This window comes from Prionailurus bengalensis, chromosome D1 (assembly GCF_016509475.1).
Source record: "Prionailurus bengalensis isolate Pbe53 chromosome D1, Fcat_Pben_1.1_paternal_pri, whole genome shotgun sequence".
Classification (NCBI taxonomy): Eukaryota; Metazoa; Chordata; class Mammalia; order Carnivora; family Felidae; genus Prionailurus; species Prionailurus bengalensis.
Genome location: NC_057346.1, coordinates 96,633,344 through 96,921,701, shown reverse-complemented (window position 1 = coordinate 96,921,701; position 288,358 = coordinate 96,633,344). Strand labels below are relative to the sequence as shown.

Genomic DNA, 288,358 nt, shown 5'->3' with positions numbered 1-288,358 from the left:
ACATAGTTTCAGTCACAAGTAAAAAGTCATTTTCTATCAAGTCTAATAAATAAAGCAGATAATGTTTTTTCGGGGGGGCGGGCGGTAGGGGCAGAGGTGGAGGAGAGATTTTAATGGCAAGGCTCTACAGAGCATTTTTTTTCTTAGACTGTTATGTGGTTCTGAAGATGACGAAATATTTTCATTGTTGTTTAGAATAGTGCGTAATAATTGTCATGTGTGTTAGATACCTGCCATGTGCCAGAAACAGGGCTGGGAATTTTATACATGTTCTGTCTCTTTCCCTCAACTTCTCAGCAAGGCAGATTTTTTTTTTCAACGTTTTTTATTTATTTTTGGGACAGAGAGAGACAGAGCACGAACGGGGGAGGGTCAGAGAGAGAGGGAGACACAGAATTGGAAACAGGCTCCAGGCTCCGAGCCATCAGCCCAGAGCCCGACGCGGGGCTCAAACTCACGGACAGCAAGATCGTGACCTGGCTGAAGTCGGACACTTAACTGACTGCGCCACCCAGGCACCCCTCAGCAAGGCAGATTTTTTAAAGAAATCTCTTTACTTGCTTTAAGACTACTAAAGTGTTCTATCTCTTCTTGAATCTTCTGGAGAAACAATTTATGTCTCCCACAGAATTTTTTGTATCCAAAATTCCAGTTGTACTGGCATTACATTCCCTCTCTCAACAATGTCTGTAGGGTCTCTAGTTATGTCCACTCCTTGAGTCCTGATATTGGTGATTTGCGTTCTCCCTTTCCCTCAGTGCCACGGAAGAGACGATGGAGGTTCTGCATGATTATAGAAACCGCGAAGCCACGGTTAGTGGTGGTGCAGGGCCTGCCATCCACCCAGGTCTGTCTGAGGCTCCCTGCCCCGACCAGTCCCCCACGATTATTTTTAAGATCAATAACATTTCAGGCGTGACTCACCGAAGTGACCCTGGCAGAGTACCTCCATCTCTCAGTGTGTTCTTTCAAAAGTTACTCGTGTTCCTTCATGACTTCAGTCAACAGCATTCTCCGTGTAGTCCCTCCCACCTGGCCGCCCTCAGCACCTGCCTGGCCCCTGCACATGGGCCCCTCCCACCTCCCCCAAGCCTGGCTCCTCTCTCCCTGCACTTGGGTCTCCTCAGAGAGACCTCCCTGCCCCCATCTGACAGAACTCCCCAGCCCCTGTCACACTCGTCTGTGCTTCCCTTCCCTTCTTCACAGTGGTGATCAACACCTAAAGGGATCCTCCGTGTGTGTTTGGTGGTCATCTGTCTTCCCACTAGAAGGTACACGAATGAAGGCAAGGACTAAGTCCCGCATACCGGGCACATAGTAGGTGCTCAATGGGTATTTATAGAAGCATTGATAAATAAAAGCAATGAACTTCTTTTTTTTCTTAAGAATGTTCTTAACTCAAACTTGGCCTTCTACTTCTCTTTAATTAATTCCAAGTAATTGGAATTAATTTTGTTTTGCCAGGAGCACCTTTATTTACAACCCCTTAACCAAAGCTCTTCTATCTGCCTTCTCAAGTCCCTTGAGAGCCTGGAGGAGAGGACATAAGATCACTTCCATGGAGGGATGGAGGGATGGCGAGCAAGAGGCTGTGGGTGGAGGCCGCACTGCTAACTCAGACCCCCTTAAGGCAGAGGGCCTGCCCCCCCACCCTCCGCAGCCAGCCTCCTGTGGCAGAGAATGCCTCGAAAGAGAACCTCCTCCCAGCATCCCGTCCCCTCCTGGGCAGCTGCACCCGAGGGCTGACAAAGGAAAGGCCTACTCTGGGCCCCACTTGGAACAGCACTGCAAGGCCATCCCATCCTCAGAGTGACCTGGGCTCTGGGCGAGAGGTCAGCTGTGCTGCAACCCACCGCTCCCTCTCTTCTCTTCCTCCCGTAGCATGGGTCCCCAAAGCCCCCTTTAATTATGGCCCTGCATACATATCTCCTTGTGAGAGCTGACTCCCTGGCACCTAGCCCACAACAGGAGGAAGGACTTCAGGACCCCTGGCTCCCAGGTCCCCATGAGAGCGTTGGGCTACGGGGTGAATGCTGGGGACTCTCTGCTCAGAGGATGCATCTTTACTTCCTCCCCCACGTGAGAGTCACACACACACACACACACACACACACACACACCAATAAAGAAAGTGGGTAAAGTGGCAATAAGTTGTATGAAGAAAAGTTTAGCAATGGGCAGAAGTGGTCAGGAGGGTCTGGGGTGGGGAGGTAGGTTAGACTGGGGGCCCTGGGAAGGCATCCTGGAGGGAGATGAAGGGCAAGGACAAGGTGAGCTGAAGGTCCGGCGCAGTGCACAGCCCTCCACAGCTCAGGCTCTGTCACCCTGCAAACTAGGAAGGGGGCATGTTGGCATGCCCTGCAGGCCCCCTAACCGTCCCCACCATGGCTCTAGTGAGCTGACTATGTCACCAAAGCCTTGTCAGCAAATGGGTTCTGCCTACTCCACACCCTTAAAGTCACAAACAGACCAAACCCCAATGCCTGCCTCTCCCCTTGCAGGTCCTTCCAGGGGATGTTTGGAATGGAATTGGAAAAAGAAAAGCAGACTGTGAAGATCCCCCCGCCCCCACCACAGGGAGAGGGTGCAGCAGAAGGGGATGGGCAGAAGGAAGCCAGCCTGGCCTCAGAATCCCACCCCAGACTGCTAGCGAGCACAGGCACCAGCCACCCTTCCCCATCCAGGCATTCTGCCAAGATTTCCCGGGAGGAGGCTCGTGAGCAGAGGGTCTCTAGGGTTTAGCTTTCTGGGCTGGCCTCCTGGAGCTCAGAAGCCAAACTACCCAGCATAAGAGCCAGACAGATGAATGGCTTCCTACGAAACACCCAGGGATGCTGGGGTGGTAGGAAGGAGTCGTTGACTAAAATTGGGAGGGGCATATATAACGTTGTGCTGGGAGAAAGTGGTTTTCCTTTAATGTATAAGCATTGATCAAAAATGCCCCTATAAACAGGATTATTTTAAGTGATGAAAGCTCACAAAAACAGTACCTGCACCATAAGGTGAGGGTATGAAACTGTTACTATCAAGGAAGAACAGAAAGTACAAAGATTAACAGGGGTGGTACACAGGTGACTTTCTCTTTTTGTTCTTTTCTACTTTTTTTGGTATTTTGTATTTCTCATATTTTTTATGATGAGCAAATATTTCTCTTTTTTTTAATGTTTTACTTATTTTTGAGAGACAGAGAGAGAGAGAGAGAGAGAGCAGGAGAGAGGCCAGAGAGAGAGACACAGAATCCGAAGCAGGTCTAGACTCTGATCTGTCAGCACAGAGCCCAACGCAGGGCTCAAACTCATGAACTGTGAGATCATGACCTAAGGCAAAGTCAGACACCTAACCCACTGAGCCACCCAGGAGCTCTGCAGATACTTCTTTTATTATTAGACACAAAGCATGCGGATTTTAAAAGGATGGCAGTAAGTGGGGTGGTCTCAACTGGTCATGCCAAAAGCTTCCTTTTCAGGGAGTTAGGGTTAGTCATGTGAGAACATTCTGAGAAACGGCCTCTTTGTACCAACCAGCGTATAGAACATAGATCAAATACAGGACACACTAGGTGAGTCTAAAGCTTCTCTGAGTAACTGCAGCTTTTTTCCCTGGGATAAAAGGCCAGGATTGCCACATCCAGGACCCCTGCCCCAGCCCCCCCAGAAGATGTGTTAGGCTTGAATGTGATAGAAACCCTGAGCGATTTTACTTTGGCCAGCTATAAACCACCCAGAACCTGTGCGTGAGGGTCCTCCTTGGTCCTTTATCCAGATTTAAGGGAAAGCAATTGGAAAGATTCCTTACCATAACAACAACAATACCTTACCATAACAACAACAATAATTAGTACCAAAAGGCTTTCCTAATGAAACCCCAGACACAAACAGTGTCCCCCACTGAGGGTTAAAGCGGGGCCAGATAGTTAAAAGAATGAAAACTTCTTACCAGAGCAGCTGACCTTGGAGAACAGGAGGGGCTCAGAGCTGGCAGAAGAGCAGTCCTTCCTTTTATTGGTGAAAACCCCACCTTCTCCACCAGGAAGTTATATTCATTCTAGGTTTCGGGATTTTTTTGGTTTTTTTAGGCATTAAGTAGACAGTGTTTCATCAACCCCAGTGAGCACTGTCTCAAGCAGAAAGAAAAAAACAAGTTTCCCCACCTCAAAAGGATGGGGTGGTGAGAGATAAGGTGCCTCCCTGTCCACGTGGGAACAAAATACATCTGTAGGTACGGGCAAAGGTACCTTGGCAGTGGGGAGGCTGAGGAGGGAGCTTCTGGGCCCCTTGCCCCCACCAACCTGCCAGGACCTCAGAAGAGCCTCTATTACACAGCGATCTGTGTGAGCTTATAGTATTAATTCAAGATTTTTCTTCTAACCATATTTCATGAGTGCCTTACAAAAACACTTGACAAAATGGCAGGCCAAGGACAGATCTCGATCGTCTTGGGCTGGACCTTCCTAGAGGCAAGTAAAGGAGAGATTCTTCCATCCAGTGACACGTGCATCGTTATTATTGCCATCAGGATGGGGCATATGCTACATGTTGTATGCAAATGATGTCATTTGTTACCCAGAACAACCCTAAGAACATTATCCTCCCCATGTTACAACGGAGGAAAATGAAGCTCAGAGACATGAAGTGACTTGCCTAAGGTCATACAGCTGGTGAGCGGTGAGGTCAAGATTCAAACCCAGTCAATTTGGCTATACAACTGCGGACTGCTGTTATATTGAGAGAGACAGAGATGTCTCCAGACAATCCTAGTAAGTTCCTTAGGCAGGATACCCAGTATATTCCTTCCCGATTGTTGCTGCAAAAAATCACACCAACTTGGTGGCTTGAAACAACACAAATGTATCATCTTAGAATTTGGAAGGAGGTCAGAAGTCTACAATAGGTCTCACTGGGCTAAAGTCAAGGTACTGGCACAGCTGCCTTCCTTTCAGGAGGCTTAAGGGAAAATCCACTTCCTAATCCTTTCTGCCTTCCAGAGCTGCCCTGTCCTTGGCTGGTGGCCTCCACCAGCATCTACAAAGCGAGCAAAGGCCAATGGTGTCTTTACACGATGCCTGTTCCTTGGTTCTCATTCTTCTGCTCCCCTTTTCCCATGTCAAGACCCTGCCATTACATTGGGCTATTTAGGTAATCCAGGATAATCTCTTTATTTTGAAGTCATCTGATTAGCATCCTTACTCCCATCTGCAGCCTTAATTCCCCTTTGTCATGGAACAGAACATATTCTTCACAGGCTCTGGGGATAAGGTCCTAGACATTTGGTTGAAGGGGGTACATTACTCTGCCTACCACGCTTAGGGAGGCAGTGACTTCAAGGAGCCACCAAACTCGGGGTCTGGTTTTCACCCACGCAGTGGAGAAACTGACTCATCCTGACGAAAATGCCCAAGAGACTGATTCCTAGGCTAGGAACATCAATGATCTGTCACAGTTGGAAGCATGCCTGTCCTAGTCCTGATAGGTCAGAAAGACCCAGCATGAGGATTATTTACCCAAAGCTATTTATGGTTACTTTACAAAAGTAGTATCTGCTCACGCAAAATAAACATTATAGAAGCATGTGACTGCAATGCACCGTAATGCATTCATTGGAACAAGCCTCACAGTCTCAGCAGACACACAGCTGGTCCTCTTTTCCCAATCTTCCCTGTAGTCCTGTGTGGCCATGTGACACATTCTGGCCAATGAGGACACACAGGCTTGCAAGCCTGGCTCCGGGAAGCCTCCTCCTGGGACACCCTATACGGAAAATGGCAGCACTCGGGATGCATCTGGAATTCTGCATCACTGCTTGGAGGAGAGAAGTGCATGGGTCAGGACACCTGCTTTTGACTTGGAGCCAGAGATGAAGTTCTACTGTGTAGACTTTGCCAGACCTGCCAGTTTTTCATACTAGCTACTATTAACAAATACTTAGACATTTAAGTTTTGTTAAATCTTTCAGAATGACTTATACTGGGCAAATATAAAGCATATACCTTTGGGACAAATACTGAAATCGTACCTTGATATAAATGCTATTTTGTAACCTGTTCTTTTCACTTAGCAGTACACCAAGGGCATCTTTCAGTACATGTAGATCTACTTAGTTGTGTGTGTGTGTTTTTTAACAGCTTTATTACAGTAAAATTGATATACAAAGAACCGCACGTATTTAAAGTGTACAATTTGAGGAGTTTGGAAACATGCAAACACCTGTGTAACAATCAAAGTAAGAGACATACCCAGCACCTCCCAGAGTTCCCTTTGTTGCGCGCGCATGTGTGTGTGTGTGTGTGTGTGTGTGTGTGTACCTGACATGAGATCTACCCTGTTAACAAATTGTGAAGTGGACAAAGCTGTGCTGTTAATTCTAGACACTACTGCTTCTCAGACGTTTGGTTAAGAGTAAGTGTATCTACTTAGTTTTTTTTAATGGCATCAAATTTCTTGGTGTAGGGCTGCCCTGGAATGTACTTTGCCAATCCCCCACCCATCGATGTTTCAAATGATTATAGCTATTTGATATTATGAATAACACACTACAGACTTTGCTGCACATACATCTTTGCACAGCCTCGTGCGGCTTTCCGGAGGCGATGTTCCTACAAGGAGAGCTGCCAGGATCAAAGACCGGCTCATATACCCATTATGAAGGGTTATCATCAAATTGCCTTCCCCCAAGTTTGTACCAGCATCAACTCTAATGAATAGTGAATGGAGGTGCCTGTTTTCTCAAACCCTTGCCAATACTATGTGCCATCAAGCAGTTTCACCTCTGCCAACTTGTCAGATAAGAAATGGCAGCTTATTTCTCTTGGCATGCCTTACAGTGCCTCGTTTGAAATAAGATGTATTGGTGGTTTGTATTTCTGCTTTCCTCATGAGGCATTTTGGTGAGCACAGTATCAATGTGGGGAATGGGGTGGCCCTGAGGGACATCCATGCCATGAAACACTCAAAGGACTATCCCTAACACAGCATGGAGCCCATATCTGGTGGCAACATGTTCATGGATGCTTACAGAAGGGTAAAGAATGCCACATCCTCCCTTTGGGCTTGTGACACCAATTAACGAATAATTATTAAATGCCTATCATACACTAAGCACTGGTTATGCGCTGGGGATACAGAGGAGACTAAGAAATAGCCATTTCTTCACTCCTTCCTTTCTTAAACATGATGATTTTGTTCATCCTTCATGCAGCACTGTGCTGGGTCCTTCCCCATCCCGCAGGGGGTGGGTCCCTGACTGTTCTGTGTATTCAGCATAATCTCATTCCCCAGGCCATGTGACTAGCTGGGGTATGAACACGTGATGTAATTCCAGCCAATGGAACGTCTGGGGATATCTGATAGGGGGCTTTTGAGGAGGTTTTCTTTGTGCCTAAAAAGACACCTAAGGCTCCATCCTGCCTGGAGCTGCTGCAAGCATCTTGGCACCATGAGGGGAGCGAGGCCAAAAGGATGAGCTGACTGCCCGAATATAGCGGAGGGGAAAGAGGAAGGTTTTTTGGGACTTAGATGTCATTCCTGAGTCACTGAATTAACCAGTCCTCAACATCTGTGATGAGACAATAAACAGTCCCTCCTAATCAATCACTGTGTATTGATTCTTCTGTTCCTTGCAACTGAAAACAAACTTTGTAGCAGTTAAACCCTCATGCAGTGAGGCAAGGATTCAAAGGGCAGACTTGGACTCTGAAGGATGAGTTGGAATCTGCCCCAAGAAGAGGGTTCCAGGCACACAGAGTTGTAGGCGCCTGTGCATGATGTGTTTCACGACTCAGAAGAGGCTGAATCCAGCTGGCAAGAGGATTGCTAAGAGATGGGAGTGGAGGTAGGATAGGGTTGGCATGAAGGGTTGGGTGAACCGTCGTAAAAAGCTTGAACTCTATTAGGGGTGCCTGGGTGGCTCAGTCGGTTGAGTGTCCGACTTCAGCTCAGGTCATGATCTCACAGTTCGTGGGTTCAAGCCCCGCATCAGGCTCTGTGCTGACCGCTTGCTCAGAGCCTGGAGCCTGCTTCAGATTCTCTGTCTCCCTCTCTCTGCCCCTCCCCTGCTCATGCTTTGTCTCACTCTGTTTCTCAAAAATAAATAAATGTAAAAAAAAATTTTTTTTTAAGCTTGAACTTTATCCTGAGGATACTGGGGAGCTGTTGAAGGTTCTGACGTGGCCATCTTTGCCTTCGCTACAGCTGGAAGGAGGGATGGGAGGACTAAGGGTAGAAGCCGTGGGGGCCAGTCAAAAAGCTGCTTTCACCCACTTTGCCTTGGATTTCCCTGGCTTCCTTCTCGGCGTGGTGGTGGCCTCTCTCGCCTTCTGCGCTCATGTTGCTGGAGAAAAGCTCTCCAACTCAGAAGGACTGACATTGCCTCCTGGGTGCCAGGCTCTGCCAGGGGACCCAATCTTGCTCCTCCAGACAAAGACCAGTAGATGCAACCCAAATGTCTGTCCACCAACAGGCAAATGGATAAACAAAACTTGGTGAACACATACAGTGAGAAAGGGCATTCTGACACCGGCTCCAGCCTGGATAAATCCTGAAGGCATCACGCTAACTGAAGCCAGTCACAAAAGGACATATACTATACGAATCCCCTAATATAAAGTTCCTAGAGTTGTCAAATTTATGAAAGTAGAATAGTGGCTGCCAGAGGCTGAAGGGAGAGGAGGGAATGGAGAGTTAGTGTTTAATAGGTACAGAGTTTCAATTTGGGGACATGAAAAAATTCTAGAGATGGCTGGTGGTGATGAATGCACAATGTGAATACACTTAATGCCATTGAATGGTATACTTAAAAGAGTTAAAGGATAACTTTCATGTTATGTATATTTTACCCCAATAAAAAATGATTTTTAAAGCCAATAGAATAGGCTAAATCTAGTAGCAATGGCTACCACATAAACGATGACAGAGAAGAAAGGAAAGTTTCCAGTGAGAAAAATACCAACAAGGAAAAGGAAACAATGGTCGATAAGTGTAGATTCTGAAAGGAGAAATGGTTCAGCAGATGTGGGGAAGGTGAACTCATGTTGACTGAACAACTGCACACCAGGCTCTGGGCTGTTCCCACACCCTAGATGTCCTCTCATGGATAACATGGATTCCTCACCAAGAAGTTTCGGTTCTATTTTATTCCCATTTTGCAGATGAGGACACAGAGGTTCAGAGACTTGAAGTGGCTTTCCCAAGATCCTCCTGTGAACAGACAGTGGCCTTGGCAATGGAATTCAGGAGGCAGAAGGCATGCCTCTACGCCAGCCTCTAGAGAGCCAGTGGTCTGGCTTGGTGAGAGCACAGAGCTGTGGTAGAAAGTAGCGAAGAGGCTGGAAAGGCAGATTAGGCGTCTTGAATGCCAGGGTAGGTGTCTGTACTGAATTCGGTAGACAGTTTGGGAATGGTGGAAGGTTTGGATCCAGAAAGCTGCACTGAATTAATTAGGACTTACATCATTTTTATTTTTAATTTTTTTAATTTTTTTTAGGACTTGCATCTTTAGGTTAAGTGCTGATCTTCCCTATTAAATACAGGTGCTGGTTGAAAAGGTAAGCTTTTTAAGAACTGGCACTCTACCGACCTGTTGCTAAAGATGCACGTATTTAAACTATTATTTATTATTTGGGGGGGGGGGGGAGAGGGGCAGAAGGAGAGAGAGTACTAAGCAGGCTCCATGCTCAGCACAACCCTGGGATCATGACCTGAGCCAAAATCACGAGTTGGACCCTCAACCGACTATGCCACCCAGGCGCTCCGAGAGATGCACGTACTTAGAAGACCCTTTGAGGGGCTCAGCCAGTGGCTGCTTTACGTTTTGTCTGCAGCACTTGGCCCCCTTCCTCTCCAATACCGCTTTTGTGCCTCCTCCCCACACTCCTTGTTTCTCTTGGCAGGCAAAGCAAGCCCAATGAAGCAGAGCTGGCCCAGGCAAGCCTTGGCCTTAGAGGCCCTTAAACCGTAGGCTGATGCTGAAAGGGAGGAGGAAGCTGAGAGAAGGTATGGGGCCCAGCTCTGCTTAACGCACTAAGGCCTGGATTGGGTTGGAACAGGTCAAAACAGCCTTTTGGGATGACAGCCCCTGCCCTCTGCCAAAGCCTGCCGAAACAAGTTAGGTGTGAACAAGGGACTTCGAAATACCACCCATCATCTATAGCTAAGGCAGGATTGACACACACAAAAGGCATCTCCCTGCTGTCCGTGCAATTCATGCCGCCTTCCCACCCAGACACACGCCCGCCTTACTTAAAAGCAGCCACCAGCTTGAGAATGACTCACTGGAGTATAACAACCTTCCCTTTGGAGGTGACTCGAGGAGATCCACGAGATTAGTAACCTGAGCCAGAGTTGATACCAAATACTGCCTGTGAACTGGAAGCACATCTGGGCATTGCAGTATCTACCAGATCATTTTGTTCCTTTAAAAAAAAAAAATGACTTCTGACTCTTAATTCTGCATCATTTCAAAGATACAGAAAATAGGAAAAACAGCAACCTCCACACCCCACCACCTGGATGAAACAGATTTAACATTTTTATTATAGGAAGAAAGCAGTATAAATACAGTTAAAAGCTCACCCCTACTTTGACCTCTCGCACCTCCATCTGGTGCCAAGACACATACCCACACATAAATTAGTCTTTCACTTCCAGTGTGCAGACACATACTGATAAATAGCATCCTCTGCGATTCTGTGGATCTACGTGTGCTGGAGGCATCCATTTGTGTCTCAATCACTCCATGTAATGTATTTGCAGTGTATCCATGTGGAAATGTACATCCAGCTCGAACTCATTCATTTTTGACTACTGATTAGCTCTTTGTTCTGTGATTGTGATGACAGTCATGTCACATGATGCAACCTTTGACAAAGGTTTGAGCCACTGAAGGGTGACAGGGTTGTCTTCATCTTGTTTTGTTTTGTTTTGTTTTGTTTCCTTACTTCTATAGCATGCAATCCACATCTTGTACGTGTTTCTTTACGTACTGGTGAGCAAGTTTCTCCACGGACACCGAAGAATAGAATTGTTAGGTCATAGTGCAACAACCATTTTCAATTTTAGCAGGTATCACAAAATTCTCTCTGAAATGAGTGCACCCATTTATATACTCACCTGCAACTGTTATTAGAGTATTTTGGCCACCCTGATGGATGTGAAATTTCATTGTTGTTGTAATTTGCCTGTTTTGATTTCTAGTGAGGTCAAGCATCTTTTCAGTAAAGTTGCCAGATAAAACACAGGAAGCCCAGGACATATGCGGTGCATCTTTTAACTTGATATATGAGATATCTTTTGGGTTTTTAAAAATTTCAATATAGTCATAAAGACATAAAGACATTTCTTCTATGTTTTCTGCTAAAAAAAGGTCTTAAATCTGTCTGAAATTTATAACTACATGTGGTGTGAGTTAGTAACTTAGCTTTATGTTTTTCCATATGGATAGCCATTTTCTCCAACAGAATATATTAAATTGCCCATATTTTCCTCACTGATTTGTAATGTCTCCCTACTGATTCTCTACTCCCATACTTACGTGGGTCTGTTTCTAGGTCCTCAATTCCATTCCCCTAAAAGACAGTGCTTAGCAATTTTTGCTTTAATAAATACTAGTATAGGATTATTTCTCCATTTTTCTCCAAAATTATCTTTGCTCTTCTAAGCCAATTACTCTTCAATATGAATTTTTCTCCGATCTGATAGCAAAGATTCGTTTACAGATATAAAAATATTATCAGTGCACCCGAAAGCCTCTTTCTGTTGTTTCCAGAGTGTGGTAAGGACCATGAAGTGCTCTTCTGGCACAGAGGCTCAGAAACTAGACTGTATGTTTCAGTTCTCACCTCTGTCCCTTTCTAGCCTCTGACTTTGAATTTAATGTGTTTGCCCTATTTCCACATCTTAAGATGGGGATGAAAAATAGAATCTATCTCATAGGGTCATTATGAGGGTTAAATAAGTTAACACATCTACAGAGCTTTACTTATCATTAGGTAATTAGTAAGCACAGAATTAATGTAACTAAAGGCTTAAGCTTTGATGGCAGGCTGCCTGGGATGGAATCACTCTCATCATTCATTCATCAACAAAACAAAAACTAACTCTTGGGTGAAATACAACACAGAGAGGAATTAAAGCAAAGGTACATTGTGTCCTATGTACAACAAACACCCATAAGATCACTATCCAGCAGAGAGATTGACCACTGTTGGCAACCGTTAAGTCCCCCGACCAGTCCTTACGGCAGCCCCTCTTTTCATCTATCCCAGAAATGAGCACCTGCAGCCTGCTACTGTAATCAAGATGGTGATCCTTCTTTTTTTAAAAAAAAAAAATCTTATTTTAGTTTTGAGAGAGAGCGAGAGCAAGAGCGAGAGCGTGCGTGGGGGAGGGGCAGAGAGAGAGGGAAATACAGGATCTGAAGTGCACTCGGCATGCTGAGAGGAGCCCCATGTGGAGCTCCAACCCACCAACCAGGAGATCATGATCTGAGTCCAGGAGCTGAAGTGGTTGCTCAATAGACTGAGCCACCCAGGTGCCCCAAGATGGTGATCCTTCTTTTAACTGTCATCTGGATTTCTATTAGTTAGTCTCTGCTTTTTGTTTTAAGACCTACTTTATCTGACAGTCATATAACCATGCCCACTATTCTTTATCTTTTAGTTCTTTACATGGGATTGTTTTTTTATTCTTTTAGTTTCAAAGGATACATTAAATATTTGGTATTAGAGGTTTCTCATGCCAGGGCATATCATGCAGTCTTTTCTCTATGACACTGGGCTTCAACGACTAGTGTGAGTCAGTGTTCCTTTGGGTGGATGGACACTTGTGAAAGAGAAAAACTCATTTTAGAGGTTGTGACTTAGCATTATTGAGGTAGAGCCCACGAGTCTGCATCAACCAGCTCCCTCAGTGATTCTGCTCCAGAGAAGCCCCACTCATGGGTATTCTCCTCCTGGTCCTGACTCATTGCTTGGGTTTTAAATGACTTTTTTCTTTGAATTGATATTCACCCTTTATTTGGCCCTGTTGGTAAACCTGATACAGAAACTCCTTTCTTGTGCCCGTCAGTGACAGCACATCACCTGTGCCCTAAGGTATATCTCCTCCTCTGCTGGGTTTAGTCTCAATCTTCTATTACCAGCTGGGTCTGGACTTCATGGGAGGCATAAGACAGTCTTCCCAGAAAGGTCTCTTGTGGTCACCTGCAGAATTGCACAGCCAAGGATAGCTGTCAATTTTAGATGGCTTCTGAGGCCCCTCCTGGTATTGCCATGACTCACCAGAAACACCTCAATTATGTAAATTTCAAAACCAAGTATTAGAAATATAAATAGCTCCATTTTCCTGAGAACTAAATACTACCCAGAGTCCTTCTGTGTGGGTTTCCAGAAGCCCAGACCTACTTCCTTGGGGCTGGGAATCTGAACACTGAGGTAAAGGGCAGTGGGGGACACAAGTCACAAAGGTGGAATGGGCCTGGGTCCTAGCTCTGTTCCTTGCCTGGTGTGGGCTTCTGGAAACAGGCCCTTTCTTTCTCTGAACCATCAAAAGTGACTTCATTCTTTATTTTATTTTTTATTTGACAGAGAGAGAGAGAGAGAGAGAGAGAGAAGAGAGAGGGTGCAAGTTGGGGAGGGGCAGAGGGTGAGAGAGAGCCGATCTTAAGCAGGCTCCCCACCCAGCACAGAACCCAACTCGGGGCTCAATCCTATGCCTGGGAACATGACCTGAGCTGAAATCAAGAGTCAGCTGCTCAACAGACTAAGCTCCCCAGGCGTACCCCACTTTTTTTTTTAATGTTAGAAGAGTATCTTCATTCTCTATAGCTGAGGACACTCTCTTGCAGGACTCTGGGGAAGAGTCAGGAGAAGAGTAGATGAGAGAGGAAAAGGCTGTAGTCATTCATACCTTTGACATGTATTTACTGAGCATCTACTATCTGTCAGATTGGCCCAGCAGACACAATGAGAACCCCTGTTTTCAGGGGGCTTACAGTTTATCAGGGTAGACAGACATGAACTGACTAATCAAATAAATAACTGAGGCTGTGACAGTGATCGGTGCTAAGAAGCAGGAGGTCCAGCGATCAAAGTCATGGACGCATGTAGGCACAGGGAGCTCACTGTCCAGGAGCACTGGCGAGGGCTAGGACCCAGAGCTGCTGCCTATGAGGCGCTGCCTGGTTGGGGGAAGGCAGTGGTAGCAGGATTGGAGGAAGGCAGCACAGAGGCCGGAAGGGTGAGGATAGAAAAGGACAGCTCGGGTCCACAAGGTGACGCCCAGGGAGCCAGGTGGGAAGGACTCCTCAGGGTCTGGACCTTCACACCTTGCACGATGCCATCAGTGTGACATCCCTTTTCATCCTCGATCTGTTGCAACCCTTTCCGTTATGACTTCATCAGTGTACCCGCCTCACTCTCACGACAGGTGTAAGGGGGCAACACGTCACAGTGGTCAGAGCTCAGGCTCTGGAGCAAATTGACTCAGTTTCAGTCTTGCATCTACTGCGTATCGCCTGTGTGACCTTGGGCAAGATGCTCCGTCTCTCTCAGCCTTGGTTTCCTCTTTTGTGGAATAAGGAAAGAGTACTCCTTACCTCACAGGATCAGTATAATGAATTAACGCGTGTCAAAGTTTGTAGAACGGGGTAAGTGGGGAACAAATATCAGCTATTAATGTTAATGGTACTCTAAGCACTTTGTGCGCAATAGCTCAACTTACTTCTTGCAAAAACCCTACAATAGTTACTATTATTACTGACACTTTATACATAAGCGTTCTATCATTCGTTAAAAAAATATGTTAAGTTTAGAGAACAGATGGTTCCAGGGGAGATGGGTGAAATATGTGAAGGGGCTTAAGAGTCCACTTAACCACAGCGAGCACTGAGCAGTGTAGACACTTGTTGAATCACTATGTTGTACACCTGAAGCTAATATAACACTGCCTGTTAACTATACTAGAATCAAAATAAGAGAACAAAAATATGTTAGGTGCTGTGCTAGGAGCTAGGATTGGCAATGAGCAAAACAAACAGAGGCCCTGCTCTTTGATGCCAGAAGAACAGTTAATATGCTAGTGGGCTCCCGTGGACCAGGCCTGGGACAGTTTGAGCCCCCACATAAATGACAGTAACAATTATAAGAAGTTGAATAAAACAGAGATTCATGAGTCCATACTGATACAAATGCATGCGTGCACAAATAAAGGTGTGTGGGGGGGATTCTTTGTTATGTTAGAATAGCGACTAATGAATGCAGAGGAAATGGTGGAGTTTTTGCTTTTTGTCTTTGTTTTTGTCTTTTTTTTTTGGCAAATATCATAGTAGAAACTGATTCAGATAAGAATTGTTAATGAATGCTAAAACCACAGGGTGAAGTTTGATGAGGAATGAGGTATTTACCTGCTCTCAAAATAGTTATTAATTACAATGAAGAAAATTCTTTTCTTTCTAAGTAAACTGAAGCTTTATTTTATTTTTTTAGTTTTTATGTAAATTCCAGTTAGCGGGACGCCTGGCTGGCTCCCTCGGTCGGTAGAGCATGTGACTCTTAATCTTGGGGTTGTGGGTTCCAGACCCCCCATGTTGGGTGTACAGATTACTTAAAAATAAAATCTCGGGCGCCTGGGTGGCTCAGTTGGTTAAGCGTCCGGTTCTTGATTTCGGCTCGGGTCATGATCTCACAGTTTGTGAGATCGAGACCTGCTTGGGATTCTCTCCCTCCCTCTCTCTATCTGCCCCACCCCCACTCGCACTTTCGCATGCTCTCACGTGCTCTCTCTCACAAAATAAATAAACTCTAAAAAAGTAAAATAAAATCTTTGAAAACATTTAATTCCAGTTACTTCACATACAGTGTAATATTAGTTTCAGGTGTACAATGTAGTGATTCAACACTCTCTTTTTTCCTCCCATGCTCATTTGTCTTAAAATCTTGTCTTTATAGTAGAAAATCCTGGCTGACGCCACCTTAACCAAGAGATTAAAGTTAACATCACCAGTGAGGGACAAACCGCCACCGCGTGCCTCCTGGTGTGATGTGCTGAGAAGGACACAGTATCTCCTTTGTGGTATTCCCGCCACATATGCATAACTGGGAATTTAATCATGAAGGAACCGCAGACAAACTCAGATTTAGGGACATTCTACAACATAACCGGTTTATACTCTTCAAAGATGTTAAGATCATGAAAGACAAAGGCAGACTGAAGAACTTATTCCAGGTAAGAAACCTGACAACTAAGTGCTACGTGCAATTCTGGATCTGGGACCAAAAAAAAAAAAAAAAAAAAGTTTCTCTTCTTTGCTATAAAGGACATTATTGGGACAATTGGAAAAAAGATGAATGTCTATCAATTACATCATAGTATCACATTTATATTAATTTCCTGAATTTGAGAACTGCATGGTAGTCATGAAAGACAATGTCCTTGTTTTTAGGTACACACACAAAAAGGCACTATAGGGTGAAGGAACTCCATATTTGCATCTCTCATATGGTCCAGAAAATAATAGTAGTAATGTGTGTGTGTGTGTGTGTGTACAGATAGATAGATAAATCAATTGATAAAGTGATAAAGGAAATGTAAAATGTGGACACTTGGGGAATCTGGGTTAAGGACATACAGAAGTTCTTTGTACTATTTTTACACCTTTTTCCCCCAAATATGAAATTATTCAAAAATTAAAAGCTATCAAAAAATCAAAGAAAACTTCACCCCTGCCCCATGTCTGTTTTGGGGAGGGGTGAGGGGGTGGAGGGGAGGGGAGGGAGTTGAGACCCAGTGGGCAGAACAGGCTAATCTGCCCAGGTGGCTGTGCCCCTCTGTAGACAGAGCTGTTTCCGGCTGGCTGGGGAAGGTGCTGACAGCCAGAAACATTATTCCTGGCTCTTGTCCAGTGCGGGGAGGAAAAAGTGAGAGGAAACAGTGAAAGCTCCGGAGGGCTGAGGGGCTGGCGCCAGGAGCAGAGGCGTGGGGCAGGAGGCGGGGTCCTGGCAGGATCTGTGAGCCAGCAGGGCTTGCTGGGGACCAGGGATTTGCTGCCCCAGGGCTCTCTCCCACCGCAGGGGAAGGGTAAGGAGGGACTGGAAAGAAGAGAAACAACTAACCTTCTCGAGGCAACCAACCTACTATCTGCCAAGCACTGTTCTGGGTGGTTTACGTTTATTACCTCACTAATCCTCACGGAAAGTTTTAACATAACCTTTGTTATTATTCCCATGTTAGAGATGAGGAAATAGAGGCTCAGAGAGGTAAGGACAGAGATTCTGTTTAGGGTAGGACGGTGGCATAGAGATGGTTTCTGATTTTTGTGCTGAGCAACAACAACAACAACAACACCAAAGATGGTTAAAATAAGACTTTAAAAAATTAAATGGGTGCCTGGGTAGCTCAGACGGTTAAGTGCCAACTTTGGCTCAGGTCATGATCTTGTGGTCGGTGAGTTTAGAGCCCCACATTGGGCTCTCTGCTGTCAGCACAAGAGCCCACTTTGGATCTTTTATCTCCCTTTCTCTTTGCTCCTCCCCTGCTGGTTCTCTCTCTCTCCCCCTCTCTCTCTCTCTCTTCTAAATAATGAAATAAACTTAAAAAATTGTTAAAAAAATTAATCAATGATCTGGCAAGAAAGTATAGAACACTCAGAAGCCAAAATACAGGTGAAATCAGGCACCCAGAGAGGTGGGCAGGGAAGGAGGTCGCCTTTCACCTTGAGAGCATTTGTCTGATCATGTGAACCTTGGCTTTGTTTCTTACGGGCTGATAAAGATGAGAAACAGGGGCCAGCCCAAGGTGGAAGACTAATGGAAGACCCAGCCCCACACAAAGCTGACCTCCATCCGGAGAAGGGGAACCAGGAGCAACCTGCACCCTTCCCCCATCATCGCCACCAAAACTTACAAAGGGATCTTAGCACTGAGTTAAGGGGAAAAGCATTTTCCTTAAGAATTCATAACCCCTTGGGGCACCTGGGTGGCTCAGTTGGTTAAGTGACCAACTTCGACTCAGGTCACAATCACTGTTCATGAATTCGAGCCCCGTGTTGGGCTCTATGCTGACAGCTCCAAGACTGGAGCCTGTTTCAGATTCTGTGTCTCCCTCTCTCTCTCTGCCCCTCCCTTGTTCACACACACACACTCTCTGTCTCTCTGTCTCAAAATAAGCATTAAAAAATTAAAAAAAAAAAAAAAAAAAAGAATTCAATACCCCAAATGGGCTATCAGTGGTTTTGAAGCCTGAATTCACATTCCCTAGTTAAACTAAAACACCTCAAGCTCAAATTCTAGATATAAGTATCCCCCCCTCCAGGGATTTTGGGATGGACTTAACAGCAGGAAGCATCAAATTTCCTCTTCTTTCCCGGACGTTCAGCAAGCAAAAAGGTAAACAGAAAAAATAATGCCATCTCCATCATATAAACCGCATATTCAAAAATACACAAAGACTGGCGAAAATAAAGATTTCACACCAAAGCCATGAGAGTAAAGTACAACAGGAATTGGTTGGTGGGGACTGGGGGGGAGGTGAATAAATAGCAGGTTAGCCCAGGAGTGGTCAATTTCAAAGAACTCTGGCCAAAATACTTTACCTTTAGCCAAAGGCTCAGTCTAAAGATGAGTCATTCAACCTCAGCACTGCTGGCACTTGGGGTCCATAATTCTTTGTTGTAGGGTGTTCAGCAGCATCCCTGGGTTCTACCCATTAGAGGCCAGTACCATCAAGACCCACTCTAGACTGTGGAACCAAAAATGTCTTCAGACATTGCTAAATATCCCTTAAGGGGGGAAATTGCCCTTAGTTGAGGACCAGCGACCTAAAATAATGAACCCAGGTCCCCTGTATACAGCATGGGCTACAGATCTGAGAAGCAAGGGTAGAGATGGAAAAGCCTCATTGTAGGTGGTGGGAGGTGGGGTGAGGCAACTAGCGTGCAGAGCAAATAGTACAATAGCCCAACGGCGGCAGATGTCAGAAAGAGCCAGCAAAATTACACTCCCTGGAAGAACCTTCCACAAATATCTGGGGCATGAAAATCCAACTCATTTCATGGCACATGATTTTTTAAATGGAGTTAGCCCAAAATCAATGCAAAGGTGCTAAGAAAAAGGGTGGGAAAGGTCAGCAAAGCTTAGCAGATGGAGTTACCACAGACCAGATGAAAGTCTGAGGGCCCCTGGGGGGCTCAGTTGGTTGCCCCCCAGGGGCAGATGCCCCCCAGACAAAAGTCTGAGGGCCCCTGGGGGGCTCAGATCGGCGCAGGTCACCATCTCACGGTTCATGAGCTCAAGCCCTGCTCTGTGCTGACAGCCTGGTTCGAATTCTGTATCTTCCTCTCTCTCTGCCCCTCCCCCACTTGTGCTCTGTCTCTGTCTCTCTCTCAAAAATAAAAAAATATTTAAAAAATAATAAAAAAAAGAATAGATGAAAAGTCTGACCAAAGTCTTCTATGAATGAACAAATGTTACTAAAACGATTACCTCTGAGGGAAGATCATGAAGCAGAAATAGAACGACTCAAGGAAGAGACAGCTATGCAATGGGAGGAGACGAAATGAGAACTGGAAGAAGGGAGAGATGAGAGAAAACAAAATAATTTCAGAAATGAGGATGCAGATGGGAGGAGGGCTTAGACACAACACGATAAAAATGGAGGACAGACCTAGGAACGTGAATAAAATGAGACAAAATGGAAAAAAGTGTGTGTTTTAAATTAGAGAGAAAATGATAGATATTATAAAAAGACAAAAGAGAGCCAATATATGCATAATTGGAGCCTCTGGACATGAAAAACAAAGCAATGAAATACAATAAATACTTAATAGAAATGAGGGAAACGTTCTTGAAATAAAATATTTGAATCTAGGTGAAGGATACTATGTGTGTCAGAGAAACTGGACTGAGGACAGTCAATTCCAAGACTCTCCTGATAAAATTATCAGACTTTAGAGATAAAGAAAATAGCCTTTGAGCAGCCAGGCCAAACAAACAAACAAACAAAAATCAAAAACCAAATCTGGTCACTCACACAGGGATAAAATTGAGCCAGCCCCACCAATACTCAAGGGCAAACACTCATGGGATATAAGGAAAAAAAAGTGTCAGTCAAAGGATTTGCTATGCCATTAAGCTGTCCCTCAAGTATAAAAGCTACAAACAAACACTGTTAGACATGCAAGAACTCAGGGAGTAATGTGTGCATGGACCCTTCTTTAGAAAACTACCAGAGAACCAATTTAGATCACCAAGAGGTGACTGGGGAACCCACAGCAAAAGGAGGGCCAGGAGAAAGCGCTGAAGACACTAAAATGTAGAGCAAAGACAAAAGGAGATGTGGACATCTGAGTGTAAATTTGTACAGGCTGGGATCATGTAAACACATCTAATACAAGGTGAGAGGGGAAAGTAGAAAGAAGACGACACAAGAGAACGTCCCTAGACAGCCCTGTCTGTCTGTGGTAGTTAGGAGTTAAAGAACACCACCAAAAGCTGAGAAATAAAACAATAGAAGTATATTTAATATAGCATATTTAATAATACAAAGTTAAACATGTGTAGAGCTCATTTTGCATCGTGTTGAAGAAAGGGATGGGGGGATGGGAAAACGTGTGCCAATTTTTCATTGCTCGTTCCTGGACGTTATTAGAGACTGTCTAGTCAAGTAGGGAACTGAGGTCGCTATACAGTGTTATAATTATAATGGTAAACACGAGAAAAATAGAAAGAAGCCTTCCTACATAAGAATCTTCATTGCTCTGGCTAGGACTTTCAGTGCAATGTTGAATGGAAGTGGCGGGAGGAGGCACTCCTGTCTTGTTCCTGATCTCAGGGTAAACTTCCATTCTAGACCATTAGGTATGGTGTTAGCTGTGGGTTTTCCATAAATGTCTCATATCATGTTGAGGAAGTTCCTTTTATTCCTAGTTGCTAAGTGTTCTTAGCATGAAAATATGTAGGATTGGTTGAACCACCCTTGCATTCCTGAGATATATTTCATTTGGTCATGGTGTATAATTCTTTCAATATGCCACTGGATTCTGTTTGCTAGCATTTTGTTGAGGACTTTTGCATCTATATTCATAAGGGATACTGGTATGTAGTCTTCTTTTCTCATGGTTTCTTTGTCTGGCTTTGGTAGCAAAGTAATACAGGCCTCATCAAATGAGTTAGGAAGTGTTCTTTTGTCTTCTAATTTTTGGAAGATTTTGAGCAGTATTGGTGTTAACTCTTTAAATGTTTGGTAGAATTCACCAGTGAAGCCATCTGGCCCGAGACTTTTCTTTGTTGGATAGTTTCTGATTAGTGATTCAATCTCTTTATTTGTTATAGGTCTGTATTTAACTAATTTTAAATAAATAAATATATATATATATATATATATATATATATATATTTCTTCAGATTAAATCTCAAAATAAAATCCAACTCTCCATGGTGTGCAAGAGACATACCTAATACAAACTCAAGAGGCTGAAACTGAAAGACAAGCAAAGGCAAACCAGGCAAATAAAAAATAATAATAATGATTAGCAGAAGTCATGATTTAAGTAGCCAGCAGGTGCAATTCAGTCTAAAGAGAATTAAGCACAGTGAAAAGCAGCTGTTATGTGCCACTCAAATGCAGATATAACTACGAATATCTGTGCAGCAGACAACCCAGTAGCTACATTCACCAGACTTAATCACAGCGCGGCAAGGAAAATCAGAGCACGTGAGTAGCAGGAGATTTGAACTCATCTCTCACGGCGGATCAATGGACCAAAGAGCAAGGGTAGTGTGATAAGTAAGAGAGCTCTTCTGTAATACAAAAGACCTACAGCACGGTACCTGAGAGAAGAAAGAACTTTATTTTCTCTCCTGGAACAGTCCAGGATGGTAAATAACTCTGCTCATGCAGTGGTTCAGGGACCTAAATTCCTTCCCAGCTGTGGCTCCATCATCCCCGAAGATCATGCCATCCTTTGCTTGCTGGACGCTAACCACCACTATAGACCCAGTTTGATCCTAGCAGGAGGAAGGCGAGATTATAGAGCTAGTACACCCATAATCTCAGGCCTGGGTTCTGAAGCGGCAAATATTACTCGCACTCACGTTTTATTGGAGAAAATCTGTCACTGGACAAAACTAAATCCAAGGAATGAGGTGGGCTGGGAGTGACCTAGCCTCATGCCTAGGACAGAGGATGGAATGGCTCTTAGGGCATCACTACCAATGTATGGCCACTAAACACCTGAGTGTGCTCATTCCCTCACGGGTGGGACACACTCAACCTGTCTCCATGAGGGACACTCAAAGTTACTGTACCTTTGAGTGATGCACAGACCTCTCTGCCGGGTTCAGATGTGGTTCCTTGTGGTCTAATGACCTGTAGGCTAAAAGACAATTCATTTGTTCCACCGACCTGACCAATAGACAAGAGTGAAGCAGAGAAAAATAAGACTGCAATACATACTGGCTACAGAAGACAGAGCACGGGCAATACACAGCAGTCCTGGGCAGGAACTGTGATGACCCTGCCCTGGGAGTGGAAGTGCAAGCCGCTCTGGTTTTGTCCTCTGGAAGATTCTCCCTTGTCTTCCATCCTCGTCGGAAGTGGGTGTCAGAAAATACGTCTTCCGTGGGGTTGTTTTGGGGCCTAAACAATTATGGGCTTTTAAAAAAATATTTATTTATTTTTGAAGGTGGGGGAAGGGCAGAGAGAGAGGGTGTGAGAGAGAATCTCAAGCAGGCTCCGCACCATCAGCACAGAGCCCAACATGGGGCTCAAACCCACAAACTGTGAGATCATGACTTGAGCCGAAACCAAGAGTCCAACGCTTAAGTGACTGAGCTACCCAGGCGCCTCAACAATTATGGGCTTTTGTGATTTCTTTGGAAAAACAATTCCCTGGATGATTTATTAGGGATCAGAGTTTATTTGCTTCCTGTCCCGTTCCTGAGCCACTCCCATCCTCCCCCACCCCCACTGCTGGAACACTTTTGGGGTGGGAAGCTGATGTCCCCACCCCAGTCAGGAGAATGGGACATTTTTCTGGGTCCGATTAGTGGAGAACACCCTCTCACTCTGCTGCGGGTTGAGAGTGAGGCCTCGCTGATACGAAGAGACCCAGCAGGAATGCAACGGTTTAAGGAAGACAGGAGTTCCTTTCTCTCTCGGCTAACGGTCCTTCTTGAGTCTACATTTCACCTCCATGGGCAGCTCAGTGTCATGAGGTTCCCAGGCCTTATGCTCATGTGTGGTCAACGGCGGCCTGCAGGCATGCCTACATTCTTCTGGGAAGAACAAGAGGGCCATGCCCACAGTCCGAAAGCCTAGGCCTAGCATGGTATGCATTGCTTGTCTGCTTATTCCAGAAAACTTGGGCACGTGGCCACACTCACTGCAAAGGAGGACAAGAGACAAATCTCTTGTCCTCCTTTGTAGTGAGTGTGCTCCCACAATAGAACACACTGCCCCCTTTCCAAGGAGGTCAATTCCAAACTCCATCTGGCTACACTCCAGGTCAAAGTGCGGTTTATCTTGGAGAAAGGAAGTCCTCTCCAGAGCCACATATGGTTCCTCATGGCCCAGGGAGATGTAAACTGCAAGATAGCTCCCCTGTCCCCCCAACTACCACCCCAGCTGCCCCCTCCCCACACACCCAAATACAGTGGTGGACAGGAATGGGGAAACCACAATAAAAACTCCCACGTGGAGGCACCTGGGTGGCTCAGTCGGTTAAGCGTCCGACTTTGGCTCAGGTCATGATCTCAGGGTTTGTGGGTTTCAGCCCCACGTTAGGCTCTGTCCTGACAGCTCAGAGCAAGGAGGCTGCTTCAGGTTCTGTGTCTCCCCCTCTCTCTGTTCCTCCCCTGTTCACACTCTCTTTCTCTCTCTCTCTCGCAAAAATAAACATTAAAAAAAAAACCTTCCATGTAGAAAAAGGAAGAGAAACACTCAAAAGTCATTAGTCCATACATGAAGATGCTCAATCACTCATCATCAGGGGAATGCAAATTAAAAATCAAAAATCAAAATCACATCTCTCAGAATGGCTAAAATCAAAACACAAGAAACAGTAAGTATTGGCGAGGATATGGAGTAAAAGGAACCCTTTCGCACTGCTGGTGGGAATGCAAACTGCTGCAGCCAATGTGGAAAACAGTGTGGAGGTTCCCTAAAAAATTAAAAATAGAACTACCCTAGGATCCAGTAATTGCACTACTGAACATTTACTTAAAAAATGCAAAAACGCTAATTCAAAGGGATACACATATCCCTACCTTTATAGCAGCATTATTTACAATAGCCAAGATAAGGAAGCAGTCCAAGTGTCCATCAACTGATGAATGGATAAAGGAGAGGTGGTACATGTAGACAATGGAATATTACTCAGTCGTAAAAAAAAAAGAATGAAATCTGGCCATTTGCAAGAAAATGGAGAGAGCTAGAAAGTATAATGCTAAGTGAAATAAGTCAGTCAGAGGAAGACAAATACCATATGATTTCACTCATATGTGCAATTTAAGAAACAAAACAAGCAAAGGAAAAAGAGAGAGAGAGAAACCAAGAAACAGACTCTTCTTTTTTTTTTTTTAACGTTTATTTATTTTTGGGACAGAGAGAGAGCATGAACGGGGGAGGGGCAGAGAGAGAGGGAGACACAGAATCGGAAACAGGCTCCAGGCTCTGAGCCATCAGCCCAGAGCCCGACGCGGGGCTCGAACCCACGGACCGCAAGATCGTGACCTGGCTGAAGTCGGACGCTTAACCGACTGAGCCACCCAGGCGCCCCTCTTTTTTTTTTTTTTAATGTTTATTCTTTTTTCGAGAAACAGAGTGTGAGAGGGGAAGGGGCAGAGAGAGGGAGACACCGAATCCAAAGCAGGTTCCAGGCTCTGAGCTGTCAGCACAGATCCTGACGCGGGGCTCGAACCCACAAACCGTGAGATCGTGACCTGAGCCGAAGTCGGACGCTTAACTGACTGAGCCACCCAGGCGCCCCAAGAAACAGACTCTTAACTATAGAGGAACACACTGGTGGTTACAGAGGGGAGGTGGGGGGATGAGTGAAATAGGTGATGGGGTTAAGGAGTGCACTTGTGATGATCCCCGGGTGATGTATGGAATTGCTGAATCACTACCTTGTATGCTTGAATCCAACATAACACTGTATGTTAACTATACTGGAATTAAAATTTAAAAAAAGAAGTCACTGGTTCACTGCAAATTGTTTTGACAACTGGTGAGGACTTGCTCTGACAGATGAAGCTAATCTGGTCAACCCAGTTCTGGAAAATTCTCCTTTCCCCATCATCCTCTGTGGCCACTTCTGAAGTGAAGGTTAAAAGGTCTGACGTCCTTGGGGCTCAAACAATCCTAATCACCAGTCAAATCCTACTTTCCTTGGCAATTTCCTCAAAAGATTTCTGGTCTAGGTGCTTCTAGCTAGTTCCAGGTGCCAATAACCACACCCCAAGATGTTTTCTCAGCAGTGTTCTGAAGGCTGCTTTATTACTTTGTTTCCTGCTCTGCCCCAGCTCACTTTCATTTGGGCTACACAGGGGGATTCTAAAACAATAAGTCTGAGTGGGAAGACAATACCCTTAACCTAACCTCGCTTCAGGGCTGGATCCTGTTCTGGGGCTCCTGGGTAGTGTTCCAGAAAGGCTCTGAGCTACAACAACTTATCTCCTTTTATGAAGGTTACGGAGGGTGGTGGATTTCACCTCTCAGGCACCACGTTTTTAGATACTCTCTCTATTCCTTTCCATTTCTCCTGTGTCTTTCTTTTCTTTTCTTTTTCTTTCTTTCTTTCTTTCTTTCTTTCTTTCTTTCTTTCTTTCTTTCTTTCTTTCTTTCTTTATGTTTATTTTTGAAGGAGAGAGAGACAGAGTGTGAGGGGGGAAGTGACAGAGAGAGAGGGAGACACAGAATCCTAAGCAGGCTCCAAGCTCTGAGCTGTCAGCACAGAGCCAAATGTGGGGCTTGAACTCACGGGCTATGAGATCATGATCTGAGCTGAAGTCGGGCGCTTAACCGACTGAGCCACCCAGGTGCCCCTCTCACGTCTTTCTTTAATAATTTGCTGAAAGCCACAAAGAACAACAACCAACATCTACTAATATTCCACTTCTTTCCAACCACCTTCTCTAGAGCTGTGGGCTCAGCCAATATATGTCCAAAGCGTCATAAAAACTATTTTATCAGATGCTTTCCCAAGGTATAACAAGAGTCTCCAACTTTCCAGCGTGCAATACCCGTACCCTTCCCACCTGCAGCAAAACCATGAGGTCAATGACTCATATTTTAGGGCTTCTGTTAAAACAGTAATAATAAACTGCCAGTAATGTTTTTTTTTTGTTTGTTTTGTTTTTTTATTCAGGGTAAGGGAAGGCTGCTATAATAATGAGATCCAATAATCATTTAGTGGCTCAAAGAAGAGAGAAATGTGTTTCTTTCACACGTAATAGTCTATGATGACCATTCCAGATTGGCAGGCTGTTGGTTTCCACAAGGTCATCCAGGAGCCTGGGGTGTTTCTCTGCCATCCTGTAGGCCATTGGCCTTGGCAGCTTGATCACCACTGGGTTACAGACACATCCATGTCCCTACTTGTGGGAAGGGGAAGGGAAGGCACGGGGGTGGTGGGAGAACACGTCTTAAGGCCAAGGCCTGGGAGAAACACACTTCTGCTCCCAATATATGCTATTGGCAAAAACGGAATCACATGGAGAGACCTATGTGCCCGAGCGTCTGGGACAAGGAGTTTGGCCGTGTGTCCTGGAGGAAGGGGAAAATCAGTATTGGTGGACACTTAGCAGTCTCTGCCAGGGGCCTGGGAGTTGAATGGGCAGGTGGTCATTATGAGTCACGTGGCCTTAAGTATAAGCTGAGAGGACATTTGTCTCTGTGGGAGGCCCTGGCCCTCCTGCCCCGGGCACAGGCCACAACATGCCCATTGCCAATCCAGAACACTGGGCCAGCAGACCACCATGACGCACGTTTGCTTGGGAAATTTGGCCATATCTAAAACGTACTCTACGCTACTCACTGAAATGACGCCCACCATCCTGTGCCAGTAGGTGCCTGAGAGACGCATGGCAGCCTCAGGAACCTGCTGGGGATGGAAGGGTGGGCTAGTCTGGGGGTCTCCAAGAAGCAGACATCAAGGTGTGAGATTGAGTGTGCAACGATGTCATTAGGAGACACGAATGTGTGAAATGGACTGGAGAGGGAGACAGAGAAGGCCTGGGGGAGTCAGCAGGGCAGGCAGAGGACGTATGGAAAGGTAACTGTGGCCATCTAAGAAAGCCTCAGTAGAGCCACTGGGAAATCATTGAGCCAAAGTCGGCCAACAAAGAGACCGTGTCTGCTAGGAACCATTCTGCCCCAGTGCCCAGGTGCACACGGTCATTGGTGGGGAGCCGCTCGTGGGGGGCATGGGATGGATTTCAAAGCCAGGGCTGCCCTGCACAGGTCCTTTACACCCCCCTGTCATAGGATGTCTGACAAGGCCCATTCTCAGGGCTGCCACAGGGGAGTGGGGGCTACAGAAAGAACTAGGATTCACATTCTAGTCAGAGCACAACATTTAAAAATTCTGGAATGAAAAAAAATATATATGTACATACACATACACACATATCTATCTATCTATCTATCTATCTATCTATCTATCTATCTATCTATCCTGGATTGAAACCATGCTCACCACTGATAAGCTGTGTGGCATTGGGCAAGAAACTTAATTCCTCTGATCCTTATTAGTTTCCTCATCTGTAACATGCCTGGGAAATGTTATCAGCATGAGAGTAGAGAACCCACAGGAGATGCTCACTAAATGGTGGCCTTTATCCCCTCCCCATTTGCCCAGAGCTCAGCGGATCTAGGGGCTATTCCACATGCACTCCCTGAGGGAGGAATCCCAAGTCCCGATGCTGACCTTGATTCCCTGGGACAGAAGACAGCCCTTCCCTCCAAACCCCATACCGAGTGGGCCCAGAGTTAGCACGGAGTGGGCTGCAGAGGCCAAGCTGGCTTATAAACCAATCCAAGAAGCACTCTGATAGGTATCTCCCCCAAGGCCAAAGAGAAATATCTAGAAGAGACTGAGGGCCAGGGCTGGGATGGCCACTTGTTACCTCCTCGGGGCTCTGGCTTGTTTGAAAACTCATCCCTCAGGCTAGGACTGTGGACTGAGGCCCAGGTGGGGAAGGGAAGGAAGGAGGCGGCTCCTTGGACAGGCCTGTAAATCCCAGCGGTAGACGGCAGGCACATGCCTGCTCTACAGGTCCGGAAAGGCTCCCGCTGTCTGGTTTCTCTCCTTCAGTGCCCGCTCTCCAGAGCACTTTCTCTCTTGCCTTCCCTCCCTCCTACTCTCTGTGGCGCCCCCCTCCTGCTTTCTTCTCTCTGTCCAGTGGTGGCTCTGATTCTTCTCCATCTCTTGACACCTTCGGGATCCTGAGTTTGTACCTCTCTGTACATCCCCCTCTCTCTGGGTCTCTGAGTTTCCCTGTCTCCCACAGGGGCCTCATTCCTCTCTTTCTGTTTCTCATGCTCTCTTGTTCCCTCAGCCCTGGTCTCTCCCTCTCTTTCCTCCTCTTCCACCCTTTGGCCTCCCAGCCCAGCCACTTCCTTGGAGCTGTGTGCTGCCTTGGAATGCCTTCAAGGCACAAGGAGCAGCTGAGCTCCCGAAGTTCCATAGGGACCTTGGAATCGGACCCCTATCTCCCATCTGCCCTCTTTCTTCCTCTGTGCAGGGTAGACATGTTCAGAACGAGACAGTGCCCCCAGTGCAGCCCAGGGGCCACGGCACCCCAGACCCAGCCTGCTCCCTCTAATAACACAGCATCTCAACCTCCCCCTCCCTCACCCACCCCTCTCTGTATCACTGCCTCTTCCAAACTTGTCTCTATATTCAACCCTTAGAACTCACTGCTAGTTACAGGAAATACTAAGAAACTGGGACAAACAGGACATCATTTTTATACCAGAGTGAGAAATTGGCTTAATTAAATGTGGACTATCTATTCAACAGAACTTTATAAAAACCATGATATAGACCCATATATACTGATATTATTATTATTATTATTATTATTATTATTATTATTATTATTTTAATTTAGGGTTTAAAGCATTTTTAAATTTTATTTTTATTTTTTAGAGAGGGAGAGAGAGTGTGAGCCAGTGGGGGAGAGGGACAGAGGGACAGAGGGAGGGAGAGAGAGAGAAAGACACAGAGAAAAAGAGAGAGAGAGAGAGAGAGAGAGAGAGAGAGAGAGAGAATCTCAAGCAGGCTCCACGCGCAGCATGGAGCCCCACACCGGGGGCTAGATCTCAAGACTGTGGGATCATGACCTGAGCCAAAATCAAGAGTCAGTGGCTCAACCAAGCCACCGAGGCACCACATACATACATACTGATATTAAATACAAATCCAGGTAAGCCAAAAGCAGATTTAAAATAGTATTTAGGGGGCACCTGGGTGACTCAGTTGGGTAAGCTTCCAACTTGGACTCAGGTCATGATCTCACGGTTTGTGAGTTCGAGCCCCACAATGGGCTCTGTGCTGACAGCTCAGAGCCTGAAGCCTGCTTGGGACTCTGTGTCTCCCTTTCTCTTTACCCCTCCCCGGCTCATGCTGGCTCTTTCTCTCTCTCTCTCTCTCAAAAACAAATAAACATTAACAAAAATAGTATTTAGGACATAAACTCATTTTGTAGAAGAAAATACATATGCATAATGTCCAAAATAACATATTTATTTCAGGGTGGTGGCAGTGGCTTGTTTTGTATTGTAATGAACAAATAAAACGAACCAGGATTTAGGCAAATGGGTGCCAATCTTCCTCACTGCCTCTTCATTGATTTTAACCCAACAAATATTTCTGAAGAGCAGAGACTAGGGTGATCTGATATGTAACAGATCCTACAACAACCCCACACATTGACCAGGGTGACCCAAGGAGACCCTTCAGGTAGGTCTTCAGCTCAGGCAGGGGTTGAAGGCGAACAGAAGAGGCTCTCTGTGGCAAAGTTACTGGAGCTGCCTAGCTAGGATCTCAAGCCTGAAGGGTATGAACCGCACCCAGGAAGGCTTGGGGCACTCACCACTGGAAGAGCAAAACAGAACCTACTGCTAAACACCTAAGATAAGATGGGGGAGGAGGATGAGGACACAGAATAGGGTCCCATGTGGGTGTGGTTCTAAGCTTCAGCCACCCTCCCCCCACCCCAAGGAGCTCAAACCAGCTTAGCCATGACAGCTGCAGGGACTGGAATAAAAGCCTGGCTACCTCCCCAGGTTGAGGCCTTTGAAGTTAAGGAACCCCACCACAGTGAAACTGTGGCTGAGGACTGCAATAGGCCATGTGTTCCCATGGGTCAGGCACCTCCAAAGACCCCAGCCCCCAACGTCCTGAGCAGGCTTCCTCCCTCTGAGCCAGATGGAAGGGCATTCTTCCAGGCCCTTTGGGTTCTATTTTTGTTTGTTTCATTTCCTCTTTTCTTTTCTTTTCTTTTCTTTTCTTTTCTTTTCCTCCCTCCCTCTCTCCCCCCCTCCCCCCTCCCCCCCTTTCTCCCTTCCTCCCTTCCTCCCTTCCTTCCTCTCTCATTTTCTGCAGAGTTCAATGCTAGGGAGAGATACGCACTTCAAATGCCCTGCGTGGCGGAGCTGAGCATCAGCCCCCACCACCAGAGGGCCCCCGAGCACAGAAACTGGCAATCTCCTGAGAGGGGTAGGAACAGCGCTCAAACTCTCTGCGTGTCTCTGAACTACTCTGCCTAGGGTTTGGCCATGGTGGGTCAGCTCTGAAGTAACCCTGGAGGGGTTGACTGAGTGGGGGCCCCAAGCGTGGGGGCCTGCCCTTCTCAACTGAATGTTGTTTATTACACAGTGCGCCACCTACTGCCAGGTCATAGTGTTATATGCTGCTAACCCAGAGGGTTCAGGGTGTACACAGAAGCGCAGGGCAGCTGCTGGAGAGCACTGGAAAGGGGCTCAATGTGATAGAAAGAGCACCGGACGCGGAGTCCAGACAGAGGACTGCGGACGCCACTACTTTCCATGTGACCTCTCCCTCTCCGCTAAGTTTGTTTTCTCATCTGTAGACAGGGTGCGGTGGTACCCAAGCGCCCTTCAGACTCGGACCAAAGCCATGCCCCACCCTCCTTGAGGAACGCTGAAGAGGGCATAGGAGGCTGGAGAAAGGGACCAAGGAACCGAAACGGCCGCGGTTGGCTGGGACAGTGCTGGGGTGCCCGGCACTGCGCTGAATCAGCGCGGGGGACGCGAGGCCTCCCCTGGGCGCTCTCGCCCAGCCCCGGCGTTACGCGCAGCACTCTGTCGGTCCCACCACCCAAATATCCCAGCCTAGGTCTCCCACTGATGGCTCGGGCATGTCCCCACCCGTCGCCCGGAAGGGGAACCGAGTGATTGGGGTCTCCTTCGGTGAATGAGGGCCGATGACCCTGCCCCCGGCCTCGCTGAGTGGTCAACTGCACCAAGGAAGGTTCTCTCTGTCCTCACAGCGCTGACCTTCGCCGAGCCAGCGGCTACACTCCATCCCGGACGCCGGCGACCGAGAACAGACCAGGGAGGCAGCAGCGCTCTGGGCCAGGTGTGGATCGACTTGGGGAGGCGGGTAACGGCCCGAGGCACCGTGGGCGAGACCTCGTTCCGGCGACTGAAGCTTGTGGGGCTACCTCCACCGGGGATCCCTGACCCCCTCCCCATTCCAGCCACATCCTTCTCCCACCTCCCCCAGTCTTGGGAGCCTGGTCCCCGAAGGTTCAAGAAGTCAAGAGCCTGGAGAAATGCACTGTGCAAATATATTGACTTTATTTGTCTCCGTTCGGGAGCCTCACAGACATATCCAAGTAAAAAGATCGTTAAATAAACGCCGTCAGCCATCGCAATGCAAAAATAAATATCCATCCTCCGGCCGCAGCAGCAGCTGCGCTGCGCCCCAAGTCCCATCGGCCGCGCCTAACAATTATAAAAGTGTTCAGCGAGAGTGTGTTGGCGTGAGTGTGAACGGGTGTGCGCTGGAGGGCACGGTGGAGCGGCGTGCAAAATCGGAGTTGCAAACCATCGGACAAGGGCGTGGAGCGGCCCTCCGGGAAGCCCTGGCGACCCGGGGTCGACTCAGCGCGGGCGCGCCTCCCGCACACACTCACAGCAGAGTCCGTACTGGGAAGAGTTAAAAAATAAACATTTACAAGGGCAAAGAAAGCAGCCCCCCTCCCCGGCACCCCCGCGTGCTCGGGCCCCGGACCAGCGCAGCGCGGGGCGCACCGAGCAGTTCGCGGCCGCGCGAGAGGTCCCGGTCCTCGCGGGTCCCCGGAGTGCGGGGCGCCGGTCCTCTGGGGCTTCGCTCTCGGTCCCCGGGCGGGCGGCGCCCCTCACAGGGCCGAGTCGGAGTCGCTGGAGTCCAGGCTGTTCCTCAGTTTGCAGCTGCTGAGCTGCTCCCTCTGCAGCGACAGGCTCTGCGTGCTGCGGCGCAGGCACTCCAGGCTCTGCAGGAACGACTTCTTGGCCTTTTCCTCCTCCATGGGGGACACCCCTTCCTCCTCCACCTCCTGGATCTCGTCGAAGGTCACCGGCTGCGTTTTGAAGCGGGACTGGCGCGGCCGCCGCAGCCGGCCCTTGCCCTTGGACAGCTTGGCGGGCCGCACGGGCTGCGGGAACTCGTCCGCCAGGCACACGAAGTGCGGCATCACCGCCTGGTAGCTGGAGCAGATGCCCATCAGCTCGCCGGGCTTGGCGGCCGCCATGGCGCCGCCCGCGTCTCCGGGGCCGGGCGGCGGGGCGCCGGGGCTCTCGGGGGGCGGCCGCTGCGCCGGGGCCCCCCGGGAGGCAGCAGCCTGGGGCTCGCCGGGCGGGGGATCCAAATCTGCTGCGGGGTGGCGGCGGCCCTCGCGGGCCCGGGTCAGCGTTCCTCGGGAGGGCGGGCGGGCGGGCCCGTCGGGGGGCGCGGGGCTCGGCGCGCGCTGCTGGGCTGCGCTCCCGGGCGCTCGCCGCCGCGGCTGTCACCGTCTGCCCCGCGGCGGCCCGGCCCGCCGCTTATATAGCCCGCTCCTGCCCACACGGCCGCGAGCTCGGATGACAGCGAATGCCATTTAAAGCGTGCGCGCCCCGCGCCCTTCCGCCTGACGTCGCCCCGCCGCTCTGGGAAAGTAACGGCCCTTTCCCCGGCGCCGCCCGCCCCCAGCCAACCCGGCTCCGGAAGGCAGGCCCCGCCCGCGGGGTTCCGGGAGCATCCGAGGCCCCGGGAGCACGCGGCTGGGCGGGGTGGCCGGAGAGCAGGCAGGAGCCCTCGGATCGGCCCCGCTGGGCTGCCACTGGCCGTCCCGGGATCCCCAAGTTCGTGCCGACAGTGGTGGCCGCGGCGGCGCAGGTGCCCATCCCCCTCTGTGATCCCAAAGGCACACACTCAGAGACGCTAATGATTCCGCCGCAGGTTTTGTGTTGGGCGCATGGTGGAGGCAGTTCCCAGCCCTCCTCGCAGCTGGGAGAGAGCCGGGCGCAGAGAGCCGGGCGCGGGGAGCGCCCGGGCTCCTGGTTCCCCAGAACTGAGTTCGGAGAACGGGTTGGGTTTCTTCTCTGGATCCTTGCCACCCCCTCCCCAGACAGACACAAATGCATACACACACAAACACGCAGGGAGGCATTCACGTAGAAAAAAGTACACCCTGATGATCCCATTCCAGTTCTTCCCTCCCCTAGCTGTCTTCTGTCTCCTCACAACCCCACCCCCAAGTCCCTCGGGCACCAGCCCCCTATTCATGCTCAGAAGAATGACACTTGCATAGGCACTAATAACAGCGATAATAACTACAATCTGGAGAGCTTCACTCCAAGCCAGCCAGTGAGCTTCGTTTTACATATATTATCCTATTTAATCTTCATAATAGCCCTGTGCGGTAATTGGTATTCTCCCAACTTTACATATGAGATAGTGGAGGCACAGAGAGGGTAAGTAACTGGTCCTCTAGGAACTGATGGAACCAGGCAGCACGGACTGCACAGTCCATACTAATATAGACCCTTGCTAAAGGAGAGTACCCACCTGTGCCCCCTAGGGCTTCTGAGAGCAAGTCCCCTAGTTTTCCTGACTCCCAAGAAGAAACTGAGCACTGCCCCAGACTACATGGGCCTCAAGTATGGCAGGCACAGAGCAGAGCTCCCCATCACCATCTTCCCCACAGGCGCCCAGCAAGGCTCACAGGGCCGCTGGGAAAGGAGGGAATCCATGGCTTTGGTCTCCATTCCTTCTACAGCCATTCAACAAAGATTCACTAAGGACCTCCTGTGTACCAGCTCAGGATAGTCCGTGGGAGGGACAGACAATAAACACCTCAACCGGAACATGTACTTGGGTGGTGTGATAGGGACGCAGATGGAGAAATGTGCAGAAGGGGTGGCCAGGAAAGGCTTCTCAGAGTGGGTGATATTTAAGGTGACCCTAAGGGACAATAATAACACTGCTAATATGCTTAATATGTGCCGTGCTCTGAGTACTTTTTACGCATTAACACATTTAATGTGTTTAAGTACTGTATTTAATCCTCTCAACAACCTTGGATAACAAGCACTTTTCTTATTGCCATTTACAGATAGAAAAACTTACCCAAGTTCACGCAGCTAGTAAGCAGCAGATTTGAGATTCAAACTCAGGTGACTTAGCTCCTAAGCCCTCACTCCTATCTTACACGGAAGCCCTTTGCCCTGTGGCATACGAAGAAGGAACCAGAGTGTGACCAAGTGAGAGGAGAGCGTTTCAGGCAAAGGGAACCCTAGTGCAAAGGCACTAACTAGGGCAGGAAAGAGCTTGGCTTATTCAGGGAACAGTGAGAAAGCCCCGCGTGGCTAAAGCAGAGTGGGTGAGGGCAATGAGAAGAAGGGATGGTCGCAGAAGGCCTGGACAGCCATGTTAAGGTTAAGGAGACAACATTTTATTCTTTTTTTTTTTTTTTTTTAAACAGCATTTTATTCTAAGGGTAATGGTAAGGCACTGAAGAGTTTGGGGCAGGCAAGCTACATACTCCATGTTTTTTTTTTAATTTCATGTTTATTTGTTTTTAAGGGAGAGAGAGACAGAGTGTGAGTGGGGGAAGGACAGAGAGACAGGGAGACACAGAATCCCAAGCAGGCTCCAGGGTCTGAGCTGCCAGCACAGAGCCCGACACGGGGCTCGAACCCACAAACTGCAAGATCATGACCTGAGCCAAAGTCGGACGCTCAACCCACTGAGCCACCCAGGTGCCCCTCCAATTCATGTTATTAAAAGCTCATTCTGGCTTGGGGCGCCTGGGTGGCGCAGTCGGTTAAGCGTCCGACTTTAACCAGGTCACGATCTCACGATCGGTGAGTTCGAGCCCCACGTCAGGCTCTGGGCTGATGGCTCAGAGCCTGGAGCCTGTTTCCGATTCTGTGTCTCCCTCTCTCTCTGCCCCTCCCCCGTTCATGCTCTGTCTCTCTCTGTCCCAAAAAAATAAATAAACGTTGAAAAAAAAAAAATTAAAAAAAAAAAAAAAAGCTCATTCTGGCTGCCATGAAAAGTGTGGACTGGAGAGGGATGGGGAAGAAGTAGGGAGCCCACTTGCAAGATTGTTACATCACCCCCAGATACAAGACACCGAAGACATGGATTGGGTGAAGACAGTGGACATGTAGGGAACCGGTCAGATTGGGGATTTGTCTGAGGAGAGGATGAGAGTACTTGCTGATGGATTAGATGGGACAGTGGGAGGGATCAAGGTTGACTTTAATGGATTTGGCCTGAGCAATGCTCATATCAGAACTGTATTATGTGAGAGAAAAGTCAATTTATATAATTTTAAGGCCACTATATCTGGGATTTGCTTTTAACAGCAACTTAGCAGTATATACTCTAATACAGAAACTAGTAACAGGAATGCAAAGCTGCCATGTGTAAAAACCCTAAAATATGTGGCACTGGTTCAGCCAACAGGTGGTAAGCAATACGGAAACAATTAGTGAGGATGGAACGTTGGTGACCCTTTTTACACTATGACAAAACATTTATTGAAAACATTACCTGTGCTAATTTGGAAGACGGACCACATGCCTGCTGAGCCTGTATTTCTAGAAAAATAGTTGGAAAGAGCTAAAAACATTGGCACATGTTGGCTGCCCAGTGATGCTTTGAGCAAGATGCTACAGGAAAGAGATGGGCTCATTTGCTAGAAGAGATGAACAGAGGAGGAAATAATATAGAAAACTGCTGTTGTCAGGGTTGGAAAAACCAGCTGTTGTTGTCCAAGGAGCAGGAGATCAGACTGTTGTGGCTTGCAGCCTCTCTTAAAGCCTGTCTGTTAGGCCGAACGCTAGGCCCGGCAAAGGGATCAGCCCTGTAGCGAAGTATTACGTTAGCACTGTTGCCTTGTCATTCAAGTCTATTACTTCAGATGCCCTTAGGATAACTTTCATTAAAAATTTTTTTTTTCAACGTTTATTTATTTTTGGGACGGAGAGAGACAGAGCATGAATGGGGGAGGGGGCAGAGAGAGGGGGACACAGAATCGGAAACAGGCTCCAGGCTCTGAGCCATCAGCCCAGAGCCTGACGCGGGGCTCGAACTCACGGACCGCGAGATCGTGACCTGGCTGAAGTCGGACGCTTAACCGACTGCGCCACCCAGGCACCCCAGGATAACTTTCATTTAAAATGAGAAAGAGATGAGTTGGGCAAGGCAGACAGACTTAATAACTCTGACAAGAAAGGAGCTCTAAGGTGTGGTTGCTGGCCCATGGAACTGACTAGAAGCAGACAGACGTCCTAAGTTTTTGAAGGAATTATTATTACCAACAAAGTTGCAAGGCTGGACTTCAAAAGCCCTTGATTGTTACAGCACAGATATGTGCTCAAAGAAAACAGACTTTCAATACTGTCGGGTGGTAGTGAAGAGTAATAAACAAGAAGGAACTTGCTAGGGGCAAAGCCAAGGATCAGGGAGACACCGGACATGGGTATTGCCCCAGAGAACCTCCCCCACCACCAAGACAGGGAAGTGCTCACATTTCTAGAAGGGACTGCGGCAGAGACTGCTAGCTGTCCACCCGGCTGGGTCACATTTCCCAGCTTCCCTTCCAGCTGAGGCGGGGCCAAGTGTCTAAACTCTCAAGTGTGGAATGTGAGCAGAAGTCAACTTCTGCCCCAATTTGCGTAAGAGGAGAATCCTGCCCCACGCTTCCATGTTTTTCCGCACACAGACTGGAAGACTAATCACCAGACAGACCCTGGATGCTTCGTGTTAGTCTAGATCCCTAATGACCCTGTCAGGCACAGCTATCTACCAACCTGAAACACTTCCCTTGGAGCTATTATATGAGAAAGCAGTCAACTGAATATTTTTAAACTTCTCTAATTTCAGGTCTCTATTATATCGACTCAGCATTGTCTTAACCAAGACAGCCATTAGACATCCAAGTGGAGAGGTCAAGCGGGACACTGGGAGAACTCAGGGGAGAGGTGAGGGATGGAGGGGACAGTTTGGGAGTCTTCAGGGGACAGAGGGGAAAGTGTGGGAAAGCCCACTTTCCAGAGAAAGAAGGGTTGGGACCAGTCAAGGGCTCTGAGAAGCAATGTCCAGCAGTGTAAAAGGGAAACCAGGAGAACATGTCAAAATGCAAGAGAAGGATGTTTCTAGAAGGAGGGAGAAGATTACAATGGGAGTCCATAGACAGGTCCTAGCCTGGCTCTACCTGAACTTCCTGTGTGGCCTTGGGCAAGCCATTGTGTGCTCTGCACTGCAGAGGCCTCAGCTAAAAGCTGCCTCGTCAGAGCAGCCTTCCCTGGCCACCCTATTTAAGGTTGTCCCTCAGTCACTCTACACCACTAACCTAAAAGCCTTCTCACTTGTTTGTCCCCCTCATCAGCATGGTCTGCCTTCCCCGCTGGACTAGACTGCCAGTCTCTGTCTTTCCCCAGCAGCCAGGCCAGTGTTCCAGGTTCCTCCTGAGTGGACCACCACCCTGTTCCTCTTCTCCTCATGACCTCTGCTCCCACGGCTCCTGGCAATCAGCAAGGGGGCAACGTCATCTCCACCAGGGCTTCTTCCCAATACACACACAGTTCCTCCAGACCCCAAATTCCCATGCCAGGGACTGGGGTACCCTAGGTCACTCCTCTCAGCTTCCCTGGATAGAAGACTCCCCTAGCCCCAGCCCCAGGGAGGTTAAAGTAGGAAAGGAGGCCTGTGCTTCACAGCAATGGTCCCAGGTTAACAACGACATAAGCCCTCTTTGCTTCCACTCTGTCTGGAAGTCTGGCTTTGGGCACTGCTCACAGGGGGCTTCCAGGAAGAGAAAGGAGGGTGGAGAGATGGTCCTCCCCCCAAGGATGGAATCTGGGCTCCCACATGACCTAGATTCCTCTGTTCTACCACTGAACCCCTGCCTCCCCCATCCACCGCTCTCTACCTCTCAGGATGTCTTGAGGACCAACCCCAGGCCTCGGTGGCCTTTTCAGATGTTCCGTGTCCTTCTAGATCCATAGGAGTCAGCCAAGGGCCACTGTCAGGTCAGGAGAACACAAAACTAGATACTAACCCCACTCCGCCCTGAGCTCATTCTGTGACCTTGAGCAGGTCACACTCTCTGAGACGCCTTTATTTGCACCTCAACGCATAAGCAACGCTGCTGGGAGTCCACAATTAGTGTATGGAAAGCACCTAGCATAGTGCCCACCCATCCTGTCTTAAGCATGAAATACAAGTTGCTTTTGTTTTCATTATCTCATACTCAAACCTCCCCAGCCCCCAACATGATTGAGAAGAGGAGGGAAAGGCACCAAGGAGCTCCTGCTCCGGAGGGCATGTGAGGGTTTGAGTGACTTATGCTCTCTGCCTGACTCACAATGTCAAGGGGAAAGCCAGACAGAGCAATGGCAAGCTCTATGTAACTAAGCAATGTCTCCACTGTCAGGTGTTACTGCCAGTGCCCAAAGGTGGCCCTAGGGTGTTATCTGGGGATATCGGCCTCTTTCAACAGAACCTCCACCCCCTATCTACCTTCCTCCAATGGTGCATGGGGTGCATGGGGTGCACGGGGTGAGAGAACCAGTGAGAACTGCATGTGTGAAGGAGGGGTGTGCAGATCTGGGGGTCCTGGAGGCCTGTCCAGGAATCAGGGCCTGGGGTCTGTTGCCCTCTGGGCCTTGCTGAGTTTGCTGGGTCAGTGTTGGCTTTCCAGGACAATCTAAATTACCTCCCCCCTGGCTAAGTGGGGCAGAGGGTAGTCATTAAAGGGGATGAAGGATGGTTCCTCTTCTTGGTAGGCCTGTGGACCTGGGATTACAGAGGGACATAGAAATGTCACCTGTTGAACATTTACAGATGTGTAATTTACAGAACGTGTCTGGCATTCTGCCAATGGTGCTTTGCAAGAGCCTTACCTAAATCATGCCCATGGCGTCCTTTAAGGGGGAGCCTAGTTATCATCCCCATTTTACAGATGAGGACTCAGGGTGCTTTGTAGCTTGCCAGGGTCCCGCTCAGTGCTAAGTCGGGTCGACTCAAAGTCGGGTCTGCCTGACCTAGAAATCAGTGCTCATCATTTGGACCACTGCATCTCACTGTCCCCCTGATGTGATATGAGCAGCACTGGACCAGTCAGACGCGTGGGATATGGTATCAGCTCCATCACCCATGTACTGTGGCCTTGAACCAGTTGCTTCCCACCTCCCACCTTAATTTCCCTATCTGTGAAGTGAGGAAGCAGACTCATTGACGGGGGGCCCGTCCAGTTGTGACATTTTAGAGTCCTCCAGGGGATCAGGGATGAGGTGACCCATTCAGAAGAAGGAGATGCTTCCTCTTGAGCCAGAGAGTGGCAAACGGCCCAGGCTAAGGCTGCGGGGGAAGGCTCTCTTCCATGGTGGGGGTTGCTGGGGGAGCAGATGGGGCAGGAAGATGGTAGCAGACGGGGGAGGGGCTTCTGCCACCACCTCCTCCACCATCCCCGCCCACACTTTGGCTTTTGGGCAGAGCCCGGGTTTAAAAAAAGCAACCACCAGTTCTTCAGCTATTAACAGGGCTTTGTTTCCAAGGGAGCCTGCAGTACCCCAGCCCGGGTCAGTTGGGAGCAGGGATGCCAAGTCTGGCTGGGGATGCAGAGAGGCAGAGCAAAGCGGAAAGAACCAGCTTGGGGCAGTTCTGTTCACAGATGCTCCTCTGCTTCCTGGGGTTCAGGGGACAAGAGGGTCAGGCCCCTTCCTGTGACTGGTTTGCCACCCTGGCACAGACCGATTGCCAGCTAGAAGCCTCGGTCAGGTGGCTCTCCCCCTACACTCACACAGAAGTCTGCCCAGAGTTGATCTCAGTCCTCCAAGGGCTGAATGAGGTGATATTATTCCAGATGTTGCTGTTTGGGTCAATCTGCACTATGGGTGTATTCGGCCCAGCCACTCTGTGTGTGTGTGTGTGTGTGTGTGTGTGTGTGTACAAACGTGTGTGCGTGCATCCAGGTGTGGGTAGGTGGGGGAAGGGTCAACAAAAACACAACCTCTGTGGCAGGGCCTTTCTTGCCTCCTGACCCCACCCCTCACCTCTAGCTAGTGCCCATTCTGCCCCCCAGCAAGCCTTCCATACAAAGCCTGTGACTTCAGCATCCTACCAACTGCTTCTGCCTCACTCAGAATTAGCACTTCGTCTGGTACGAGAGTGAGCATAAAAGTGTTTTGATAATTTTGCTGGAGGGTTGCCATGACAATCCCCAGCGAGCTCCAAGAGGGGGTGTCAGTGTGCACGGGAGGGAGGGAGAGAGAGAGGGAGAGAAAGAGAGCCCGAGAGACACAGAGAGGGAGAGACAGAGAGAGCAGGGAGAGGATCCAGGGAGACCCCCCAGTGAGATCCCCAAGTCAGACCTTCAGCCTTCAGCACCCACACCCCAGTGGCCCCATTCATGCCACAATGAGCTCACGATCTAAATCTGGGCCTCACTGTAGACAGTGCAATGGGATACCAGCTGCCGACAGGCAGGCTGCCAGAGCTGGCATGGCAGGGCTGGTCCCACTGGTCCCACCGCGGGAGGCACCCCGGCACCCTCCACTCCCAGGATGAGCCCCTGGGAATAGCAGGCTGGAGTGGAGGCAGGGAGACACTGCCTCAGGGACTCAGAGCCCAGGGAAGTCTCCCAAGAATCATGGCCAGCCTGTGGGCCTGGCTCTGCTGATATGGGTAATGGGAGCACACTTCCCTGCCAGGGCCTGCTTCCTGGCACAGCTTGGATGGTCCAGAGTCTGTGGCTCTTTCTCGTGTGCTTTCTCGAAGGCCTGAGTGTCCCTCTCCAAGGACCACCGGTCTGAGAACCACTACATGGGTAAGGATGAAATCCCACACAATCTGTGGCCCTTTAGCTTTGCAGAGCAGTTTTTTCCTCCCTGTGGCTAAGGCAGGGATATTTCTGCTATCTCTTGAGATGAGGTCATAGACACCCAGAAAGGGGCGGGAACTAGACCAAGTGCACATAGCAAGTAGCAACGTGGAGGCAGAGTCAGGATGGAACCCAGTCCTGGACTTTATCTAGCCTCACTGTCCTCAGGGAAGACAGGTTTTCTGGAATGGGTCTCTTTGGCATTATCCCTTCACATATGGACTGGGAAACTGAGGCCCAGAGACATCTCCAGCTAGTAAGCATAAAGCCAGAACTTGCAGCCTCAGATCCTAGGAAGTTTCACTGCCTCTAGTGAACCACGAGCCAGCCCCATGCACTGTCTAAAATAAGCCTCAGGGACTCATTTATGTTCCAAGGTTAAAGTGCCAGCCTCTGCCTTGGAAGGAGAGTCTTCTGGTTATTGCCAAAACAGAGCAGAGGGCAGCGGGAGCTGGCCAGGAACACAGAGGCAAGGAGGTCAGAGGTTCTCCCAGGCACCATCAAGTCCCAGCTGCATAAGGAAGTCTTGTGAAGGGCCTCCCATCCTCTGCTATTGGAACCGTGCAGCCTTGGGCAAGTCACTTTGGCTGTCGGAGCCCCAGTTTCTGTAGCTATCAAGAGCCAAGGTGCACAGGAGCCCTCAAAGGAACTGCTTTCCAAGCTCTGGGAACTGCAGTCTCAGATGACAGAGGTATCCTGATGCCTGTCTCCAGCCTGGCTTAAAGCTACTTTTCAATTATTTACCAGCACGGAGGGAGGGGTTGGGCACCAAGAAAGTGCTGTGGGCTCTGAAGACACCCTGCAAAGATGACTTTCCTGCAGCCTTGGTAATAGGCAACAGCATGCAAATAAGCCAACAGCTTCTCAAGACTTCTCAAAACTACCTTCGTTCTGGTATTTGCTAGCAAGTTCTTCTCACTACTCTGTGATAGTGGAAGCCTTGTGCCTGCCCCATCCTTCTCCCTGACCAAACTAGATGATTTATTAAAACATACTGAGGTTAAACTAGCCCTGTAGGAGGGTGAATTTTTAAACAGATTCCAAGAAATCAGTGTTGAAAAGATGCCCTTCCGTGTAATGTGTTTTGAGCCTGGCCTTGAGACAGGGCAAACCATCAGCCTTGTAAACAGCTGCTGGCCCATTCTGGGGGCCCAGAGAGTCTGTTGTCCTCAAGCCCTGCCTATCTTCTTCTTCAGACACTGCCTCAGGCTTCCCAGTGGACACGAGATGCCTGCGGGGCGCCAGTCTCTTTGCATACTTTGGACGTGTCACAAACACAAAGCACATTGAACCTATCACTGCAGCCTCATGCTTATCCTCTGAGATAGGTGTTATTATCTCCAAGCTTCAGATGAGGCAACAGGCTCAGAGATGTTCAGGAACTTTCCCAAGGCCACACAGCCAGGCAGAGATAGAGCTGGGATTTGCTCCCAGGTCTATCAGTTGCTAAAGCTCTTCTCATCTATCAGTCATTCCCATGACAGTGGCTCCTGAACGTGACCAGGGAGGGGCTCAGTGGGAGGAGGGCCAGGGTGAAGAGGGTTGGGCCCAGAGAAGAGCCTGGTACTCTAACTGGGACAGGCTCTACTCCTGTAGAGCCAACATTTGGTGTCCTGTGGGCCAAGCAGTAGAGCTGGGTGGGGGAAGGAGAGGAGGGTGGGTGACATCCAAACCCACTCCTTTGGAGATGCAGAAGGCCTGGGAGCCCCTCCCCACTCACGATGCCCCAGCATGTGAGACAGAGCGGCGGTGCACAGGCAGACAGCGGATGAGCCAGGACCTCACGTGGTGAACTCAGGTGGGAGGCTGCCCAGCAGCACACTCCAGCACCACAGCCTCACGACGACGCCTGCAAAGATGACTTTCCTGCATCTCTTGATGACGCCAGTCAAGAGTCTCTGGCACCCGAGACTTGAAACCACTGTTCGCAGATACAGAGAAGAAAACCACAAAGGCTCGGCTGATGAGGGTCGTGAGGCCAGAGGAAATGGAACAGAACTGCAGGCTGCCAGAGGAGAAAGGAATCTTCCAGATGAACTGGGGCAGTGTTTTGAGACCAAGAGGCGTGACTCATTGGTGGGCCATGCCAACAGCTAGAGGGCCATGACCAGTATTTAAAAAAAAAATTTTTTTTTAATGTTTTTTTTAATTAATTAATTAATTTATTTATTTATTTATTTATTTATTTATTTTTAAAGTTTATTTTTGACACAGAGAGCAAGCGAGCGTGAGCTAGGGAGGGGCAGAGAGAGAGGGAGACACAGAATCTGAAGCAGGCTCCAAACTCCGAGCTGTCAGCACAGAGCCTGATGCGGGGCTTGCACTCATGAGACGTGAGATCATGACCTGGGCTGAAGTTGGACGCTTAACCAACCAACTGAGCCACACAGGCACCCCTGTTTTTATTTATTTTTGAGAGACAGAGAGAGAAAGAGGCAGACATAGAATCCAAAGCAGGCTCCCAGGCTCCAAGCTGTCAGCACAGAGCCCAATGCGGGGCTCAAACCCATAAACCATAAGATCACGACCTGAGCCAAAGTTGGACGCTTACCCGAGTGAGCCACCAAGGTGCCCCCAAGACCAGCATTTTTTTTTTTTTAAATTTTTCAATGTTTATTTATTTTGGGACAGAGAGAGACAGAGCATGAATGGGGGAGGGGCAGAGAAAGAGGGAGACACAGAATCGGAAACAGGCTCCAGGCTCTGAGCCATCAGTCCAGAGCCTGACGCGGGGCTCGAACTCACGGACTGCGAGATCGTGACCTGGCTGAAGTTGGACGCTTAACCGACTGCGCCACCCAGGCGCCCCAAGACCAGCATTTTTTAATGATATACAACAGAACAAAAAACATCAGAGTAAACACATGTAATAAAGTACTGTTTCATGAAGCTTTAGTTTTTAAACAGGGAGTGTGTGCGTGTGTGTGTGTGTGTGTGTATGTGTGTGCGCTTTTTTTTTTATCATGGGCTTTGGTCAAAAAGCTATAAAAAACATTGTTGGTTCAATCCCTGTATTCTGCAGATGGGAAAGTGGGGCCAAGGGTAGGAAAAGGCTTGGCCCAGGGGCCAGAGACAGGACGGGAACCCAGTCTCCTGACAGTTGGACACTACTTGCCCAGTACCCTACAGGCTGTCTGTCCAAGGCCTGATTCCTTGCTCGTCTTTCAACCTTAGACACCCTCTGCCTTGGCCACTCTTATCCTATGTTGTTCCCAGGCTAGAGTAGGAAGAATCCGTGGCTTCATGTGGGAGTGCTGTGACAGGACATCCTCAGGCTCTTCTTCCTCTAGGCTGGTCCTACTCTGGCTCTTTTCCTGCCTCCTTTCATCCCCCAACTATCCCTCTGTGGGAACACTCCAGAACCAGGGCCCTTTCCACACTCTCTCTCACCTGCCTCCACAGAGACCCCTAAGCAGCCGTCACCCCAGTCTCTCTTGGCCATGCTGGGCCTGTCGCCCCCGAGGCCTTGTCCTAGACCCGTCTACACATAAGTCATTCTACCTCCACTGGCAGTGAGATCTGCCCCAAGCCCACTGCGAGCCCCTGCCCACCCCGCCCCCGGGGTGAAGGACTTTCCTTCACATCTATACACTATTTGGTAATAGTTGCCCTAGAGATACACATCACACTCAGTTCTTACAACAATCCTGTTTTATAGGTGGAAAAACTCAGGCCAAGAGACTTGCCGAGCAAGGAGGAGCCTGCTCTAGAAGCAGGCCTGTATGACACCAAAATGTACACCTTTGGCACTACCCTGCCTGGCTGATTCCTGGCGGACTGCCCCCCAGAGCATCCCGGGTTGAGGGGAAGATGGCAGCAAGGGGATACGGGAAGTATCTCTCACCTCACACTGCAATGAGGAAAGGCAGCATCCATGCTTCTCCTGACCCCCTTCCTTTCCCCAGGAGGGTGGCAGGGACTTCTCTGATAGGGAAGCTCAGAGGAAGGAAATGGGGAATCTCCTTCCTTGCAGGCTTGGGGAGGGTGGGGGGAGGTGGCAGCTGGCGGGGACAGCTTGCTGTACTGTTTCCCGGACAGGGTGCCCCAAGTGCCCAGGGTGCCCCTAGACTTGGTGAAGGAGTAGCAAGAAGTCTGCCCATCAAGGTCTCCCATCTAGCTTTCTCAGTTAAGAACGCTGCTATTTTGACCTCACAGCTGAGTCCTCTGTCTCTCTTTTGCTTCAGCACTCGTGGCGAGAAAGGGTGTTATCAGCACCAGAAAACCCAACGTCTTTTCTCCTCACCACTCCCAGGGGTACCCACCAGGCCACACACGTCAATCTCTCCGCTTGGGCTCCTGCCCCACAGGTCTTCCCACCTCCGGCCCCATGCTCTCACTCCCTCCTGGTAAATGCAATTTTTCCCAGCCCTCCATGGCTCCCAGGCCTCTCTCACTGTCTCTCCTCCAGCTCACACTCCAGCTAGACAAGCCCTGGACGCAAGCTACCTAGGAACCCTAGGGCACCCCCACCCCTGTTCAAGAACCTTCAGGCTGTCATTTCACAGTCCTCCTTCCCATCCTGCAAGTGCTCCCTCCACTGGGCAGCCCTTCCTGACCACCACCCCAAATTACATCTCGTGCTCCTCCAAGCCCTGCAGTACTCATTGTCAGGGCCCCTTGTTTTGCACCGTCACTGAGGTTTTCCAGGTGTGTGTCTTGTTTTCTCAACAAACGACACAAAATATAACCTTGATGCTAATGCTGGCTACGATGTACTGAGTGCTCGCTTGCTCTGTGCAGGGCACAGACGGCTTCTCTTTCGGGGAGAGAAGCTCTATAGGATGCCGAGTGCAGGGCCTGGCACATTACTGGTGCTCAAAGCACAGCATGAGCTCAGATATGCTCCAACACCAATGGTAGGAGGAGAAGTTGGTGTAACCTTTGTGGAAAGCCATTTACATTATAGATTCAAGGCCTTAAAAATATGCACAGCCTTCCAAATCCCAGCCAGGACGCCACTTTTAGGAATGTATTCTAAGAAACAATAATAGATGTGCACAAAGGTTTAGCCACAGGACAGAAGCGTAAGTGGAGGGGTGGTGCTTCTGTTTCCTGAATTGTTAAATGGGGATAAAAATAGTTCCTAGTCCATGGGCTGCTGTGAGGGTTAATAAATCATGAGTTAATATACATAAAGCATTTAATACAGTGCCTGGCACCATACTTAGGCTCTATAAAAATGTTACCTGTTCTTTTTATTTGAATTGAGGTCTGAATGAGGCCAAATCCTGGGCTCTTAGCTACACCACCACCCTGCCTCCCACCATCCACTCTCCTGATTTCCAAAACCAACAGAACAGTTACTAATACTAGCAAAAACCACCCCAACACCAACAACAATCTAAATATCCAACATAGTGGGTCTGGTTACATAATACCACAAGCACATACAATACTATGCAGCCATTCAAAACCATGTTATGGAACAGTAATTAATGTCATGCACTAATGTTCATCTTAGATAGGGGAAGGCTAATGGTGAGTTCGGTATGAAGCTTTTTTTCTTAAAGTATACAAATATGTGGAAAAAATACACTGCAAAACGTGAAGAGCTGTTCTCTCTGGTCGTAAAGTTAATAATGATTTTCCTTTTTCTTTTTATCTTTTCTTTTCAATTTCTTGCAAACAACACATATTCCTTCAGGAATAAAAACTAATTCTGAGGAAGAAATTCAAAGCCCTGCCGGCTTACTTCTATCTGTGATGGAAGGGATTGTGTCCTCCTTTTATATACTCCCCACTGCATCTAATACACAATCTGTGGACATAAAAGCCCTAGTCTTGAACAGAATTCCAAACTGGCAATCTTGTTTAATCTTCCAGGCCGAGGCGTTCTGTACGGAATTTAGAAACTGCCGGCGAGGACAAGATAACAATGTGACCGGCGGGGTGCGTCTGGGCCTGGTTGGTGACCCGCTCGCTGGGGCTGGGAAAGCTCAAACGCTGCCCCAGGGGGAAGAGGTGGTGGAATCGGGCTGGGGGCCGGGGACGGTGCATTAGGAGACCAGTCACCCGGGGAGCATGTGGTGGGGCTGCAGAGAGTGAGCGGTGCCTTGATGGGAGGCCACTTTGGCATCTGGGAGCTCTCGTCAGCTTGGTCTAAAGAACTTCCCAGGAGACACTTAAGTGCAGCTGGATCTTAATATGCTCAGCCTCGCTCACAGACCATTTCATTTCGCCACTCCTCCCAAGCAGGGCCTCTGGGCCTCCCCTGGCTGACTGCAACAGAGGTGTGGGCACCCAGGGAGCCTGCTGAGAGAAAGGGAGGGACCACAGGGCCACTGGGCAGCCACCCCACGCCAGGGTCAGGGCTGGGCTGAACGTTCTACTTAAGACAATTACATTACTGAGCACATTACTGTCAGGAGTGTTGCATTCATGATCTCGGCCCTCACGAGACCTGGCAGAAGTGGTCTTCTGTGTCTGCTGTGCCACTGAGGGAACTGAGGCTTGGGGGCTCACTGACTGGTCCAAGGCGTCTCAGCTATAAAGGGGAGAGTGACACTCAAGCGGAGGCTCTCTGGCGGCAATTCCGACAGATGTGGAGGCTGCGGCAGGAGTGGGGGTATCGCGGCTGCTCTCTAATTCCCCCCACCCCTGCAGGCAGCGCTGTAAGTGGAGGCACACCCCTTTGCAAGGCCAGATCCAGGCCGGTCTCACTGGAAGTTGCCCTCAGCACTTGGTGCAGAGCTCGGCTCGCAGTATTTTCGGCAGGAGGAGGCTCCCTGAAGCTGCAGCAGGGATCCTTGCCACGAACCGAGCCACCTGGCTGGTGCGGCACCGACACCGCCAGGACCACTCCTCGGAGGGCTGAGCCCAACGGGCACTGTGACTTTCTGGGCTGTCTGTGCCCATGTTCCCTCTTGTCACCAGGTGCTGCTTTTAGCTAGAAATCTCAGAGAAGGCCACAGAACCTCTGAGTGGTAGAAAGAACAACGGCCTATGCACTTGATACGTCGTCTTCATGCCTGTTCTGCCTCACTCCCTGGGTGCCTCTGGGATGAGCACCTCTGCAACTTAGTTTCCTCATCTGTCCAATGGGGAGAGCAGCTCCTAACTTACAGCCTCGGAGTACTCTGGGAGACCGAGGGCAAGGCGTGCATGTGAGCTCACCTGCTCTCCTCTCTGGCCACCTGCACCCAGCGCAGGGCAGGAGGCTGCAGGCAGAGGCAGACTGGGGGAGAGGGAGGGCAGTGAGAGGGAAGCCACACACCCACACTCCCCCGTGATTTCTACCTCTAGGCTAGCTGTCTTCCTTTCCCCTTCACTGCAGGTGAATGGAGACTAAAAGCTATCAGAGAGAGGGTGCAGGGAAGAAATTGGGGGTTAATCCCTTAGACAAGTTCAGAGGAAACATTCCAGGAGAGTTTTCTCTAACCAACAAGGGTGCAGGAAGACACTTCTGAGTCCCGCCTGGGTGGTCTGCAGCCTGAATACCCCTGGGCCAGAATTTGCGAAGCACCCCCCATCCCCATGGCATCCTTCATCCACCCATACCAGAAACATTCTTTAGGCAGGGAGGATACAGCCCTCAAACCACAATTGTTTTTGGAGGGTGTGGATTCCCATCCTAGGGCCCCACCCATGCCCATTCTCAAGTACAGACAAGGAAGGCAGGACAAGAGCCACTGTTGTGGACAAACTTGGTCATCACAGCACCTGCAGAAGGGCCTGGGGCAGGCCTTCTCAGGGTGAGGCAGCCCTACAGTCTCTGCCACTTGCTGCAGCAGGAAACCTTCGGGCCACATCTGGCAGGAGGGTGCGTGCATCCTGATGGCCTTTCCAGGGGCATCTGGATCATCACAGGCGCTGTGTGGCAGGTGCTTGTCACAGTGCGTTTGCCCACGCCTTTCCTGCCGTAGGCGGCTAATTGCAACCTGATCACCCAGCCCTCTTGAGAGCCCCATGCTGGCCCACACTTCCTCCTGGCATCTCTACAGTGCTTCCAGGTGAAGGCACCAAGAAAGCCCCAGCCCCAGGAGACATTGACTGCGGCTCTTCCCCCCATGCCTGGAGCCAGGGTCGAGGTGGAGGAAGCCCAAAGACAACACAGAAGGCTAGCTGACAATTAGCCCTGCAGGCCTTTTCCAGCCCACCCTGGGACACCAGGTATCAGGATCTGACCAATCTTCTAGGTACACTTTTCCCTATCTGGTTAAAAAACAAAACCACCACCTCATTAGGATTGCATTTAGGAAGAAATCAGAATTAGGGACGTAGTAGGCCCAACACAGTATATACACATACACGCACACATACACATCCAGTCTGCACACTCCCTTCTGGGTTTTACCTTTCAACTTTCCTTCCCATTCAGAAACTTATAATTTGTGTCCAGAGTTAAAAGCTAGTGGGGTCAGAGGCCAGGGTCCTGCCTGAACATGCCCACAAATTCCGGAGGCCCACGAGAAGAGGGACCGTCCCTGGTGTTCAGGGGGTGTGACATCACCTGTACGATGAGGGGGAGTGACAGCACAGACATAACTGTAATGACAACGCTGTCACACATACGTTGGTCGGCTCTGAGTCGGCTTATCTAAGAAAGCAATCTTTCTGGTGATGCAGGCTACAAATGTCCTGCCTAACTTGTCCTGTTTTCCTACACGGCTCTCTGACACTGGGCTCCTCGCCCAGCTCTAACACTAAAAAAATAGCCCAACATGGGGCTCTGTTCACAGGCTGGAAAGGCACTTCTAAATGGGCGTAGCCACTAAGCCAGCTGGAAAAGGCACCCTCAGTCTGTGTTCTGCTCTAATAAACAAACATCGATGCCATTTCCCCAATGACCCTCAGACACGGGAATCACCATATTTAAGAATGGATTCCAGGAGCACAAAACTGACAGGGGTCTCCTGTGAGAGTTCTTTCCAAAGAGATAATGGGGAGGAACGATGGGGACAGCTGCAGACTAAGTCCTCCTGAGGAGAGCATGTGGGTGGAACCAGGTAGAGGTTACGATTTAAACAAACAGAATGCATCACTATTGAAACATCCGGCTTTTTCGAAGGCATTAAGAAAAATAAAGCCATCGAGACTTTAGATTCAACAGTTTACAAGTACTATGACCAGAAAAGGCAAAGCGGGTCTTAGATAATCTGCAGCCAAGTAAAAGCTGCCAAAATTCAAGAAAGAAATATTCCCAGCAGGGCAGGCACCCATCATGTGTCAGGGACTTCTCTCAAGTCCCCCAACCAGGGCATTCTGCTCAGTGCAGAACCCACTCAGCTCTTGAGGGGTTTGCCATGACACAGTTCAGGAGACGGTGCCACACACTGACCAGGCCCAGAGAGACCTGCCACGCACGAGGACAAGGTCATATCAGCCATGGAGGCCGCAGAACGCGAGCACGAGGAAATGTCAGGTTTGTGAGCCGTGATCCGAACTTATGAGCAACAGTCAATGCCGTTTGAGTTAGTGGCTTAGTCAACAATGCGGATAGCGATTTCAGTACTAAGGATACCATCTGAGGCTGGGGGTACAGTGTTCTGAGGCAAGTTCTGTGCTCTGAGGCAAGCTGCCTGTTGTGAAGACATCTTTATATTTTATTTTTATTTTTTGAAGTTTATTTATTTTGAGAGAGAGCGAGCGAGCATGAGCAGGGGAGGGGCAGAGAGAGAGAGAGAGAGAGAGAGAGAGACAGGATCCTAAGCAGGCTCCACACTGCCAGCGCAGAGCCCAGCAAGGGCTTTGAACTCACAAACCATGAGATAACAACCTGAGCCGAAACCAAGAGTTGGCCACTTAATTGACTGAACCACCCAGGCGGGAGCCCCCTGTCAAGACATTTTTAGTGTACAACCTGACCCGTTTCTTTGGGCTGTCTGCTGACTGGAGTACGGCTGTCGGGAAGTATCATGAAGAAGCCTGATGCTGAGTCTGGGCATCATTCAGAGCCCTCAGCTGGACTCACAGGTTAGAGTGAAGAGTGGAAGGGACCATGCATCTACCTCAAGAGAGTTTCCTGGGATACAACCAAGAAACATTGTTCTGGGTCACTTGGCAGGAAGGTTGGATGAGAATTTACCTAAATTGCCAGAAATTGGGTTCTGTCCCCCCAAAAAGAACTTCCCTAGTTAAATGGCCAATTATTAGTCCAGTTGGCAGGATGGTTTCTGACCAGGAGCTGCTAGTAGTGAAGAGAGATGAGCTACAGATGCCTGCCTTCACGTACCGGAATGCCAGAGGACAAACAGGGTGGCCTGGCAGTCAGCTCTGCCAGCAGGGGACCAGGGTGAGCTGGGTGGCCAGCTGTGCAGGGGCAAGCCCTGAGGCTCCGGCTCCCAGGGATGCCCAGTAAACTATTCAGCCTAAATTCATGACAGCACAGGAAAAAGCACACAGTTTAAGGATTCACCTGTGGTTGGAATTCTGCTTCTGCTGCTTACAAGTCCTATTAAATCACTTAACCCTTCTTGGGGGCTCAGCTGCCTGGTCTCTACAATGGAAATAGTATGTCTTTCTTGCAGGGCTGTGGGGAGGATTAGGGATTATGTATCAAAAGCTCCCAGGACAGTGCCTAGCAGGTTATTAAAGCTCAAAAAAAGGGAAGCAAAAAACTCAAGCTATTTTTCTTCATGCCATGTTGTTACATTTGCTTCCTCTTGCTTTATAAGTAATGTCAGCAAAGTAGTTTTCCCCCTAATTCCTAGTTAAGATCTACGGCCAGGAAAATACAGCAACAAGTTGGTACAGTGACTGAGCAACCTTTGCCAGGTTCTGGAATTCCCGTCCCAGTCCTAAACCCTATACTTGAACTCTACGGCAAGTACCTACCTTCTCATTTCAAAAGGGACATTATCTTAGTGGTTAAAAAAAAGGCAGTTCTAGCACTCTAGCACTGGACAGCAAGCAACAAAAAGTTAAGACTGCTGCTCTCAGATGAAGAAGCCCAGGTGGTGGCCCAGGCTGTCAGCTGTCGAGTAGGAATTCATTTCCCTGACAGACATGGCAGCGATGAGTGAAGAGATCAAATCTGCAGCTGACGCAAGGGGAGATCATGACCCATTAGGAGGGATGCCGTAAGGCTGGGAACCATCTGCCAGTTCTTTCGTTTGTGGGAATGGAAGAGGAATTTCCCAATGTCATGCATCAAACTCAAAACCAAAGCTGGCTGTACCACCCTGGCCAGATTTTGTTTAATAAGAAAAAAGCTAGGAGGGGCGCCTGGGTGGCTCAGTCGGTTGAGTGTCCGACTTCGGCTCAGGTCACGATCTCTCGGTCTGTGAGTTTGAGCCTCGAGTCGGGCTCTGTGCTGACAGCTGAGCCTGGAGCCTGCTTCAGATTCTGTGTCTCCCTCTCTCTCTGCCCCTCCCCTGCTCATGCTCTTTCTCTCTGTCCAAAATAAACAAACATTAAAAAAAAATTTTTTTTTTAAAGAAAAAAGCTAGGGATCAGAGGTTTTATTATATTTTTACAGTGATTTGTATTTCCCTCACTGAAAAGTGCGTTATAATGCCCAGATTTTATAAAGCACTTAGTGTTTTTTACAAAAAGGAGCCATCCACTTGTGAAACATTTAAAAAATGGGGTGGGGAGAACCCCAACGCAAGAAGCCAGAAAGACTGTCAAAGAACAGGGCCTGGCCAGGCCCGGTATTACATCTGAGTTCGGGGGAAAAGTCTGCCCAGCCTTTGGCACTTCACCAAAATCACAGAGGCCATAAATCTTGGAAACAAGATCAAAAGCAAGAAGGCTCTGTAAATTTTCCCCACAGGCAGCTAGGGAAACTCTAATTCTCTTGCCCTGTTTTCATCCATTTTCTTTCTCTCAAGTATCTCTCCATATCTTGGTTTGGAATCAGTCTGGCACAGTGCTCCTAAGTCAACAGGTCAAGAAGACATGTGACTTTATGATGCAATAAAGGGCAGCCACTCTGTTCTGTTTGGGGAACCTGGTCACATCATGGATTAAGCGCTGAATCTCGGGAACTTGTGTCTAAGACAGCACTGAGTCAGAAGAAAATTTTCATCATAGGGCTCCTGGAACTCAAAGTAAAGACAACTATTAGGTAACCGAGTCTATCCCCGTAGGACGGCTCCCGCTTCTATCTGGCTTCAAATGACTCAAGTTATTCTCTAGGGGAAATTCATCTATGTGGGACAGCTGTCACCAGCAGGACATTTGCTGTTCTTCAGCCTAAATTTCTCATGACATCACTCACCTACTTCCGCCTTTGAGGGACAGTTTTCTCTCATGTGACAAGTACCCAGGCGGCTGCCTGAAGATGGCTGGGCGAGAGAACATGGCCTCCACTCTTCGTTCAGAGGCCGGTAACCTGTCTGTGTCCCAGGAAAGAGACTCAACTAAATAAAGTGCTCCCAGAGCAGGCAGCTTTCCATGACAAAAGCACACAAGCCAAGATGCTGAGGAGTCAGGGCAGCCTTCCACAAAGCTCTGAGAAGCCACCTCTGCTTGGGTCTCAGCAGCTGTGGGCCTGCGGGGGCTCCGGAGTCGCTGACACATATTTGTGGCTCTATTTCAACAAGTCACAAGGAACGAACACATGCGGATTTACCCTGGAGGCAAAGCACATTCACGTTTCTTCCAGTGAAGCAGGGAGGGCAAGAGAAAAACTGCTTACGGACAAAATCACTCGTGAGCACAGCCACAGCAGTTTTTAATTTGCCTAAAGAACATATCGTGTACGATTTCAGGATGTGAGCAGGGAGCACTGTCCCCACAGTACGCATACTGTGAATGGGAGAGGCCAGCTGTCGTTTAACAGGACTCCAAGCTGGGAAGCAACCCACACCCTCACCCTCCAAGCAGCTGCACCGCGAGATCAGCTGGACCAGCCTCTGGAAGTCTCTTCAGGGTGGGAGTCTCAGCTCAGTCTCAGCAGAGCTCCTCACAAAGACCGCCCGTCACCAGCGCGCCCCTCTGGGGTCTGGATAAACTGTCCGAAAGGTCAGGTTTATTCTCGGTTCTCTGGAGTGGTACTCTTTGGGCACTCGATGCTAAATGGAAACACAGACAACTCTGACATAAACACATTTATGAGGAGACGGACCCCCATCCCGCGACCCCCGTAAGTACCAATGAGCTCTTGGAAGTCTTGCAGAGAAAGGTTTTCTTCTTTGAAGAACACTTCCCCCACCACCATTGCTCTGATTGGCCAGCGCCCTCGCAGTGAAGTATTTTCACCTCTTCTACCTGTTCTTCCTCTCAGCTTCCTGCCATTTCCCCCAATCTCCTAAAACAGCATGTAAACAGCTGAGACCAAAGACAGGCGTGAAATTCCACTCTCGTGCCAAGTGCTCTTACGTGACCCTGCACACCTTAAACATGACCTTGCTTTACAGTCTGGCCTGAGCCATGGAGCTGTGCGGCCCAAGGTGATGTGCTAGCCACTGGCTACCTGATGCTATTCAAACTTAAGTCCTTCCACACACTAGCCACATTTCAAGAGATGAAGAATAGTCGTGTGTCTGGAGGCTACTACATGGGGACTTAAAAGATGCTGTCACAGAAAGTTCTGCTGCACGTTGCTGCCGCAGAGGTCCGTTCTGATTGTCAGTAGCATCAAAACTCCTTGATAATGACATCACTCTACCGCCTCTCGCTCACAATAAAAGCACCTTGCTTTTCACCACATCTGTTACAGAAATTAACAATCACAAGCTGTCAGGACACTGCCTCCATAGGAGTGAATCCAAATCACTTGCATGTTCTCACCTGCCAGTCAGCTTGTGTAGCTCCTTCCATGATTAACAAGGTCCCATGATCCAAGGGTATCTTCACTCTTTCCACATAGGTGTAGTCTCCGTTCTCTTCCTAGAAAACAGCATTCATTGCACTACATTTTTTGTGGTGTGATCAAGACGCAAGAGAAGCTGACGAGGGTCAAGAAATGCAAACCTCTACTCAGCTAGACTATAGGGGCTCGTATACTGGTTCTGTCACTTGGCAGCTGTTTGGCCTTAGGCAAGCTGCGTCACCGTCGGTACCTTAATTTACTCATCTGTAGAATGGGGATGATGACAGGACCTGCCACACAGGGCTGTTATGAGCCTCCACTGATCGAATACGTGTGAATTCCTTGGAGACTGGCACATATTAAGTACAGTGTAAGTGCCAGCTATTATTATCAGCATCTAAGATGCAGCACAGCCCATTCTGACCTGTGAAGAAGTTAAGTCATTCATACGAGAACTCCTTACATCTGCTTTATGCCATGCTCTGTGTTCTGACATAGTGTGGAAAACAAGGCTTTTAAACAAGATGTGGTGTGATGAGTTCTCACTGCTTTTTCAGAAGTTATGATAATTCATTAATTGGTACCTATGTTAAACTAGTCACAACTCTTCCTATAGCTCCTCTGGTGTCTTGGAGATACATTCTTGTTTCTTTCCAGAATAGTCAGCAGCAGGATTTTCTTAAAGAAGGGAGCTCTGGCTTGACCAGAACAGTGTTGCAAACTGAGACTGGCTATTTAAGCCTGAGAGCACAGATCACAACACTTCGGATACAAATGCCTTGTATTCCCATTGCCCCTCTCTTCCAGAGAGCTCAAAGTCCATTCATGTCCAGTCCTCTGATAGAAGCTTCACAGAGTGGCCTGCGAAACAGCCAACAGGTGGGGGTCACTCTTCCTTCGCAGCCGACAAAGGGGTGCGTTTAACAACTTCCGTGCTCACAGCAACGAAGAGCTTATCAAGAGCTGAGACCCAACCTTCCTGATCTTTCCACTTCCGTTCTGGGCAGATCCACCCATTCATCTGCTTCACTTCGGATGCAAGGGACTGCATTTAGGTTGCTGCAGGATTGATTTCACTGCAATACTGTGTTTATGTTTATTATTGCAGGAGTGCTTCGGAGAATGTAACTATTTACAATGATTTCCTTCAGGAAAATCAAAATCAAAACAATAATGAACTTGCATAAACAGTTTAAGTTCTAGGTCCCAACCCTTGGCAGTGACTTTGTCGAGCACAGTCATAACTTTTCCAGGCAGAAGATAAAAGCAATGTTTAAACCTAACTTTTGGTTTCAGTGATTGATTTTAATTGTGCCTGCCACCTTTTCTTTTTCAGTAGCAAGTAAGCGTGAAGCATTAACCTCTGACCCGTCAGCCAATCAGAGAGCAGTGGGAAGGTGACCCTGTTCTCGGGTGGCCCAGCTGCATCTCAAAAAAGCTGAGCGGCTCTCTATAAAAAAGGATTCCAACCACAAATGTATGTCCTACTGGAGAAAAGGTATCAGAAGGGAGTGCATCGGCCATGAGATTAGAGGGCTCAGGGCTCCTTGATTTGGGCTGTAAAGTCAGTTGCCAAATCAAGATTCAACACAGCTAGGAGCAGACCTCTTGCCCTGTACAGGAGGAGTGCCCTACACTCAGGGAGTGCAGCAGAATCTTCGTCTATAACTCAAGCACAGACACAAGGACAGGGCAGAAAAATGAAGTAGAGAGGAAAGACACTGAGCCAGACACAAAGACAATTCTGAGACGAAGATCTCTTAGAACAGTAAAAACATTATTAGGGAAGAGGGAGTACCAAGGCCAATGGAAGAGACGGGGTGAGCACTGTAATTCTGCCTGGAAACATGCACCAGGAATAGACGTAACAAGTGAGAGAGAATTCCAGATGCAAGGGGAAAATACCAGCACTGATAGAAAGTGATATTCAACAGAGCCACGTTTCACTTAATGTTCCTAAGATCTGAATTTTTCAAATGAGAAAAAGCCTCAAGTTGATTTTAAATACACTCCCTCCAATATAACCTTTAGTTGTACATAAAAGCAGAAGGGGGTGATCCTTCCATCATCAATGTCTTCCTACTCTCTGATAAGTTCTATAAAGAGGATTATGTGGTCTTGCCCTTTTGAAATATGCTATCACACATATCAATAAATATGGGAATGACTGAGGAAAAGTACCAGGAAAACATAATCCTATTATCCAGAATTCATGCAATGAATGCCCAGGAAACACTGTATAAATATAATTACGCACTTTACATTTTTATCATTATATTGTGAGCATGTGTTTACATCTTAAAGGTACAGTATTCGCAAATGTGGTTCTATAATATTCCTTTATATGAACATATCTTTCCTTCTTCAAACTCACAAATATTTTTTGACCACCTATATTATGTCAGGCACTGTGCCTAAGAATATAGCAGTAAGGAACATACTATTAGACACTGAGATTTTAATATGCCGGTACTGATAAGAAAAAAAAAAGAGAAAAGAAAGGGAGAGAAAGAAAGGAAAGAAGGATGGAAGGATGGAAGGATGGATGGATGGAAGGATGGATGGATGTGGAAATTTCTAATTCCATCAGGAAAATACGGCAGTACTTACCCTCCCCTAAAAAATTTAGGGGGAAAATGACAACTCATTATTCAAACAGAGAGTTCTTTAATTACTAACCTAGTCCAACACTTTTTCACATGTCTATTTGCTGTTTGCATTTATTCTGTTGTGAACTCTCTGCTCACGTTCTTTGTCCATTGTTCTACAGGATGTTGTATTTTTCTTACTGATCTGTAACCACAGATAGTGAGATATTTACCCTTTGTCATAGTTTCTGCAAATATTTTTCTCATTTGCTATTTGTCCCTTAACTGTGTTTATGATATTTAACGTAGAGTAGCTCAAAAACTTTTAGAGTCAACTCTGACCTTTCTTTGGCTCTCCTTCATGGTTTTTATGCTTAGAAAGTCTTTTCTCATCCTGAGGGAAGTTAAACATACAACTACATTTCCTTTTTGGTTAATAAAAAAAAAAAAAAAAAAGAGTCTACATTTTTTAGATTTAACTCTTTAATCTATCTGGAATTTGGTGCTTTTATTTCCCCCAGGCTTCTTTTTATAAGTTTCCAAATACTTTTGGATAGGATCAACCACAGTGTATGCTGCCCAGGGGCCAGGCATGTCAGGAACTATGTGTACGTCATTGCTAACGCTCATTACAACCCTGTGAAGGAGGTGATATTGCCCATTTTATCGTAAGCAAAAGGAGCTAGAGGGAAAGCACATCTCTAAGGCAGAAGACTGACAGGAGGCAGGCAGGGCTAGTATTTGAATTTAGATCTGCCGGACTCTAAAGCTTCTATTCCTTACACCGTGCTCTCCGAAGTGATCTCTACTCCTTTTGGAATTCTGTAGTATCTCCCGTTCTAATTACAAGGCACGGGACTGAACCGCAAGGGTCACAAACAGCAGCAGGCAGCATAAATGAGGAGTGGCGGTAGGACACAAGACAGTGGGGAGTGGGGAGCGGGGGCCACGGAGAACCGGAGAGCACGGGCCCGCACACAGGTGTAGCCACTCCGCAGCTCCAGCTCACCATTGCCTCAGGGTTGTCTGATTTTCTGGGTTTTCCAGGGAAGATGAGAAGTGGGATTTTTTATGAAAAATCTCCCGAGTTATAAATTTTGGCAAGTAATACAATTTCTTTTCAAACGCTGGGCAGCATAAGCAAGTCTGAGAACCAGGTTCACCTCAGGAGCGGCCCAGCCGTGCTGCTGGTGGGACCCATCGCCTGACCCCTTTTATGCCCACATCTCGTCATTCTACCTAGCCTGGAAGCTTCCGAGCAAGGCCAGTTATGATCTGCTGGGCTTCTTTGATCCTGCTTCGCCATTCCACACGGTAGTGCTTGACAGAAAGCTCAGGACACACATGTCACTTCAGGCACACATTCTTAATTTCAGCGACCCAACTCAAGGAGAAAAGGCCCTTGAAAGCAGAATATAGTTCCGAGTTAGTGGTCTGAGTCTACAGTGAGACCTTTGATTCTTCAAGTGATCCCGATCCTGGTAAGTCGATGAGCTACTTATGTGAAAATTTTCCATCATTTTACCAAGAAGATGCTGATAAAACCAAACGCAAATGAGCAGAAAGGACAAAGTGGGGGCCCGCAACCTGTCTCTCATTTTCCGAGCTCTCAGGAAGCCCTTGACATGCAGTAACTATGATTAGTTTCTGCACTGGAGGCTTCAAGGCTACAGTGGGCCCTTGAATCCTGGAGAGGAGCACATTAATGAGAAGGCAGAGAGCGAGCGCAAGGGAGAGCAGAGAGATGACCTCGCACAATGGGGCGATCACACAGGGAACAGCAAGACACCAGGGCAGACTGGGCACAGATTATGTAAAGCTTTGACAGTCTGGCTAAGGAACTGACATTTTATCTTTTGTTCCAGTAGGAGCAAATAAAGGCTTCTGAGTTGGAAAACAAAGCGATGAAAGCAGTGAGCTCAATCTTGGCTCTCTGCTCTTCTTTTGCTCTGAATGATGACGTGCAATTCCATAGTTTTCCATATTATCTACATTACTAGTTCTAACTCAATTCAACGGTTGTCTGAGCCACACTGACTAAGTGATTTAACAGGATGCTTCAGCCACCTCATCTGTACAACAGGGATAATAGTGGTATCGACTCCATGGGATTCCTGGAAGATTGACTATGAAGCACTTAGAACAGGGCCAGGCACAGAGTCAACACTACACATTTGTTATTTATCATCATCACTTTCCTGTTGTTATTCTGACAATTTCCAGATGACGTCTCCAGCACAGGCCTGTCATCTGAACCACAGACCTATACAGCCAATGGCCTACTTCCCACTGGAAGTCTCAGGCTTCTTCAACCTAGCATGTAGAAGAAGAACTCTTAACTCCATTTATGAATCCTCCTTCAACAAGACCACAATCAAATGCAAAAGTCCCTGCTCCTCCTCCGAGGAGGAGGAGCTACCCACCAACTGCTCAAGCCATGAACCTGGGAGTCACTCTCGATTCTTACCCTTACCTCTAAAGTAGAAATGCAAGTTTTATTGGTTCACCTTCAAAATCATGCCTCAAGTTCATCCTCTTCTCTTCATCCCCACTGCCACCACCTTAGTCCAAACCAGCAGTACCACAGAGTCTCCCACCTTCTATTTAAGTTGTGATCGTTGCTCTTTGTTCATTTGATTGTAGTCTAGCTCCTATGACCTCCATGAGAAAGGCCCCATACTTGTCATATTCACTGCTATATCCCCAGATTTGAGCATAGCACCTGACACATAGTAGGTGTTCAGTTAGTAATTGTGGGACAGAGAAGAGAGGAGATAGAGAGAGAGAGAGAGAGTGACCTATTCCTGAAAATAGCTGTCATCTGGGCATCAAATAGAACTGGGAGAGAAAAGATTGAAATTAAAAGACATTTCAGTACCCTAGGTATGTGGTAAAAAGAGCCTGGGATAAAGATGGCCACTAGGAGAGGGATTCAAGAACAAATTAAGAAGATCTGGGAATTAAAACAATTAAGAGAACAGGAAAGAACTAAAAATAACTTACACGTGAATCTGACCAAGAGAACAGTGATATCGTGAACATAAATGGACTTATTAGCAGATGGAACTGTGGAGTTTTCTGAGAGAACAATAAATCTGATTTTACATTTTCAGGTCAAGTCACATGTGCTATTATAGGTGGCAATGTCCTGTGAATATGTACATGTGATCCCTAAGTGAGATAAAAGTCAAAGCTGGAGATAAGAGATTCAGAAGTCACTCCACCAAAGAAGGAACAGTTGAAGCCATAAGAGCAAGTGAAATCTTGTTTATTAACTTATATAACCAACACACACACACACACACACACACACACACACACACACACACACAATGCTAAATCCTGGAGACATAATAAGACAGAAACTGACCTTGCCCATATGGCATTTACAATCTATTGCCAGTTTATAATCTCCTAAAAACTCATATAAACAAAGATAACAGAATCAAAGATAATCTTGAATATCCACACTTTAGAGGCTGAATGTAAAGGAAAAACCTTTAAAAAGGTATGGAAATAGCAATGAGAAAAGTGTGAGATTAGGAAAGGAAAAGGGAGCTAAGAAATGGCCGAGTTTCCAGCAGTGAGGTGATGGATACGGTATTACAAGGAAGAACAGAATGACAATCGAGAAAAGGCTTTTTTGGACAATGGTATCTGTATATTAGCAAAGTGGTGGGGTGGATCTATAGAACAGGTGTTTTAAGAGTTAAGGGGCACCTGGGTGGCTCAGTCGGTTAAGCGGCCGACTTCAGCTCAGGTCACGATCTCACGTTCGAGCCCCGCGTCGGGCTCTGGGCTGATGGTTCAGAGCCTGGAGCCTGTTTCCGATTCTGTGTCTCCCTCTCTCTCTGCCCCTCCCCCGTTCATGCTCTGTTTCTCTCTGTCTCAAAAATAAATAAACGATAAAAAAAAAATTAAAAAAAAATGAGTTAAGTTGTAAGGAAAGGGAAACTGCAGACATAGAAAACTTACTCCCGAATTTGTACTTCAAGAGCAAGTAAACAAACCCAAAACCACCCCAGGTGTAAGTAAGAATGCCTGCAGAGTGAAGCACAGGGTTTTCTCAAGATGGTAACAGATATAAAGAGATTTCCCCAGCTTTCTGGTCCAAGGATCAGATACATGGTAGAACTGATTGACAAGTATGATTAAGGCTTTTTTGCAGACTGAAATGATTATTGAAAACTGAATGTTAGCCCATGTTACAGCCGCTTAACCTGCTGAGGGCCAGCTGTCCATTTACTTGCCCTATCTCCCAACTATGACTATGCCAATAAAGTTTCCCTCTCTGCTTTTTTAAAGATTTTTTTTCAGCTTGTTTTCCCAATCAAATTGTGGTGTTCCCTTGCCTTTGAGAACCTGGCTGGCTTCTAGACTGCTTCACGGATCACCTAAACTTGCAGCTGTATTTGGAATACGAAACTGTTCCTACAGTGTTGATACAAGAACACAGCTGGACTTACTGTTCACAGTGGTAACATTTTTTAATATTATTTTTTATGTAAAGAGAATAAAGCTAGGACCCGACAATGTCATCTCTAGTTATTCTGCTGACTCAAACCACGCTTTAAATGATGGCATCCTCAATATTGATCTGAAATACATTACTTTAAAAAGAAAAGCAGCTCTTTCTGAAATAAGGTCTGCTAAAAGTAAAAGGCTGCTGGAAGAGCAAAGATCTGAAATCGCCAAGGTTATCTATTCAAAACCGGTTTTAAACTCCTTTGCCAGATACAAATCTTTGGGTGTTTACCCAACTCTTTCCTGATTTTTGGTACTGATTTACCATGGAAGGTTCTGATGAGGTGAGTGAGAATACGAAGTAAGCATGAGCGACTGGTATGGGCAATCAATCACCCTATACCAGAGATGACCAGTGATCTCAATAGTACAATAAGACCTCCCGACCTCTTGCTTGGGAGGTCTGGGCAATTGTTCAATGCAACGGAGGCTCTCTCTGCAGGCATCTAAAACTTAGCACTGTACATCAGACTAGCATGAGAACTCTTGCCTTTCCTTCTGGACTGGACACACTGAAAGGCAAATGGAGTGAAATGCCTGCTGACAGCATTTGTTGTTCAGCTTTGTTGTTGACATAGTACTGGGGGGGGTAGCATGGGGGCAAGAAGGTACTGAATTTCGGCAAAAATAAACATGGCTTTACACTTACTGTTACAGTCATTCTAGAGACACTGAATGTGCATTTAAAATCAGAAGACTTCATGAAATGATGATTCCGTTCTTGGTAATATATTTCCAAGAAATGCAACTTAAACTGCTATCTTGAAAGAGCTCCCCCACCCCCAATACTGTAGAAACAGAAACTAATGTTCTCCTTCCTCTAAGAGCATATGAGGACAAATTCCACCATGTCTGACATCCAGCTGACCTCAGTCACTAGCAAAAGTGCAGGGTTCTCTAGTCATCCATTAAAACAAGACAACTCATTCCCAACCCGTTCCTGGACATCACCTGATCAGACACAACTCCCCCTTTCCCACCGCCTCCCCAAACTCTCTCCTTCCTGCCCCTGTGCACTATGTCCTCTGGAATTCCCAGTCAGTGATGAGCAAACACCCTTAGATCCCCAACCTCATGTGCTCTGAACGTTCCCTTGACTTGCCTGTCTTAATTTAAACCTAGCCATCTCTAGGATTTCAAATCTCTGAAGACTTCTCATGTGGAAAGTGACCTTGTCTGTCCCATCCAGAGAGCCAGGAGATAATCCACATTAACACTTTCAGACCACTATTGCCATACCTCTCTTAAAAATCCCTGCTCCAGGGGCGACTGCGGGGCTCAATAGGTTGAGCGTCCGACTTCGGCTCAGGTCATGATCTCACGGTTTGTGAATTAGAGCCCTGCGTTGGGCTCTGTGCTGACAGCTTGGAGCCTGGAGCCCGCTTCGGATTCTGTGTTTTCTTCTCTCTCTGCCCATCCCCTGCTTGTGTTCTGTCTCTGTCTCTCAAAAAGAAATAAGTAAATGTAAAAAAAAAAAAAAAAAAACAAAAAAAAACCCTGTTCCTCTGAGCTCATGTCATTGACCTGGCCACCTCTGTCCTTCTCTGCCTTGATCCCAGGTATGCACAAGGTATAAAAAGTTCTTAACTGGTCTCCTGGCTTCCACTCTTGCTCCTTTTTAGTCCAGGCTCCACACAGCAGCAACTTACTTTTATAAAATTATCCATCAGATCATGTCATTCTTCTGCTTAACACATTTCCATGGCTTCCTGATGTACTTAAAATCTGTTCCTTCCTGAGGCTCCTGAGCCTCTGCATGATCTGGCCCCTGTCTACTCTCCCCATCTTATCACCTGCTCTGCTCCCCGCTTGCTCACTCTGCTCTGGTGTAGGGCCTCCTTCTCCTTCCTCAAACTCACTAAGCTCTCTTCTGCCCAGCTAAGCAGTCATCTACCATGAAAACTGCACTTGGGAAAGAGGAGAACATCACCAGAAGGGTTAGGAATAGTTTTTATGAGTATGGCAAAGGGAGGAAAAAATTCTCACATTGGGACACTGTTTTAAAAAGACAAGTTTGGAAGCAGACCCCATTCCTACTCAGATGCAAATCTGATGAATCACTTTGGAAAAGGTTGTTCTCCCAAGACTAAAAGGACCATTGGTGGCACTATAAAACTAGATGGTCCTTGGCAAAAAGTGAATTCTTCCCAGTGGCAGTGAGGGTATGGATTCCAACTGAGACAAGGCCCCAAGGCAGCAAATGATGATTCCAACTCTTACGGGATTTCAAGTCTGAAGATAATTCAGTCTTACTAAAACTACTTAGCTTTACCTGCTCAAACATGCACATACCCACCCACTCACTCACTCTCTCCAAACCACTAACTAGCCCTAGAGATAGCAGCTCAAAAACTCAGTCACCATTCCCATTCCACAGGCCACTTCACCCTCTGCGAGTCTCCCTTCTACTCCATTTCACAGGCCAAGGGAATCTTGGGATTTTGGTTTCACTACTACTCATTTCCTTTTCCAATTTTCCACATCTGAAGAGTCACTGTGGCATCTACTATTCTTAACAGCTTAAAAATTCACTGATTATTGCAAAAACTTTCATAGTCCCTTTCATGGGGTAACTTTTCTATTGCTCCGATAAAGCAGCTACCAATCATCACCCCATTTGCAAAAAAAAAAAAGATATAAATGAGGAAGATAGGTGCTTTTTACCATCAGTGACAGATACAAAAAATAAAAACTGACTTTCTAGACTTCATTTAGGGATATATTGAAAGAACAATGATTATTAGTTTCTTTCCAGTATTTCTTGTAACTCCTCAGAATAGATGCTGTAATCCGAAGAGGGGCTGATTAAGAAATATGGATGACTGGGGGCACCTGGGTGGCTCAGTGGATTGACTGTCCGACTCTTGATATCGGCTCAGGTCATGACCTTATGGTTTGTGGGCACGAGTACCGCATGGGGTTCCATGCTGAGCACGGAGCCTGCTTGAGATTCTCTGTCTCTCTCTGTCCTTTCCCCATTTGTATTCTCGCTCTCTCTCAAAATAAATAAAGTTAAAAAAAAAAAAAAAGCAATATGGATGACTGGGCCAGCAGCAGTGGGGTGCTAAAGCGGAGGTTCAGTTACCGCTCCATGAAATACTGCACAGTGTAATTTAGTCACCTTTCAAATTTAAGCTAGTCAGTATTACAGTATGTTGGATTCTAAGATCTTCATTTCTTCTGAGGTTCTGGAAAAATATCAGTATTTATGACCAAACTGACCTTTTCATACTCCTCTCTTCCCAGTAGTGGGCAAAAAAATCAATTAGCAAGATAGGCAGTAGGAACTCCAATTCACTGGGGACTCTCAGAGCCTCCACCATAGGAAGTGGTTTTACAACCATCTCTTCTGGTGCTACAAATAAGGTTCACATTCTTCAGAAGGTGTTACAGAGAGAAGTGGCTACAGAAATGCTGAACTTGCCTCAACTCAGTCACCCTGAGGTGGATATTTTTTAGGATTCGGCTGATCAAAGACAGAGCTTATCCATACATAATGTGCTACAAAAACAAGGCTTTTGGCATCTAAACCTCCAGCACATCACAAACTTCCTGCTATTATCTAATATCCCCCCAACTCAGCCATCACTGTTTCCATGGTAACCGACAGAGAAATAGCAGCCTGCCAAATGGCTTTTGTGGTTCCTTTTCTGGCTTGTTTTTCAGTATAGAATTAAAGCTAGCTGGGAAAAGAACGAGACTAATCTTTACAGCAGGGACACGATGCATTTTGGAAAGTACAACTAGGTTTGGGACAAGGAGTGTAGACAAACTTTAATGAGCCCAGCTTGATAGAATAAAAAAAGGTTCTTGGTTTCTAAAAAATGTCTACTCAAGTATATTTGGTAAGCTTTCTGTCTTGAGATAGTATATCCTGATATTGTCTGGAAGACAGATATGGTGCCATCCACTCTGTCTTTAACTGAATTAACAAAAGAAGGGATGGGATGAATGGAACGGCAAGATCAAGCAAGTCTACCATGCCCCCAGGTACCTTGTTACCATTAAGGGAAATGTAAGTTACTCTGAAATCAAACTGAACGGGCAGGAGTTGCCTGCTTGGACTAGAGAACAGTGAAGAAGGATCTCTTAGGGGAGAGAAAGGTCTGTCCTGGGGATGATGCATGCATGAAGCTGACTGAGCCAACTGTATGAATCGGAGGGGCCCTCATACTTAGGAAAACAAAGATCTCCTCACCATCTCCGCACAGGGAGAAATTGTGAGGAATGCAATGTGTAGAACTGGGGCAGCTTTCAGAAGAGCAGCAGCTACAGAGATCTGCCTAAAGTGCCAGACTGCACAACAAACAGCTGCTGCAGGGGTGGAGGAGACTGAATGTTTAAAAAAAAAAAAAGAAAAAGTGGCCCAAAACATATGCTTTTCTGTCTCAAAACTGCATACTTGAATAAAGTACACAAAAATCTCATGATTCTTCTATGTCACTTCCAGATGAGAAACTCTGACTCAAATCAAACAGGTATTTAGATTCCCTTCTGATAGGTTAAAACGAACTGGATTTTGACAAGAGATGCCCTCCCACAACCTCTAACATTCTGAATGTCTTGTTGACAGACATGAAAATTACAACCCACAGTGGCATACTAAGTTAGGTTCCTAAGAGTTTCCTGACAGAAAGTCAGACTCCTACAAATTCTACACAGAAGACTAACGTAATTTATGCTTTTTAATTTATGCTTTTACCTTGAGTTGTATGAATCATGAGTCATGTTCTCAGAGCTCTCACTGGAGTTTAGAAAGAAAAGTAGACACAGATTTGCAATAACCACTTCCTTTCAATCCTTCAGAAAAGAGATCATTATAATAAGATAAAGATGATGCACCCTAAGGCTGTCAACTCAAAGAAAGGCTTCTGTGCACTTCTAGTTTAGCTAGATTTGTGGAGCCCTGAATTTTTTGAAATCTATGTTAAAAAACTTGAACAAGTCTTTCCAAAAGTTTAAACTTGGGTCTTGTTTACCCAAGAATGGAACTTACAGGTTCTGGGGGAAAAAAGCCATTTTTAAATAAACTGGGTTCAGTAATGCATGATTATAATTCCCAATATATTAACCTTCATTTTTCCCATTAAAAAAACCTTTTTTTAAATTTTTTATTTATTTTTGAAGGAGAGAGAGATAGAGCATGAGCGGGGGAGGAGCAGAGAGAGAGGGAGACCCAGAATCCAAAGCAGGCTCCAGGCTCTGAGCTGTCAGCACAGAGCCCGATGCGGGGCTTGAACTCACGAACTGTGAGATCATGACCTGAGCTGAAGTCGGACGCTTAACTGACTGAGCCACCCAGGCACCCTTCAATTTTCCCATTAAAAACAAATTTTTTTTAATATTTATTTATTTTGGACAGAGAGAGACAGAGCATGAGCAGGGGAGAGGCAAAGAGAGAGGGAGACAGAATCTGAAGCAGGCTCCAGGCTCTGAGCTGTCAGCACAGAGCCTGACACGGGGCTCAAACTCAGACCGCGAGATCATGAGCTAAGCTGAAGTCGGATGCTCAACCGACTGAGCCACCCAGGCGCCCCCCCCCCACCTTTAAAAAAATTTTTTTTTAATATGTATTCAATTTTCCTATTTTAAACAAAAGCCAGAATTGAAAGGACATGCAATTACTTCAAAATTAATCATAATTACGATGACGCAGGAAGCCAAAACTGATTACAGTCAACAGTCTGAGGTGAGGCATTGACACCTTTATATTTCTTCCCAAATCTGTTTTCTCAGCCAACTTTAAGATCTCAGACGAATTTTCTTACTTATTAGGTCTATATTTTTGTCAAATCTGCCATCATGAGTGTAGTGCAGATTCCCTTGCTACTAGCAGACAATTACAGGGACTTTACCACATCTTTAGTATTTCGTGACCCGTGCTTTCACTATACTCATCAAAATAAACTGTAAGACTTCAGAAGATAAACCTTCAGTATGGGCCATCTCCCTCAAATAGAGATCTTTATTCCAAATGGTTGCTTTCGGACACAAGGCTGTGTGGTAGTTGTATTACCCATCTACTCGTTAACCTATAACGTAAGTGAGGTTTATTACCAAGAAATAGCTCTTGATGGCCACGAATAATGTTTTTATATGCGAAAATGAAGACCTTCAGTTGCCTGGAGGGGAAATGGAATGGGAATATTCTGGGCACAAGAACACTGCTAATGCTTAATGACTGGAAACTGCTTCTACAGTAAAACTAATTATCCAGAAAGCATGCTTTGGGAATCCTTAAGCTTCAAATCTGTAAATAGCCCACAAGTGTTTTTAAGAAGGGGGTGGTGTGTATGTGTATGTGAATGTATGTGTGTAAAGAAACAGTGATTGAACAAGTAACTACCTGGCAACAAAGAAAATACCTGTAAGGCTGCAAGTGAGGATTATCCCAAACATCGTGCTGGCTCTACCAGCGGACGTGCCACTCGGAGAGATGGAAGGGTGACTTCCATAGGAAGGCACAGCACCAGGAGGGAAAAGACGACTTCATCTTACTCAATTACTGCTACAGCCAGATCCCAGGACCAGGCTTGACAAAAAGTTGGTGTGGTTATGTCCGGCTTGAGAAGAGGATCTGAACTTAAAAATGAAACATGTGGTGTTCCTCTGCTATTCACATAACAGGAGCCTTACCAAGGGCAGGATGAATTATTCACGTAATTTATCTGACTGGGTTTTCACCGAGTAGAAGGCCGCATATAAAAGCACAACCATATCCAAAGAGAGTATGGCAAAGGTTGGGTCGTCTGCTTCTCAAGTGGTACTCCCCCTGGTACAGGAGAAGGCTAATCAATCACCAATGAAACTGGGAAGGCCAGTCAAACTGCTCAGAAGCAAGTTCACTCAATACATCACTGGCAATTGACAATCCCCTGCTAGCACAGACCAAAGAAACAAAGCAAAGAAAACCTAATCAAGGGAAATTATACCAACAAAAGCTGCCTAATGGCATAAATGCAAAATAACACAATATGCTTCAAAATACCATGCTTGGAAACCGAAATACATGTCAGGAAAGCAGCCCAGTCCATTAACTATGTTCTTAGAGGAAGCATATCTGATGAAGAACAGACATGAGCACTGGCAGGCTAATAATTATTTGGTCTGGATTAGGTCATATTCTAAACACAGCCTTATAAGCCTTTCCACACTGACTGGCTCTGGTTTACTGTTATAAACTAAATGACTGGGAACCTTGGTAAGAGAAAGACACAAAGATAATAAGATCATTTGGTAGAGGTTTGCTCTTTTCTTTGAGTTTCTACCACCTTTCTACCTATCTTAATCCTAGGGTCTTATACTTTTTTGATTTAAGAAAGTCAAAACTCCTAGTGTCCCTGAAATATCCTATAACATGGGTAAAACCCAGGACGGAAAACTAAAGTTATTATGTTTAGTTACTGCTTCTCTCCCTGAATTTGGACAACCGTCTCTGAGAATTTGGCTTGAACTTCATCTTTCTGAGAGAATTACAGGTTCATCTGTATTTCAGAAGATGGCTAAGAAGGCAATGAGGATGCTCACGATGTTCCCTTCCAGAAAGGTGGCAACACTGCCGTGGAGAAGACTTACAATGAAGCCTTCCTCAGGGGTGTCTTCCTCATGCTTTCTTCCTTTCCAGTCTTGTACCTCCCAGCTCGAGTCTTCCCTTTATAACCTCTCCTTCACAGCACTTATCATAATTTCAGTCATTTCAGTAATTAGTAACATCTGTCTATCCCCTGTATCCATGAGGACAGGAGCTATCTCTGTTCTTTCCACCAAAGGAAATGAGCCCCCGAAGCCTGGCACATGGCAAGCAATTTCTGTTGGATAAGTGAATGAATGAATAAATGGCCACTCTGGGAGACAAAAGGTAACCATGGGGTAGGCGATCAGTTGAACAGGTTTCAACAACAAAACATGTACTCTTAGCCTCTAAACCTGAAAACAGCAGCTTTTAAGAACTCTACTTTTTTCACAGAATATTAGAAGGCAGGAAGAACATGAAAAAAAAAAAGAGAGAGAATACTCACTGGTGGGGGCTTCCTTCTCATCTCAAAAGTGCGTGTGGCACCAAAACTCAGCGAAGCAATGATGGGACATCTCCCTAGCGACGGTTCATCGTCACTATGCCAGTCGACACTGTCTTTCTCATTTCGGTAAAGGTTGCAGAGCAAGGAGTTGAAGGTGTGGCCAGTGTTCTTTTCAATCTGGTCCTTCAGTGTGAGCAGCACAGGATGCCACTGCAATCATCAGGCCAAGAGAAGGGACAGCCACATGTAAAACAGAAAGTGCAAAGTCAGTCTTAAATCAACAGGCCCATGGAATAAGCAAAACACACTTGGAATGCAATAACCAATGGCAAGAGGAATAGTTTAATTCCCTCCCATTATTTCTATTTTGAAGCAAACTGACCTCTATCATTTTATTAAGGTACTAAAATTTGGTACAGCACTATCATGAGGACCAAGCCTTTCTACCCATCTCAACTGTTCTGTGTTAAATACATGACCCCACAAAGAAGCAAGTGTCATTATATTCAGGGCAGTCACCTCAGTGAGTCATTAAGAAGGTGAATGGAATAGTCTGGGCTCTGCCGCCATGGCTGATGGGTTGCCAGGTAGTTGGCAGATACAGACCGAAGTCTGAGGAATCAAACAACTTTTCTGCTGGGTGGCTCTCTGTTCATTCGATTTCTATTTTATCATGAATGACAGAATTGCTTTTAAAAAAGGTATTTAATATTTCCAGAGTGGCTATCTTCCTAAAAATAGAACCTAGAAGGAAAAAACATTGTACAGAATGGAATCATGACGTGGCCTTGATAAATACATGGGCTGTGAACTACATACAGTTTAAACAGATTCCACAGCCCTGTCTCCTGAGCACCCAGTTCTCGTATGTAGTTTATATTTGGAACACAGTCTTGCCACATATACTACAGGAAGCTACGACCCCTGACCTTACGCTGTACTTGGGGAGTTACAATCAGCATGGCTGTATTAGTTGTTAGAATTCTGTCCTTTCTCCAAGAAACCCCAAGTGCATTACAGAGCTTCCTTTATGACAGTGGTTCTCACACCACTATCAAAAATGATTGAGGACCCCCAAAGAACCTGTTTATATGGGCTGCAGCTATGATGTTTATCATGTTAAAAATTAAAACTAAAAAAATTAAACTATTGGTTAATTCATTAAAAAAAATACAAACCCATTATATGTTAATATAAATATTATCTTATGAAAAATAACTGTATCTTCCAATACAAAAAAAATGGCAGGAAAAGTGGCACTGTTTTGCATATATCTTTAATGTTTGTTTCAAGAGAATTGATTTTCCTATCTGCTTCTGCATTCAATCTGTTACAATATGTTGTTTTTGTTGAAGTATATGAAGAAAATTGGCTTCACACGGATATGTAGTTAGAAAATGGAGGAGTCTTTTCCAGCCTTTCCAAATAATTGTGGATATTCTTTGATATTACACCAAAACTCAACAAGTACTGATTTCTTAAAGGTTAGTTACAGTGTGGAATCTGAAACCATATCAATAAATTTCTCATATTCTCTTACATTTAAATCCACTGGGCCAGACTGCACTTTGAATGAGTCTTTTTTTTAAAAAAATTTTTTTTTTTCAACGTTTTATTTTATTTTTGGGACAGAGAGAGACAGAGCATGAACAGGGGAGGGGCAGAGAGAGAAGGAGACACAGAATCGGAAACAGGCTCCAGGCTCTGAGCCATCAGCCCAGAGCCCGACGCGGGGCTCGAACTCACGGACCGCGAGATCGTGACCTGGCTGAAGTCGGACGCTTAACCGACTGCGCCACCCAGGCGCCCCTGAATGAGTCTTTTAATCTGGCATGATTCTGTAATATCAAGTATTGGTCATGTGGAAAATATTGATCCAATGAGTAATGCAGATCTCCTGCTGACACATTTCATTATATGATATAAAAAATCATATCCATTAATATTACCAATGATCTCATCAGAAAAGTCTAAGTAATAGGAAGAGGTCAGGCTCAAAGTGACAGATATGACTTTTTCCAAATTAGTAATTTTGCTTGGAAACTCAACTTTTATAAGTAACAAATCATATCTACTGTTCCCCTTGAAGTGGCAGTCACTTCATTCATTTACGTCTGCCAAATACTCAAGTCTGAATAACTACAGTTTGTCTGTTAGTTGTTCTTCCAAATAAATGTGGTCCATGATAAAAGCAGATAGTTCAGCTATAGCTTAAACAATCACACAAGTGTTTTTCCTTGACAACCATTATACTTGGCTTTGGAGCAGGAGTGCTTTATGCATACCTTCCATTTCATCAAACTATTAAAGAGAGATGAACTCAAATATTGAGACTTAATAAAAGTAGTAATGTTTACTGCTTCGAGGAACATTCTTAAATGAAATCAGCTTTTTTTTCTTAAACTGGAAGTGCATGGTGGGGAAGAACACTGTGATTACTCATAATAGTCTGGCGACAACACCCTGATTCATGCTAAGATACCAACAATTCTATCCACCATTACTTTTGTATCGTCAACGCAAATTAGGCACAGTGAAAGTGTCACGTATCATATAGTTTTAGTATTATTACAGAGATAGTTTTGACCTGTGGACTCCCCAAAAGGATTTAGTGGACCCTTCCAGGTATCCACAGAGTCTACTTTAAAAACTCTACTTTAAAGAATCCCTTCAAAGTCATGTTCAATGTATTGCAGTGAAGGAATACATGTTCAGCAAGGCAAGCATAATATTCTAAGTATATCCCATGGCTACTGTCAGGTAAAACTGCCAAGGAATCACTCAGCTTTGCTGTGATGTAGAAATTGTGGTAAACTGGGGTTCCTTATTACGGATATGAACATTACATTCTAAGCAGAGGATTTTTTAAAATAAACAACGACAACAACAAACCAAACTCACATCAGTGAAACATAAATGTTATTAAACTAACCTATGTTCAAGAGAATAAATGTCCAAGTGAAATTCCACAATAATGTTAGCAAGCTGTATTTCCTATTTGTTTTATGGCTATTATCTTCACGGAGATAAAGATCAGATGCTAGAATTATACACTTAGCAAGAAAAACAAGAAAGTAAAAGAGGAAGATAGCTTTTCTGCAATGTGACTGGGAAACTAATTAGCACTTCCCTGACTTGCTTAGGGACTGAGCACTGTGATAACTCCAAGTTTGCATTATGTTTCTAAGTGGGTATATATTTTTACTGGCTATTTTTGGTGGTGAAGTAAGGAGAAAAAAGGGGATAATGAACTAGAGGATTAATTTAGACTCTCCAACCAATACTCTATATACAGATCCCTCAGAACTGAATGTCTAAATTAAAATTCAGCATCATCTCACCGTTCAGTGAAGGCATTCTATCCTTAAAAGACATTTGAGGAAAAGAGTATGAGAAAATATGAATCACAGAAGTAAAAGGGCCTATTCAGTGTATTTCAAAGTGTTTTGCACAGTCCTAGGTACCACAGAGGTGTCTCTCTGGGATTATGGGAGGACAGAAGAAGGGTCAAGCTGGGGGGACCCCAGCCAGTCAAGGCACTTCTTGGTTTTCACACATCGGGTTCATATAAGATTTAGGTCAAAAAAGACTAAAGGAAGTTTAATAACCTCTGACTGAATTTGCCTCTGTGCTTTGGGTTATTAAGCTTGAGGTAATAATTTTTAAAGTTAAAATTAAACAAGAACCCCGAACATACACATATACCCTTAAAAAAACCTATGTGGGGCGCCTGGGTGGCGCAGTCGGTTAAGCGTCCGACTTCAGCCAGGTCACGATCTCGCGGTCCGGGAGTTCGAGCCCCGCGTCGGGCTCTGGGCTGATGGCTCAGAGCCCGGAGCCTGTTTCCGATTCTGTGTCTCCCTCTCTCTCTGCCCCTCCCCCGTTCATGCTCTGTCTCTCTCTGTCCCAAAAATAAATAAACGTTGAAAAAAAACCTATGAAAGAGGCATCTCTTTTGATTTTGTTCAAGATGGGATATAAACAAACTAAATCTGTTAGCAGTAAATACAAAGTTATAAGCCAGCCAAATTCAAATTAAAGAATTCTAATTTGACAACCTTTACATCTAACAAAAAAGCTTGCTTCAATAAATTAGGGTATGTACACGTAGATTATGGAATATTATGTAGCTATTAATATGATGTAAAAGACTATTCAATGATATATGTTAAGGATATAGTTAAATGAAATGCAGTATACCTAATTGTTATTTTTATAGAAAAACTCTATATATTTACCTAAAAAAAAAAAAAAAAAAAAGACTGGAGCCAAACATTAGGTGGAAGAATTATCCAAAATTTTAATATTCTTCATGCTTATCTATAGTTCCTAAATTTCCAATAATAAATTCATATTACATACATTGTAAGAAAAAGACTGTCATTAAAAAATTCTTTTGAAGGGTTGTCAAAAAGTCCTCAAAGCGTAAACAGCCATTCTATCAGGATATCTCATGTGCCTTATGTTTATTCTAAAGCAGTGGTTCTCAGCCAAGGGTAATTCTGCCCCCCTCTCCGCCCGCTCCCAGCAGATGCCTGGCAATGTTTGGAGTCATTTCTGTTGCCACAACTGGGTGAAGAGTGCTTCTGGCATCTACTGGGTACAAGTCATGGATACTGCTAAACATCCCACGACGTACAGGACAGCCCAACAACAAAGAATTACCCAGCCCAAAATGTCAGTAACACCAAGGTTGAGAAATCCTGTTTTAAAAGATGAGCTAAAATGATGACAAAGAACTTCTTCCCTAGAGCCTGTTTAATCCTCAACTTCTCTGCTATGGCTGTTGACAAGAAGGTAAATTAATTCTGACAGAAACGTGGCCAGCCATCTGTTGGACTGATCTAATTTCGTTCTCTTCATGTTTCCAAATCAACCTCAGATATAAAGGGTCTCAGCCTTTCCCTGGGTCACATTCTAAATGCAGCCCTACAAACAAAAGCATGCAGCTATCTCCTTATGTGAAAAAGCCATGTCCCCACTCCCATCCCCATCAATATTCTGTCCCTGAACATGTTAGTAAAGTGGTAGTTTATTACAACAAATTACTAGAAGCTCTAAAATGTGTCATATTTCTATGTATCCCAAAGCCATTAAGCAAAACTCCATTTTCTTCAAAGTCTCTTTCAATAAAGCATAAAATTATTTGCCAAAGGGCAAGATTCCAGGAACTAAACAGGGAGCTATTTCTTGGACCTTAACTCTATCCTTTGGACAAGCTTAATTTATATACTAGAATCTCTTTGTCTACTGTCATGGAAACTTTTAAAAACAAAAGATGTGAAATAAGAAATAAGCCAAAGCAATGATAAGATGTAAGTCTAAGAACTACAGCCACAGAATGAGTACAAAGTCAACAAGAAAAATACCAGATTTTTTCACAAATGGCAAAAGAGCCTGAGAAATGGAAGGAGATGTTCTGACCTCACTGGCCAGTCCTAAGAACTTGGCTCCACAGCAAACGTGTACAAGGGTGTACACAGAAGGCTATGGCCAGAAAAGCTGGGGGAAGGGAGGGATGTGAAGAAATGGTTCCTCTTCCTGAAATCCTTGAGTCTGGTTCCAGTTTATTCTAGTTCCAATTTTTTTCTCATCCTCAGAGTTTATCTCTAGATCAAAAAGCACATCAAGAGTGACAAGCACAAAAACTCAGTGTTTGAACCCAGAGGATTTTTTAAACTAGGAACCATCATGCAACTCTGCAAGCTATTTTATAGTACTGTTATTTTATAGTACTCTACATTTATAGTACACAGTCCATAAAACCATACCAACAACATTCCAACATACGTGAGCATTTGGTTCCATAGTGATTCTTGAATAAGTGTAAGGAAGTTCTCCATACCATGCTGTAAGTCTTGGTTGCTTGTAAGTTACATCTGAGAAAGAAAATACAGGGCCTTTGAAATGGTTTAACGCTATTTAAGGTGTACCTACTGAGCACCATGCAATGTGCAAGAAGCTATGAGAAATACAAAGGCAGAGTAAAGATGGGCTCTGACCCACGGTTCCACCTTGAGGACATGGGATTTCAGGAGAAGAATGGGTAAGAGCTCAAAGAAAGAAGACAAGAGAAGGTATGTTGGCAGAAACCGTATTGGCAAAGCTCTGAGAGTACGTGTGACTCGTTTGCATCAGTGATGACATAAACAAGGGTGGAGTCACACTTCAGAAAGGTTCAGATTAGAGAAGGTCTAAAAAGCAGGATATGGAGTCTGAACCCTCATAGGCAGGAATCTGTGGCACCAACATCCATATAAGAAACAAGATAAACTGTTCATCCATGTGCCACCTTTTGATTTTGATGACGAAAAAAGTGCTCTGACCAACCATAGCATGTAGCTGACTGCAGTCAGAAGTTTTTGATGGTCAATATATTTAGTAGGGGGTTATCCACAATCTACTATTTTTTCCCACAATTGGTATCAACTGCTACAATAAGAACAATAATTATAAAGGCAGCTAACATTCACTGAAGGCTTACTGTGTATGCACCAGTCACTCTACTAAGCACTTATCATGCATTACCTCCCTTAATTATCACAACATAGGTATTATCATTAGTCCATTTTACAGACCAGACAACCAAGAATTGGAAAACTATGTAACTGTAATTTGCCTAAAATTAACAATTACTTTGAATGACAAAGCCAGCAATCGAAGCCAAGTCTGCCACTGCTGTGGAATCTCTGGGAGTTAGGAGAAAAAACAGACTCCTATTCTGACTTCCAAGTCCCACAAATGAAGCCAGTACACTCTGCCTCTTTCTTTACAGAAAATCTGAATTCACACAATGTGCCCGACAGGAAATTTTACGCTAGGGCATAGACGCCCTCCAGTGGACACCTCTGGTCCAGCAGCTGTGCTGCTTGTGGGTGACCACGGAGGAGCAGGCTCCGAGTCCTGTCATCTTTGCAAGTTCAGGAGAGTACAAATGCTGAAATGGAAAGACACTGGACTCTTCTACTGAAACTAAAATGAGGATAAAAAGCTGGCAATAAGGATCCTACAAGAACATATGCCGAACAGATTTGGAAAAAAGAAAGCTCTGGAGGTTTCTATGAAGAAAGAGGTAAGCTGTCACTATTTGAAGTAATAATGGTAGCAAACAAACTCAAAAAGATAGAAGTATGTCAAGCACAGGTCAGCCAAACCACATATCCTCTGGTTCCTTGAACTGCCACCTCCTGGCTCCTGCCCTCTTCTCTGACCTCTGGGCCTTCCACCTGCTCTTTCATCTGCCTGGAACACTCTTCCCTGTCCCTTTTGGCTGGCAAATCCCTACTCTTCTGTTTAATTAAGACTGGCCGTGGTGAAAGAAGCAACGGTGTCTCTAGAGAGACCAAGTGGCAACAAGTGCCATCTCAGACACGTGCTTACCCTCTCTGATGCCGGTCCTCTGTTTCCAGGGAACAACCTCACAAAGTTGTTCCAATACCCAGTCGGCTTCTTTCAGGTCAACAAAGCCAGGATACAAACACACCCTTGATGAAGAAAGAACCATTATTAACTAAAGAACACAGAAAAGATGGGCTCGTCTCTAACCATTAGTGAAGTCAGTTAATTTGGATGCTTCCTTTCATGGGTAGATGAACTCATCTTGCCATACCTCCCATGGCAAGCAGGACATGATGTTCCAGATGTGAAACAAACTTTCACGTTAAGACAAATAAGAGGCAATAAAGGAAAAAGAACGCATGAGGGCTTTTACAGACACACTTCAAATACTACTCCCCTACCACTTGCTGTGAAACTTTGGGTAAATTACTTAACTTCTATGAAGGCTGGTTTTTCTTACCTGTAACACAAAAATGATATCCCCCTCACAGGCTCACTGTGAAAAGTAAACTAACAAAATGCCTGGCCCTGTGCTATTCTAACAATTGGCTGTCTTCTGAGACTATGTCAGTTGTAGGGAAAACGACCATTTATGACTGTATCAAAATAAACACTTCCAAATGAGGGTTCTTTCTGTCACTGAATATATACTTATTTCATTAATGCCAAGTCAGCTCAAAATCATTTTGGATATCCTTCTTTGTTCTGAAAGCCCTTGGAACATTCTGTCAAACTTCACTCTTTGAAGGTGTCTTTGATTTTTTCAGAGCCAAAACGCACCTGAAGCCATACCTGTTTAACAATGAGATGCGACCAAAATAATGCAACTGGTTTTCTTGTGTGACTGTTAAACTTGCTTTAAAAGAGATTCTGAAGCTCTTTCTAAGCAATTCATTTAGATATGCAAGTTCTGATATATTTATTTTAAATGGCCATTTAAAATAAATTATTTTATAGTGACTTAGCAAACTCATGCATTAAGGGGATGCTTCCAAAATGTTCATTTTAATAATGATTAATGCCTACTATACCCTAAATTGCACATGCTTTAACTTTAATGAAATCTACCTTAATGTAGATTAAGGTATTAACTTACTCATGTAGATTAAAGATTAACATAATGTAACACACATAAAAATATATGTAGTAATATGATTAATGCGATAATAAATGAAATGATATACATAATGTAATATAATAGTAATAAAATGGAGCATTCAAAGAACAGAAGTAGAGGCTAGGTCACCTGTAATTTTAAGTTACTATGTGGTACTAGGAGAAAGTACTTAATCTCCCTGGGTCTCATTTTCTCACCTGAAAAATTGCAGAATAGTTACTACACCTGACAGAGAGGCTATGAAAATGTTTTGGAGTCAGAAATGTTACATAAAAAGAGATATTACCAAAGTCTCACTCCCCAAGATTTTCAGAGGCAGAAGTTACCTATCTCAAGTAAGGGAGTAGAACATTTTAAGAGACTATTAACTGAAAAATAATTATGAACTTTCCAGGGAGGATTCACTTACCTAGATACGCCTGTGGGTGACACGCTGATATCATACACACCTTCTCTGCTACATAAATCAAGAAAACAGACTCATTGGGATCAGGCAAAATAATACACTCCACCCAGTGGAAGGGCTGTACTTTGCAGTTCCCAAACTCCTGATCACCAGAATGATTTCACAACGAGGGTGCACTATGAGGGAGGCCTAACCCCACCTTCTTCCACCAGCGAGACGAAGAGTAAGATGGTGGCAGACCACTGATGTCACTGGGAATTGAATCCTGATGGAATCAGGCCATGGAGACAAAAACTGAGATAAAATAAATTCTGATTCTACCCCTCTGTATGTCATCCACAATTGAGGCTGCTATGGTCCAGAAATCTATCACACAAAGGGGTACCAAACAGCACATCCCTTTGGAGACCCTGGAATAGGTGCATTTAACAGGAAGCAAGTCCATCTCAGGGCTATGAGCTGCTGTTGCTTTCAGATACATGTCTAATGAGGTTCCTGCCTGATTTAAAAAGGTTCCCCACCAACTTTTCAAGGGTCCCATGATGTGGCTCCACTTCCCGACAGCTCCCACCCACTCATGATCCTCCCATTGCTATTTGGAATCTCCTGAATACACTACTGTATTTCTAATCCTGCTTTTCTACAAGCTGGAATACCCCCTCGCCCTCCTCCGTCATCTGGCACCCGCAATCCAACCCACCCGAGCTTTGGTCCCACAGAAAATTCTAATTCATCCTTCAAAGTCTCAGCTCAGTCTCACCTCCTGTAGCGCCTTCCTGACCATTAATCCACCCAAATAATGTTAACCATCTCATTCTCCATGCTACCAGTAGACCTTACTATAAGTCTACTGTTTCAAAATATACACTACTGCAATTTACCTTATTACATGTCTATTTCATTTACAAGACTGTGGGCTACTGACGGGCAAGCAATGGGTTACCGTTGTTTCCCAGTGCCTAGAACATAGTAGATGGGCAGTAAAAAGCTTAGAATTTAACCAAATGTGCAAAAGTACAAAACCGTTCCAGATGTGCAAGGTGGTGAGGTCCACAGTGAGAAAACAGACACCCAGACTCCATAGGTTCCTATGCCAGAATAATGGTGTCAGATCCTCCCAGACAGGGGTAAGTTACAGAAAATAATATAAAGGGACAGTGTTCACATCACCCTCTGTCATGCAAGCCAGAAGTTCATGATCTGTGAGCTGGGCTCTCAGGCAGATTGTGCAAGCCCCTCTGAGCCAAAATGTAGGCAGGGTTATTGTCACATACATTTATAATGTCTCTCAATGAGCAGCCTATAGTTTCCCATAGTGTGAACACAATGTTTCAGTGTGATATATTTTGGGCCACATTAAGAAACTGGCTCAGTTCAAATGTGGGTGACATTTCTGGTTATTAAATAAAAACCTAACATAGCTAACTTTACATAACCAGAATTAACAAATGCTGGGATCAAACAGGAAGTTTTGTAATTTTGCTATGACCTGAATATTCACAACTGCCCATTTTTTCAGCTTGCATGTCCCACATGTACCTCGTAATAGGATTCATGGTTTTGTTTCTTCTCTTTATCACCAATGGAGACAATGTCGCACTGGTACTTACAAACAATCAAAGACTGTTAGAGCTACCACACTCTGCCTTAAGTGACTATGTGGTCCAAATCCTAATATCATAGACAAGGAAACTAAAGTCCTGAGAAATGGCCTTAACTTACCTAAGGACTCGTTACATAGCTAACTAGTGGTAAGGCCACAACTTTGATACCCTCTTTCAAAGTATGATGACCTCGTGTTAGTTTCACATTTTTCTAAGCTATACAAGTCGACCTGCAAATAGCCAAACAGACTAACACACTGTTCATGAGCAATAACATGCAAACGCTAATTTGTTAAAATAAAAGGATGCATGGGGCGCCTGGATGGCTCAGTCGGTTAAGCGTCCGACTTTGGCTCAGGTCACAATCTCGCAGTCTGTGAGTTTGAGTCCCACGTCGGGCTCTGTGCTGACAGCTCAGAGCCTGGAACCTGCTTTGGATTCTGTGTCTCCCTCTCTCTCTGTCCCTTCCCCACTCACACTGTCTCTCTTCCTCAAAAATAAATAAACATTAAAAAAATACATACATACATACATACATACATAAATACATAAATAAAAGGATGCTTTCTACTGGCAATTTATGTACATCAGATGGAAACTGAAAAGCAGGAAAAGAGAAGTCAAAGCATCTTTCGTTAATTTTGGAAAAGAATGTTTTATATGCTGATCAGTATAAGAGGAATTATAAACTAAAGAGGTTATCTTATATACAGATCAATTTAAGAATTTAAACTGCTCTGGAACAAGTAAGTAAACATTTAAAGCCCTCTAGATTTCTAACAGCTTTCATAAGCATTGCTAGTCGAACAGTACCTAACTAAAGTCTTCTCAAATATCCAGGTTTTAAGGACTAGGAAAAAACCTCCCTGTCTTTTTTTTCTTTTTTTAAGTAGGCTCCACACCCAGCGTGGAGCCCAACATGGGGCTTGAACTCACGAACCTGAGATCAAGACCTGAGCTGAGATCAAGAGGTGGACACTCAACCAATGGAACCATCCAGCTGCCCCCACTCTGTCTTTACCTAGGAGATATTTTCACTTACTGTCTGCAGATCTTAGTGAAACAGGGTCAAGAAACCTACACAAGTCAGAGATCAACGTACAGGCACCTTATGGCATTTTCCACACCATTAACAAATTGTGAAAGGTTTCCCAAAAGACCAAGTTTAAAGATGTCTAAGATACAAATACCCCAGCCTAAAATTAAGACAGTAATTGGGCCATTAGCTTCCTTCCAGCTGGAAAAAAACTGGGTGAGTTATCTGGGCTCTCCATTTCACTGCGGGCAAAAAGTACAGAATGGCAGCAAATTACTTACTCAATCACTCGTGGCTCTGGGGCTCTGCGTACTACCTGCAAGGAACAGGCAGATTTTACTTCTGGAATGATCCCTAATCCTCAGAAAGACTTATCTGCAGGATTATCATATCCTCTCATTACTGGTAAAAATAAATCAAGTTTAAAACTATCCTTTTTTATTCCAAGCTCTTACTATGCCACTAGAGACCCGTGTCTGCTTTTCTTAGAACTACTTCACAGTTACTAGTGGGGCAAGAAAAAATAATAAAAGTAGAATCAATCCATTTTCCAAGCACCCAGAAATTCTGGAAAAATCTTTCCAGGAGATTTTTTTTTTTTTAATGTTTATTTATTTTTGAGAGAGAGAGAGAGAGACATGGCATAAGTGGGGGAGGGGCAGAGAGAGAGGGAGACACAGAATCTGAAGCAGGCTCCAGGCTCTGAGCTGTCAGCACAGAGCCCAACATGGGGCTCGAAGTCATGAGCTGTGAGATCATGACCTGAGCTGAAGTCGGACGCTCAACCGACTGAGCCACCAGGCGGCCCAGGATATTTTTAAAAATAGAAGATACATGAAGAAATAAGTCTTAATCGTTATTTTTACAAGCACTATTAAAGCAAAATGCCTGATTTTTAATAACATGTTCCCATGCTATTAAAAAACAGTGAATCTTCACTATTTCCTACAACTTTTCCCCCATGGGGAAAAAAAGCTAAAAAATCAGGCATTGTAGTAGTTGAAAATTTCAATCCAATTCCAGAGACACCTGCTACACTAGTACTAAAGACAGCAAGGGTTTAGGACTGTTAGAACTCAGATAACCAGGGCGCATGGGTGGCTCGGTTCAGTTGAGCGTCTGACTTCAGCCGAGGTCACGATTTCACAGTTGGTAGGTTTGAGTCCCCTGCCGGGCTTTGCACTGACTATGCAGAGCCTGCTTAGGATTCTGTCTCCCTCTCTCTCTCTGCTTACTCCTTGCTCATGCATACTCATTCATTCTCTCTCTCTCTCTCTCAAAAATAAACATTAAAAAAAAAAGGGAGGGGCCCCTCGGTGGTTCAGTTGGTTAAGCATCTGATTCTGGATTTTGGCTCAGGTCATGATCTCCCAGTTCGTGGGATCAAGCCCCACAGAGCCTGCTTGGGGTTCTCTCCCTCTCTCTACACCTCTCCCTGCTCACTCTCTCTCTCAAAATAAATAAATAAACATTTAAAAAAAAAGTACTCCGATAAGCAATGTAAGCACTAGTCATGGTATAACCTCCTTGCCCCCAAAGTGGGAACTTTATACAGCCATGAGTTGGGAGCAGACTAGAAAGAAATCTTCAGATACACTAAGGAGCTGATAGTCCACATTTCATTATTATTATTATATGCCTTGCATGCTCCTTTTATTAGTGAATGTATTCAGTCACTATTTGAGGATCTACTGTGTGACTACAGCTTTTACAAGCAAACCTCTTAGTGTTGTGAGAGAAAAAGAATTTACCTCCTGGGGTTCTCTGAATACGAACTGTCTATCCAAAAGATGATGCTCCTTGTTTGTCCAGGTCTGACCAGGCCTCTGGTGGAGATGGCTCTTAGCAGTGGTAGCTAAAGTAAGGCAAGAACAGACTCAAACCAGACTCCAAAATGTCTGCTCTACTGAGCAAAAGCCAATAGAGTCTACTTGAAGATAATGTACATTACATCTAGAAATTAATTAGTAAAGTCTGTCGAAGACCCCAAAACACACACTGTAAGGTTTGAGAGCAGGCACTAAATATGAGGAATACTAAATATCAACCCTCAATAAAAGATCGCCATCAAGAAAATCAAAGTACCAGCTACGTTTTAAATAATTCCTTAACATCAACTGAAATGCAGGTGCATTCACACAAGGTCCCCACAGGTTCTTGCCTGGCTGAGTAGTGGCCTGGCTCTTAGCAGGGCCAGCCCAGGCTCCCTGCACTCGGGCTCGCCGTCTTTTGTCTTCCATGTTGACCAAAAAGGCTTCTGCTCTTAGCTTTCAGAACATTTCATTCCTGATTAAAACCACCCAATGGTATCTGTTTAAAATAAAAAAAAAGGAAAGTGCTTTTAGTTAGGATTATGAGAGCGTAGACTACCTAAGGGAGTAATTATAATCCTTTCAAGCTCAATAGCAATCAGAGATTCTACATCAAAACCACTTTTTTTGGCATTTTTGCCAATGAAATTTTAGCTCACAGCCCACATACAGGAGCACAGGTACAAAAAGACAAAAACGGGGAGATTCACAGCACATGTTCTGAACCTATGATCCATTTCTTTACTGATCTAAGAAGGCTTCACATCTCAAGTTCTCAAATGTTACCAGCTCATCTTATGGCTTATTTAGCACACCAATTTCCAGACCTTCCCAGATCTTCCGAGCTGAGATGGGCCCAGGAATCTGTACATTTAACAAATTTCCCCAGGTGGGTAAGGGCGTGTAGCTCCTTCTCATTTAATAGGTGGGGAGACGACGGAGACTGCCATCTGCCCAAAAAGAGTTCATGGCAGAGTCAAATACTAACCCTCCACTCCCACCAGATGTGTAGAGGAAGTTTGTATTTTCTCTCAACTGAGACCATAAAAGCTCTTAACACGACCATTGCTCTGTTCACAGGGGAGTAATATTATGTGCCAGGGGACAGCTGTTGAAAATAATAGATTTCGGAGCCTCCCCCTAGACCCAATGATTTTGTGGCGTCCCAGAAACTGTTTAACTAACCCCACCTTCCACCCTGGGATTCTTTACCCCATAGAAAGCTTGAGAACCCTGCAGAAGGCAAACAAACAAACAAAAAAAACAAAACACGAGGGCTCTGGCGCCAGCCTGGCTCGCTCTGAACCTAAATCTATCAGTTCCCAGCTGCGTGACCTGTGTCAGATGACTTCACCTTTCCGCGCCTCAGTTTCTTCCTCTGTTAAGAGGGGAACCAATACCTCTCTCACCGCTGAAAAAGGCTGGTCCCCAAGAAGAGTGCGCAACTTTCCCTATTATTAGACTCTTCTCTTCCAGGAGCCCCGGGATGCGGTCCCAGAGGTAGGCCGGGAAGGGTCCTCGGGGGACGGTCCCCACACCCCCAGGCACCGAGCGGGCGGCCGGGTCGCCACAGCAGCAGCGGAGCCGGGCGCGCAGGTACAAACCTGCTCGGTCCCGAAGCGAACCCCGCCGTCCCGGAGCCGCTCCGCCGCCTGCGCTTGGGGAACCTTTAGGGTGCAGCACCGACTCCAACAGCTCACAACCACGGGCCGCGGCGTCAGGCATTTCCTCCTGACGTCACGCGCCGCCGCCGCCGCTTCCGGCGCCATCCGCCAGAGTCCGGGCAGCTCCGCGATCCCTGCGCAGGGAGGGCCGGGTCGCTAAAGGCGCCGGTGGGCGGGCCGGGATTGGACCCGAGCACAGATTGAAGGTGGTGTGGAGTCCGGTGAGGAGTGGGGCGTGGCGAGGGTGGGAAAGAAGGCGTGTTTGCCAGGCCCAGGTCCCGCTGGACATAGTCGCCCCTTCACCCCCCACCCCCCCACCACCCCCGCCTCCGAAAGCCAAACTGCAGAAGTCTAAGCTCCAGCATCCTTGGTCTATACGGAGTGACAGGGTACCTGCGGGGCTGGTGGAAGGGCGACAGGGTTGGGAAACCAGGTAGTGACGTGCTAAGTAGAAGGATTTGAATTCTACCCTGAAAGCTCTGGAGAATGTAACATGCACTTCCTTTGTGCCCCCATTGCAGCCTGTGCACACTTCCATCAGTAACACAACGAGGCATGGGACCACACCTTCTCCGTGGCTCTCCACTGCTAACCAAATTTTGCTTGAGTGAACAGACCTCAGTTTCAGTCCAGACGACACCATTTACTAGATGTATAATCTAGGGCGAATTCTCCATTTCTTTATGAAATTGGCATAGCTCTTGTTGGGAGGGGTAAATGCGGTAATGCATTTAAAGAATTTAGCAGGATGCTTGAAACACAATAGAAATTCAATTGATGCTAAGAGTGTCTTCTCTTCACCCCATCTGAGTTTTTAAGAAGCATCTTTAAACTGGCCATGTTAAACCATGTGTCTTACACTGTGAAAATAGCAAACGTAGCACCGAACTGACTGTTTTGTGTGGCTTATTCTCTAAGACCTACCAAATAGTAGTCACTGTGGAAGTCTTTGAAATAAGACTTGTATTATATACTGCTTACCTAGAGAAGTTCAGTGTACCCCACCAATCTAATCTTCACAGCACCCATCATTCTTTGTTATACTTTGTGACAATGAAGGAAAATGATTTATCCTAGAACTGAAAGGAGAGAAAAGTGGTAAGGCCAGACTATAATTTTTACCTTTTTTTTTTTTTTTTTTGGTCCCCATCAACTAGTAATTTGTCAGTGTCTGTTTCTGGTTCAGGAACCTTGGCTGTGTCTTCTAAAGAATGCCATTCTTTCTTTTCAATGATTATGGTTTTGGAACAGGAACAAAGAAGTTTGGTTTGAGGAGTCCCTAAAAGTAGTGATTAACACATCTTCAGCCTCCAAGTAGAACATTTCTCAAAAATCAATCTACGGCCTGCTTGCTTCCAAAATAACTGCATTTTTAACAATCACCTGCATTTTTACCAAGTGCTCAAGGTGATTCGAATGCAGAGAAAGTTTAGAAACCTTTAGGATGCATGTCAGTTGACAAATCATTCCCGTTTGTCTGACACTAAGAGGTGTTCCAGGAGATAGGACTTTAAGTGCTAAAGGCAGGACAGTACCGGGCAACTGAGATGGCTGGTTACCCTAAATACGTGAGATTATATAGCATTAGAAAGATGTTCTTTTGAGTCTTACTCCCTGGGTTTCCCCCATTTCTATTTGCAGTATTTGTGTTTTCATCAGGGGGTGGTGGTGGAGACCGTGGGAGAGGGAATGAAAGCGAGGTGCGATGCCAGTTATCAGCCCACTCATTCTCAGCTCCAAACCCATCCTCCAGAACCCTGCTTGCAATCCTGGAACATTTCTCCCTTGCAGTTTGGTCTGACGTTAAGCGTCAACGGTAGAGGGTGCTGGAGGGACATTAGAGGAGGAAGTGGTTCTTCCTGATTCCAGAGTGCTCCTCCCAGATGGCTGGGCAATGCAGAGCAGCCAACGGTGTTTGGCATCTTTTTGTGGGCTAGACTGGAATGTTAGTGGCATTTACAGCCTTGTTAAGTTCCTCTTGTGAAGTTAAGGCATCGATTGAGAAGGAATGGGATCCCCAAATCTGAAATAGTGACATCTACTTGGACTGACATTCTTGAACACCCAAGTCACCTTGAACCTCCCTGGGCAGGGGCAGTAGCTTGCTCTCCTGTGTCTGAGGAGACTTTTGCTTGAAAACCCTGTGAAACGCTCACCTGGAGCAGATAAATTGAAAAATGCATTGAAACCTGCATTGAAAAATGCAGCCTAGATCTGAACTTCCTAACAGGTGGGGGTGCATCTACAGTTGTGCCTTCCTTGGTGGTTGTGTGTGTGTTGTGTGTTGTGCACGCACACCTGCCCGGACCTAGATGTGGTAGTGGCTGTTCCCTATATCTACTGTTTTCTGTATTCTTATTATTTTCCTTTCCCCTTGTAGGTGATACCCTATAACGATTATTTTTTCCCCTGAATTATACTGTATAGTTTCTGTCTCCCATTCGATTCCTAACTGTTACAGTGTGGTTGTGATATCAGGGGTTGGGAGCAATAGCGGGCAAGTGGCTGGCTCCAGAGTTGGTCTCGAACTGTAAGTAATCATTTTGGCTCTGATTTGGTCTCCCTTGCTCTCCCTGGCCCTTTACTCTTTTTTTTTTTTTAATTTTTTTTTTAACGTTTATTTATTTTTGAGACAGAGAGACAGAGCATGAATGGGGGAGGGGCAGAGAGAGAGGGAGACACAGAATCGGAAGCAGGCTCCAGGCTCTGAGCCATCAGCCCAGAGCCCAACGCGGGGCTTGAACTCACGGACCGCGAGATCATGACCTGAGCTGAAGTCGGACGCTTAACCGACTGAGCCACCCAGGCGCCCCCCTGGCCCTTTACTCTTGTGCCGCTCTCATTTCCCTTCACCTGAGACAGCCTTCCCAAAATTGCAGATCGGTTGTGCCGATCTGGTCGCCTTGCCTCTACTCTGAAACCAGCATTTCAGAGTATGGTTGGAAGGCCATCTGCATCAGAGTTGCTAGGGGATGCTTGTTAAAAATGAAAATTAAAGGGGCACCTGGGTGGCTCAGTTGGTTGAGCATCTGACTTCAGCTCAGGTCATGATCTCACGGTTCATGAGTTCGAGCCCCGCATCAGGCTCTGTGCTGACAGCTCAGAGCCTGGAGCCTGCTTCGGATTCTGTGTCTCCCTCTCTCTCTGCTCCCCCCTACTTGTGCTGTCTCTCTCTCGAAAATAAACATTTTAAAAAATTTTTAAGTGGAGATTCCAGGCTGCCTATCAAGATTGTGGGTTAGGTCTGGGGCAGGGCCTAGCACCTTGCATGTTTAACAGTGCCTTGTTTCATTTTCCAAGAACCTGCCAGAGCTCAGCCTTTCCTAACTGCCTGCTTGCTGCAGGTGACCACTTTTCACTCAACAGATACCTCATCCCCTGGATGGCAAAACTGATAGATGCTTTAAGTGCTGGGTAGCTCTTACCAGAATGATTCTGAGCGAGCTGCACACTGCACCTATTTTCAGTCGCTGATTTTCACACCAGACTCTTGCCAAACATTGCCTGTTTCGATCATATGCTGCTCGTGGAGTGCCTGCTGAGAATTCCGGAGAAAATCCAATCCAAGGAAAATAACGGCACATCATGCTAATAGCTCTCAGCGAAGGGACTGTGTAGAGAAATTCCCGGCCCGTGTCTCACTGCCAGAGGCTTAGCGGTTCCCAGCTGGAGGGAGGAAGGTGGGGCAGGACCTGCCAACTGCAGCGTGGTGGCTTGGAGGCTTTCAAGTCTCCACCAACTCTAAACAATGTTGAGGAAGACAGGATGCTTCCCCAGACTCTACACAGGAACTGCTCCCGTTTGACGCCCAGCACAAGAGCAGATGCTGCTCGAGATAAAATCTTCCAGTAAGCCATAGTGTATGCTGTGAGGAACAATTAAAGAACAATATAATTGGAGGGGAAATTGTGGAGAGCGGACAAAAATCCGGGACAGGAGAGGTCACTAGAGGTTACAGTCATCAGTGAAGGCTTTAAGGCAAATAGGGAGTTATGTCAGAAGTTTTGTTTGGGGCGCCTGGGTGGCTCAGTTGGTTAAGCGTCTGACTTCGACTCAGGCCATGATCTCAAAGTTCATGAGTTTGAGTCCTGTTGGGCCCTGTGGTGACAGCTTGGAGCCTGCTTCAGATTCTCCCTGTCTCTCTGCCCCTCCCCCACTCGCACTCTGTGTGTGTGTCTCTCTCAAAAATAAATATTAAAAAAATTTTTTAACAAAAAATGTTTTGTTTTTTAGTTTATTTACTGATTTTTGAGAGAGTGTGAGTGGGGGAGGGACAGCGAGAGAGAGGGAGAAAGAGAATCCTAAGCAGGCTCCGTTCTGTAAGTGCAGAGCCTGATGTGGGGCTCAATCTCAGGAACCTTGAGATCATGACATGCGCTGAACTCAAGAGCCGGATGCTTAACCAACTGAGCCACCCAGGTGCCCCATGTCAGTCTCACACAGTATGGAGCATTCCGTGGCTGAAAGATAGTGATAGTCCTATTAATCCTAAAAAGAGTAATGGATTTTCTTTCTAAAAAGAAACCATTTTACACATCTGATTTCTAAGTAATAGCATATAATATTAACACTTCCTGAGGGCATGTCAAGGGATACTGTAGTTATATGCATACATTGATCCAATTTTCTAACTATTAGTCTCATTGACAAAGGAAAAAACTGAACCATATGCTACATGAGGCCACGACGCCACTTCTCTGCAAATACGTGGCAGAAGGAAAACCAAATTAGGAAAGACAGGACTATTCCTGGAATGATATATGGAGCCATTTCCTGGGGCCTAATAGCTGGGTTCTTTTAGAGACTTTAAAAGTGAAGGACTGGTAGCAATGTAATCCATCAGACCCTAGATTTTAAATTGTTCTTGATGACTTTATCTAGATAGTTTAGCAGATTCTCCTTTAGCGTCACGGAGTTCTCCGAGCCATGTGAACCACATTATTTCAAGTGTATGAACTGTGATGTCAGGTAAGGCTTTATTCATATGTCAGCCTCACTACTTCCTTGGTGGGTAACTTCAGATATCTGGGTCATATCAAGACACAAATGTAGGGGCATCTGGGTGGCTCCATCGGTTAAGTGGCCGATTTGGCTCAGGTCATGATCTCGCAGTTGATGAGTTCAAGCCCCGCATCGGGCTCTGTGCTGACAGCTCAGAGCCTGGAGCCTGCTTCAGGTTCTGTGTCTCCCTCTCTCTCTGCTCCGCCCCCCCACCCCCCAAATAAACAAACATTTAAAAAAAATACACAATGGTTACCGTTGTCATATTTGATACAAGACTCTCATGGTAACTTAACCTAGTGGAGTAATCTCCCCATTGTGTGCGGAGTCTTGTGTTGGCTGGGAGTTCTGACTTGGATTTGATTCAGCTGGTGCATCAGCAGCTGGTGGTTGGCTGATCTAGACTGGCCTAGACCCCGTGTGCTGTCTCATCCATGAATAAGCTCACCAGGCATGTTCCAACGGTGCTGTCAGGGGAGGTGTGGACAAACACACAAGACCTCTTAAGGTCTAGGCTTCGAAGTGGCACGAAACCACATTTATTGGCCAAAGCAAGCTAGCCCAGGTTCAAGGAGTGGGGAAATAGACCTCACCTCTTGATGGAGTTGTTGCAAAGTCACGTTGCAAAGAGCGTGGATACTGGGAATAGAATATTGGAGCGACTTTTGCAATCACTCTACCACACTAAGTGAAGGGGTGCACTGGCGAGACTGAAAGAGGGCTCCTGTGGGAATAGAGAAAGAGGGGTGCTTTGCAATGGAGTAGAAAGAAGTCAGACCAGGCAGGCCTTGAGAGGCATAATAAGCATTCAATGTTTATATATGGTATCAGGCCTAGGATCAACATTTACATTCCTTCTCTTCCTTTCCATCTTACAGAACACTTTGAAACTGTTGAGTCCATTTGTTTTTCGTGTGTGCCTAAGGCAGGGATTGTTTTCTTTCAAGTGATCAGGATGCTGATAAGCAAATATGCAACAAAAGCATATTTCTAAAATAATTTAAAAGCACCTGAAATAATAAGTTAATGACTAGTGGAGTCTTTCCCCTCATGCCTTAAAAATAAATGATCCACTTTTTAGAAGCAAATTCATTATGTAGAAAAAGCACAAAAACTAAACTGATGGGTCTAGGTTGTCCTTTGCTCTGAAAGAACCAAAGACAGCATAGCTGTTAAAAAAAAAAAAAAAAAAGTATTCATCTGAGGTTCTCCTTAAAGCTTTTCCTTAGGTTATGTAGTGCTTGGTGGTCAAATGCAGCCAACATCTGCACCAGGGTGGGTGCACGGATGAAAAACATAATAAGCCCAAGTTATTCTCATGCATGGAATGACACTAGATAAATGGGCATGTTAAAAAGTGGTCTTAAATCTTTCAGACATCTAAAACCACTTGCTAGGAAGCACATTTTTAAGGTGGAGTTTGAAAGGATTTTTCCATGCTTGCCCTATTGTTCTCCTAGGGGCAGAACAGTGGCTTTGCAGAAATGATCTAGTCAGTGGTACAGTAGGTAGGAGACGGACTCAATGTATTGAAAGCACATAGAGTTTCCATTTCTAGAAATCAGGTTGGAGATCCTAAAGGCTGTTTGCCACAAAATACTTACAAATGAAAGATAAATCACTCTTTTCAGAGGCGCTTGGGTGGCTCTTAAGAGTTTGACTTCGGCTCAGGTTATGATCTTGATCTCACGGTGGGTGAGTTCGAGCCCCACATCGGTCTCTCCGCTGTCAGTGCAGAGCCCACTTGGCATCCTGTCTCCCTCTTTCTCTCCCCTTCCCCAGAGCACACGCTCTCTCTCTTCCCCAGAGCACATGCTCTCTCTCTCTCAAAAATAAACATTAACACACACACATACACACACACACACACACACACACACACACACTCTCTCTCTCTCTCTTCAATAAATGAATTTGCGGGGCGCCTGGGTGGCGCAGTCGGTTAAGCGTCCGACTTCAGCCAGGTCACGATCTCGCGGTCCGTGAGTTCGAGCCCCGCGTCGGGCTCTGGGTTGATGGCTCAGAGCCTGGAGCCTGTTTCCGATTCTGTGTCTCCCTCTCTCTCTGCCCCTCCCCCGTTCATGCTCTGTCTCTCTCTGTCCCAAAAATGGATAAACGTTGAAAAAAAAAAAAATTAAAAAAATAAATGAATTTGCCTGCCTGTGTGAAATTTCCTCTGAGACCAGGAATAATGTGGGAACCAGAGTCCAGAGTAAGCTGGGACACATACAGCTCCTTCCTGGTGGCCTTAACTGCTTGGATATTTCTGGGAGAGGAGGGTAGATGGCTTGGGACAGAATGGTGACAAAGCTGGTGAAGGGGAGTGTAGCAGAGACCTTCTGCATAAAGCAGGACCCAGGGAGGACTCCACACTCAGAGAAAGGATGAACTGGGGCTGTGGGGTGTGACAGAAGAGAAATCTCACAGAGGCCAACAACAAGAAAACTTTTTTTGTTTTGGCCTTAACTCAGGATGGAAAAAAGTCACCCCTGAGAATTCAAGGCCACTAGCCTAACTTTACATAGGGGCTGAATTAACACCATTTACACAAACCCCCTGGCCTTTTCCCCAAACCCAAGAACAACAAAAACCCCAGAACTGCACAAAGTACGAATTTTAAGGCAGATGAAAACTGGTAGCGCCCCCATGTCTGATACAAACACAAATCCCGCCAGGCAAATTTACACTCAATAAGGCCTTGAATAATTACCATACATACAGTTCTAGTGACCATAAACACACGTGTACACACACACAAATCATGGAAAATACAGGGAACTAAAGCACCATTAGCAAGAGTCAGCAGAAACAGTAGAAATATCTATAAAAAAATTGTTGGATTATTGGGAACTATTAGATACACAATATAAGGATGCTTAACGTTTAAATAAATAAAAGTATTACAAGCATTAATTCAAAATCATCAAAAAATGCAAAGCTATTTTTGAAGAACCAAATGTAACAACGAAAACTAAAACCTCAGTGAAGACACTACTTTGCGGGGGCGGGGGGGGGGCATGTTAGTAGCAAGCAATTACTCCATTGTACATAGAAAATAAACAAGTAAATGAGTTTTGTTTTTCTTTGAAGACTCTAGAGATCTGTTGATACAATGGGCTTAACTAAAATGATAAAGAACCCTGGTCAAGTACATTGGCCATGTTTTTCTCCGGGGACATTTTCTGAGTGCAAGAGCTGAGGATTGGGCTTGCTAAAGGCAGTGGCATTTCTATGAGGCGAAGGAGAATCCAACAGACCTTTTGGCAGCCATCAGGATGGCATGATGGATTGGAATCTGGAGGAACCCCCAAATGCAAGAGTTTGCCCTTTGAGACATTTGCTGAGTATTAGAACAACAGAAGGGAGAGGAAGGGACTGAGAAGACAAGGTGAAACCTTCTATAGTCTTACTGTGCTTAAAAAATAAAGTTCTGAGGAGGAACAGCCCACAAGAAGCATGTGACAGGTTTCATCCCGCTGACATTTGGAACTGCAGGGGCACTGAGTCTAATAAAGAGGCAACCTAGCTTTAGCTCAGGCTCAATACCTGTTTGGATTGGAGTGATCAGTTCTCACCCTATCCAACAGGGAAGAGGCAAACCCTCTCTGGAGAATAACACTGACTTCAGTCTTAATGGTTCTTTTATATGGAATGTCTGGCATACAAAAAAAGGAAAAAAATTATGGGACCTGCAAGGAAGCAGAAAAATGTGACTGATCATCAAAAGAAAAAAATAAGTAGACCCATGGATGATCCACATGCAGGAGGAAGCAGATAAGAACTTTAAAACTATTATGAAGACTTATAAAAACAGAGGAAAGGAAGGTGAAAAAGGTAGATTTTCAACAGATAATTGGAATTTACATGAAAGATACATAGAAAAATAGTAAAATGATTGAAAACTAAATACTACTAAATACTAACCAAAATAAAGCAGAGAGAGCTAGTTGGGTACTGCAGAAAACAGGCTTTAAGGCAAAAAGCATTAGTAATGAGATTGTCACTACATGACCAAAAAAGAGTTCAACTCACCAGAAAGGCATGATTCTAACTTTATTCATGTAACAAGATAGCCTCAAAATGTATGAAGCAAGAGCTGATAAAGCAGGGGAATCTGACAATCCATCATTACAGTGAGGGAATTCAAAACACTTCTCTCAGCTATTGACAGGTCAGGCAAACAAACGTTAGCAAAGATGTGGAAGATTTGGATTCAGTTAACACGCCTAACTTAATGGACATATATAGAAGATACCAATTAGTAAATAAACATTTTTCTAAAGCACGTATGGTACGTTTTAAAAATTGGCCATAGACATAAAATACATCTCATAAAATTTCTGAGAATAGTAATAAAAAGTTGACATTTTTATTTGTTTTCTATGGCTGCTGGAACATTACCATAAACTCGGTGGCTTAAAACAAGATTACTCCCTCACAGTTCTGGAGGCCAGAAGTCCAAAGCCAGGTGCTAGGCCAAAATCAAAATGTTGGCTGGACCCTGAATGCTCCAGAACCTCTGGGGAATAATCCATTCCTGGCCTCTAACAGTTTCTGGTGGCCAGTGGCATTCCTTGACTTGTGGCTGCAACATTGCAATCTCTGCCTCTGGGGTCACACTGCTGTCTCCTCTTCTGTGTGTTATCTTCCTTCTACTAAGGATATCTAGGATTCCATGGGGCCCATCTGGATAATCTCATCTCATCTCAAGATCCTCCATTAACCTGCAAAGACCTCTTTCCACATAAGATAATAGCATTTACAGGGTACAGGGATTTGGACCTGGTTATCTTTGGGGACCATTATTCAGCCACTACAACAGGTGTGTGTGTGTGTGTGTGTGTGTGTGTATGTGTATATATATATATATATATATATATATATATACACATATATATATATGTAAGATATGCCAGGCTAGATTCTGAGTACTTTAAAAATATGAATTCATGCTCACCAACAATCCACAAGATAGGTGCTGTTACTATTCCGTTTTCAGAAGGCAAAACTGAAGTCGAGAATGGTTCTGACTTGCCCAAGCTGTGTCGTACTCACATGTTCTTTGACCACAATGCAATTATTTAGAAATCAGTAACAAAAATTTAACTTTTGTATTCTGAAACAATTTCAGATTTATAGGAAATCTGCAAAGCAGTACAAAGAATTCCCAATACTACCTTTCACCTAGATTCTTTCAACGTTAACGTTTTAACACATTTGCTTTATCGTTTTCTGTATACATGATTTTTTATGAACCTTTTAAGATTGCAAATATAATGTCCCATTATCCCTAAATACTCTAGTGTGTATTTTCTTTTTTTTAATGGTTTATTTATTTTTGAGAGACAGAGAGAGAGAGAGAGAGAGAGAGAGAGAGAGAGCGTGAGTGGGGGAGGGGCAGAGAGAGAGGGAGACACAGCATCCGAAGCAGGCTCCATGCTGAGCTGTCAGCACAGAGTCTGAAGTGGGGCTTGAACCCACGAACCGTGAGATCATGACCTGAGCTGAAGTCAGATGTTTAACCGACTGAGCCACCCAGGCTCCCCTCTAGTGTGCATTTTCTTAAAAAACCAAGGGCTTTTCCTTGAATAACCACAGTGCAATGATCAAACTCAGGAAATTCACATTGATACAATGCTATTATATATTCTACGGACCTTTCTTAAACCTCACCCATTGTCTCAAAAATTTCTTAATCAAGATTCAATCCAAGATCATGTAACATTTACTTGTGACATTTCTTCAATCTTCTTTAATCTGAAGGTTTTGACAAATATAAGGTGGTTATATTGTGAAATATCCCTCAATTTTTCTGATATTTCTACTTGATTAGGTTCAGATTATAAATTTTTGGCAGGAATACCACATAAGTGACATAGTATCTTCAGTCCATGATATCAAAATGCACAAAATGTAAAGTTGTCTTATTAATGATGATACCAACACAAGCTCTTCAAAAAGGAAATAGCATTTATAAAAACTTGAATTTGTGCTTTTAAAAACATTTCTAGGGGCGCCAGGGCAGCTCAGTCAGTTAAGCGTTCAACTTCGGCTCATGTCTTGATCTCGCTGTTCATGAGTTCAAGCCCCACGTCAGGCTCTGTGCTGACAGCTCAGAGCCTGGAGCCTGCTTCGGATTCTGTGTCTCCTTCTCACTCTCTGCCCCTCTCCCACTCGCACTCAGTCTCTCTCTCTCTCTCTCTCTCTCTCTCAAGAATAAACATTAAAAAGTAAAAATAAAAACATTTCTAAACAATTCATAGGTCAAAGAAGTCTTAAGGTAAATTTCAATATTAGCACTCAAAAAAATGTGTATATACATGTTTATGTATACACACACACACACACAAATTGTGGAATGTAGCAAAAGATAATTAAACTTGGAACAGTAGATGTTTATGTCAGAATAGAAAAAAATATTAAACCTGAATGAAATGTTCAATTTATGAAATAAGAAAAATAACAGAATAAACTGCCAAAAATCAGGAGACCATAAAGTGAAAAGGGCAGAGAGGATCAACAAAGCCAAAAGATAGTTCTTTAAAAACTAATAAAGGGGGTGCCTGGGTAGCTTAGTCAGTTAAGCATCTGACTTTGGCTCGGGTCATGATCTCACAGTTCATGGGTTGAGTTCAAGCCCCACATTGGGCTCTCTGCACTGACAGTGCGGAGCCTGCTTGGGATTCTCTGTCTCTCCTTCTCTCTCTGTTCCTCCCCTGCTCACATGCTCACTCTCTCTCAAAAATTAATAAATAAACATTATGGGGTGCCTGGGTGGCTCGGTCGGTTAAGCGCCCGACTTCGGCTCAGGTCATGATCTCACGGTCCGTGGGTTCGAGCCCCGTGTCGGGCTCTGTGCTGACAGCTCGGAGCCTGGAGCCTGTTTCAGATTCTGTGTCTCCCTCTCTCTGTGACCCTCCCCTGTTCATGCTCTGTCTCTCTCTGTCTCAAAAATAAATAAACGTTAAAAAAAAATTTAAAAAAATTTAATAAATAAACATTAAAAAAACTAATAAAGGAGACAAATTTCTAGCAAAATGGTCAAGGAAAAGAAAATGAGAGGACACAAAGATTATTGGTAAAGGAAAGAGAAAGCTTAAAAAATACAAAGATACCTTGAATTACATTATGTTAATAAATCTGGGGGGGGGGAATATGAGTAAATGTTTAGAAATAATTTTTTTTTAATTAACTCAAGAAAAAGTATAAAGCTTGAGTTGTCTTATTTACCATTAAAGCAACATAATCGGTAGTTAAGAATCTTCCCACAAATAAATACTAGGGCCAGATGGTTTTATAAGCTTCGACGGAAAAAGATCGCTCCAATCTTTTAGAGTCTTCCAGGGCATAGTAAAATAAGCAACATGTCCCAGCTCATTTAATGAACTTATAACACTGATATGAAAGCCAGACAAGTAGGAGAAAGATTGCAAACCAATGTTCTCAATAGAGATGCAAAAATTCCAAATAAAATACCAGCAAATTGAATTCAGCAATACAAAGATCGTGAATTATAACCAAGAACGAAAAGGTGATTTTATGGTAGAAAGTCGTAACTAACCTAGATCTCTGAAATCTTCAAGGAAGAGTTCACCTAGCATACACTTTGAGTATATGTATGCACTCCTAGCTATTCTTGGAACATACCAGGCACACGCTCTCCTTGGGTTCTTTGCACAGGCTGGTCTGCCTGATATGCCCTTCTCCCACATAGCTGAAAGGCTTCCCCAGGACTGTTCAAATGCCACCTTTCTCCACGGCCTACCATGAGTACCTTATTTAAATTCACAAGCCTCCCACCCTTACCCTATATACGTGGATTCCCCCTCCTCCTTACCTTGCTTCATGTTCCCCCCATAGGATACAGGACTTATACTATGTTATTATTTTTCTTTATTTGCTTGTTTTTTAACCTGTCTCCTTAATTTGCTCACCTCCCCTTCCCCCCGTTCACATGGAAGCTCTACAGGGGCAAGAGTTTTTGTCTGCTTTGTTCACTATAGTTTCTCTCACATCCAGAAGAGCACATGGTTAGTGCTCAATAAACACACACAACAGTATTTCTAGAAACTTTTGTAATTAGGAAGACAAGCCTGCCTTACATCCTTTTGTCCTACCGATTTTGCTTGCTTTTCAGTGACACATGTAAAAAGGAGAGTGAACAAGCTGTAATATGCCATCATCACATCAACATTGTTTAATGTAATATGTTTATGTACATGCTACACAGTGTTCCGTTACTAGATGTCTCCATATAATCCTCAACAGAATTACATTACACAAGGGAACTTAAATTCTGTCCACATTTATAAGTTTTCATCATGAGAGGATTATCAAAGTACAAAGTAGTGAGTCCTTAAAAAATTTTTTTAAATTGAATTAGTTTCCAACATATTCAAGAAAAAGCTCTGATGATTTCTTTTGATGCTGGTAAACTCCAGAGAAGGTAGCAGAACCCAGGACCATCTCAACCTCAGGTAATTTTTGGTGTCAACAGACTTAAACACTTAGAGTGCTACTTAAAGTTCATTTCATTGTCATCACAATAAAGCTCTCTCACACCACATAGACACCGTCTGTGTGGTGTCGCACTAATGTTCGCGCCCTAGAAAATTCAGTGCTATCGGATTTTCTTGCACCAAGTATCAAATGAGACGGCCTCCTTCCTTTAGGACAGGACCACATCTGAGGAAGTTGAGAATGATCAGAACGTCTGTATTCCTTCCCAGTGCACGTGGGATGAGCACAAAGACAAATGAGAATGGCAACGTCATCATGTGTGTAGGGCAGTTCCTCCCGTGCCCCCCACCCAGCCCCCGTGCTACCATGTGGGAACAATGGAAGAACAGGAAATGAAAATCTGGCTCACTGTGTTGTGAGGTGAGCTGATTCTATCTGAATCTACAGGTCTCTTTTATTCTCCTTTTCTCGGGTTCAGACCTTACCTGGCACATATCAGACTATAATATCAAGTTGATATAAAGTTAGGTCTAAAAATTGTGCTCTGCTATTTTGAAAGTTTGGAATACGGTGGTTTCTCTTTTCATGAGCTTTTTCTTTCCATGTGCCTGGAAACAGACTTTCATGCACTGATCTGCAAACCTGAGTGTCCAATATAAGAGATACTAGTTGCCAAGTTGAAGTAGCAAAAGCTATAGCTTCAGAAGTTTTGAGATTGCTAAGGGATTTCCTAATCAGAATGCAACTATTTTCTAACTCGGACAGAAGAGGAAGTATTTTGTACGCTTTGTAAATCAATCCCTTCCCGGTTCTACCAACTCTCCACTGAAAGCTATCACCTGCAACCATTAACCAACCAATGTGTAAAATAAAATATTGCCCAGGTCACTGTGGCTTCACCTTTCTACAACAAAATGAGAGCAAAAAAGGCAGTGTGTTTTTCATAAAATTAAGTTAATTCAATTTAAATGATTCTGAGATTATGTTCTTACTTTTTTTGGTACTAAAATGCCTTTTCAACTATATAATGATGCTAACAGCAGATAGTACTTTGGATCTTCCCGTTTTTATTTTGCGTCCTCAGCTGGCAAAATTAAAAGCTAGAAACGCCTAAACACTGCAATACTTTTTTTTTTTTTTTTTTGGACAAATCTCCTAGTGCTTAAAACTCAGAGCCTAAGAACCACAGCCTTGGTAAAGACCTATCTTCTGTATTGCATGTTTCACAATATTGAATTATTTCTTGATGGTTTCCTTCAAACAAGTTATGGAGCAGGATAAAAGTAAGTCTCAATTTATATTAAGCCAGTGTCAAAACAGCCTTAATTTCGAGTACGAAAGAAATACATTTTTTCAATCAACACCATGGTTATATCACCTTTTATTAAAACTAGTCATATTGCTATCAATAGGGTATCGGTTTAAAACTACAAGGCCACTTCTCTGTTATCATTACTGTTGTGGGAATAGCGTGTGATCACATACGTGAGCAGTATTGGTGCAGTGCAGAAACAGAAGAGGCTGGGGACTAAGCAAGCCACTTTCCTGGATAACGGTTTTAGTGACACCATAAGCGGCTGCCCATCTCAGTGTACTTTCTGGTCCATTTACCTTTATAAATCATACCATATAGCCTCCAGTATTTACATGCATTTAAACTGAAAAGAAATATGTATCAGAGGAAAGCATATTTTAGCAGGCTTCATGTGTCAAAAAGAACTCCATATTTCATGTCTTATTTTCATGTGATGAGCTACCTTTGAGCATAAAAAGTTCCATATAAATGTACAAGCCGGGACATACTTTTAGAAAAACTTCTAGTGATGTATACTGCAATATGTCCTCCCATAAGTGAATCAGTTCAGCTCCACTCCCCAAAAGTGTTTAAAAAAAATGGGGGGGGGGGTGGGGGAAGCTGGCCATTACTTTTTAAAGTATATTTCAGAAAAAATACAAAGATCATCATCGTTGGCATTTTGGCCAGACGAAACCACTGAAGCATTACGTCTGTCTCTGTTGTTCTGTGATTTGCTACAATCATGTTCCTTCCCATTACACTGTTCTTGCTAGTATTAGTTCTATGTCCATTTGATATGAGCATTTATATTAAACTTCAAAATAACTCCTGGTAGTATCCAGAATATATGTCTGGAATTCCTGAAAGCAACTTCTGCTCTCCTCCCAATTATGACAACATTTAGCCTTATTAGTAATTGATAAATGACAACCGCAGATTTTGGAGCGGGGGGTGTCTTGCCGTAATCCTGTGTAGGTTGGTGCACCCAGCCAAGCTACTCAGTGCAGTTATCAATGCTTAATTCTTCTTGGCTTTCTTCAGATAGCGAGCCCGTGTGGATTTGCCCATATTCGTGGTTATTTTAAAATACAGCCAGGTAGGCATGACTGAAATTATCGAGCCCTAGGGAAAGAAATGGGGAGATAGGTAATTACAGCCTATAATTTGAGCTAACTTAAAGCATCTGATCTTATGTTTTACTTTATTGTTGTTTTCTTTGTAGGTAACTTCTAAAATAAAACCACGCTGACAGCGTGGAACCTGCTTGGGATTCTCTTTCTCCCCGCTCTCTCTCTGCACCTCCCCGGCTTGTGCACACACCCACACCCACACACACTCTCTCTCTATCTCTCAAAATAAATAAACTTAAAAACAAAACACAACACAGATGCCTTGTTAGTAAGGCTAGACAATGCATATATGCTAATACATCACATGCTATTTTGTGACTCAGTGGGAATGAAAACCCCACAGCAAACTACTGATTTGAGACTTGAAAATCTACATACCATAAGAGAATGGATCAGGTATCCAGTGGTTCGGGACTGCAAGCCCACTGTTTTAATCGCAGACTTCACGAAGGTCTCTGCAGAGGGCGTATCCAGAGTGGGCTTTCGGATTTTAGACAGCTTTGTAGCTATGAAGAATGGCAGGACACTCTAGAAAGGCAACAGCCCCCGCCCCCCCAAAAAAACACACTGGTAATTAGGAAAGCAACTAATCCAGAATCTAATGACGCCTGATTGCTCTCAGTGGCACAAACGCAGACACCTTTTGGTGAAATCTAAAGTGTGTATCTTGAGAGAGAGAAGCACATGGAAAGCCAGCTTGAGAGGATACATGACAGATAAAGTAAATTGTAACAAGGCAATGTATCAATGAAACAATATGAGACTGAAAAAGTATTAAATATAAGCAGAAGTAAACGTCTGTGAACCTTTCAAAAGAAGGCAATGAACAAATCTAGAGGGCAGAGATTCCAGATAGGATACTCTTTCTACGCTGAATTGAGCACCATTACAAAACCACCACGTAGATTTTTGACATCTGATCCTCCTCAAGAGATGATGCTAATTGTCTTCACAATTTGTGGTTCATTAAGATGGTTCTACCAGCTTTGGTCCCTCTAAACTAAGCATTTCCCTTTCTCAGCCTTTGACAACCACTCTTCTTCCCTAGTTTATTATCATTCTGCATCTGAGCTTTATAAACTTTGCTACTAATAAGACAGGGCCACCTCGCCTTTTCTTTCTTTTGTTCTTTGTGGGGGAGACACTATGACCATATGGCAACAGCTTGGGTAAGCAAGGGACACTTGATGGGGGTGGTGTGGGATGACAGGTCTGAACACTACCTGTTAGAAGAACTTAACTAGTGTCAGGTTCTCTATTGCTTATGTTTGATACATTTGGACAGGATCCAACATAGAATATAAAGGAACCCTATTACAATGGTACTGAATCATGATGCAAAAGGACCCTTCTAGCTTGAAGTAACTTGGGCTTGTCTCTTCACCAAAGAGGGAATGTATTCTGTTTATCACACATGCATGAGAGGAAAGAGTACAAATTACAATGATATTTCTATTAAACAAAAGGATCCAACACCTGGTGGTCAAAATCAAAAACTTTACTAGAGGTACAGAAGTAAAATTGAGATGTGCACTAAGTAAACTAACGTCCCCAAAGTACCTCCATACCTGGGCAGACTTTGATTAGGTGACTCTTGGTTTTTGAGAATTTGTTTGTCACTATCCACCTATCTCCCACTTACGGAGCAAAAATATTTTGTCAAAAAGGCCTTTACTTTTAAAGCCATATTGCAGCAAGGATACAGTATATGAGAGCACAAACCGAAGAGAGATCTCAGACTAACACAGTATGAAATGTTTGCTGAGGCTCATACAACGGATAAGGAAAGAAAACGTTGTTCACCAAGCTGAGTAGCAAAAGCAAAGCAAAAGAAAGCATATGCACTGTGCTCTGTCTCAAATAATGAAGGCGCATAAGCAAGCCGTGTCACATCTCTGTCTCGGGTTTCCTGGTTACAGAAAAGTAAAGATCAAAAACACGTTCCCATTTACAGATCACAAGCCTGCCAAGGGCACCATAAAGTTTTAAGTGCCTCAGGATGAATATGGTCTGATAATCATACCTCCCGATTACACAATGAGATTATCACCCTCCCTCTCTCTGTAGATACATGGCAGAAATCAGATTAGTTTGATCTTGCAGAAGAATTAAGTCGCACTGCCTGGCTGAACCACTTGATGGCAGCACAAGTTAGCTCACCATTCAGCTAACCCATCCAGATAGGGAGCCTCCCAGCTCCAGAGGTGGAGACAGGAGACACATGCCTAGGAATCCCAACTTAATCAATGTCCTTCCAGTAAAGAAATGCCAATCCAATTCTGGAAAGGGTATTTATTAATTTCTGACAGTGGTTTAAAGTCAAGGCAATTAACGTGGGCTGGCAGAAGATGCAAAGGATTCAGAGATGAAATAACTTTAGAGCTCCGTCTTAAAGTGGAGGAGTTTGCCAGGTAAACAAACAAGTGGAGAATGTTTTGGGTACTGAGAATAGCAGGGGCAGAAAAAAGGAGAGAGAGAGAGAGAATGAGCGTCATGTTCTCAGGGAGCTGGGAGCTGTGCAGTGCGGTTCAAGTGTTGGAATTGTGTGAGGCAGGGGCAGGAGGAAAGCTACACTCAAAAGAAAACTAAACCCAAGCACTGGACAGTAGTGATTTCTAGAGCACAAACCCCAAGAAAACATGGCGTTAATCACCACTCTATTGCCAGTACTTAGAGCAGACCTAGCACACAGGAGGGGCGCACAGATTTCCTGAGTGACTTAGCAACAGAAAGTGTGTATCTTGAGAGTGTGCGCAGCACTGAAGAACTGTAGTGGGGTCCCCTTCCACTGCTGCAGTCCAGAAAATTAATTATACCAGTAAGTTGACAGTGTTAATATGAGAGGTTAGACCAAAATTTTAGATATTCTGAAGCTTAAGCAAGATCATCTATCTAAACCAAGATAAATGTATAGGTCTAGTTACTTGCCAAGACTTTAAAAAGGATATTTCAAAATGCTCAGCATCACTCATCATCAGGGAAATACAAATCAAAACCACAATGGGATACCACCTCACACCTGGCAGAATGGCTAACATTAACAACTCAGGCAACAACAGATATTGGCGAGGATGCGGAGAAAGAGGATCTCTTTTGTGTTGTTGGTGGCAATGCAAGCTGGCGCAGCCACTCTGGAAACCAGTATGGAGGTTCCTCAAAAAGTTGAAAATCGAACTACCCTATGACCCAGCAATTGCACAACTAGGTATTTATCCAAGGGATACAGGTATGCTGTTTTGAAAGGGTACATGCACCCCAATGTTTATAGCAGCACTATCGACAATAGCCAAAGTATGGAAAGAGCCCGAATGTCCATTGATGGATGAATGGATAAAAAAGATGTGGTGTATATATACAATGGAGTATTACTCAGCAATCAAAAAGAATGAAATCTTGCCGTTTGCAACCACATGGATGGAACTAGAGGGTATTATGCTAAGCAAAATTAGTCAGAGAAAGACAAATATATGACTTCACTCATATGAGGAATTTAAGATACAAAACAGATGAACACAACGGAAGGGAAGCAAAAATAATATAAAAACAGGGAAGGAGCCAAAACATAAGAGACTCTTAAATACGGAGAATAAACAGAGGATTACAGGAGGGGTTGTGGGAAGGGGGATGGGCTAAATGGGTAAGGGGCATTAAGGAATCTACTCCTGAAATCATTGTTGCACTATATGCTAACTAACTTGGATGTAAATTAAAAAAATAAATTAAATTAAAAAAAATAAAAAGGATATTTCAAGTTATTGTAAAAGAAATGTAACTCAAAATGTCATCAAGGTCCCTCCTTAAAAACTTCAACAAAAACACAATAAACAAGGGGGCGCGTGGGTGGCTCAGTTGGTTAACCATTCAACTTCAGCTCAGGTCATGATCTCGCAGTTCATGAGTTTGAGCCCCACGTCGGGGTCTGTGCTGACAGCTGGGAGCCTGGAGCCTGCTTCGGATTCTGTGTCTCCCTCTCTCTCTGCCCCTCCCCCGTTCACATTCCCTCTCTCTCTCTCTCTCTCTCTTAAAACAACAACAACAGCAACAACAAAAACAAAAGAAACCCCAAACAATAATTAATCCATTTTCCTGTCTACTCATGCAAACATTACAGTGAACTGGTCGAGTGTACTCACCCTTCTATAGTTAGTATTTTGGGCAGAACAAATTTTACAACTTGCTTAAGCTCAAAACTTTGCCACTATAAACACTACTCCTTGGAAACAACCTGGGTCTTCACAGCCATAGGTGCAGGCAAGTGCCCTGGTCTTCCAACTTAGAATCCCAAAGTGAAAATAACTAACTAGGCCATAAAGCAAAGCTGGTGATGTTTTGTACTTATTCAGCCTGTTTACAAGAAAAAAAAATTCCCTGAAGACAACCTGGTATCCCTTTTCTCATGCACTGGAGTAGCTTGCTTAGGTAATTTGGTCTTTACAAGACAATTTAGGGGGCCTTGCTCAGAAGAGGAAGGAAGGCCACTGGAACTTCATATCATGGAGTAATGGAAAGATGGAGCCCAACACTGTGCGGCAGATATTCAAGAATCAAATACTGAACCTTGTAATTTCAGGTGATAAAGTATCTCTCATACCGTCACCCGTGTACTAAACACATCTTCTTGAATTTAAAAATGACCAGAACAGGGGCACCTGGGTGGCTCAGTCGGTTAAGCATCTGACTTTGGTTCAGGTCATGATCTCGTGGTTTCTGGGTTCAAGCCCCGCGTCGGGCTCTGTGCTGAGAGCTCAGAGCCTGGAGCCTGCTTCAGCCTCTGTGTCTCCCTCTCTCTTTGCAGCCTCCCTGCTCGTGCTCTGCCTCTCTCTCTCTCTCTCTCTCTCTCTCAAAAATAAATAAACATTTAAAAAATTAATAATAAATGAATAAAAACAACCGGAACAACTCACAACCATGCTTTGGCAAACATGGATCCAGAGGGCACCGGGCTCCAGTCTATTTACACAATATGGAATTCTAGACACGATGTCTCATCTGCCTTTTAGGAGTATTACGTTCGACAGTGTGACTGGCTCACATTCTTAAGGCAGAGGCTGTGGCTCCTATGAGGCATTTTAGAGAATCTTTTCTCCTTACATCTGTGTATTCATCTTCCATTTCAGGATCTGATATCCTCCAGATCTAACTCTATACTTAGATCCTAGCTTTGGAGTTTGTGTTATTTCACTTGCAGACCATGAGATGAGCATTTCCACAAAAAGGCTGTTGCTTTTTACCTGGACTTCCTAGAAAATGTTAGGAAAAAGGAATCACTCTGATGATGCAGAGATCCCGGACTACATGGCATTGAGCGAAGGCCTCACGGTAACATTACCTATAAACCTTAACACCTAAGCCCCATATGAAGGGGTTAAAATGTTGTATGTTCTGTACAAAGAAAATCCTCCCCCCTTTTTTTAAAGTTTATTTATTTTGAAAGAGAGAGAGAGCAAGCAGGAGAGGGACAGAAAGAGAGGTGGGGGGGAGGGAGGGAGGGAGGGAGGGAGAGAGAAAGAGAGAGAGAGAGAGAGAGAGAGAGAGAAGATCAAGCAGGCTCTGCACTCTTAGCATGGAGCCCAATGCAGGGCTCGAACTTGTAAACTGTGTGATGATGACCTGAGCCGAAACCAAGAGTTGGACCTTAACTGACTGAGCCACCCAGGTGCCCCTGTACAAAGAAAATAACTTGATAAACACTGACTGTCTGATAATCTTACAAATGGCCTATTTCTGAATATGTGGAATTTATATGTTAACATTCATAGAACAAAAGGAGAAACAGAGTAATATCACAAAAAGCATTTATTTAACAACAAATATTTCCTGGGCACCTGGTAGGACACTGTTTTAGGCAGTGGAATATGGTTGTGAACAAAAGGAAAGTCCCTAATCTTACAGAGCTTACATCTGGGGCGGGGGTGGGGGCCCACAGACTACAAACAGTAAAAAATGTATGCTATATTGGGAGGCAATAATAAAAAGGAGAAAGAAAAGTAAACCTGAGTAGCGACAGAGGTGACAGCAGCTGTTCCTGCAGGTGACCAAGAAAGACCTCTCTGATGTGGTGACAAAGATGTCAATCTTTGCTTATATGAGCTAGCAAAAAGGCTATCTGGTTAAAGATCCTTTTAGACTGCAAGAACAGCAAGTGCAAAGGCCCTGAGGTGGACATGTGCTTGGAGTGTTTGAGGAACTTCAAGGGGACCAGAGATATAGCGGCGGGGGGAGGGGTTGGGAGGGGGCGAGATAATGTGGAACGTCTGAAATCAGAACATGGCAGGTCCTAAGAATTCATGCTTTTACTCTGAAAGAAATGAAAAGCCACGGGAGAATTTTTTTTAGTAGAGAGGTAAAATGTCCTTGATTTAGCTTTAAAGAGATGACTGTGACTGCTGGGAGCAGACTGGGGCTACAGGCAAGGATGGGAGTAGGGAGGCTGAGGAGGAAGGGACTGCAGAATGTCTAGGGCAAGAGATCGTGACAGCTTAAATTACTGGTAGCAGTGGTGGTCACAAGAAGTGGTCAGATAGTGGATAAACCGAAGTTGCTAGGATTTCCCAATGGAATGAATTTGAAATATGAGAGAAAGAGGCAGCGGGGTATGAGGTGGGAGAATGTCAGTGTTGAAATCAGACAGCCTTGACCACATACCAGGTGTCTGATCTGACCAAAATACTGAGATTCAGTTTCTTCCTTTGCAACTGGGGGAGACAGCATCTTCCTTACTGTGCTATTGTGAGGATTAAATAAAATACTGTCAGGTAAAGAATGTGGAATTTGAACCCTGGTATGTATTTGCAATTACTTTCTAAGTTTTAGAATATGTATATTTTTCAGGATAAATTTAGAAAGAAAAACTTGGCTGAATTTTTATAGCTTGTAAGGATGCCGTATTTATAAAGAATGACTATTGAGATAACCACCTGGATGTGTCAGTTGTTTCTGGACTTACTACCTCTTACGTTTTAAAATTATTGCCCCTTAAGTTTTTACTTCTTGTGGGGCAACACTGTTTTAAGGGGCCAAGCAAAAAAGATGTTACCGATGACAAACATGGAGAGTCACCTGGCTGGAAGGGACTGGAGACCACAGATCCCAACAGGACTAATGTTACTGTTCTTAAGCCATTTCTCAAAGTTGGTGCAATTGACCAGATATGATTATCTCCTGGGAGAATTATATTGCTTTATAGTTCTACTTAGATTCCATCTGCACTAACAAAGACACACTCCATTACCTTCTTTTATTGGCATTGGCAATTAAAAAGAAGAATGGATGAAGAATTCTGTTTTCAATCCCAATAGCCACTTCTTAGTATTTGGCTTGCTAGCTCTTTGAAGCCCAGTAGATCCATATGATTACTTTAAGCTATAAAATATTTAACAAAATATAAAAGAGGAAATATCTTCTTTCATTTAAAAAAAAAACTTGAATTTTGTCTTCTCCGTCATCTCTATGTGTCTTATTTATTTTCTAAATTTATTCTGATTACTACATTTAGCTGAATTAACAAAGCCACCAACTCTCATCACCCAAGAGGACCAAAGCACTGGAAGGTGGTAACTTAAGAGAAAGGGGGGCCAGGTGAATGTCCCCATTATGGTTAAGTTCACCTCGAAACGGAGTATTCTTCTGCAATTTCCTGCTAAAAAAAAAAGGAAAGAAAGAAAACCCATTTCATTTTCAGGCCTGCTGAAACCTGCAACTGTCTTCTCTGGGTTTAGTGGTCTCAACCTGTGTCCTCGTCTGTCCTCTGATAACGAGCCAGGTAAACTGAACCCTAAGGGATGGCTTTAGAGACTTGGCTTCCCAGGAGGAGAACTGTATGGTGCAGAGAAACAGAAAGAACACAGACTCCAGAGTGATTCGAACCCAGGCTACAAATCCAGAGCTCAGTAAATTCCCCGCACTCGCCAAAGTTCTTGAACACGTCACCCTTCTCTAGTTTCTTCGTAGCGCTTATCACTCCGCAAGGTCATCCCATTCATGTATTTGTTTACTTGTTTATTGTCTGTCTCCCCACTAAACCTAAGTTCTACCACACCCATCTGTCTCTGTCTTTTTGCCACTGTATCCCCAATTACCAGACTACTAGGCACACTCTAAATATTTCTTGATTGAAGAAACGTGGCACACAATATATACCTCTACTTTTGGACCTGCTATCCCTCGTCTTTGTAATGTGCTTTCACGATCTGTCTTCTCGTTGTGTGTGTGCCTTGAGCCTTGAGGACAAGGTCTGTGTCTGATTCACTTTTGCTGCCTCCCTGCCTAGCTAAGGACCTGTCAAATAGCAGGCATTCGCTGTCTGACAAACTGGATTGACCTTAGGCGAGTGACATGACTCCTCTTGATTCTTAGTTTCCTACTTGTCAAATGGACCTAGGTTAATGTCCACTTCAAATAAGATAACAAAATGGTTGAAAACTTGGAGCATATTGTAGATATTCAAAACATGCAAATGTCTTTCTTCTTCACACTGGTGTGTCATTTTAGTTTCCAGTGTTCTTACATATGCCCCATCCTTTGTCCCCATTTGCCAGAAGGGGAGGCTAAGGCTCAAAGTAATGAAGCAGCTTTCTGTAGGTCAGATGACCAATGACTGACGATATCAGAACTAAAACCTTCGTTTGCTGATGCCAAGCCCAGCGTCCCTTCCTCACTGCCTTTAAGCATACCAGTCAGTAATTAACATGGTCTGCATAAAACCATGGCCTGGGGCACCTGGATGGCTCAGTCGGTGAAGCATCCGACTTCGGCTCAGGTCATGATCTCAGGGTTCCTGAGTTTGAGTCCTGCATCTGTCCTCCTCTTGCACTCTCTCAAAGTAAATAAAAAACATTAAAAAAAAAAACAAAAACAAAACCAACAAACAAAAAACCATGGCTTGGATTGAGGAAGCTGTGACTTCTTGCTTCGAAATGACCAAATATCCAGACAGGGCTTCATGAATTCCTTAGCATCAAAAACCCCTTTCATACGGCAGGTTTGCAAGGCATCACCATAGGATGCTAACTCCAGGAGCAACTGTGATAGGGTGCAGGGTGTCTGCGTGGTCTTACAGTGTCTCCCCACAGGTTGCTTATTAGTGCAAGGGAAAAAGACAGTAACTATACAGCAGAGAAAGTGGGTAACACCTTGACTGAAGCAACAAAATCAACACCAGCGGTGAAGGACAGATGGATATTGTGTGTCCCTAGATGTGAATCCCTGAGAAAGATACAAACTCACATGTATAATTTTGGCTAGGAAAGCATAACGTGAATCCAACCATGAGGAAACATCAGATACATGCCAAATACGGAATGTTCGATCAAAAAGAGCAGGAGGAATATGGTGCTCTTCAAAAATGTCAACGTCACAAAGGCAAAGAAAGGCTGTGGACATATTCCAGATTCAAGGAACTAAGGAGACAGAACAACTATGTACTATGTCATACCCGGTAATGTAGACGGAATTCTTTACTGGAGGATAAAAAATGCTATAAGGATTATTAAGGAGTCAAAAACTGGAATACAGATGGAAGATTAGATAAAAATGTTACATCCGTGTTAACTCTGAAGTAGATAACTGCGTTGTGGTTACACAAAAGGATATCCTTATTCTCTGGAAATGCACACTAAAGTATTCAGAGGTAAAGAACCATGATGCATGCAACTTACCTTTTAATAATAAAGCAAACAGTAAAATGCGTAACGTTAAGTGACTCTGGGTAAAGGGGATTGGAGTGTCCTTTGTATTATTCTCTGACAACTTTTCTGTAGATTTGAAATTATTTCTGAATAGAAAGTTTTCAAAAAAAACAAGGTTTGTGAAGGTTTTCCAGAAGAAGAGTTCAAGAAGGTGGCTGTCCTGGTCTTAGCTATTTCTTACACTTTTTCAGCATCCATGGCTAGTTGGTACATGGCATACAGAAGGAGCTGGTCCTGGGGCCCATCAACTAGCCGGTCAGATCACTTTGGATTTTGCCCTTTGAAAGAGTTAAGCATAATTCTGACTGGGCTTTAATTACAGGACAATAATGAGAACAGATAGTCCTCACCAACAGAGCACGCTTTTGATATGGTTGACTCAAGAATGAACTTCTTACCTTCAATTCAAAACTCAAAAGCACAGATGGAATTTATCAGGTCCCAAATTCACCTTTTTTTCATTTATTGTCTCTACTGTTCATTTGCCTTTCCAGAAAATGCTTATTTAATGGCAAATCTGAATTCATGGAAGGAAATGTTGAATGCTCTCACAAAATTATAGGAAAGAAAAAAGCAAAAAATATGAATAAGGAATTAATATAAAAAAGCTAAATTCAAAAAACAGACTCTCTTCCTCTCCCTAAAGAACAATCTAATATATATTCACACAGAGGTAGACCTGAAAAGACAGCTTTCCTCCCAAGGATTAGAAGAAACAAATTTGGCAACATGGCATTAGCCCGGAAACCCTCTAGATACAGAGGTTGACAATTCAAGACCAGAGGCATATGGCAGCAAGAGAAGCTCAAAAAAGCCCTTAAAACGAATGTCTGTGTATCGCAAAGCATGGCCATGTACAACCAGAGTCTCCCGTGATACCAAGCAAAAGGCAGGTCCCTAGTATGCCCCCAATCACATGTGCCATTAGCAACACAGAGGCAAACAAACAAACAAACAAACAAACAAACAAAAATCCAGATCTCAAGAATACATTGAAGCAGGAGGGCGGGGGAGGGGGCGGGGGGGGAAGAGCAGGAGGGGGCCAGAGCGTATCAGGCTGAAGTATATAATAAAAAATAGGAGGGCAGAAGGAAAGGCACATCACATGCTGACATTCGCTTTCCCAGGGCTGGTGAAGTGTGGCCTGAGCCCTGAACGACGGATACGGGTCACAGGCTCTGGGAGATGGGGAGATGGGGCGTGAAGAGGGAAAGGCGTGCCTGCAGAGAAGGCAGTCCTGGACCCTGCTGAGGGCAGAGCAGGTACCGGGCAGCACAAGGTCCACTCTGGCGATGGCCCCGTGGAGCCTGGGTTCAATCCTGAACCTTGCGGGCAGCCACGGGAGGACTATGAAGGAAGCAACATCACCTGCCTAGGATTTTAGCAAGATCACCCAGCAAACAGTACGTGGGATGGAGTGGAAGAGGAAATCGTTGATAAATACTCCTGGGCCAAAAAAATGTGCAGACATAAAACACCACCGATGAAAAACCAACCATTTTTAACTCAGCTTCATTTAGACCAGATGTCTTTGTCCCTTTGGTCAGAACGAGTACAAGATTCTGTTCTATCTACTTCAGCATTCTGATGTGCTCGCACAGAAATGACAACTCTACTTTCTCTCACAAACATGTGAGTTTTTATGTTTTCACCAGATTCACACTGCATTTAAACCTTGATTGAATCTATTTGAAGGAAGACAATGATCAATGAAATTACATAATTGATATTCATTCCGGGGGAAAAAACAAGTTTATCAAAGTTAAATATTTCAAAAAACAAATGCTAATGTGTTTTTCCAGTAGCTTCTAGACACAGCAGATTAATAGGCAGAGAATATGGAGAAAAGATCTTTGAGGCAAGCAAGCTGTGGGAATGAGAGAGGAGGCAGTCTTGTCTGTTCAGAGAATTTTAGAAACCGCTCATCTGTGCTCACAGAGTGGAATATTCCTTTTTGTCATTCAAACACTTCCAGCTTCCGGCCTTGCTGCCTGATGGTCACCCGCCAATGGATCTGTAAGATTTCTGCTTAGTCTCAGTAGGTGTTTAAAAATTACTAAATTAATAACTTGATGACAACCGATTCCTCAGAATGAGAAAATGGCACAACACTGTGTGGCATGTGGCACCTTACCTCCCATGGATGCTCTACTGGTTTCCTTGTTACCAAAATATACCACATTCTACACAGCAGATTTCAGCTGTGAGCACTGACATGACAGGGTCAAGGGGGGAAGAGGGAGTATGGCAGTTGGGTATAAAATTCAGGATTCTCGAAAACCCTGTCTTCCTCCTCAGTGTACCCTACATTTATGGGAAGCTGCAAATCAAAATAACACCACAGGGCTAGGACATCTAAGGACTACTTGGGCGAGACCCCAGGTCAGGGTATAGAAGTAGCAGACTGTAAGATGGTCCTGGAAGATGAGGAAACATTCATCTAACCTTCCCTTAACTACCACTCCCTCTCACTGTGGGTGACTGAGCTACTATATCCACTCACAGAAGAAAAGGGTTTAGAAGCTAGATTCAGACAACACTTTAGGGATCTTTTTTTTTTCTTTAATATGAAATTTCTTGTCAAATTGGTTTCCATACAACACCCAGTGCTCATCCCAACAGGTGCCCTCCTCAATGCCTATCACCCACCCTTCCCTCCCTCCCACCCATCACTTAGGGATCCTGACTGTCTAAAGATCCAAGGGAGCAAATGGAACTAGGCAGCCAATCACATTCTGATTCCATAACTCCCTGAGCATAGAAGGATCCAATGTGTTCAATGCTGTCCTAAAGGCCTCGAGTAAGGAGGCCAGTGATGAAGAACAAAGGCTTTGGTGCCAAACAGACTTGGATTTGAGTCCTGGTTCCACATGGATGAGTGGCTTAACCTCTCTAACTCCAATTTCCATAAATTTAAAGAAGATGATAATCACACCACCTTATGAAGTCGTTATGAGATGAAATGAAATAAATGGATGCATATAAAGGGCTTAGCCCTGTGCCTGAAAGTAACGCCTCAACTACTAGCTATTAGATGTTTGATCATCTGGGGCTTTGGAATGCAAAAATCTAAATACTAGGCTTGCAGTAAGGAAGCCATGAAAAACAATGGGGTGTGTGAACCAGTAGGGGCAGGTCGTGGGCAGGAGCAGGAAAGGGGGAAGAATTGCAAGCCTCTCCCAGGACATTGTTGAAAACGTGCCTAAGCATGGAAATACTGTGAGCCATTATTTCTTTGTATTGAACAATAGCTGATTGGAGACAGATACTCATGAAAACTCCTACATTTGCTTCCTTTCATATTTTGTATTGTATCTTCACAGCTCTGTATCTGTTAGCTATATGATCAAATCAAAGGTCTCTACAAAAATTAAGTCAAATTGGATCAAAGGCCTAAATGCAAAAGCTAAAACTATAAAACTCTTAAAACAAAACACAGGGGGAAGCTTCATGACATGGGATTTGGCAATGATTTCTTGGATAGGACACCAAAAGCACAGGCAATGAAGGAAAAAATGGATAAACTGACTACATCACAATTAAAAACTTTTGTGCATCAAAGGACACTATCCATAGAGTGAAAAGGCAACCCACAGAGTGGAAGAAAATATCTACAATCCATCTATCTAATAAAGGATTAATATCCAGAATATATCAAGTACTCCTACAATTCAAAAATAAAAAGCAAGCAACCCAATTAAAAACGGGTGAAAGACTTGAATAGCAGTTTCTCCAAAGAATATATAAAATGGCCAATAAGCGGCTGAAAAGGTGCTCAACGTCACTAGTCATTGGGGAAATGCAAATCAAAACCACAGTGAAAGACCACTTCCTACCCATTAGGACCTCTATTATTTAAAAACAAAAACAAAACAGAAAATAAGTATTGGCAAGGATATGAAAAAATTGGGAGCCCTGGGGCATTGCTGTGGGAGTATAAAATATGTAAGCTACTATGGAAAAAAGGCAGTTCAGAGAATAGAAATATAGATATAAATAAAATTACCACCTGATCCAGTGACTCCACTTCTGGGGACATATGTACAAGAACTGAAAGCAGGGTCTCAAAAAGACAGGCGTACCCCTCACGTTCACAGCCACATTATTCACAGCAGCCAAAAGGCGAGCGCAAGCTGAATGTCCAACAACATATGAATGAACAAACACAATGTGGTGTATACATACCATGTAATTTTATTCAGCCTTAAAAAGGAAGGAAAGTCTGACACATGCTCTACAACATGGATGAACCCTGAAGATGTTATACGAAGTGCGATAAGCCAGACATAGAAAGACAAATACTGTACGATTCCACCCATAAGAGGTACCTACGCTAGTCTGATTCAGAGAGACAGAGAGTAGGACGGAGGTTGTCCAGGGCTGGGAGAGGGGGAAGTGAGGCGTGACTGTTTAATAAACACGTTATTTCAGTTTTGGAAGATGAAAAGTTCTGGAGAGGATGGTGCTAATGGCCGCACAACAATGTGAATGTACTTAATGCCACTGAAACAAATACTTGAACGTGATTGAAATGGTATTTTCTGTTATGGACTTTTACCACAATTTAAAAAAAAAAAAGTTAAAACTCACTACCACACCTAAGGCATCCTGGTACACGCGGTCATCCTTGCTCTGCACAGAGTGAGTTTTACTCAGCCCTCCACCTTCCCCCGTGGTTATTACCCAGTGGCTCTGGGAACACAGTCACCACACGCCTTGAACACCTGGCAGCTAAGAGATACGGATGGTCTAATTTTCTCAAAATAAAACTGTAAAAAAAATAAAACCGTGCGTTTAGTTCTACTTTAAGTACCCCTACTTAAGAATTCTAGGGGATAACTTTTTTAAAATCTAGACTTAAAGTGCATAAAAGAAAAAGAAATCATGTCTTCAATGGTGTGCTAACGTCACACTTTCCTTAGGAATGTGATTTTCTTTCGTTGCCAAGACAGCAACAGTTGCTGTGGAAACCACACAAAAACAGGGATATGCAACTGAAACATACCCCACTCACCTGCACAAAGATGCCCTTGCTCCTGTACTCCTCATGGAGGCACTGAGAGAAGAAATCCACAAAAGCCTGGGATGGGGTGGGAGTGGGAAGGAAACACGCATATTACATCAATCGGCCTGATTTGTAGCCATGGCAACAAAAATAACAAACTAACCATTTAACACTCGAGTTCCTAATCATTCTTTTTATTTCACATACAGAAGAGACCTTAAAGAAAACACCTCAAAACCTCAAGTCGTTTTTATCTGCCACTAAATTAAGTATTTTCTTACCAACTAGAATCTCCAGATCAAATTGTGACTTAGCCAGAAAAGGGTCTTCTCTTCCCTTTTTTCAGAAAATGACTTTCCAAGAAGAAATATTTTATTATATAACAAAGGACACATTCCTCCTCCCCACTTGCCATTCAAACAGAAACACAATATGAATTCCGTTCAACTCTCCTCTATAGGGATTTTGTTGTCAGTAAAGAAAAGAAAAGAGCAAGCTTCCTCTTGGTCCTTGGGGATGGCAAGATCCAAGAAGCGTACGGATGAATGTGACAGCCCATCTTCTTCTGCTAGTACAACTTTAAATCTATTTGTAAAATATAATGTACCATCTTTCAAGTATGGACTCAACCTCAGGCTTAAAATGCCAAGTATCAATGATGACTCTTCGAGGCTCCCAACTAATAACAGTCTTGTGGCCACGTGGAGCAGAACAGGTGAGAAGCTAGAGTTCAACAATCACTTCACAAAACAGGGTGTTCATTTGAAACCTCCCTCCTGTATGTTTCAGATACAGAAAGCAAGTAGATTGCAGGAGTGGGGCGTGGAGCCAAGCTTTTTCAAAACAGTAGTCACTGTTCATGATTTTCCCGTGGACAAAGGGCCAAATGAAAAAGAAAGCAGGAGTTTTGCTCTGTTCCTTCTCTGACATATCACAAGTTCTTAGAGTATTAGATCGTGCTCATTTTTCCCTAAAAGCTAGTTTAACTTGAGCGTCTCAATGGTCATTTTCATTTCAGGGATGTATCCTGTGCCTCAACAATGTATATAAAGATGCTATGGACCTGGAGGCAGCAGGAAACGTATTCTAAATGATTTTTCCTACTAGTAATGTGAACAGGTGAATGGTGATAGTGTATAAAATTATGACATCTTACAGAGAGTTCTAGAAAATTCTTGTCTCCCTCCAGAAGTGACAATTCATATCTATGAATTCTGAATAATGTGGCAAAATGCTCACACTCTCATCCAGGCTTATCTTGCGCCTACTGTGTGTATTTCTATCCTGACCGGCTGCAAATTCTTCCACTAAGCTCTGCAGAGTGGCAACTTTTGCTGGATGGAGTGGACTCTCATTCATGGACCAAATCCCCAATCATTAACATCGTGTTCTGATCAACTGATCTAACTGGCCCAGACCAGCTCTCTCTCTCTGGGACGTACAAACACAGGCATACCGCACTTCCTTGCATTTCCCTTTACTGTACTTCACAAGTGCCGTATTCTTTACAAAATCGAAGGTTTATGGCAACCCTGCCTCAAGCAAATCATCGGCACCACCTTTCCAACAGCATCTGCTCACTTCCTGTCTTTGTGTCATATTTTGGTAGTTCTCCTAATATTTCAGTCTTTTCTTTATTATTGTATGTGTTATGGTGATCTGTGTTCAGTGATTACCACATGTTGAAAGCTCAGATGACGTCATTTTCTAGCAATAAAGTATTTTTAATTAAAATATGTGCTCTGCTTCTCTAGACATAGCGCTATCGCACACTTAATAGACTACAGTATAAACGTAGCTTTTTTTTTTTTTACCTTGACCCTAGTGTAAACATAATTTTTATATACACTGGAAAACTAAAACACTCATTTGACTTGCTTTATTGTGATGATTCACTCTATTATGGGGGTCGGGAACCAAGCTGGTAATAACTCTGAGGTATGCCTGTACCAGTTTCAAAACCAGTCGACTACTAGGAGAAAAAACCATCTGTGGATCTGAGATCACGGTGCCCCATTCCTTTCCTTCCCAGTCCGTTTGAAAACAGCCAAGAACAGAACTTCAAGAAGCTTCCATGCTTATTTCTCAGACCGAAAAGTATTCCTCATTCTCATTCTGACATGATTCACTAAAAAATTGTTCACCTTGGTCGCAGAGTACATGGCCAACAGTGGAACAGGGACTAGGCCGCTGGCAGAGGAGATGTTCAGAATGGCCCCTTTCGATCTAAAAAGGAAAATGCACCAAGTCAACAGAATGAAATCATACACGCAACCATTTGGAAATTACAGACTGAGATACAGAACTACCTGAAACAGAAGAACATAGCTGTTTTTCTAGCACACATCACTCCTTCCTTGCCTTTCATCAGCACATGATACACTCGGTCAGTGAATGAGGCATAACTCAATCAACTAAAAATAGCTCCTGTTTGCAATTAGCTCATTTCTGTTTTAGCAATGCAGGGCATGACCAGATCAGAGCTACAGTCTCCTCGAGTTAATCTCTCCTGTCTGAGGTCTTCTCTGGCCACATCACCAAGAATCCTCATTCTTGGAAATGCTCTCATAATCTTCTGATGCCTTTATTCTGGCTTATCATCCATCACATACTACCTTACTGTAGTATTTAATCACTGTATGTGTATACATGCTTTTCTCCCTCAACAAAACCATAAGCTTCTGGACACCATAGCCCTTGTCTTACACTTTTCCTCAAAACCTCCTGCACAGTCATGAGCATGTAACAGGTACTTAACGAAACCTCCTGGCAATGAGTGAACAGTTATGTGCTGCCCTCCTACTTCCTCTGGGTTGTAGATATTCAGGCCCTAAACAAAGAGCTGACTGAAAAGTCAGGTGACTCTACAGGAGATCAAACCATATTCTCTGGCAAAGGGCAAAGGGCAATTCTACAGTAACTCCTAGAGATTACTGAAAACTAAAAGTCAGAAAGTTACCAGGAATTACTAATTTCATTAATGAATGAATATTAATCGGAGAAAAGCAATGCTGTAAATACACTAGTTGTTAGCAAGTACATAAGGGTTGGGTAACATGTGGAATTAGGGTTTTAGGAATTTTAAACAGAATTAACAACCAACTCCTCCCTTCCAAACCCATTCTTCCCAGAGGAGGGAACGGGGGTGGGGGGGTGGGGGGGGGCACGCTGCCAGTCCCCTCCAGCCACTGCAAACAACCCTACCAACTTCCTATCCTCCCAGTGAGGTTCCTTTTCTTCCACGCAGATTCTCACTGTTCTCTGAATTTACCTCCCCCAAGATCTATTTTTTCAGTATTTTTTTTAAAAAAGGACTATACAGACCCTTTTTATGCAAAATAATAAAAGAAACATGATTAAATGGCATCTAAGTTATTTTAGACGCAAATCTGAAAAGAAATAATCCCCAAAGGTCACCCAGTCCATCTGCCAGCCTCTAGGCGAGATGCCACTTCAACCATCAAACAGAAGTCTGGACCCTCCGTTTACTGTGTCACTGGAAACAAGGTGTCTTTGGTTTTAGATTTTGAACTGAAGTGCTTACTAGTAATATTCCTAAGCAATGAAATCCGCTCACATTTTGGTCACAGAAATCAAATCTCAAATCTAAAAACGTTATATTAGGGTTTTAAAGAAAGTTGGAAATATTTAGTCAATGTATTGGTTGTATCATTCTTGTGTGTTTTGCTTGTGTCTCAGAGACAGAAAAAGCCTTTTCGTTTTAAATATTGATAAGAGAGTAAGAGTGTCTATCAGGAGTTAGAACCCTATCACCCGAAGATAAAAAAAAACAGTAATCAGCAACGACTATCTAAGATTTTGATTTTATCTATATTTGTGAGAAACTCCTTTGATCAAATTTGACTAAAAGCCACTTTGGTTACTGGAGACTTTAAATGGAGTATTAATTTATGATGTTTAGAACATCTTTATCTTTTCAGGGTGTTAAAAATGTTCTCAAATTAGATTCTGGTGACGGTTGCACAGCTCTGTGAACATACTAGAAACCACCAAATTGTATACGTTAAGTGGGTGGGTTTTAGGGTATGTGAAACATATCTCAATAAATCTGTAAAAGAAAAAGAGAGAGAGAAGTCTCTTTATGATATATTGTAATGTGTCACCTTTAAACTCAGAGAGTGTCCCAATCAAGTGCATGCTAAGAGAGCTATGGTATCTTACACATCCCAGAATGCTTCCTGAGAAGTAACCCCAGATCCCAACAAGTTGCACCCCCTTCCTGAGCCCTATGCATCCTTCTAGCTTTTAGGTAGCATTTTCCTTTAACTTCTCATACAACCAGGAACTGTTACGGCCTCACTCATTCAGAGCAAACGAAGAAAGAAGCTAGTTGCAGAGGATGTTGTTTTTCACCAAAGCTGTAGTATATCACTATTGTTTTCACCTGGATTATGTGCTCCCTTATACTTAGATTGGCTGGAGCGATTACATGTGCCCTTGAACAAAAATCTTATTTTTTTTTTATTTCGTTCCTCACAAATGAGGTACAACCTAAAAGTCTTCCAAAATTAAAGTTTAACGTTATCAAATATATTTTAAAAATTAAATCTGGATCTCATCAAAACACACTCTTAAGACTTCACTCAACAAAGCCATGATTTCAATCCAGGAAAATGTGTTTAAAGACAGTAAAAACTTCTTTCCTGTTTTCAAAAATAATAGACTAATAGTCAAATATGTCACAAGTGTGCAGGGATGCTCCTTTAATTGCTTACTCCTTGAGGCAACTAACATCTTTGTTTTGCCAATAATATACACTGATTAAAATTTCTGGGAGGTAGAGTTTGTTTGAATTCATGAAAAGTCAGAATTTGAGGGAATGTTATTCAAAACAAAGTATTTGCACTCTAGCATATATTAAACAACCCCAAGACCAACAAAGTCTCGAGCAAGAATGCACTGGACCTCAGGAAATACAATGATGGCATTTATAATTGTATCATAATGACAGCAGTGAGACACCTCTCTACGAAAACCCTGTGCTAACGAGAAGCACACGTGTTTGTCTAGCAAAAACCTTCCTCCCACACCCACACCCACAACAGCACAGAATTCTCTCTTTCTCTCCAAGGGTAATAATATTCAACTGAGTTTTGTCTGAATCATAAACAACACGCGGGTGGAGCCGTCTTAATCCTTGTACTGTATACAGTATCTATCCTTCATGTAGAGATGGGGATGAACATTTGGGGCTGCAAGGCACAAAGGACTCGTCTTTAAAATCAACTACTTTGTCTGGCTCTAATCCTCCATCTAAGCAGAATTAGTGACGTCAAACCAGTTTCCATGGCACAGGCCGACTCACGACAGCTCTGTTATATCAAGCAGAAGGACAAAATGGGCTGCGCTTAATTGCACACGAAAACAAACATAAAACCGAACCTTAGTTAATCTCTCATTTTCCGGGGACTTGGGGAACAATTCTAAGATTGGAAGGTACATTAACAATATTTGCTGAAGTTCCATAATGAAGACTCATGTTGCTCATACTTCATACTTTCCAGTTTGTTATGACAAACATCCAAATAAACAAGTCAAGTAATCTTTTCTGTGATATAACATTCTTCATTCATCACACTGCTTACTTGCTAACAGCCACACGATGGTGTCTCAGTGGTACAAATTACTGAGGGCCCTCCAGAACTAAAATACTGCAAAAACAAAGCAGAAACACCACTGCTGATAAGGAAGCACCTTTTCATAGAAATATATTCTCTTCAATTACTAGCCCTTTCACAAGCCAAACATTAAACGCACCCAACCCTATAAAATTCAGCATCTTGTAATTACAGCTTCCTGCAGCTATGCCGTCTGATAGAATTCCCTCAGACCTGTGAAAGCCCCATCCTAATACTCTCCTTCATTGTCACTTGGATAAAAAAAATTGCCAAGCAGTGGCACCTGGGTGGCTCAGTCAGTTAAAAGTCCAACTTTGGCTCAGGTCATGATCTCATGGTTCGTGGGTTCAACCCCTGCATCGGGCTCTGTGCTGACCTTGTGGAATCTGCTTGGGACTCTCCCGCTCCCTCTCTCTGCCCTCCCCTGCTCTCTCTCTCTCTCTCAAAATAAATAAACTTAAAAAAACAATTGCCAAGCCTTTATTTTCCTATAAATGCTCCACTACTCCATCAGACTGTTGCAGTATCCTTGTCTACAGCTCTATGAAACTACTACTGCCATAGAGGAAGTGATAGGTCTCCTTTGAATAAGTCACTGATTTCCACCTTCCTCAGGTACCTTCTGCTCCACAATGCAGGGGAGAGAGATAGGGAGGTGTTACGTGCTACCATGAAGAACTGGGACACGGGGTTGACTCCAATGGAGGGAACTAACTGTACTCAGAGAGTTTGACGACAGGCAAGGGAGATTGTGCAAAAAAGACTCCATGACACTTCTTCCTATTTCCATTTCTTATCAAGGAGTGCATAAATGTACTCCGGAGAGCCATAATTTTTTTTTTTTTTTTAAAGCTTAAACACAACACTGAAATTGGTAAAGACAATTCTCTAAGAGACTCTCAAGAAGACTAAGAAACATATCAAAACAGAGTCCTTGGTCAGAAAAGAATCCTGGAACAGAGGGGTCAGACATATAATTAGAACCAGCAATCCAAATACATTATACAAATCCTGCTTTGCTGGAGAAAGTTTGCAAACATTTACCACATGAAAGAGAACTGCCTGCCCTAAAACACCATAACATGTCATAATTCCACCTTAAGCAATACAGTATGAAAGGGGCTATTTTTAGCTTTTCCATGGTTGTTATGGCAACCACCTCCTGGCTCCAGCTATACACAATGTTTATAATTCCAGAGAAGTGGAAAGAGCAAGTTTCCTCTATAATGTAATTATGCACTTTCTACTTCTATGGTAATAATACCTTAGTTTAATTATAGATACTTGTTTAGTGATAGTCAGTTGGCCCTAGGCTATAGTTCTAGAGGGTTTGGAAAATCTCATACATCGGAGGTAGAATCAGTGAAAGGGGAAAACAACAACAACAACAAAGGATCTTTATAAAGGACTCTGCTGTTACTGAATGGAAATAAGAATCCCATGGAAACCAACCATAGGAAATACGCCATTTGAGGCTGGTGTGAAGGGCAGGGTATAATAAAATCATTTATATTGTGTAAGTAAGAAGGCTTTCAGATGATTGTTTACCTTGGAGTTATTCCTCTCCTCTCGGGCACACGGCTAACAACATTTCTGGCCTCCTCTGCAGTTAGCTGTAGCCGGTGACTGAGTTGTGGGCAACGGAATGTTGGCGGAAGGGATGGACACTACTTCCAGGCCTGGCCCATGAAACCTCCCATAAAATCACCCTTATTCTCTCTTCCTTCGTCTGCTGGCTGGATGCAGAAAACGCAGCGGAGAACTGCAAGACCCAAGGGAAGAGCAGCCCTGCGTGGAAGGAGCCTGAGATAATGCCTGGGTAGAGCACAGCCCCAACCCCTGAGACACACCGGCTGTGTATGAGAGCGATGGTCTCTTATAGCCTGCCCTAATTAATACAACTAATAACTCCTTTAGTTCAAGGGGACAGAGCTGTTCCCTCTCCTAACCAAAACTAGTGATTCATAAAGTCCACTTACGTTTCTTACTAGTTCTTGGCAAGTGCCACATTCGCCCTATGGTGTCGGTTTCAGCCCATAGACTACGATGGCTTTCCAAACCAGATCATTTCTCAACCTTGGCGTAAAAATCCACTTGATTTCCTAAAGGCAAAGATCCAGTTCATCTTCTGTACACGCCATGATACACTTTACTCAGTGAGTGCCTGCTGAAGGAATGGGTCCTCTTCTTTGCATTGTTTTTATCTAATGCTTCAGCTCTAAATGTGGTCATGCCTGCCTAGGTCTATAAAGATAGGGGTGAAGTTCCTAGCACCCTATGTCTGTATCTGGTACTAATTATGAAGATTCACAGCACTCAATCTCTTTGGGACTCACTTTCTATCTATCAAATAAGGGTGGCTGGTTTCAATTCATTTAGAGTACTAAAATTTCATGACTATATAAATCCATTGTGATCTGCAAAATTATTTCACAACCATTATCTTTTTTTTTTTAATGTTTATTTATTTTTGAGAGAGAGATGGGGGCATGGAGTGGCAAAGAGAGGGGGACAGAGGATCTGAAGCAAGCTCTATGTCGACAGCAGAGCCTGATGGAGGGCTTGAATTCACAGACTGTGAGATCATGACCTGAGCCGAAGTTGGACGCTTAACTGACTGAGCCACCAAGGTGCCTCCATTATCTCTTTTCATACAGATGTCACCAAAATCCTTAATTCCTTAAAAATTCCTTTTATAACACTACGGTGGTTTCTAAGTATTTCGTTCTTAAAGCATGGACTTATTATCCTAAACTAATGTCAACTCACTTGCAGATGTCAAAAGTGCATTAAGATGATGGCCGAAATTCATCCCTCCTTCGTCCTACTCTGTCGACCCCAAGTCTCTGCCATCTCCTAAGGTTTTGTCTGGTTTGACTACTGTCTGTCACTTCCATATCTGACCATTAGGGGCACACTCCCACTGTCAATCAACACAAAGCAGTCTGAAGTTTTAAAGAGAATTTTTACTAAAGTAATTAAAACACACCAGACTTCAAGGGTGCCTGGGTGACTTGGGTGGTTAAGCTTCCAACTCTTGGTTTCAGTTCAGGTCATGATCTCACGGTTTGTGAGAGGGAGCCCCATGTCAGGCCATGAGCTGACAGTGCAGAGCCTGCTTGGGATCCTCTCTCCCCCTCTCTCCAAATAAATAAACATTAAAAAATATATGTACCAAATCTCATATAAAATGGAGTTACAAAAAAACCCTGCTAAGACACAGTTTCTCAACCAGTCTCTGTAGATGCCAAACAAAATGGATTCCTAGCCTTGTTTCCTCCTTCATACAACAGGAGGTTATCAAAGTTAAATGAGTTAACACTTCCTCAGCACAACACTTGGCATACAATAGGTGCTCAATAAACAGTAGCTGTAAACCCTGCCGGCAGCTGGTCATAGAGCTTTCTTCACAGAAATAGGGTCTTTGGGCTCTGCCCTTTTCCAAGCCGTGATTCCTTTGGATCTCTTCCAAACTCAAAGCTCTTTTGCAGAGGAAGGATGACTGTGAAGTCCTAAATTTAGCAAATGATCAAGCTTGCTCAAGATGCAAGCCCAGATCTTTTCAACGGGTTTTCTTTGAAAGCCTAGACATCATTCAGGCTTTTCCAAGGGAGAGACAGAGCTTAATTACAATTTTACACTTCCTGCTATTTCAAGAAGAACTCTACAACACATTTCTCAATGAAAATGAAGACACCTAGCATATCCTAGTGGAACTCGACTCAAACTAGGACACAGATGGGGCTCCAAGGTGTGGGTTTCTGCTCCAAGGTGGGTCTGATATCTTATAACCATTTTATAACATGCCTAAGTTCCCTATATATCCTTTCACCCATTAAGAACTAAAAAACCAGGAGATGGGGTCTTGCTTTGTGAAACTCCTCTGATTTTAGTTCTGAGAGCATATAACTTTAAGAAGGCATTCCCGGGAATACCCCAGGAATTCTATCCACCCCCTCAGAATAGCAGGCAATTGAGTTAGTGATGGTGACTCAGGCAGACTTTTTAATCCTGATCTAAAGGAACCACCACAACCCTGGAGAGGGAAATAAAAAGGGAATCGAGTGGAAAAGGCCTCCACCACCAGATGACTCATGCTCCACCGTGTGACTCGCCCAGCACGTTACTCTGTTGCTAAGACATGGGGGACAGGTTCATTAGTCACTTTAATGAATTTTGCAAAGAAAGGATTCTCCCTATAAATAATCATGAGCTCTGTCTCTCTGGTGCTTGTGTGTGAGCTTGTGACTCACCTTTCCACCATGCCAGGCAGCACCAATCGTGTCATCTGCAAAAGAGAAAACAAAACCTTCGTGATGGCTGAGGATGCAAGCAACAGATAAAGAGTGAAGGAAGCTTCGCCCTCAAAACAGAAGGGGATCACTAAACCACGCCCCACGCGAGACAGCAATTTATTTTATACGCTCTATATAATTTGGCTGTGGTAACAGTACATAAAAAGGAAATCAGATGAAATTACTGGAGATAACACTGGGAATACTTTCAGTAAACTTGGCGAAAATGGGCCTTGCCTGAAAAGGAACACTGGCACACAGATCTTCAAATAATTAAGGGCCTATGGTGAAATCAGGACTCCCAAAATGCACTCCTGGAAAAAAACATCCGTTATGGAAAGAACTATCTGCCAACCAAGATTACTGACGATTTCTAACTTAAAAGCTCAAATGACCTTTTCCTACCAAAAAAGCGTTTAGAAGAATGCTGTCAACTGATGGCAAATGTTAAGTGTATCCTCACATTCATTCCCCTTGTTGGTCTAGCTAGTTGTGAGGAAAACTCATCCTTAACAACAACAAAAAAAGACACCTGCATTTTTAAAGGGTGTCATAATTGTTGATTAAATACATATAATATGAGAGAGAAGCTACTTCTAAACTGTGTTTTAAGATATTATGAACTGGGGTGCCTGGGTGGCTCAGTCGGTTAAGCGTCCGACTTCAGCTCAGGTCATGATCTCGTGGTTAACAGGTTCGAGCCCCATATCGGGCTCTGTGCTGACAGCTCAGAGCCTGGAGCCTGCTTCAGATTCTGTGTCTCCCTCTCTCTCTGCCCCTCGCCCACTCATGCTCTGTCTCTCATTCTCTCTCTCTCTCTCAAAAATAAATACATTAAAAAAAATTCTTTTTAAAGATATTATTAACTAGGGGCGCCTGGGTGGCTCAGTCGGTTAAGCGTCCGACTTCAGCTCAGGTCATGATCTCACGGTTCGTGAGTTCGAGCAACGCGCTGGCAGCTCGGAGCCTGGAGCCTGCTTCGGATTCTGTGTCTCCCTGTCTCTCTGCCCCTCCCCTGCTCATGTTCTGTCTCTCTCTCTGTCAAAAATAAATAAACATTAAAAAAAATTTTTTTTAAAGATATTATTAACTAAGAAAAGTTAAGACATCCACTGGCTTGGTCAAGGCCACGTCACAGTTTAAGACTGAGGTTAGAACGTGAATTCTGGATTCCCAGATATCATCAAATTTCTTTTTTTTATTTTAGATATTTGAGAGAGAGAGAGAGAGAGAGAGAGAGAGAGAGAGAGAGAGAGAGAGTATGAATGGGAGATGGGCAGAGACAGAGGGAGACACAGAATCTGAAGCAGGCTCCATAGCTGCTGTCAGCACAGAGCCTGACGCAGGGCTTGAACCCATGAACTGCGAAACCATGACCTGAGCCGAAGTCAGATGCTTCACCGACTGAGCCACCCAGGTGCCTGGGACGTCATCAATTTTCTAAGAAACAAACGCTGCTTTGTCACATGCTTTGCATGCATGCCAAACACAGGAATTTTAAGCTTTTTATCTTGAATACTCCCATGTCTTAACGAAAACAGTACTTCGATGAGAAAGTAAATTTTTTTCTAGCAATATTTTGAAGAAAGGAAATGTATTCAGCTTTACAAAGGTAAAATCTGCAGCACTCCCAACCCAGATGTCAGGCCGGGAGCCTGCTGCATATACTTTCCCAGGAAAACCGAGTTCAAACTGACACTGTATCATGAAAGACAGACTGACACGGTGCCAACTTTGAAACAAAGAAGTGTCTTCAAAGCCTAGGGGAATCATTTTGACAGAAGGTTTTGGATTTGGCCGAATCTTCTGGCCCAGATAAAAAAAGAAATGCTAAAAAAGAGTTTGGTCTAAAGCATTCTACATATCTCCCTCCTTCTTACATACAAGTCTACATTTTTCGTATTAAACCTGTCTTGATAAAATGGGGGGGGGGGGGATGTGCCCAGTGACTACATCCTATAGAACAAGATGTGACTAGAAGTAACATATGCAACTTCTTGGCCATGCCCTTAAAGGAAAGAAAACTACACGTCCTCCTCCTTGTCCTCCTCCTTACCGGTTCCTCCTCTTGAGGGTTAGAATGTTGATGTGGTGGGAGGAGCCAAAAGAACCCATTTGAACCTCAAAATGAGAGCTGTGTGATAATGGTGGCAGAGCAAAGAGATAAAGAGGCAGAACCCCTGATGCCTGGAGAACTACCTACCTTGATTACCTATCCAGCTTTTTATCTGAGAGAAAAATAAATTTCTATCTTGTTTAGGCCACTACAAGGACTCTGTTACAGCGGCCAAGCCCTATTCTAACTCATAAAGTTGACCACTTATGTTGATAGAGACCAAGCAGTGTTAACATTTTAAGACTTAAAGATGAAACAATCCCCTTGGGCACCTGGGTGGCTCAGTCAGTTAAGCATCTGACTTCAGCTCAGGTCATGATCTCACAGTTCATGAGTTTAAGCCCCACAGTGGGCTCCATGCTGACAGCCCAGAGCCTGGAGCCTACTGTGGATACTGCGTCCCTCTCTCTCTCTCTCTCTCTCTCTCTCTCTGCCCCTCACCTATTCACACACTCTCTCTCTCTTTCAAAAATAAATAAACCTTAAAGAAATTTTTATAAAAAGATGAAACAATTCCCAAAGCAAACTCACCCAGAGATTATGCTGAGCCCAAATGGCCTCCACTACTTTGTAATTTTTACAACACAGTCCTGTTTCTTCCCTTTTCTAGGTTTGCTGACCCAACTGAGGATATGCCCACGGGGCCTCAAACCAAACTGGATGGGGCCAAGTAAAAAAAACGCTGATTTCAGAGTTGATCTTTTCCACAGTATACTCACCTCCACTCTTTTCAGATTAAACGACTCTTCCAACTTGCTTACATGTTTCCTAAGATTTCTCTTTTTATGGTACCCCATAGTAATTGCTCAAAATACAGCTACTGAACGTTTAGGCCAAATGTGCTACAAGTCAGGCCCAAGTTCATATCCCAGCCCTTTCACTTAACTAGCAGTGTGACGTCAAATTAGCTTCCTTCTCGTCTGCAGAGTCCATATGTATTATTAAATAGAGAAGGCATCTCCATTACAGGTTATTATATTCTGAATCTCAAATGAGGTAATGTATATAATGGACCCAGCACAGAGCTCGGCACAGAGCAAGCCTCTGAAGAGAAATCAGCATCCCTTATTGCCAGCATGCACTATTCTTTCATGATGCAGCACCACTAAGTATCGGGGCCTCCTTTAAGCATGTGGTGCCCTACACAGTTCGAAGCCACAAACAGTGACCCATTTGAGGTCATCAAATTCAACCCACGACACAAGTTTCCAGATAGTTCTGTCAGTATTTAAAAATACTTCTGTCAGGATCCTCTTGGAATTGTTCTAAAATTGGATTTAGTGACAACTGCACAACTCTGTGAATTCATTTACCATTCAATTGTACGCTTAAAGTCGGTGAATTATACGGCTTTTAAAATTATCCCTCAATAAGGCTTTGAAAAGAATCTTCATCTTATGGATAAGAGTTAAAGATATGGAATCACAAAATACACTGGATGTTACTTTATCAAACCCAGGAGAAAAAAAGAGCTCCTAAAATGTTCTATGCATATCAACTTATGGTCTGAGCAACATGAAGTAATAAAGAGACATTCTCCTACTTAGTCGAGGCCATGTTCTTTACTCAAACCTGGGGCTGGCCAATAGGGGTGCACTACCTAGGAGGAGCACAGATACGCATATAAACAAATCATTACAAGACACACTCTGAGTGTAAGGACAGAGGGCATTAATGCTTAGGAGCAAGACTCATCATGTCTGGGGTATCAGGTCGAGCTTCCCAGATTACATTTGAGTTAAGTTCTGAAAGAATAAACAGGAATTCATCAGGAGGAAAAAATATTCTAGCTGAAGGAATAGAATACAAAAAGGCAAACGGCTGTAAGAAACTACAATCTTTGCTATAGACCTGAGGCCTTCAAAAAAGCCTTTTGTTGAATGGAGCTTTTTATAAAGGAAAACATGCACATCCAACATGTTATATATGTCATTCAATCGGCATATTATACCACATCATGGACAGCTTCCCATGCTAGTATAAATGGATGTTCTTCAGGCATATTAACAGTTGTGGAGTATTTTGTGATAAGGATTGATTATATGCATTTCTAGCAACATCTGAAAACATTTATTTAGCACATTTCATCAGGGACCATAACGCTTAGCTAATGTAAGAGGTCCCCCAAGCAGTCTGTGAAGAGAAGCTATCATTCAGTCCTCTAAGTCCTGAGACCACCAGAATCAGAATGAGTAAGAAGACTGATAATAAACACGCTCCCACCCAAGGGCATGAATATATGTGCGTGTGCATGTGCACACATCTATGTAACAGGAAATGAGACCTGTTAACTGAAGAGTAGCTAAGTGGAGTTCAGTTCATAGGGGTAGCCACTGACTGTTTAGCCTTCCGACACAAAAGGAGAGAAGAAGGGATAGGATTTGTGGGCAGTGATCTACCTGGAAAACTACCAGGAAAAGTCTACAAAATCTGTGGATGGATTCTTTTATTCTGACCAGGGATCTCAGAACCATCTGACTATTACCTAGTGGTTGTGCAGAGTTTTATAGTTCAATTAAGATTTTTTTTCTATGACATAAATTTATACTCTTAAATATAATCCAATAAGAAATACCACTTTGGCTGGGATATTAAGGAAATATAAATGCATGCATTGGGAGCTATTTTTTTCCTTACACTACGTACACGTCATACATTAAATGTTTTCTTTCTGAATGGCAATAGTTATCCATAATCGGAGACCAAATAAAACCCCATTTGATAGAATCTTACTTACAAAACCACATTAATAGCTAAACACTAAATGTTTTCTGGGTGGTCTTCAATGTATGGACACATTCAAAATATACCCTCCCGCTCCCAGCTTTATTAAGATAGAACCGACATAGAACATTGTATTAGTTTAAGCTGTACAACATTAACAATTCGATAGATGTAGATACTGCAAAAGGATTACTGCAATAAGTTACCATCAAAATTATGGAACGCTGCAAGCATTTCTGGGTCACCTTGCATATGGGCCATGCTAATCTTCTCCACATCATTCCAACTTTAGGATTTGTGCGGCCGAAGAGAGCTCCAAAAAGTATTCTTTATAGATGTGAGCTAACACTCAACAAGCTTAAATAATTTAGCACAAAGACAAAGGAAAAAAACAGTGTGTTCGATGTCTAGCTATTAAAGGGCCAGAAATATTTGTTGGATGCTCAATGACCAAATAATCCCTCAGGTCCTCTCGGGAAAAAGTTCAGTTCTTTTTAGAAAAATTCTTTTGCATTGTTCGTTGGCTTCTCCTCTTAAATTCTGGCTCTAAACTATTTCTCCTTGCCACACAATGGACCAGCTTTTTGACCTGCCAAATAGGAACAACCCTGAAAAGCTTGAGGAAAGTTAACTTGAAATCTGCATGCTTTTATAGCACTGACTAACACCTCGTTCTATACTTAAATTCTCTTCTAATCGGATTATAAGTCATGATAAATTCAACGTCAAGCCTTCTTTGGCTGCATATGTGTACACAAATAACAATACAAATAAGCAGAGAAGCTTCCCTATGTTCACATCAAATTGCATTCTCTTTGACATCAAGTTTTACATAGGATATTTTAACTAAGCTATTAGTACTCTCATTTTACTTTGTATGCATCAATTGGTATCTTGATATCTGGTTATTTATACCATGTACCAGCGTTTCTGTGAAATCTCACTATCTATCTGAACTCCATTTCACAGCTCACAAGCTGTTTCTGGAGTTAACTCAATATGCTAATTTTAGGCCATCTGCAGGTGATAATTGCCGTACCAGGACATTTTTTTGTTCCTCTTAAGATACCGCTTAAATAAGGTTACCATAACTTGTGCGTTCAGTGGTTAAGAATATTAGAAAGGTACCAGTAAACATGATTTTTGGACTTGTTTGCGTCTGGGTTGAAGTTATTTCCAAAAGTATACAGCAAACAATTTAAATTTAATTTTTGTCTAAAAAGTGGCAAAAGTTGCTGCAGTAGTACCTCTACAGCAATGAAAGTTTCAAATCTTTGCGGAAAAAACAAGCATTTCCTATTTATATATATATTTTTAGTGACAGTTTCATTAATCCTCACCACAAAAAAAAAAAGTCCCAGAAGCTTAAAGTCAAAGGAAGAAAGGCCAATATATATTATATGGCACCTAGATATTGCATCACTCTGTGTGCCAGCTGCCCATAGAGTATACAAATACACAAAGATACACAAAGAAAAGTTAAGATAAATGAAAAGCCTTTAGCAATGCCAGCTCAATTTAGAATTCCTTCTGGGCATACCACATATTCATTCTCAAGATGAGCACTGGGTGTTGTATGTAAGCCAACTGGACAATAAATTGTATCTTCGGGGCGCCTGGGTGGCGCAGTCGGTTGGGCGTCCGACTTCAGCCAGGTCACGATCTCGCGGTCCGTGAGTTCGAGCCCCGCGTCGGGCTCTGGGCTGATGGCTCAGAGCCTGGAGCCTGTTTCCGATTCTGTGTCTCCCTCTCTCTCTGCCCCTCCCCTGTTCATGCTCTGTCTCTCTCTGTCCCAAAAATAAATAAACGTTGAAAAAAAAATTAAAAAAAAAAATAAAAATAAAAATAAATTGTATCTTCAAAAAAAGAGTGAAATATTTATTGGTACTTATTACCACAGCTATGTATATTCTGGCCGGGAAATAAATAAGAGGCTGATTTAGCTTATAAACCATCAAAATCTGTTTCATTAGATCATTTAGTGGAGATACCTGACTTAAAAATGCATTGGCGGGCCTAAAAAAAAAAAATTTCTGAAAATGTTACATTAAAATATAACCATCTTAGTGTTATAAATACTGCTCACATTTTTGGCAATTACGTGCACTGCTTTTGTAATTAGAAAAGCCCCTACAATTAATACTATTTCTAAAAGAAATTAAAATGAATAATTTTTTCTTCTCTTTCACTTCTCTGGCATCAGTAATCAAGAGCTTATATAAGGAACTTTATTTTATACGCAATAGTCAATTTAGGTTTTCCTGAGTTTTAGTTTATCATGAAAACTTGTAACACAGCAAATTACACAAATTATGCAAATTCTCTTACAAGCAAGTGATTTATTTTTACAATCAAATAATTTTTGTCTCATGTAACCTCTGGCATTCAGTCAGTTTCTACAGAGAACAGTACAAAGAAAATACTACCGCATTATGCTCAAAAAAGACAACCAAAAACCCAAATGGAAAGATTAAAATTCAAGATAACTTCGTAAAATAAGACAACAAATACTGTCACTTGTACCCACCATTATATATAAATAGAATTTAAAGTATAACAACTTAACCCTAGAATCTGGGCAAAGTCCCAAGAATCCAGGCTATTCGTATAAATAATTAGGACACCACAGATAGCCACTCTGTCCACATCTGCCCATCTTCTTACCCCAGAGACACCTGCTTGGAGTAAACAGGATCTAAGTTCAAGCAAGTGAAACATGAACCCATAAAATTAGAAGGAAGCAAATACAAATGCCTTATACAAGTTTTCAACTGGAATCATTAACAGCAGTTTACAAAATCCATAGTCTGATCGTGAAAAGAACCACATAAAGTAACAATAATGTTATGCCATCCCTCTTTGGGAGAAATGAGGGTGACTCACTGGAAGTCATGCTGGAGTGGCACGGCACAGTTTTCCTTTAGAAGCTGTCATGTGAGCTCTGTCATACTGAGAATACAACTTCATTAGAAATTCTTTGAATCTCACCTATATGGCTAATGGAATATTTACTGCATGCACAGGGGGTGAAAAGCTTAATTAGGTAAAAATTTTCAAGTGCTTTGAGATCTCCAAGTATTGTTTGATTTTCCTCTTTGGTAATGTTTTAAGTCTTTGTGGAAGGGTAGGTAAGAGCCCTCCTTGCCATTCTCCCGCCCCCACCACATACTACTTAGCCTGAAAATCAACCCCCATTTTTCCTTTTGTAGTCAATTGTTTTGATACATGTTAAAATAATGGAACTAAAGAAAAATAAAAGAACTTTCCAGAACAGAGGGGTGCATGCCAATGGATAATAACATAATCAAAAGCCATAATCTACAAATGCTGAAAAAAGTAAAAAGCACATATACACAGCATACACTGCTTTTCCAAGTTTGGCATGTTACAATTTGCTAAGAGTTTCCATTCCTTAAAATTTTGCCCAAATAAGCTGACTTCTCAAAAAGTGACAATTTTAGGAGAAAATAATTTCTAAAGTTCTCAAAGAGATTTTTTTCAAAGATTTTATTTTTAAAGTATCTCTACAGCTAACGTGGGGCTCAAACTCACAACCCTGAGATCAAGAGTTGCACACTCCACTGACTGAGCCAGCCAGGTACCCCTTCAAGGAGATTTTTACATTTTCACCCCAAAATAAGGCATTTCTCCCATAAACCAGCTTTGCTTTGAACTGGAAAGAACCTGAGAAACAATCTACAACTACTCGCTTTTCACACAAAGAGTGGTCCTCATACAGTTAGGCAAAACCATCATTTTGCAGTTATGCTCAAAGCAGCCTGTTACCAGGAGACCCTAAGAGCCAAATGTACCCAATTATTTGAAAATTGTTAGGAGCATAATGACAGCAGCTCTCAAAATGGATGAAAAGACTCTAGGCACTAACTTGGAATGTCTTCATCTAGAAAAGCCCCAAGTGGGGGGTCAGAGCTGAGAGTCATACTCTTCCTTCCTACAAGTTATTAATTTCCCAATGTTGTTAACTTAAATTCTTGGGGCTGGGTGGAGGAATACATTCTTAACATAATGCCTAAATTAAATACAATTAGATGGCTGCACAGAGATTCCTCTTCCCCAGGATTTCCAGATTAACAGAGGGCTCCCTCTACTGGTACCATGTCACACGCCAAAGGCAAATCCAGGTAAGGAAAAGAAAACCAACGCTTCTGTGCTTCTCATCCATCCAAACATTTATTATCTACACCGTGGGCCGGGCACAGCACTATACCCTCCCGGCTGAGCCACATACAGTGAATATATACTGGCATTAACAGGAAAAAAACAGCTTTTCAAAAGCAGGCAAAGCACACCAAGTGCTCTGATTTCAGATAATCATAGGGATGGAAGAGACCGATTTAGTTAAAACCGTTCTAATCCTTCAAGTCCATGAAGCAGGTTTTCAGTTGGAGTAGACTGAATATCTGGGGTTGCCTGTACAGGGGGGGTACAAACTCAAATGCCTGGAAGGATTGGGCAACATATACGAGCACAGTGAGTCGGGGAGCAGGGCTGGGTGGGGACGGTGGCGACCTGGAGAGGGCAGGCCTCATTACCCAGCACACTCACCTGCTGGCCACTCTGCCCTCCCCACTTATACTGTCATGCCACACTTCAGGTCTGCGTCACCTCATCTTCAAACTTTCCCCCAAGAGAAGCTAGAAATGTGGGTGTGAAATGTCCCAATTAAAAAAAAAATTTTTTTTTTAACGTCTATTTAATTTTGAGAGGGAGAGACCGAGCAGGAGTGGGGAGGGGCAGAGAAAGAGGTGGGGACACAGAATCCAAAGCAGGCTTCAGGCTCTGAGCTGGCAGCACGAGTCTGATGCGGGGCTCGAACCTACACACTGCGAGACCATGTCCTGAGCCTAAGTCAGCCGCTTTACTAACTGAGCCACCCAGGAGCCCCTGAATTGTCCCAATTTTGAAACGTGCACTAAGTGAAATACGTTGGTAGGGCATGTGCAGCCCAGACTACTCGTTTGAGCCTTCGGCCTAGAATCAGAAGGGAACTCCCCTTTTGCCCATTCCACTGCTGGCGGGTCCAAAGGGTATAAAGTTCTCATGATTTCCTTCAGTATAAATATCCGTAATTGATCTACGTCCAGCCTTTTAGGGCCACATACAGTAAGTGGGTTGCTTATTCCCAAAGAAAGAAGATTTTCACTTTTTTTTTTTTTAATTTTTTTTTTCAACGTTTATTTATTTTTGGGACAGAGAGAGACAGAGCATGAATGGGGGAGGGGCAGAGAGAGAGGGAGACACAGAATCGGAAACAGGCTCCAGGCTCTGAGCCATCAGCCCAGAGCCAGACGCGGGGCTCGAACCCACGGACCGCGAGATCGTGACCTGGCTGAAGTCGGACGCTTAACCGACTGCGCCACCCAGGCGCCCCAGGATTTTCACTTTTTAACTCACTCACTTATTCAAAAGCATTTGCTGCACACCTGCCATAGGTGAGGCCCAGGGCTAGGGAACAGCAGAGAACAAAAAGAACACGGTATCAACACTCATGGGGCTCACAAATTGCAGAGAGGCACTACACCAAAAATGAGCTGCTGAGGGAAGGGAAGATGTGCAGTGCGCAGTGAAACTGTGTGGCCGAGAGACCAGGCCTAGTCTCGAAGGCTCCCTACCAGCCCCCGAGGACAGAACACTGTGGGGGCGAACTGAAGGATGAGTAGCATAAGTGGGAGACGAGGGAGCTTCCACGGACAGGGAACCGCCTGAAGGGACATGAGGTGCAAGAGACCCAACGTGCTTTGACCTGAACGCAGGGAAGAAGAGGGAGACAGACCAGAGGTGGAACTGGAGAGGTGGGCAGCATCCACATCAAGTAGGTCCTTCCCTATAGGTCACACCAAGGAGTTAGGACTTGAGGGAAAGAAATCACTGAAGGACCGCACAGTGGTGTGATATGTCCTAATGCAAAGTAACACTCTGGTTGGGGTACGGAGACTGGACTAGAGGGAGACCAGCTGTTTCGAAAAGGCTGGTGGGGCTATTCTAGTAGTTCCCAATGAAAGGGGTAGGGGCTTGGAATTTGGAAGGCATCACTGGGCATGAAAAGAAGTGAGCTGATTTGCGAAATACTAAGGAGGTAGAATTAACTGGCATTGGTGTGTGTGTGTGTGTGTGTGTTTGCGCACACGTGTGTGTGTGTGTGTGTGATGTCATGCTTCCTTTCTCCATGCTAAACATCTCTAATTCTTTCAGCCACTCCTAATAAGACGTGATTTCAAGCCCCCTCTTTGGTTGAGTGAAGGAAAAACTAAATTCTGATGCCCTGCTTAAGACTTCTCCCCTCATCTTGGAGTGCCTGGGTGGCTCAGTCAGTTAACATCCGACTCCGGCTCAGGTCATGATCTCGTGGTTTGTGAGTTCGAGCCCCACGTCGGGCTCTGTGCTGACAGCTCAGAGCTGGAGGCTACTTTGGATTCTGTGTCTCCCTCTCTCTCTGCCCCTCCTCCACTCATGCTCTGTCTCTGCCTCTCAAAAATAAATAAAAACATTAAAAATTTTATTAAAAAAAAAAAAGGACTTCTCTCCAACCCCAAATAAAACAAACAAAACTTACTGTATAATTTCTCACTGTAAGTAGAGGTTGTTAATAAATTCTATTCTGGGTCACACCCCACCCACTTTCTTCTCTGCTCTAAAAGAGGTAGTAATAAAGAAGGTTGAAATGTCCTCTCCACTTGTCAGAATGGTAGACTGGAAATTTCCAAAGGGATTGAGGTATAGGCAGGGCCCCTACCTACTGTCCACCTTCTTCACAAATGCCAGTGGCAGCTTCAGGACCCACTACCATCAGAAGAAATGGTTTTCCCACCCTTAGGTAAGAACTGCAAGTAGTTTAGGGAATACTGTTTGGGTAGTGTTCATCTGAAAAGGAGTAAAGTGTCTTGAGGTCCTAAAACTGTCATTAAAGGCATCAAAAAACTGTCAGGCCTACAGAAGGAAGGGAACTCCAAATCAAACAAGTGATCTCAAATCAGAAACAAACAATGCGAGCAAGATCTGCTTTAGAACTGGTCTTTGAATTGTGGGGAGCTCGGTGTCCTGCCTGTTTGAAATCGGGCTCGTACTGATCTGTCTCTGGAGTTGCGGGACTTCTCCCGTTTCCTATTATTTCCCCCAGAGTAATCAACAGTACTACAACAATTTCATGTGCAAACTCTCAGTATTCAGAGATGGAAAACCCTCCAGGCACAAAACTGCAACTGTTTTAGAAGAGTCTGGTTCAATGTCTCGAGGCTTAATTATCTCTAAACTTGGCGATTTCTGGTCCGAAGGTCATCGTTCTGGAGGAGAAATAAGACTTATCCTAGATTTTAGTCACAGCGCATCTCAAATCACAAAAGGAAAAGCCCCGGCTAGTAGGACCTCTCTTCCGAGCTCTTGAGGCTGATCTACCTGCCATGTTGGTCAATTAGATAGAACTTCCACACCACTGCCCTCCTCGCCTTGGCACTTACCCGCTCTGCGGAGAACAAGGACAGGACTAAATTTACCCCTGAAGGATGTGAAAGCAAAACTGTAAGGCAAGCAACAAGCCTTCTAAACACCTCTTGGGTGACCTCAACTAACAGTTTTATGTCTGGTGAAGGGAAAGTCGAGTTAAGCAGGACTTAGACAATGGCCTGGGAGAGGTGACTGGACTCTATGATTACACATCAAGGGTCTATAGTCAAAAGTATTCTGGTTAATATTACTTCCCCAGTATTCTTCTGGGCCACTCACCACCACTGCATCTGGTGATGACCCGTAATTTCTCTGGTCAGGATATTTCACTTCTCTTATTCCTCTGTCGGGATGTGGAACTTATGTGACTTTTTATAATCATCTGACCTACTAACACAGGAGCACACGGACCACATGATAATCCCGGACCTGACGCATCCAGGTCATTCAATGCCTGTGAGGTGGCACAGGACCTACAAGATGCTGGGGCCTCACCCAACAAACATCTCCAGATTAGGGGAACAAACCCAGGGTCACAGGGGTATACTGATTTCACTCCTCTTTCCTGGCATGCTTCTCAAGTCAGGCGTCCCTATCGAGCGGTTTGGCGAGGAGGCAAAACTTGGACCGGCACTGATGATGAGAAGAAGCTGTTTTCTTTCTGGTATAAACTATTTTCAATACATTTATTATGACATTAGGCAGCAGACACCCATGCCCTAGTTCCCCTGATGTCCAGCCACCATAAAATCTTCGAAGATTCTACAGCCAGACCAATTTTCATCTTCTTTTAAGTTACCCCGGGGCTCCGAACATAGTTACATTTCTACAGGAAATGTAGCCCTGGCCCTGGCAACATAACACAGTCAACTAAAGCACAATAGGCCCAATTCATCAAAATACACCATAGGGCAAATCACAGCAGCATGGAAGAACACTGAGCCTGGGAGCCTCACACAGAAAACCTTATCCAGGTGAATACCCTTTCTTCAGTAGACAGAAAATCAACTCATATACCATAAACACATATGGCCACTCTGCCACTAGAACCACCTTTCTAAAACGTGCATCAGATGACACCTTACTTTTCTGCTCAAAGGCTCTCCATCCCTCTTAGCCCACTGCCCAAGCTCGTGCACAATCATGTCCTAACTCGTCTTTCTGGCCGCTGACTGGTTACCCAGTGCACACCACTCGCCTCTGCCTCCTCGAGTCAAACCATTCTCACACCTGAACACTCACTAGTCATCTATGCAACAGAGATGCCAACCACACGGATCCTGTCTGCAGCACAACAAAGACCACTTGGCTACCCTCCAGATGCTATTCATTCCTTGGTGAATAAAGCAAGAGTTTTGAACTGTTTTTCCACTAAAAGTGCACATCACAAAGGTACAGGAAGGTTCGTATTTACTCTAAAAATAAAATAAAGGATGACTATTCAGCTTAATGTACAAGTGTTTTAAAATTTTTTTTAATGTTTATTTATTTCAGAGAGAGAGACAGACAGACAGATAGAAAGAACACAAAAGGAAGAGGGGCAGAGACAGAGAGGGAGACACAGAATCCAAAACAGACTCCAGGCTCTGAGCTGTCAGCGCAGAGCCCAACACAGGACTTGAACCCACAAGCCGCAAGATCATGACCTGAATCGAGCGAGGTTGGACGCTCAACCGACTGAGCCACCCAGGCGCTCCAGTGTTTTGAATAGCAAACGCCCTTAGTGCTTTGTAAATGGGATGTGATTTGCAAAAATCAGGCTTAAAGACATGGTAAGCCTAAACCCAGTTCCTTTGGCGGTGACACTTCCCACCAATATGGTTCACCATATGATATGCTATGACATGTTTAATAAGTTAGCATTTGTCTCCCTGACTCATTTCGTGGTTGAACAAGTACGTATGCCAATGTGGAAAGACAAAGTAGAAGAGGAAGAAGGAAGAAGAGGGAGAAGCATTTCATAATCTGTCGAGATGTTAGGACTGGTGCCGCACATTCTTATTTCACAGTTATTTAAAAAAACCTGAGAGGTACTCTACAGTGCTGTTGGATTTGTGCTGCTCTTTCGGCACTGACCCCCTGCCTACTTGTCTTCAAGCAGGGCATGAGGTGACCACCACCACACGTGTTGCTCTGGCTCAGAAGCTGCTTGAAGGATGCAGTGTGTGGCCGTGAAACACAGCAAGCTGACTGGTTCTCACAGGTCAAGGTCAAGACCCTGGGCTTTTACCGTTAGTATTCAGTAGACTGCCAGCCAAAAATGCATGTCTTGGGAGACAGAGGAGGCCGTGTTTTTTTAATATCAAGGCATATAAACATGGAAGCACTGACAAGCAGAAGGCTACAGGAGAAAATACTACTGTATCTAGAGTAAAAATTATATATGGCTTATCTGACAAAGAGGTTAAAATTTTCAGGAGACTGGGGCGCCTGGGTGGCTCAGTCGCTTAAGCAAGACTTTGGCTCAGGTCATGATCTCGCCGTTCCCAAGTTCCCCACATCGGTCTCTGTGCGGACAGCTCAGAGCCAGGAGACTGTTTCAGATCCTGTGTCTCCCTCTCTCTTTCTTTCTTTTTAAAAAAAAATTTTTTTTAATGTTTATTTATTATTGAGAGACAGAGAGAGATAGAGCATGAGCATGGGAGGCGCAGAGAGAGGAGGAGACACTGAATCCGAAGCAGGCTCCAGGCTCGGAGCTGTCAGCACAGAGCCCAACTCAGGGCTCAAACTCACAAACTGTGAGATCATGACCTGAGCTGATGTCAGACGCTTAACCGACTGAGCCACCCAGGCGCCCCTCCCTCTCTCTTTCTGCCCCTTCCCCACTCACACTCCGTCTCTCTCAAAAATAAACTTTAAAAAATTTTTTTCATAAAAAAAAAATCAGGACATTAATTTGTAGCTAATATTAACACTTCTATAAAATAAAATTTAAGCACTTCAATATACTTTTCATCATTAACTCATTAAAATATATTAGGAAATACATGTACACAGTTGTAACAACTCATTATTTTTAGGCATTTGGCCAAATGTGCTAGAAAACATTATCAAAACAATAGCACACAACAGTCATTTCAAGAGGCAAAACCACAAAGTATATTAATTATAGACCAGAATGTCAGTTTTGATCAAAAAACTTTGCCTACGGGGGCGCCTGGATGGCTCAGTTGGTTAAGCATCCGACTTCAGCTCAGGTCATGATCTCACAGTCGGTGAGTTGGAGCCCTGCGTCGGGCTCTGTGCTGACCGCTCAGAGCCTGGAGCCTGTTTCAGATTCTGTGTCTCCCTCTCTCTCTGACCCTCCCCTGTTCATGCTCTGTCTCTCTCTGTCTCAAAAATAAATAAACGTTAAAAAAAAAAATTAAAAAAAAAAAAGCTTTGCCTACTAACGAATAAACTCAGAGTTGCACACAGATACTAAACATCTTTATCAGCTCTGAGAATAATAGTAACATTCTTGAAGGCCCTCACTAGGAGCTGGGTACATTACCTTATTTAATTCCCAAAACAACTCTGTGAGGTAAAGAGATTAACACCCTCAATTTTACACACGAAAAATGGAAGCACAGCGGGCAAGTAATCTGTTCCGGGTCAAACAACTAGTAAACTGTAGAGTTATTTAATTGACTTGAAACCTCATACAGATTATTGTTCAATGACAACATTTATACAGGTATGCCAAGAGAAACAGCCTTAAAACTATACAGATATATTCATATCAACCATGGTTTAAAAGCATCCGTTTTGTGTTTGGGGGGTTCTTGCTCCAAATCTACTTAAAGATTGTTAGTAGTTTACCTCACTTAAACTGAATCTTAAGTAAGAAAACAACTCTGGCTAAAAACGATAATGGAAAAGATACACTGATTGTTTTCTTTTATAAAATTATTTGTCATATTATAATATAATTCAGATGAGGTGCCTTTAAGTAGCAAGCTACCAAATGTTACACGGTACGTATGCAGGGATGATGAAGGTTTTGTTTTGGTAACTGGTTTACATGAACCAACATGTTGTTCAAATCATATAAAACCACACAATAACTGAATTAACTAAGTACTTGAAATGCAACATGTGTAGTGTATCCAGGGAGAAGCACAGCCATATGTGAAGAGGTGGACAAGGCATAAGATTTTAGGGCCCTTGGACTTGAAATCAAGCATGTAACAGACATCACTTCTCAGGGCATGAAGACATAAAGAGAGTTTTTCTTTAAACATTCACAACAGAGAAAATGATCAAGACTGTGCCATCAGCTGAAAACTAGTAATTAAGTTCTTATTTATATTTATCTGGTTAACTCTAATAGATTTGAGTTAAATATTTCTTTATTTCCTTAAACTCGAAGAGTTACTAAACACGGGTTTGGCTTTTCTGTCAGTACAACGGTCCCCCTCACCTGTGGTTTCCACCTTCCAAGGTTTCAGTTGCCCAGAGTCAACCGAGGTCAACTGTGGTCTGCAAGCAGATGATCCTCCTTCAGACACAATATCAGAAGGTCAAGAGCAGCCTAACACCCGGTCACAGTGCCTACGTCCTTCCCCTCAGTTCATCGCAGCATGTGGGCATTTTATCATTCCACGTCCTCACCAGAAGGGTGAGTACAGCACAGTAAGATATTCTGGGAGAGACCACACTCACCTAACTTTTATTACAGCATTATCATTATAATTGTTCTATTTTATTGTTAGTTATTGTTAACCTCTTACTGAGCCTAATTTAGAAATGAAACTTTATCAGGGGTATGTATGGATAGGAAAAAACAGTGTATACAGGGTTCGATGGCACCTGGGGCTTCAGGCATCTGCCGGAAGTCTTGGAACATATCCCCGGTGGATAAGAGGGACACTGCTGTGTGCTCAAATCTGAAGCTTCTGACGTTGCCTATGCAAATTCTGTCTCGGGCAATGTTTTTTGCTAGGCTAGTGTGCGGAATCAAAGCATGGTATCAGTGACTGCTAACATATAAGGAAAAGTAGTGCTCAGATGCTCATATTTGCTACTTATTCCCCGCCTCCCACTTTTTTTTTTTTCTTTGCTGCCTGTTCTTCCTTTTAGCACATATTAGCTATGGTGTCTTTTCTAGGCACATACAAGTAACACGACTTTAATGCATGCCTACCAACTAGAAGCCAGAGTAATTTTTATGTGTGGCTAATAAAAATCGTTCCCATTACTTTTAGCCCCATACTGCCACACAATGCTTTCCCACAACATTTCATTCACCTGCTTACAATGTGTTACAGGGGATACGAAAATGGAAATAATTTATCAGTGAAGAACCGTGTGTAGATGCAAACTTTGTAAAAATCCATCTTCAGCCTAAGTTCATTTGTGTAGTCCCAGGGCCTACTGCACTGTTTGCACAGAGGAGGCATTTCATAAATGTTCAATTGTTCAAAAGCAAAATTACACAGAAACTTGTTTGGTCTTCAGCTGTTTCTACACCCCCAAAACATAAGGAAATAAGATCGCCTTCATCAGGGATACGTATTTACATGGAAAGAAGAGATGACTAATGTGAACAAACTGGTCGTGAGTTTTTAAATAGAATGAACCAAAAAAGGATGACATATTTATAAAAAAGCTGCTTACCTTACAAACAGAAAGAACATTAACATTTATCAGTTTCTTGATGGTCTGTAAAACAAATATGGACAATTTTATATACCTCTGATCATGGAAGTAACCATATTAGATACATACATACGTGATCTAGCAAACCACAGAGTTTCCCCAGATACAGTAGAGACACAGGAAAATGGCAGGAGTTGGGGTACAAAGGCAGATTTTGTTTTATTCTCAGTGCTACAACACTTTTCTACCAAAAGTAACAATTCATGCTGAAATGCAAAATCCAAGGTAGACGTGTAAGAAAAATCTGGAAGCAAAAGACACTAAATCTAAAAGAAATATGCTATTTTCTTTCTGCTAATATTGAAAGGAGAAATTATTGAATCTAAGATTTTCAACAATTCTTTTTAATTCACATATTCCTTCAAGGATATGCTTTTTTTTTTTTTTAATTTTTTTTTCAACGTTTTTATTTATTTTTGGGACAGAGAGAGACAGAGCATGAACGGGGGAGGGGCAGAGAGAGAGGGAGACACAGAATTGGAAACAGGCTCCAGGCTCCTAGCCATCAGCCCAGAGCCTGACGCGGGGCTCGAACTCACGGACCGCGAGATCGTGACCTGGCTGAAGTCGGACGCTTAACCGACTGCGCCACCCAGGTGCCCCAAGGATATGCTTTTCTAATTTTTATTAAAGAATTATGCACAGCGGTGCCTGGGTGGCTCAGTTGGTTAAGCGTCCAACTCTTGATTTCAGCTCAGGTCATGATCTCACGGTTTGTGAGTTTGAGTCCCACATCAGGCTCTGCGCTGACAGTGAGGAGCCTGTTTGGGATTTTCTCTCTCCCTCTGTCTCTGCCTCTCCACCTCCCCCAGACACGTGCTCTCTCGCTCTCAAAAATAAACAAACATGCCTGCCTCAAGAATATAGCTTTCATTTTGGTAAGTTTACCTGAATCAACCATATTGCTATATATTAACATATTTATGATTTCTAAATTGAAGTTTATAATCCTGATACTTAAAACAGAGCTATTTTGATATAATAAATATAGAAATAAGGGTAACAAGATGAGCTACTACTGAACTTTGTACTATACTAATGAGGTTATAAACATCTTCTTGTTCAATCCTTCTAAGATCCCTATGAAGGCACCTATTTTGTGGATGTGGGAATGGACATCCATCTTGTGGATGTGGGATGGTGGGATCACCCCCAAGGTAACTCAGGGAACAAGAAGACAAGCCACAGTGCAAACCCCGGGCAGCTGGACTCAAGTGCTCACAGTGTGAACCATTATATCATACTGCCTTGCCAATATTCACATGCTCTCCTTTTGTTACCATACTATTAAAAAAAAAAAAAAAGAAAAGAAAAAAGAAAAAAAAAAAAGACTTACATTGTCCAAGTCAGGAACGTCCAGAAAGTATTCAGGATACTCATATGACACTCCCACATTGTTCACTGAAATAAGACAAGGTCATTAGCTGGCTAACGTAAACTACATTTTATACATTTATTGAAATAAGGAGATTAATAATATCAAGACTAAAGTGATACATACAATGAAATCAAATACTGTTTATGACTGGAGTAATGTTTCCCACACTTTTCCACCCCAAATCTATCGGTATTTGTATAGTTCAAATGTCTTCCTCATTAAGCCCTTCCTGAACCTACCATCCAACTCCCCCCCCCCATAAAGGGACTTTCTCTTTGCTTTAATTTCCATAGCCCCTTGGAGTGTGTATTCTGCCTCTGTGATAGTTATTTGTAGATATCGCTCGATCCCTCTCTAGACTTACGTTTTCATAATGGAGTAGAAAGAGTGAAGGGTATTGCAGCGTAGGGGACCAGAAACCTGCATTCTACTAGAAACGGAAAACGTGTGACTAGGGATAAGTCACATATGAGACGCATCTCAGTTTCTTCATCTCTAACACGAGAGCTTGTTTAATCATTCAACAAATAGTTGCCATATGCCTACATACAAGACATGCACTAGAAACTAGAAACACCAGAAAGAAAAAGGCAATCTTTGGCATCACGGTGCATACTGTGTTGTAGGAAGAGAAAGACACTGAACAAAAAGAATAAAACATTTATTTCATTACAAAGTACACTGTGCCATGGGAGCCTACACCTGGGGTCTGACATCATCCAGGGAGTGAGGGAAGACTTCTTCGTGGAGGCCGAGAGTAGGTTCAGACTAAATGTCTCCAACGAACCATCCGTCCCTACCAGACCATAAGCCCTGAAAATCAAGATCATGTCCTTGTCTTTCTATATCCTCCCTCCTCAGTCACCTCACCTAAGGCTGGGACATCAGGACAACTGAGAAGCCAAGAAGAAATTTATATACAATTAGGTACATTACTAATACTCAGATATCCTATAGTTCTCCCTAGCTCTGGAAAGACAAACCCAGAATAAGGAATGTTTGTAGGAATATATAAAATATCTCGGAATTTATTTTAATTAATAATGAAATGGATAATCTCTATCTACATTTAATCACTACAACAACCCTACTAGGTAGTTCCTATTACTATCTCCCTTTTACATAGTAGGAAACCAAAGTTCACAGCGGTTAAATAACTTGCCAAAGGACATAGAGCAAAGTAAGACTGGGACTCCAACTCTGGAAATTTGACTTCAGAGGCTGGGCTCTTAACCAGCATATTAAAGCTGCATATGCCTTCACCCAGTATTCAGTTCAGAAAAAAATATCAGCAGTAATTGGGTAAAAAGAGAAATCTAGTAGCCATGTTTAATAAAACTGGAGTATTAGAAAAGAAAGGTTTTGGTAGTAAAAAGATGGTGAAATTACGATCCGTCTGCAAAAACTCAGAAGGCATTGTGCCAAATAAACCTGGTAACAGTAGCAGTAACTCTTTCAGTAGACTAACAAAATTAGTGGTGTGAAATAACTCAATAAGGGTTCTATAGTTAGCAGTAAGCCAGTCACTTGAGGCTGTGAGTCTCAAGATTCTACCTGCACAACTTGGTCGGGATGGACTAAACAAAATCACTGAAAATTATCTGAAAATCAGAAAGCAAAGAACAGTGGCAAAGCAAATTGTACGTAATTACAATGTATGCTCTTGTGAACAAGGATTATATCTAAACATAATTAATAACCACAGGTCCAGATCTATTTGTAATTTATTCAACAGGTTCTCTACCCACCAGAGGTTCAAGGAATCGATTTTATACAGACCTTTAACAATTAAGGCTAAACTAGTTACAGGTGAGGCATTATGTGCCCTTGACTTTGCTTTACCCATGGATAGAATCATAAAGGATGAATAACTCACAGCCTAAGAGAAACAACAACTAAAGTATCTGTTAAAATGCTACAAATAAACAAAATATTTGTTACAAAGTCAGCTTAAAATAGACTCTTCAAGGAAACGTTTTGCCAAATTGTAATGTTCTTCAGGATTGAAGAAAAATTCTGACACTCACAGCCAACTCCATTTCCCCTCACTCTCCTGGATCTAGAATACCTTTTTTAGTTTTCTTTGTAGCCAATGGAAATACTAATACTCCAGTTCAAAGTGCTGAAGAAAACTGGATAGTGTAATTATAAATGTTTTATTCACATTTTTTTTTAAAGATTTGATGCTTTTTTAGGACTTAATTTATTTTGAGACAGTGTGCGTGCACAAGAAAGGGAGAGGCAGAGAGAGGGAAACAGAGAATTTCAAGCAGGTTCCACACTGTCAGCACGGAGCCTGATGTGGGCTCAATCTCTCGAACCATGAGATCATGACCTGAGCTGAAACCAAGAGTTGGATGCTTAACCAACTGAGCCACCCTGGCACTCCCAAATCTTTTAAAATCCAGATTGTGTGTGTGTGTGTGTGTGTGTGTGTGTGTGTGTGCTGTGTGTGTGTGTGTTTAATCTGGGAACTCCATAAACAGTACACTTGATTTAGTAATTTCAACATGTACTGCACGTACAAAGTTGAGCTAAGGAAGCCCACAAAAAACTAAGCAAGCAGGGCAATGTCACTCTGATTAAGGCACTAACAATGGACAATCTTCCGATCTGTTTTTCTTTTTTTTTTTTTTTTTTTTTAAATTTTTTTTAACGTTTATTTATTTTTGGGACAGAGAGAGACAGAGCATGAACGGGGGAGGGGCAGAGAGAGAGGGAGACACAGAATCGGAAACAGGCTCCAGGCTCTGAGCCATCAGCCCAGAGCCCGACGCGGGGCTCGAACTCACAAACCGAGAGATCGTGACCTGAGCTGAAGTCGGACGCTTAACCGACTGAGCCACCCAGGCGCCCCTTCCGATCTGTTTCTAATTGAGCAAACGGAGCCATCAAAACTACATACTCACACAACGAAAATGTGAACATCTATTTAATATAGTTCTAAAAAAAAAAATGTTCAATACTATATCCCAAAGAAATAGAATCATGCATAAGGGCCATGTTATTATAACCAAAAACATACACAGCAAAAAAAAAAATGTTAAAGCTGGAATAGATCTTTCAGAGCATCAAGCCCAATTTTATGAGGGGAAGTACATTACAAGGTCAGACTGGCAATTTGTCCTATTCCAGGGCTTAGGACTCTAAAATCCCTTCCTGTTTTGTTAGTTGCGCCTTTTGCTTGTGAAATATTCACTACCCGTAATCTCTCCACGGTTGGTAATCACTTTAGAGTGCTATTATTTAAGAGTACAGAGAAAAACAACTGTTGCTCTCAAATAGCTATTTCCATAAACTGCACAATAGTGCCCATCTTTTGAAAAAGGCAACCCCACTGCAATTTTATTCTGAGACATTAGGTGGCAGCAATAACCAAACGGCGGGCGGAAAGCTTTGAGGGAATTGGAAAAGGAAGAAAACAGGCTTTGGGTAGGAGTGAAGGATGGAAATATTTCCATTATAATGTAATCTCGTTAAGAATCGGTGCGTGCAATGCCAATATTACAGAATTCATTATAGAATTCACCAAACTAAACAGTGCCACAAGTGGTTCCAAAAGTATTCAGATAGTTGAAAATCGCTTCTAAATGGTAGCATTTTAAATTGGAATTAAATATTTGTTTATTAGTCAGGGTCGCTTTTCTTTTTTTTAATTTCCTCAAGTAAGACACGAGAGACAAATTTTAAATTTTTTATTCAGTGACCCACAAAAACCTTTCACTCGCATAAAAGACACTGTGTCTTTCCAAAAACAAAGGATGCCCATGTCATCTCAGAATTCCAACTAGGACTTCAACAATCACCACAGGATCATGAACAGATAGGCAATCTTTCCTGTCAGCTTCTCATTGGAGTGCTAAGATAAGAAAAGTTCAAGAGAAGAGATGAGGCAAACAGAGAGCAGAGGTCACAAAAGACCAAGAACAAGGGCAGGGTAATTGGAAAAAGAAGGACGCGGTGGTGAAAGGAGCAATTTTAAAAGAGCTGGCCCTCGCTGGAAAGAACAGTCAATGCCTGGTGCTCAGCAGTGCCCTCCCACACCCCCATGCAGAACTTCTGAAAACACCAATACTGATAAAGTATTGTATTATAAAGACTCAAAATCCAGAGTAATTCTGAAATGTTATGTAGATATTCTGTATCATATGATTGCTAAAAATCACTTCCACATCTCTCATACTTAAAAAGAACATACACAAGATTTCTGTTTCTTCTAAATTCATTTGCCACTGTTTCTGACCTTACCAAACTTCGAATCATTTATTAAAACCATCTGCTTTCAAGATAGTGATGTCATTAGAAAATCAGATATTTGGTATCTGGGTTGGGCATGAGGGAGGAAAACACACTAAGTTACTAGAAAATGAAAATCTACTTGAAGAAACAGTGATAACCGATACAGGTGACCACACACAAAACACCTTCAATCTGCTTTTTTTAGATTAATCAGAGGCTTAAGAAATTAAGGTAATATAAAAATACATCATCTAATGGTTGGGCTTCCCAGTAGATGTCAAATAATGTAAAGTATTCCCGATTTCCCACTCATCATATCAAAGTACAGATGTTAAGGTAATTTCAGTCACATTTATAGTGATACAGACTAATCCAGTCCAAGCACTCAAATTAAAGACTAGAGAAATGGAAAACCTATTACAGTTCATTAATAAAATGGATTCGAAAAAAAATGCTGCCACTTCATCCCTTTTCAAAACAAACTGAGTTTTTTTGAATGCAGACTTCATCAACAGCGTATAAGCCAAAAGCAGGTAGAAACTTCTCCCGTCTTAAGCTTTTGAACTCACAGGGTCCAACAGACCCACGTTTCAGTCCTAGCTCTACTACTACGAGCTCCTGACGAGGCAAGTGAATTCACCCCAGTGAGCCTCGGTTTTCTCAATGTCCTTATATATAAAACAGGGCGAATAATTTAAGAAATGATAGGCATCAAATCTTTAACCCAATTCCTGGAACATATCAGTATGTTAATCAGTGGAAGAGGAAGAGTGTTTATTTTTGGGTGATCATTTCTTCTTCTTCTTCTTCTTCTTCTTCTTCTTCTTCTTCTTCTTCTTCTTCGTTTTTAGTTTGTTTATTTATTTTGAGAGAGAGAGCAAGCAGGGAAGGGGCAGAGAGAGACAGAGAGAGAGAGAGAGAGAGAGAGAGAGAGAGAGAGAGAGAGAATCCCAAGCAAGCTCTGCACTGTCAGTGCAGAGCCCAATGCAGAGCTCACACTCACAAACTATGAGATCACGGCCTGAGCCAAAATCAAGAGTTGGACACATAACCGACTGAGCCACCCAGGTGCCCCTGTGTGGTCATTAATTCAACAGGTAGTTCCTGAACCACTCTGTACCCAACACTATTCTAGGTGCTGGGACGCAGCAGGAGAGGCAAAGTCCCTGCTTTTATCATATGTGGACAGCAGCAAAGTGGAGAGATCCTGTGGAAACAGCCAGAATAACTGCTCGTACTGATTAAGGGTATCCCAGTTGTTCCTCTACCCTCTATTTCTTTCAAGTAGATCTAGTCTGACAGTCTATAGAGAGTTTGCAAAGTGAGGCAAAGAAAATTCCTTCTTTGCCTTATTTAACATATTGCTGTAGCTAGCACATGTTCATACTCTGACAGATGATATTTGGAACACCATGTAAAACATTTTGCAAACTTTACAGTTTTCATACACTTGTGAGTAGCAATTTCTAAATAAAAGAGAGTTTACAAGGCTTTAAATTTGCAGTGCCTTTAATCAGAAATTGAAAAGTTAAGACTGAGTCAGAAGCAACACAACAGAACACTTTATTTCTACTGTTTAATTATAAATTGCTATGTGATCCTCATTACAAAACTAGGTAAGATCTGCCATCCATAAACTCAGAAGAGAGGAGGAAAGAAGGATGATAGGAGGTTGGTGGTTAAATCTGAGCGAATGGGAGGAACATTCGTCAACTTCATGCATTACGGTTCTGTTTACATTTCTGAGATCACAGCTAATTACCCAGTTTTAAGTTAAAGGTTCTGCTTTAATTAATACCATTAGTGGTTTTCAAGTGAAAGGAGATACATTTGAATTCTAAGTCTTATTCTCACTTTAGAAATCCAATCTCATCCAACACATCTAATGGAATTATACGGCACTATACTTAGTCTGATAATGTTCCTGATGAGTCTCCTAGTCTTAAAAAAAAAAAAAAAAAAAAAAATCCATGTATCTATTCCACTCGCTGTGATTGGTGACCCCAGACTTTGGTCTCATTCAATACAAAGGAGGGCACTGGTGCCAGGGATCCACAGGTCCACTTGAATCTCCACTTGGACTTCTCATAGCTCTCTCAAGCTTAACATATCCCAAAGTGAAATCATCATTTTCTTTACAGAATTTTCTCCTGATCTAGGGTTTCTTGTCTTAGGGAAACAGCACAGAGATGCTCAAGTCAGAACCTGCAAATTGCAAACCACTACTTGTATAATCCTGGACAATATTTAACCTCCTTAAGTCTGTTTCTTGTCCTAAAATGGGCACAAAAGCAGTAATGTCTACTTTATAGTACTGCTGAGGATTGCATGAGATTTGTTAGCATGGTGTCTGGCATCTAAAAGCACTTGGGGATGTTGGCAATAATGACTGGACACACCAAACAACTGCTATTGTTACTAATCAGTGCTTCTATCAGACAAAACCTCTGATGAGGACCCTCTCTCAATAGACCCTGGTCCTGCTTCTACTTCCTAAACATCTCTGTAGTCAGGCTACTTCTAACCATTCCCAGTGCCTGCATCCTAATGTAACCACTGTCATCTTATGTGTCATTGCTGAAAGAAGCTTACTGGTTTCCTTTTATCAATTCCTGCCCTCTTCCACTTGAAGTCAGAATAATCTCTCTAAAATGATGTCAAGTTACTGCTTAAAACTCTACAATGTCTATACTGTCTTTCCAGTAGAGCCCAAACCTATTAACCTGATTTTCTAAGCCTTTCGTGAGCTGGCCCTGGTCATCTCCTGACGGGCCACTGTCCCCTTTGCAGTCCGCGCTCTAGATTTACAGTTCTTCCATCAGTTCCTCCAACCTGTCAAGCACATTCACCTCCAGCCTTTTCTTCTACCTGGAAACCCTTCCCACATCTCTTCTCCCAGGGTTAATCGGCCTTTAGGGCTCACTTTAAATATTACTTTCTCAGAGACCATCTCTGACACCCTCAGCTTTCTCAGTAACATATTCTTTCATTACATTCACAGCTTGTTCAATAGCTGTCTTCCATAAAAGCAGAATGAGTATCAGTTTTATTTACTGCCCTATCTCTGGAATTTTACGTGTTGAATGAATTAGCACATGAATCAATCAACAAACAGAAAGGAAAGGTGCCCTATAATAAAGTATTTGTCTGGTCTTTGTCCCAGATTTCTGGGGTAGAGGTTCTAAACCCTTGCTATTTCCAAGATGATAGGAGTTTCTTTGTAATTCATGGTGGGCTTTTTTTTTTTTTTTTTAAGCTTTATTTATTTAAGTAATCTCTACACTCAATGTAGGGCTTGAACTCATGACCCTGAGACCAAGAGTCACATGCTCTGCCTGCTCTACTGACTGAGCCAGCCAGGTTGGTTGGCCTTTGGATCACAACTGAGATTATGCTAATGAGATGAATCAGGATGGGGCTTGGTCACCAAAGAGACCAAACTGTGTGACTAGGAGGCTAAGGCCTTGAGCCAGCCCAACCTGCGAAAAGGGAGAGGGACTAGAAACTAAGTTCAGTCACATAGCCAAAGATTCAATTAATCATGTCTACATAATGAAACTCCAATAAAAATTCTGGACACTGAGCTTTCTGGTTGGTGAACATTAAGCACAGGCAGGGGGTTCACCTTAACCCCACAGAGAGGCACAGAGTTCAGAACCCTCTCAGATCTTGCCCTATGGGTCTCTTTATTTGGCTAGTATTAATTCCTATCCTTCATAATAAAACTCTACTTGTGAGTGTAGTGTTCTCCTAGTTCTGTAAGATGTTCTAGCAAATTATCAAACCTGAAGGGGTGATGGGAACCCCCAAATTTGTAGCCCGTTGGTCAGAAGTGCAGGTGGCCTGGAGACTGCTATATTTGAACTAAGGGCAGTCTTGTTGGGAACTATGCCCTGAACTTGTGGAGTGCACATTAACTCTGGGTGGTTAGGGACAAAATTGGATTGCATTACAAAAGGGAAGTTTTGGAAGTGTCTTAAACCCATAAATCATATCCTGATGTAATAGGCAAACGACCATCTGTGCTATCATCCCATCATGTTCCTGTAAGCCTTTCCTATATACTTAAGCTAATAGCCTCTGCCCTTTCTTGGGCGTGAGCCATTTTATACCTGAGCTATGGGGGCAGGTGGTGGTATTTCCAAACATGAAAATTTATCTTTGGTACTCTCTCAACTAACTTTCTCTTGCCCTTCTATTCTTCCTCCCTTTCACAACACCCCACTGACCAACCTACCACTACAGTTTCCTCTTTTTTGTTGTTTTTTTAAGATTTTAAGTAATCTCTACAGTGGAACATGGGGCTCGAGGACTCAGGGGACCCTGAGATCAAGAGTCACACACTCTACTGACTAAGCCAGCTGTACCCTTCTACAGTTTCCTCTTTAAGTCTCTTCCTTTCCATTTCAAAATGATTTTTTCACGTCTTTCACTAACTACAACAGCCATTTCCTGCAGGTGACTAATCCATCAAGGTCATAAACTAAATGTACTAATCCCAGTAAGATGTAAATGAAGATGTCACTGGCCCTTTCAGAGACATTTTAAAAGTCAACTTAAAGCTAATTTCTAATTGGTAAAGTTCCTGAAGAGAGCAAGAAGTTAAGAAGTAGCTTTATAAATTTCTAAATTCTCTGAAGAAGCAAGACTCTTCTACTTGTAACTTCCTTAGTCAGCTGGGACTGGGAAGCTACACAACTCTTAACAAGTTCCTTCCTTCCCAGGGGTCCTGAAGAATTTTCCACAACCCAGTTCCTACAGGCCTTGGCTCTCTCTCCTCAGCCTATACCTATTTCTCTTCCTTTGATATATTGGGGACTTATATTGGGGACTTATATTGAACTATAAGGAAGTCACCTCTGGATTCCAACCCAAATAACCTAGGAGTTTGCTATTTGGAAGCTAACTGGCCCTTTCCCTGACTAGTGAATAATATTCTTGGGCCTTCTGTTGAGAAGCTTTAAAGACTTAAGTATAAACAGAGATAGAGTAGACTGACCTTAACTATTCATCTCTGCTCAAACCATATTTGAGGATAAATATTCTCAACACTTGACCATTCTCTATCGTATAACATTCCGGAAAATACTAGGTTTTAGAGAAGAAAAATGGAACACATGCCTCCAAAGCATTACCCATAAACTATAAGGTTGCATGGGCAAAGATAACAAAAAGATATCTTTGCATTTGGCTGAGGAGAAAGGAAGGACACAAATTAAAAGAAAATATCCCATCAAATATATAAGCGGAGCAAGTATTCACTTAAAATGGCATGGGAAGAAAAAGAAGAGTAAGTTCTATTCTAGCTTTTGCAGTCAATAATTTTTGCAATTAATTGACTTTTATTATCTATACTATTGTTGGCTACATACTATTATCTATACTGTTATTTATACTATTGCCATTGTCTATACTATGTCTATACTATTTTTAATATTACACTATTAAAATGATGCCTCTTCAGAAAATTATGGCACTGCATGCACATAGGAAAAGGTCAATAGGTAATAAACACTCCTGAATACACTAAGCCAGCACAGCGTCACATCAGCCTGTACCAACTAATTCTCTTGATTCTGCAACTTACACAAAGCATGACAGTATGCATGGAGAAGACCTTGATAGCGTTTGGCATGGTGAGATTCTTGGTCTAAGACGCATTAAGAGCTTGAATAAAGCTGTGATTGATTTTTTTTAATGATTCACAAATGAAGTAGCTGTTTTTTCCATGAAGACCTTTTTATTTTTTCTTCTAGGACAAAGAATGTCACTTTTTAAAGGTTAAAAAAAAGTCATAGTAGTGGAATTTGAAAACAGTGTTGTCTGTGGCATACTTCAAATCCAAGGCTACTCTTTTGGCCTTGGTAAATTACGCCTCCTGCGATGTGTTATGCCAAGTCCTCCAAACCAACAGTGGAGCACACATGAGAATCTCTCCTGAGGAAGCAAGCAAGTAAGCATTGTAGCATTTGCATTTTGTTAACCCGATTGTTTGCTTATTCAAAGCAGTATTGATGTCATTTTCTCTAAATAGTTGAAGTTTTTTAAGCTTTCTCAAATCTGTGTTTCTTGGCATTTGCCTGAAAGAAGACAGCAGATGCTTACTTATTTTACATAACAGAGTTAAGAATCCAACTTCTCAACCTTAAGCATTTATAGTCTATCAAGTTACTGTGACCTTTCAGTATAAATTCAAACAATTCATGGCCATTTTCTTCCCACTTATCTTACCGAAAACTTGATGTTTCTTTCATGACAAAGGGCTTTAGCATTTTCCTTTGAAATTCTGACAATGCTAATTTTCTTTATTAAGCACTGACTATATACTTTGGTGGTTAATGCTATTCAAACAAATGGAGTATACCTTGGTGATTTATTTTTCCTTTTATCATTCCCAGTTTCATTAATACTCAGTAGAAAAAATTCCTTTCTACGTCTTCATATAGATTGCTAGGTCTTACCAGAAATCCATCTACATGTTTATTATTTTAGCAAATGTAAGAAAGGTGAGGCCATGACATTACACGAAGGAGGAAGGAGAATAAATGAGATTATTTCCTCCTTATGAGACAGAGGTTAGGGTATGTGGGATCTGGGTGGGGAGGAAAGAGGGAGGAAGGTGAAGAAGATACATACCCAGGGAATTATAAAAAAAAAAAAAGGAAACGGGGGCACCTGGGTGGCTCAGTTGGTTAAGTGTCTGACTTCGGCCCAGGTCACGATCTCGCGGTTCATGGGTTCAAGACCTGTGTTGGGCTCTGTGCTGACAGCTCGGAGCCTGGAGCCTGCTTCAGATTCTGTGTCTCCGTCTCTCTCTACCCCTCCCCCACTCACACTGTGTGTGTGTGTCTCTCTCTCTTTCCAAAATAAACATTTAAAAATATTTTTTAAAAGAAAAAAATACATAAAAAGAAAACATAAACATTAGATTCCTCCCCCAACAACAGGTTCTACAATACAACCTGTTCTACACTAGAGAACGAACTGTAAGATTAGAGTTGAAATATGACCTAGTGATAAAATGTAGCTCATAAAGTGTTTTATATTTATATTTATGTTTATATTTATATTTATATTTATATTTATATTTATATTTATATTTATATTTATATTTATATTTATATTTATAAGGTGTTTTAGTAGTTCCCTCCAAAACCTTGACAAAATTACGATGCAATATAAGTCTATCTGCTAATAATTGTCAATAATTATGTACACCTTATGATTAAGGAGACAGTTGTAATAGAGTAGGAAGAAAACAAAACACTCAGCCAGTTAATAAGATAATGTATGTGAAGATGGTGCTATAGACTTGAAAGGATTATGCAAACATAAGCTACAATTATTTTTATCATCGATTTGTCACCAAATAGAAATTTATGCGTGTAAGTTGTGTGTGTGTGTGTGTGTGTGTGTGTGTGTGTGTGTATGCCAATAAGTAATCAATCAGTTTAATTGCAGTGTAACTTTAAAGCGGGGTTTCTCAGCCTCAGCACTACTAAGATTTTAGGTGATGTCCTTGCTGTGGGAGAGTCTGTCCGTGTGTTGTAGGATGTTTAGCAGCTTCCCTGACCCGCTAGACCTGACCCACTAGGGGCTACTAGAAATTCTTCCACCTCCTCCCTCAATTAGTCACCATTAGAAATGTCTCTGGACAATGCCAGACAATGCAAAATTGCTCCTGGCTGAAAACCCTGTTAAAGCCTAAGAAAAATGTAAAAATTATGGCTCACCCACACAAACTGAGGATGAGAGACAGCCAGTATGAACTGGAAGCAAAGATGTCCCTCACTGGGCACAATATGGCTACTGAACACTTAAAACGTGGCTAATCAGAAATGAGAAATGTTGCAAGTGTAACATATGTAGGAAAGGAAGACGTAGTATGAGAAAAAGAATGCAAACGATTTCAATAACTTTTTATATGGATTACACGCTAAGGTGATATTTTGGATATGGAGGGCTAAAATAAAATACATTACCAAAATGAACTTTATCTGTTACTGTTTACTTTTTTTAAATGTGGCTACTAGAGAAGTTAAAATGACACACTGGCTCATGTTATATTTCTATATTTCTATCAGACAAGGGCTGAACTTGAGCGAAAACTATCCCTCCTTCACACTAATATTCTAAGCAGCCTTTCTTTGATGACAGGGAAGGGAACTCAAAAGAGCTTTGTCCTCAGTTTTTTCCTTACATTCTCTATATTCGCCTTGGATGAGCTCTAGTCTCAATGTTTCAATGAGATTACTATTTGCAGATAACTAATCTCCAAACTCTATCTCCTGTTCATAGCTCAACTAAAACCTAGATCCAGGGCACCTGGCTGGCTAAGTTGGTAGAGCATGGGACTCCTGATGTCAGCATCATGAATTTGGGCCCCACATTAGCTGTAGACATTATTTAAAAAATAAACTTTAAAAAAAAGAGAGACAGAGAGAACCCTACTTTAAATAAATAAGTAAATAAATAAATCAATCCTAGATCCATATATCCAACTATCAACTTAACAACTCCACTTGGGCATCCTGGATGAACCCCAAACTTAAATGATCCTCATCCCAAACAAGATTCCTTCAGGATTCCTCATTTTAGTAAATGGCCCCATTGACCAGGTTCTCAGGCCAGAAACCTGAAAGTCATCCATGAGTGCTCTCTTTTTCATCCCCCTTACAATCTCTCACAAAATTCTGCTTCATTTACTTCCTAATATTTCTGGAATCCTCCTTTCTCCCACCCCACGGCCTAGGCCAAGTCACCATTACTGTGCCCTATATCAACTCCCTCTTCCCCTTTATACTCTTACTACACCATACCCTGCCCTTCTCAAAAGTGCTGTCTTTCCTACTAGAACATTATACTACATGAAGTCAGGCGCTTTCTTGTTTGTTGCTATGTCTCTGGTTCTTTGACGAAAAAATGAATGAAAGCATAAAGAGGGTACAAACTGCTACCTTACAGGTTGCAATTTACTAAGGAGCTGGACTGTAAGAACAAGGGTTCCATTAGCATATGAGGCCTGGAAAATATCAGTCTTTATGTCTAAATACAGACTCAGGTGTAGACACAAGTCCTAGGGTTCCAGAAGTGGGGAAATGTGCTTGGGCACCACATGCCCTGTACTCTCATCCTTCACAGATCTCTCTACTGTGCCTAAACTCACACTGTAAACTCTCTATATGTTGGGTCAGGAAAGAACAGCTGAGAGTGCCTTTTAAAATCCTCCAGCCCTCCGGGAAAATGATGCCTGACATTTCCCATCTTCAGCACCATTGTCTCAGAGTATCTATAGTTTCAAAGTTACCCAGTGAAAAGCAGCTAAAAGTTATACAAAGCTCTAAACAATCATGAACTATTTCTGAAAGAAAATTATTCTCCAAGAATAGAAGTTCAAGACAAATCCCTTCTCATTAGGGATCCTCAATCTATCTCTGCGCCTAAGCCAGCCTTCATTCCCCTATCCATGTACAACTAGTTTGAAAGGGTGGAGAATGGACCATGGCCGTGTCTATCCTAACTAGTAAGTTACAGCTGCTGCTGATTAGGAAGTTTGAAATGACAAGAATTTTATAGATGTTAGTGGTATTCTGGGTATTCCAGAACTGGGCTAAGAAGGAGGAACTTGTAAAAGATTCCAGGCAATGTAGGTATTTAGAGAAGAACATGTAGACACATGGGCAAAAACCACACCCATGTCTCCATTCACCTTTTGCCATGGGCTCTCCTATAAGTGGGAGAGTAGTGGTGTGGGTAGGCAGGGTGTGGTGTTATGTGATAGGGATCAGGCAGGAGCTGAAGCACAGCACGTCAAGGCCAGGGTGAATTGCAAGTCCAAGGGCACTACATAGGCTACATATATGTAACTCTTTTCTTTTATTGTCTTATCCAGAAATTATATAAAAGACCACTCTTACAGTATGAGGAGGGGAGGTGGGGTCTCAACTAAAGAAAGGTTAGGAAACTTTTTTTTAAGCTTATTTATTTATTTATTTATTTTGAGAGAGAGAGAGACAGAGAGAGAGTGAGAAAGAGCACAAGCACACATGCAGGGCTGAGGGGCAGAGAGACAGGGAGATAGAGAATCTCAAGCAGGCTCTGTGCTGTCAGCTCAGAGACGGATGTGGGGCTCAATCAGAGCATCTGACTCTTGATTTAGGCTCAGGTCATGATCTCATGGTTTGTGGAATTGAGCCATGAGTAGGGCTCTGAGCTGACAGCATGGAGGCTGCTTGGGATTCTCTCTTTACCTCTCTCTCTGCCCCTCACCCCCGTGTGTGTGCTTGTGCTCTCTCTCAAAAATAAATAGACTTAAAAAAATTTTTTTAATGTTTATTTATTTATTTATTTTTTAAATAGGAACACACCTTTTTATTTATTTTTGAGACAGAGAGAGACAGAGCATGAACGGGGGAGGGGCAGATAGAGAGGGAGACACAGAATCGGAAGCAGGCTCCAGGCTCTGAGCCATCAGCCCAGAGCCCAACGCGGGGCTCGAACCCACAGACTGCGAGATCGTGACCTGAGCTGAAGTCGGATGCTACCGACTGAGCCACCCAGGCACCCCAATGTTTATTTATTTTTGAGAGAGAGAGAGAAACAGAGTGTGAGCAGGAGAGGGGCAGAGAGAGAGAGAGAGGGAGACACAGAATCTGAAGCAGGCTCCAGGCTCCAACCTGTCACAACAGAACCCAACATGGGGCTCAAACTCATGAGCTGCGAGATCATGACCTGAGCCGAGGTCAGCTACCCAACCGACTGAGCCACCCAGGCACCAAGACTTTTTTTTTTTTTAAATTATTTTCTCTTTATTTTTTCTCCTCTGATAACCCCCAGAAGAAAATGATGACAATTACCAACCAGGCTCACACCAATTTAGGCAGTGGGATAAAGAAATTTGGCAAAGAAGCAAAGCTTTTCTGCACTAGATGTTCTGTGTCTTTCTGGAAATGACTCAAAAAGTGATGAGTACCTTCACAGAGCCCATTTTTTCCCCTTAAAATGTGGTGACTCTTTTCCATAATAATGTTCAACACTTGCGCTATGTTAGCAAAAGCATCGCTTTTTAGTAATTAATAAGAGCAAGGTAGCCAAGATATAACAAAATGAAGTAGCAGACTTGGAAAAAACAAATAGAGGGCAGAATCCTGACTTTACTACTTGGTCTTCACATGACCTTAGGCAAGACTCTCAGCCACATATTCTCAGCTGGGGTGATCCATCCCAATGGCACAAAAACTGGCTCAGGGAGTGGGTAGTTTAAGATCTTATTCTTTGTCCGTTAAGGCACAGATATACACACAGTACATAAATAAGACATATTTCATGAGAGGGAAGATTAGGAGAAAGTAATGTCTAAAAGGGCTCTTTGGGTGAGAGAAGGGTGGTAACAAACAAAAGGTTGAGAAACACTTTCCTTGGCCTCCATTTCCTCACCTGTCAAAATGGGTATTACCCACCTTAAAGAATTATTATGACAGAATCATATCTAAATACATACAAAGAGAATGAGAGACAGAAAATAGAGAAAACAAGCAAAATTGTAAAATAGTCATTAAAATAGAAAACACAAAGACCTAAATGTATATAGATTAATGCCATCTAATAATCAATTGTATAACAAGACCGTTTTCTTCTCACTACTCATTTTACCAACTGAATACCTAATCCACAAAGAAAATGTACAATCATAGTAAAAGTCAATTAGTAAATGTAAGAAGAATCTATAAATGCGACAACGATACCAACCTAAAACACCAATTTTCAGGCCTGCCAAGCTTGTTTTAATTTTATCATAAATATCTTCTGATGCAAAGTCAACAGCAATGGTCATTGTTTCCACCTTGAATTTTTCTCCTAGGGAAAAAAAAAACACAAATGGAGAGAGAGAGGGAGAATTACAACATGACAATTAAGATGAAAACAACTGATGATATTATCTTTTCAAACCCTTTTCCCTGTCCAATTCGATATGAAATTTAGACCAGGATAATTTTAAGCAATCATGAGACCATCTAAGAGATGATACAGAGTCAACACAATAATTCTGCAATAAAAATTCCAATGTTGTTACAGAGCTGGCTGACTGCTCCTTAATCAGTTCTTCCTCTATAAATCAGTAATGACTCCTTTTTAGACCTGTAGGTACAAATAATAAAACATGTAGGGCACCTGGGTGGCTCAGTCGGTTGGGCGGCCGACTATAGCTCAGGTCATGATCTTGTGGTCTGTGAGTTCAAGCCCCGCATCGGGGTTTGTGCTGAGAGCTCAGAGCCTGGAGCCTGCTTCCGATTCTGTGTCTCCCCCTCGCTCTGCCCCTTCCCTGCTTGCTCTCTGTCTCTGTCTCTCAAAATTAATAAACAATAAAAAAATAAAAAACAAATAATAAAACATGATTCGTATCATAATGTTATATACTGTTTAAATACCACTGGTTTTGTGATTTTAATTGCAAACAATGCTTCATAATTTCAGGAAGAAGGATTTATATTCCAAAATGTTTTAAAGCGTGATATATAAAAGTCCATCTTATTAGGGCACATGGTGGCTCAGTCGGTTAAGCATCTGACTTTGGCCCAGGTCCTGTCTCGTGGTTCATGAGTTTGAGCCCCTCATTGGACTTTCTGATGACAGCTCAGAGCTTGGAGGGTGCTTTGGATTCTGTATCTCCTCTCTCTGCCCCTCCTCTGCTTGCTTTCTCTTTCGAAAATAAATAAACATTAAAAAAAAAAAGTACATCTTCTTAAAATGGAAATAAAATTAATATGATCGTAATGGAATTTAGAGGCTTGGTTAATAGTTAATAGCCACTACATTAAAGAATCCACACAAAACGCACAATAATACAGCTGCAAAGTGACATAAGAAAAGACCTCACTCAGTTTTCTACTTTGTACAGGACTACTGAGGTACAAACAGAGCTAATGAAAATAACAGATTGAGAAATGAGACTCTGGAGAAACTGACCTTACTGAGGTAATGCAGAATTTTACTTCTGCCCTCACTCATGAGCCCATTTGAGAAGATGGCATGGACTGTGAGGTCCCCCAGGCACGGGTACCAATTTTACTTTCATACGTATTTGCTAAATGGCTTTGAGCCATTTGCTAAATGGCTTTGCAAGTCACATTTCCTCCATGAGCCTCACTCAGCAACCTCTCCCGAAAATGAAGGTGAGGCTACCCAACTTAAGATTCGAGGCTCATGTGGTATCTAGTGATATACAAGAGGCACTCCATAAATGTTGGTCCCCTCTCTCCTCCACTAACCCTGTTCTCACTTCACTTAGTGAAGTTCAGGTAACCAAGAATGCTTACTCTTTGGAACTTGATGAGAATCCAAAAGAATTTAAAAATCCTGCTTCTAAAAAAATAGATTTTTCTTCATTTGAAGTTGATGCTGGCTCATCACAGAGTATGCAACATTGATCCACACAGGTCACCATTCTTGATCCACCACTAAAGAGCTGGTTCACGAGAGATCAGTTTCTTAGTCTCAAGGAAGTATTGACCTTAGGTAGGAACCCATGAACGAACTAGAGATGAGAATATCTGACCTACAAAATATCGTATCTGGTGTTAAAGGCACACTTACTATTCCAATATAAATGAGTTATTATATGTGTTCATGTAATGGAGACCCACATACACAGTTGTCATTTTATAATAGCTGGTTCAACAGCTATTATATATAAATGGTTCCCAGGATTTATTACCAGAAAGTAAAGAACACTGCCCTTATTAGAGCCACAGATTCACAAGAAAAAAAGAGCCAAATCAAAAGGCTGAAGGATACCTTTTATTAAATGTAAAACTTTATTCAGGAATAAAATAAGATAAACTTATCTATTTATTTTGAGAAAAGCAAAGTATGTTTCCACACCAGTGCTATATACTGACATTTAGGAAAATTCTCTCCAGTAATAAAAGCCACCTCACAACCCCTGAATCAAATTTACTCTTTTAAATCTCACAGGATTTGGGGAATGTACTTATAACATAGAGTCTTATTATAGATGGGCTGCTAAAAATATTCAGAGACCCTTTTGGAAAGAATGTCATTTTATTTAATAAGAACACTCAAGTAAGCTTTTCTTTGTACTCACGTTAGGATAAGCAAAATGGCTTCTGATGCAAGTTTTTCAAGGTAAATACAATTTTGAACTTGACCCTGAATTACCCTGAATCATGTCCTACTCCAGTTAACACTGCTGTTCTTCTCCTGCGCTCCACTGCCTCCATCGTGAGCTTCTTCTGCAAAGTAGGTCTGCTCACATCTCCCCCCCCCACCCCACCCCCACCCCCACCAACCCCCCAGAGCTCCAGCTGGCTTACAAATCTTACAGTGAGGGTCACAGTCAGCCACGATAGCCTAACACTGCTTTGAACTCACCTCCACCTCCCTATTCTCCTGGGTGTCCCCAGTTCTAGCTGCACAGGCCCTGAGCAAGTGTTTAAACTCCCCAAACACACTCAGGGCTTTTGCACTTACGGTTCCCTCTGCCTAGAATGTTCTTCCGCATCCCTGTGTCTGTTGGATCTTTAGGCAAATGTTACCTCTTCATGGAAACCCTCCTTGACTACCTTTAAAAAAAATGCAACCACTCCTCCACTAGCACCCCCGGTCCCCCTTCCCAGCTTTATTTCATTCCATGGCACTTAACCACCCATCCTCTAATATACTATGTATCTTAATAATACCTGTATTTGCTATCATCTCTCCCCCTCCCCCCAGCCCCACATTAAGCTTTGTAAAGACAAGAACTTGGGTCTATTTTGTTCAGTTGCTCAACAGTATCACAAAGGATCCAGGGTCTTTCCTCCCTTCTCTCTTATTCCCTTAGGCTGGCTCCCCTCCTGGTTTCACGAAAGCCACTGCCCTTCCAAACATCCCATACAGACAGCAACGTGCAGTGGCAGAAATGCGACATCCTGTTACATGTCCCTTCTAGAGAGTGAGGAAAATTTCCCCAGAGTCCAGCAAACTCCCCTCACATTTCCTTTCCAGGATTATGAGATATGCATGCTCTTGACCGGGCCCACGGACAGGCTTTAAGGATTCCATGCACTGTCCCCACTACCACCGCCAAGTTGTGTTGGAGAGAAAGAGCACCATGCACATAAGAATAGGACGGGACAGGGGTCCAGGCAATCAGAAGAGAATTATGAGGAGTATTCTAAAAGCTGAGGTGGGAGGTAGCTGGCTTCCTGAAGGAACTGGGGAACTAAATCTAGGCATCTTCCCCCTTCCCATCACCTACCAGCCCTCATCTGACCCCGCCAACAGAAATCACACAGATGAACAAACATCCTCTAATTTGAGGAGGTAATAAAGCACCTGGAACAGACGTGGGTACCATATACACATAATACAACCTTCATTTCCTCCTTCACCACCTCCCTAAACCCAGGCTCTTCATAAGACCACCAGTCCACACCACTCAGCAACAGCCCACTGCTAGGGAAGAATAAGAACTTTATCAAAGCCTCTGGAGAGGTACTTGTGAGTACTCTGATCCTCGGCCACCACAAAGGCACAAGGGATGACAGCTGGGTAATAAGTTAAAATCAATACCCTATAAGTGTAGGATAAAGGTACACAAACAAATAAATCTGGATGTTGCAATGGAAAGACATAGGCACTCAACTGCCCCTTCCAGGAAATTCTGGTTGCCCTTGGCTATTGGAGTATCATCAGCAGAGAGCTTTCAGGTGTCAGCCCCTTCAGGGATTGCCTCGGCTTCACAGAGCTGCCTGGACTGAGATCATGCCTTTCCCATGATGTCCACATATGACTGATCGAGGTGGGAATATAAAGCCATTGGACCACTTGTACATATCAGCTTCTGACTCCAAAATCATAGTCTGTTTATTGTCCTATTTTCTATTCTTTCATAATGCCCTAGTTATAATTATACTAGCTTTAAAACAAGTTTTAATATTTCTAGTGGTACAATGCTCCTTCATTACTATTCTTTTTCCAAAGTTTATTGGTTATCCTTACTTGTTTAGTCAGTTTTCACTGGGGTTACATTAAACGTTTCAATTAAATTTATGAAGGATGACAATGTGGCATTCCCTCCAGGCTCTCCATTTACTCAGTGTCTCACAGTAAAATCTTGTGGTTGTAAATTGTTAAAGAAATTAAAGAACTAAAGAATGCCATTATTAGAATATTACACACCGTTATGCAAAGATACTCAATACTGTTGATAATTCCTACTGTCAAACCACTTGGTATTTCAAACTGTGTAGGCTGGCATCCTGCCACTTACAATTGTGGCCACAAACAATCATGCCCTCCTCCCTTTTTTCAGATTGGAATGATTCTGGGATGGTCTTGGCCCACTATTTCTCAGCCTAGTGGCAGAGACCAAAAACTAAGAAGCAAAAAGCTGACAAGTGGTATGAGCTGCTCAAGGCAGTCAACTCACCAGAAATGGAGGCTGAAAATCAGCTCTGGCTTGTGGGAAATGAAGCTAAGAAATAGCTGGGTTGATAACATTATTCCCTTTTTATTTACCAGTCCACCGAAAGCCATCCAACCACAATTGTGGAATCAGAGAAAAAAATATTGCTTGTAACTACAAACCTATATAATAATGAGCATTCTCACTGTCTGAAACCATTCCGTTACTTCCAAGCATGGGTGCCGTGCTCCTCCAGTCACATGGTTACTCAGAGGACTGTAAATTAGTGTAGGGTCAAGTCCGGAATTGACAGAGAAGGAACTGCACCTATAAGTAGTCTCAAGATGCTGCTAAACCCTCTCAATATTAAAACTATCACATTATTAGGTTCACATCTTAAAAGGTCACGAAACATATTCAGAATAGTCTTAGTTTAACATCCTTCTAAGTCTGGCCATCAATATTTTCATTTTGCTCAACAGATTCACATCTCCTAAATAATCTTTCCCTAAGGATAATTGTATAGGTCTCAGAAAGACTGGTCTTGGGGCGCCTGGGTGGCTCAGTTGGTTAAGCATCCAAATCTTGGTTTCAGATCAGGTCATGATCCCTCGATTCATGACATGGAGCCCTGCGTGGGCTCTGCAGTGATAGTGTGGAACCTGCTTAGGAGTCTCTCTCTCCCCCTCTTTCTGCTCCTCCCCTGCTCACGCTCTATTGCTCTCTCTTTCTCAAAATAAATAAATAAACATTTAAAAAAAAAAAAAAAGGAAAGACTTGTCTCATTTTTCCCCTGGGTATCGGGATAGTGGGTCTGCGAATGCTAGCAAAGAGGTCTAATCTACATAAACTCATGTATTATTTATAATTTTTTCTATTAATAAAACCAAAAATAATATATTGGTTCTCTTTTGTCCCTACATCTGCTCCAAATAAACAATCTGCTATTCTCCTAAGTTTCAGGTACTTTCCATTATGAAACTCTTGTTGCATTCACCCTTCCCCATCTTTTCCATATTATAAATTTCATCATTTAAGATTCCAGTTGTGGGGCATCTGGGTGGCTCAGTCAGTTGAGCGTGGGACACTTGACCTCAGCTCAGGTCATGAGCTCGCAGTTGTGGAATCCAGCCCTGCAGCATCAGGCTCCACATTAAGCAAGCAGTCTGTTTCAGATTCTCTCTCTCCCTTGCTCTTTGCCCCCCTCCCCTCGCATGTGCATGCACACTCATTCGCATGCTCTCTCTCTCTCTCTCTCTCTCTCTCTCTCTCACACACACACACACAAAATAAACATAAAAAAAAAAAAAAGACTCAAGTTGTGCCACCAGCCCTGTGTACTGTCTTTTCATGATTCCCATTTCTTCCAAGGTAAAGCCATTTACTCTCTCAGCTGTGTTCCTAAAGACCTTCTAAACTTAGTAAACTTAGCCTAATGTATTGTGCAAACAGTCTATTTCCCAACAAACATGGATCATTCTCTGTCACCTTTGTATATACAGCACCTACCACAATGCCTGGAGCATAACAGAGGTGACTCAAATGTTTGCTGAATGACTAAATACATCCAGGCTGATACAGCTGGTTTATTAAAATCACGGGGTGCCTGGGTGGCTCAGTTGGTTAAGTGGCCAACTTTGGCTCAGGTCATGATCTCGCAGTTTGTGAGTTCTAGTCCCACGTTGGGCCCTGTGCTGACAGCTCAAAGCCTGGAGCCTGCTTCGGATTCTGTGTCTCCCTCTCTCTTTGCCCTTCCCCAGCTCACACTGTCTCGGTCTCTCTTGAAAATAAATGTTAAGGGGCGCCTGGGTGGCGCAGTCGGTTAAGCGTCCGACTTCAGCCAGGTCACGATCTTGCAGTCCGGGAGTTCGAGCCCCGCGTCGGGCTCTGGGCTGATGGCTCAGAGCCTGGAGCCTGTTTCCGATTCTGTGTCTCCCTCTCTCTCTCTGCCCCTCCCCCGTTCATGCTCTGTCTCTCTCTGTCCCAAAAATAAATAAAAACGTTGAAAAAAAAATTAAAAAAAAAAAAAAAAAAAGAAAATAAATGTTAAAAAAAAATTTTTTTTTTAATAAAATCATCTTTTCAGTACTTCTTAAACTCTTCCCTATAGAAATAAAACTGTAGGGTGGTTAAGAGATGTCCATTATGAGACATAATAACATACAGTACTTACTATTAGGCATTATAAAGCATTAAGATAAATTGAGAAACAAGTCCATTCCTCTGTCCTGCATGGGTCGGATTATAATTCTCATAGAGACAGAAACATTTTAGAGTTGTATGAAACCATCCAGTCCCATCTAAAAAAAAAAAAAAAAAGTACTTCCGGGAGCTTAACTCAGGGCACAGAGATGAAGGTTGAAGATATTTTAGTCATGGACCGCTCTGTCTATCCCGTCCTGAAAAAGATAATTAGGGGAGAGGAGCGACTCTTGGGGAAATAGTACTATATTCAATGCCTACCCATTTTAGCTCCTTAAATCTAAATTCATTAAATGCAGTTTATAACCATAAAAATACACTCCATGTTTTGAAGAACCTCTCCATTTTCACATAAAATGTTTTAGAGTAGTTAGAAATGTAAAAAGTACCAGAAGTCTTTTGTACTTTCTGAATTTGAAGGGGAAAACAAAGAACAAAATGTCCCCTAAATTCTACTTCCCTCCTTTTGCTATTTTCCTTTCTTCCCCCAGGCCTTATCATCTCCCTCTTCCCTTACCCCTCAGGGTAAGATATCTCCCCACAGAGAAAGCCTCCCTTAGGTAGCTATGGAGAAAAGGTAGTGCCTTAGAAGGGAATAATTCATCTGACTCCATTTTTAAAGACCCACTTAATTATAATTTATCAAAGATGTTACACAAATAATGGTACATTTCTTTTTTTCATTGTCCTTGAAAACATTCTCATGATCATTTTAATCTCATAAGAAGAGACCCACTTTGAGTCAAATAAAAAAAATTCATCATAGCATCATCAGGATTCCATCCCAAACCAAGTATTTCTTTATTTTAAGCCAAGGTTATTATATTTTATTCATTATAGGCTATTTAACTAGAACAACCATCTGTAATAAATAAAAACTGTATATCATGCAAATTTATTTTACTGATAGCACATGAATAGATTCCATTCTTTTGAAAGCTCTGAGTTATACACTTGGTTCAAATATTGTAGACCCTTGGACAAGGCACCTTTGAAGAAATTTTCAAATAAGGATGTTTATTTTCCACACTCAAGGAAAAGAAAAAGGCCTGCCAATGGAAACATCTGAATTTTATGTTTTGAGGTGAGAAAAATGCAAAAGATATTCCTAACATTACTAAAGATTCCCAGATGATGTAGCCAATACTATGTAAGCAGAGTGTTATGGGCTGCAGGTTTGTGCCCCCAAATTCATATGTTGAAGGCCTACCTCCCAGTGCGATGGCATCTGGAGGTAGGACCTTTGGCAGGTAACTAAGGTAACTAGGTTTAGGTGAGGTCTTGAGGGTGAGGTTCTCATGATGGGAGTAGAGTCCTCATAAGAAGAGGAAGAGAGGGGTGCCTGGGTGGCTCAGTCAGTTAAGCGTCTGACTTCAGCTCAGGTCATGATCTTGCAGTCCATTTGTTCAAGCCCCATATTGGGTCTGTGCTGAAGCTTGGAGCCTGGAGCCTGCTTCGGATTCTGTGTCTCCCTCTCTCTAAAGCTTGTGCTTTGTCTCTCTCAAAAATAACACAATTTTAAAAAAGAAGAGGAAGACAGAGAGCTCTCTCCCCACATGCATGCACCAAGGAAAGGCCATGTGGGGACACAGTGAGAGGGCAGCCATCTAACAAGCCAAGAAGCAGGCCCTCACCAGGAACCGAAACTTCCAGGACCTTGATCTTGGACTTCCCAGCCTTTAGAATTGTGAGAAATAAATGCACGTTGTTTGAGATACCCAGACTATTAGGGGTGCCTGGGTGGTTGAGTCAGTTAAATGTCCAATTTCGGCTCGGGTCATGATCTCACAGTTCATGGGCTTGAGCCCAGTGTCAGGCTCTGTGCTGACAGCTCAGAGCCTGGAGCCTGCTTCGGATTTTGTGTCTCCTTCTCTTTCTGCCCCTCCCCCGCTCATGCTCTTGTCTTTCTCTCTCAAGAATAAACATTAAAAAAAAATACACACATACACACACACACAGACTATGATATTTTGTTATGGCGGCCTGAGCTGACCAAAACAGAATTTGTTCAACAAAGCGTGGGATGCAGTTAGAAGCTCTGGACCTGAGAACCACCTCAGCCACTTGTTGGCTGAGGGCCCTTCACTCAAGCCTTTTAACCTGCAGGAATTCCCTTTCCTACAAGAAATAACACTCACCCTGCAGAGTTCTTGCGAGTACATGAGAATGTGTTTTACAAACCTGTAAAGTCTACAAATGTTATCTTTTTTTATATCTGCCAACATTGACAAAGACAACCACATCACATACAGTTGTTTTCCCTAAACGGCATAGGCTGCCATAGGCATTTTCTGTATCATTCATTTTTTCCCCTTTGCATCAGCTGCATAGCTGTTTTCAAACTGCACACGCACATCCCACTCTACTTTAAAAAGTGACTGAGTTATTAGCATATTATTCATGGAATCACTGGTCATGATACGCTATTTTTAGCAATGCCTTTGGTGCCCAAGTATTTCCTTGACCCAATCTGCCTGTAATTAACCTTTGAATTACGTTTTATCTGTTCCAAAATGCAGATTTTTACTCATGTTTTGTCTTTGAAATCAAGATGCCATACGAGTTATGGCATGCCAGTTTAATCAGTGGTTTTTCTATCTTAATGCTTAGAAGCTGCACCATGGTTTCATGACCACTACCACATCAGATGTGATGAAAGAACCCTAGGACCCTGCTGACAATCCAGCCTTTCTGTAATGTCACAAAATGAACCAAGGATGGCTTCCAAAAGCAAGATCCTCTGGTGTGCCTGTGCTTGTAACAATCCTCCACCACCACCACCAGTCAAGAAGGCAGGAGACTTCCCACTCTAAACTAAGACCCAAAAACCTTAGCACTCTGCTCATTCATGTGGTCAGGGGCCATAAGCATTTGCCATCAGACAACTCCTCTCACTCCCTACGTTGTCAGATAGGAGAGCAGCGTCCATATCTGGGATTTTCTTTGCCGCCATATCCTCAGAACCCAACAACACCTGATTCACAATAGGTGCTGAACAGATATGTTTCGACTAAGTAAATTCATGAAGTACACCCTGAATAGTCTCCCCATGTCAGACTTTACTCCGAGTATAACAGATCCTCTCAAACAGGCTGCATTTGGTGCAAGAGATATGCGTGAACCCAACTGATGTTCTAATAAATAGGAACAAAGAGCAATAGAAGAAAGCAACTCACTCTTGCAGAGTGGGGCTTTAAATAGGACATTTGTGTTGAGTCCTTGTGTAGGAACTGGCCATGCAAAGAAGCGGGAGAAAGAAGCAGGCAGAGGTAGAAAGTGGAGGAAAGGAAAAGCATGTTTTCAGAACCCCTGTGGCTGGCGTATGTCATGCACAGGGAGAAGAGGAAAGAAAATACCCTGTAGAAGGAAGCTGGTAGAGGATTTATGTGCCAAGATAACAAACAGGACTAATGACATAATTTGTGGGGCCCCCTGTTCAAAAATTATTAAGAATTTCAAGATGGCAAGAGCAGAGCATTAAACCAAGTGTGGGCCCCTCTAAGGGGCAGGTAGGGGAGGTGCTATGAAAATGTAGAGGCCACACACCTATGAAGGCAGCCGTATAATAAGGCTATTAAACTGGAAAGTGACAAGATCACACTTGTAGCTCAGGAAGGAAATGCTAGTGGCAGAGGACAGGACACACAGCCTGCTATAAGAAAGTGGCAGGCGGCAAGGAGAGAACACAGCAGCTGGTGCTTTAGTCCCATGAGAAAGGAGGCCCCCAAGGAGAGGGGCAGGCCGGCTGGGAGAGACTTCTGAGTTAGAGTCTGATTAGACACGCAGCTCTAGGGAGAGAGGACACAATGGTTTTATTCATTTGCTTTAGAAATCTGGTTAATAAACTATCCCACCTCAGAGCTAAAAGAGTCTTCATAGATTTCCGTCAGAGGCACTGTCCTTGTAATTATGTCTCACCATTTTTTAAAATCATAAAAAAAAATGTTTATTTTTTAGTTAATCAAGTTTTTTCTTGAGGTAGCTTACTTCTCTTTGTTGGCTTGAAAAATGAAATTATTACCAATGAGATTTGGGCCAGAGTTGACCAATTTTCCATGCAGGATAGCTGTGAACTAAAAACCAAGTCGGGCAAAGCAAGAGAGATATATGTGTAACCCACCACACATTCCTCCTTTCATCTTTCAAAAAGAAAGATCACGAAAATGAATTAGAAGTCAAATACCACACAGTACCTTTCTTCTAAAAATTCTGATTGAGCTACTGTTTTTTTTGGGGTTTTTTTGGGGTTGTTTTTTTTTTTTGGTTTTTTTTTTTAAGTAACTACTTTTTATTTTAACCTGTCACTCTGTTCTCATGAGATTCCATTCTGGTTTTGTGAAATCGTGCCACAGGAAAAAAGTATTCTTTTCAAGATCTGGGTCTCTCATTTTGGTATTTAGAAAAAGGAAGCTTAACAGTTGCTTTTGTTTCTTAACAACAACAAAAAAAGAACTTTTGAAAAAATTACCATAAAATTTAAAATATCAGCTATTGAAATGAATATTTACTTTATGGCAATTAACACTTTGAAGATAAATATAGTTCAACAACATTTTGCCAAGAGTAGAACCATCTTTTCTGTTCAACACACACACAAAAAAACCCCTCTTCATTTAAATTGTTAAAAGAACATAGTTTTCACATATTAACCCAAAATGAAAGCAAAAAATGCCTGATTTAGGGTCTCCTTTTAATACTAAGGATAAACACTTGGCACAGATCAGCCTGAGTCTAAGATGCCCTAAAGAACCCAAAGGTACCATGTAAAAAAATGCATAGGGTTGCAGTTCATATTCTACCAACTAAACAGGAGGAATAACTATTAGAATTATCAATGACTGAACATCAGCTACCTGCCAAGAACTCCAAGTGGCATTACATCATTTAATCTGCATAAGAACGTACCGTTATACTGCCGAAACTTGCAAATGATTATTCCCATAAATTTCAGTTTTCAACATCCAAAAGGCAATTTTTAATTTTGAAGTAATTTCAAGCAGAGGAAAGTAGCAAACAGTGTACAAGTAAGTTTCTTTCCTGAACCATGTCAGATTCAGCTGCTAACAAGATGTCATCCATCACCCATAAATACTTCCATATAGTGGTTCTCAAAGCGTGGTCCATGATTTTATGGGTCCCTGAGAGTCAAAAATACTCAGACGTCAATTATCTGCAAGCTTCAGTGATGGCACAAAAGCAATGGTGGGTGAAAGTGCTAAAACCTTAACGTGCATTAAAGCAGTGACACCTCATGATATCCTTCACATACCTGTAGTAAGAAAGAAAAAGTCAGTTTTGTTTAAGAATGTCCCTTGAGGGGCGCCTGGGTGGCAACAGTCCCTTAAGCAACCAAAATCGGCTCAGGTCATGATCTGCTTTGGATTCTATGTCTCCCTGTCTCTGTCCCTCCCTGACACACATGCATGCATGAACTCTCTCTTTCTCTTCTCTCTCTCAAAATAAACATTAAAAAAAAAAAAAAAAGAATATACCTTAGCAGTAAAACCACTAATTTTATTATATCTCTACCCTTGAGTACACATCTTTTTAACGTGTTGTGTGACAAAAAGTATGTATAACACATTTTCTCTGTGTACAGGTGTCTTGGGGAGAAGCATTTGTGCAATTGAGTCGTGCAAACTGAATCAGGCCGTTTTCATACTGTGCCATTTTACATGAAAGAATGGACATAAAAACTATGCTTATTCAGATTTGGCAGACATTTTAAAAAATGAAGTGAGTTTGTCACTTTAAGAAAAACAACCAACAGAGGCATTATGGGTGGTTCGGTCAGTTAAGCGTCTCTTGAGTTCGGCTCAGGTCACGATTTTAAGTTTCTTGAGATCCAGCGCAAAGCCTGCTTGGGATTCTCTCTCTCTGCCCCTCCCCTGGCTCATGCGTGATCTCTCAACATAAGAAAAAAGAAAAGAAAATCAACAGTATTTGTCGCCCATGATAAAATTTGAGCTTTTAAATGAAAATCAGAATTTTGGAAAACTTGTAGCTACCTTCATGTGCTTGAGAGAGACGATTTTAAAGGTAAGATTGGGATGGGAGTGAGATTAATAGGTGTGATTTTTATTTGTGCTGAGTCAACATTTATGACATGTGTAAAACTCAGGAACCAGTTTTGTCTGATTTTGGTCACTACACACAGTTACTAAATCATAATAGATAAAAGATCTACTCAAAGTGCGAGGTAGACAAATGGATTTCAAAGTAACTGAGTCTGAAAATACATTGATATGTTTTCAGACTCCACATTGCAGCTAACTTTTAAGAAACCTCCACTTAAGGAGTTCTGATGTAGTATCAAAGAAGAAAATCCAATATCTTTTTTGAAAATCCAATATCCAATTACTTCAAGAGGCTATTGAAATCACTTCCTATTTTCCAACTACATTACCATGTAAAGCCAGATTTTCTTCTAGTTTAACCAAACTAACATCACAGCAGACTAAATGCAGGAGATATACAAATGTAACTAACTCCTTTCTACTGTGCCACATATTAAAGAGATTTGCAAACATGTAAAACAACTCCACTCTGGTCACTGAATTTTGTTTTGTTTCAGAACATATGGTTATTTTTCCTGCTTAAAAATGTTATATGAATATGTAATGGGTTTACTGTTATTCTTACATGAATTAAATAATTTTTTAATTAGTCAGTTTGAATTTGTAGTACAACCAACATTGATAACTCTGCCCCACATAAACAAAAGCTCTTTCGGGCCCTCAATATATTAAGAGTGTAAAGGCGTCCTGAAACTAAGAAGTTTATGAACATTGCTTTAATATGTATTTCCTACAAAGATAGTCTCCTAAATAAGATAGCCATCAAAATCAGGAAATTAACATTGATGCATTACTGCCTTCCAGTCCTCAGAACCCGATCAAATTTTACCAACTTCTCCAACAATGGCCTTTACAGAAAAAGGATCCAAATCAGAATCAGTCGTCACATTTAGCTGCCATGTCTGTTTAGCCTCTTCTAATCTGGAACAGTTTTTCAGTCTTCTCTTGACCTTTATTCATTCTCTTAACTGTGACACTTTGAAGATTACAGGCCAATTACTTTGTAGAGTATCCCTCAACTTAAGTGTGTGTTTCCGCACAATTAGATTTAGACTATGCATCCTTGGCAGGACTATCACAGAAGTGAAGTTGTGTTTCCCACTGCATCCTATCAGGTGGTACACAGTTCTAATTGTCCCACTACTGATGAAGATAACTTTGATCTCTTATTAAGGTGGTGCCTGCCAGGCTCCTCCCCTGTAGAGTTACTATTTTTCCCTTTGTAATGAACAAGTATTTTGCTATTCTGTAGGGAGATACCTTGAGAATATATAAAATCCCATTTATTCCTTTTTGTAAATTTAAATATAAGTTAACATACAGTGTTACATTAGTTTCAGGTTACAATATAATGATCCAACAATTCTGTACATTTCTCATTGCTCATCGAGATAGATATACTTTTTTTTTTTTAAGTTTGTTTACTTATTTTGAGACAGAGAGAGAACAAGCAAAAGTAGGGGAGGGGCAGAGAGAGAGAGGGAGAGAGAGAATCCCAAGCCCCCTGGGGGGCTCAATCTCATGAACCATGAGATCATGACCTGAGTGGAAATCAAGAGTCAAATGCTTAACCGATTGAGCCACTCAGGTGCCGCAAGATAAGTCTACTCTTAAGAGATACTCCAGACTCAGCTTCTATTCTCTCTGCCCCAGCCCTGAACTACCCATTTCTCCAAGGAGCCCTGGATCCTTTATTAAAAACCTATCTGGAAACCAAGATCTGGGTGCTGTGTTTGGTACAGTTGGGGTGGTGCTGCTCCCAGGAAAGACCATATATAAAGCCTAGGCAACCAACTTTGGCAGTGTAACAGGCACTGACTCTGAGTTGTCAGCACAGAGCCCAATGCAGGGCTCAAACCCATGAACCTTGAGACCATGACCTGAGCCCAAGTCAGATGCTCAACTGACTAAGCCACCCAGGCACCCCTGAGAGATACTTTTATACCGTAGCCAAAGATGAGGTAGGGAGGCCTTGGGGTTCCTCTCCAGAGTTCAGAACATTATAAATCATCTTAGATACTAAACACACAAATGTCTTTGACACATACCGTGTAATAAAGGCTGATAAAATACTGTAAGTTAAGGTTCAGTTTCAGAAGGGATAGCTTTGTGGCCTTCACTTGGTAGCCAGAAATGTAAATAGTAAATAAATATCTGAGTTTTTTTTTTTAATTTTTTTTTCAACGTTTTTATTTATTTTGGGGACAGAGAGAGACAGAGCATGAACGGGGGAGGGGCAGAGAGAGAGGGAGACACAGAATCAGAAACAGGCTCCGGGCTCCGAGCCATCAGCCCAGAGCCTGACGCGGGGCTCGAACTCACCGACCGCGAGATCGTGACCTGGCTGAAGTCAAACGCTTAACCGACTGCGCCACCCAGGTGCCCCTAAATATCTGAATTTTGTAGGGGCAAATCACGCTCTTAGTTACTTACTGAGCTTCATGCTAAACATACATAGACAACTCCGTACTTTGACCAAAGCACTTCCGGAAAGTGTGCCAAACAGATACTGAAAAGTAAAGCCGGTTTGTCTACAGAAACCATTTATAATTGGAATTTCTGTCACTAAAATCAATCATAGCTAAGACCAATAATATACTATATACACAAACATATAATACCACTAGCCTCTATAATAATTTAAAATGGTAAAATTATGTTCCCAAATACTGTTTTGAGGACCCAATTTACTGTAAACTATGTGTATGTGTATATATGTATATGTGTGTGGATGGCATATAAAAATGTAATTCTCATACATATTTGGCCTTAAAACACATTAGTCAGTCCCACTTATCTTAATATACAGTAAAACTGCCTTCTTAGGATTTAGGAGAATGATTTGGATAGCACAGGTCTTTAAAAAAGAAGTTCAAGGAGGTATAACCAAAACCTCTCTTATATTAACAAATTTCCCTCTGGCTGACGGAAACAGTGTCCCTTCCACTGCCCTTACAGTGGCTTCAAAGTACTGCCATAGGAGCTCAACAGATACCATTACAATGAAGGCAAAACTGAGGGGTTTCCTCGGTACTTACAAAAAAATGAACAAGGATTGATATTAATTAGACCGTAATGCCAATACACATGGGCTGGATGGGAGCAGTTATCAGAGGAGGCCCTGAGTTCCCGAAAATTGTAGGCAGAATATTCTGTATGTACAGAGGCCCCTTGAACATGGGTTGAACAGCACAGGTCCACTTACACATGGATTTTTTATCACACTATAAATGCATTTTCTCTCCTTTATGACTTTCTGAATACCATTTTCCTTTCTCTAGCTTATTTTATTATAAAAACAGAGTATATAATGTATTTAACTTCCGGCCAAGAGGGGATCAGTTAAGTTTTTAAGGAGCCAAAAGCTACACATGAGTTTCTGATTGTGTGTGGGGTCAGCATCCCACACCACACTGTTCACTGGCCAAATGTATATACACATATTTTGATAGGGTAAGTTTTTTATCATTTGGATTCACAAAAAGTTTCATGACCCTCAAAAGAGTAAAAATTTGTGGTTTAACAACTCCTCAGAAATAACCACTCTAACTGGTCTGGGCTGTAATCCTGCAGACCTTTTTTGATGCATTATCTATATATGTTATATACACACAAAGCTGGTTCATAAGTTTAATATTTGTCATATGTGGGGTTTTTGTTATCTATTTTTTTTTTAATAAAAGAGTGCTTTCTCTAAATATGCTACTCTGCAACTTGGTTTTTTTCACTAAAGATAGCCTTCCATGTCAATACGTAGAGGTAACTTTTTTTTTTTTTTTTTTTTTAAGAGCACAAGCAGGGGAGGGGCAGAGAGAGACGGAGACACAGAATCTGAAGCAGGCTCCAGGCTCCCAGCTGTCAGCAGAGAGCCCGACGCGGGGCTTGAACTCATGAGCTGTGAGATCATGACCTGAGCTGAAGTTGGACACCCAACCGACTGAGCCACCCAGGCACCCCGATAGACATTTTTAATTACACAGAATAGCTGGGCCATAATTTATTTAACTGGTCATTCAAAACACAGTACAAGCAGGCACAGATCAAAGGAAGAATTCATTGCACCAAAGAAGGGGAGTGTATCATGGTAAGTTATAAAAGAAATCCAGAATGCCAATGAATTCAGGAGAAATTTTATAGGTCACCAAGACCTTATTGAAAACAAAAAACAAACAAACAAAACATAATGAAAAAGACAAATAAGGATGGAGAAATTACAAGATGTTCATATGTTGCCACCAACACCAAAAGCAGTTTGACCAAAACCAGTTATGGGTGCAACTAAGACCATGCTCCTCACATATACCCCCTCTTCCAGGACCCCTCCCTGTGCCAAAGGTATGATAAGAGAAGAGGAACAAAACACATAATCAAAAAAAGTAAGCAAAATTAGTCATAATCCAAGGCAGGGCTCCATATAGTCTAGTTAAGCCCCCCTTGGGGAAAGGTCTGGGGAAGAATCTGACAAAGGCTGTATTACAGGCAACAAAGACATAAAGTCACAAAAGGAGAGATTTGAGTAATGTATTAAAGAGCCATACTGAGCCAAAGCATTCAAGAGTATTTGTGGACACTCGTCACCATTTTACCCCCAAAATTATGGTCAAACAGGTGACAGATCACACGGCTGCAGTTTTAATCATCCATACCAAGGCCTGGAAGGAATCACTGACCAGGAAGAGAAGCTCACGTTTTCGACGCCCTGTGAATAAGCTGATCTGATAACACAGAGCAATCATGCTCTTTCTATCTCCTGTGAGGCTTGGGCCCTATCTTTGCTCAAAGAGGACCCTGGAATAGGAGTCACTGACAGACATTCAAATACCTTCTCATTTTTCACTTCCATAAGCAACACTGTGAATGTCCTGCATATAAATCTTTGTGCAGTTACCAGAGTTCTTCTGTAGAATAAACTTCTAGAAGTAGAAAAGTCCGATCAAAGGATGTGTGTGTGTTTATAGATCGAGTACAGGAGAAAAAGGGAATCAACTTTCACTTTTTATACTTCTATACAGTTTAAATTTTTTTTTAATGTTTATTTATTTTTGAGAGAGACAGAGACAGAGCTTGAGCCAGGGAGGGGCAGAGGGAGAGGGAGACACAGAATTCGAAGCAGGCTCCAGGCTCCAAGCTGTCAGCACAGAGCCCAACGTGGGGCTCGAACCCACGGACAGTGAGTTCATGACCTGAGCCGAAGTCGGACGCCCCAACCTACTGAGCCACCCAGGCACCCCTACTTCTATACAGTTTAAATTAACTAGTTGATTAATTTCAGAAACTAAGTAGTACTTTTGTCCTTTGAGAAGAAAAAAATGCTTCCTTGGGTCAGGATCCCCTCCCAGGCCTACAAGACCTATAAAGAGAGCCAGGCTGCACATGGCAAAATACATAAAGAAACAAAGTGCTGATCAGAAGCCAGAGGAGTTGCTGGAGAGACCTGGATGGAAGAAAAATGAGTCACTGAGGTAGGTCTTGCAAATGTTCATCCAAGAACTGGCTGGGGAACTGGCCAGAGGCATCAAATGCTTAGGTCTCCCCACAGGTTGCTCCTCTCCTGGAAATAAACATGCCAGACCCCCTTCATGTGATACTCCTCACCACACATGCTCTCTGGCAATAGACGGCCTGCTCATGAGGGGAGCCTCTGGTTTTACTATGGCTTCCTTCATACATCTGCCACAGGGAGCAGTTATACTGGGTAAGTATTGCAGCCTGCACCGCCATTACACTTCTTTTAAAAAAAAAACCCAAAACTGGGCATTCAGTTTTATCATCCTACTAAACTTCATTTCGGGCAAGTTTTCCCTTAAAAGGCATATTCACCCTTGAGCGTGCCAACAAAAGCAGGTTTCAGGGCCTGCAAATTCATATGTCAGTTCCTAAATCTTGGTCGGTTCTCCAGGAGTTCCCTTTTGAACGTAACAGTGTGGAGTTTAAGCTTTTAGTCTTGGACACCGAGGTTCTTGGGCTCTCTCTCTGGCCCCCTCCCAAGACAGTGGCCTCTGGCAGCAATCGCTAACACATCACTACCGGCCACACAGGGTATGTGGTCCCCTCACGAGGCTGGCGGCCCTACATTTAGATCCAAATTTTTGTGAGGAACAGAAAAATAAAATTTTCAGTTTTAGAATCACTCTTGCCTTGCTGAAGACTGCCACTACATTTATCTCATAAATTTACTTCTGAAACTCTCACTGTATTAGTATCCAGCAACATGGCCGTGAACACTTTGATTCTGGCCAATCTCCTTTTGTTTACAAATAATTCAAATCTGGAGAGTCTCATAGACTTGTAATGGTAAAAAGCATATCTTCCAAAGTTTGTTTTTAGAAGGCAGTTGATGCTACGGACATTCATTCCCTCACTAGACAAATTTTTAGTGAGTATCTGCTACTATGGGTCAGGCATTGTTAAAGGTACTGGGGACATCAGCCATTACCCACACCAAGTTGCTAGCCTTGGAGCACAGAGTCTATCTGGGGGATAAGGTAATGAAACAAGTAAAAATATAATGTGTCAGAGGGCTCTTGGTGGCTCACTGAGTTAAGCGTCCGACTTCGGCTCAGGTCATGATCTCGCAGTCACTGCATTCGAGCCCCGTGTTGGGCTCTGTGCCGACAGCTCGGAGCCTGGAGCCTGCTTCCGATTCTGTGTCTCCCTTTCTCTCTGCACATTCCCTGCTCGCACTCTGTCTCTCTCTCACACACACACAAATAAACATGAAAAAAAATTTTAAATATAATGTGTCAGATTTGGTAATAAATGCCATCGAGAAAATATGAAGCAAGGCAAGGGGGATAAGGAATGAAAGAACAATTCTTTAAAAAGGAATTTAAGCCTTTTTTGAGGCTAAAAAATGCCCATTTCAAATTGGTTAAACTGGTACATCATTCTGTTTAAATTCCTGTGGCAAATCCTAGTGTCCAACAAATCTGTCCTATCACAGGTAATTAAGGGATCAAATTACACAACTGATTACATGCTGAGTCCTTAAGAGGTGAATTTTATTTATTTGCTTGTGCTATACTTTTCAATTATTTTTAAGCAAAAAAAAAAAGTGTTGAAAATTTTCAATTGAAAATGTCATAATTTAATGTAAAATATAAAATATAATGTGCCTATCTTAATAAACCCCATGTCTCTATATATGTATTTTCAGTCAAATTTTTAGGAAGTCTAACCAGTAGCCTTGAGGAAATCAATGGACAGATGCTTTAGGATTTGTCAGCCAACTTCTGGGGGTCACTGAACTGGTTTCTCAGAGAATATCCTTCTTCAGTAACACAACATTTTACCTTTTAAAATTTGGTATGTATGTATTTATTTACTTATTCATTTAGTTAAGTAAGCTCTACGCCCAACATGGGGCTTGAACTCACAACCCTGAGATCAAGCGTTGCATGCTCTACCAACTGAGCTAGCCAGGTGCCCCATATCCATTTAACTTTATAAGCTTCAACAAAGACCAGAGCATCACTGCCGTGAAAAATTACCTGGAAAAGCAAGGGCCAATGTCTTTTCTCTCTCTTTTTTACACTCTTATTCCTTGTTATCAAATGCCATAAGCACACAAGAATTAAGAGCTTTGAAAGTACATCAGATTTCATTGGAAAGTCATGAAAAGTACTTCACTGTAGAGAGTTTTGTTTTTTAAAAAAAAAGCACTGGGTGTTCTACGTAAGTGATGAATGGCTAAATCCTACACCTGAAACTAGTATTACACTGTATGTTAACTAACTGGAATTTAAATAAAAACTTGGAAGAAAAAAAAAAGCAGCAGAGAAGCATCTACCTCTTCCTTAGGAAGATTAAGACAATACATGAGACGATATCCTTATGTGTGATTATGTCATCTGTATGATGTGTACAAATGCAACAAATAAGAATAGCACACACAGGAGATGATACCTTGCACAGCAGACGGAATATGAAGCAATGGAACACGGAGAAAAGGGAGTGAGGAGGGGACAGGGGAAAGGGAGCGAGTAGGTCACCTGTATCCTGCTACCGATATCTCCCATGAAACTACAGAGATGCTAACCTTTATTATGTTCTCAAACGTCTGAGTCAGCAAAATTATTCTGCAAATGTCAATGGATTCCAACAATTTTTAAAGTGGCAGCCAATTAGGATCAGAAAATTTTCTTTATCAGTAGGTACTAGAGGCCAGGATGATGAAAAACAGAAAGATGAACAAAATCCAGTAATTTGCCTCAAGCATCCTGCCCACAGGGAAAGCAGCAGTGGATCGTGGGGAAGACATTTTGCGGATTGCCCTGGGTAAAGAGCAGTTCAAGTTCTCATTTTGCCCCAAGAAAACAATTAACATATTCTAACGGGAAAGGCAAAGACTGAAAGTTAAGCTTTCCCTACGTTCAAAAATGTCTCAAGTATATTACCTTGTTTGATCTTCAGAACTAACAGCTAAGTGATACAGAGCAGATATCATCACCATCACAGAGAGAAATATACCTGTCCTACACAGAGTACAACAGGCAACCAGGCGTCTCCAGTAACAAAGATTTTCAGTGGAAGACCCAAGATGGATCCAGGTCGCCTAATGACTGATCTACCCTCACAGCATCATGTTCTGGTAACAATTCTTGGTATTTAATAAGGCAGTCAAGATAAAAGCAATTCTGTCAGTTTATTTCACATTCTAAAATGGAACATTCTTTAAAAAGTCTGGATTCCAGCTCACGTAAGAAGCTTAATAATCCTTAATCATTCAGATCCATTAATTATTAATGTGTACAGGGGCACCTGGGTGGCTCAGTCAGTTGAGCGTCTGGCTCTTGATTTTGGCCCAGGTCATGATCTCACAGTTCGTGAGTGTGAGCCCCACATCAGGCTCTATGCTGACAGTGTGGAACCTGCTTGAGATTCTCTCTGTCCCTCTCTCTGCCCCTCTCCTCTCTCTCTCAAAATAAATAAATAAACATTAAAAAATTATTAATGCTTACAACAAAACTTAATAAATACCTATTAGTTTTTCCTTACAGTTTTTAGTGCCCACAAAGATTATATATACTCCTGCTATGTCCTCCTCACTGCTTTAAGCAGCTCTCATTTGCCATCCACACATTTAAAAGTAGATAAAGGTAAAATGAAAACTAATAAATTCCATCTCATGATTGTGAATGTAAGGTAAACTGTAAATTCTGAAGGTTAAAAAGTTCAAGATGAATGTCATTAATTAAATTACCAAGTTTTAAAATATTCCATATCTTTTTAAAACTGAATCAAGAAAAATAAGCTTTCCATAATACTTCATGGAGCTTTCAGCAAATGCTTTATTTACAGACTCTAAAAACAATTTTACACCAAAGAGATTAGAAAAGGAACATTAATATTAGTTCGCAATACAGGGGAAAAAATCTGCCTTTTTAATAAAACAAGTTTTAATATATATTATGTGAGTAATTGTTATATGTATATATAACTGTGTGGGGGTATGTATATACCTATCAGCTTTTTAATCTAGGGGAAAAGATAAAAAGAGAACTTGAAGAAATTAATTTCTGAGTTGCCCATAAAAGTGGATTTATGAAGCAGAACATCATAGTAGAATGTACACCTTGTGGTCATGTGGGACAGAAAAGAAGCTTTAAAAAAGCATCCATTCAATTACTTGTTCAAAGAGCCCTCTGGATAGGAGTGATCACACAAGGCAGTGTACTCTGTACCTGGGCTCCCTGGGGCCAAACCCCAGTTCTGTCACTCCTTAGCAATGTGACCCTATTAGTTTTCTATTGCTGCATCAAAAATTACCACGGACTTAGCTGTTTAAAACAACATACGTTCATCATCTCGGTTTCTGTAGGTCAAGAATGCAGTCTTGGTATTACCTGGGTCCTTTGCTCAGGGTCTCAGAAGGCTGCGATCTCATCTGAGGCTCAGGCTCCACTTTTAAACCCAATCATTGTTTGCTGACAGGATTCTATTCCTTGCAGTTGTAAAACCGGGGACCTCTCTCCTCGAGGCCACCTGCCGCTCCCTGCGACACGCCCTCCCCACAACACAGCAGTGTGCTTCTTCAAGGCCAAAAGAAGACCATTTCTGATGCTTTGAATCTCTAACCTCAGGGAAGACTTGAGTAGGTTTCTAAAGAGCTCACCTGATTAGGTCAGCCGACCAAAGATAATCTCCCTTTTGATGAACTCCAACTCAACTGATGACAGACCATACATGGTATCTGTAAACTCACTTCATCTTTGCCATATAATGTCACCTAACCACAAGAATGTCATCCATTATATCAACGAGTCCTGCCTACACTCAAGAGGAAGGGGATGCATGGGGTGTGTACACCATGGGGCAGGAATCTTCAGGAGCATCTTAGAATTTAATTCTGCTTACCGCAGACAATTACCCCTCTGTATCTTAGGTGTACCTTCTCTCAAATGAGGATAACAGAAGTTCTAGTCTCAGAGAGTTGTTCAATGATTCAATGAGTTGATTTCTACAAAGCTCTTAAAGCAGTCCCCAGCACATGTAATCATTTTAGAAATAATGGCTCAATAAAAATAAATAAATGAAAACAGTGGCCCATGAGTTGTTGGATCTTCAACTTTGGCCCCAATTAAGGCTAAGTTGAGGGGCGCCTGGGTGGCTCAGTCGGTTGAGTGTCTGACTTTGGCTCAGGTCATGATCTCACAGTTTGTGGGTTCGAGCCCCGCATCGGGCTCTGTGCTGACTACTTGCTCAGAACCTGGAGCCTGCTTCGGATTCTGTGTCTCCTTCGCTCTCTGCCCCTCCCCCACTCAGGCTTTGTCTCACTCTGTTTCTCAAAAATAAAGAAATGTAAAAAAAAATTAAAAAATAAAGAAAGACTAAGTTGATATAAAATTGCAAAGTCTTCTATAAGTCATCTTAGTGTCCTTTTCAAATTCTTTTTTTTAATTAAAAAAATTTGTTATTGTTAATATTTATTTTTGAGAGGGAGTGAATATATACATGAGCATGAGCACGGAAGGGGCAGAGAGAGAGGGAGACACAGAACCCGAAGCAGGGTCCAGGCTCTGAGCTGTCAGCACAGAGTCCAGTGTGGGGCTCACACCCACGAACCTGAGATCATGACCTAAGCTGAAGTCAGACGCCTAACCGACTGAGCCACCCAGGCGCCCCTCAAATTCTTTATCATTATTTTTTTGTTAAAAATTTTTTAAGTTTATTTATTTATTTTGAGAGACAGAGAGAGAGAGAGCACAAGCAGGGTGAGGGCAGAAAGACAGAGACATCAAGAGGCTCTGTACTGTCAGCACAGAGCCCAATGTGGAGCTGAAGCTCACGAACTGTGAGACCATGACCTGAGCCAAGATCAAGAGTTGGAGGCTTAACCAACGGAGCCACTCAGGTGCCCCTCAAATCCTTTTCTAATTTTTTTTAACGTTTATTTATTTTTGAGAGAGAGAGAGAGAAAGACAGAGCTTGAGCGGGGGAGGGGCAGAGAGAGGGAGACAAGAATCTGAAGCAGGCTCCAGGCTCCGAGCTGTCAGCACAGAGCCCGACACGGGGATCAAACTCACGAACTGCAAGATCATGACCTGAGCTGAAGTTGGCCACTCAGGCACCCCTCAAATTCTTTTAACGTAACTGGAAAATACGGCACCCCAGGCTTACACTGCCACACAAGCAGTAGCAGTAAGTTAGAGCTGCCATCTATACGTGGGGAGGAGTTCTTCAGTTCTCCAGACCTCACCACTCCTTCTTGCCTCACCCCAGCCTCCCTGACTCATTTCCATAGCTGCCTGGTCTCTATAAGCATATGCATTTCTGACTGGAAATCTAAACTGATCCCTTTCAGCCTATGCCAAGTGTACAAGATAAAGGCAGAAAAGACAGGCATATCGTAAAATAGGTTTTTTGAAAAATATTAAATGTTAAGCTTAAAAAAATAAAAGGACGAAGAGCAAAAAATACACTTCCCATGCCATTTTTTAAAAGCCAAAGGGGAATAAGCTAAGGAATCCAAATGCAGACATCAAAGAGAAACATTTTGTAGGCAACATGTAACAACAAAAGTTTGAGATTTAAACTTACTCCTTCCAGGAGTATGAACAACTTACACTACCTACGGATCTGGGGTGACAGTGGTATGTCATGACAGGTGCATCAGACAGAATAAAGGTACCACTCTGGATTCCGAGAGTTAGGGAAACTGTGTGTATATGGGAAGTCTCTGTACCTTCTGTTCAATTTTGCTACGAACCTACAACTGCTCAAAAAACTAAAGTTTACTTTAAAAAATAGATAAATCAACTACAAAATACTTTTAAAATGTAGTGAGACAAAAAATTCCTCCTCAAAATAATGTCTTGAAAATATCTTCTTTCTCCCCAAATCATTCATAAGAATCTGACGATTTAAAATTCACTCACTAGAAGAGCAGAAACAGTTCACAGTCCCACAATGCTTTGTTCTATTCAAGAAAAAAAGTAACCATTCCTATGGATTTATTCTCCATTCACAGAGGATCACAAGCTAGTATGCAGGATATTTTACTTGCTTTCAAAAATATGTTAATATCTCTAAAAGTCTGTACTACAATACTTGATTTCCTTCATTTACCACAAGCAGCTGCATTGTATAAAAGTCCCAGAGGCAATGCTGCCGTGTAAGATGATGCTGTAAGGAATATTAAGCCCTTCTTGTAGAAATCACCATGTAATTGTGCAGGAGAAAATTCAATTAATAACGCTTTAGCACTGTGTGCGAAAGGGTGACAGAAACAAGACCAAGCGAAAGAAATAACAAAAATATTTAAACTCACCGTTTGATTATGATGGTGCAAGTTAACTTACATAAACACGCATATCTATTCTTATTCTTACATTTTCAAGAATGAACTTTTAAGAGAAAACGGGCGAACGGGGATCTTACAACTGCTTATTTTCCATTTAAGGCAGTATTTTTACAGCATAGTCTCCAATACCCTTAACATGATTTTTAAATGTACTTTACACACTTGGAACCATGCCAACTGAGGGCAAACGGCCAGGTAAACGAACTTCTAAAATTTCTGCACGTTAAAAAATTTTATAGCAGTTAGGTAAAAAGGTTGGACATTCAGCTTTCAAAGTATAGATACATTTAGGTTTAAAATTCATACATCGTACCAAAAGCTATGACATAAAAATAGTCCGCAGTCTCTTTAGACAGTTTTTGTTTTGTTTGTGACCTGGCAGTAACAGAAGGACATAAGGTCTAGGTACTAATTCCAAGTATTTGCAACATTATCTTAAGAAATGTATTTGTTAGAAACAGCAATGTTTTATGTATGACAAAGAGCCTCTCAGTGTGTCTCAAGTCCACTTACAGGTAGAGATCCAAAAGAAATACTCAAAAACTGGAAACAACCCAAATGTCCATCAACAGTGGAACAGATAACGAAATTGTGGTATATTCACAAAGGGATGAAAATAAACGAACTAGTTTTTTGCTATTTCCGTAATGTTACTTAGGAAAATCCCGTCCAGGTCTTCAGAGCACATGTACGTGCATTTCTGTTGGATCTATATATTATATGCTGAACTGAAGAAGCCAAAACTCAAAAGAATACACAGTATGTTATGCAATGTATATAAAATCCAAAGGAGCCACTAAATTATAATATTAGACATTAGTTAATATTAGATAATATCAAAAATCTAGGTAAAATTAAAATTAAGAAATCCAGGGGGGAAAGAAGGAATAGTAATTCAGAGGGAACACTGTGATTTCCTCCATTTTGTATTTGCTCACTCACTGCATGTATATAGTTCTACATCCGTAAGTTTATATTGTATTAACATTGATAGGTATGTTTCTGAGACAAAACCAAAATTAATGGGGAATATTTATGAAATAGAAATATACCATACTAGAAGAAATTCATTTGACTGACAATGAGGCCTATCCATGTGACAAAAGGGTCTACATGTCCTGCAAGTGTTCTACAATGCCTTGCAAATGAAACAGAATTTCTCTCTAGAAGTGCTTAGAAAGACTGTGAAGGATAACAGAGGTAGCAAACTGAAATGTCTTTGGGGCCAAGCATGTTACTCAATTTTGCAGATTGCCTAATAAAAGTATATGTGCATGCACTACGTGAGCGGGGACGGGCTGGGCCAAACTTGACAGCGCAGGCCCCACCTAAAAGGGCAAATGGTTCTCAGCACCAACTGAGTGCTGCCCTACATGAATGCTGGGCCCAGAGTTAACAGATCATTTGGAATTTCAAAAGAAGACATAAATTAAGATTTACGTGATCAAGTGAAATATGCTTATTTTGTAAAACAAAAAGCAGCCCCCTCCCCCCCCAAAAAAACGTGTCTAAAGGGTCCCTGTGAAAGACATCAGAAAAAAATGTTATGGGAACAAGGCCTTAAGAACCAGCAAGAGACTGGTAACTGAGACATCAGCAAAATGTTGCTCTTGGAGAAGAGGACATTTCTTTCTGTGAGGAGGATGAAAGGCTAGGCATATGGAGACACATGCTGAGTAAAATAGCTCCTTTGTTAGAAGTGAACAGTAAGGACTGACCAAGAAGGTACAGGGAGAAATCTATAGCAATGGTTCTCAAACTTCACTGCAATAAACCCATTTATCAAAAGGATCCAAAACTCAACGTACAAAACTGATCAAAGGAGAATGGCCAACCCTGTAGCAGTAGGAAAGCCGGGTCCCACCTACCTGGCTGCTGGTCCAACATCCAGCCCCACAAACCAGTAATAGAAGACACCCAAAGGATGAATAAAGGCCTTCCAGAATTGGGGAGTGACAGCACCGTCCCCCACGCAAGTCAGAAATGGGAACCAAAAACACCATTTTGAGGAATTCAAGACTGGAAAACAACGTGTACATTCAAGGCACCTTGGGATTCTGGATTAATACCATAAGGATAACTTGTGGGAGAGGGGCATGAATAATTAGAAAGAACACAAAGAAATACCACATAGCAGTAGAAGCAAAACTAGACCTGAGTTGATGACCTAAAACTGAAGATCAGTTTTATTGCCTACGGTGGAGTCTTAGGGAACCTAGCCAGCCTGTCCTCAGAATTGCTCTAAGGATCAACATTGGATACTTATTTCATCACTTATTTTTTTTTAATTTATTTATTTTGAAAGAGAGAGCACGCGCACAAGCAGAGGAGGCGCAGAGAGAAGAAGAGACAAAATCCCAAGCAGGCTCTGTGCCATCAGTGCAGAGCCCCATGCGGGTCTTGAACTCACATACAGTGAGATGATGACCTGAGTAGAGATCAAGAGTCGGACACTTAACTGACTGAGCCACCCAGTCGCCCCTATTTCATCACTTAGTACAGGAAATATCTCAACTATTATTGGAAGATTATTTGTTTTTTTTAACTTTTTTTTTAATGTTTATTCATTTCTGAGAGACAGAGAAAGCATAAGCAGGGGTGGGGCAGAGAGAGAGAGAGAGAGGGAGACACAGAATCTGAAGCAAGCTCCAGGCTCTGAGCTGTCAGCCCAGAGCCCGACGTGGGGCTCAAACTCACGAACGGTAAGATCATGACCTGAGCTGAAGTTGGACGCTTAACTCACTGAGCCACCCAGGCACCCCTGGAAAATTACTTGTTTTTAATCAAAGCTTGTGTTAGCATAAATAGACCATTTTATGTAGTTATGTTAGGATTTTACTAACTCCAAATCATCCTTAAGTATCCAGTTGAACATGGCTATGTCTTAAAAAGTGAAAAGGAATAAATATGCCCATTTTAATAAAAATGCTCACAAATCCTAAAATTGGTCCAATGATAATAACTGTAGTAAGTAACTACATTTAAACACAGTCACGATGCAAGTTGAGTTTAGTTTGTTTTTTATTCGCTTGATGCTATATATGTAACTGTGATATCACGTTCTGGGGATGTTTACCTCCCCCCAAATTATCATTTAGTTCCCCAGCTACAATATTTAAAGCACAAATTAAGGGCATGGGGTAATAGAGAACATAGTACAAGAAGCCAAAGACTGCGTTCACATCAGTCATTTACTAGGTATGACTTGGTTTTCAGACTTGGTTTCCATACTTAAAAAGTGAGGGGCTTAGTCTATCAGTTCCTGAATAGGAATGACCTTTAACATCATGTATGGTTTCTGGGTATGGGTATGGTTTCTGAACTACACATGTCTAAACATGATGCTAAGTGTTCCACAAAAATGAGTATACTTATTTGTGGCTTAATATTTATATCAGTTATTAGAGTGATTACATTTTAGATTTTACACAGCTCTATAGCATTAAACAGAATGGAAGTACAATAAAAGCTGATTCTACATCAACATTTTTATTACTAGTAGCCTGCTGTCATTAGATATTAATTCCATTGGTTTTTCTTAACAGTAAAGGAATAGAGTAATTCAAAATTTATGAAATTTCTTGTTGGTTTTAATGGACTCCTCTTTGTTTCTACTACTAGATATAGCACGGAGTCATTTAAATTAGTGCTTTGTAGTTAAAGATTTGTAAATGGTAGCATGTAACAAACTGTGCATTTAATCAGTAATGGTACAAGATTATCAAAACAGTGGAAACTGACAAGAAAATCTATAACTTTATTTGATGGAAGAATCAAGTTAAGTGAACCTTTTCCATAAAACTCTCAGAAGTACTTTCTCTCCATGATGAAAAGGGAAGCAATCCCTAAATAAAAGTACTGAAGAACTTAATAAATACATCCAAAGAATATGCCTTTCTATGAATTCTTTTATACTTTAAGTCTGTACCCCAAATTACAATTATCCACTTAGAATAACAACTAATAATCTGAAAGTGGGAGGAGAAACACTAATCATCTACTTAAATGGGACTCTTTTCCGAACACCTTGGTCCCACATTTCCTCAACCAAAAAAAAGGTTTGCTTTTTTTTTTTATATAGAAGTTACTGAACCATCAATAATCCAATTGGAAAGACCACTTACTGTTTTAAAGAAATCATGCAAACATAAGCCAATGTTTTAATTAAGAGGTAGAGCTAGTGTCTGGCCATGGTGCAGTACACTCCCACATGCCTAATGCCAGCTGTAGAACAGCAACACTCAAGCAGCTGCGGTAATTGGAGATGCAGACCAACACATGCTAATTTGGCTGGGCCAACTAATTGGTAGGTATGCTACATTTCTAACAAAATATCCACCCATATTACAGATGTTGTTCTCTATCAGCAAAAACGACTGGTAACAAACAGTAATGAAGTTGAAATAAGGTACACTTGGTGAAATCGTTTAGTTGGAAAGCTTTACGGCGGGATCCCACATTAGCTTAGAAAACCACTTGTGCCAAAATTGGAACAGAAACTAAATTTCAAAAGTATCTTTCAGTGCAAGATTATGAATATTAAGAGGTTTCACAATAGCTCTTCAGTCACCAAAATAACACTGGTTAGTGGACACATCCCCCTTAACCATGCCATGCCCAGTGCAGAAATGCAAAAATTTTAGTCCTGTTCTTTCTTTAAAGCCTAATGCAGACCAAACAACATTTATAGACATGTGCAAAGATAATAATTACATTTACCAGGAAATCTATAATGGTAAAAAGGAGGGGGTACGGGGTTCTTCTGTTTCCAGCCATGATGGTGTAACAAAGACTAGATCTACTCCATCACCTTAAGCTAAAAAAAAAAAAAGAAAAACAAAAAAAGGACAAAATATATGAAACAATGGTTTTCTGTCCCTGGAAGACAGATAGTTCAGGACAGCAATACTCAAGAGAAGGGAAACAAAAGAGGTGAGCTCTAAGGCTGCCCTAACTTACTGCCTAGAGATTTTCTACACCAGAATAGAGATGAGCAGTTCCCCCCAGTTGAGGAAACAGATTTGAGCATGTGAGGAAGACAGAGCCCCTAGAATTTACCAGAGGACTGAGAGAGCATGAGCCAGACCAACAGCAAGAAAAACATGAGTAAAACAAGATCAAGAGTGGGGCTCCTGGCTGGATCAGTCAATGGAGTGTGCAACTCTTGGTCTTGGAGTTGTGGGTTCGAGCCTCAAGTTGGGTGTAGAGATTACCTGAAAATAAAATCTTTAAAAAAGTAAAAAACAAAGACAAACAACACAAGAGCACACTATATTCTGTAATCCTCCCTTATTCACAGTATTGCTTTCCATGGTTTGAGTTAGCCACAATCAACTATGGTCTGGAAGCAGATGATTCTCCTTCTGATGAATCGTCAAAAAGTCCATAGTAGCCTAATGCTAGGTCACAATGCCTACGCCATTATCTCATCTCATGCCATCTCATCATGTAGGCATTTTATCATCTCGGACTGCCACAAGAAGAGTGAGTCCAGTACAATAAAATATTTTGAGAGAAAGACTGCATTCATATAACTTCTGTTGTTGTAATTATTCTACTTTATTATCTTTGTTGTAAATCTCTTATTGCACCTAATTTATAAATTAAACTTTATCATAAGTAAGTATATATAAAAAAAAAAACAGAGTATGTACTGGGTCCAGTATGATCTGTGGTTTCAGACATCCACTAGGGGTCTTGGAACATATCCACCACAAACAAGGGGGGCTGCCGTATGTTCAAAAAGGAACAGCATGAAAATTTTTAAAAGATATAAGGGAAATATAAAAATGCCCTAAAATTTTATATTGAGACAAAAATAATGTCTAGATTAAAAAAATAATAATCCTAACAGCAAGTTAGACACTAAACAAAGAAAGATTAGTGAATGTGAACACACAGCAATAGACACTCTCTAAAATGAAATACAAAGAGAAAAGACACCAAAAACAAAAACAAAAAAAGAAAGAAGATAACAATCAGTTAAGTTGATAGACAAGTTTAATCCATTTAATATATGTGTAAGTGGATTCCTACAAAGAGAGTGAAGGATAGAAAAAGTATTTGATGGCCCCAATTTCTCCAAATGTAGTGAAAACTATAAACCCATAAATTTCAACTCAATAAACTCCAAAAAGGATAAACATGAAGAAAAGTGCACCAAGGGACAAATTGCTTAAAGCCAGTGATAAAGAGAACAATCTTAAAAGGGAAAGACGAAAAAAAAAAGAAGAAATAAAGTGTCTTACATACAAAACAGATGAACATAAGGGAAGGGAAGTAAAAATAATAGAAAAACAGGGAGGGGGACAAAACATAAGAAACTCTTAAATATAGAGAAGAAACAGAAGGTTGCTGGAAGAGTTGTGGGAGGAGGATGGGCTAAATGGTTAAGCACCATTAAGGAATCTACTCCTGAAATCATTGTTGCACCATATTCTAACTTGGATATAAATTTAAAAATAAATTATTAATAATAAAAGTGTCTTACACAAGGTGGTAAAAAAGATAGGAATGACAGCAGACTTCTCAAAAACATGACAGGCCAGAATGCAGCAAAGTACTAAATGGGAAAAAAAGAATCGGTCATCGTAAGATTTTATACCCAGAGAAAATACATTTCAAAAATAAAGGTTTTTGTTCAGACTTACAAAAAGAATTCATCACTAGGAGACCAGTACTACAAGAAAATATAAAAGGAGGTCTTTCAGACAGGGAAAAAACAAAACAAAAAAAAAACCCCACAAGATTCTTGACTGAATTATGTATGTATACAAAGGAATGAAGAGCAGAAAATATTGTGTATAAATACAGAAGACTTTAAAAATAAATTTAATTCTCATTAAAATATAGCTATTTATAGCAAAAATAATGTTACACAATTCATAACATACACAGAAATAAAACACAAAAGGGAATGAAAGTACACTGTCATTAGGTTCTCATGCTCTATATAAAGTAGTAGCTGATTGTGACAAGCTAAAGATACATACTACAAAGTCTAAAGCAATCACTCAAAACAAAGAGAAAAGATGCACAGCCAATAGCCAAAGAAGGAAATAATATGAAATGATAAAAAACATACTATTAATTTAAACGTAGGCAGAAAAAAACAAAACAAGGGAAAAAGAACAGACAAGATGACCAGAAAACAAAGAGTAAATGGGTAGATCTTAACCCAATCCTATCAACAATAACATTAGATGCAAATGGTCTGAGAACCCTGATTAATAAGTCATCAAATTGGATTTTTTTTAAAAGACCAAACCTACGCTGTCTACAAGAAACTTACTTTAAATAGAAAGCACATATTTGTTAAAAGTAAAGGCAGAAATATATACCATGCTAAAACTAATCAAAAGAAAAATAAAGTTGATTTCAGTGCAAATAATACTACCAAGAATAAAGAAGGTGATTTCATAATGATAAAAGGAATGAATTCATCAAGAGAACATAACATCCTTAAATGTTAATGCATCTAAAAACAAAGAAATAGACACACAGAGACAGATAAATCCATAATTCTACTTGGAGATTTCAACTCCCCTTTCACAGTAACTGATAAGGGCAAGTAGACAGAAAAATCAATGGAGATACAGATTTGAACAATACTGTCAACCAAGAGTTCTATGTTTTAAAAAGCCTCTTCTGAGTAGCATATGGATACTAATCAGTGCTCCCTTAAATCTGAGAAGAGAAAATTCAAGAACTGCCAGACAAGGACAAAAACTTCTAATGCTTTAAGTGTGCCGGAAATTTCAGAAAAATCATTCTCACAGAAAAGGCTGGCTTGAGCAGTACAGTTAAAAAATTCAAACAGACACTCGGCTGGCAAGTAATAGTTATTTTTAAATGCTCTAATAAACTTTTAAAGTATTTTTAATAATTGGTAAATAAGAATTATGTAAGAATCCAAGATGTATATAAAAGTCCTAATTAAGGTAAATCTTTGGCCAAATTAGAACTGGTTCTATCATTGTAATTTTTAAAGTGGCTATGTCTTCTCTCTGATCATATCACAGGCTGAAACATAATGCCACTCTAACATTTCAGTCATTGAACTTTTATATTTTCCACATAGGTTTTATCAGTTAGCTGTATTATCACTGCTTCCACCAACTAAAATTATGAGAATTGGTGTCTTTTATGACTCTTCTAAACTTCAGACAATGCTGAAGTAACATCATTTGATGTTACTCTTCATGTCCCCTGTATAAAAGTTTCAAATGTCATCTCTCTGACGAACTTGGTATCAATAATGATCGTATTGTTCTGCATTGTCAACTTAAATATAACTTCTATGATTCTTAATTAATCCTAAGATACTATACTAATATAGTGAGTTAAAGAAAGAGGCATCTTTGTTACCTGGACCATTTCTAAAGACCAAAAAAAATTTTTTTGGTTTATTTTTTTTAATATGAAATTTATTGTCACATTGGTTTCCACACAACACCCAGTGCTCCTCCTAAGAGGTGCCCTCCTCAATACCCATCACACACCCACCCCCTTGCCCCCACTCCCCATCAACCCTCAGTTTATTCTCAGTTTTTAAGAGTCTAAAGACTAAAATTCTTAAAGAAGACTCCAATTGGGATGGCAAAGTCAAAGTGGTAGGTGAATTTTCTTATAATGTAATAACAGACATAAAGTTAATACATTTTAAGCTTCAGGTGAAAGTGTTAACTTTATATGTGTAAGTGTATAAAATGTATTAAAATCAACAAAGAAAGCTTATGAGTTAAATAGTTTGAAACCAGTTGTTGAGAAGAAACTTGATCTTTGATAATATAGTCTTCTCTTAATGAGAAAGCTGTAAGAAAAAAAAAAATTATTCTGTACCTCCAGTAGGCAGCCTGGCCAACATAGGTTCCTTATCTCCCTCAAACACTCTCACTTTCTAACAGCCTGTTAACTTTTTAAGCTTTTGTGTTGACTTTTGTCATGCCCTTGAATCGTTTTTTTTTTAAACAAAAGTTTCTCGTTTCTAAAAAAGCTGAATTTCCTAATAATTATTGTTTCTTGTGGCTATGTTTTATTTTAATTCCTGTCACTCTAAACCAAGACTCTAATCATTTCTTATCTTGGACACCAATGACCTATACTTCTATTCTGCTATAATCTCTAGTCTGCTGGCAACTCTTTATGCTACTACCTTCATAAATTTGGGCCACAAAATGAAACATAGTAAAACTGATTAATTAAGACATAAGGTATATTTTATATACCAAAACTATCATTGGTATTTCCCAGATAGTCACTAGGTAGCACTACTGAGCAGAGAGGGTATTGGGAAAAAAAGTAAATTTTTCCTATCTTTAATTAGCTCAGCTGTCTTATGAGAGCTGCCCTGTTTATCAAGCCCAAAACATGGGCAGAGCCCAGATGTGACTAAAAATGAATATTATTCAACATGTGTACTTGCCAGGATAGACAGAATCATATTCATGATCCTGTGTATACAGACTGGCCACACAACTATGAACAAAGTGATACCTAAGATTATGTTTCTTTTATTTTTTTATTTTTTAATGCTTTTATTTATTTTTGAGAGACAGAGAGATGGAGTGAGTAGGGGAAGGGCAGAGAGAGAGAGAGAGAGAGAGAGAGAGAGAGAGAGAGAGAGAGAGAGACAAAGAATCTGAAGTAGGCTCCATGCTCTGAGTTCTCAGCACAGAGCCCAACACAGGGCTCAAACTAGCCGTGAGATCATGATCTGAGCTGAAATCAGATTCAACTGAGCCACTCAAGAGTCCCAAGATTATGTTTCTAAGTATAAAATATTCTTGCTAATTGGTGGCAATTTTAAAACATACTTTATAGATGTCCCTGGAGATTTATCGATGCCTTTAGTGTCCATCATTAGGGTCCTGCCTTAAGGAAAATCGTGGACTAAATCATCAATTAGCTCTATATTATACCAGAATAGTATTCTATTCTGTTACTGTTAATTACTGTAATAAATGAACCAGAGACCATCAGTCCTATTAACAGGTGGTTCCTACGTTTCCTTCAAGTTTGCCAAAAGCTAGAGGCCCAGAAGCTGGAGGTCAGAAAATACAGTCTTTAGGAAGGAACATCCAAAGAATAATAGCCTCAGCAGAGGCCTTTTGAGTGCACCTGACTGTCACTGATGCCGTAAAAAAAAAAAAATCAACTCCTGTGTCGGACTTCCTTCCCAGTGTAACCTGACACTGCCACCAAGCTCAGACTATGGAACAGATTATACCAGGAAACCGAGTCAGTACCTACAGAACTCTTTTATTTGAAAATCAGATACAAGTGTGCTTTTGGCCCAAGGTCCAATAGAACAAGAATTAATTTTGCAGCTGAATGAAATAGTGGTTTTGAGAAAATAGCTCTCTTTCTTCATTTTTCATTACCCCTCTTTGGTGACTGGCTGTCCTTGGGCAAATGGGAATGAAATGAATGGTTTGAATGATATGTTGATGGTATTCAACTCTTGGAATGGTATGCTGCTCCTACTGATCCCTCAGAAATCAGGAAAAATATTCTCTGAAAAACCTTACTATAGTTCATAAACTGTAGCAGATTGTATTTTCCAGATCCAGATTTTATTTTCCAAAAATATCTCCCTTCCCACACGTTCTTTTCCAACATTACCTTGTCTCTCTTCCCTCAAGAGGTGGAGTCTATTCCTCTCACCTTGAATCTGGGCAGGCTCATGTCTGCTTTGACCAATAGAATATGGCAAAAAAAGTAATGCTGTATGAATTCTGAGAGTAGGTCACAAAAAGATATCAGCTTCTGCCTCATTGTCTTGGCACATTCACTGAGCGATGATAGTTCCCCTGTGGGGAGTCCAACTCCCCTGATCTGGCCATGCTAGAGAGGCTATGCAAAGGCACTTCAGTCAACAGTCCCAGCTGAATCTGGCTTTCCAGTCATTCCCTATCACGGCCCCAGCCTTGTGAGAGAAGCCATCTTAAATCTTTTGGACCAGCCTCTCCACTAGCTGAGTATCACTTAGGGAACTCAGTAATGCCATGAGAAGCAAAAGAATATGTCCCCCAAGTCCCGGTAAAACTGATCAGCAGAATTTTTGAGCACCTTAAAATGGTTATTATTTCACATTGATAAGTTTGAGGTAGTTGTTATGCAGCCACAGCAACTGGAACATAAACTATGTAATTGTTAGGTAAATTTAAAGATGGAAGTTGTATAGAAGATACAACACATATTAATTGGCCCTGCCTGCAAAACTAATCAGAACAATGGTCAGAGAGTATACGTGTCTTTACCGAGTTGTTTCACCTTACACGGCAATGTAATTATTTGCATAGGCTCAGTAAGAATCTATCCTTCTGGGACGCCTGGGTAGCTCAGTCAGTTATGTGTCTGACTCTTGGTTTCAGCTCAGGTCATGATCTCGAGGTTCTTGAATTCAAGCCCCGCATCTGGCTCTGCAGTGGCAGCACGGAGCCTGCTTGGGATTCTCTCTCTCTCCTTCTCTGTCTGCCCCTCCCTCCCTCAACGCTAGCATGTGCACGAACTCTTTCTGATCTCAAAATAAATAAACTTAAAAAAAAAAAAAAAGAATCTATCCTTCTTCCTGCAAGGATATAATTAGATGAGACAAATTTGTAACCATGACCATGCCAGAAATGTTTCATTTAACGGTAAATCTCATTTAATTAGGCATGACAAGCTCACTAGTAAGAACAATAATTACACTCCAATATGCAGAAACAATGCTTCAGAGCAACTATCCTGGTACCTGCCCAATGGCTTGTGGAATCTCAGTGTTATGGGTAGTAAAGAATGTCACTTTCTGCAAACGCTGATGAATTTGGGGATCTTGGAGTAGTAGAGTACCTCCACAATCATAAGTACCACAGGCAAAAACCAATGCAGGCAAACAGGCTGCTTTTGGGTTCCTAATGGTTCCTTAGCTTAGATTTTGTGAACTGTAAGGGCAATAAAAATATTTCTGGTACTATAGAAGTGACAGAAAAATATATATGACTAGGGGCTACGTGCTAAGATTAACTCTCTGATCTTAACATCATGTGATTTTGGTTTAATTAAACATGAAAGTTAAAAAGGTTAACTAGTACCTTGTCCCTACAAAAATGAAATAAGCTAAATATAACAAAGCATCATATTAATAGTACTGCTAGTACATCAAGAAATTGTGAAACAAACATTTGGTGAAATCTACACTTAACTATACAGATTTGATCATAGGTAAGATATGAAAAAGCGAAACTGATTTTTTTTTTTTTACCTTACCCTATTTCTCTGTGACTACAGACCAGTAAGATTTACATTTCTAAAAGGTTTACATTTCAAGAGATCATGGAATTACATGGCAATCCCAAAGCTTTGCACCCTGACATAAGTTAACAAAAAAAAAGAGAAACACCGTATCTGTTTTTTTTAATCAAAAACAGAGATGTATGGTTTTTAAAACCTGAAGCTGATTAAACTGTACACAATCAGAATTGCCAACTGCCACATAAGAATAGGAACTGTAAATATCACCATCTCTTTATTCTGTGAGCCACTAGGTTGTTCTGAAAGCTAGTCTTCTTTGCATTGTGCTTTACTGCAAATAAAAATTACCTCAGAGCTCAAAAATTAGGAGTTTTTTTTTCTTGGACAAATCAAACTTGACAAAAATACTGAATATGTTAATAATCCTGGCCAACAAAGATAACAAAATAAGCTTATTATATATGTGTTGACTCTCAGCCTGTATTAATTCAACGGGTGACAGGTATCCTTACAAAGAAGTGTAATTTCATCTAAGCAGTAGATCCTGAGAAAGCATTTACCCATTGTTGGCAAAACATTTAGTTCCCTACTAAATTATATATAACCCTTTGAAAATTTTTTCTGAACAACTCTGATACGTAGGCTGTCCTCCACACTCACAAGGAATTGCTTCTAAAGGAACAGGATCCCAGGGGCGCCTGGGTGGCTCAGTCGGTTGAGCATCCAACTTCGGCTCAGGTCATGACCTCGTGGTTTGTGAGTTCAGGCCCCACATCGTGCTCTGTGCTGACAGCTTGGAGCCTGGAGCCTGCTTCAGATTCTGTGTCTCCTTCTCTCTCTGCCCCTCCCCCACTTGTGCTCTGTCTCTCTCTATCAAAAATAAATAAACGTAAAAAAAAATAATTTTTTTTTAAAAAAGAAACAGAATCCCCAAGTTTACATAACAACAGTGGAGAGTCAGAAGGTGATAGGAGCCCAGAAGAGGTCCCTAATTTTTCTCAATTGGTACGTGGTTTCTTTTTCAATCTCCTCCTTTCCTCTCTTCTTCTTTCAATCACATAGGGAAGGAGGATAAGTTTAACCTCCTGGAGTGAATGTAAGAGTTGGACTAGACGAGACAAGTTAGCCTAGTTAAACTAACTTGCTTGACTTAGGTTTCCCGATTGAAGTCAGACAGATGCAGAAATGGTATCAGGAGCAGGATCCCCAAAAACAGACTTCAAAGGACTTTGGTATTGGTTTGATTTGATCCATAATGCCACATCACCATTAATCAAATTAATGCTGGCTACGGATTATAATAAAGTATCCGCTGAAGAAATGCCTTAAGGGACCAAGGGGCTGTCACATTTGAGTTGGGCAGAAATGAGTACAAAGATTGTGGTATGGCATGGTTTCTGAATGCACTGAAGCACTCACTGAAAGAAAATGACAAGCTTGGGTCTTTAAACGTTCAGCTCCCATTTATGAACAGAGAACCAGAGAACTTCAATGGCAGCCCGAATAAAAACCTTGATGTCTTACAGCCACAGAGCTCACCTTGCTCACATCAGATTTAACTGTGCCAGTTGCACAATTACAACGCAAGCTGACCTCCACAGACTCACCATGTCTCATGCATGAAAATGAAAGCACTGAGCAAGACTTGGGATGGGGATTATCTGGGTGAACTCAGCTGAAGCCAAGGATCTTGAATCCCCAAGCTATTCTGAGCCTCCCTTGCCAGTGGAAATAGAAATAGCCTGCTCTCCTGTGTCTGAAGAGATTACCTTTCCCCTGGGTTGAAGAACCTGCGCTTACCTCACGATAACTCTAAGGGCAGTTTCCTTGCAGAAGAATTCCTCTTCTCCTCACGATCAAGATCTCTACTGTTACTCATAACAGGGTAAACTCACAGCACTCTTTGGGGAGTAAGTATAAAGTCTGGTCCATAAAGTAATAACTTATACACAAAAATAATTGCAAAAGTTGGCTAATTTGTGTTGGTAGATACCTAGGAAATCTGTGTGAGAATGATTCTAAGAGTGTTAGATCAAGGAAAACATAATATAATGCCAGATTGGGATATTTTTTAAAAAACAAATCACTTACCAGAGATTTAATGGTTATCATGTACAACTAGAAGGGGCTCTAAGAGTTAATTTTGCTGGCTGATTGAGACTTGGACCCATGACAGCCCTCCATTTAGTAAGACTGGGAAGCTGCAACTGCCCCGTCATAATGCCGAGGCAGAAACCCGATGGCTTAAGAAAACAGGTATGTTGGAGTGGATTTATCATGTGCAACTTGCACATACAACCCATCCACCATGATACTCTGTAAGAGGGCCCAGTGGATTCTCTGTTCACTAAGGCTCCAGCTTCATAACTGAAGTGCCATTATATGGGCAAAAGGTTATTAGTCTGGCCCTTTAACACCCCATCAGTCACAGAATTCACCACGTTGCTACAAAGGTAAGAAGCTCTCCATTTTCTCCCCTTGGTTTCTTCTATGGCACTATTACAAACTCCAAGTATTTAATTTATTTGTCTGGTTTGTTTTGGTTTATTCGCTTTTTTACCTATTTTTTTTTTCCTCTGTCTCCCCCTCTAGCACATAAGTTCCATGAAAGCAGGGCTGTCTCTATCATGTTCACCACTCTATGCTGACTGCCTGGCACAGTACCTGGTGCATTGGCATTCAATAAGGATGTGTTGAAGGCGTAAATAGTTGGTCTTTGTCCACATTAAATTCTGGTCCTCCTTTCTCATGGAATAGATATGTTCACAAAAACACTATCGTCCCAAAGAGAAGATTTACATGTGAGTTAAAAACTAGCACAGGCATCTATAATCTCCTCTTTGTATTTCTTCAGCTTAGAACGGACGACCTGGTCTGCTGATACCACCGTTTTCATTAACTTATATGATGCCTAGAAAAACATAATAAAGGTCAATTCAGTGTGTCACCATCTGTCCCTTCATGAGAATGTTTGAACAGGATCCTGTCTTTATCCAGAACCACATCTCTGACCTCAGTCACATGTCACCTCATATCACAAGTTGATAAATTCCCAAATAACATTAAAGTATACTTCTGACTCATTGAGCAATTCTTGTACAGGCTGGAGCACTTTCTAAAAGACTGTCATGAGGTAGCTTTTACTTGTTTCAAGTAGATGATGGATTCATTCAGATCACAGCATTTCAAAATTCAACATGCCCTTTAATCGAAGGTTCTATTTTCCACCTATGAACCTTTACTTCCAGCATCCAGTAGATGCTTTCATTAGCAGCCAATTTTACCCACACACATGCACAAACACATTTTTATCACTACAAGAGTTAAGTATATACATGATCACAAGCAACTAAGAGAGAAACAGTATTAAGATCTAGGCAATATGTTAAGTTCAACTACTATCTAAATTAACTGCCTCTGGCTCATTAGTATCATGGCTTACTTCGAATTCACACCTTAGCAAAACTGCAAAATACTGTATGCCTTGGACCTTCAGGGTTGTGTTTACATAGTTCAAACCTTCAAAGTTAAAATCCTTAGATGCCAAAGATGTAAAGATCTGTGCTCCCAGCAGGGTTTAAAACAAACAAACAAACAAACAAACAAAAAGATTTAAAAAAAAAAAAAAAAGATTTAACATACTTACACACAATGTTATAAGTCAATTATCTCAATAAAGCTGAAAAAAAAAAAAAAACACAGCAGAATGCCTCTCTCATCTGAAAGAACTGGACCAGTTTGTTAGTTGGCTACTCACAGAAGTTAGTTAAAGCAGGAATCCTAGAGAATGATAAATATACATGTAACCATTTCATTTCATTTAAACTGTGTATAAATATAATTCATTCACCCATTCTCTGTGTAGGACGCCTGCCTTACATCTGAACTGAGATCTGCTGACTGGTATTCCAGTCTTTCCTGCAGAACCCATGCCGGTAATGCATCATTTATGACTGCAGTTTTCAGTTCCTTTAAAGTGCAGCAAAAATTTCAACACATATGAAACAATCGGAGAGCAAATTTCTTACTTTTTATCATTTTCCGCTATTATTTTGCATTTGTCTTGTTCACTGCTAATTTGACAGGTAATTTTGGAAAGAACTCTCTTTTCTCACTATTTTTCACAGCATTCAAATTAGTTTTCATAGAAACAACTCCCCTTTTTAATACAAATATTGCATCAGTTTGCAGAACATTAAATAATAAATGTGCTCTGCATAGTTTGTGGACAAACTCAGCTGACTCTTAAAGCAAGTAATTTGACTTGTGGGGGTAAAAGTGCACCAGCATCACACTGAGAAGCCTATGGGCTACAAACAGCACACTGGGAACACCAGTCAGTATGTTCTCCCAAGGAAACGGACAGTACGGCTTAATCCACCTGCTTGGTTAATTAAACGTCAGTTCAGAATCTTTGCTATATGGTAATTCAGGTCTTAAGCATAGCTGGCTAAGAAGAAAGCTCCAAAGATTCCTTCCCATATGTAGATAGGCTGCCTTTTATATTTTTCTTCAATTATATATGATATACATTAGAGATAACAATGTCAAAGAGTAAAAAAAAAAAAAAAAAAAAGCACAAGAATACTGAAATAAAGCAACAGAAAAAGAATTCAGGTATTTAAGTAGAACATGATAAAATACTCAGAGATTCTGATTCCTAACAGCAACTAATTGAGTCAGTAAAACACGTTTTAAGGAAATTTTAACAGTCCCATATGAATTTGAAAAAAACTGATGACCCCATTTTAAAACATCCCTTCAACAACATAAGAAAAAAGCTTTCTGAGCTATAAATAAATGTCAGTGCTAGATACCTACATGAAAACATTCAACTTAGATTACTGTATTCCTTTTGTAAACATGAAAGCAGGAGAGGGTGTAAGGAGAAACTTACTTATTTCACTGGAAACTTGGTTCAGTTTGTCTTGTGATCTGCTGATAAGGACAATCTTCATTCCATGTTTTGCTAACTGAAAACAATAAAAAAAAAAAAAAAAACATTGAAGAGTTGAATCACCTGTATATTTCATTAAAAGACAGAAATCAGGGGCGCCTGGGTGGCGCAGTCGGTTAAGCGTCCGACTTCAGCCAGGTCACGATCTCGCGGTCCGGGAGTTCGAGCCCCGCGTCGGGCTCTGGGCTGATGGCTCAGAGCCTGGAGCCTGTTTCCGATTCTGTGTCTCCCTCTCTCTCTGCCCCTCCCCCCGTTCATGCTCTGTCTCTCTCTGTCCCAAAAATAAATAAATGTTGAAAAAAATAAATAAATAAAATAAAAGACAGAAATCAGATATATTCTCATTTTAAGAAAACCTGATAATATGATATACCTAACTAAAAAACCAGTAAACCCAAGTTGTAATGAATGGACAAACCAAATGAAGACACTACAAAAGGATTCCCCACAGGGCTATCTTTCTAGATTCAGCAAGTACATAAATGTCAAAGGATCTCAGAAGGAGTAAGACTTTTACTTTTCATTTTGCACCTACCTACACTGCTTTAGTTTTTTAAAATCATAAATATCTATTACTTCTATAATTTAAAAGCTAGCTTTAAAAAAGATTTTGTTTTGGACTGGATACATAAAGATTGGAAGACTGGCAAAGAAAACTACAGTTAAAATGTTATAAATTCCTAAAACTAGAAGAAATTCTTAAAATTTTATTTAGGCATGATGTTTTGTGGACAACAAAGGTAAACTGAGGTAGCTGATTGGATAAAATAAAGTATTTCCTGAAAACACCTTCTGTGTGTATACACAGAACTATGTAAGTGCTATATAGAATGAGTAGGATTTATAGGAATGTGGTTTCTAAACAGACAAGCAGAGGAAAAATACACTGATACATACGAAACGTTTTAGTGAACTATTCCAAAGTATGTAAATGAGCAATAAATCAGATATTTAAACTAAAAGTAATTTAGTAAACTAATATTCCAGTCTTGAATCCTAAAGTCAGTTTTTATTAAGTAGTGAGCAGTTTTGCAAATGAGAAAATATGGAAAAACATTTTTATTAAAATAACAAGGGTTAATAATAATTTGCTAAATTAATCTGCTATAAAACCACTAAAGAACCTGAGTCCATGCTTACAATTAAAAAAAAATTAACAAAGGAGGAAAGACAAATAAGAGCTCTTAATTATAGAAAAGAAACATCTAGTAAATGTAGAAGGAAAGATATTATTACAAAAATTACCAATTTTTTCACAACCATGGTAATAACTAATTTAGGAAAAAACTGTCAATGGATGTTAAATCCACTGGACAAAAGACTGTTGGGAAACGGATATTTTTTTCATACAGTCTCAAAGTATCATCCCACAGATTCTATATTAATTACAAAGGGGAAGAAGTACCTTCATAACAGAGAATGGTGGTAGACAGCATCTTAATAAATGATTTATCTTAACATAATAATGGGACAAGAGAGTTCTTGTACCTCCTGATAAAATGAACTCAGAAAGATAAAATATCATCTGGGTAGCATTCCTGCTAAAAAATGTCTAACCTGAGCTAATCATGAGGAAACATCAGACAAACTGAGAAATCTGCAAAACAACTGGCCTGTATTTTTCAAAAATGCCATTGTTATAAAAAAATTTTTTTTTAAAGCTAGGAAACTCTTCTGGTCAAAAGACATGACACCTAAATGCAATGTATGATCCTTAACTGAATCTTGAAACCAAAAAGAGCTATAAACCTGGCTGGTTCAATTGTAAGAGCATGTTAACTCTTGATCTCAGGGTCATGAGTTCAAGCCCCACATTGGGTGTAGAGAGTACTTAAATAAACAAATGAATAAATAAATAAAAAGAGCTATAAAGACCATTACTGAAACAATTTGGGAAACTTGCATATATAGGTTTTAGATAATAGCATATCAAGTTAAACTTCCTGTGTGTGACCATTGCACCGTGGTTATAAGGTTGAACGTTCCTAGTTCTTAGAAGATGCACGCTGAAATCTTTAAGGGTGAGTTGTTAGGATGTCTGCAACTCACAAATGGTCCCGGCAAACAATATTAACTTAAAAATATCCATAATAGTAAATGAAAGTTAAATGTGACAAAATGTTAATAACTGGTGAATGCAGGTGAAAGGTACAGGGTATTTGTTGTATTTTTCTTGCAACCTTCCTGGAGTTTTGACACTCGAAATAAAAACCTGGCACAACAAAAGGAGATTGGAAAAAAAAAAAACAACTCTTTGGGAATGACAAATGAGAAATCCAGTGGGTCTGCCAGGATCGTCATCACAACTGGGCCATATCATTAGCTTTGGGTGCCTTAGTGGAACTAGAAGGCAGGGAAACTTGTCTTAAAAGAGTACAGTACTATCAACGCTCCTGCTTTGTACAGTCGTCCTCATACTATCATGGTCCCTATCCTTTCATGACATTCAAGAGAACTTGAGAACTCTTTGCCTATATCTGTCAGTATCTTTCTGTCAATTACAGTCCTTATTAAAAAATGATGCCATGGGAGCACCTGGGTGGCTCAGTCGGTTGAGCATCAGACTTTGGCTCAGGTCATGATCTCTCAGTTCATGAGTTTGAGCCCCACGTTGGGATCTGTGCTGACAGCTCGGAGCCTGGAGCCTGCTTTGGATTCTGTGTCTCCCTCTCCCTGTCTCTCTCTGACACTCCCCTGCTAATGCTCTGCCTCTCAAAATGAATAAACTTAAAAAAAAAAAAAATGATGCCATGGACTAGCCTAGAAATGAAACTACTCGATAATAGTAAATCCACCTATTGGAAAATAGTTCAAAACAACTGACTTTAAAACTAAGGACTGTTCAGGGCACCTGGGTGGCTCAGTCAGTTAAGCGACTGACTCTTGATTTCAGCTCAGGTCGTGATGCCACAGTTTGTGAGTTCAAGCCCTGCATCCGGCTCTGCACTCACAGGGCAGAGCCTGCTTGGGATTCTCTCTCTCCCCCTCTCCCTTTGCCCTCCCCAATGCTCTTTTTCTCTCAAAATAAATGAATAAACATTTTTTAAAAAAATAAACAAATAAAACTAAGGACTGTCCATAATCACGCAATATAAAATAAAATTACACTACATTTTTTCCAACATACTGGGATAGAAAGTTTTATACTCACTTTTGCACAAAAATTTATTTTAAAACTGTCTTTGCTTAAGCAAACATGGTGTTTCTGATTACAAAGTATATGTATTGTACTATGCAACATTATATTTGTTTTTAACTTCAAACATCAAAACTACTGTAAGAGACCATCCCATATTTGTTCTTATATTTTTAAGCCAAAAAGAAAGGCCTTGAAAATTACCTACCTCTTCTGCATAGGACTTCCCAATTCCATCAGTACTACCTGTGACAACTGAGAAAAGAAAAAAACAGTTTAGGTGAAGAAGTACGACGAAGAACCAATCATCGTGAGGACCCATCAGTTACTTATACACAAGAAGACCTGTGTAATACTTTGATGTAAAAGATGCAGCCACACCAGTGGTTCAAATTTAAGACTGAATACCCACCACAATGGCTAAAATTTGAAAGACTGCAATACCAAGTATTGACATGGTTGTGCAGCAACTGGAACTTTCACATATTGTTGGTGGCACTGGAAACTGATACAATCATTCTGAGAAAAAAAATATTTGGCATTATGTCCAGAACTAAACATGTGCCTACCCTAAGACCTAGCAATTCCCAAGAGGTATGAATGCATCGTGTCTGCCAAAAGAATGCCCATGATCTCTTTATTTATGCATAACAGGTAAACATACCCAACTACTGATCTACAAGAGAGTAAGGAAGTAAACCGAGGTATGTTCATATAATGGGGTACTAAATAGCAATAAAAAAGAACTATTGATTTACACGAAACATGCACAAACCTCCCACATATTATGTTAAGTGAAAAAAGTCTGACATAAAAGTATACAAACTACTGTGATTCCATTTATTAAGGTTTAAAAAAAAAAAAGGTAAAACTAATCTGTGATGACGAAAGTCAGAATATTGGTCACATCTGGGTAAGGGGGTAGATGACAAGAAAGGGGCATGAAGGGACCTCTAGGGTGGAGGATATATCCTGTATTTTGATTTGGGTACCTGAGTGTGTAAAAATTCACTTCAAAAATGTATACTTAAGCACATATTACTATCCCTGTTACACCTTAATAAACTCAATTTTTCAAAATTATGGGCAACCAAAAATTTGATTTCTTCTATGGGAAAGTATATTTCTCTTCATCATGGTATCTTCTCTCTGAAATACTGGAATGATGTTTGTTACAAATTCAGAGCATTGCCATCTACTCCAAAGTGTTAGGGATGTGCCTCAATTGGTTTTCTTTTTTTTTTTTTTTTTGTATGTTTGTCTATTTATTTTAATGTTTATTTATTTTGAGAAAGAGGGAGAGAATGGGGGGGGAGGGGCAGAGAGAGAGGGAGACAGAGGATCCAAAGCGGGCTCTGTGCTGTCAGCACAGAGCCCGATATGGAGCTCAAACTCACTAACTGTGAGATCATAACCTGAGCCGAAGTTGGACGCTTAACCAACTGGGTCACCCAGGCTCCCCTAAATGTTTATTTATTTTTTAGTGAGAGAGAGAACATGCTCTTGCACAAGCAGGGGAGGGATAGATTTTTAGCTGAAATATACATATTTCAAAAGAATACAGATGACAGTGGAGCGGCATGTGTGTGTGCGTGCACAAGTGTATGTGTGCTTTTAAATTGCCAACCCCACACTTATCAAACCGGCATATCTATCATACTTTACTCTTTTTTAATGTTTATTTATTTGGGGGGGGAGGGGCAGTGAGAGAGGGGGACAGAGGATCTGAAGCAGGCTCTGTGCTGACAGCAGAGAGCCTGATGCAGGGCCCGAACTCACAAACCATGAAATCATGACCTGAGCCGAAGTCGGACCCTTAACCAACTGAGCCACCCAGCTGGCCCTATCATTCTTTAAAAGTCCTGGAGGGGCGCCTGGGTGGCGCAGTCGGTTAAGCATCCGACTTCAGCCAGGTCACGATCTCACGGTCCGTGAGTTCGAGCCCCGCGTCGGGCTCTGGGCTGATGGCTCAGAGCCCGGAGCCTGTTTCCGATTCTGTGTCTCCCTCTCTCTCTGCCCCTCCCCCGTTCGTGCTCTGTCTCTCTCGGCCCCAAAAATAAATAAACGTTGAAAAAAAAATTTTTTTTAAAGTCCTGGAAAGCCCAGAATATTGGAAGGACTAGAGATTATAAAATTTGCCTAATGGATATCAAGTCTTCCTTTTCCAGAGTCTCTGGTTTTGGAGTTTATAGTAGATACTGTTAGAGCACCGACCACATACCCCCCTTCCAGCACAAAGGTTCTCAGTCAACCCCCCACTAGGAGTGTTATCTGCTGAGTACCAACCAAGAACTGTCCTCAGACAAAGAGAGCTGCCTTGCCCAAGGTTATAGCCCCTCCCCTGGGCAGTATGTCTAATGACTGGTCCACACTTGGGGACAAAGGTCTGACTCCTTTACTTCACTTAGGCATCTCTGAAGGGCTATGCAAGGTTCAGAAATTCCCATGGGATCAGCTGTGACCTCTGCTACACTTGCGTCACAGTTGCACATCTGCCTGTCCTATTCTGCTTCTGGCGCTTCCGTACAGAGGTTATTCCTAAGTGTACCCCCCAATGCACCCCTGTGCACACACATTTCAATCAATGTCCGAGTGTTTCCTGATGAACTACTGAGCCTGCAGTCAAGCCTCTTCTTTTTACATAATTGTATGTAGATTGAAGCAATACATGAACTTGGTTTGAAAAAGAAAATAGTGGGGCGCCTGGGTGGCGCAGTCGGTTAAGCGTCCGACTTCAGCCAGGTCACGATCTCGCAGTCCGTGAGTTCGAGCCCCGCGTCGGGCTCTGGGCTGATGGCTCAGAGCCTGGAGCCTGTTTCCGATTCTGTGTGTCCCTCTCTCTCTGCCCCTCCCCCGTTCATGCTCTGTCTCTCTCTGTCCCAGAAATAAATAAACGTTGAAAAAAAAATCTTTTTAAAAAGAAAAAGAAAATAGTTACAAAAGGTTTAAAGTGAAAAACAGCAGTACCTCACCCCACCCTTCTGCATCATAGCACCCCATTCTGCTCCAGCTCCAGAAGTAACCATTTTCATCATTTCAGTTGGTTTTCCTTATGTTATCATCCTTGTTCTCTAAATCCTGTGCTCACACTGTTATCTCCTGATCCGTTAATTTTTATTACTTATTACAGTTGATGAGAACTCCCATTCCCCTTTGTTTTCCCCCTCCTTCTAATGAAGTTATATCACAAGGTTCTGTCAATAGTCAGTGTGCACATTATTATAATAATGCACCTCAATTCTGACATAAACCAGAGGACATGGGCCCTAGCAAAGCTGCCCACACTTTAGGCATCAGCCACAAGTTTAGACATCTCAACAGGCATCCATACTCTAACTAACTGACTATAAAATTAAGGGTTCCCACAACCCCTCAGGTTCAGTAATTCACTAAACAAGTCACAGAACTCAGGACAACTTCACAACTTGTAATTACAGTTTTTAAATAAAGGATACAAATCAGAACGAACCAAATGCATAGCCACATGGGGTGAGGTCTAGGAGGGTCCTGAATGTAGAGCTTCCATGCCTTGCCTGAATCAGGGCATTTTACCCTCACGGCACATCATTGTGTTCACCAGTTAGGAAGCTACATCAAACTTCAGTGTCCAGAGTTTTTATTGGGTTTCATTACAAAGGCATGGTTGACCGAATCACGGACCATGTCACTGAACTAAACTTCCACCCCCCACTTCCCTTCCCAGAGGTTGGAAGGTTGAGCTGATATCATCAAATGACTCAAATCCCCAATCTTCTAATCAATGGTTGGTCTTTCTGGCATGACCAGCCCCCATCTTGAAGCTATCTAGGTTCTACCATGAGTCATCTCATTGGCATAAAGTATCAGGGCCAATTGTGAATAACAAAGACAACCCTATCATTCAGGAAATTCCAAGGATTTAGATTCTCCCCAGCAGAAACCAGGGATGAAGGCTTTTCATATTCTTTATTATACAACAATTACTGTGGTTAGATAAATATAATATTCACTACTGAAGCAAATAGTATAGTATAATTACCTTTCCCTTCTTGGTCAACATTTTTCTTTTCCTGTAGTTAAAATTGCCTTTTTCTTCCATTTCCATAGTTTTCTTTTTAAAATTTCCCCCATTTTCTAACAGTCTCTCGATACAATTTTCCACACAATCAATCCCATAAATGTGTTCCATTCTTTTTTTCCCCTTAGAGATTACTTCCCTTGAGCCCTCCAGCTTTTATCCTGCTCCTCCTTGGAATGGCTACTCTGCTGCACAGCTATTATTCTGGAACCTAACCATGAGAATTCCCTTGGCCTCTCTGTCCAATGTTGAAGCTCTTGTTTTCTAGATCTTGTTCTAGTCTCTCATTACGAAGCACACCCACCAGAAGCTTTCCAACAATGGATACATGAAGACACATTTTTGTAAACATTTTTGTAAATAAATTTTTTATTTTAGACTTACCAAAAAAAAATGTGAAGATAATACAGGGTGATCCCTATACTCCAAGTCAGTTTCTCCTATTCCTAACATCTTATATTTGTCACAATTCATCAATGAATACTGGTACATTACAGTAGTTCCCTCTTTTCCACCAGGGATACATTCCAAGACCCCCAGTGATGCCTGAAACTGTGGATAATACCACATCCTATATATACTATGGTTTTTCCTATAAATACATACCTATGATAAAGTTTAACTTATGAATTGGCCATAGTAAGAGATTAAAAACTTAACAATAAAATAGAACAATTCTGGGGCGCCTGGTGGCGCAGTCGGTTAAGCGTCCGACTTCAGCCAGATCACGATCTTGTGGTCCGTGAGTTCGAGCCCCGCATCAGGCTCTGGGCTGATGGCTCAGAGCCTGGAGCCTGTTTCTGATTCTGTGTCTCCCTCTCTCTCTGCCCCTCCCCCGTTCATGCTCTGTCTCTCTCTGTCCCCAAAATAAAAATAAACGTTGAAAAAAAGAAAAAAAGAAAAAAAAGAAAAAAAAAAAAGAAGAAAAAAAATTTAAAAAATAAAATAAAATAAAATAGAACAATTCTAACATACCATAATAACAGTTATACCAATGTGTTCTCTCTTTCACAATACCTTATTGTACTGTACCCACCCTTCTTCTTCTTGTGATATGTGAGATGATAAAAGGTCCACGTGATGAAGTGAGGTGAACGATGTAGGCATTAGGACATAGTGTCAAGCTACTACTGACCTTCTGACAATATGGCAGGAGGAGGATCACCTGCTTCCAGACCACAGTTGACGCAGGTAATTGACAGTGAAGAGCAAAATCTCAAATAAGAGGGGGGACAGGGTGCCTGTGTGGCTCAGTTGGTTAAGCTTCTAACTCTTGACTTCAGCTCGGGTCATGATCTCATGGTTTGTGGATTCGAGCCCTGAGTTGGGTTCTATGCAGACAGCAGAGCCTGCATCAGATTCTCCCTTTCTCTCTGTCCCTCCCCTACTCACAATCTGTCTCTTTCAAAATACATACATACATATATACATAAAAGAAGGGGGGCTACTATATTATTAACAAAAGCCTGTATCTTTTTCAGATATTCTTGTTACTGAATGTCCTTCTGTTCTACAATGCCATCCAGAATATCCTATTTAGTTGTCATGTTTCTTCATGTGACAATTTAAGAGACAGTTTTTTGACAGTTTAGGAGAAACTTTCTGACTGTATCTTTTTTTTTTAAGTCTATATATTCTAACTTCACACATAATAGTTCAACTGGGTATAAAATTCTCAGCAGGAAATAATTTTTAACAAAAATACTGAAGACAATTCTCCACTGTCTTCCAGCACCAATAATGTTTAATATGTGTTTCACTATTCTGAGTTCAGATCATTTGTAAGTACCAGCTTTTTTGTCATGGAGCTTTTAGAATTACCATTTAATCTTTAACACTCTGTCATGATAATGTATCTTTCAGTGGTTTTTTTTCCATTCATTGGTGCTAGATACTAGTGGGCCTTAAAATCCATGATCTTCAATTCTGGCAATTCTCTTCCATTAATTCCTGGATAATTTCTTCACTTCTCTTTCTACACCACTTCTCTTTCTACAATTCTTATTAATCAGGGGCACATGGGTGGCTCAGTCAGTTAAGTGTCGACTTCAGCTCAGGTCATGATCTCATGGTTCATATGTTCAAGCCCCACATCGGGCTCTGTGCTGATAACTTGGAGCCTGGAGCCTGCTTCAAAATTCCCTCTCTCTCTGCCCCTCCCCCATTTGCCTCTGTCTCTCAAAAATGAATAAACATTAAAAAAATGTATAATTCTTATTAATCAGAATTTAGATTTTAAAAAAAGGTTTAGTTATTTATTTTTGACAGAGAGCACATGTCCACAGGTATGTGAGCAGGGGAGGGGCACAGAGAGGTTGAGAGAATCCCCAAGCAGGCTCCACATGGAGCCTGACATGGGACTTAAACCTACAAACCATGAGATCATGACATGAGCTGAAATCAAGAGCCAGATGCTTAACCAATTGAGCCACCCAGGCGCCCCTAATAAGAATTTAGATTTAACAGTTTCTCTATTAATCATACTTTTCTTTTTGTCCTACTTTCTTGGAAATTTCTTCAGTTTTATCTTCCAAACTTTCTATTATATGACTTTTAAATTTTAGGGGTCAAATTTTTAATTTTGAAGAGCTCTCCTCTATTCTGATTGCTTGTACCTTTTTTTTTTTAAAGAGCATCTTGTTCTTATTATAAACCCATTATCTTCTCTTATCTCTGAGGATATTAATTATATTTTATTTATATACAGTTGGTCCTTAAACAACAGGGGTTTGAACTGCACAAGTTCACTTATATACAGATTTTTTTAATACAAAGACAGTATAATATGGTAAATGTATTTTCCTTTCCTTATGATTTTTTAAAATTTTTCTAGAGAGAGAGCATGCAAGCACTTGCATGCATGCAAGCAGGAGAGGGAGAGAGAATCTCAAGCAGGCTCCATGCCCAGCACAGAGCCTGATGCAGGGCTCGATCCCATGAACCAAGAGATCATGACTTGAACCAAAATCAAGAGTCAGGTAATTAACCAATTGAGCCACCCAGGCACCCCCCGCCCATCCTTAAGATTTTCTTAAAAACATTTTCTCCTCTCTAGCTGAGTGTAAGAATATAGTCAGCTAATCCACATAATATCAAAAATATGTTAATCAACTGTTATCAGTAGGGCTTCCAGTCAACAGCAGGCTATTAGTAATTAAGTTATTGGGGAGTCAGAAGTTACACACAGGCTCTCGACTGCACAGGGCCCCTAATTCCCACGTTGTTCAAGGGTCAACTACATTTATATTTTCTCCTACTCCTTATATTCTGTTTCCTCTACTTTCCTTTTGACTGATTTGGCTGTCTCATCTTGGAAGCATTAATATAGCAATTAGTGTGCACATGTGGGGTGATTACACTTTTAGCCTCACTCTAGGGTAATCAAAGGACAAATGACCTTTTTTATTAGGGATTCCATAAAAGTATTTGTCTTTTCTGAGACCCTTCAATATCTCTTAAGAAGCATTTCCCAATTTAAATCTTTTGGCTGCTGGGTAGTTTGCAGATTTTTTACTCAACCCCTGTTCTCAGTCAGGTATCTCACCTCTGCCTTCTGTTGTGCCCAATTTTCCTGAGTCTCAAGCACATTTGGCTCAGTGCCCTTCCCCACCCCTGTCTTTTGAAGTACCTGACACTTCCAACTGCTGTGCTTTTCTGGGATCCAAAAGCAAATCTGTATGCTTCCTGCTTCCTAATGGTGGACTGTCTGTGAGCACTCTGTGGTCTCCGCTCTCTGAAGTCAGTTACCACTCTTCCACCTTCATTTGTGGTGACTGGGCAATGAGGGATTTCAGAAGTTCCCTAGTTTCATCAAAATGGAGCTCTCTTTTTCTCATTCTCCTAATTCTTAGAGAGGATTTCCAAGAAATAAAAGGCTAGAAATACAGCAATTTGGTCATTTTAAAACTGTAAGTTACCCAAGTTTCCTCTTAAACATATTATACTAAAAGTAGACTAACTTTAATTGAGAACAAGATACTAAACACTCGTCTCAAAAAAAATTTGGCTTTATGCTCCCAGCAAGAATTTTTTTCCTATCATCTTCTTCTATTGACTATCAAATTTAAATCAAATTAACAGTTTTTAGAAACTATTATGTGCACAGCTATAGAGACTACAACAATGTAGAAGATCCACTCTATTAGGTGTTCAATAAGACATCCATTCCACAGTTATGACTTCAAATATTAAGCAGAAACAATATGACTTTAAATAGTGCAAATATTAAAAACTTAGCCTGATTTTTTAGATAGACGATAATATCATTTTTCTATATTCTAATAATTAAAATCAAATCTAGAGTTGCATAGTTATACATGAGCCAAATATGACCTCACAAGTACATTTTTTTTCTGAGAAAATTGTAAAGTATAAAAATCATTTTTATGGGCACAAAGAAGTAAAAAATAAAGTTGGAAATTCACAGGCTCCCTTAGTCGTCCCGGTAAGCACCGCTATAGTTCTACAATAATCAGTCACCTACAATGGCCAGGCAATGGGGGATCAGCAATCATTTCTATCAAAGGAAATGACAAATTCTTTAGTTCTCTATGTCACATGATAGGTAAGTGTTCGAACGACATACAAACATGACTCAGTCATGTCAAATTTCAATCATAAACATGTTATGCAATGCAAAAAGAGAACTTTAATTTATTTATTTAAGACACAGGCAATGGAGACAAGGATCATCCTGCTGCTTTTACTTTGAAAGATCCATTCTTAGCTTTAAAGCTACATATCTTCCAACAGTAGCAGCAGAGGTAGCCGCTGGTAGTTGGGACAGAAAAATCCCCTAATCGACTTCATTAATTTTTTACTTTTATAAAATAATAGTGTGATTCTCACTATTAAGATGATACCATATTGTCTGGGGAGTCAACTCATCATCATTAATTTTAGGAAGCTAATCAAAGCATACCATATCTTAAATCAAAAGTCTTTTAGCATTGCTTCTGGGGCATTGGGAAAAAACATGAAATGAGATGACTATTTTTTTATCCTTCTTACTGTTGGTATTTTTTGCCCATGTGCATGTCCTCCCTTTTTAACAAAGAAGTGCTTTCCCACCATGAATAGAAAGATGGTGTAAATTGAGAGAGCAGACTCTTTATCTATTCCAGTTTACCAAAAATCAGTGTAGCATTGCTCAACCCTACTTCCAAAGGTCACTTAACATGTGCCCGCGCTCTATCTCCCAAAAATAAATAAATAAAATTTAAAAGATTAAAAAAAAACACAAAAAAACAGATTTCTTAAAAATAAAATTTAATCGAAAACTTACTTGATTACTATTTACTGAATTACTTGGTTATTATAAAAGACCACCAGTTTCAATTAATATAAACAGAATATTAGTGTAAAATATGTATATACATAACAATTAAAAACATTTTTTTAATTCATCAATGTAGTACCTAAGTACCTAAGATCTTTTGGTCTATCTTTTGGGAAACATTTGATATAAGCACTAACCACCCTGAAATACCTACCACCTTGCAATGGAAACCAAAGAAGCAAAGAGCAACTCCCAAATCATTCATATTTGCAGTCTTGCTTGGATTTTGTTGGGTTTCTTAAAATGAAAGCCACAATGAAATAAGGCACAAAGTAGAGAAACAACCCCAGAGACCCATCTTTCTCATGTGATATGCACATCTGGGCCAGAGTCCAGTTAGCAACGGTCTCCCCTTCCTTCTTTGCTACAACTATGGCCTGGAACGTCCACCCTACCTTCCAAACTCCCCAGCAGCCAGGTGTGGGTGGCCATGTGATTAGATTCTGAAAATAAGATGCAAACAGGAATACCAGGGTCTTTGAGAAAGGCTGCTCATAGGAAGCTTACTCAGCAGGGAGAGGCCCTTTTTGACCTTCATCTGGCCAATTCCCAAGTGATGGCTGTACGTCCAGCGGTCTTGAATCACAAGTAACTTTGAGGGTAGAAGATGGGCTAAGATGAAGGAACATACTCAGAGGAATCAAGGTTCCTGAGGACTCCATGGAATTACCATGCCACTTTTTTTTTTTTTTAACTAATCATTTCCTTTTTTACTGCTTCCCACAGAGAATCAAACATACACAGAAATTCTAGTCTCCTTTAAACTGGGTGAAAAACTTCTGTCTTGTTAAAGTTACGATTATAGGCACAGAAAAGCAAGAGTAAGCTGTCAACAAAGTTAATTATTAAACTCAAATATTTATTATTCACATGATTACAAGAATATGTGCTCAAGGTACCTCATTCATATTCTCCAGTTAATTCTCACAATAGCTATCACCCCAACCTAAGCTATCATCCCAACATATACAGACTCGTCCAACGACCCTTTCAGTCCTTTCTCACTCAATTCATACCCTACATAGTTAAGAATTCTCTTTCTCAAACACCATTTTTATGATCTCATTCTTCTGTCAAGAAGTGATAATGTTTCCCTATTGCCAATTATATAAAACCTGAAACACAAATCCATTCGCTTCTCCCCACTGCCACCACCCAGGGCTACCATCATTCATCTCTCACAATAACTACTCCAGCAGTCCACTAAATCATTCACCTGCTCCCATTCCTATTCCTCTTCAATTCACTGCAAAGTGATCCCTCCAAAGGGCAAATCTGACATCACTTCCCTGCCTAAAACTAGTCAATGGCTTCCCACTGTCCCTATTCTTCATAAGGTCTTCCATGGGCTTATCTTATGTCCACTACTTTCTTCCTACCACTCACTGCCCTGCACATGCTGAAATGTTTCCAGTTCCTCCAAGGTACCAAGCTCTCTCTCACAACTGTTGTTCTAGTCCCAATTTCACTTCAACCAGCATCTCCCTCCCATCCTTGAGGTCTTCACTTGAACACCTCCTCTCCCATTAAGCCTTCCTTCTACACTAACAGAATCTCATAGCTTTCTGCCCTCACAGCACTCGGTACTTCCCCCCTTCATGACAGTCATCACAAAGGTTTACATAAGGGTCTGTCTGGGTCACCCAGTCTAACTGCTAGCACAGTGCCTGGCAACAAGTATATGATTAATGAGGTTTTGCTGGATGAATGAATGAGTGAATGAATGAAAAAAATTATGAATGGAAAACCAGCCTCTTAGGATACTATCCACTGTTTTGTCAACTCTTTTTTTAGAAATAAGGTGGAATTGCCTACTATACACAACCCCATATACTCCATAGCACCTCTCAACATCAAGAATCAGTGATCTAAAATGAAATTTAAGAAATTTAACAGAGAGAAATTTAACTTTATTTATGATGAATCTGTAGATACACATTTTCTGTAGATGAATCTGAGGCTGTCTTTGAAAAGAGATGATTTTCAATGGCAGAGAACTACTTCATTCATAATGTGCCAGAGGGGATACGATGTGAACAAATCCAAAGCAGGATTAAGGGGGAGGGGAGATGAACCATTTTGGTTTAGTAAAAGGCATGGCAAATTACCAAAGTGGTGACAATTCACTGTTCTTGTCATTAAGATTTGCTTCTTCGATTAACACTGAATGTCCTCAGATTCCATTTGCTATGGAGTGAGTGGCAAAGTTAGTTTGCAACAATACACAGAAAAAAGCTACAGGTATCGCCCATAACCCTTTTGTGAGAGTATGTATGATGGCCAGAACTGAGGTAGAGGAAGTAAAGAAGGGAGAGGGAAATGGGAGATTTAAAAAAAAGGTTTCTGTCTTCATATATAAATATAACACCAGAACCCAAATTTGCAAGCCTTTGTGAAGATGGAAACTGACAACTATAAAGAATATCCCAAGTTGGCATCCAGAAGTGTCTAGCTTGTTACAGATTATATAAAATACTGGCAACTGACCAGAACTCAGCTTCCAGATTTTATACAGTCAACAAAAATACTTTAGTTTGTGTAGGTTAAAAATATTCTACTCTTTTTGTCCTCAACTTGCTAAGAACAGATATTTTTAGTAAGAACCAAATCAACCTTATCAAAATCAAACATCAAAAATAGACTAGAGGAACACTGGAAGCAAATACGCTATTTTTAGCTCTTCTGACTATTCTCTGCCACTACCCACCAAATTCTGACTGCACAGCCCATGCATAAGCACTTAGTTATTCTAGGCAGGTTCCTTCTCCTTACGCTTTTTTTTTTTTTTTCTCCCTGAACACCTGAATGCAGAAAACACTCAATTGATTAAAGATTAATACTGCCGCAAACCATGACAGCTGCCTTTCCTCTGAGTGCTTTTGGGGGATGGGAAGAAGAGAAAATGGCAGAGAGCTTGCATCAGTATTCCTCTTGGGGATCTATTACATGGAAAGAAAATTGCTATTTCAATTCCCTTTTGTTGCTAAAAATAGCAGTCTCAATTGATTCAAGCAAACCGGGAAGGGCTTAGCAGTGCTGAATTTAGAAACCACTGAAGTCCCAAAGAGCAAATGCTAAGGTAGTCTAACACATGCCAGCTCATATTTAACAAAGAACAAAGAGAAGCATGCAGGCTGCAGGTTAATAAAACCGCGGCAACTTCCTGCATTTTTATCCAAGAGAGGCAGTGAGAGGGATGCAAAATAAGACAACTATAACTTAGTCTCCTAACCATGTTTTAATAAAAAATAATTTTACAGGAAAAATAATCAGATTATGCAGTAACCCAGATAGTGTGGGCATTTCCCACAACACTGTGGGGCTCAATCTCCTGAACACAGAGTGCATTACTATAGAAAGAAAATGCACAGTTCCCAAAGGTGCTCTCCCAATAGAGGAGCCCCTTTTCCCACTCACTTGGCCCACCAGGGAGAGAGGTCCTCTCTCACCCCTCCTTCCTCTTCCTATCTTGACCCAACCAGACACTGCAGACAGAGTTTATCACTTAAAAAACTAACAAACAGGAAAACCAAAATAAAACAACATTCAAAGCACCTTGGTTCAGGACACAGAAAAAGGAGAAACTGAAGCAAAATCTGGTTAAGGCAGCTAATCCCGTGGGTGAACTTCCTGGCAAGGCCTTACTTATATCTCTTGTGGTGGCACCTCAACCCCAAAATATCTTCTGCCTGACTTTTGCACTTGCTTGGTTAACTGAAAACCTTTCCAGCTAATGATTCATTTCAGTTAATGTTACATCCTCTGTAAAAATGCAAACCCTTGTGTAAGAATTAAAAGGCTATTAATCCTTATGCCTCGGCGAATTAGTGCATTCAGAGGGCTTTGTGGTTTCCTTTGGGAATACCCAAAGTGGGAAGGGAACGTGGAAAGGGTATCATGAGTGTGGGAATTCTGACCGTGAACAGAGAAGTTACCACTCCTGGATCATAAACCTAGGAAGACACCACAGTGGGGTCGAGGCCAAGGGCAGGCTGCCCCCAAACGTGCCACTTTGGCATATTGATTATTTTTTAAAAAGTTACTGAAGAAACAGCTGGTGCAGGGACACTCAGACTCTCCCCTGTCCCTCTGAGAACAGGAAATAAATTTCCCACATGAAAGTTACCCTCCATGCAAGAAGAAATAAAAAGACATCCTTATCACCAGACAGGAACTTTAAAACCAAGAAAGCTGTAGAAACAGACCTGTTACTTTCTTACTATCTCAGCCCAAATTCTGTTTACAATTCCATACTGGTTAAAGCTCCCAAACATGTTTTCTTTATCCCAACAATTCCTCACAAATATAATTGTCTCTTTGCCCAAAAAGTATAAACACTGCCTGCCTTGGTCATTTCTTTGGGTCTCAATTTCAATCTGGGCCTCCAAGTACATGTAATAAAACACTGAGTTTTTTCTCCTGTTAAACTATCTCATGTAAATTTAATTATTAGCTCAGATGGAAGACCTCCAGGGTAGAACAATTTTTCCTTACCTACAGTGGAAGGACTTGAGACTTTTGCTATTTTCGTACAAAATCAGCATGTGAAGTGGTTAAGAACATGAGTGGGAGGAAGGGGGGCAGGGCACCTGGGTGGCTCAGTCTTTAAGTGTGGGACTCTTGGTTTGGGCTCAGGTCATGATTTGTGAGATCAAGCCAGCCCCGCACTGGGCTCTGTGCTGCCAGCATGGGGTCTGCTTGGGATTCCCTCTCCCTCTCTCTTTCTCTCTCTCTCTCTGCCCTTTCCCCCACTCATGCATGCACTTGCTTTTTCTCTCTCTCTCTCTCTCAAAACAAAAGAAAAAAAAAAAGAACATGGGCAGAAAAATCAGACCACATTCAAAGTTCAAGTCCAGGTTCAAATCCCAACTCTGCTATCTATCAGAGGCTAGTCTCCATTTCTTTATTTGTAAAGTGAAGACAATGACTATGGGACAGATAGTATAGTATTGTAAAAAAGTAATAAAATAATCTTTATAATAGTACTCATCATTCAAGATTGTTTGAGAGTGAAACAGGATACATAATACAATGTACTTAACACACAACTTGAGACATACTAAATTCCCAATAAATGTTAGCAACAGACAAGAAACACTAGAAAGTGAAAGTATAGAAAGAAAACTAAATGAGCAACTAAGGTTAGCTATGACACTAAAAGTACAAACAACAAAAGAAAAATAGGCAAGGTGGACTTCATCAAAACTAAAACTTCTTAGGGGCTCAGTCCATGGAGTGTGTGACTTTTTTTTTTTTAATTTTTTTTTTAATGTTTATTTATTTCTGAGAGAGAGAGAGAGACAGTGTAAATGGAAGAGGGACAGAGAGGGAGACACAGAATCTGAAGCAGGCTCCAGGCTCTGAGCTGTCAGCACAGAGCCTGATGTGGGACTCAAACTCACAGACTGCAAGATCATGACCTGAGCTGAAGTTGGATGCCCAACTGACCCATTAACCAGGTGCCCCTGGAGTGTGTGACTCTTGATCTCAAGGTCCGGAGTTCAAGTCCCACGTTGGGTTCAGAGATTACTTAAAAATAAAATCTTAAAAAAACAAACAAACAAACAAAAAACAACCTAAGACTTCTTGAACATCAAAGGACCATATCAAGAGAGTGAAAAGACAAACCAAAGAATGGGAGAATATGTAAATCATAGCTCTAATAAGCGTCCAGATTCAGAATATATAAAGAACTCCTAACTACTCAACAATAAGAAGACAACTCCATATTAAAATGGGCAAAGGATTTCCAGAGATATCTACCCAAAGAAGGTATACAAATGACCAACAAGCACAGGAAAAAATGTTCAGCATCATTGGGGAAATGCAAATCAAAACTATAATGGCAAACTAGTTTGGCCATAATTATTTTAAAGTGAAAATGGAAAATAACAAGTGCTGGTGAGGATGTGGAAAAACTGGAGCCCTACTACATGCTGTAGGAATGTAAAAAGGTGCGGTTGCTGAGGAAAACAGTTCAGCGGTTCTTCAAAAGGATAAACGTGGAATTCCCATGTGACACCATACTTCCTCTTCTACACATATGGTCAAAAGAACTGAAATCAAGTATTCAAACAGAAACTTGTACATGAATGTTTGTACCAGTGCTATTCACAATAGCCAAAAGGTGGAAATGATTAAATGTCCATCAACTGGTAAATGGATAAACCCCATGTGGTATACCCATATCATGAAATATTGTTCAGCCATGGAAAGGAATTTAGTGCTGACACATGTTAAAATATGGATGAACCATATATATGAACATTACAGTAAGTGAAAGAAGCCAGGTACAAAGATCACAAGCTGTATGATTCCATTTATATGAAATATCCAGAATAGGTAAATCCACAGAGAAAGAAAGATTAGTGGTTGCCAGGAACAGGAGAAAGAGGGACAAGGAGTGACTGCTCAATGGGTATGGTGTTTCCTTTCGATGTGATAAGAATGTCTTGAAACTAGGTAGAAGTGATGGTTGTACATTGTGAAGGTACTAAATCTCACTAAATTGTACACTTTAAAATGGTTCATGGTTCATTTTACGATATGAGAATTTTACCTCAATTAAAAAAAAAAAAAAAACCCTCTTTCAAAAGTTAGTAAAGATTAGCTTTTTACCACGGGCTAGACCAGAAAAACAAATTGCTATTTCTCTTGTTGTACCATCCCTTGAATTTAGGAAGCAAAACTCCAATCGGTACAGCATTCAATTTACACAACAGGATACAGAGGAACCTGAGTTTGGACTGCTCCGATGAGTAGAACAGCCCCTTTCCATGTATCTAATACTGAGTACCTAATATGTAGGTAACACAGTAGCAAGCACTTTACAGACACTATCTGAATTGTCCCCAGCACTCTACTGAGCACAATTAGTAGCTGCCCCAGCAACTAAATGAGGGTTACAGTAAATAACAACTTATTATAGCATCTAATTTTACAAATAAACCATCTCAAGAGAGCTTAAGTGACTTGCATATGGTCACACCACCCTAAGTCTAACTGCCAGAACATTAACCCACTATACAACAGAACGTGAATTATAAACCTGGAACTATCTACAACACTCACATTAGCAATAATGCACGGTGCATACACAAATACTCCAAAGAGTCGTTCCTCATTAATCTGATCATGCAGAATCCAACTTTATTTTTCATTATTCCTTAACCAGCCTCTTAGCCCAAGCCCGTCTGCCTGATGTTTCCCAAAAAGAACATGCTACGGAATCAGCTCTATGTTGTGCCCAAGTCAACCCTCATATAGAGAATGGCAATTCTCTGCACTCCCCACTGCCATCAGCCACCTTTCAATCACCTGAGCTTCTAAGCCTTATAGACCACAACAGTCATTAAGTCTGGCTATGTGGCCTCTGGGATATCAAAACCCTGACCATTCTCCTATTAGTAGAAGCTAAATAATGTGTACAAGTTTAAAACAACTAGAAGCAGCAAAGAAACAGAACTAAAGTTCCCTGACTTTTTGGCTGGTTCTTAATCCTAATCATTAATCAGATCAAGAAAAAAGTTGATCCTATAGTTATGAGATTCTTATTTCTGATATGTTATGTAATCCGTGCTGTCAGCACGGAGCCGGACGTGGGGCTCATGCACTGCAAGATCATGACCTGAGCCAAAATCAAGACTCAGACACTTTCTGACTGAGCCATCCAGGTGCCCCATGGTTTTTTTCTTTTTAATGTGGATGGACTAGCTAACGTTCAAATGATACCTGCCCAGTCTATACAACTGTGTTATGTTTCAACATAAACCATCACATTCCCTTTACTCCCATGTAAGAAATTTACGTCTCATAAATGCCTGTAGGCTTGAAGTTACTTAAACAAGTCCAAATCGGAACAGTCCTCTGGCTCAAAATAAGAAATATTAGCTTTTGCCATATCTTATGATTGTACACGTTCAACTGGTAGAGTAATAACTAAGTCCAACATTTCCTTAGCTTATAGACAGTATGCAAACACACTAGTAGGACAATAGCACTTAGAGTGTCCTTGAAATCTAGAACTCAGGCCTGATAAAAGTGAGAGTTGTAAGGAGATCTACTTGGTAATTCCAACAATTAACTTCTGAATGGTAGAAATCTATACACACCTAGGTAGATAAATACCCAGGGAGGGTGTAGATTATGTGGCTTGTTTCAACTTAACTCATACAGTTTAAGCTTTTAACAATATTCTTCAGATAAGAAGTCAGTAAAATCCTTCAGAACAAAGAGACTTGGATTTCACTCACTCTGATAAGTCCCTCCCCACTAAGAAGTTATGCTGCTTTTAAGCCACTAGGCTTATCACAGTAACACTACAATAAAGTCATAATTTGAGCCAGAGTCTCCTAGTGAATACTTTCTTCCTCAAGGCATTAAATACTTCCATAAAGGCCTAAACGGTAATGCTTCAGTCAAAGAAGCCTCACCACCTTCCTCGGTAGGTTATATGTAGGAGAAATCAAGTTCATCTACTTGTCATGCCTAACTTAGGTCTGGTCAAGAACTTCAGAACAGCCACCCCAAAAGACAGTCTGATATATACCTTGAACTCACAACTTCAAGATCAAGAGTAGCATGCTCTACCGACTGAACCAGCCAAGCAGTCCTCAACAACAAATTTGAGGAAGAAAATGAAGAAATCTAATCTATTCTCTCCAAGGTCTTTTTTTTTCCCCCCTCATCCTGGAAGAGCCAAAACCATGGAAGCACAATCCCTGCTTGTCAGACAACATCTGGCTGGATCCTCATTCTACTTTTTAGGAAAACCCAATGCTGGCAATGTAATTATGCTAAGCAACTCACGCCTATCACATTTTTCAAAACGAACACTCAATGAGATACATTTCCAACAGGATCTTTTAAAGGAGCTTTGTGCAATCCACTACTATTTTTCTCAGTTATAGAGATTAGATTCTACATAAAATAGTGGTGAGTTGACCAGCAGTTGGGAAACCTATGATCTAGTCCTGGCTCTGCTAGCTAAGTGTCCCTGGACCAGTAAATAACACTTCTGAGCCTCACTTCCAGCATCTCTTAAAGTGTAGTAACATTAAATGAATGGCCAAGACTCTGATCCCATACCTATGATGAATATAAAGTTATAGCAGTAACTTCTCTCTCAACCTTAATTTCTGGAACAAACATCCAGAAACTTTAGAAACATTGTAAGTTGGGGCTCCTGGGTGACTCAGTCAGTTAAGCATCCAACTCTTGATTCTGGCTCAGATCATGATTCCAGGGTCATGAGATCGAGCCACATGTTGGGCTCTATGCTGGGAACAGAGCTTGCTTAAGATTCTGTCTCTCCCTCTGCCCCTCCCTCACTTGCGTGCTCTCGAAAGAAAGAAAGAAAGAAAGAAAGAAAGAAAGAAAGAAAGAAAAGAAAAGTATAAGTGAAGTCAGAGCTGTGATTTACTGAAAATAATTGAGGGGTGCCTGGGTGGCTCAGTTGGTTAAGCATCCGACTTCGCCTCAGGTCATGATCTCCCGGTCTTTGGGTTCGAGCCTCTTGTCTGGCTCTGTGCTAACAGTTCAAAGCCTGGAGCCTGCTTCAGATTCTGTGACTCCCTGTCTCTCTGCCCCTCCCCGCTCACGCTCTGTCTCTCTCTCTCTCTCAAAAATAAACATTAAAAAAAAAAAGAAAATGATCAAATACACCTATAGCTAGCTCATTGTCAGAAATTCAAGGGAGAAAGAACATGAATTACTAAATTAAAAAAAAAAAACTTTTTTTTTTTTTTTAGAGAGAGTGTCCAAGCAAGTGCAAGAGAGGGTCAGAAGGGGCGGGGGGGGGGGGGGGCGGGTGAGGATCTTAAGCAGGCTCTACACTCAGCACACAGCCCAATGTGGGGCTCAATCTCATGACTCTGAGATCATGACCTGGGCCAAAATCAAGTTTGTTGCTTAATGGGCACACTCCCCCCAACAATCTTTTAATTATTTTGAACTTTTCTTCCACAGATCTTTAACATGAAAGGTAGAAAACTTGAGGTCTGTTTCTAGAATTTGTATTTTACCTGTGAACCCCTGGGTGGGAGCTAAAAACCAGTGAAATAATTTTCTCCTTGCCATTTGAAGCCTACTTCATTCAAGTTCATGGATAACCTACTACTCTAGACATAGCTGACTGGAGCATTAAGGAATCAAAAGAAGCATACTCTCCTTCCTTCAAGATGCTACTTCTTAAAGACAGATCTTCCAGGGGCACCTGGGTGGCTCAGTTGGTTAAGCACCCAACTCTCAATCTCAGCTCAGGTCATTATCTCACATTTCGTGAGACTGAGCCCAGCTTTAGGCTCTGCGCTGACAGCATGGGACATGCTTGGGATTCTTTATCTCCCTCTCTCTGCCCCTTCCCTGCTTGTGCACTCTCTTTAAATAAATAAATAAATAAATATATGAACTTTAAAAAGAAAAAAAAACCACTCATTGATAACTACATGGTTCTGAAAAAAAAAACAAAAAACAACTCTAACAAAAATCTGATTGATCTAAAATGCAATCATATGTTCTTTCAATGGTCTTTATTCATTACTCACATCTCTTTTTATTCTAAAAAAGGAACTATAGAAAGTCACTGGTCTAAAGTTCCCATAACTTTTTCAAATGTAAATTATTTAACAGAGTTTGATTACTTGACCTAGACTGAAAGAATAAGGTGTCTGATGCCTTAGGTTAAAGTCATCTTGTTTACTGACCTACTCACCTACCTTGCAGGTATGCTGAAGGATAACACTATTCTGCTATTTAATGTTTTGAAAACAACTTCAATTCTTCATAAGATTAGGACACTGCTGAATTTATAAGTTTCAGTATTCTATTGGGTTCTATTAGATGTTTTTCTTAATTGGTTGTTGCTCCTTAAGATACAAGGGCATCTGAAGCAATTCTTTAAATGTCATGCGCCTTTCCATGCCATCTGCTGGCCCTTACTAACTTAATGCTCCAATGCCTTTCCTTTTTGGTTTTTCAGAATGAACGTGCCCTTTAAGATGGTGGTATACTGCAGCAATATTTGCAAAAGCAAAATTAAAACCATTCAACACCAAAGAACCACTAAATAAATTATAATACATAAAGAATATATAGAGAGTGTATATAGTGTATATATATAGTGTGTGTGTGTGTGTGTGTGTGTGTATATATATAGCATAAATGGTATATAATTATGGCATATATGGGAATATATAGTATACCTATATTCATATTATATGTAGAATATCTATATTATATATTATAGTACATCAATACAATGGAAACACAATGCAGCTATCAAAAATTATAGCACCAAAGAACAGTTGACAGTAAAAGGTGTCTATAATATATTGTTTGGTGAGGACGAATTAGAGCAAAGTTGTATAGAGCAAAATTGACCATATTTGTTTTAACAATGTTTATTTCTCCTGAAGACCTTTAGTTGGAATTTCTAATGACCATTATCTAATGATGAGCCAGAAGAATTTTGCCAAAAATCTAGCTTATAAATAAGCCAATTCCCAGATGCAACAGGAGTAACAAGTCCAGTTACAATCTTTTGTATAAAAAAAAGATTTATATACACACATATGTATATGTTTGTATGCACACCGGAGAAGGTCTAAAAAGTCTAAAAGCTCAAACATAGACCAAAATGTTGATGGGAGTTACCTCAGAGGTTAAGTAATTTTTCTTTACTTGGAGGCATTTCTATTTTTTAATAATAACTAACGGTATTTCTTAATTCTTTATAAAGTTTAAAATTAAAATTAAAATAAAATAATAAAATAAAAATAAAAATTAAATTAAATTAAATTAAATTAAAATTAAAATTAAAATAAAATTACATTCTGTAAATGCTAACTTAACCAGAATAAGGAAGCTCCTATATGGTAACCGCCACGGTGAGGTGGTATGTTTCACTAGTTAGCATTTAAAGCCGAGAACAGAAAAGCACTTGATAAGCTCAGGCTTTCCAGAAATGAAACAAACAAACAAAAAAAAGCACTAGATCTACCCTACCACTTCTGCAAAAGTGGACAGCCACTGCCCACTGTACACCGACTGCCTGCTTCAATCCACCTCTCCTGACCGGAGAGTAAGAGGTACAAAACACAAAGCACAGAGAGACAGGACTGATCAAAGAAAGGATAAAAGGGCCGAAGGGGGAATTACTGTGGGTTTCTACTGCTTCACCCTAATAGCAAGTACTTGAAGAAAGAGTTGTAAAACAGCATTAAGAGATGGGGGTTTGTTCTATGAGGGTAATTTATACCAACAAAGTGCCTTGTAATCATGAGTTACTCCTCTAGCATCCGAAAGATTCACATAGTCTCAAAGTTCACATAAAGTTCCTTCTAAACTGGGTCTTCACTGGAGTCTTCCAGTCAGGTTTTATTTAAATACAAAGGGTCACTTTGGGAGACTTAGCAGATACCATCTAAGAATATTCAGGGCAACATCTACTGAGAAATAATCAGGACCACTGTAATATTTTACACTGAATCTGTTGTCTGATAGAATCTACTTATTCCTTCCAACAAGGGCTTCTCAATCCAACAGGACGAGCAAGGCCACCCTCGGCTTCAGCAGGACCCTTGGTCTGTAACAAGCCTCATATACTATCTGTCCCCTTCACTGAGAATGAGCATGATATTATATCATGACCAAGTCCTCAATGTAAAATATATTTAAGTAGGTTTACCTTCAAAGTAATAGCTGTGGCTTCACATTTATATACTCACTATGTAAATAAAATCTGTTCTTTGAATCATTATGTAAAGCAAATTCCCCTCACCCACCAATTAACTTAGAAGTCTAAAGAATCTTTGTAATGCAAACATCCCCCCACCCAACTTTAGTTATTTCTGTAAATTTATATTTTCCTTACACCAAGTTTTCTTAAGAGTGGACCACACCTGTATTCTGACAGGCTGGCAGCTTCTAATTTGGGACAGAATGTGTAGAAGAAACCAGATGGAAATTTTAATAGACAGGCCATGCATATCATAACATTTGTTCTTATAAGGGTTTTTCAGATACTACCTAAATGTGCTTAATCTTGGAAACTCAGTCCATCAAAATGCCAATAATGAAGCTGGGAAATTCCTCTTTCATTCAAAGGATAACCTAAAGTAGAGAATCAAACAAAAAAAGGATATCCTCTCCATGAGCAAAGGACTCTAATGGTACCTGTTGAGTAAGGTATATTCTTGGGCCTTAGCATTGGGAAGGCTGTGTCAGAAGCAGGACAGAGCTCTGGACCAAATTACATCCAAAAGTAAGCCTCAGTCAGAGCGGCAGAAAATCAGGGGAAAGTGTGTTTATATGAGCCATCACAGGCCGACACAGACTCTCAATTTCTCCTTTCTTCCTCTGCTCAGGCTTTGGGGATTCTGTCTGCTTCCACTTCTGTCAGTATTACTCCCACCTACCCCATCCCCTCTTGTCCTCACAGACAAATAACCCTGGTCTGAGTTACTTCACTAGCTCAATTCACTCATCCATAAAATGGCAACAATAAAAGTACCTAACTCACAGAGTAAGATGGAAGTATGGATATCAAATCCTTGCAACAGTTCCTGGCACACAATTAGCACGATGTTAAGTGTCAGCCATTGCGTGTTATTATTACTGTTGTTTAGAAGAGCATTGTATATTAGTATCCGTATTTGTTTTAACTATCCGGTTGCTAGGTGTAATATACAGCGAGAATAAAAACAACAACATGGGAAACTTTTTTAAATTTAGAAATCTTACACAAATCTTATCTTATATTCTTGGTTCCTGACTACTTTGCTGACTAACCGCACTCTCACCCCAAGTCCATTTTGAGGATGGCACCTCCATCCTTTCTCATATTTATACCTCTATTGTGCCTTTCTCCTACTGAGCTTTCATTTATTAAAACTCAATTGTTCTCTTGTGGCCTAATTAAATGGGTTCTCCTTTCCAAAGCTTTTTGAGGCCCACCACTTAATACACTAATAACTTACATTTTCGTTTTGTTTATTTTGCCTCTCCCCTCAATTAGAATATAAGCTTCCTGAGAATACGGACTGTTAAATTTTATTTATAGTTGAATCCCTGTGCCTAGAATGGTACCTGGCACATAGATTTTCAATATTGTTAAATGCTGACTGTTCAATCTGGCCTACCCCAAACTTATCAAATAAATCTCTGTTTAAATCACCATACTCAGGTGTTCTGTTACTTATGGCTGGATATATTCCTTTTTTTTCATTATTTTTTTGTTTATTTTAGAGAGAGAGAGAGAGAGAGAGACAGAACGCGAGGGGTGGAGAGGCAGAGTGCGACAGAGACACAGAATCCCAAGCAGGGTCCCGGCTCTGACCTGTCAAGCACAGAGCCCCATGCAGGGCTCAAACTCAAGAACTACGAGATCATGACCTGAGCTGAAGTCCCACGGTTAACCAACTGAGCCACCAGGCGCCCCTTAAATGCTTTTTTTATGTAAGCTTATTTATTTTTGAGAGAGAGAGAGTACAAGTGGGGAAGGGGCAGAGAGATAGGAGACAGAGATAGGAGACAGAGATAGGGCACTATCAGCACAGAGCCCGATGTGGAGCTCAAACTTGTCAACCACGAAATCATGACCTGAGCCAAAGTTGAGTCGGACCCTTAACCTATTGAGCCTCCCAGCCTCCCTGAATACATTCCTGACTGTTAAAGCACTATAGAATACCTGTAAAATATTTGTTACTATCCCTGCTAGTATTATTACTGTTATTATGAATTAACTAGTATGTATTACGTGCTTACTATGTTCTAGATATGATATTCCATATTTTTACATATTACTAAAAAAGCATCATCTTTTTTAACCTTTACAATAAGTTTTGAGGTACATACCAATTTTACAGATGAAGAAACTGAGGCTCAGAGAAGCTAAAACAACTTGCTCAAGGTAACACAGATAAGAAATGACGAGCACAAGTTGCAAACCCAAGTTTCTGGCACTACTTCTGGTAAAAAGTGCCTACACTTTTTACCTAGTACCATACTGCTAGGTCTGTGAAATATCCATAAATATGTCTTCTCTCCTTAAAATAACTAAGCTCTACAAGGTAGGAATCCTATTTTCCAAGCCCTGCCATCCACCAAAGCAATTAATGTGTTAGCCCCTTAAATATCTACTCTGCAAACATTTGTTTGCATGGACAAGTGAACACCAAACCTGCTTTGGAAAACTGAACCTTTATAAAAATGAGATGTAAATATACACTATTAAAAAATTAATTTACTATATTTATGAGTTGCCCCTTGCTTTCTTTTGATTGCAGGGATTCTCCTGTTGTGATTGTATTTGCCACTCAAGGATCTAGAATAAAAATAAGGGGAGTCTCCTAACTAATTAAATGATTGGTGTTGTACGTATTTAGAGATAATGACAGATTTATTTCCAATGCAAGCCAGTAGGCTGTCTGCCACATGGTAACCTCTAGGCCTTTACGCAGCCATGGCTCATACAAAATAATGCCAGTCTCTAGCTGGGTGACACACACACACACACACACACACACACACACACACATGCCCTGCATACACATACATACATAAAACAGCATAGTTGGAGAAGCCAAAGCCAAAAGCTGAATGGACCCATGAAAAGAGCCTACAATGCATGCGTTTCTCTTTTCCTCACCTTCAACTCAGTGATCTACAACAGTTTCCCATGACAGACAATAAGTAGAGATGTGTAAGCAGCTGCAGATAGCTGAATGAATTGTGTGATGCTGAAAATCTGTGAATTGAAGTATCTAATACATGAACTGAACTAAAAAACATTCTCCTCCTCCAAATAGTTGTATGAACAAGTCAAAGGGAAAAGAAAGAAATTGGAAAGAGAATGAGACAAAGAACAAAATCTGGTCTGTGTGACACATTTATAAAACTGATGGCCTGTCAGCGAGACACTGATGAATATTTTTGCAGGATAAAAATGGCAACCCAGTGTCTAAAAATAAACCACTGTTCTGCAGACCTGTCTGGTTCAGCTACACCACTGGAATACAAACACTCTCACTCACTAGTACATTCTGACTCAAGGTTTCACAAAGAAAGAAAAACTGAACATTTTGTTAGCAAGAGAAGATATTTTACACGGTTTTAAATCAGTTACGTTCTCTGTACAATATACATCTGAATTTAAGTTCAAATGATTTTAGTTTACTAAAAAGAGGTAAAATAAATGGTAATAGCAATAAACCATTAACTCATCTTATATAAAAGATTTTCCTCCCAAGCCAATTACAGTAAAACAGAGTGGTATTATAGCCATCTCGTGATAATATCCTAAAGTCACAATCTAAAGATAAAATTATAAATTATGTCTAAGCCAGGCTGGTTTGAATGGCAGATCTAGTCAAAACGCTATGTCCAAATGACTCTGGTGATGGGGTGAAAAGCTATTATCTCATTTTGCAGTTGAATTCTATAATGAAAAGCTGTGGGCTACAATGCAAAAGCAAATTTCTGTCCTTCCCAAGCAGCTCTTCAATTCATCAAGTCTATTCACCTTACTCCATCCTGCCTTATGTGCTATGATTCTGGTCTTAGCTAAATGGTAGTTTCAACTTTAAGAGTCACAAACCTCTGGGAAGCTCTCCCAGAACATTTAGATTACTATCATGCCACTATTTTTAATGGTAAAGATAAATTCATTCTCCATAACAATAGGACATGAATAATATTTACACTCAATACTTGATAACCACACACACCCAGCTGGCATAAATAGGAAAGCAAAAAACAAAAACACAGATCAGTATTTCAGGGACCAGTGACATTTTCACAACACAGTACCAACACCACCTCATTCTTAATGGTATTCAGTTGTCCTACTCATTGCACACTAAATAGTTACACATTGAATAAATACATCCTCCGGTACACATCCATGTACTCCCTCCATGGCAGTTCACATCTCAACTAAATACGAGCAAAGTTCCTTAATGAAAAAAACATGCATGTATAACGAACCATAAAATAAAAACAATTTCAACTTCAGGAGTTTTCCTTATCATTGGCCTTATTGTCAGAGTAGGCATCACAAACTTAGTAATGGTCAAAATAAAACTCGTGATACTCATTTCAAGCTTGATTCTCTGTCGGAATTCCCCTTGGGCTCATCAATTCATTCCACTGATCAAGCCAAAAGCCTCATAGTCAGCTTTGAGTCCTTTCTTCCCCACATTCTGTAGCTAACCCATCCCCAAGACCTGTCTACTCTCTCTCAAGTACATACCATATACGAGCACTCCTCATTCCCTAAAGTACTGCTCCCTAGGTTCAATGCTCCATCATTCGTATCTAACCTAGATGACTGTAAGGCTCCTTAATGTCCACCCTTGGCTCCTATAGTTTATTCACCACACAGCAGCCAGAGTCATCTTTATAAAAAGTAAATGACATCACATCACTACCCCTCTTGAATTCCTCCAGTGACTTTCCATTACTCAGAATAAAATCCAAAGATCTTCCCACGTCCTACAGGATCTTTCATGATCTCATCCACACTCACTTCTTTTACTAACCATTTCCCCCTTGCACGTTGTCTACTTACTCATGTAGCTCAGCCAAAGGTCTTGCCTTTTATCAAACACATCAAGCCCAGTCCCACAGTGGATCTTTTACTTGCTTTTCCCTGTCTAGAACCCTCTTAGCCCAGCACTTCAGAAGACTGGCTCCTTCTTATCACTAAGTCCTCCACTCAACATGTCTTCAGAGAGGCCTCTGACTCACATACCAGTTACCTTCTATCCTCTTTATCCTTGCTTTATTCCACTAGAGCACATATCACCATTAGTGATTATATTATGTATAGGTCTAGTTGATTATTGTCAATCTTCCCCTACTGTAAGTTCTGTATCTGTCTTATACATCACTGTATCCCCTAAAAATCTTAGTGTATAAATCAATCATCCACAGAACAGAGAATACAAACTCAAATACCTATAGAAGCCAGACAGACAATATGAACAAAGCAGGCAATTTCCAGCTAATGTGGAAATGCAGGCCTAATATAATTGCTTGCTATTTTTCAAGAGAGGTCAGATACACAAACTTCTAGATGAAATCTTCCAAATGTTTAATGTTGACAACTTATTGGGCCTTTTTTTTAATTAAAACTCTGTACCAAATATTGCCAAATAAACCATGTCTGTAAACCAGATACATACACAGGCCATCATTCTTAAATTTAGACTTATTCAATGTGACAGATTATTCTGAAGAACAGTCCCTCCCATTCTGCATGTCCTTTTACAAGGTACAATTGTCATTCCTCCTATCAACAGAGGTAATCTATTTTCCCCTCTCTTTGGTTATATGTCTTGCTTTGATTTACTTGCTTTGTTTCTTCTGACCTAGGCCTTTGTGGGTCTTGCAGTCATGTAAGGAAGTCCAGCAATAACCACTAAAGGATGAGAGAGTATGTGGAGATCCAAGACCCCAAAGATGAGAGAGGCCATCTGAGATCCTTTAGTCTCCACCAATACTCCAAAAGCAGCACTAGACCCCACACATGTGAGAACATATTTTGAATCCTCCTGCACCATCAAAGCCATCTACGCTGACTCCATATGGTACCAAGGGGAGCCATCCCAGCTAGCCCTGCCCAAATTCCTGACTGACAAAATTGTGGGGAGAAATGAAATGATTGCTGTTTTTGGTGGGGTGTGTGTGTGTGTGTGTGTGTGTTTATGGGGTGGGGGAGGGGAGAGGAGCAGAAGGAGAGAGAGAGAGAAAGTGGGGAAGAAGGATAGAAGGGGAGAGACAGAGAGTGAGAGCAAGCAAGACAGAGAGAATGAATCTTAAGCAGGCTCCATGCTCAGAGCAGGGCCCCACACAGGACTCGATTCCACAGCCTGGGATTATGACCTAAGCTGAAATCAAGAGTCAGACACTCAACTGACTGAGCCACCCAGGCGTCCCAAAATGACTGCTGTCTTAAGCAATTATATTTTGCAGTAGTTTCTCAGTAACAGCTCACTGAGACAGAAATGGATACCCAAAAGTGAGGTGCCAAAAACAAAAACCTGAAATATGCAGCATTTGTTTGGGACCAAGTGGCAGGTGGAGGCTAGAAAAGTGGCATGTAGAGTGTCAGCCAGGTTATACAGCAGTGGGATGCTAGGCAAGGATGTTGCCCACAATAATGTGAAAGACCGACTATTTACCTAACCAACTGGTGGATCTGGCTAAAGATATCTCCAGGTAGAATGTTGCAAGTGCCAACTGGCTTCTTCTGAATGCATGTCATAAAATACAGGAAGAGAGAAATAAAGATCTGTGTAATTTTCAAGCAGAACCTAAAGATACAGAGGGCACGAGACAGTCTTGCCACCCAGCATAATATTCTCAAATTAAGAAATGGCCTCAGGGTAAATATCAAATCAAGAGTCTGTCCATAAAATCTTTTGTTGAGACCTTGGAAAGATTTAAGTATTGCCCAACAAACCCTCTCACCTATATAAAGGTACTTCTAAGAATCTTGAGGACTTTATCTTATAACAGTCTAACTGCTCCAAAGCATAGAGAAGTCGGCCTTGGCACGGAATTATAGATGTTGCTTTGGGGGCATGGAATCAACCCCCAGTAAGATTCATAGAAAACTCTCGATGTTTTTAAGAAAATGACAGTGTTAAAAGTACCACAAAGTTGGATTAAAAGAGACATAAGTCATTCAAAATGAAAAAAAAAGTCTCTGAGGGGTTGCGACTTCACACAGAGAGGAAGTAGGCTGAAAAGGTACTCAGCTGCAAAATGACTCATTTCTTATTTAAAAAAAGAAAAAACAACAAAACAAAACAGCCCAGAAGAGAGCCAAGAGCAGAGGGTACAACGAATGGCCTCAAGAAACAATACATTAGGAAATAAGTCAAGAGCAAAACTCTCTTACTACTCTCATGATTCTCAGTGTGGGTCATAAAAGAACTGGTAACATATGTCCAGCTGGGTTTCAAAATTGCTATGGACCAGTGACGCCTACCTTCCTCCAGTATCTATTGCGGTATTCCCATCCCTGTCTCACCACTGGATGCTGGGTGCGGGCAGATGAGGTGGAAGGGTAGGCAACTTTGTCGTTTGGTTCACAGATTTCTAGATCAGAAGCTGCCTGAGCATCTGTGCCTGAGAAACTTCATGTGCATCTGGACTTTACTTAAATGATACAATCCTGGACTTCAAGTTGATGCCATAATGAGATAAAACTTCTGGGGGAGGGGAAGTGTTTTCTGCGTGTGGAAGAGGTGTGACTTGTTATATATACTCAGTGAGCTGGCTATAGTAGAATATTTCCAAAAGCAGCTGCAAAAATACCTCCCATCTTATGCCACCTTGCAACAGGAATATGCCATTCTTCCATCATAAGGCAGAATCTTTTCTCCTCTGCCCGATTCTGGGCTGCTCCTATGACTTGCTTTGACCAAAAGAATGTGGCAGAAGTGACACTGTATGACTTCCAGGTCAAGGCCTTAAGATATCCTGCAATTTCTGTTTTCACCTTCTCAGAACAACGTCCATGCCATGGAAGGACAGCTCAGTGATGTCTAGTGAATGACGAGTGACCCTATGGAGAGGCTACATGGAGAACTAAGGCTCCCCAGTCAACAACTAGTACCAAGACCCCATACAAGGAGGTGAAGTCATCTTGAATCTTCAAGCCACAGTGGGGCTGCCTCAGCCAACACCATGTGGAATAGAGAAAAACTGTCTCTACTGAGCCCTGCCCAAATTCCTGATCCACAAATCATTAGCAATAATATGTTTGGTTGTTTTTCTAAGCCACTGAGCTTTAGAACAGCTTATTATATAGCAATAGGTGACAGAAACATTGGGACAAAGGCCAGTCTGAAGTATGGAAATGTCTAAATGTTCCAGTTTTGAAAAAACACATGTTTAATACTTTTAAACATTCACAGTGACTTTTAAAATAACCTAGGATTCACTTCTTCATCCACCACAAATATTTACTGAGCATCTAGTATGTGTCAGGCACTGTTCTGGGCCCTGCAAAAAAGCCATGAAATAAAGCCCCACAAAGCTTAGTGAGAACAAGGAGAGGCCTTTAGGGATCTGCTTTAATAACGAAAGTGATTTTTAATTAGCCCATCAATATTCTAAGTAAGTGTTTGCCAAATAACTAAATCTAGTTTTAACTTTCTCCTTGAAATTGTTACTTGAATGTTTTATCACTGTACCAGGAGCTATTTTTAGCCCAGCCCTTCTTCAGACTGAACTAGAAGAAAAACAAGGTCAAGATGATATAAGAACACGAGTAAATTTTGTGCACCTGAGTTTTCAGATATCTTCCGTGTACTAAATTTATTCCCTGACTTAGAACATTAGCACTTTCACACCTTTGCCCCTGCTGTCTCCTCTTCCTGGAGTGCCCTTCCCTTGCCTTCTCCACCTGGAGGAGTCCTGCTGCCCTCATCAATCACCCCCACCCCAGGTGCTTCTGCTCTCTCGATGCATCCCATGCATACATATAGTAGTCCCCCAACACAGAGCCCCAGCAGATGCCTGAAACCACAGACTGTATCAAACCTTATACATACTGTATTTTTTCCTATATATCCATGCCTCTGATAAAGTTTCATTTGTAAATTAGGCACATTAAGAGATTAACAATGATAACTAATAGTAAGATGGAACATTATAACAATATACTGTAATAATTTATGTGAATCTGGTCTCTCTCTCAAAATATCTTACTGTACTCACTCTTCCTGTGATGAGATGATAAAATGCCTACGTGATAAAGATGAAGTGTTTGACAGTTATATCCAAAGGAGAATCCTCTGCTTCCAGAACCACAATTGACCACAAGTAACTGAAACCAGAGAAAGCTATACAATTGTAGAGCATAGTATCAGGCACACCATATTATATTTCTTGTGGTTTTTGTTTAATTGCCCCTGCTATAAATTCCCTGCTTCTCCAGGGAAGTGACTGTTCTTCCAGTCCCAACCTTGAAACTTACATGTAATAGTAAGCAATAAATGTCTGTTGAATGAATGAATGTTAAAACTTTGATGAAATCATTGTTCTCTCATCTGTAACAAGGGGCTAATAATCCAGGCACAAGATGAAATTGCAACTGCCTGGGGAACTCTAAAGCATTATTCAAATTTTTTATCATTATTTACCAGACATGAGCACAAATGTCCTCTTTCCAATCCTCAAGTTTACTCTCAAAATAGGAAGACTTGCCATACTTAAGGACGTCCAGAAAAGCATACCAACTCCCAGATAAAGTTCCTGCGCAGGTACATATGAATTTTGGTTTGTTGTTTCTTTTTTTTGTGTGTAATCAGTCACTCCATTTTGCGGTCACCTATTCTATCCTAGGTAGCTGTATTTTAATTCAAAAACACCAGGAAAACAAAAACAAAAACAAAAACAAACCTTTAGGTTTTGAGACACACCCAAAGGGCAAATGCAATTTAATTTGTGGGTTTTAAGAGCCACAAGATCTTAGACCTATTTAAGTCTATTTAGACTTACCAACTTCGTTTTCAGGACATAATTCCTCTTCTTTTCGCATATAGTTATTTGAAAGTAAGGTTACAGTATCCCAGACAACATTATAAAAATGCAGAGGACCGAATGGCTATGCACACATACTGTAAGAGTCATAATTCAAACCCTGATCCATCTATCACCTAGCAGAGGCACTTTAAATCGACACTGTCCAACACCACAGCCACTGGCCATACATGGCTGTTAATTTAACTTAAATTAAAAGTAGATAAAATTAAAAATTCAGTTCCTCAGTTGCACTAGCCATATTTCAAATGCCCAAAAGCCACATGTAGTTGGTGGCTGCCAAGGACGGCACAGACACAGAACATTTCCAGCATCACAGAAAGTTCTATTGGACAACACTGCCTTAAATGAAAGGAACACAGTTTCAAACCAAACTGCTGAGAGAAATCTTCCAATATGGCTTTCAGCTCCCAGTAATGAAAACAGTGTGATATTTCAGAAGAAATGTTAAACAGAGGGGCACAGTCTGGGGAAAAGGAAATACATCATTTTGTTCACAGGTTGAGAGGATGCAGTTTCCATTAAAATTCATCCTTTAAAATGACTAATATTCCAATTAAGGACAATTCATTTTGTTTAGTATACTACTCTCCTTGTAACACAGACCTTTTTCTTAACCTACATCTTCAACATCACCACCTCTAGAATTTGAATGAAGGGAGCCATACTCTAAAAGCCTTCCCATCCTGAAAGTCTGATCATTTTCTTCAAATTAATATACCACACTATAGTTTTAAAGTATTCTACCTGCTAAGAGATGGAAGGCATATGTTATTTGGGACTCTAACAGCTAAATGCTAATTCTCTGAAACCTAACGTTAGCATACACTTTTGAATGGCTTCTTTCTAAAGATAAAATAAACATCTCTGCAAATTTACCCAAAATTAAAAGATAACAAATTTATCCAGTAATAAAACTTACATTTCATAGCGATGAAATAGGTCTTTTCATTTGAAATATTAAACAAGCATTCAAAAGTGGGATCCAGGGCACCTGGATGGCTCAGTTGAGCATCCAACTTCAGCTCAAGTCACAATCTCACGGTTCACCTTCAGCTCAAGTCATGATCTCACAGTTCGTGAGTTCGAGCCCCGAGTTGGGCTTGCTGCTATCAGCACAGAGCCCACTTAGCATCCTCTATCTCGCTCTCTCTCTGCCCCACCCCCGCTCATTCTCTCTCTCTCAAAAATAAATAAACACTAAAAAAAAAATGGGATCCAAAGATAGTTTTGATAAAGTGCACAAATTCGGTGGAACTTTCGAAGAATTTCAAAGCACATGGTAAATTATTTACCCAACTAAACAACAACAACTAAGTATCTTTGCTTTGAAGTCTCCTGGGAAGCAAGCTATATGCCTATGTTCAAGTAACTATATTAAAACCCAGAGAAAACTCAATTTTAATGAGGATCATCAGTACAAACTGTCAGAAAGTGTTCAGTGCTCATCAGCACCCTCAAGAGTTCAGTTATTACAGTTACTACAGATCTTAAAACATAGTAATTCATTATTTAAAATAAAAGTGATAAAATAGAGGTAAACAATTTTTAAGAAACATAAATCCACATTCATATTATTACCTTTTAAAACTTTTTTTAATGTTCATTTATTTATTTTGAGAGAGAGAGAGGGTGCAAAGGAGGGGCAGAGAGAGAGGGAGACACAGAATCCCAAGCAGGCTCTGCGCCTTCAGCACAGAGCCCAATGCAGGGCTCAAACTCATGAACTGTGAGATCAAGACTTGAGCCAAAATCAAGAGTCGGATTCTTAACCGGATGCTTAACCGACTGAGTCGCCCAGACGCCCCAATCACGTTCATATTACAATTTTCCTTCAAATATTTCAAAATCCCCTCTAAAAGTCCACATATCATGCTTTTATTTTTAATTTTTTTTAATGTTTATTCATTTTTGAAAGACAGAGAGAGACAGAGTGCAAGCAGGGTTGGGGCAGAGAGAGAGGGGGACACAGAATCTGAAGCAGGCTCCAGGCTCTGAGCTGTCAGCAGAGCCCGATGTGGGGCTCAGAACTCATGAACGGTGAGATCATGACCTGAGCCAAAACCAGACACTCAACCAACCGAGCCACCCAGGTGCCCCATATCATGCTTTTTTTTTTTTTTCAACATTTATTTATTTTGGGGACAGAGAGAGACAGAGCATGAACGGGGGAGGGGCAGAGAGAGAGGGAGACACAGAATCGGAAACAGGCTCCAGGCTCTGAGCCATCAGCCCAGAGCCCGACGCGGGGCTCGAACTCACGGACCGCGAGATCGTGACCTGGCTGAAGTCGGACGCTTAACCCACTGCGCCACCCAGGCGCCCCTTTTTTTTTTTTAACTTCAGTTTGGCAGTATCTCTTTAAGAAACTTATGTTGTTCTGCAAGATGGTTCAAATGAAAGACACTATGCCTTTGAAACCTTACTATGCAAAGATCCTTGCTTAAAAGCTTATAAATTTATTAAGGTTTTTAATCATGTATTTTTATTTCTAATTGTCCTCCTTATGCCTAAATCTTAGGACCACTCTAAATATAGAAAGGTTTATATAATACATAGTCACTTAAAATAAGATAAAGAAGAAAGCTTCTATTTCTTGGATATATAGAAAAATTCAAATGACAACAATTTGTGGTAAGGACAATTGGCCCAAATTTTGTAAGTGTCAAGAAAAAGAAAGCCTGTGTTTACTGTTTCCCAGAGGTTACTCGCTAAATTATTTTAGTGAAACATACCTCCAATTTGCACCAAGCACAAAACTACTATCAAATGTTTTACATTCCTGCTTCAACTAAGTAATCTAGTTCTCCCTCCCTTCCGCTGACAGAGACAGAGGAAGCCTGCAGGCACAATGTGCACATCATCATGCAGCAAAATTCAGCACCCGCTAACTCTGGTTCCAATGCCCAGCCCAGACCTGCACGTGTACCAGCCCGTGTTCTGAGCATGAGCCACTGCAACGCTCTCAGGGGCTCAGACGTGTGCAATCACCATTCCCATAGACACCAAGAGACCACAGAAGAGGCCAGGAGTCACAGCAAAGACAGCAGCCCTTTCTACTTAGAAAACAGGAAAGTAGTGGTCAATTTGCAATTTTCTGAGTGCTATAATCATTCACAGGTGCTGCAGCAAAATGTTTCTTGTTTATACCCACTAAATTAATGTGGGATTTTCTTTTGTCTTCAAAAATTAAAAAGATAAAAAGTCATCATCTGAGTTCATTCTAGGGGAAGAACAAAAAGCCAATTACTCCCTACTCTCAACTCTTACCAGACTTGCCGAACGTTTCATACACTGAATACGTCATTATGGAGGGCACAAAACACAGCAACGCACTGAATCAGCTACTTTGTGAAAGGCAATTATGTCAAAGCACTGCTAATAAATCCCTCTATGGATCTTCAAAAAACTCACGGAGTACTCATGCATAATATTCTTGCTTATGGTGAGTGAAAACAACCTCTTTTATGTAGAAAATTGTTATGCAGCTTGGATCTTACCTGGATGCGTTACATCCTCTCCTCCCTGCTGCTTTTATTACTTGGGCTATTTCACTGCCCTGTGTTTTCTCCACTGGAGGGCACAGTTAGCTAAAAGAAAATTTGGTGAAACCTAATTTGGTCTGTTCTACAGTTCCAGAAAAAGTATAGGTGAGAAGAGGTTAAAGCTGCTCTCAAAAAGGATCTTTCAGTAATATATCTGAATTTCATTTATCTCTGTTCTCCTTGAAAACCATTATAAAAGATAATCACTAATTGGCTAACAGCAAAGACAGAAAAAAAACTTTGTTCCAAACACCACTACCTACAAAGTATACTTAAAAGATAAGATGGGCAGTAAAAAATGAATTTAAAAAAGAGTGGAAATGAGCCACTCTAGGTACAGAATAACCCAAAGAAAAAGTGCAAACAGAAATTCTCCTCTTCAACAAGAGTATGCACAGCTACTGGAGTCCCAACAAGGCATTGCCAAGGAAATGGAGTGTTGCATCACTTGGTTCTTTTGCTATAACATAAATCATATGCTCAGCAAAAGTACTTGTTTTTATTTTCTATTTTTGCATTATCACTTTAGAGATAAGCCAATGGGAAATGCTATTTGGCAATTCATTCAAAGTCCCCCCCCCCCTTTTTTTACAAACCTAAGCAATCATACGGGTATGGTGCAAAATATTTTCAATACATTTAGAAAAAAGATTAGTAAAGAGACATATAAACACTGAACTTCTAGATAAAGTCAATAAATGTACAGTTTTCAGAGGAGCTCATAAAACTTTGGTCTTTTGTTGTTTTAACATTACTTGTGAATAAAACTGTTATTAAACTTCAACTTACCAGTAAGGTTTCTAAGCTTTTATTGTGTTGAAAGTATTGTGATAGAGGATACTCTACAGATATTGCCCAGGGCATCATGTTTTATTATTAGGTCAACTGACAAAATATTTTAACTTTGTTTTTTCTTACAGTCCAAGTTAATTTTTTTTAAAGCAGCAAATGGGGCAAAATAACTTGGGTGGGTTTAAGTCTTCAAAAAGATCATCTAAAGATCATGGGTTTTTTTTCTTTTTAAAAATTTTTTTTTAGCGTTTCTTTATTATTGAGAAACAGAGAGAGACAGAGCATGAGCTTGGAAGGGGCAGAAAGAAGGGGAGACAATGAATCCGAAGCAGGCTCCAGGCTCGGAGCTGTCAGCGCAGAGCCAGACGCGGGGCTGGAACTCACAAATCATGACCTGAGCCGAAGTCGGGTTGCTCAACCAACTGAGCCACCCAGGTGCGCCTAAAGATCACGTATTTTTTTTTATATATGAAATTTATTGTCAAAATGGTTTCCATACAACACCCAGTGCTCATCCCAACAGGTGCCCTCCTCAATGCCCATCACCCACTTTCCCCTCCCTCCCATTCCCCATCAACCCTCAGTTTATTCTCAGTTTTTAAGAGTCTCTTATGGTTTGCCTCTCTCCCTAACTTTTTTTTCCTCTTCCCCTCCCCCATGGTCTTCTGTCAAGTTTCTCAGGATCCACATAAGAGTGAAAACATATGTATCTGTCTTTCTCTGTATGACTTATTTCACTTAGCATAACACTCTCCAGTTCCATCCATGTTGCTACAAAAGGCCATATTTCATTCTTTCTCATTGCCAAGTAGTATTCCATTGTATATATAAGCCACAACTTCTTTATCCATTCAAGATCACATATTTTTAAACAAATTATTTATGTTATATTTTTGTTTTGTTTTTAATATATGAAATTTATTGTCAAATTGGTTTCCATACAACACCCAGTGCTCATCCCAAAAGGTGCCCTCCTCAATGCCCATCACCCACTTTCCCCTCCCTCCCACCCCCCATCAACCCTCAGTTTGTTCTCAGTTTTTAACAGTCTCTTATGCTTTGGCTCTCTCCCACTCTAACCTGGTTTTTTTTTTTTTTCCTTCCCCTCCCCCATGGGTTTCCGCTAAGTTTCTCACGATCCACATAAGAGTGAAAACATATGGTATCTGTCTTTCTCTGTATGGCTTATTTCACTTAGCATCACACTCTCCAGTTCCATCCATGTTGCTACAAAGGGCCATATTTTGTTCTTTCTCATTGCCATGTAGTACTCCATTGTGTATATAAACCACAATTTCTTTATCCATTCATCAGTTGATGGACATTTAGGCTCTTTCCATAATTTGGCTATTGTTGAGAGTGCTGCTATAAACATTGGGGTACAAGTACCCCTATGTATCAGTACTCCTGTATCCCTTGGGTAAATTCCTAGCAGTGCTATTGCTGGGTCATAGGGTAGGTCTATTTTTAATTTTCTGAGGAACCTCCACACTGTTTTCCAGAGTGGCTGCACCAATTTGCATTCCCACCAACAGTGCAAGAGGGTTCCCGTTTCTCCACATCCTTTCCAGCATCTATAGTCTCCTGATTTGTTCATTTTGGCCACTCTGACTGGCGTGAGGTGATATCCGAGTGTGGTTTTGATTTGTATTTCCCTGATAAGGAGCGACGTTGAGCATCTTTTCATGTGCCTGTTGGCCATCCGGATGTCTTCTTTCGAGAAGTGTCTACTCATGTTTTCTGCCCATTTCTTCACTGGGTTATTTGTTTTTTGGGTGTGGAGTTTGGTGAGCTCTTTATAGATTTTGGATACTAGCCCTTTGTCTGATATGTCATTTGCAAATATCTTTTCCCATTCCGTTGGTTGCCTTTTAGTTTTGTTGGTTGTTTCCTTTGCTGTGCAGAAGCTTTTTATCTTCATAAGGTCCCAGTAATTCATTTTTGCTTTTAATTCCCTTGCCTTTGGGGATGTGTTGAGTAAGAGATTGCTACGGCTGAGGTCAGAGAGGTCTTTTCCTGCTTTCTCCTCTAGGGTTTTGATGGTTTCCTGTCTCACATTCAGGTCCTTTATCCATTTTGAGTTTATTTTTGTGAATGGTGTGAGAAAGTGGTCCAGTTTCAACCTTCTGCATGTTGCTGTCCAGTTCTCCCAGCACCATTTGTTAAAGAGGCTGTCTTTTTTCCATTGGATGTTCTTTCCTGCTTTGTCAAAGATTAGTTGGCCACACGTTTGTGGGTCTAGTTCTGGGGTTTCTATTCTATTCCATTGGTCTATGTGTCTGTTTTTGTGCCATATTTATGTTATTTTAAAAGTGACTCACCAAAAAAACAAAACAAAACAAAACAAAACAAAACAAAACAAAACAAAAGTCCCAGCCAGGGTCTTCAACAGAATTCACTGGCAGCCAGACCCACCTCTGCAGTTCTAAGAGAAGAAGGAATTCCATTTGCCTTTTAACACAGCTCCCAATCCTCCTCCCTATTTATTCAAATCACCACTATCCATTAAAAAGAGTATTCTAGACAGAGGAATAAGTTAGTGCAAAGCTTGTCCTGGAGACGCACAAAGAACAGCAAGGAGGACATTAAGGTTGGGTGAAAAGAGAAAATTCCATTCAGGTCTGAGTTCGAATGTCACCTTACTGGGAAAATCTTGCCTAACCCCCCTATGTAAGGGGACACAAACTTCCCTCCATCCTCCTCAGTAATGCTCTATTATCTACCTTGCTTTATTCTTCTTCTTAGTACATCTCTCACCACCAGACTTACCAAATATTTACTTGTGTATTGTTCATCTTTCCTATTCCAAGGTAAGCTCCATGAGAGCCAAGACTCTGCCCATTTTGTTCACTGCTATACCCCCTGCACACTGCAAAGTGTCTGGCACACCAAAGGTGAACAAATATTTGTACATGAAAGGATAATTATGGGAGTATTGAAAGAGCTCGAGAATAGAGGATACAGTCTCCCTGATGGTATCTTATCCTTGATGATCTAACCACAAAATAGGTCATGATATAGATATAGATATAGATACATAGATAGATAGATAGATATAGATAGATAGATAGATAGATAGATAGATAGATATTGTGAGCTGAAGTTGGATGCTCAGCTGTTTGAGCCACCCAGGTGCCCTGAAAAATGGAATTTATTATCTCAAATTAACAGGAAGTATAAGGCACCTCCACAGTAAGTACATTCAGAAGCTCAGTGACAGCATCAAATCCCAGGTGCTTGCCATCTTTCTGTTCTGCAGTCCTCATGTGTTGGTTCTTTCCCCAGTTTGTACCCTCTGGTCCCAAGGATGGCCGCAGGCCTTCGCATCCTTATATAACACCTTTCCTTCTGCCTCTTTTTACCGAGGAGGAAAGCCTTCTCGGAAGCCCTCCTTCCGGCAGATCACCTCTTACATCTCACTGGCCAGAACCTCGTTACATGCCTATTCCTAAACCAACCTCCAGCAAGGGGAAAACAATCAGCAAGATAAGCTTAAATTACCCAAGACTGGGCCCCCGGGGCCGAGGAGGGAGCCAACCTCCCCTGAAGTATATGGTTATCCAGTATTTATACAAAATTAGGATTCCGTCAACAAGCAACGAACCACATCTGCCCCCAAGTTCTCCAAATGCTGTACTCACTCTGTACTGACCATGTGGAAACCATCTCCTATTCGGTAGATCAGAATTAAATTATGAAGAGATTAATGCATACTTTAACACAAACATAAACTCATGAGGTCCATTCAATATTTAGTCAGTCACCTGTATCTTTTTAATGTTAAAATACTGAAAACAGGCCAACACCTCAACCCCGAGAGGTGGCAGAGCCTCCGCCCCCAATGGAAGATTACAACAGGCATCAACTTATGCCTCAGATTTGCCGTACTTCTTTTTATTTCTCCAGGAATTAGCTCCTTCTCTCTTTTCCTTGGGCTTATTTTGTTTTGTTTAAAGAGAAAGAAACCAAGAGTAACTAGTCTGATGGCAAATATGGCTAAGCTGGTGCCCCCTCTACTCTGGCAATACCAGTGGAGCACACACTTCAAACGCATGTCTTTGCCCAAGGACTTAAGTGGCTGAAGCCAGCAACACCCAAGTGCACAGAAGACAGAAGTTCTATCAAATTAATGTTCCTCCACACCAACGGCCCTCAACCAGTGACTAATGGCCATTGGTGTATAAATATCCGAGCTCCCTGGCCCTGCAGGTGAAGTAACTCTGAAACTTGAGTTCTGCACTAGCTCCAGAGTTCTGCAGTGGGATTAGGTTCTAGTTCACCACAGTGCTTGATAAAATGCCCCCTTTACTGGCTGTGTTCCCTTCCCTGTCTCACTCCCTACTGGGGTTCCTCGGGATCACCTTCCAAATAAACTGACTGCACCTGAGAATCCCTGTCCCTCAACATCTGCTTCTGAGACAACTCAAAGACAGGAGTGCAAAAGGAGAGAAAAGCGAATGTTTCCAGTTGTAGTAATATCAACAAATAAATTGTCAAAAAAAATTAACTCACAATTTTCAAAGAAGCAATGTATTTCTGAAGCAAATATTATTAAAAGATTTGGATATTTATATATAGTCCTAAATTTTGCTATATTTTAAAAAATTAGATTCCAAGTACATTCTGGAAAATATGCCCTCATTTCAAAGATAATAACTTTGCTATAGAGATCTAAAAGGTACTGCTTTGTCATCAACCTTATAATTCATAAGAATCTAGCTGAAATAAAGATGAGAATAGAAAATCTTTCACTGAAGAAAAAAGAACTCTCTAAATATCTTTAAGCCTAAGACAGGAACAGTGGGGTATTGAGTCAGAAATGACGGGAACTTATAATCACCTCTTATAATAATGCTTATAATACAATAATGGGACTTTAAACAGTTATGTCAAGCTTGAAAGTCTTCCAATTACGTCACAGTTGAAATAACACTTTGCTACCAATAATTTAACTATATCCTTAATCCACTATAGCTAATCATAGCTTTTGTATATATTAAAAATAAAGTTGAAGCTGAAGGTATTTCTTTAAAATTAACACAGTTCGTGGGGCACCTGGGTGACTCAGTCGGTTAAGGGTCCAACTTTGGCTCAGGTCATGATCTCACTGTCTGTGAGTTCCAGCCCTGCATGGGGCTCCATGCTGACGGCTCAGAACCTGGAGCCTGCCTCAGATTCTGTGTCTCCCTCTCTGTCTGCCCCTCCCCTGCCCATGCTCTGTCTCTGTCTCTCTCTCAAAAATAAATAAACATTAAAAAAAATTTAATAAAAGAAATTAACACAATTCGTGGTTAAATTAGTTTTACTTTTTAAAAAAATTTTTTAAGTTTATTTATTTATTTGAGAGAGAGAGAGAAACAGAGCACATGAGCAAGGGAGAGAATGAGAGAGAGAGAGAGGCCGGGGAGAGAGAGAATCCCAAGCAGGCTCTGAGCTGTCAGCACAGAAACTGATGTGGGGCTCAAACTCACGAACTGTGAGATCATGACCTGAGCCAAAGTCAAGAGCCAGATGTTTACCTGCCTGAGCCACCCAGGCTCCCACCCCAAATTAGTTTCACTTTAAATACAGAAACCAAGCTTATGTTCTAACAAAGTTGTAAAAAAAATTTTTTTGTTTTAGGTACATTCTAAAATTGACATATGTTAGATAATATTAGATAATCACATCAGAAGAGACTCAGGTGTTGATCACGACAAAGTTGCAATAAATCTCAAAATAAATCTCGGAAGCAACTTGAACCTCACACAAACAATTTAATCAACTTCTGGAGCAATTCTATTTCTAGATTTCTAATTGAAAACGGAAGAGGGGAAAAAGGCCCAATGTCTAATATGTATAAAATGCTTTGTACTTTGTACAAAGAGGATTCAGAGAGAGATTCAACATCTCTGAACATAAAGTGGGTATTTTTAGACATATTTGAGAGATGAAATAGAATAGCTGACCCAAGATTCCACAGCCAGTAAGTGTCAAAGGTGAGAAGGTGGACTATGAACTCAGGTCTTCTGTTAAGTTTAATACACTGTCCACTACACTTCCCGGCTTTTCTGCCGAAAAGGAAACAGCCAACATTCACTGAACTAAGGCACAAAGTGCTACATGGGCCACACTCCCTCAAACCGTTCAAAAATACTATGCTACCTTTCCTAAGATATTACATGCTGAGTCTCCAAATTTTCCTATAGCACAAACTTTATGAAAACTATAGAATGACAGCTAAACCAAAGGACTTCAGTAAAGAACTCACAACATTAGGCTCAGCCTGGTCCTAATCTGTTGCAAGATTGCCTGACATCCACACAGAACCTGTAAGAAATCAACCTCATTATTCCCCCCTCAAAGTCTGCTCCTTCTCTTGTGTTTCCAACGCCAGTGACTAGTGGCATAATCTGCCCAGAGTCCAGACGTGTCACAATCCTTCTGGACTTTGCGGTCTCCTTCTCTCCCACGACCTATTTATGGTGAAGGCCCGTGACTTGCACCTCCTCTCTCTGATTCCCTCTCAGTCCCTGCCCCCATTATCTTAACCCAAACCACCACCACCAACAACAACAACAACAACCGGTCTCCTGTGGGTCTCCTTCATCCTGAGTTGCTCCCTTCACATCATTCTCCAAAATTTCAGCTGTCCAAACTATAAATTTGATCATGACACTCTACTGCTTGAAATCTTTCAATGACTTCCCAAGGCCCTTAGGACACTAAAACCCTCACCAGAGCCTCAAGGTCCTTTATGACTGCTCCCCCCACGCCGCCCATTTCTCCAGCCTTACCTCTTGCCTCTCTCCTCCAGGACGTTCGGCCCAAACTTCCTGAATGTTCAGTCCCTTGGCTGGAAATGCTCCCTGGTCCTCCAGCCGCCCTCACCTGCTCATCTCTAATTCATCAGTGTAGTTTGCATAGTGGTTAACAGTAAGTTCAGGGGACAGTTCAAATCCTAGATCTTTCTCCACTTACTAGCTATGTGTCTTTGAGCAAATCGCTTTCCCTCTATTAACTTAGCTTTCTTTCAGTAAAATGGGGATATGAATAGGACCTACCTTATTGGATTATATGAGGATTAAGTCAGTTCGTTGAGGTATGGGGTTCCCCATAATGAGTTATGCCGTTGTTAAAGTTACATTTTTTCTGTCATGGGCAGCTTTGAATTTACATCTCTTAAAAACCCCTAAAAGGACACAAAAAAAAATTTAATGGGGAAAAAAAAAAGTATCTGGGACAGAGATTTTCATAAGTATTATGTCTTATTACCATTATTAACATCATCGTCTTCCTTCTCTTTTTCTTCCATACTTTGGATTAAACATTATTTCTTCCAGAAAACCTTCTCTAAGCCCTTTCTGGAGCTGCTTATGTAATGATCCGTGTCCTCTGCTAGACCAATGGAGACAGAGACTACGGCATTCCTGATCACCACTATATTCCCATACTCAGTACTGAGTCTGGCCCATAGCCAACTAAAATGGAAATTCCTTCTAATTAAACCTAAACCCATTTTCCTTCTTCATCATTTGGAGAACTTAACATTTTTTAAAAAGAGAAAAAAATAATTAGAACATCCTCTCTAGTCTCTTGGCCCTTTAAAACTCAATACTGGGGCACCTGGGTGGCTCAGTCAGTTGAGCATCTGACTCTTAATTTTGGCTCAGGTCATGATCTCACAGTTCATGGAATCATTCTTGGGATTCTCTCTGACCCTCCCTCCACTCACGTACGCGTGCCCTCTCTCTCTCTCAAAATAAATAAAGTTTTTAAAAAGGAACCATCAATATGTATCACTTACATTAATTTCATAGTAAAGAAAAATTTTTTAAATCTACCTATAAAGAAAGAAAGATTTAAAGGTTTCTTTTCTCTAAATGTTATAAAAATAAACTACAAAAAAAGTCACTAAAAAAATAGTATCACAAACAGAAAAAAAGAAAATATTATTCTCTCAATTCTTTATAGTTAAGCTTCCAAAGTCTTCAGCTATCCTTCTATGGTCCTACTTAAACCAAAAGCAAATTAAACTTCTATTATTTGCATCTACCAAAAAAGCATTCTTATTAACACTCCTATTCTCACCCCAAATCTCCAATTAGTAAAGACTGGGAAATTCTGAATGTGCTGCTTGTGGTTCTCATTGTATAGCAACATATTTAAGTTCCAAGTGTTTTATTTTTTTCCGAATCTATTTCAAATGCAGAAACACAGAAATAGCCTAAAATAGAATCTCTATTCACTGTCAAAACTATTAGTAAATATTTAGTACAGAAATCGCCGAAGTTTTAACACTATTATAAATCAAGCCCTGGTACGGAGAATAGACATCTGGCTAAAAAGCCTGCGTGTCTAAGTCCCCTGTCTTCTTTTAGGGCTAGTCTGACCATAGTCCAGTGTTTCCCGAAATGCATGATCTTAAGAATCCTCTTTATTTGTTAAAAATACATTTGCCCACATTCTTTTCTTAGAGATTTTGATTTAGTAGGTCTATAGTGAAGACCTACAGTCCTTATTTTTAACAAGCACATCCAGTTATTCTTGTGATCCATGGGAGTTTGGATACCACCGTGGCATAAACAGACCTTTCGTTTTTAGACAACGTCTGAGGAAGTCTCCAACGTATAAGCTCTTGTACAGGTATTCCAACTTGCCTTAAAAATCATTATCAGGAACTTTGGCAGGCAAGTGGAAAGAACATGGAGGCTGGAGCCAGAAAACCTAGATTCAATTTCTTCTGTCATTGACTGTAACCCCGATGTCGGTCGCTGTATCTCCCCCTGATTCTGGCATATTATGTGGAAATAACAAAACCAACCCTAACCTGCTTCGCAGGGATGTTGTGGAAACCATCTGAGAATACTTGCAAAATCACTTTGCAAATTAATATGTCATCATTACAGTAAAATTTCATTAATTCAGCCTCCTCTAATTCAGAATGTGTGAACACTATTGTCTAACCCACTGTGGTTTTTTTTTCACATTATCTATAAAGAGATCATCACCTCCCTTCACATGACAGGCAAAGAGAGGTATTGGAAAACACAGATAAGCAGCAGTTCCCTGTTCCATAGCAAAATTATTAGACTGAATGCGCAAGATTAGGAAAGCTTGTTTACTGCATTAGCTCTGTTTATGTGACAAGTCTGGAGGTTCAGCTATCATTAAAGCAAGCTTGGCAATATTTCTACTGGAGTTAGCTTGGTCGTGAGCAGTTAATGCCAGTCATTACAATAAAACCAATCTGGAGAATGAGTTTTCTACATACTAGGAATGTTAAGGGAGCACTAAAACTGGCATTTAAACTTCTAAAAGATACTGTAGCCTTTCCTGGCCACCTTGAGGAACACATACTAAAACAATACAATATTTCCTTGGCAATTCAGTGTCATCAACATAATCTGTAGTTGAGGGTATAAGCACAGCTGAGACAGTAGGTAAGAGATTTGGATCAACTCACTCAGCTTACACCATTGTATTTAATGAGAAAGTTACCCCAGTCTTAATGACTGTGAAAGGGTGTACCAAGAGCATGACATAATGGCACCCTTGATGGGTAGAGGTGCATGTCATTTCTTCAAGAAGTCGGGCACTTGGACAGTGAGGGCTGTTTTTGCCCCATACCAGTTGCTGAATATATAATGAAGTCCAATTCTGCCCACATCCTTGTTGTCAGCACCGACCACCCTGACAAATCCCTTCTACTCTACATCTCTCCTGCCACTGTTTTGTTTTTTTTTAATTTTTTTTTTCTACGTTTATTTATTTTTGGGACAGAGAGAGACAGAGCATGAACGGGGGAGGGGCAGAGAGAGAGGGAGACATAGAATCGGAAACAGGCTCCAGGCTCTGAGCCATCAGCCCAGAGCCCGACGCGGGGCTCGAACTCACGGACCGCGAGATCGTGACCTGGCTGAAGTCGGACGCTTAACCGACTGCGCCACCCAGGCGCCCCTCTCCTGCCACTGTTTTAGCTCAATCTACCATGGATGAGTCCGCCATTCTCTGCCCTTCGCCGCCGACCTGCCTTGCCTGGCCATTCTCTAACTGGATGTATGATCTTGAGCAAGTCATTACCTCTTTCAGAACATTTCCCTAAGAGTTCAACTGAAGAGGTCACCCTCTTCAATAGCCCTTCTGGTTTCATCACTCCATCATTGTTCTCTTCTGCTTCCTGATGACATTCCAATTTTCTTAAGTTTCTCACAAAATGACTGACTAAAGTTTTGTAAAAATTATCAACCAACAGTCATATTCATTTCTTTCCATGAGGCAAATAAACTACATATCCAACACACTCTGTGGAACTTTCTAGAAGTTACTGGCTATACATATTTACCAATCAATGACTTTCCCACCCAAGAGGTTTTCCAGGGAATTTGGTTCAATGTCTCCAACAATTTAAAAAGTCTAAGTGTTTAGAAGGTTTGGGCACATTGTAGCAGGACTTCAAAATAACATATCCTAGAGTTCTTTTTTCACTAATTCACTCAACCTTACCAATTAGCAAGATTTTGCCAAAACTTTAATTGGAAAAGTCTTTCTTCCTAAAAGAAAATCTATTTCCAAGAATTCTGTAAAGATTTGGAGATGAACAATATATATATTATTAAAATTCCATTAATAGTTAAGTGTTTATTACATGTGGCAGAGTGGTTGGTTTCCTGTAACAATTTCCTAAAACCACAGATGAAAAAAGGTTAGCTTATTACCAATTCTACTTAAGGACATCTTTTTGATCTCACTGCATTTTACACTTTCAAATTGTTATCCAGGCCCTGCTGTAATATAATAATTATATAACCATTCTTTATCTAACCAGCCTTGGTTTAATTTCAATCTAGATTTTTAGGTGTGTGTCACTTGAAATTTTAAAGCAAAAAAGAAAAATGGGGGTGCCTCAGTGGCTCAGTTGGTTAAGCGTCCAACTCTCAGCTTTGTCTCAGGCCATGATCTCCTGAACTATGAGTTCGAGCCCTGTGTTGGGCTCTATGCTGACAGTCTTTGGATTCTCTCTCTCTCTTGCTGCCCCTCCCCTACTCACTACCTCACTCTCTATCTCTCTCAAAATAAATAAATAAACTTAAAAAAAAAAATGGGGCATCTATTTTGGCTCAGTTGGTTAAGCATCCGACTTTGGCTCAGATCATGATCTGCCCCTCATCAGGTTCCGTGCTGACAGCTCAGAGCCTGGAACCTGCTTCAGATTCTGTCTCCCTCTGTCCCTCTCCCACTTGCACTCTGTCTCAAAAATAAACATTAAAAAAAAATTTTTTAAGCAAAAAACAAATATGGTGTGCACATTTTGCAAAAGAAAAATACAAAACCCAAGCAAAACACCCCACCCCCAACTGAAATACACCAGAACCTCAAGGAAAAAATATTCACTCACCAAATATTACTTACTGTGCACTATGCAGGGGCTTATAGTTTAGAACAAATGAGGTATTGCATATGCATGTGTGTGTATACACAAATGACTAATAAGGCAAAATGGGGAAAAGCCCACAAGATAGAAAACAAGCACTATCAGGGTTCCAAAAGTACACTTCCACCTGGGCAGCCAGAAAAATTCATAATCTGGCCTCTGAAAAGTGGGTAGAATTTCACACAGAGGAAGAGTGAGGAAGGGCGTGTAATAGGAAGAGAAAGAGCACTCCTAGCAGAGTGAGATCAACATTCAACAACCAATGAAACTACTACATGTCCCTGCACAAAGACACAGAAGCAGAAAGAATATTCAAGGACAGGCATGTCTAGGCCACAGTAAGTCATTTGGAGATGCATCCAAGAAAAGATGCAGAAAGGGCCACATTATGAAATGAGACCAGAAATAGACATAAGAACATGATGAAAAAGGGCTAAGCAGCTTGGTATCTGTGTAGACATTAGGTAACTAGAAGTTTTTGAGTAAGGTGTACCAGGTAACTTGTTTCGAGATTTTGGGGGAAGATGAAACTTGCAACACATCACCATAGGGAGGTGATACATCAAGGAACCTGGAGAAAAGTACGGATGGGAGAGAGCCTGTGCTGGTAGATTCAGTGTGATGGCACTCTCCTAGCTAGAGGGGGAAAGGAGTGTGATTCTAAGACGTGAGGTGAAGGAGCAGGCTGGCCACTTGCTGCATTTGACCCCCTGGAGTAATTTACTTGGTCCACAGAGTACACTCGAGGAATGTGCCTCAGTCTTAAAAAATTAAGAAACTTTCCATTTGAAAATTGCTATCTGGGGCTTCTCAGGAAGAATCCAAGGGGACAGGGCCAATGTTACTGACAGGTAACAACGGGAGGAGGAGTCTATGCCATGACTGATCTCTGGGACGGTACCCACACATGCATTTACACCTGGTCCACTTCACTCATTTACTTAACCTGCTAGAGGCATTTGAATTTGCCATCCTGATTTAGAGGCTGGGTGACTCTAAAATTAGCAAAAATAAGGATGTCCAAAACAAGCAAGACAGAGCAAAGAAGCTGAATTTTAGACACGCTAGGATTGAGATCTTTGATAACCATCCCGAAGGGAATATGCAGTAAATTATTATGAAAACTCTGGGAAAAAGAAGATGGATATAGATGGGAAGACGAATTACCCCCACAAGTAAAAGTGACAGCTGATATAACAACAGTATCACCTAACATTTATATAGCATTTGGTAAATAAATGCCAAAGACTGTTCTAAGTATTTCACACCTATTAACTCATGTAATCATCATATCAAACCTATTATTATCCCGATTTGACAGAAGAGAAAACTGAGGCACACAGAAGTCAGCATGATGTAGTTTGTAACTGGCAGAGTTGGGGTTCAAAAGCAGGTTTTCTAATTCCAGAGTCTATATTGGGAGAACTTCTTCCTGAGATTATAATCTATATTTTGGTTTTATACTAAATAATCTCATTTTATGTCCATCAACTGATGAATGGATAAAGAAATTGTGGTTTATATACACAATGGAGTACTACATGGCAATGAGAAAGAATGAAATATGGCCCTTTGTAGCAACGTGGATGGAACTGGAGAGTGTGATGCTAAGTGAAATAAGCCATACAGAGAAAGACAGATACCATATGTTTTCACTCTTATGTGGATCCTGAGAAACTTAACAGAAGACCATGGGGGAGGGGAAGCAGGAAAAAAAAAAAAAGAGGTTAGAGTGGGAGACAGCCAAAGCATAAGAGACTCTTAAAAACTGAGAACAAACTGAGGGTTGATGGGGGTGGGAGGGAGAGGAGGGTAGGTGATGGGCATTGAAGAGGGCATCTTTTGGGATGAGCACTGGGTGTTGTATGGAAAGCAATTTGACAATAAATTTCATATATTAAAAACAAACAAACAAATAAATAAATAAATAAATAATTTCATTTTAGAGATTGGGAAACTGTTAATATTTCTTACATTTATAACTAATCACTTAAGAGAATAGAGAAAGAAAATATAATTCCCCCACCAAGTTCATTAACCCTCAGTCTCAACAATACTGGAAAACCTTACTTAATAGATATTTTTATCCATTCAACCAATATATATCAGCATTTACTATGTGTGGGCACTGTTCTAGGTGCTTGAGATACATAAGTGAACAAAAAAGACAGACTTTGGTCCTTCATGGCGCTTCCATTCAAAAAAGGGGTAGGCAAACAAGAAACATCATAAATGAGCAAAGTATACAACATGGGAGATAGTGACAAGTGCTATGAAAAAGGACAAGGACAGCAGGGTAATGGGGATCAGAAGTGGGGTCAGGGACAGAGGATTATGAGTTTAAAGGCAGGAGGGAGGAAGTAAGAGTTAGCCATGTGGATACGGGCAGGGGCGGAGGGGTGGACATTCCAGGAGGAATGACTAACCAAAGGCTCTAAGGCAGCAGTGCCAAACACGTCCAAGGAAGTGAGTTCAAGGAAGCGTGTTCAAGCAGGAAGTGAAAGTGATTGGGAGGGAGACAGAGAGAGAGAGAGGAAAAGTAGGCAGAAATGAGGTCAGAGATAAAAGAAGCCAGAAGGCAGGTGGTTGAAAGCCTTGTCAACCACAGAAGTTTTTAATAGGAACAGGATGAAAAGCCAGGGGAGGGATCTGAGTACAGGATCACATGATTCAACGTGAGCTTTTCAAGGATCACTCTGGCTGTTGTAGAAGAATCGACTGTAGGGGGATGCCAATGTTGGATTAGAGAGACAGGAGGCCGCTATTTTATCAAGACAAGAGATTTCAGTGGCTTACACCAGAGTGTAGAAGGGACTGGATTCTAGATATTCTTAAGTTAAAGTCAATGAGCGTTCCTAACAGACTGTATGTGGGGTAAGAGAAGAAGAGTCAAAGATAATTTTAAGGTCTTTACAAATTCAGTGGAAAAGTTGCACATAACTGAATTTTCCTAAACCTTCGTATCTGAGGTTCACTAAGGGGAGCCAGATTTCAAGGAAGCACCTGGTAAATCTTTTCACAAAGCCAGAAATCTTCCTCTCATGGCACTAATCTCCTCTTAACTGATCAGTTCATAACTTCATATTTCTAATAGTTTATCAGCTGAGTGAACTACATTATTCTTGGCTTCAATAATCCTTCTTCATCAAATAAGAGTAATGTATACAAATAAAAGATGTCACTAGAACCTCATTCACAACTCACTTCATTGTCATAATACTCCTGAAAAGTATCAGCCCCATTTGATAGATGAAGAAAGTTATTCTCAGAGGTTAACTATCTTTGCCCAATGTCAAACATTTTATTTATTTTTTAATGTTCATTTATTTTGAGAGAGAGGCACGTGTGTGAGCGGGGGAGAGGCAGAGAGCGGGAAAGAGAATTCCAAGCAGGGCTCCATGCTGTCAGCACAGTGCGATCTCCTGAACCGAACCAGGAGGTCAGGACCTGAGCTGAAATCAAGAATTAGACGTTTAAAAATAAAGAAACGTTAAAAAAAAATTTTTTTTTTAAAAAGGGGGGGGGCGCCTGGGTGGCTCAGTTGGTTGAGCGTCCGACTTAGGCTCAGGTCATGATCTCGTGATTTGTGAGTTCGGGCCCGTGTTGGGCTCTGTGCTGGCAGCTCAGAGCCTGGAGACTGCTTCAGATTCTGTGTCTCCCTCTCTCTCTGCTCCTCCCCTGCTCATACTCTGCCTCTCTCTGTCTCTCAAAAATAAATAAACGTTAAAAAATTAAAAAAAAAGTTAGACGCTTAACCGACTGACCCACCCAGGCACCCCAACTTCAAACATTTTAGCCACTAGCAAAGCTTACCCTTGCTATTCTGATTCCAAAGCCAATGGTCCCCTTATCACTACTGTTAACCCATGTAATACTCTTGAGAGATAGTCATTGTTCTGAATCTTAAGTCTGCTAGCCTTTCCTCCCTTGCCCCACTGACTAGATCATTTAAATAGAAGTAACTTCACTTAATGGTGGTAAAGATGAACTCTGCAGAAACTGGATAGTCTCCCTGGGACTGCCAGTCAGAGACAGGGCAAACCCATTGTTTCACTAGACAAAATGAGTAAATAAAACACAGCATTCCCTCTGGTGCTGGATTTATGGCAGGCTTCTCAGCTACCACACCATGGTTTTATGGACTGACCTCGAAAAAGCAGTAGCCCAGTTTCAGAGTTCATTCAACAACCCTATCACCCAGTCCCTGGTAAGAGCAGAACTTCCAACACCACGGTGATTAGATATTTTCCCCCAGGGAAGAAATGGTCTCTGAAAGATGATAATCAGGAATGAATGGCACAAGAGTAGTCACCCACACTCTAAAGTATGAATTTGCATTTTGGGTTTGTTTGGGTTTTTTAAGGCAATTTTGACTGAGGTGATCTGAATAACTTGCACTGGTCCATCTCTATGGCAATGCAACAGTGTCAGGAAGGTCATAGAAACAAGGAATTCTGTTTAAAGTTGCAATCCACAACATTATCCTTGTGCTTAAAATCCCTTCAATTGTTCTCCCTGACCTTCGCATAGATTCAGTAGCCCCGCTTGCCGGCCCAATCTCCCCCCCTCCACTCTTCATCTTGCATCGTGCCCACCCGTTCTCGGCTCTAGTCACTCAGGCCTTGTTTCATGCAAGCCGCCCAACATCCGGCCTCAGGAGCCAAACACCTGCTGTTCTTTCTGCTCCTGCTGCTACTCTTCCCTTCCCTTCAGATCTCAGCTCCCTCATCACGTCCCCAGGGCAGCTCTCTTGGGGCTTACTCACAAGCTCTCACAGAACCAAGCAGGTCTTCTTTATCACTTAACAGCACAATTTGCTCATCTGATTGCTGTTCACCAGCCCGTTGGTCTATTCCAAGGTCCATGGACAGCACTCAACAGTATTTGTGGTTGTGGATGGACAAATGAATATATCAAACTCTCCACCAAGCACAGCGAAGGCTCTGCTTACCCAGCCTCCCAACATTAACCTCCATCTATCCCAGAAGATGGATGAAAACTGCTATATTTTATTTTCACTAAATATGAGAAGAGAAATGGAATAAAGGATCCATTGTGCTATAGATTGAATTTGTGCGGTAAGGACCAAATTTATGTGGAAATCCTAATTCCCAATGTGATGGCATTAGGAGGGGGGGCCTTTGGGAGGTGAGTGGGTCATGAGGGTAAAGCCTAATGAATGGGATTAGTGCTCTTATAAGAGAGACTCTGGAGGATTCCCTGGCCCTTCTGCCATGTGATGACACAGTCTATGGTGTCTATAGATGCCATCTAGTCTACAGTTTTTTTGTTACAGCAGCTCAAGTGAAAAAGATACGCTATTTTTATTTTTTTTATTTTTTGAGAGAGAGAGGGGGAGAGAGAGAGACCAGGGGAGGGGCAGAGAGAGAGGGAGAGAGAACCCCAAGAAGGCTCTGTGCTATCAGCTCCAAGGAGCTGCAAGGCTCCAACTCACAAACTATGAGATCATGACCTGAGCCAAAATCAAGAGTCGAATGCTGAACCAACTAAGCCATCCAGGCACCCCAAGGTACACTATTTTTAAAAAGTGTTTTTTTAACTTATCCTTCTCTACAAATGGCATTTGATGGCTTGGGAACTGATCTATTCAAATCCACTTACCCATGTATTCTAAACTTATAAATCTCATTATTTAAATCTTTCAGCACATTTTTTTCAGAAACTGAAAGAAATAAATTATCCTCAATTCAACCAAGCAAAACAATGAAAAAAAAATAGTTTTGAAGCTCAATAATCTCAGTTGCAACAACAATGATAATCTTCTTTCTGAAGATTATCTTTCTGCGGTCACCCGGATATCAACTTTTTTTTTTTTAAGTTTATTTTGAAATAGAGAGAGAGAGAGACAGAGAACATGAGCAGGGGAGGGGCAGAAAGAGGGAAAGAGACAGAATCCCAAGCGAGCTCTGCATTGTCAGCGCAAAGCCCGACGCGGGGCTCAGTCTGAAGAATCGTGAGGTCATGACCTCAGCCTAAATCAAGAGTCAGACGCTTAACTGACTGAGCCATGCAGGCGCCCCAGATATTAACTTTTTCTTACCAAGACTTACCTTGTCAATTAGCTCAAGTAATTAGTACATAATGCTAGTGAGGCTAATAAGATTACTAATAATGTTATCAGCCTTTGTGTGTCAGGCACTGTACTATCTGTTTTACATAGAGTAAGTATTCCCATTTACCCTTCAAAAGAATCCTATGAAACAGGCACGCACTATTATCCTCATTTTGCAGATGAGGAAAGTGAGGCTCAGAGATGTTTACTACCCTCCTCAATGTTACACACTGCTCATGAGTAGAGAAGCTAAAATTCAAGTCTAGGTGTGAGCCTCCAAGGGTTCAGGTTTGACCTCTAAATAGGAAACTTTAACACTGCATAAAAAAAGGGGGGGGAGGGGGAGAAAGAAGGAAGAAAAAAAGAGGGGGGCAGGGGGATAGTGAGGGCTAATGGGAGGGTGTGGGGAAAAGATATTCTAGCTCAGAGTACAGAGGCTGAATTTCTAACTCCAGAAAACCTTCTTTGGTTTCTCCTCCAAGTAAGACCAAGGCATGCTCTCGGCCTGACTCTCCTCCGCCTCTGCTTCCTCTCACACAGCTCTAGCACATCTTTAAGGCTGCCCTGCTAACTCCAATCTGGAAACCTTGTTCCATTTAGGCCCATGGACTCCCTTTTTGGAGCTAACTTGCAGAACGAACAAATACCTTCCGGAACTGTTATGTTGTTTCTCTGCCCTCCTTCACCTGCCCTGCTTTAAAACAAAAAACAAACAAACAAAATTGAGTTCTTAAAAAACATGGCACGACTGTGAACAACATCAGCTCACCAGCAAGAACAGGTATACTCAAGTCTCCTGAATGTCAACAGGAAGCATATTACATATATCAAGCTGGACTTTCAGAGCATCACTGAATCCATCGGAGAACACCAGAGTAATAAACAGAAAATAAACAGCATCTGAGGTCAGATCCACCCATAGTGATGGTAGTCAAACGCTTTGCTTTATTAAGGCGCCTGACTGCCTTTCCAGTGTTTTTTCATGGAGCAACAAGATTCACGGTTATAAATCTGAAGAAAATCCTGAGCTACCTGATTCTAAAACGTTCTACCCTAGTCTACAATGCTTCCAGAGATACCAAGCATGTGCAAATTTGAAAGTGTGCCTTCAATTAAAAGCGATGTGTTCTGGGGTACCTGGCTGCCTCGGTCGGTAGAGCATGTGACTCTTGATCTCAGGGTCAAGATTACTTAAAAATAAAAGCTTCAAGAATTATTTAATAAAAAGCAATATATGCCTAGGATATAAAGGAAGCCACCCCCAAGTACTTACTCATGCAGTGTGTAAACCAATCACCAACACGCAAACACGTGCACTGCAGAATGGACAACTTGGCTTCAAATCCTGATCTTCTCTCACTAGCTATGAAACCATAGACAAGGGAAGTCATTTACCTAAGCCTCTGTTTCTTCCTCTGTACACCGGGGATAATAGAGCATAGCTCAGAGACAGATTAAACATAGACTATGTCAAGTGCCTGGAACACTTCAAGCATTCAATGGTATTTATTTTTTCCGGGATTGCCAATCGAAATAATTAACATTTCATACATAATTCCTCAAATGACGTGATACCGCAAAGCCTAAGAAAGGGACCTACTGTCAACAGACCCTAGTTACTCAAGCAGCCTTCAACCACTGGAGGTAACTAGACCAATCCTGTGTAGTTATCCACTGTAAAAACATAAATTATGCATCACACCTGATTTTCAGAATCCTTTGATTCTTGGAGCTTGGCTAAACAAAGCCAGTTTTGATGAATGGCTTTTCTACAAAAGAACCCCACCAACCCATAACCTTTCTAAGTCTTCACTGTCCACTAAATTAGGAAAACCTTGGAATATTACAGGGCCAAATGGAGTTCCATCAGCATCCAAAGCTGCAAAATCTCAGGGATCTGCTAATATAGATGTGCAGACAGCAAAATGCAGAGGTAAAAACCCTTTGCAAAATCTAAACTCACTCCACAGAATGGAATAGTATTCAGCAATGATAAGAAATGAAGCACTGAAATATGCCACAACATGGGTGAACCTTGAAAACACTGTGCTAAATGAAAGGCAGCCACAAAATACTTCATATTGTAGGACCCCATTTATATGAAATATCCAGAATAAGTAAACGCACATAGACAGAAAGTAGATTAGTGGTTGACTAGGGCTTGAAGGGGTGAGGGTTGGGGGGTGACAGCTAACAGGTATAGGTTTTCTTTTAAGGAGGATGAAAACATTACAAACTTAAATTATAATGGTTATATTCACAACCTGTGAATATAATAAAAATATTGAACTATACACTTTAAATGGGTAACTTGTATGGTATGAATTATATCTCTATGAAGTTATTTTTTAAATCTCACTGGTTAGTGGATCCTTTATTCTTTTTTTTTTTTTCTTCTAATGTTTGTTTATTTTTGAGAAAGAAAGAGAGAGTGTAAGCAGGGGAGGAGGAGAGAGGGAGGGAGACACAGATTCCGAAGCAGGCTCCAAGCTCCAAGCTGTCAGCACAGAGCCTGATGCAGGGCTCAAACTCTCAAACCAGGAGATCATGACCTGAGCTGGTATCGGCCGCTTAACCCACTGAGCCACCCAGGCGCCCCAGTGGATCCTTTATTCTTTGCTGCTTGCAGCAATATCCTCTCCATTAAAAACTAAACACAAGAGCTCAGAGTGTGGTCGTGGGTTGAAAGTTATGAAGTATCTTGGCTTTAGAAGTATACTTACCATGCCTTTCCATCTATCACCTCCACTTTATTTCAATATCAATCATTTTAGATGAATTGTATAATGGAAACTGCTTAAATAAATGCAAAATTTATCTATGCTTAAACCAAAGCCTACAGATTACATTCTTTATTTCTCCACAGCAACGACTGTTCTCTCCTTTATTTAGTACAAACTGACCACTTTTGTTAGCAATCTTCTTCTGATTATTTGCAACAGTGACCTTCCAACAACTAAAGCTCCACTTTCACAGGAGGTCTTTGTTCTCCTAAGAGATACAAGTATCGCATAACAATGACAGGCAATATTGGCAAAACCCTCTTTGCCGGTCCTAGTGAAATCAGCACAATTCCTAACTCGGGGGGAAATGGTACTGGAAAAGAAGCAGGGAAAAGAGATGACCTAACTCACAAAGGAGATAGATTAGAGTGTGGGCCAAGTAATGGATGGTCTTAAGACCCTAACTAGGAATATGTGATCTGAAATATTTTTACTAATTGCAAAGAATACCTGCTTTCGAGTTTTTACAAACTTTCAGGGTTTGTTTATTTCTTGTTGAGATATAATGACATAAAACATTATATTAGTTTCAAGTATACAAATCATGATTCGACAGTTGTATATATTGTGAAATGATCACAATGATCACAATAAGTGTAGGTAACATCCATCACCATAATAGTTACAGAATTTTTTTCTTGTGGTGACAACTTTTTTTTTTTTTTTTAAGTAAGCTCTATGCCCAACGTGGGGCTTGAACTCATGACCCCAAGATCAAGAGTCACATGCTCTATCAACTGAGCCAGCCAGGCACCCCTTGCTGTGAGAACTTTCAAGATTTAATCTGTTGGCAACTTTCAGATTTCCAGTAAAGTATTATTAACTATAGTTGCCAAGCTATACATACGATGTATTTATTCTTCCAAGCTTTTGTTTTTAAATTTAGAAAAGCTATGTGATCCATGCACCAGTTACTATAGGGAAAGACAAAAAAAAAAAAAAAAAATGGGACCCACACTCCCTCCCCTTCAGATTCTAAAATCTGAGAAATTAAACATACTCACACGAAGGAACTTAAGAATAACAAGAATAAAAACATATTATCAACTCAGTGCACATTACTACATAATACTTAAAATATTTAATAGGTTATGGAGAGGAAGATGTTAAATGTTAGTACCAGAAAGTAGATAATGCCTCCATAATACGGCCTGCTAACACCACTTATTCAAAGAAGGCTGCACAGGATTAAGATACCCATTTTAGGGGCGCCTGGGTGGCGCAGTCGGTTAAGCGTCCGACTTCAGCCAGGTCACGATCTCGCGGTCCGTGAGTTCGAGCCCCGCGTCGGGCTCTGGGCTGATGGCTCGGAGCCTGGAGCCTGTTTCCGGTTCTGTGTCTCCCTCTCTCTCTGCCCCTCCCCCGTTCATGCTCTGTCTCTCTCTGTCCCAAAAATAAATAAACGTTGAAAAAAAAAAAAACATTAAAAAAAAAAAGATACCCATTTTATAGAGGAAAAACTTATTAGTACTATTTACACACAAAAATTAATTCCAAAATCATAACTTTGGTTGAAAACATTATCTAATTTTAATCTGTTTAACCCTAATTATTCAAGTGTCATCTCTGCTGCTTTCTTTGTCAAATTATTGCAGTTCATCCCTCCAACTGATACAAATAAGCTGTTTAAGATGAGCTACTCTTAATTTTGTTTCTCAAAGATTCCCTGAATTTGGAGAGGTAAAGGAAATATTTTAAGATCCAGGCCACCACAAACGTGTAATGCTACAAATAACAACTTGATCATTTCTTCTGCATAAGTACTTGAAAAAGAGATTTTTCTAACAATCCAAGGTAGACTGAACTCAACAAAGTGTCACTTAGACACTATGATCCTTTCAGTTATATCCCAGTGTTCTGGTTCAAATTTCACTTCTAAATCTTTTAAACATTTCCTTCAATTTATCAAATATCCTTCCTCTGGAACCAAATCTTTTCAATACTTTTACTATGAACTCACATATAGATGACTTTGATCATTAGAATTATTAGACACCAGGGTCAATTTTGGTTAAAAAAAATTATTAACATTACTCTTTGCTTACAAATCACAAAACTTCATCTTGATATAGAATTTCCTAATGCATTGGAATCTTGTGTAACTATTTCAAAAGTTCACAAGCAAGTTTTCCAAACAACAATCAAGAAATTGGGCAAGTCAATTGCAAAATCATAAACTTTATTATAATCAACTTGAGCACTTCACTTGTTTTTCAAGGAATATCAAAAAACACTAAGTGATTTTTTAAAAATAAGTACTATAATGTGAATAGCCGCTTCACATCATGGACAGAACTCATACAAATCCATTCCTACTTGAGATGTGTTCTGTTTATGTGGCTGTCCCAAAAGGTTAATTTCTTACATCTTATGTTTAAATGTTTTTGAATGAATAAAGACTATGTTGTTACATTATTTGTCTACCTTACATGAGCCTAGTCTGAAGGCAAACCCCTAACTATCCCAAAATTCAATAAAATGCTCGGTCAAGTGAACATTCAATCATAAATCATTACAGAGAACAACCATAGCACACTACTTGGTTAAAAAAAAAAAAAAAAAAAAAAACACCCAGAGGCGCCGCTGACTTGGCTGAGGGTCAGACTCTTCAAGTCGGCTCAGGTCCTGATCCCAGAGTCGTGGCTCAGAGGTAGGATCAGAGTCAGAGTCAGGCTCAGCGCTGGGTGTGTGGCCTGCTTAAGATTCTCTCTCCCTCCCTCTGCCCCTCCCCGCTCGTGCTCTCTTTTTCTAAAATAAATTTAAAAAAAATTTTTTTAAAGTTTAAGCCCAAAGAAATGAAAAATACAGAAACAAAAAATATAGATAAAAAGCCAGTGCACAACTTCCCTGCAGGTAATTTTCCCAACTTCTCCAATCCGACCTTTCTCTTTCATTTTTAAAATCCTCCAACTGAATGGAACTAGATCCATGTGCTTAGCTCTTAGTGGGAATACTTTTTGCTACAAATGTTCTTCTGCAAAAAGTATTTCTGATTGTTAGAGAGCAAGTTACCGTTTTGCAGAAGCAATACTTACGTTACACATTAAGACTCCAGAAAAGTTTAAGGAGAATTTTTTTTTAAATTGCAAATGATACGAAATAGGCCGAATCCAAGTAACTAGAGAGAGAGGTAAGGTTCCAAAAAGCAGAAAGACTTCTGAAATTCTATGTCCTTCTCGTCCACCCTCCCCCCCAAAAAAGTCAACAAAATGCTTTCATCGTCAGCACGGGGCCATTATTCAGGTCAAGCGAAAAACTTTACTTTAAAAACACTCGTTAGGGGCTAACGAAGGTGCGTACACCGTGACTGGGGAGGCAGCAAGGTGACTGACTCCCGGCCATGAACCAGGAATGGCTTAAAGGACACAAGCCCCTGGCAGTTCCGGCCAGACTCCTCCCGCACCCACCAAGTGGCACTTCAGATTTCGCTGAGCTGGGCCAACAACGTATTAAGTATTTAAAACCTCTACAAGTCTAGGCAAGCCAGTAGCTTACTAATGGGGTCAGGGGGGTACGCGGGACGCAGGAGCTTCAGGAAGGACAGGGGACCTGGAAAGGGGAAGGCCCGGCGCTGGTCACCACCCGCCAGGCCCCGGCCCGGAGCAGCGCGAGCCGCCGCAGAGGCGAAGGGGCCGGCAGCGCTGGACTGCACTCACCTGCCCATTCTCCGAGCCCGGGTCCGACCCCTACCTCGTGACTCAAACCCCAGACCCGAAGGGCCGTGAAGAGCGAGCACGAGATGCGCAGGGCCAGGTAGGCCACGGTGCCTGCGCCCACCCAGTACAGGAAGCCAGCGGCAGGAAGAGCGCTCTCCATGGCTTTCAACTAGGCCTTACTACCTTCGTGAATGAAAAAAACGAATGAATGAATCCAGGAAGAAGCGCCTGCCCGTGACGGTGAGGACGACACTAACAGGCGCTGCTCCTGCGCTTCTTTCGGCCTAAACCCCGCCCACGGCGCCATATCCGTGCCGCCATTGGTGGTCTAGCGTTCCGTCTGTGCTTAGTGCGTCAGCCATTGGCTGATTCCAGTTTCGCTACCCCGCCCATGTCCCCCCGGCGTGCCCCCGGCCGCGTTTCCGTTCTAAGACTCCTGATCGTTCGCCTGCCAATCAAGCTTCAGCCCCGCCCAGCGCACCACCACGCCCCCAGGATTCCACCAGAGGGCGGCGTGTCTCACCCCACCAATTCGCCCAGGTCTCTCATTGGCTGCAGCAGTCCTCACGACTACGGAAGACAGCGCTCCGATTGGCCAGTGAGACAGCCTCGTTTGAGCTCGGGATTTAGGAGGGAATGGGGTCTGAGAAGCCACGAGTGAATGGAAAGGTGGTAGTAAGAAGTGGGCGTGGAGTCATGGTTTTATTTTCACCTCTTTATTAAACACTTCTTTTTCATTGTTAAATGTGCCGTTATTGTTCCCATAAACTTTTCCGAATAAAGGCTTGCATCTCCCGTTTCTATGCCTTCCACCCAGCGCATCTTCCCTCAGGTTACAGGCACTTACTGTGGACCTTCTAAATGCTCCCTTCCGCCCTGAGCATTAAACAGCACAGTTCCCAAGGTCTTGGAGTTCAAAGCAAATAACTACATGGACTCAAACAACTATAATGCACAGTGGCAGAAGAGCTGTAAGATGAATGAAAAATGGAGGAATACAGCTTGATGAATAAGTAGTTTGGGGAAGGGACTCCTTGTTTAACTGGACCTTAAAGGACAATAGAGATGTTTCTTTTATTCTCTTTTTAATTTACATTTTCTGTGAGGAGAGATGGGTGCGAGGGGACACAAAAGTGTGCGGTCCTAGTAGAGATAAGAAAACTACCTCAGCAAAGTTAAGTATAAGAAATTGTGTAATGCAACTCTCATCGCCCCATCAAGAGTTGTTTCTTTTTCTGGCATGGATTTGAGTTCATGTAAGACACCTACAATTTTTCCTAACCAGTAGAGACTGCTGATTCAAGACTGGAGATTTTCTTTTTTTTAAAAAAAAAGGCAGGAATTTAAGGGTAATAATTCTGAGGGTCAACGGTTAACTTGAAGTAAAGGTCATAATTTTCTAATATTTAGTTTAAGAGCCTTCTCTCTCCCTGCCCAACCACACCCTCCCACTCTTTTTCTACTCTCTTATAAAAGTATAACCTTAAGGCTGCTACTGTTTTTTATAAACCATCAACTGAATTCAGCCAAGGGATTTGAGCAGGCACATTTTATATTAATTGAATTTGATATCTTTGGCTGAGGCTGCCTGTCCAATTCAGTGAAATCCCACCATTCCTCCCTCTCAGCCTCTCCCTTTGGCCAAAGTCTTCATGTGCCATATAGCCGCAAATGTATATATCCTGATTCATCATGGCTCATCTGCTAAGGGCCCTCCAAATATTCATGCTCCTTAGAATAGGGCAGAAGGGGGGCACCTGGGCAGATCAGTAGGTTTCAACTCGAGTCATGATCTCACAGTCTGTGAGGTGGAGCCCTGAGTCCAGCCCCACCTTGGGCTCCGCGCTGGATTCTCTCTCCTTCTATCAAAATAAATAAACTTAAAAATTTTGTATTAAAAAATAGAATAGGGCATTAGGAGGGAAAGAGAGGTATAAACTAATAATACGGGGCACATGGCTGGCTCAGTAGGAAGAGCGTGTGACTCTTTTTTTTTATGTTTATTTATTTTTGAGAGACAGTGAGCGTGGGGGAGGGGCAGAGAGAGAGGGAGACACGGAATCCAAAGCAGGCTCCAGGTTCCTAGCTGTCAGTCAGCGCAGAGCCCGACTCGGGGCTGGAACTCACAAACCATGAGATCATAACCTGAGCTGAAGTCCGATGCTTCACTGGCTGAGCCCCCCAGGCGCGCCATGAGAGTGTGTGACTCTTGATCTCAGGGTTGTAAGTTTGAGCCCCACGTTGGGTATAGATTATTTTAAAATCTTAAAAAAATAAACTGACGATGTGTATTTTTGATGCATTTGTATGTCTGTCTATGACCCCCACTAGAACTTAAAATTATTGCGAACACGATGTTGTGAGTCCATAGAATGTAGAACAGTGCCTGGATCCTAGAGACACTCTAGGATGTGTCAAATAAATGGAAGTGAAGATGCATTCATTCAACAAATATTATGTCCTTATGTACCGGAAACTGAGCTAGGTACTGGATATACAATAGTGAGCAAATGGTCAATTGTTAGTCCTCATCCTGCTCTACCATTCAACAATGGGTAACCACTGTTATCCTCAACAGCTGATCCCTCCCAGAATCCTTAAGTGGCCCCTCATCATGCTGGCCTCTATATGATGCAGTGCCCTTGGGCTCAGACCCCAGGTCTCTTTATTTCTCTCCACAGTCTCCCTACATGATTTTATCCCATCCCTTGGTTTTAAATATCAACTGTAAATTGATGAATTCCTAATGTCTCTAGGCAGGCTCAACTTCTGCTCAGAGGTGTATATAAACATGTAATCTCTACCTGCCTACTCAACATCTTCATTCAGATGTAAAATAAAAATAGACACCTCAGGGGCGCCTGGTTGGCTCAGTTGGTTAAGCATCCAACTTCAGCTCAGGTCATGATCTCACAGTTTGTGAGTTCAAGCCCTGTGTCGGGCTCTGTGCTGACAGCTGAGAGCCTGGAGCCTGCTTCGGATTCTGTGTCTCTCTCTCTCCGCCCCTCCCCTGCCCACTCTCTGTCTCTTTCTCTCTCTCTCTCTCTCTCTCTCTCTCTCAAAAATAAACATTGAAAAAAAATTTTTTTAAATAAACATCTCAAGGGAAACGTGTTCAAAGCAGAATCCATCCCCATCAAACACACACACACACACACACACACACACATACACACACACACACCTCGTCTTTTCTTCCAATCTGTTAAAGGCACCACTATTTACTGGTTTTCTAAGGTGTAAAACCTAGGGGTCAACCTAGATTTTTTTTCTTTGCATTTCATTCCCACCTTCAATTCTTCAACAAGTCTTGTTCACACTATCTCCAAAATATATCTTGACTGATCACTACTCCCCACTTCTGCTACTAACAACCTAATCCAAACGACAAGCATTTCTTGCCTGGAATATGGGAATAGCCTCCTCCTAACTGGTCTCCCTGAATCTGTCGTGGGGTTTGTTCTCTGTGCAACTTGAGTGGGTTTTTTTTCCCCCAGTAGATTAGATATCATTTCTTCTGCTCAAATCCCTTCAATGACTTTATAAATCAGATTAAAAACAAAATCCTCCAAGACTCGTTTCTCTGCCCTCACCTCTCCAGCAGCATCGATCACGCTCTCCTGTGTTCACTTGATTCCAGCCACACCTCTTGCATTTCCTCAAATAAGTCAAGTTCACTGCAGTCTCAGAGCAGTTCTATTTCCTGTTCTCTTCCCAGAACCTCTTACCCTCTATCTCCTAAAGCTCACTTCTTTATATTATTTGGGCCTCTGTTCACACAATCTCCCACTTAAAGTGGTTTTCTCTGATGGACCTACATGAATAGACCAAATAGCCTCCTCTCCTTTGCCCCCTCACTACTTATCTTTTTACCCTAATTTATTTTCCTTGTAACACTTAATGCTTTCAAAGTGTTTGATTACTTGGGTTTTGTCCATCTTCCCAGTAACGTAAGATCATGAAGACAATAACCTTCTCTTGTTCACCACTGTATGTTCACCTAAGATGTGCATCTAAGAGTAACTGACACTTGGTAGGTATGCAATAAATACCCATGGAGTGAATGAATGACGAATAAATGAAAATAGCTGGAGAGGCAGACATTAAGTACATTTCCAATTGATTATATGCTAAAAATTGTAATGAGTACAAAGAAGAAAAGAATAGGGCTTAAGGAAAGAGGATAAAGGGAGGACCTAATTTTCATGGGAAGAGAAGACTGCCCAGAAAGGTCTAAGGCAGTGACCTTCAAAAGGACTTTCAAAAGGAAGTGACTTTTGAGCTGGGATCTAAGGTTAAGTAGAAATAAACTTGGCAGAGGAAGGCCGGGTAGAGGAAAGGAGAGAGCAACAAATACCCACTAAGGGTTTGGTTGTGATTTTGAAGAACACACACATGTGCCTCCAGGACCTACCACACCAACTGACATAAAAATAAACAGACAATAAAAAATAATTGTTGATTTTGGATTTTTTTTAATAAACAAGGACACGTACCGTAGAAATTGACTTTTGGGGCACCTGGCTTGCTCAATAAGTTAGGTGTCCAACTTGAGCTCGGGTCATGATCTCACAGTTGGTGAGTTCGAGCCCCATGTCGGGCTCTATGCTGACAGCTCAGGGCCTGGAGCCTGCTTTGGATTCTATGTCTCCCTTGCTCTCTGCCTCTCCACTGCTCACACTCTGTCTGTCTCTCTCTCAAAAATAAATTTAAAAAAGAAAAAAAAAGTAAAAAAAGAAATTGACTTTCTACTGTTGTTAGAATTCATATTGAGTATGGTATTTTTACTGAGGGAATGTTGAAGACTGAAACCACCTCATTTTGGTAGCCATTTTTTTCCCTATAATGTCTGAGCAATTAACAGGAATAATCTTTATTAAAAATGCACACAATGGGGCGCCTGGGTGGCGCAGTCGGTTAAGCGTCCGACTTCAGCCAGGTCATGATCTCGCGGTCCGTGAGTTCGAGCCCCGCGTCGGGCTCTGGGCTGATGGCTCAGAGCCTGGAGCCTGTTTCCGATTCTGTGTTTCCCTCTCTCTCTGCCCCTCCCCCGTTCATGCTCTGTCTCTCTCTGTCCCAAAAATAAATAAATGTTGAAAAAAAAATTAAAAAAAAAATGCACACATTTTTTCTGATCACCTCAGCCTTTTATGAATATTAACTATTCTATTGATTAGAAGAACAGTAGCATCACAGAGTGAAATGATCTATGCCAGAGTAAGCCCTTTGGGTTCCAGATGGTTATAGACTTTTGGAATTGAACCGCAGTCCTTTGTCTATGGATAAATTTTATGAACCGCTTAAAAACTCTAATGCATACAGGAACCCTTAATGATGGTCTACTCCTATTCAGCAGTATTCCATGCTAAAATTTAATGTACAGACCAGGGTTTCCAGAGATTTGCAGAGCCATCCTAACCAAACATATGGAACCATTAATAACTTTCCAAAGAGGAAGGACTACTATAAAACTTCAGGCTTTGGTGTCAGATAAACCTGGGACCAGATCCCAACTCCACCTCTTATTGGCTGTATGATCTTGTACAGATTTAGCTATTAAGCATTAAAATTTTACAACAGTAAAATGGGACAAGACCATATAAGCATTTAGCAGTGATTGGCAGAGAGGCATTAAGTGTTCAGTGGGGTAGGTACTATTCTTACCCCATTTTACAGATGAGGAAAATGAGGCTTAAAACATTTCAGTAACTTTCGTATGGACATATAGAGAGTAAGTGGCAGAATTGGGATTTCAGCTAAAAAGGTGTGGTTATGAAATTGTGTCTCATATGAAATTTGAGCTCAACTAGCTCAGAGAAGGCAACATAAAAAAAAATGATTAACAGAGAGTAGAAGAGTTTCTAGAAATAATTGGCCATTTTACAAGTAACATACTCAGACACAACCACATTAAATTTCAGTCTCATTTATTTCAAAGACTTAGAGTTCAGAACAGTCTTTAATCTGGAGAAAATGTGAATCAACAACATTGAATCATATTAGTATACAGATGGTCCCATTTAATTTTAAATTCATTTTCAGTATTTCTGTAAATTGAGTTTCAGATCAAATTTACATGATGAAATCAGGAGTAGTTCAATACAATGAAAGAAAATTCCATAATTAGGGAATTTCATAGAAGCTAGGAATTTTTAAGAATACCATGACAACAAAGCTGAATCCTTCATTTGGCCATGTAATAAAACTTACGTATTTTTAACAGTTCTGTCTTCTTCTATTTCATCTTCATTTAAGCATAGCTCAAAACATTGCACTTAATCTCTCCTTTAAATTCAGGTGAGAAGGTGTTCAATCCTAGAATTAAAAAAAAAAAGTGCATGATGAACTAACACATTTAAAAGAAACTGAATTTTGGGGGCACCTGGGTATCTCAGCTGATTGGATGACTGACTTCGGCCTAAGTCATGATCTCCCCATTCCCAAGTTCAAGCCCTGCGTCGGGCTCTGTGCTGACAGCTCAGAGCCTAGAGCCTGTTTCAGATTCTGTCTGTCTGTCTGTCTCTCTCTCTCTCCCTCTGCCCTTCCCCCATTCGTATTGTTTTGTCTCTCAAAAATAAATAAACATTAAAAAAAATTTTGATAAAAGAAACTGAATTTTTTGGCATGAGAAATTGGGAGATTTCCAACAGGTTAATACTTAATTTCTTTAAAAAATAATATTACCATAAGACATGCACATTCACATTTATTATGCCGCAATACTGCATTAGCATTTTCAAACTTGACTTCACATACATTATCCCATTCGAATGTCATGGTAGCACTGCCATTTTTCCAAAAAGGAAAAAAAATGCATGAAGATGAACTCTTGCCTAAAAAAACTAAAGCCAGTCATTTTGAAACAAGTGATTAAAACATATGTTTTAATGTTATTTTTTAGTTTCAAAAGCTCACAGAAGTATATAAAGTGAAAAAGTAGCCCACTCCATTTCTGATCCCCACAGATGGCACCTGGCAACTTGGAGTGCATTCTTCCATTTCTTTTTCTACGTAAATATAAAGCTATATGATATATACAACATACACACACTTTTTAAATTTTTTTTAAGTTTATTTTGAGCGAGAGAGAGAGCATGAGCAGAGAAAGGGCAGAGAGAGAGAGAGAGAGAGAGAGAGAGAGAGAGAGAGAATCCCAAGTGAACTCTCTACTCTCAGCACAGAGCCTGACATGGGGTTCAAATTCACAAATGGTGAGATCATGACCTGAGCCCAAATCAAGAGTCAGATGCTTAACCAACTGAGCCACCTACATGCCCCTGCACACACGTTTTTTAAAGTAAAAACTGTGATCATACAAACATACTCCAACAACTTTCTTTCTCCACTCAATATACCATCAAAACTACCATGGTGAGTGGTGCCTAGCTGGCTCAGGCATAAAAGCATGTGACTTTTTTTTTTTAATGTTTATTTATTTATTTTTAGAGAGAGAAAGTGTGAGCAGGGGGAGGCAGAGAGAGAGAGAGAGAGAGACAGAGTGAATTCCAAGCAGGCTCCGCACTGTCAGCACAGAGCCCAATAGAACCCAGAAGAGCCCTATGAAGGGCTCGATCTCATGAATTGTGAGATGATGACCTGAGCCAAACTCAAGCATCTGAGGCTTAACCCACTGAGCCACCCAGTTGTCCTATAAGCATGCAACTCTTGTTCTTGGAGTTGTGAGTTCCATCCCCACATTGGGTGTAGAGATTACTTAAATAAACAAACACACTTTAAAAAAAATACCATGGTGAAAACTTGACATATCAATATTGTGCATTAACTGGATTTCTTTATTGCACCAACAGATCTATTAATCACTCCAACAACCTTACCCCCTCTTTCACTTAAAATAAATTAGTGCCATGGTGAACAAATCAATTCAAAATTAAGTGAAAAGGAAAATAAACAATATACTTCATCAATATCATACTTTCAGCCAAAAATAACATAACATTAGATGGTAATACAAGCAAACTAAAGCAAAGAACATTAGGGAATTTCAGGGGAAGTTTTTATTCCTCTGAATTCTTACTTTGCAATGGACTCAGGATTTGCTATCTTTACTCATGTTTTTTCTAAAATTTCTAGTTACTTTAATATTTATTACTTTTGCCTAGTTTTCTTTCTTCCTCTTATGATATTTGTAAATATATTTGGCACAGGGGCGCCTGGCTGGCCCTGTCAGTAGAGCATGCAACTTTTGATCTTGGGGTCATGAGTTCAAGTCCCACATTGGGTGCAGAGATTACATACTTGATACATGCAAAAGATTACATGAAATACATAAGTTAGTTATAAATCATAATATAATGAAAAACTATAAACTCACCATCCAACTCAAGAACCAAAAAACTAAGAACATATATAGACATATACATACATGTAAATAATTTATCACAAAGTTATATGAATTAATAATATATTGTTCGCTTTTGCTGATTTTTGAGATCTATTGAAAACCATAATACAGTAGGGTACGCAATCTTGATATACCCTCCAGGACCAAGACATTTATTTGCAGAGTTCTGGTTGCTGAGTTCCAGTTGTGTTCCTCTATGGAATTGTTCTTGGCTGAAGGGAGCTTCTTTTCCCCTTTCACATGGGCAGACTGCATCCAATGCCTAGTTAAAGCAGAAATACAAATTCCTGGCCCACTTATCCCAACTATGGACATCTGTGAGGCCATCCTACCTTCAGAGCCCTGTGTGGCATCATCCCAGGCTTCTGTTACTCCTGCGTCACAGTTCAACTTCTCCCTCAGCTTAATCCCAATTCCCTTCCTCCCTTACTGATGCTGTTTCCCAGAGTACTCCATAAATAAATCCCCTGCAAGCAAATCTCAGTCTCAGAGTCTGTTTCCTGGGAAACCTGACTATACGGGTTTGTGTCCCCCAAAAGATATGCTGAAATCCTAACTCCCCTCACCCCCACCTATGAATGTGGTCTTATTTGGAAATAGGGTCTTGGCGGATGTAATCAAATTAAGATAAGGTGAGACTAAATTAGGGTGGGCCTTAAATCCAATGACTGTATCTTTATGTGGACAGGGAGATTTGGAGTTACACAGAGAGACAGAGGAAAGAAGGTCCTATGAGCTGGAGAATGTAGTGGTATAGCCACAAACTGAAAAATGTTAAGGATTGCCAACAACCACCAGAAAACAGAAGAGGCAAGGAAGAATTCTTCCCTAGAGCCTTCAGAAGGAGTATGACCCTACCCATACCTTGATTTAGCCAACAGACTGAGAGAGAATTAATTTTTATTCTTTAAAGCCACCTAGTTTATCAATCTGCATTGTAGCCCTAAAGAAACTCATCTATAGACCTATGAACTGTACTTGGGTAGTCGTCTGGGTCTTGCTTTTTTACTCAACATCACGTTTCTAAGAATTATCCATGTTGTTTACTATAGCTGTAGTTCTCTATTTCTTTTTTCTTCCATGTCAGTGGCAGTATCTCATCAGAGACATATTGATAATATATACATGAAAAACTATTCTTTCTAAAATGATTATGCTCCTGTTTCAGGGTCCAGTCTTTTTGTTTGTGTTCATTTTATTTATTTCCATTTTTTGAAATAATTTCTATATAAGTTTTAATATTCATTACATAACTACCTTTGTATGTGTAAGTGTGTGTTAGGCAAAACATCGATACTCCCCACACTTAAGGAGATCCACATCCTAACTACTGGAACCTGTGAATGCTACTTTATAGGACAACGTACTGTGATGATATGACTAAGTTAAGGACCTCGAGATGGGGAGATTTTCCAGGTGAGCTTAACCTAAGAACATGGGTTCTTAAAATTGGAGAACCTGTCACAACTTTGGTCAGAAAAGGAGATACAGCCATGGGAGAATGGTCAGAGACCTGCAGTGATGCTGGCTGGAAGAAGGAGGAAGGGGTCAGTGACCCAGAGAATGTGGGCAGCCTCTAGAAGCTGAAAAGAAGCAAGGAGACAAACTCTTCCCTACAATCTCTGAAAGGAACGTTTTAACTTTAGTCCAGTGAGTTCTTTCTGGTAATCCTAACCTAAAGAATTGTCAGATATTAAGTGTGTGTTGCTTTAAGTCACTAATTTGTGGGAATTTGTAACAGCAACAATAGAAAACTAATAATGTGCATGGATATATCCTAAGGAAGTGTACCTGACTCTGGCCCCTGCCCTCTCTTGTTATTGAGCTCAAAGCCATAAGGGCCTACCCTATGGTCTTCAAAAGCACCAAAGTTCATCCTACAGCATCCATACTTAAACTCCATAAAGGTCTACTTTTTTCATTCACCAATGTAGTCCTGATAAATGTACAGTAGGCTCTCAATAAGCATTCATTAAGTGAACCAATGGATTATTGGGTTGTTTTGTTTTTGTTTTGTTTTGTTTTGTTAGAGAGAGAGAGAGAGAGAGAGAGAGAGAGAGAGAGAGAGAATCTTAAGCACACTCTACACTTAGCATGGAGCCTGAAACAGGGCTTGGTACCACAACCTTGGGATCATGAATTGAGCTGAAATTGAGAGTTGGACACTCAATGGCCTGAGCTGCCCAGGCACCCCTGAATGGATTACTGTTGAAGAAAAGAGTAAAAATTAGTGGCAGGGAGCAATAACTTCCAGTTGAAAAAATCAGTCACCACTTAAAAAACTATATAGCCTGGGGTGCCTGGGTGGTTCAGTCGGTTAAGCCTCTGACTTCAGCTCAGGTCATGATCTTGCAGATCACTAGTTCAAGCCCTGCGTCGGGCTCTGTGCTGACAGCTCAGAGTCTGGAGCCTGCTTTGGATTCAGTGTCTCCCTCTCTCTCTTTCTGCCTGCCCCCTGCTCATGCTCTGTCTGTCTCTCTCAAAATAATAATAATAATAATTAAAAAATTTTAAACTATATAGCTTGTCTGTTGGCTCTATTTTTCTCTTCAGTTATAACTCATGGAGTTTTCCTATATAGAACCAAGAACCGAAATTGTGAAACAATGGAAAGAGCCATGTTTTATTGTCCCAGCTGCCCGAAACTAGTTTGTTTGCTGTCCGCAGTGGGAAAAGCAAGCTGTTAAAAGTAGTGAACTATCAGTTACTATTTGTCATCCCAGGTAGGCCATGTAGTAAGTCTCCAACTTCATTGCCACCTCTTACTCAAGAATGATGGCATCTTTGGAAAACTACCTCATGTTACCCAGTTTATATATAGGACATGGAAAAAAATCAGAATACCTGTTACACTTCTCTGAGATAGATATCATTAGTGGCCTATGTTCACTTTATCTATATAGGGGATCTAAACAGATTTCCCTATCTCTAGTGCCCTTCTAGTTTTCTTTATTTTGCATTATGAGAATTTTAATAAACTTCCTCAAATCTTCTTTGAAACAAGGTAAAAAGGTGGAGAAATAAGCGGCCTGCCTTTCCTAACACCCCAGTATTGAGGGAACTGAGGGAGAAGCATGCCTAGTGGCTGTAGGGCTAAAGCACTAGCTGGACTGCTGTGTAAGAGCAGTGGGGAGGGGAGGGAGGTGACGCCTCAGGCAGCTGCTGGCTGCATGCAACCACAAAACCTCCTTGGTGTACAATGAACTACTTTTATTTCTCACTCCCAAGTCCGTGGGTAGACTAGGGTTTGGCCGATACAGGCTGGCATCAGCTGGGTTTTGCTCCCAGCCATGGGCTGGGCTTACGTCTGCTCTGTTTCTCAATCATCTGGGATCACCCAGGTCAGAAAATAACTCTGGAGAACTCATTATCATATATATTGCAAAATATTTCATCAACAGAATCTTCTTTTCCAGTAGTAGAAGGAAAAAAACAAGCCCTTCGTTGTGTGACCTTGGATAATTCTGGTATTTAGTAAGCTCACATGTAAAATGGGAATGACAAATAATGCCCACCCTTCAGAGAAGGTGGAGATGACAACCAAGAAATCCCTAGGGACCTACTGGATTTATCTGTCTACTAGTGAGTGGTAAATGGACTATTGCTTTACCTCATCCTCGTCAATAGTAGTTATTGTTAAACTTTTTTCTCTGCCAATTCTACAAGTGAAAAAAAAAGTTATCTCATTTCCAAATGTGTTTTCCACCACCACCAAGCAATTAAATGAACTCAATTTGGATGCTATGTGGTGATGGCATTAGGTCCCAGGAGACCACTCCCCATTCAGATACCAGTTCCAAGTCCAGGTTGTCCCCTGTGCTTCTGACCAACTGGCTGTAACTGGAGGTTCCCAAGACTCCCTCCTGGGGTTCTATTAATTTGTAGAACAGCTCACAGAACTCAGGAAAACAGTTTATTTACTAGGTTACCAGTTTATTAGGAAAGGATATAAGTCAGGAACAGCCAGGTGGAAAACACACATAGGGGAAGATAAGATATGTGGGAAGGGACGTGGTGCTTCAGTGCCCTCTCTAGACATGCCACCCTCCCAGCACATCCACATGGTCAGCAACCTGGAAGATCCCTGAACCCCATACTATTGGGTTTCTTATGAAAGTTTCATTACTTAGGCACAATTGATTAAACCATTGGCCATTGGCAGTTGATTCAACCTCCAGCCCCTGTCTTCTCTCCAGAGGTAGGGTGAGGGATGGGACTGAAAGTTCCAACCCCCTAATGCCAGTTGGCTCCCCTGACAACTAGCCCCATTCCTAAGGGTTCTTCAAAACTCACCTCATTAACATACACTTAGACGTGGCTGAAAGGGCCTGTTATGAACAACAATACACTCCTTTCACCTTTATGACTATGGTGTTATTTCAGGAACTGATCACATAAGGCCAAATATTATGACAAAAGAGGCTCCCATTGCTCTTTTTCCTTAGGAAATTCCAAGGGCTTGGGGAGCTCTGAGCCAATAAGAGTGGATAGAGACCAAATATGTGTTTCTCACCATAAATCACAATATTACACATTGTCCTAATTTGCATGTTTTTGAGACTGAAGTTTTCTTCATATGCTTATTTGCCATTTATACATTTCTCTTGCACACTGCTTGCTCACTTAGTATATTCCTCTTTTTCCTAGTGATTTATAAAAGCCTATTACAAGGTTATTTGTATAAGATTATTAAACCTTTTAGAAATGCATTTACCTTTTTGTTGCAGATAATTTCAAACATATAAAAATGTAGCCGGGATAATATAATAAACTCCTATGTATAATGAACTTTCATAACTATCAACTCATGCCCAATCTTGTTTATACAACTATCCACTTCTCCTTTCCTAGATTATGTTTTAAAGTAATCTTATGCCCAATGTGGGGTTCAAACTCATGGCCCTGAGATCAAGAGTCGCATGCTCTGGGGTGCCTAGGTGGCTCAGTCAGTTAAGTGTCCCACTCTTGATTCCGGCTCAGGTCGTGATCCAAAGGTTCATGAGTTCAAGCCCCACACTGTGAGTGTAGAGCCTGCTTGGATTCTCTCTTTCTCTGCCCCTCGCCCACTGGCACACTCTCTCCCTCTCTCAAAATTAAATAAACTTTCAAAAAAAAAGAGTCACATGCTCCATCTACTGACCCAGTGGGGTGCCGACTCTCCTGAATTATTTTGAACCAAATCACAGAAAACATAATCATTTTACCTATAAATATTTCTGCATGTATCTCTTAAATTATAAGGGGCTCTTTAAAAAAATTATTTTTAATTAATTTATTTAAATTCAAGTTAGTTAACATATAGTGTATTATTGGTTTCAAGAGTAGAACCCAGTGATTCATCACTTACATATAACACCGGATACTCATCCCAACAAGCCTAAGGGGATCTTTTTTAAAAACAAAACTGTAATACCATTATTCCACTTAAAAAATTAACAGTATTCTTTAAATTTTTTTTCAACGTTTTTTATTTATTTTTGGGACAGAGAGAGACAGAGCATGAACGGGGGAGGGGCAGAGAGAGAGGGAGACACAGAATCTGAAACAGGCTCCAGGCTCTGAGCTGTCAGCACAGAGCCTGACGCAGGGCTCGAACTCACGGACCGCGAGATCGTGACCTGGCTGAAGTCAGATGCTTAACCGACTGTGCCACCCAGACACCCCCAAAATTAACAGTATTCTTACCATCAAATATTCCCAACTTTTTGTCTTATTAATGTCTTTTAAAATAATTTTGTTTATTTATTTAAGTTTGTTTATTTATTTTGAGAGAGACCAAGAGAGCGTGAGCAGGGGAGGAACAGAGAGAGGAGAGAGAATCCCAAGCAGGCTTCTTGCTCAGTGCGGAGTAGGGTGTGGGGCTTGATCCTACAACCCTGAGATCATGCCCTGAGCCAAAATCAAGAGTTACCCTTAACGACTAAACCACCCAGGTGCCCCACAAATAGACCTTTTTTAAAAAAAGACATTAAGGGGTGCCTGAGTGGCTCAGGTCAGTTAAGTGCCCCGCTCTTGATTTCGGCTCAGGTCACTACCTCTCGGTTTGTGGGTTCAAGCCCCACATTGAGCTCTGTGCTGACTGTGCGAAGCCTGCTTGGGATTCTCTTGCTCTCGCTCTCTCTCTGCCCCTTCCCCGCTTGGACTCTCACTCTCTCTCAAAATAAATAAACTATTTAAAAAATGGTCTGTTGGCAATTGTTAATATGACTAATGTGCTTTGGTTTGAAGTACCTCTAAATCATATATTCCTGAAATCACACACCACATACTTTTTTTCCTCTTTCAAAGTTTCCAGCATATATCTGTGAAAATGAACAAAGGAGGGGCGCCGGGGGTGGCTCAGTCGGTTGAGCGGCCGACTTCGGCTCAGGTCACGATCTCCCGGTCCGTGAGTTCAAGCCCCGCGACAAGCTCTGTGCTGACAGCTCAGAGCCTGGAGCCTGTTTCAGATTCTGTGTCTCCCTCTCTGTGACCCTCTCCCGTTCATGCTCTGTCTCTCTCTGTGTCAAAAATAAATAAACGTTAAAAAAATTTTAATAAAAAAAAAAAGAAAATGAACAAAGGAAACCTCATTGACAATGGAGTTGGGACACCATGAAGGGGGAGCGCTCCCATGCACACCGCTGGTAGCCGCCTACACAAACATCAAGAAGGAAGGTCTCCTTCCGCCCCAGGAACAACACACTCCCCACCCCTTGCAGCCAATGAGAAATCACCACAACCTCAAACTTGTGTTCTTCTCCAATGACCTTTCCTCCCTAACAACCCTCCTCAATTTCTTTGTAAAGCCTAATAAAAGCTTACCTTCCCTTTGTCTCTTTGGACTTGCCCCTGGTTTTTCCAGGTGCCTTGTCCCGAATTGCATGCAATTCCTTGACTACTCCCAAATAAACTCGTTTTGTTAACAACTGGCCATTTTATTTTTAAAGGTGACATACATGGAAGATTCATCAAGTTGAGAACATGATGGACAAGAAAAGCTAGCGAGAAAGTGGGATTCATGAAAAAGAAATACATGTTTGCTTTAAGCCAGCTGCAAAACTCAGTAGTTAGCTTAGCAATACAAAGAACCACTGAAAAGTGAGTTGTGAAAAACAGATGGAAAATCAGTAACTAGACTCACCACAAACAATCACCAGAAATACATACAAACAGTCTATTTAGGAAACAGCATTCTACTTTCTGAATACCAAAGAGTAAAAAAAGAGAGAGAGAGAGAGAAAGAATATGTGAATACAGTAAAGGTAAAATAGCTTCCTTCTTAGAGCACAAAGGTTGTGGTCTCGATTAATAGCTGGATGCAATGCAAACAAGTACTCGTGGTTCCGGCATACCTGTCTTAGATGAAATTCAGAGAGAAAGAAAATGCATGGGTATAAATGACAATAGCTCTCTGACACCAATCATCTGGAAATAAAACACTGACACCCTAGTTTAAATTAGGGAGAAATGACCTTTACGCAAGACATGAGCAGTTTTGGGGCTCTGTTTTCTGTTACCAATCCATACATTGTCTTAGATATTTCTCCGTACGAATTGCCTTAGCTATAACTATATTCCACATTTCACTATATATGTATATGTGTGTTTGGTGAAGATATGAATGGACACTTTGTAAGTTCCTTAACGTAGGTCTCTTTCTTGGCCTAGACTTGTACAGACACCAAAGGGCCCACTTGTAATATTTTCGCAAGTCCCTCCTAAAAAGGTACTCATTCATCATTTGATGAATGAGATATTTTAATCATTTAAATGGGAATGTTAAAAAATATTTGCTTTCTAAAACCAAGAATATTTCTTATTCCCACAAAATTTTAACAAACTGGGCTTAACATAAAAGAAGATCCTGTTTATAAAAAATCCAATTAATCGCAAACTTACAGACAAAACAAAAAAAAAAATTTGTGGACAAGATTATAATTTTTGAGTACAGGGTCACAAGTGTATACAAAACATGCTTGAAATGTTTGAATGCTACCACTAACATTTTCTTACTTTACTCTAAAAAAGTGAACAGATACTGAAACATATATCCAATTTTGTTTCATTTTTTTTTAAGATTTTTATTTCTTGGGGCGCCTGGGTGGCTCAGTCGGTTAAGTGTCCAATCCTTGGTTTGGTTCAGGTTATGATCTCACAGTTTGTGGGTTCAAGCCCTGCATCAGGCTCTGTGCTAACAGGGTGGAGTCTGCTTGGGATTTTCTCTTCCCCTCTCTCTGCCCCTCCTGCTCTCTCTCTCTCTCTCCAAATAAATAAAATAAACTTAAAAAAATAAAGATTTTTATTTCTTAAGTAATCTCTACACCCAATGTGGGGCTTGAATTTACAACCCCAAGAAGCACATGCTCTACCAAGACAGCCAGGCACCCCCAAATACATCTAATTTTAGATATTTCCTTGATGTTCTAGGGCCTGTCAAAGTTGGAGATACAAAACTGGAGATCTCTGAGTTGATCTATTCTTTCAATTATGAAATGAAAATTTCAGGACACCAAGAGAGAGACCAATCAAAGGATTTCAAAGGCCCTATATTCCCTATTGAGTTTATCTGTTCAAACACTATTGAGTTTATCTGTTTTACCTTCCCTCCCTGCCTCAAGGTGGGGATATTCAGTACTCCAAGTCATCCTGAATTCCTGCTCTGGGGCTGCTCAACCAGCACATGGGACATTTTACCTGCAGGCTATAGGTAAGAGATATTCTGATCCTTGCCATACCCCAGGAAATATATTGTAGGTCTGTGTCTAATGAATCTCATTTCAACTCTCTTCTGATTTTAGATACAGATGGATAACTATCCTCATAAACTAATTTAAGGAGTTTGTTGTTTTTTTTTTTTTTTATATATAAAATCAAAGCTAAGGGTATCAGCTTGAGGATTTGTAAATATTAGTCAATATCCTTCAGGGTGCATATAATCCCTGTTTTATAATAAAAAGAAATAGTGAACTTGGCCTATCTTGTTGCTAAAGGATATTGGTCTAAATGTTTCATCTCTCCCATTTCCAAGGAGAAGAAGAAAACATATATGGAGGTAGCAGATTTACAAATCTCACTTGCATAATATCACAAAAATCCCACTCGCACCTCATTTATCAATGACATAGTGAAAAATGTTTCACTCTATTAACTTCCAGTTTTAAAATAAAACCAGAAGTAAAAAACTAGAGCACGTACTGTATTGTAATATGCCTTTTTATGTAAAATAGCACACATTTCTCCAACTCCTATTTTCTATATAATTTTTAATGGCTTGATTCCCTGTATGAATCACAGACAGATCTAAACAATATTCTACTCCTGGGCATTTAGGTTGTTTCAAGTGTTTAGCTATTATAAAAAATGCTGAAATGAATGCTCTAGTATGTTTTAAACACATCTCAGATTATTTCTTTATATTAAATTCTTAGAAATGCAATTACTAAGTTAAGAAGCATGAGCACTTTGCTTTTTCCTCAGTCCACCTTATTGAGGCATATTTAAATGCAATTCACAGATTTTAAGTGTTTGATGACTTTTGATAAATAGGTAGAGTTGCATTAACTACCATGATCAAGATACACATTTCCTCATGCTTTATAGTCAATCCCCTCCCTGATCCTTCCTCCACTGTAACCAATGGTTTTATTTACTATTGTTCTAGTTTTTGCTTTTATAGAAATGCATATAAATGGAATAATAGAGTATATTTTGTGTCTGGCTTCTCAATTAGCATAATGTCCTTGAGATTGAGCCATGGTGCAATATTGGTAGTCTATCCCTTTTCATTCCTGAGTAGTATTCCATTTGGTTTTCCATTCTTCAGTTGATGAACATTTGACTTTCCAGTTTTTGACTATTATGAATAAAGCAGCCATGAATATTCACATACAAGTCTTTGTGTGGACATATGCCTTTATTTCCCTTGACTAAATACTACTGAGGAGTGGAATTATGGATTACATGGTAAATGTTTAATTTTATAAGAAATTGACAAGGTTTTCCAAAGTGGCTATATCATTTTGCACTGAGTGTTCACCACCACTTAGTACTGTCAGTCTTTTTCATTTAGTGGGTATATAGTGGTAACTCAATGTGGCTTTAATTAGCATTTCTCTGAAGAGTAAAGATAATGAGCATCTTTTCATGTGCTTATTGGATCGTCATTTCTTTTTTGTGAAGTGTCTGTTAGAGTCTTGTAGGGGATTTGAGGGACTTGGGGACTGATCAAGGAAAAAGATAAGAACAGAAGCAGTAATATGTGAGCTTTATTGGGCAGCACTTGGACAGAGTTGCATGAGTCTTCAGGGTTGAATGAAGTCTCTCACAGCTTGAGACTGTCTGGAGGCTGACAGTGAGGGGGTCACCATCCAAAAAGGGAGGAAGGCAAGGGAACTCCTAGAGGAGAGGGAAATTGGACAGGGAGCTTACATATCTAGGTGATATGCTCCAGCACTATAGTAGGGCAACTCTGTGTCAGAGCTTGGAAAGTCAGCAGCAATGGTTTGGGGCCTTTATGGCCCATAGCCTATCTTATTGATTGCCAGCAGAGTAGAATTAGGTTACCTGGAGTGTGCAAAGCAGGCAGGTTCTAAATGGCTAAAAATCAACTTGTTTGGGCTATTTTGTAAATAATGAGATGTGTAAAATTTTGAGTTTGGCATTAGTGGGCTTTTAGCTAAAAGATCTCAGACTGTAGTAAAGAAATAAACTTGGAGCCAATACACAAAGACCATCTTTTAATTGTTCATTCTTTTTCTAATGTTTATTTTTGAGAAAGAGAGAGAGAGAGAGAGAGCATGGGCAGCAGAGGGGCACCAAGAGGAGTCACAGAATCTGAAGCAGGCTCCAGGCTCTGAGTTGAGCCCAACTTGGGGCTCAAATCCATGAGCCACAAGATCATGACCTAAGCCAAAGTCAGACAATCAACTGACTGAGCCACCCAGGTGTCCCACCCAGATTGCTCATTCTTTTAAAAAGGTCATCTGATTTCTCATTACTGAGTTCTAAGAGTTCTTTATATATCCTGAAGAGGAATCCTTCATCAGAAGTGTTGCAAATATTTTTTCCCAGTCTATGGATTGTCATTTTATTTCTTAATAGTGTATTTTGAAAAGGAAGTTTTTTTTCATTTTAATGAAACCCAATTTATCTACTTTTTTCAACTTTAAAAAATTTTACTTTTTTTTTAAATTTTTTTTCAACGTTTTTTATTTATTTTTGGGACAGAGAGAGACAGAGCATGAACGGGGGAGGGGCAGAGAGAGAGGGAGACACAGAATCGGAAACAGGCTCCAGGTTCTGAGCCATCAGCCCAGAGCCCGACGCGGGGCTCGAACTCACGGACCGCGAGATCGTGACCTGGCTGAAGTCGGACGCTTAACCGACTGCGCCACCCAGGCGCCCCCAAAAATTTTACTTTTAAGTAATCTCTACACCCAACATAGGGCAAGAACTCACAACCCTGAGATCAAGAGTCACATGCTTTACCTACTGAGCCTGCACAGCACCTCTATTTATCAACTTTTTAAAATGCTTCCTATTTTCTGTCTTATCTAAGAAATCTTTGCATTAACTAAATCACCAAGATTTTCCTTTTGCTTTGCCTAGAAATTTTCTCTCTTATGTTTACGTTTGTAATCCATTTCAAGTTAATTTTTGTATATAGTATGAGGCTAGGAATAAGGCTCATCATTTTACATACTGGATATCCAACCGTTCCTACACCACTTATTGAAAAATTATTTTTCCCTACTGACTTACCTCATCAATTTCATTGAAAATCACTTGATGATATATGTGTACACCTCAACTTTGTTTTGTCCCATTGATTTATATCTCTATCATTGTTAAAATGACATTGTCTACATTACTATAAAGTAAGTCTTGAAATCAGATAGAGTAGGTCTTCTTTGTCTTGTTTTAGCTACTTTAGAGTCTGCATTTCCTTATAAAGTTAGCCTGCTGAACTCTGTAAAAATAATTTAAAAGCCTACTGGTGTTTTGATTGGGATTTCTTTGGATCTATAGATCAATTTGAAGAGAGGTGAAATCTTAACAATATTGAGTCTCCCAATCCATGAACATGGTATTTCTCCCATTATTTTGATATTCTTTAGTTTCTCCCAGCAATGTTTTAGTTTCCACTTATGGGTCTTACACATACTTTGTTAGATATATCCCTAAGTATTTTGTTTGCTATTTAAATGGTTTTGTTTTCTAAATTTCATCTTACAGTTGTTCTAGGACATAAGCATCTTTAAGGCTCTTTGTACTGTCATTTAAAAGGTCATACCAATTTATATATCCAATGAAATAGGAGATTGCCTGTTTGACCACACTTTTGTATGTACTGTTCTCATTTAAAGTTTTTTCCCCCTAAGTGTGGCAGATTTAATATAGTTCTACTCTTTCAGTTTACTCTTTTGGACTCTTGGAGAATTATAATCTTCTCCTCTTGGGCAGAGTAGGTATTGTTGGACCTCGGGCACAGAACATTTGCTCATACACATTGCTTTAGGGCACACTATCATCATTGGCCTTTAATTTCTTTTACATCATTCCCCATGCCTTCTCCCACTATGGGCAACTTTTTTCTTCTTCTTAGGAAACCATTCCAATGTGTTTGACACAGGTTTTTTAATATTTTCTTGCAAGACACTTTTGTGCCCATGTGTCTTAAATTTATACAAATGGAATTATGTTATAGACTCGTTTGTTACTTTCATGAAACTGTATTTTTAAAA

At 41.8% G+C, this 288,358-nt stretch overlaps 3 protein-coding genes and 1 non-coding gene across 8 annotated transcripts; all 4 read right to left on the bottom strand.

Annotated features, from left to right (window-relative positions):
- Positions 1-31,789: 31,789 nt before the first annotated feature.
- CD1H11orf96 (chromosome D1 C11orf96 homolog) lies at positions 31,790-32,998 on the bottom strand. Its single transcript, XM_043581003.1, has one exon. The coding sequence runs from the start codon at positions 32,744-32,746 to the stop codon at positions 32,375-32,377; it is 372 nt and encodes a 123-aa protein (XP_043436938.1). The 5' UTR covers positions 32,747-32,998; the 3' UTR covers positions 31,790-32,374.
- A 20,962-nt stretch (positions 32,999-53,960) lies between these two features.
- Positions 53,961-85,382, bottom strand: ALKBH3 (alkB homolog 3, alpha-ketoglutarate dependent dioxygenase). 5 transcript variants are annotated; one of them, XM_043580998.1, is made up of 12 exons: positions 85,111-85,233; positions 83,857-84,005; positions 83,447-83,550; positions 81,977-82,011; positions 79,059-79,106; positions 77,575-77,678; positions 75,985-76,073; positions 72,019-72,032; positions 71,735-71,777; positions 70,195-70,404; positions 55,043-55,141; positions 53,961-54,324 (listed from the first exon to the last, which is right to left on the bottom strand). In XM_043580998.1, exons 2-12 carry the CDS (start codon positions 83,933-83,935, stop codon positions 54,232-54,234), a joined length of 918 nt encoding a protein of 305 aa, XP_043436933.1. In that variant the 5' UTR covers positions 83,936-84,005; positions 85,111-85,233; the 3' UTR covers positions 53,961-54,231. The 5 variants fall into 5 exon arrangements, with proteins under 5 accessions (XP_043436933.1, XP_043436934.1, XP_043436935.1 ...); XM_043580999.1 differs by lacking the exon at positions 79,059-79,106; XM_043581001.1 differs by lacking the exons at positions 53,961-54,324; positions 55,043-55,141 and adding an exon at positions 67,918-68,948 and having other exon boundaries at positions 85,111-85,234.
- A 14,613-nt stretch (positions 85,383-99,995) lies between these two features.
- On the bottom strand, positions 99,996-267,701 carry HSD17B12 (hydroxysteroid 17-beta dehydrogenase 12). The gene is made up of 11 exons (XM_043580997.1): positions 267,272-267,701; positions 207,269-207,315; positions 203,865-203,940; positions 160,990-161,097; positions 144,961-145,025; positions 143,583-143,627; positions 125,642-125,676; positions 117,894-117,975; positions 115,759-115,824; positions 101,437-101,586; positions 99,996-101,050 (listed from the first exon to the last, which is right to left on the bottom strand). The coding sequence occupies exons 1-11, from the start codon at positions 267,429-267,431 to the stop codon at positions 100,946-100,948; spliced, it is 939 nt and encodes a 312-aa protein (XP_043436932.1). The 5' UTR covers positions 267,432-267,701; the 3' UTR covers positions 99,996-100,945.
- LOC122484554 lies at positions 130,734-130,839 on the bottom strand. The gene has a single exon (XR_006297616.1). It is a non-coding gene; the product is annotated as a U6 spliceosomal RNA (small nuclear RNA).
- Positions 267,702-288,358: the final 20,657 nt, after the last annotated feature.

Bases quoted from the DNA above. Each gene is read 5' to 3' on its own strand.
- CD1H11orf96 (XM_043581003.1), bottom strand. From the start codon at position 32,746: ATGGCGGCCGCCAAGCCCGGCGAGCTGATGGGCATCTGCTCCAGCTAC.
- ALKBH3 (XM_043580998.1), bottom strand. From the start codon at position 83,935: ATGGAAGACAAAAGACGGCGAGCCCGAGTGCAGGGAGCCTGGGCTGGC. The intron at 77,679-79,058 runs GTAAGTGAATCC...TTCTTCATCAAG, and splicing joins TCACCCACAGGCGTATCTAG to GGTGTGTTTGTATCCTGGCT. The intron at 76,074-77,574 runs GTAAGCACGTGT...TTTCTTTCTCAG, and splicing joins GAGGACCGGCATCAGAGAGG to ATGTAACTTACAAGCAACCA.
- HSD17B12 (XM_043580997.1), bottom strand. From the start codon at position 267,431: ATGGAGAGCGCTCTTCCTGCCGCTGGCTTCCTGTACTGGGTGGGCGCA. The intron at 145,026-160,989 runs GTTGGTATCGTT...GTCTTATTTCAG, and splicing joins CCTGAAAATTGGTGTTTTAG to TGAACAATGTGGGAGTGTCA. The intron at 117,976-125,641 runs GTGAGTCACAAG...TTTCCTTTTTAG, and splicing joins CTGCCTGGCATGGTGGAAAG to ATCGAAAGGGGCCATTCTGA.